The sequence below is a fragment of the Pimephales promelas genome, chromosome 12, assembly GCF_988280905.1.
Source record: "Pimephales promelas chromosome 12, fPimPro1.hap1.1, whole genome shotgun sequence".
Taxonomy (NCBI): domain Eukaryota; kingdom Metazoa; phylum Chordata; class Actinopteri; order Cypriniformes; family Leuciscidae; genus Pimephales; species Pimephales promelas.
This window is the reverse complement of record NC_142780.1, coordinates 5,805,479-6,090,000: the sequence shown is the minus strand read 5'-3', so window position 1 is coordinate 6,090,000 and position 284,522 is coordinate 5,805,479. Positions and strand designations below refer to the sequence as shown.

Here is a 284,522-nt window from a genome sequence, read left to right as displayed (position 1 = left end):
ATGACAAATAGGCCACGTTTACGTTGATGTATTACTCTGAAATATTTACAAGCTCCTCTGCATATAACATGCTCTGCGCTTGTTATAGCTGTGGAGACCTGGATGTTTAATAGAATGCCGTTTTGGGCCTCAGCCAGCAGAATCTGTTTTCCGCAAGAGTCTCGTTTCTGCTGATACCGTTCGGCTGGCTTTCCAGGTCTTCTGGGAATCCTGAGAGACTTTTCCGTGTAAACAGGTCCAGAATCAGCTGTTGAGTGGGTGTACGGAGAAACGGAAAGCATGTGCCAGAGGATTTTCACTACGTGACCCCGAGACTGACCCTGACACTGGTATCGTCTGGGATTTCCCTGGCTGAATTGACTTTCCCTGGGCTCGGAGAGGGAAAACGCTCACTCAGCATTAAACTCTCATTCCGGACAACTTACTCTCAGTGGCAGTGATGTATGGGAAATCTTGTTTGCATTGTGAAGTGAACATTTATTGCACAGCTAGAGTATGTGGAAACTGAACGCTATGAGAAATTGCAGTTGGCCAAGGATCCACCTTGACCTGGTTTGTCTCCGGTGTCGATTTCACCTATTATGAGTTCTGCAGTGACTTCTGGGTTAGGATCTATCCATCTACCTGTTGTCACAAACTCAGTCCATATTTCCCACACGGAACACCGTCATGTCAGACACACTTGTCCAAATTCCTTGTGAGAGATTGCATTCAGCATATTGTTTGCAAATGAATACCCACCATGTACACTGATTTAGTGTGTACAAATGTTAGACTTTACTATTGCATATAATGCGATTTCAAGCTGAGCAGAAAAATGTCGGTAAACTGTTTATATGTGCACTAAATCCATTTCTTTACACCAATCCATCAAACTGCGCAACATAAAGCAAAGTTGCACTTGCTAGGTTTTTTGCCTAGGACTATTGCTAGGACTTTTCAGCAGCCATTAGTCACATGATCCTTCAAAAATCTTTATAAAATGCTGGTTTGCCGGTTATTTAATTGTATAACCCAGTGCCATGTGTGCAGTCTGAACCACTGCTTGGGTTAAAGGAGGCCACGGTCCACAGTTAAAAAGACACTTATGCAGGGTTACATCCATAAAAACTGTTTAATGTAGACTAGAAACCAGAGGTTGAGAAGGTGACGTCCACAACTAAAAACCATGGAAGCTGTTCCCATGTAATTGAGGAGATTTTTGGGTGGTACCCTTCATTTTTTAATGTCATAATGGAGTTTCTCACGGGTTTCTTGCCCTACCCCTCAAGTTATCGGTCTCTAGAGTGGCTGGCTGTGTGCTTTTCTCTTTGGAATAGTCTAATCATGGAGACATCAGGGAATCATTGATAGCTTTTTTCTGTTTGAGGGTAGCTAGGCGTGGGGACGATTAAAGCTGGCACGGTATGGAGGAGTGTGTGAGAACGGGAAAGAGTGTTTCCACGTATCTTCTGCAATCGGATTCCGAGCAGCTGCTGCAGTCAGGATCTCATGATCTATGTGGATTAGCACAGGCAGCTCCTGTCTCAAACCCACACAGATGACTTCTGACCCTGTCGAAAACATTCAGATTACCTTCAGAGGGTCCAGAACAATGATGCTTAATCTGGATATGTCAACACGGGGTTTTCTTTGCTCAAGTCTTTAATCTGCCCATGAAGAGCTGTCGGCCCACAGAGACAAACTGATATTTTCACACCAAATAATGTTCAGAGCAGACGTTTTTCTTTGAAGGTGTCTATATTGATCTTTATACCTAGTTCTGGCATGAAACTCTTGATGGCGCAGGCTGATTGGTCCTTAAATCGTTTGTTGGCGATCGCATCGTCATCTACACAGCACAGGAGATTGGTTCCTGATACATCAGCGGCCTATCAGATAAGCCCAGAAACACAGTGCACTTCTTTATCATGGTTTTCAATGAAAATCTAAATTATTTTATTATAAAATAATTTTAAAGGGCTTTTATTGGTACATTTTTTTTTTTGTCTTATTACGTTAGCACTTAGTGCAAACATGGTCGGTGAGGAAAATTTTTAATTAAAGCCATAAACTTTAAAAATGGCGGAGGGGAGAATGATTGCAGCTGTGAATTGTATTCTGTTTTCCACAACAGCTACATCGCCTTGTCTTGACGTTAAAGTAGTGCATACAGTACACTCACCTAAAGTTATATTGTGTTTGACACCCTTTTGCCTTCAGAACTGCCTTAATTCAACGTGGCATTGATTCAACAAGGTGCTGAAAGCATTCTTTAGAAATGTTGGCCCATATTGATAGGATAGCATCTTGCAGTTGATGGAGATTTGATTACACTCCATTACACCACCACCACCAGCCTGCACAGTGGTTACCAGTGTTGTGCAAGTTACTTCCAAACTGTAATACATTAGGTATTACTTGATACTGTTATTTAAAAGTAATTCATTACCTTACAATATTACTGTCTCAGAATTGTAATGCGTTACATTACTCATGTATTACTTTTGAGTTGCTTTCACCAAAATAACTAAGTAGAACTTAACTTTGGGGCTGTAACGATATGCAATATGAAACCGAAATCGCGATTCGCCACACGACTCAAATCCACGAACCTACAGAATTGCGACACACCTCTTCCAACTCCAGCGTTATTCTCCTTCCCGTCCAGATCCAATGCTGCCTTATCTTTAAATTAGGCTATTAGTATTAATTGAAGTTAACATTATAAAATACGTAGACCTACACCACAAAACTAGTTGAGGATAAATTATTTAAAATTGGGTCCAGCATTATGGACACGATGACATTTGCAGTCAAAACTTGAAATAAAAATTCTCTGAAAATACATGTATTGAAACGTATATAGGCTACTTCCTTAAAGGACACCAGACATTAGACAAATATCAGTCTGTTTTATTTTTATTTTGTAATTCTGTGAATTACACTGCGCAAATCGGATGAGGAAGGGTTGGCTCTCCAGTCTCCATAGAACTTAAAATATTCATTTTATTTTAGTTTTCGTGTTCACATTTATGAGAAAAAAACAATGTTACAGACGCGACCGCTCTGAACTGGCACTAAAAGACTGCTTTAAAACTTTCACAAATACAGCATGTTGCCTTTAAGAAGTAAAAGCAGACAATACACTGTAATACAACTGTAATACAAGCCTCACTAAACATGTAACGAGTAAAATAATACTGAAAATTGATTAGTAATGCCTTACACTACTGTGTTACAGCAAAAAGTAATATGTTACTGTAATGTATTACTTTTGTAATGCGTTACTCCCAACACTGGTGGTAACAAGGCATGATGGATCCATGTTCTCATTCTGTTTATGCCAAATTCTGAATCTACCATCTGAATGTTTCGACAGAAATCGAGACTCATCCGACCAGGCAACATTTTTCCAGTCTTCAACATTCCAATTTTGGTGAGCTCTTGCAAACTGTAGCCTCTTTTTCCTATTTGTAGTGGAGATGAGTGGTACCCGGTGGGGTCTTCTGCTGTTGTAGCCCATCCGCCTCAAGGTTGAGTGTGTTGTGGCTTCACAAATGCTTTACTGGATACCTCGGTTGTAACAAGTGGTTATTTCAGTCAAAGTTGCTCTTCTATCAGCTTGAATCAGTCGGCCCATTCTCCTCTGACCTCTAGCATCAACAAGGCATTTTCGCCCACAGGACTGCCTCATACTGGATGTTTTTCCCTTTTCACACCATTCTTTTTAAACCCTAAAAATGGTTGTGCGTGAAAATCCCAGTAACTGAGCAGATTGTGAAATACTCAGACCGGCCCGTCTGACACCAACAACCATGCCACGCTCAAAATTGCTTAAATCAACTTTCTTTCCCATTCTGACATTCAGTTTGGAGTTCAGGAGATTGTCTTGACCAGGACCACACCCCTAAATGCATTGAAGCAACTGCCATGTGATTGGTTGATTAGATAATTGCATTAATGAGAAATTGAACAGTTGTTCCTAATAATCCTTTAGGTGAGTGTATAACCATTTGAAGCATATCATATGTTTTATACACAGTGAAAATATAATATAATAAAATATATTTAAAATATAATAGCTTATAATATAATATAATAAATAAGATAACAACACAGCTGTCAAGGGTTTGTGTGGTACAAGACAAACGCACAAAGATGAAGCAAAACAAGCTTTAATAATCCACAAGGCAAGTTCCAACATAGCTTGGCAATCCAACACAACGTACACACTGAAGAGACCCAACAAAGAACCTCGAACAAAACTAAACTTAAGTAGTGAAGATAACGAGGTGTGACACCAGTGGAAAACATGTATTTGACCAAAATTCTAGATAGTTTTGTGAACGATTTTATGGTTGCCAACAAATGAGATGCTACATTTTAATCAAAATTAAATAACTTCAAAACATTTTGGCTTTAATAAGATTTTCCTAAGTAACAGTCGAGAATGAACCTACTGTTCTCTATGATTTCTGTTCTTTCCAGTTACAAAGCACTTGAACTACACTTTGATTTAACCCATTAAGAGATTTCCAGTCTTAATTGAAAACAATCCATTTAAAATAAATAAACTAAAAAAGTTACTGTCAGAAAAAAAGCCTGAAATAATAGCTGAACAAATGAAATATTACATCATATGAGTTCCCTCATATTGATTTATTAGGCATTCAAAGTTAGTTTTCAGTTTTATGCCAACATAAATTAGCATGTAATAATAAGAGCTTCTGATTGGCAGATTCTATTTTTAAGTATCCCTGAGCTGCAGTCTCCATCTCAAATGAGAAATTCATCGTTCCCAAATTGTAACTGAACACCACACTGGGTGGGATCATTACTGTTCTGTTGTTTCCAATGTGAAAGGTCTCATTTTTCCCTCCATTCTTGCATTGCTGAGTCTGCAGGGGCCTTTTGTTTGGAGCTCCAGTGAGCTTTAATGCCACTGAGTAATTCTCTGCCATTCCAGATAATGGGGTTTTAGTTGCTGCAGCCCTTTCCACAGTGTGTCAGTGGCATGGGGCTGCCCACACAAGAATGCCTTTCACTTAGATAGGCTGCAACAGGCCACGGAAGGCTACAAGAAGCTGGAAAAACATGCAACATGTTGTAGTTAGAATTGCACTTACTGTATGCAAACAAGTTCACATTTGAACAATTATACAATCCACAAAATTTGCGCTGCATTCATTCACAGTCCATTCTGGGACTCGCACTTTAACACTTCACACTGAACCATAATGAGATCAACACTCATCCGACAAAAGCTTCTGAGTGGAATTTAGTGAGTAATGTCCTCATTAGTATTCTCAAGCAGTGTGTGAGTGTTCCTTTTTTTGCTTCAGGCTTGTGTAGGTTTTGTGTAAAACAACCTGGCAGAAAACAAGATGAATGCACAGACCGTTCTGACCAATGGATGACGAGGATAGCATGATGTCATAGCAGAAAACATTCCTCCTGATACAATAAGGGAGACTATTATCTCTGAGAATGAAGCGTTATGTGAGGAGGAAGATGATCCTGAAGATAAATGTGGGATACTTACGTGGCACTGTGAATACACTTCACTGAAAATAGTTTGATTCACACTACCTTACTGTTGCATTGAAAAGGAAACGTTAGATCCACACACAAAACCTCCCTCTCAACAGTCTTCAGCCAAGACACTGACCTGCAGTGATGTGAGTACTGACCTGGAAGTAGAACCTCTCTTTGGTTGCCACTGGGAAAAGGTCATGTTTGTTTAGCTTGCCACCTTCTGGCATGTGAGACTGGCTTCAGTGCCACAATAGCAGGAGGGTGGAGAGGAGAACCTGCCTGAAAACAAAAGAAGACATCTGACATTAACCTGTCAACATTAACAGACTCATTATGTTCAATAGTTGTCAATTCAGGGTGAACATACAGTACTGATGAGTAGTTTCTTGAAATTACTTTCCTTACCCAGATAGCAAACTGACATTGAATCAACGTGGAAATATGACATCGAAACAACGTTGATCTGACATTGTTTTGCTCATCGAATTAACGTTGAACCAACGTCAGACGCGTCATTCTTTCAAAACTAACGGAAAATCAACTTGAAATCAACGCGTTGTTTCAACGTTATGAAAGCAAACCAATTTTCGATTTTCATTTAGCTTTGAAGAATGCCGCGTCTGACGTTGGTTCAACGTTAATTCGATGAGCAAAATCAACGTTGTTTCAATGTCATGAGAGACGTCGTTTCCACGTTGATTCAATGTCAGTTTGCTGTCTGGGTATTTATCAGTGAGTAGGCTACTAGTGTGCTTATTTTCATGGAGTCTAACATTATTTATTGTTATTATTAAAGTGTTGTCAGAAAGACACCACTAGGAAGACATTAAATATGATCGTCGAATGTTTAATTTTATTAACAAAATTGTCATACCCTAGTGAATTTTCAGATAAAAAGGATGTGCAAACAAATCAAAACAAGCTATCATACTGTATTAAATAATGGGGGGGACAAAATGTTAATCTGGCGACAACATACTGTAGTATTAGCATACAAATGGGGCAGAAAAACTTTTCACCAGAAAATGTCATCTAAGGCCCCGTCCACACTACTGCGTTTTCGTTTAAAAACGGAGACCTTTTGCTACGTTTGCACCTCCCGTCCACACTAAAACGGGAAAAACGAAGACCTAAAACGGAGAAGTTTAGAAACGCTGCAGCTGCGTTTTGCGTTTTGAATCTCCGGAGGGCGTTTTAGTGTGAACGAGACAAAACGGAGGAGTTTACAAACGATGACGCAGAGGCTCACGCTCGGCTCTATGATTGGGTGTCATCAGTCATAACGTATCTTTCCCTGATTCGCCAACCACTGTTTACACCGGCGCGCGCATGCCCAGTGTTGGTGAATGGTCACGTGATCCACGTTTTCAGTCGTTTTAGTGTGGACGGAGATAAATTCTAATACGCAGGTAAAACGCTAGTGTGGACGGAGATCGTTTTCGTTTTAATTCTCCGTTTTTAAACGAAAACGCAGTAGTGTGGACGGGGCCTAAGTAGGATCCACTTTTGTTTTGACCAACTAAAGGGAAAAAAGCATTACAATAGGCTAAATCGCGCTGATTAAACCTAAGAATTGCTTTTCATATCACGTCAAAACGTGCAAATTATACTTTGTCCTCAAATTGTTAATGTTAACAACATGCATTGCATGACTACATGTAATTATGTTTTATTAACAAAGTTTGGGAGGAGCACGTTTAAATAACTGATCCAATTATCACATCATTGCAACCAGCTGTCGACAATCAGTAATCAACATGTCTATCCAATCAGCTTGACTTGGAGGTGTATATATATTTTTTTTTTTTCTAGGATGGTAGGGGAAGACTCATAAATGGTATCAACCCCAGTGACGGGTAGGTTTAGGGACGGGGTTGAGGTACAGTAGGTCATAATTATATATACAGTAATGATACGTTAAGTCAAAGGCGTTCATAAACACGCTGAAAAGTGATTATGCGTGTTGATTGCACGCCAAAAATGGAAATAGGAATTGGCGTGTCATACATACGCCATTTCATGAGATCAGTCTGCAGGGGGAGTACTCAAGTTTCGGGCCAAATATCCGAGCTTGGAGCCCTCTCCCCGGACAGCACGCTAAATATGCATAGCATTTATTCTAACTTATTTGTAAGTGTGAACTTGTGAAATGTGTATTAGGGCTACCTGTAGTTCAGTACTCCGTAACTGTATGAATTCAGTGAAGAAATTAATTAAGTGCGCTAATGTAACATAATTGAACTATTAAAATGCTTTACCTGTCCAGCAGAAGAAAAAACATATCTGCGTTCATTATGAACCCCTTCAAAAGCCCTTCCAATATTGATCCTTGTTTTCGCATAGGCCCGGTTGAAGTCTTTTGCATTTTACAATGGGTGAACCTTCAGTTGTCACTGGTGATTGTCATTTAAACCTTTCTGGATCCGCCATCAAATTGAATAGAGTCTCAATAGAGTCTCAGCACACCCAAATGGGCCGGCCCATTTGCTTATATAAGTCTCCGCTGAGTGACGAAGCAAAGACTGTCCCATTGGATAGTGAATGCAATTGCACTGGCATCGTTAGGCCTACAATGTCCTATTGAAGTGAAGACCCACTGCACCAGGGGAATGGCCTCCTCCTGGGCTGGTCGAGTGGAGTGTGTATTAGTGACATCTGTGCAGCGGCCGGCTGGTCGTCACCCTAAATGTTTGCCAGGTTGGATAACGTGTTCGCACTTAATGCATGGATCCTGTCAGTTTGAGGGCTGGACTATGGTGTGCTGAAGGCCACCAAGTCTTTTTATGACCTGATCAGTGGTGCTTATCTATGACGGTTTTGGCTTCTGTTGGCCGAGCCAAGATTTCCCAGCTGCTTCCCTTGAGATTAAATGACGCTATGTTGAGTGAACCATTATCGCAGGGAGCGTTTTTGTACCTCGAGACATTGCATGAGTTTGCTGTGTTCTTATCCTTGCATTGTTAGCAGTCCCTTGCATGATTTCTCAGTTAAAAGGTTATGATAAAATGGCATTCAGCGGCGGCGTAAATAGGCAAGTGGGCCTGTCCATTTGGGCTGCTCAGATGCCATTGGTCTGTGCAGTTGAACATACACGACTCAATCAGTCTTCAGTATTTTTGGAAAAAGGGATTTCTAGGGCTGTGCCGATTGCAGATGAGCGTGACAACTTCTCTTGTCTATCAGTCTTCATCTCTCCTGGTTTTTAATTTTAACACAGTTTTTATTCATTAGGCAAGACAAGGAACTTGAGTATATTTGTTTGTATATCCCTATATTTCACAAACGGAATTCAGTTTAATTTCCCCAGGCAATGCATCATAAAATATAAATGCATTGTCAGTTGCTTTTGAATATCCGGAGAAATATGAAGACAGTGAAGACAAGGGAGAGGGCCTTTTCCTTTTCCCAGAAAACAGATTTCACGATTTGACTGAACAGCATGGTGGCATGAAACAACCTGATGTGTTATTTTGGTGATTGATCTAACATTCTGCACACTTTAAATCAGACACAGAGATGAAGTACTTTGGAAAAATAACATTTAACCTACTTAAATGAATTAGCGATGGAAAGAGAGACTGTGCATATGTGCAATCTCTCTATTGATTGATTCATTCATTTATTTCTGGGTCATGATGGACAACAAACAGTAATCCAAAGGATAACATGCTAATGTAAAATACTTATTTCCAGCAAAGCCCTTGGTCTTACACACAGGAAAACAATAGACAAGAAACAAACAAACCAGACAAAAAAAAAAAAAAAAACGTTTAATAAGTACCGAATAACATTGTTTTGCAGCACTTGGAATTTGTTTTTAAGTTTCACAGACAACCCAGAAAAGTTAAAACCAATAATTACTTTACATAGAAATCAAAAATCGTTGTCTTCAACTTACAAGCACAATGGATTCACCTATAAGTGATTTATCCAATGTTACACCCAAATATGTGACGCTTGATTTGGATACAATTTCAGACCCGTTATACATTAAATTTAAGGTATTTAATTTGGTTAAATTCCTTTTTGTACCAAACAGGATTGATTCAGTCTTGCCGATATGCATAGAGAGCTTATTGTCTACTAGCCACTGGTTGACAGACTCAAGCTCTATGCCAATAGTATGTTCAATGTCTTTTACATTAAACCCTGGGACAAGTAAAGCAGAATCATCAGCATATAATAGCACCTTGCACCGTACAGCAGCTGATATGTCATTTATACTAAAAATAACAGGGGCCCCAGGATCGACCCTTGGGGCACACCGCATGTTATACTTTGTGGATCAGAGAGGGTCCCCTCAACATCACAGACTTGAGTCCTATCTGTTAGGTAAGATGTGAACCATATGAGTGCTGAGTTACTAAAACCCATGCACTGTAATTTAGAAAGCAAAATCTTTTGGTTCACAATATCAAATGCTTTTTGCAAGTCACGTACAAGTAGTAGCATACCGACATGATTCCCTTGATCAAAGTTCTGACGCACATAGTCGAAAAGGTGAATGAGACAGGTGTCGGTAGAATATGCAGGTCTAAAGCCAGACTTGCGCTCATATAATAGATCAAGCCTGATAAGATACTCTTCCACCTGTTCATACGCAAGACACTCAAAAATCTTTGATATAGATGACAGAATTGATACTGACCTATAATTTTCAACATCATCTCTGCTATTTTTCTTAAAAAGAGGAATCACCCTGGCATTCTTCATATCATTTTGAAAAACACCCTAACAAATGGTCAAATTTATAATATGGGTAAGAATACTATATGTAACCCCAGCACTATCCCTAAGAAACCTTGAGGGAATAAGGTCCAAGCCAAAGGCCTTATTCACTGACAGCGTGGAGAGGCTTGCTCTTACTTTATCCTCTGAGACAGGACTAATTGCAAATGCATCTGCAGAGACATTTTTACTTCTATAAAAGGAGTTAACAAAATATATGCCAAATTTTTCTGTTGATCCCATATCATTGAGAATTCTCCATAGTTTTTTAGGCTGTTTTACGTTTGCAGTAATTGAATCAGTATAAAATTCAGACTTGATGTACCTTGTAACTAACTTGATAAGCATAAGAGTTATAGTCTGCTGGGAGTTTAAAATTTTTAAACTTTATGAAACATTTATTACATTGTCTAATCATGTCAACAATTTCAGATGTCATCCAACATGCACTTCTATGCTTCATTCTTGTTTCCCTCATTGGAGCGACTTCCAGAGCTGCTAAAAAACGCTGCTTAAATAAATCCCAAGCCTTATCAACATCATTACATTCGAGCACATCAGACCAGTCTCGATTGAACACCTCAGCAGAGTACTGTTTTGTGCATCTGTATTTGATAGAACAGTGCTCATTTATTGGCTAAGATTTCATCGCGTGTACAAAAAACTGCATTATGGTCACTAATAGCCACATTGAGCACACCTGACTGACTTATCATTCCACAATCAGATACCAAAATTAAGTCAAGAAGGGACTGGCTATTTATAGACAACCTAGAAGGCGCAGTAATTAATTGCTGTAAACCAGACACCCTGCAAAGACACTAGAGAGATTCTTTTAAGCTACTTTGTGGCAATAATAGATTTTTATTAAAATCACCCATGATGATGCATTCTTTTTCGAGGGATTTCTACGGTGGCCGAGAGAGTTCAACGAGTTGCAACCTAAAGAAGACGCATGCAAATATAAAAAAAACGTGTGCAAATATAAAAACGTATGCAAATACAAAAAAACATCCGCAAATTAAGAAAAGCATCTTCATCAGTTCCACAACACACATGTGCTACAAGAACTCACAACACAACCAAATACACAAAACGCGTTGCGAAAGCTCACAACACAACCAAATACAGAAACGCTGCAAGTAAGGTCTTATTAAATGTTGCATTTGCTACAAGACCACAACAGAAATGTTTCCGGGGAACCAAATTAGTGACGTACCCGACTGGGACTTGATTAATGTCACGAACCAGAAGGACACAGACGGGTAACTATAAATGGAGTTTATTGAAATGAAAAGTCAATGATCACAGACGGGTGAGTAGTAAAGATGCAGATAACTTCAATCGAGATGATACAGTCTGATAGGGAGTCTCTTATCTCTTAGCAGGATGGGATGATCTGGAGAGCTGGCTGGATGGAACGGGAGAGCTGGCTGGAGCCGAGGAGATCAGAGAGGAACCGGGAACGGGAGCTGACGGGAGACGGACCGGATGGAAGAGGCTTCAATAGCAGGTAAGTGCTAGCGTGGTTTTACTCAGCGAGTAAGGAGTCTGTAGTCGAAGTTAAGACGAGACCAGACGGTGAGGGACTGAGTGAGTGGGTCTTTTATGTTGCAGGTGATTGGGAATGGGAAGTGAAGACAGGCGATGAAGGCAGGTGAGGATGATTAGTAGTCCGGGGAACCAGAACGAGTGGGCGGGGTGATGGTGTCTGGTGCTGACGCAGATGGCTCCGTGACAGTACCCGCCCCCCCCGCCCCCCCCCCTCCACGGCCAGCTCCAGCTGGCGGGAAGGACCGACGACGGGGACGACCACGGCTTCTGGGTGCTGGACGCACTGGGTGAGCAGTATGGAAGTCCTGGAGTAGAATGGGATCCAGTATGTCCTCCCGGTGTACCCAACATCTCTCCTCCACAGCAAAGCCCTCCCAGTTGACGAGGTATTCCAAGTGGCCGCCCCGTCGTCGGGAGTCAAGGATTTCGTGGACTCGATAGATGTTGTCGTCTTCAGGATCTGCCGGAGGAGGGGGCACGTCCGCAGCACCAGACCCTGGGGAGGTAGGAATGAGAGGATTAGAATGGGGTTTGAGAAGGGATACATGGAAGGTGGGTGCAATGCGGTAGTGAGCAGGAAGAGATAACCGATAGGTAACGGGGTTGATCTGACTCTGTATGGCGAACGGACCTATGTATCTGAGACTCAGCTTACGACAAGGCTGTCTGAGACGGATGTCCCGGGTCGAGAGCCAGACCAATTGCCCAGGCTGGTATAGTGGTGTAGTGGCATGCCGAGCATCGGCCTGGCTCTTGTGTCTCTGAACAGCCCGCTGGAGATGAATATGGGCTGAGTCCCAGACCCTCTCGCTCGTTTGGAACCAGTGATGGACTGCTGGAACGTCGGATGGTTCGCCAGACCAGGGGAATAGGGGTGGTTGGTAACTGAGTATGCACTGGAAGGGGGTGAGTCCGTTGGTGGTTTGTCGGAGGGAGTTCTGTGCATACTCGGCCCACGGGAGGTACCGGCTCCAGCAGTCCTGGTGGTCGTGGCAGTATGACCGCAGGTATCTCCCGATTTCTTGGACCTTCCGCTCAGTCTGGCCGTTGAACTGGGGATGGTAACCTGAAGTCAAACTGACGGTGACGCCCAAGAGGTTAAAGAAGGCCTTCCAGACCCGGGAGATGAGATGGGGTCCGCGGTCGGAAACGATGTCCTCGGGGATACCGAAGTGCCTGAAGATCTGCTGGAACAGTGCTTCGGCGGTCTCAAAGGCGGTGGGCAGACCAGGTAGGGGAATCAGTTTGCATGCTTTGGAAAAGCGATCGACCACTACGAGGATGCAGGTGTGACTGTCTGATTCTGGCAGGTCGGTGACAAAGTCCACCCCGAGATGGGACCATGGCCGAGTGGGTATGGGAAGAGGGACCAGTTTGCCTTCTGGGAGGTGACGGGGTACCTTGGCCATGGCACAGACTGAGCAGCCCTTGACTATGGGGCGGCAGTGGCTCAGTGGTTCATGTGGGTTGTCTACGAACCGAAAGGTTGGTGGTTCAATCCTCGGTTCCACCTGACCAAGTGTCGAGGTGTCCATGAATAGGGGTGGTCCATGAGCAAGACACCTAACCCCAGCTGCTCCCGACGAGCTGGATGGCGCCTTGCATGGCTGACACCGCCGTCGGTGTATGAAAGAGTGTATGAATGGGTGAATGTGAGGCAAACTGTAAAGCGCTTTGGTGGCCATTAGGTCTATGAAGGCGCTATATAAATGCAGTCCATTTACCATTACCATTTGACGTATCGGGAAACATCCTGGGCCATACCGGGCCACCAGTACCATTGTTGGACGAGCGAGAGAGTCAGATGGCTGCCTGGGTGTCCAGAGCCCAGGGATGTGTGAACTGAGTCCATGAGGGACAGGCGTAGGCAAGAAGGAACGTAAACCCGTCCTTCCGGACCTCCCGGCGGAGCAGGTTCGAGCTGGGTGGCCTCGTCCAAACTCCATTGCATGGGGCTCACGACTATGGCTGGAGGGAGGGAGGATGGACGGGAGAGTGCATCAGCCTTCGTATTTTTGTGACCTGGACGATAGGTGACGGAGAAGTTAAAGCGAGTGAAGAATAAGGACCAGCAGGCTTGATGAGGGCTGAGTCTTCGGGCCTCACGGAGATATTCCAGATTGCGGGGATCTGTAATGACGGTTGAATGGATGTTGAGCTCCCTCCAGCCAGTGCCTCCATTCCTCTAAGGCGAGTTTTATCGCTAGTAGCTCCCGGTTGCGAATGTCATAGTTCTGCTCCGCCAGGGACAGTTTCTTGGAGTAGAAGGCGCATTGATGGAATCGAGGTGGATTCCCCTGCCGCTGGGAGAGAACCGCTCCTACCCCGGTGATGGACGCATCAACTTCAACGAGGAAGGGTAACGTAGGATCGGGAAGTGACAGGGTAGGAGCGGAACTGAAAGCACTCTTTAAGTCCGTGAAGGCTTGTGTGGCGTTGGTGTTCCAGGACAGAGACTTGGCCCCACTCTTGAGAAGGGAGGTGAGGGGTGAGCTAATTTGGCTGAAGTTCTGGATGAAGCGGCGGTAGAAGTTAGCGAACCCGAGGAAACGTTGAAGTTCTTTCACAGAGGAGGGTTGTGGCCAGTTGGTAACAGCGTCCATCTTTCTCTGGTCCATGGTGATACCCTGCGGTGTGATGATGTAGCCCAGGAACTGAATGGTATGTTGGTGGAATTCGCACTTTTCGAGTTTCAGGTATAACTGGTGGGTTCGAAGACGTTGGAGGACGGTTTGAACGTGGTGGATATGGGAAGACAGGTCGGGTGAGTAGATGAGTATGTCATCGATGTAGATTTTGACGAACTGGTTAAGGAGATCCCGGAATATTTCGTTCATGAACCCCTGGAATACTGCTGGTGAGTTGGCTAGGCTGAAGGGCATCACGAGATACTCGTAGTGCCCTGCGGGTGTGATGAAAGCAGTCTTCCATTCGTCCCCTTCACGGATTCGAATGAGATTGTAGGCGCTACGAAGGTCGAGTTTGGTATAAATCTTGGCTCCACGAAGTTGTTCCAGAGCGGCTGGGACCAGAGAAAGAGGATATCGGAACTTAACGGTGGATTGGTTGAGGGTGCGATAATCGATGCAGGGGCGCAAGCCTCCGTCCTTTTTTCCCACAAAGAAGAAACTGGAAGCGGCAGGGGACGTGGACGGTCTGATGTATCCTTGATCTAGCGCCTCCTGGATGTACTCCTCCATGGCCTTCTGCTCGGGGATGGACAGAGGGTAGATCTTACCTCGCGGTAACACCGCCCCAGGCAGCAGGTCGATCGCACAGTCCCATGGCCGATGAGGTGGTAAGATGGTTGCCAGTTGTTTGTCGAAGACATCCTGGAACGCCTGGTATGGTGTGGGGATTCGTTGTTGGAGTTCGACGGGGGGGCTTTCGATAGAGGTGGTGGAAACAGGTACTCTCATGACCGGAGTGGAGGACGGAGGAGAGGGCTTCGGAATGATGGGTAAACAGTTATGGAAACATTCTTTGCCCCACTGCAGGATCTCCCTCGTGGACCATTGCACGATGGGTGAGTTTTCTTCTAACCAGGGGCGTCCCAGGATGATCTCGGCTGTGGAGCCCTCCAGCACCAGAAACGAGATGACTTCCCTGTGTAGCCAGCCAATCTCCAACCCCAAGTCTGGGCTGCGATGTCCGATTCGTCCGCGACCGAGGGGTTTTCCCAGAATGGACTGGACCTGGAGGATGTGTGGGATGGTTCTTTGATGGATATTGAGCCGATGGAGTGTGGACAAGGCGATGAAATTACCCGCAGACCCAGAATCGATCAGCGCTTGAACTGGAAGAGAACGGTTCCGATAAGTGATAGTGGCAGAAGTATACTTGACTGTAGAAATGGGTAGTGGTAACTGTATAGTACTCACGGTGGGTCGGGGTGAACGAATCGGACATGTAGACCACAGGTGGCCCGCGGTACTGCAATACAGACAGAGCCCGTTGGTGATCCGGTGATTTCTCTCGGAGAGCGGGAGGCGTGTGGTTACGATTTCCATTGGTTCGGGTGCTGGAGGGCTGTGAGATGTTGTAGGGCGAGGAGGTGGACATGCAGGGCTATCTAGCTGGGAGGCAGTGCGGCGTTGGTCAATCCGGATGGATCGTTGGATGATGCTTTCGATGCCGACGTTGTCGTCATAAATTGCCAATTGAAGTCATATCTCGGGATGAAGCCCGTGCCGATAGGCGGTGATGAGAGCGGATTCGTTCCATCCCAAGGTGGCGGCGAGTGTCCTGAACTGTACTGCATACGCTGAAACTGATGATTTCCCTTGCCTTAGACGATATAATTGATCCTGCGTAGAGATGGCATGCGCTGACTGAGAGAAGACTTCGAGGAAATGACCGGAAAAGGCCGAGAAAGTCTGAGTCACGGGGCCGCGATCTTTCCATAGGGCGTGTGCCCAGTTCAGGGCTCGACCACGGAGCAGTGAGATGAAAAAGGCCACTTTGGAGCGCTCGGTGGGGAACGAGGATGGATTCATCTCCATGTATAGCTCGCACTGCAATAGAAAGCCACTGCATTCCCCCTCCTCGCCTGAGAAGGGCGCTGGTTGGGCCATGGGACATACAGAGGCAGATGTGGAAGAAGTGGATGTGGTGGCTGTAGCGAGTGTAGATGAGCTGGTCCGGGGTACGGCGGGTGGTGGCGGCGAATTAGCCGCAGAGGAGGTGCTGGGTGGAGGTTGTTGGTCTGGTCTTCTGTCACGAACCAGAAGGACACAGACGGGTAAGTATAAATGGAGTTTATTGAAATGAAAAGTCAATGATCACAGACGGGTGAGTAGTAAAGATGCAGATAACTTCAATCGAGATGATACAGTCTGATAGGGAGTCTCTTATCTCTTAGCAGGATGGGATGATCTGGAGAGCTGGCTGGATCGAACGGGAGAGCTGGCTGGAGCCGAGGAGATCAGAGAGGAACCGGGAACGGGAGCTGATGGGAGACGGACCGGAGGAAGAGGCTTCAATAGCAGGTAAGTGCTAGCGTGGTTTTACTCAGCGAGTAAGGAGTCTGTAGTCGAAGTTAAGATGAAACCAGACGGTGAGGGACTGAGTGAGTGGGTCTTTTATGTTGCAGGTGATTGGGAATTGGAAGTGAAGACAGGTGATGAAGGCAGGTGAGGATGATTAGTAGTCCGGGGAACCAGAACGAGTGGGCGGGGTAATGGTGTCTGGTGCTGACGCAGATGGCTCCGTGACACTTAATGCTCTTGAGCTTCCCTATGCCCTACTCCCTTCAAAGGGCAGACGGCAGAGCTCTTCAAGTGGGACTTTGGAGTGAGCATGGCCATTTATGTAGCCGTTTGGAACTTGATGAAGGGAGCAACAATAGACAACGTAATGTAATTATTTTTACCTAGGATGTTCCTATGACAACGCAGCACTTTGTCCATCAGCTGTATTGCTGTTCAGACGACAGAAATATAACGATTAACATAACGGTTGCAAATACATTTTTATTTTTTATTTTTTTTTTACTTTACAAAAATCTGTTAAAATATCTGTTTTATATATCTGTATGTGCTATACATTACCTAACATTTTTTAGGAAACTTTTCTTATGAAAATTTAAACATAAAATGAAACTATCTGTATGGTGTAACTGATGTATAGATTAATATCTTGCCTTCATGTTCTTCTTCTGTATCTTTTTTTATTTATTTAGTTTAGTTTTCAGATCATTGTTCTTTTCTCATTCGTATTATGATGACATTGAACATGTAGTTAACACATGTTGTATATTGTACACAAGTTGTATGTCATAATAAATTGAATCTATAAACTATAAAAAATTATAATATTATAATATTATTTATATATACAATGTTATTTTAATAGTATAGTTTATTTATAAAAAATATAGACTTTGATAGGTTGATATAGGTTTTTTTTGCTGTAAGCACGTCCTGTCAGAGCCCGTCTAACGGAGAGTCTTTGCACTTCCTATAAGCCCCATTGTATACCATCCTGGTTGCAGTTCCATTAGAATTCCACTGGAGGTGATCGCGGGCGAGAGCAGAATGAATGGGAGTCTATGGGGCTAAACGGCTAAAAGTGTCTCTTTCACCTGCTTGTCGTTAAATTACCTTAGATTTTATTGTTGATTCCGCGAGTTCAATATAGATTATAGGCCAAAAGTCGAATGAACGAGTACTTGTCCTTTCGATGTCTTACAGGTTAGGCTGTTGTTGGCCGGAACACGCTAGCATTCTGCTATTGTGTGACGTCATCACAGTTTTGAACGGATTTTTAGAACAGATAAGTGAACTTAAAATTGCAATTTTCAGCTAAGTGTATTATCTTAGCCCTCCCTTTTGAATGCAACTTTCAAACTACTTGACAAAAAATTACATCCTGAGAAAAGTGGATTTCCCCATTGACTCCCACTCATTCTGCACTCGACCGCGAGCGCCCCCGCATGGACAGAGACGTGTTACTGCAGCCAGTCCAGAACCCGCAAGTAACCAGCCAGTGCCAATTCTCTTCAATTAGACATTCTCTGGTCCTGTGTATGCTATGAGTCGGGTCCGTCACTTATTTTGTTCCCTGGAAACATTTCCGTTGTGGACCATGTTACTTGCAGCGCGTTTCTGTATTTGGTTGTGCAACGCATTCTCATCCTTTAACGTCATATAGAACGCTATATGACAAAACGGCGCTATACTACGCACATGGCACCCGTTATCGTTAATATAACACGTGCTGTGAGGGCTAAGTTTAGGTGTGGGGTAGGGTGTGCGTGTCATATTCACGCTAAAGGATTTATAACGTCTTGGGTTTGCGTGTTATATTAACGATAAAGGGTGCCATGTGCGTAGTATAGCGCTTTTTTGTCATATAGCGTTATATATGACGTTAAAGGATGAGAACGGGCTGGGTTGTGTTGTGAACGTTTGCAGCGCGTTTCTGTATTTGGTTGTGTTGTGAGCTTTTGCAGCGCGTTTCTGTATTTGGTGGTGTTGTGAGTATTTGGAGCACGTATGTTGTGAGACTGATGAAGATTTTCTTAATTTGCGGGTGTTTTTTTTTCTGTTTGTATGCATTTTTTTTATTTGCAAGAGTTTTTTTCTATTCGGATGTTTCTTCATCAGGTTACAGCGCGGTGAGCTCTCTCGGCCACCGTAGATTTCCCCATAGCGTCAGCCAAATAAGGCAATGTCTCTGACTTGTCTATAACTACTGTATACCAAGTTAGAAACGTACAAAACGTTTCTCTCCTTTCACATCCACATCAAGCACATCATCTGAACACAGATGAAAAGTATGTTCTGATGGGACCATTTGACAAGCGCTCAACAGAAACATGTCCACCATGAAATGTGATGCACCTGCTGAACATGCTGAAGCTGACAGTCATGCCCTGCATTATATCTCTGGCCCAGTGGTGACTTTGATTTCCAGTCTTTCCCCACGTCCCCTTTTTATCTTTGTCTGAGAAACCGGCTGGAAACTCCAAGTGAAAAGCCTGGAGCATCTGATTTAATGCTAATCAGATTCAGATATCATGATATATACATATATACATATGATGTTTAAGAGCTTTGAAATAAGAGAGGATGGCATGATGGGATGTGGAAATCAGACAGAGGCAGCAGATGGGGCATGTGTACGATAAAACCAGGAAATGAGTCATAGTCTGAGAGTATGAAGGAGCAGAGTAGGAAAGACAGAGAGAAATAAAAAGTTAGGAAATGGATGGAAATTAATAGAGGAATCATTTCAATATTTTTTGAAGATATGAAGCAGCACAACTGTTTTCAACACTGATAATACAACCCGGTCTCATCCCAAGACGTCATATAACTGACGTTTTGGGACGTCTTTTGACCATACGTCAATATTCGCCTTTTTAGGGCCCCCTTAAACGTCGGCAGATGAGGTTATGGGATCCTAACTCTACCCCATACCTAAACCTAACCCTAAACCTAACCCGTCACCTAACTGACGTTAAAGGTAAAGCGTCGGTTGTATGACGGCCCGGGATCGCCATCTACCGACGTTTAAGGGGGCCCTAAAAAGGCGGATATTGACGTATGGTCAAAATACGTCCCAAAACGTCAGTTATATGACTTTTTGGGATGAGACTGTGTTAGATAATAATGAGAAATCTTTCTTAAGCAGCAAATCAGCATATTGGAATGATTTTTGTAGGATCATGTGACACTGAAGACTGGAGTAATGATGCTGAAAATTCTGCATTGCCATTACAGGATTAAATTATATTTTACATTTATTCAGACAGAAAGCTTTAATTTAAAATGTAATACTATTTCACAATTACTGTTTTTACTGTATTTTTGATCAAGTAAAACCATGAAGTCATGAGAGACTTCTTTCAAAAACAAACAATCTTACCAACCTGAAACTTTTGAACGGTATATGTATACTTTATATCATGTAAACATATATAAATAGTCACAGGAACATATTATATATTTTTCTGAAGATGTGCAGTCTTGACACAAACTGTTGATTGACTGACATCAATAAAATCAAACTTCACTTGTTCATGTGTATCTCTGTGACTTAGCATTATGACACAGATACCAGTTACTGACACATTGTCATATTTGAGATTTTAATTTTTTTAATCCTCTTCTTATACAGCCCATTCTCACCCCCAAGGCGTCACTTAAAGCTATAGCGGAGGATCTTTCCGAATTTTAGAGAAGACCCGCCCTCTCCAATTTAAAAAAAAAATAAAAAATGCACGCACAAACACAACACTCCCGAGAGGGAACACCTACTATTACGCCTTGCACAATTATGTTGCAAATTGTAAACTAACTCAAAAATATTCATAAAAAAGACAACATGTCAAATGCCCTTCCGTGTTTTATTTACTTATTATACTGATCGATTGAGTGACCGAGGACTCAAGACATGATATGTGCAACCCTGTATCACACGAAATACGATCATTCTGAGGAAACTATTTTGCAAATCGCAATTACGTTACATAGCAACATATAAGCAGTGCTATTACGTTGGTCCTTAACCTAATATGTCTCATTGTTAATACGTAGGTATTAATAAGTTATTTTTATACATAGTTGCGTATGAAGAAGTAGCTTGTTGCATTTGTGTAATAATAAACACACAAGGTTTTAGAATATGAACACATGAACACGCAAGGTTTTAGAATATTTCAGCGTGATACCATTTACCATTTTGGTCAACTTTAGACAAATTGAGATGTTTACCGTGTCTATGCGGTGCATGACTTGTGCCAGGGCTAGCATTGCTAAGTAGCTTGCATTAACTTTTACTAGGGATTTTAAATCGATTTCTCCAAATAGCATGACAAACTTTACCTGTCTGGTAGAATCTTCGCGACTGCGGCATCAGTGAGAAGCCCAACCTGTGCTTTTAGCGCACGCCAGCGTGTGATATTCACCCAAAATCACTCTGGTCTTGTTTCTATCTTCTGTGGCCTTTCTCTTCTTATCATACACTTCGTATACATTTTTTTTCTCTTTCGACCCTCAGCCATTTTCAAAGGAATGGCTGAAACCGCAACTCCGACATAATACACCTGAAAGTGAAAACTATAGGGACGAGCACGTACGACGGCCTTACGTAAACATATCACCAGAATGATTGACACTTAGATCGACCAATAGTATAGACTACCCACCCGGAAAAAGAAAATCCTCCGCTATACCTTTAACTGACGCCTTGGGAAGCATTTGGACATGCTTCAATATCTGACGCTTTAGGCGCCTTTTAGCGTCAGTAAGATGACGCCCTAGGATCGCGTGTACCCTACCCCCACACCTAAACCTAACCGCGTCCTCTAACTGACGCTTTCCTTTAAGCCCCGTTCACATAGCCAGCGATTTTGTCGCTGTGTGTCGCTAGGCTCTGTACTGTGATGTCGCTTGTGGGCGTTCGTAGTGCTGTCGCTCTTGTGTTATTGGTAGACTGCACGTCTGGCCATATTTATACAAAAGACCACCACAAGTGATATATAATTTTAATTTGACTGGGAATAAATGACTTTTAAGGCTAAAAAGAAACCATGTGCTGTTGGGAGAGTGTTTTTATATCTCCACAGCTGTGTTCAGTGGATTAAATCATTTACTAGATCAACGATCGATCAATGAACAAATTAAACTCACTCATACTGTCACAAATTATAAAAACGTCATTCGAATTTGACAAATAATCAATTTTCTTGTCCCTAATAGTCAATGTAATGCAGGGGAAATTGTAAAATGAACTGCAGCAGTGCTAACGTGGATCATATAATTACAACACTCGAACTATAACGTTAAATGTATGAATTAAACTCACTGTCGACAGTTTCTTTTCCATGCATCATTTTATTATCCATGTATGTGGTTACAGTCAAATCATATAAAACAGTGAAATCGTCCTCAAACTCTTCTGTCTTGCCTGCACTGCACTCGAGACGGTGAAGTGAGCTGAGCTCCACTGAAAGTCTTCTTTCCTATTGGTTGTCGCTCGCGAAAATCGCTTCTCATTTGCATAAAGTTGAAAATTCTCAACTTTTGTCGCTTGTCTCTTGTCGCTTGACACGCCCACATTCTGTCGCCAACGGTCACTGTCGCTCGTGTCGCCGGATGTCGCCAGCGCTCCATTGAAATGAATGGGATCGTGTCGCTTTGTCGCTGCGTGTCGCTGGCGGTGTGAACGGGGCTTTAGCGTCAGTTAGATGACGCCGTAGGATCGCGTCATGTAAGTGACTCTAAAGGGCGCCTAAAACGTCAAATGTTGAAGCATGGTCAAAGGTGACGCCTTGGGGTGAGAATGCGTTGTCTTATAATACAAAGTGATTAAATGTCTTCAGAAGACTACTGGAATTGTATGGATTACTTTTAACTTATATTATATCCTTTTTTGGATACCATTGACTTTCATTGAATGGATAAAGCAGCTGAAATATTCTCCACACATCTTCTATTCTATTATATCTTCTATTCTTTTAAAGAACTCGAAACAGATTTGTTTTTTGAATTTCCATGTCTGTTGTTATCGTAAATGTCTTTAATTTGGGAGGAAGCAGTTGTCTGAAGAGGATTATGTTAGCGTTGGTAACTGTGAGTGTGTTAAGTTATTACCGATGTTACATTTATGGAGCGTTAAAATGATTCCTGCTCTCCGCTACGAGTGTGAGAAAGTATGCAGATGTATCATGGAAAAGATGAGCTCACTTCAGCGTGACACGTGAGGTCAGAAACAAGAGATTTGACCTCAAACATGGAGCCAGCGGCCTCCACCTGTTGAGAATCTATAATCTCACATCCAAAAAACGTACAACCACTGCAGCATTCTGCACCTTGTGTAACAGGAGATTGGATGGATGTGTTATGGTTATGTGTATTTCTTCAGCTAATTCATCTCCCTCCTTCATGCTTCACATTCACCTTTTATAGAAGAACTCGTGTCCACGTCTGGTAGGTCAGTTTACTGTCAAGTTGAATGTTCAATTACACGCAGCATGTCACTGCCTCTAGCAGCAGGGTTACCTGTTCATTCTGAGCTCTCACTTACATTCTAACTGAATGAATACAAAGTAGGTCAAGAATATTCACTGCCACATTGATGTATGCCATGTCTCTGTGGTCAAATAAATCTAAATATCAAATCTGAGAAAAGCAAAGGACGTGCATAATTGGGTAATTGTGACAATTTGCTGCACATTCTTCTCGGGTCATTCATTACAATTCCTTTTAGACAAAACATTTTGTTCAATGTCATATTTTACGCTTCCCCTTCATAGTAATATGAGTGCACCATATTTGTATACCTAAAGATATACAAATATAGTGTATTTTGTAAATAAGGTTTGTGTATTACATTAAAGATTTTTCTCTACTTTCATTTATTATTGCAAATTTAAAGGTGGAATAGACGAATCCGGCGAAACTACCGGAAGTAAGCGGGGCGCCATTACTGAGCTGTTGCTGGGTAGCGTTGCGCCATTGCCTCCTATTGTTTTAGTTGCAACTTGCGTCCACTGGAATAAACAGCCCGCGATTTAGGACTGTCACTAACGTTACAACGTTAGCCCTTGTATAATGTCGAGTGGGTAAACAGTTTCCGTTATAAATTGTTTCTATGGTGGCAGAGAGTAAAATTTCAATTTTGAAGAGAAAACATTGTGAATACCCCGGGTCGACTGCCCCTGTCTGGAGCCGTACGGTTTACAAAGATTTCCTGGGCGAGACGCGGACATTCACGTATAATAACAATTATTTAATGACATAAATAAAAAATATAATAAATATGTGATATAGTGATCAGCAAAATCTCCTCTCTTGATATTTTTTCTATTCAATTAACATGCTATGGTCATTAAATGGCTTTCCTGAGCTAAATATAACGTTATGTGACATAATTGTTCTCCCGCTGTTATATTGACCTCTTTCCATGGTTTAAAAACACCAATTGGTCGATATTATGTATACTTTATAGCTGTAGCGTTACCTTACCCTTGACCGTTGCAATGTGAAAATGAGATAAATAATGGACACAAATGAAAAACATGAATTTGTTTATTTGATTTCATTTATTTATTTATTGTTGCCAAATGGACAGATCTTTTTATAGTTTCCTCGGTAGCAAACGTTAGCCTAGCTAGCTTGCCAAGCTATTTTCATAAATAATCTGTAAGATCGTTTGTACCTTCATCTGTGACTGGAGGCCACTGTCTAACATCATCAACCCAACAAGTCATTCTGCCTGTCTGTAGCTGTCATCGAGGGTGCGTTCGCGTTATCACCGAGGTTTGTTTACATGCCGGTGCATATGTCTATGCCGGTGCAACAGCTCAGTAATGGCATCGCCACAAGATGGCAGCCTACACAGAACGCTCGTCGGATTCGTCTATACCTAAGATTTTATGCCGCTAGAGGGCGCTACATTCAAAACAACAACAAGGGCTTTGCTTGATGACGCCGTGGAGGAACGCGGAATGACGGGAACTGTTGTTTTCAACTCCACCGTGGATAAATCAGTCAGACGGGAATCGAAAATTAGTTGTCATGGATGAGGTAAAGTTCGATTTCTATAAATGTTGCGTTTAATGACATGCTCGTTTTTCATTACAACATTAGAAAAGTCAGGTTTAAAAGTAAATTAGTTATCACAGATGTTACTGTATGAGTCACTGGACGAAGTGACTTATTTTTGTCTCAAATCGTTACTAATGGATCCTGACTTCGCCCTATGCTGCAATATGCATTTAGTTTTGCATTCATTTACAGAAATCAGCTGCTTGAAGCTGATGTTATTAGATTTTTCAGGTGAGATTCTCAATTCATTCAGTTAACGGATGCTCTGAGGTAAAGTTTTCAGAATGCAGACTCAGCAACGATTGTATTTAATTGTACAGTACAATCATAACATAGAACAGACATTATCTTCTTTTCATGCCATTAAACATAACAATATTGCTGGCCATACACTGATGAGAAAGTGCGCGTCCGGTGTTACCTGGAGTTGTCCTAGACGTACGTGGCGCGGCTCGTCCGGTGTGCGACCCCCTTTACAGCCAACAGTTCACATTCCGAGAATAATTGAAAAGAATTGTGCTCCATTGCATAAAAAATGAGCGAAACAAGCTGACGTTTGGTGCTTGATAGACGCTAACGCACAACTACAACTTCTGCATTTGTCCAGGACTACACGCAGTACGAGCAGAAATGACGCGATTGACTGGCGACTCCCAGCTCACCCCTGCTCACACGCCCCGTTTCCTTGGTTAAAATCTACATTTTCCCGCGATTTAAACATTGTTTGAAACATTTGGAATATTGTAAGTTATCATCTTAACTAAATATATAACACTGGCCTTGTGATTTTGGGATATTTTAATGCAAAAATCTTAGGTATTCCACCTTTAAAGGTTGATTCCCTATACAACTTAATCCATAAAGTGTGCCTGTTAAAGGTAGGGTAGGCAATTTTCAGAATACAATAGCGAGGAAGCTTTAAAAGCATAAGGTCCCACCCTCTATTCAGAGTGCCTCTAAAGCTGCACCTTCTTTAAAACACATGAATGCATACAGCAGGGAGCAGACAAAAGCATTAAGAGAGACGCCAGTAAACTACTTCATGTCTCAAAGCTACGGTGGCCCATTAGTGCACAACACAACAAAATTTAAAAAGCAAACATAAGTTCACAACACAACGAAATGAATCCACAACACAATGGAAATGACCCACAACACAACGGAAATAAGCCACAACACAACGAAATAAAGCTGCAACACAACGGAAATGCTCCCAACCACTATATTAATTATTTGGATCCGTATTATAAAGCGAAGATCATTGGAACTAACTAGTAATTACAAGTGTTACTACATGATCTAGTCATGATTTGTGCAAACGTTTGAGATTTTTGGTGAACTTTAGTAGGCCTATACTTTTAGAAAATGTCTTTAGTAACACTTGAGTATAATTACTAGTTAGTTCCAATGATCTTCACTTTATAATACAAATCCAAATAATTAGTAATTCCCACAGAAGTATCTAGTAACACTTTCATCTGTGAGCTATTACTTACTAATTCGTTAATAAGAGTTTCTTTTAGTTAATAGTAGTTACTAGATTGTTATAAAATTACTGAAATTACGGTGTACGTTTCTGTAATTATAGTGTACTTCCGTGTAAGTATAAGGGAACAATATGTTAAGTTTGGGGTAATAAAGGGGTAACAAGCAGATATACAACCTGCAAATAACTTCGTAAGTACACTGAAATTACGGTGTATATTTCTGTAATTATTGTGTACTTCAGTGTTGGTATAAGGGAACAATATGTTAAGTTTGGGGTAATATGGGGGTAACAAGCAAATGATTTAATTAGTTAAAAAATAACAGGTACCTATTCTGTTAATATATTCCAGGCAAAGTTTGTACGTCTGTTTTTTATAAAATGTATCACATTTCTGGCAAAACATGTTCAGGATAATTTTGACATCTGTTGAAAATTAAACATATATATATATATTAGGGCTGTGCAAAATTTAATTGCGATTAATCGCATCCAAAATAAAAGTCTGTGTTTACATAATATATTCGTGTGTGCTGTATATAATTATTTTGTATATATAAATACCTATGCATGCATTTATATATTTAAGAATTATTTGTGCTTAAATTCTGTATTTATAAATACATAATCTATATTATATAAATATAAATATTTTATATATGAATAACACATTTTCTTAAATATATACATGCATGTATGTGTATTTATATATACAAAATAATTATATACAGCACACACAAATATATTATGTAAACACAGACTTTTATTTTGGATGCGATTAATCGCAATTAATTTTTGCACAGCCCTAATATATATATATATATATATATATATATATATATATATATATATATATATATATATAAATGTATTGGCTTTTCTTACTAGATTACTAGAAAAGTCAAAATAATTTGTTTCTGCTATGATTTTAATTTAGACCGTAACATGTGGTAATTAGTACTTACCTTATTCCATTGAAATGCAATGACACTTAAATGTCAGGGCAAATATAGTGTAATTAAAATGTTTTTTTGTTTGTTTTGTTTTTTTTGTTTGTTGTTGTTTTGTTTTCTTGATAACAGTACCTTTCTCTGTAATTACATTGCAAAAAGTGTTGTTTCGTTTTACTACATAGTAAGTAGCGTTTGTTACCCCCTTGTTCTGCGTAGTTACAGGGCAAGTGTAACTCCTGCGGGCTGTAAATTAAAGTGGTGCTTGTTACCCATTTATTACCCCAAACTTAAAATATTGTTCCCTTATACTTAGACGGAAGTACACTATAATTACAGAAACGTACACCGTAATTTCGGTGTACTTAAACAGTTGTTTGCGGGTCGTAAAATAAAGTGTTACCAACTTTTTCAGTAGTTCTCGGGGAAGTATTAAAAAATAGTAGTTATTGATTACTTAATAGTGAACTACCGCTTTCGTCTGTGCGCTATTACTGTACTTACTAGTTCGTTAATCAGAGTTTCTTGTTAATTAATAATAGTTACTAGATTGTTAATATTGTGTTACTCATTGGTTCTTGTGTAGTTATTCATTAACGAAGGAACCGTATTCTAAAGTGTTACCCAACTTTTTTGTCTGGGCAATAACGATTAAACTGCAATAAACTCAAAAGGGATACTTAAAGGGGAAACTCATTATTTCCACAATACTGAAGAAAAACAATCATGCATTAGATTGAAATGTTTGGCCACTGCATCTTGTCAATATGTTTTTTTTTTTTTAAGGTGATAATGGTTTGGCTTGTCTGGGTGGTCTCTCCAAGCTTGTCTGCAATGTTCACTTTCACTCCTAAGGGAGTCTGAGATGAGGCTAGACAGCCCAACTTCTCTCTGCCTTTTTTTTTTTTTTTTTTTTTAGAAATGTGCTGGTCAGTTTGCTCTGGCTCTCCATACTGTGGCTGGGGTGCAGATGCAGCAATCTACAAGTGCAGAAAACGGGAGTTTTTCCTGTGGAAAAGGATGACTGTCAAAGGGTCTTTCATTCAATGTTGTACACCAGGCCCTGGCCCACGAACTATGAGGCCACTATCCTTTATTCTGTAGGCCAGACACACTCCAAATATCACGGCTTTACTGATAAGTTGCTCTGACTGACTGTGATTGACTATCTCCATCTTTCACTGTGCATCTGTGACTTTAAGTGCATTTAACTCTAACACCCCTGAAGTACGCTTAAGCATACTTTTAAAAAGAGTACTTAATATAATTTTTTCAAGTGTACTTAGGTGTGTAAAGACTTTAAAAGATTTGAAGACACTTCATAACTGCACTTCTTTTTCACAAGGGACTGACAATGCAGATGTAAACTAGCTAGTACTATTAGTAGCATTTCTGCAGACACATAATCAGTGCATGAAAATGGACCATAAATTGAGTTTTTAGAAGTTTTTTTCATGTTGTACTATCTGTTCTAAGCAGCCGGTCACCTCCACAGAGAGAGATAAAGGCTGTTATTCTAAGCAGTCTGTGGACAAAACACGAGGGTGAAGACCTTTTCACAGAAAAGGCACCCCTACGGTGTGTCATAAGACTGGACACATCACGTTCTCCACTGTATCCGCTCTGCTAGAGAGCTCTTTCTGCCCTAATGAGCAGACAAACATGAAAGGCAATCATTAGAACAATTCCTCCTGCACACATTTAGCAAAAGACTAAACCATCGTCTATATGTCTCTCTCTCCTTTAGAGAAGTCAGTTGATGCGGCCGTCCTCTGGCCGATAGTGGCTGCTGGATACCTAGAGGAAAATTACCAGTGAGGTCAGAGTGGTTCAGATGGCCCAGCGCCACGGCTGAGTATAAGGGCGAGTTTTTGTTGGGCCAGTGAATTAAACTCCCCATGGATATGTGTGTGTGAGCCTGACTCTGTGGACGAAATTCTGCAGCAGCAACATAGAAAACTGTTGCATACATTAAAATTACATTTTGGTTATGCTGATCATTAGTTGTTCATGTTTGCAAGGCAAGAACCTTTACTGATGCTCATATTTTGGTTAGTGATCTAACAAATCCATAAGTAACTTAAAGGGGCTATATGTGGAATTCACAAACCTTATTGATAGCGACACCAGTGGCTGTTATGTGAACTGCAGCCAGCAACGTATCGCTCGAGCACACATACACACAAAAAACGTGATTTAATATCCCTTTATACTCACGGCAAAGTTATTTTTTCCGTTCTTTGTTTAGAAGTAATAAAAGTTGAAAAATACATTTGCAGCGATATACTGTTAACAAACATCCAGACGCCGTCCATGCTACTAAGAGAGACGTTTAGAAGATACTGTATGTGCTGCTCGCTTTCCTATCAATAACAAAATAAACAATCAACAAAAAAAGACAGCGGTGAGAAAATATCAGTTAAGAAAAATATGATCATAGCGATTTGGATATATTTGCACCATCTCTGCAATTCACCAGCATCATTTTGTAAGATGAGGTACAATTAAAATTACACTGTTGATTGCACATTTAATGATTAAGTTCAAATCTATCCTAGCGAGTTGAGGATCTGAATCAGGTGTGTTTAATAAGGGAGACATACGCAATATGCAGAGCAGTGGGTCGCGAGGACTGGAGTTGAGAACCCCTGTTGTATGCTATGTGAGACAATTTTCAAAAGTCTTGTGAAGACAAAATCACAATGGGTTTCAAGACCTTATTTCAGTGACATTTTTTTTCACAAACCACGCGTACACGTCATTATCTCAAAACTACAAACTTTTACATGCATGCTGCTGACATTTTATGGGCTATGTGCACAACTGTAGTTTCGAACTTCCGCTTTTGTCAGAAGTCGGTTTATCAGTTTCCGATCTACGACTGGTCATCCGCATCCACTAATAAACAAACAAGATGAGTGCTGCTGTTGTATGAAAAAAAAGAGTTCTTAAACACATCTAAGTTTCTAAGAACTGTAGTGGATCTAACGTCCGTTTTACACCCGTTTGCAGTGTGTGTTGCGGTGCAGGAGCGTGCTGTTAGTGCGTTCACATATTATGATGTGTTTGCACAGTGAATAACTGATCCGCGGCTGTACAACAAACACATACTTAAAGGGTTAGTTCACCCAAAAATGAAAATTCTGTCAGTATTTACTCACCCTCATGTTGTTCCAACCCTGTAAGACCTTCGTTCATCTTCGGAACACAAATTAAGATATTTAAGATATTAAGATCGCTCCTGCATACAGTCCATAGGCTTCTTGAGGGACTAGCTCTTGCTGTCCCCGAAAAGTCATTAAAGACATCATTAAAATAGTCCAAGTGACTACAGGGACTCAATCTTAAGTTTATCAAACGACGAGAACACTTTTGTGCGCAAAAAAAACCAGCAAAAATAACGACTTTATTTCAACTATTCACTTCCTTCTCCATGGGCCTGTAGTCAGTTAACGTAGTGTGATTGCGTAAAGCTAACAATAACAGAAGCTTACGCTATTAAAATAGTAACCTGACTCGCGCAGAGGGAGAAATAAACGAATAGTTGAATTAAAGTCGTTATTTTTGTTGTTTTTTTTGCGCACAAAAGTGTTCTCGTCGTTTGATAAACTTAAGATTGAGTCCCTGTAGTCACTTGGACTATTTTAACGATGTCTTTAATGACTTTTCGGGGACAGCAAGAGCCAGTCCCTCAAGAAGCCTACGGACTGTATGCAGGAGCGATCTTAATATCTTAAATATCTTAATTTGTGTTCCGAAGATGAACGAAGGTCTTACGGGGTTGGAACAACATGAGGGTGAGTAAATACTGACAGAATTTTCATTTTTGGGTGAACTAACCCTATTTTTTGCGCGTCGATCAAAATGTCTATTTTGTGCAGCCACTGCGCACGAAGGTTGGTGTTTATCAGGAAGAAGTAGAAGCTCAAATGGCTGTTAGCGACTTGAAGCAGAGCAAAGTGCCGCACAGCAGTCTCCTAACGCACCATGTAAACAGGTTAGGTCACTTTTCACTGTTGTGGTACATATAACAGCAGCACAGCGATCGTTTCCACACCGAATCTATTTCTGCTGTGCTGCAAACGCTGGTGGTCAAAATGATAAAGATTGACCTGAAAATGTAGTAATTTCAGCATAAATGCGTTTAATTAAATAACATGTAGTAATCTCACCACCATAAATGCACATTTAATCAAGGAAAACTACAATTTACTTCAACCAGGCGACAGAATGAACTCGTCTCGATTGTGGAGGTGGAAAAATACGTTTTATGACATGCAAGATCTATTGTTTTAAAATTAAAATGCAAAAGAAAAGGCAAGTCGGCTGCTTTTGTCAATTTCAAGTTTTAATTTAAATTATTTGCGATTTTAATATAGGAAATATTTGACCACTTGCTTGAGCAACTTGTAATGCATGGAGTAATAGCCCTAATTTACATTGTTTAAATTGTGTTTAAACGTGCATACAAAGAATCGCAATGCTGACACATCTTTTTGTTTTTAAAAATAAGTTGCAGCATAGCTTCTGGACTTTAAATAAAAATATTAAGTATGTGTTTGTTGGACAGCCGTGGATCAGTTATTCACTGTGCAAATGCATCATAATATGTGAACGCACTAACAGCACACTCCTGCACCGCAACACACACTGCAAACGGGTGTGAAACGGACGTTAGATCCACCTACAGTTCTTAGAAACTTAGATGTGTTTAAGAACTTTTTTTTTCGTACAACAGCAGCACTCATCTTGTTTGTTTATTAGTGGATGCGGATGATCAGTCGTAGACCGGAAACTGATACGCCGACTTCTGACGAAAGCGGAAGTTCGAAACTACAGTTGAGCACATAGCCTATTGTAGCAAAGTTTGTGATGAATACAGTGTAATAAGTCTTTAGCCATGAAAATGTTACAAGTAACAGAAATAAGCACAAATGTCAGAGCATGTGAGACCACCTCCAGGACCCAGAAAACACATCAGACATACATCAAGGAGATGAATTTTCAATCAGATTTGACTGACAATAGGTGAAACTTGGGTGAGTAAGGAACCACCTACCAAGAGTCCATATTTTTTTATTTATTTTTTTTGCAAACATCCAGCTGTACCATTGCAAAAATTTACACCCAATTTTTTATTCAATCAGATACTCTAGACTGCCACCCTCTTCGTTTGGAGTTGAGAATATTCTGGAGTAGGTAGACAAGCTCCTCATTAGCGACATCCAGAGGAGGTGGAGGTTTCTCATCAACACCAGATTCTGGGGAAAAAGAGAACAGTGGGTCAGAGTAGGTTTTGAGGAGTGATGTGTGAAAGGATTGTGAAATATCAGCCCGTTCTCATCCTTTAACGTCATATAGAACGCTATATGACAAAACGGCGCTATACTACGCACATGGCACCCTTTATCTTTAATATAACACGCGAACCCAAGACGTTATAAATCCTTTAGCGTGAATATGACACGCACACCCTACCCCACACCTAAACTTAGCCCTCACAGCACGTGTTATATTAACGATAACGGGTGCCATGTGCGTAGTAGAGCGCCGTTTTGTCATATAGCGTTCTATATGACGTTAAAGGATGAGAATGCGTTGGAAATATGGTTCTGTGAGGGAAGATTGAGCTTGTAGATGACCTAGTTGATTTGCCCCTGCACCGTTGACTCAGCTTACGGAAGGGCAGGAGAAGTCGGACGTCCCTGGTTGAGAACCAGACCATATGTCCTGGATAACACTGAGGAATCACAGTTCGTTGTGAGTTGGCCTGGATCTTGTGTCTTCGCACTGCTTGCTGGAAATGCACTCGAGATATGAACTGTGGTACTCTTTCCGACACTATGTCCTCGGGGAGTCCAAAGTGATGGAACACATGGCGAAATAATAGTTCAGCGGCTTCTAGAGCCATGGGTCAAACTTTCAAAGTTATGTGTTTACAGGGCGTGATCTATGGCCACAAAGACACAGGTGTTAGATTCTAAGGGTGCCAAGTCTGTCATGAGGTCGATCCGAGGATGAAGTCAAGGAAGAGGATAGCTGTACTTGACCGTTGCTTCACTGAGTGTCGAGGGCTCAATAGTCAATGCATGGCTGCAAGCCTCCATCCTTTTTTGCCACAAAGAAGAAGTTTGAAGTGGCAGGGGATGTAGATGGTTGGATTAATTGTTGACTAAGTGCTTCCTCGATGTAGTCCTCCTTGATTTTCTGCTCCAGGATGGACAGGGGATATACTCGACCTTTGGGTGGTGTTGTCACAGAACAGAAGGGCACTGACTGGTGAGTATGAACAGAGTTTATTGAATTAAGGAACAGAATGGTAAGTATCGTGGTAGTTGAAGTTGGAGATGGATATAAACAGTCTGATGATAGTTTTCTTATCTGAATAGGAGCGGGAGGTCAGAGAGCTGGCGGGAGCAGCGGAGAGAGGATCGGAGCTGGAGACTGGAGTGGACTGGCAGCAGACGGGGACCAAGGACGGGAACAGACGGGAGGCTGACGGGCTGGAGAATCAATGCAGGTAAGTAATAGCAGGAACGTGAGATAGCGATAGGGAGTCTGTAGTCGTGGTAAAGACGAGACCAGACAGTGAGTGACTGAATGAGGTGAGTATATATGGAGTGGATGATAGTCCGGATAAGTGATGGCAGGTGGTGACGGCAGGTGGTGATGATTAGTAGTCAGGGGAACCGAAACGAGTAGGCGGAGTGAAGGTATCTGGTGCTGACACTGATGGATCCGTGACAGTACCCCCCCCCCCCCACGGCCAGCTCCAGCTGGCGGGCGGGACCGACGACGGGGACGGCCACGGCCCCTGGGTGCAGGACGATCTGGATGGGCCGAATGGAAGTCCTGGAGTAGGGTGGGATCCAGAATGTCCTCCCGCTGGACCCAACATCTCTCCTTCACCCCAAATCCTTCCCAGTCGACGAGGTATTCCAGAAGGCCGCCCCGTCGCCGGGAGTCGAGGATTTCTTGCACTCGGTAGATGTTGTCGTCCTCCGGATCCGTAGGAGGAGGGGGCACGTCCGCAGCACCAGACCCTGGGGAGGAAGAAGTGAGAGGATTAGCATATGGTTTGATAAGGGAAACGTGGAAGGTAGGTGCAATGCGGTAATGAGCAGGCAGTGATAGTCAATAGGTGACGGGGTTGATCTGCCTCTGTATGGCGAACGGACCGATGTATCTGGGACTCAGCTTACGACAGGGCTGTCGGAGACGGATGTCCCGGGTGGAGAGCCAGACCAATTGTCCAGGATGGTATTGGGGAGTAGAGGCACGTCGAGCGTTGGCCTGGCTCTTGTGTCTCCGGACAGCCCGCTGGAGGTGAGTATGGGCTGAGTCCCAGACCCTCTCGCTCGTCTGGAACCAGTGATGGACTGCTGGAACATCTGATGGTTCTCCGGACCAAGGAAACAGAGGAGGTTGGTAGCCGAGTATGCACTGGAAGGGGGTGAGTCCTGTGGTGGATTGGCGGAGAGAGTTTTGTGCATACTCGGCCCACGGCAGGTAGCGACTCCAGCAGTCCTGGTGGTCGTGGCAGTATGACCGTAGATATCTCCCGATTACCTGGATCTTCCGCTCAGTCTGGCCATTGGACTAGGGGTGGTACCCCGACGTAAGGCTGACTGAAACGCCCAGGAGATTGAAGAAGGCCTTCCACACTCGGGAGATAAATTGTGGACCTCTGTCAGACACGACGTCCTCAGGGATTCCAAAGTTCCTGAAGACGTGGTGGAATAGGGCTTCGGCGGTCTCAAAGGCTGTAGGGAGCCCGGGGAGAGGAATCAGTTTGCATGCCTTGGAGAAGCGGTCAACTACCACAAGAATGCAGGTGTGATTGTTGGAACGGGGAAGGTCGGTGACGAAGTCGACACCCAGATGGGACCAGGGTCGAGTGGGAATTGGTAGGGGAATGAGTTTGCCTTCGGGAAGATAATGGGGAACCTCGGCCATGGCACAGACTGAGCATCCCCTGACGTATCGGGAGACATCCTGGGCCATACCCGGCCACCAATAACGTTGTTGGACGAGCGAGAGAGTTAATTGGCTGCCTGGGTGTCCAGAGCCCGGGGAGGTATGTACTGAGTCCACGAGGGACAGGCGTAGGCGGGTCGGGACATAAACCCGTCCCTCTGGACCTCCCGGCGGAGCAGGTTCGGATTGGGTGGCTTCGGTGATGTGATCGTCCATACTCCACTGAATGGGGCTTACGACGACGGCTGGAGGGAGGATGGTCTCGGGACTGAGAGGAGGAGAACTGGGCTGGAACTGTCGTGAAAGAGCGTCTGCTTTTACATTCTTGTGTCCAGGACGGTAGGTGACGGAGAAGTTAAAGCGGGTGAAGAAGAGGGCCCAGCGGGCTTGACGGGGGTTGAGTCTTCTAGCCTCACGGAGGTATTCTAGGTTCCGGTGATCGGTGATGACAGTAAAAGAGTGTTGAGCCCCCTCCAGCCAGTGTCTCCATTCTTCTAAGGCCAGTTTGATCGCGAGCAGCTCTCGATTGCCGATATCATAATTCTGCTCCGCCGGGGACAGTTTTTTGGAGTAGAAGGCACGTGGATGGAGTTGCAATGGAGTCCCCTGCCGCTGGGAAAGAACCTCTCCTACCCCGGAGGTAGAGGCGTCCACTTCAACGATGAAGGGTAGAGCTGGATTGGGAAGGGAGAGGGTAGGAGCGGAACTGAAGGCCCGTTTCAAGCTGTCAAACGCCTGTGTGGCGTCGGTGTTCCAGGACAGAGACTTGGCCCCGCCCTTGAGGAGGTTTGTGAGAGGGAAGCAGGTCTGACTGAAGTTTTGGATGAAGCGTCGGTAGAAGTTAGCAAACCCAAGAAACCGTTGGAGGTCCTTCCGAGAGGTGGGTTGTGGCCAGCTTTTGACGGCATCCACCTTCCTCTGGTCCATGGTTATGCCGCGGGGAGTGATGAGGTAGCCCAGGAACTGAACGGTGTCCAGACGGAATTCGCACTTCTCTAGTTTTAGAAAGAGTAGATGCTCTCTTAGGCTTTGGAGTACGGTTTGGACATGGCGGATGTGAGTGGGCAGATCTGGAGAGTATATGAGGATATCATCGATGTAGATTATGACAAATTTGTCGAGTAAGTCTCTAAATATCTCATTCATAAATCCCTGGAACACAGCGGGTGCATTGGACAATCCAAGGGGCATGACGAGGTACTCGCTCCACCCTGGCCTGAACCTGATGAGAACCTGTCAAGAAGCATGTGCAATCTCAGGGTCAAGGAACAAGGGCTAGACAGTAGCCAACTCAACTTTCCTTGTAAGCCTCCACTGCCTCCTCAGCATCCTGCTCCTGCTTCTGATAAAGGGTTATCACCATACCTTTCTACATGACCATCTCAGCTGCTCACACACCCTGCCTCAGCCCATGCAGATTTAATGTAATAAGCGCTTGCCTGAGCCTACCAACCCCTAGCAGCCACTGGAATGGTACATGGCATGCCGCCACCTAATCAATTTATGCAGTTTCCAGGGAATGAACAAGTGCATCGAGGGCCCCAACCCACAATCCCATTCACACGGATCAAAGTTCATTCACACGGATACCAGTGAGTTTGCAAGGATTCGCATAGCTCTAGAAAACCTCCTCCCATCTAATGCTACAGAACTCTTCAAGTATCAAATACTTGTAGACCATTTAAAGCTGGAGGAAGCTAAGCTTATAGCTGATGCCTATCTAAACTCACCAACCCCCTATAGTGACACTATGTCAGTCCTCCATGTTAAATTTGGTCACCCTCATCAACTTGCCTTTTAGCAAGTGTTCAGTAACCCTCAAAGTAAAGTGTGGTGACACTATGGCATTCCAGAAGTTCTCTCTCCAGATACAATCTTTAGTGGAATTGTTGCGTACTCTGGGTCCTAGAGGGGAAATCAAACTCAACTGTGGCTCACATGTTGCTTGTCTGCTGAGCTGATTTTTGTTGACATCGGTTCAAGCAGTTTGGGGGGGAACCACACTTTACATGATCTGGCAGAATGGCTCCACTATGAATCATGGTGTCAGGGCTTCGAAAGTCAGGCTACTGGATGCAACATAAAGGAAAGGCAAAACGCCACCAATGGATGAGCTTTACAAACATGTTGAGAGGCTCTGACTGTCCGTACTAATATAAATGGAATTCTCAGGTACGGCAAACCATTGCTGCACCATGCAAGCATGCGACCTCTGCACTCTCCAAAGGAGTCAGTTATACCCATGTTACGTAGGACTGAGAGTTGACTCTTAAAGGACCCCAAGCTAGCGGAAGCATACAAGAAGGAAATGCAGAAGCTCATTAAAGCAGGTGCTGTGAAGGAAGGTCACTGAGGAGACCTCTACCAAAGAAGGATGGTACATCTCACATCATCTCATCAGCCACAACGGAAAGAACCACCTTGTCTTTAACTGCTCTCAACAGTACCTTGGGTAGACCCTGAACCAGTACCTGCTACCTGACCATACCCTTGGTGCCCCTTGCTGGGAGTCTTTGTGAGATTTCGTGAACATCCCATAGCGATTGGTGGAGACATTAAGGGAATGTTTCATCAAGTCCGCCTCATCCCTGAAGATCGCCATCTTCTGAGGTTCCTGTGGTGGGACCTGAAAGTGGAAGAGCCCCCAAGAACATTTGAGTGGCAAGTTTTGCCTTTCGGCGCAACCTGCAGCCCGTGCTGTGCGACATGTACCCTGCATCGCCATGTTGTTGACCACTGCCAGCCGGACGATGACCAGAGATTCTCGGTTGAGAACTGCTTTTACATTGACTGCCTGCAGAGCATGTGTACACCAGGTGAAGCCAAACTGCTGGTGGATTGGCTCAGGGATCTCTGTCTCAGCTGGAATGGGGTAACCGACTCCTTGAGTTACAAACATAGGCCTGTGACCTACGAGGTACCAACCCTGAGAAACATTTACAGAGTTCTAGCTACTCAATATGATCCCTTGGGTTACATGTTACCTTTATCCACTCGAGCAAAGCTCATCATTAGGCAGCTGTGGGATAATAAGAGAGGTTGGGATGACTCAAACCTACCCGCTGAACTCCTGCAAGTCTGGTCCAGCTGGGAGGCTGAACTTGAGTCCTAACCTATTCTTACCTTTCCACATGCCATCTGTTCCTGCGGACGCCAACCTTGAGGGTGCCATCCATGAGGTCCACATCTTGGCAGATGCCTCTGAGCAAGCTTATGGAGTCGTAGCCTACACAAGAACTGAGGACAAGGTAGGCCAGATCCACCTGTCTTTCATCCTTGCTCATTCACAAGTAGCCCCAAGACGTCTGCATTCCATACCACGCCTGGAGCTCTGCTTGCAGCGCAGCTGGCTCATGTCCTCGAGAGGGAACTTATCTTGACAGTGGCTCGAAATGTGTTGTGGTCAGACTCCACTACAGTTCTAACCTGGCTACACTCCCAGTCTTTCCACTACAAGGTCTTCTTGGGCGCTAGAATAGCTGAGATACAGAGAAGTGCACTTGGTGCTCAGTGAACTCAGCGAACAATCCTGCTGATGATCTGACAAGAGGAAAGACCCTGGAAGCTCTAATAGATCCCAACCAATGGTTTCAAGGACCTCCCTTCCTTCTCCAGAAGCCAGCCACCTGGCCAGAAAGACCTAGCACCGAGCCATTTGAGGACAGAGCGGAACTACAGAAAGCCAACTTCTGTGGACTGACAGTTACCTCAGCAATGTCGATCAGTAGGGATGATAAGGTGTACCGCACCTGGCAGGAGCTCATAGGTTCCACTGCTCAAGAAATCTTGGGACAAACCACTTCCAGTTCACTGCCTAATGCTGAAGAGCACCAACAGGCAGAGATGATCGTTCTCCATCAAGCCCAACAACAGTCATTTCCAGAGGACTACAAACTCCTTGCAGTAGGGAAGCTCTTTTTACCTGGGAGTCAATTACTCACCTTGGCTCCGGAGTTAGATAAATCCACAGACTATAAGAGTAGGCGGTGACATTTGACTTGACATTGCACCCTGTTGTTCTGGATGTCTCACACCCAGTTACACGCTTGCTAATCCTAAGATATGATAGCAACCTGCATCATCCTGGCCTAGAGCAAGTGTTTGCAGAGATGCGGCAGTCATTCTGGATAATCCATGGAAGGGAGGCGATTCGCAGACATCAGCGTTCTTGTCGCGAATGTCAGCACTGGAGAGCTCAGCCTTCCATTCCCCGAATGGCGGGCATTCCCACAACTCGTCTCTGATTACACAAACCAGCCTTCCACTCTACTGTTGTGGATTGGTTTGGGCCCATATTTGTGAAGATTGGCAGGCGCCAGGAGAAACCCTCGGGGATAATATTTAAGTGTTTAACAACCAGGGTAGTACACTTGGATCTCCATTTGGATGTGGGTATGTATGTGGATTCTTACTTGATGGCCCTAAGGCGGTTCATCGCCAGAAGAGGGACACTTGCAGAGTTGTTGTCAGACCTGGGGACTAACTTTAAAGGAGGAGAACAGGAACTTAGAGAGGCTTTTGCCAGTATGGAGCCAATCTTGCTGGAACAACTCACGAGTCAGAGGATTAAGTTCCAGTTTAACCCACCAGCAGCTCTACATTTTGGTTGTGTGTGGGAGAGAGAGGTCCGACTCCACACTGTCAAGTCTGCACTTTACACCTGTGTGGGAGCCCAACCTGTTCATGAAGAAAACCTTCTCACAGTTCTCCTGGATGTTGAGGCAATTCTCAACTCTAAACCATTGGGTTATTTATCTGCCGACATTTTGGATATCGACCCTGTGACACCCAATGGTCTTATGGGGCGGCCTGATGGATCCCTCCCCCAAGTGGTCTATCCTGAGACGTAGCTCCTGAGCCGTAGACATTGGCGGCATTCACAAGTTCTCACTGATCAATTCTGGTCCAGATTCATCAGAGAATATGAGCCCCTTTATGAGCCCCCCTCAGCATGACTAATAAGCCGTTTAATGGAAGCAAATGTGCTTGCACATGTGGGGGCGGCTGTATAAAAGGCTCTGACATTTCTGGGTGTCTGGCTCTTTAAGATGCTTCTTCTGTGCTTATGGTAGAGGAAGTGTAGCAGCTATAGTGGTGACGAAAATGTTTCAAGTTTAACAGCGTAGTTTAGCCCACGTACCTGTGTTGAGTAGCCTCTTTAGTTCATCTTGAATGATCCAGCTTCCAATATCCCATGTGTGTTGAGTTAATGACGAAAAGTAAGTGACTGTCACTTTGTTGTGTTTATGTTTCTATATTGTAAATTACCATGCATTAATGTGACCTGTGTGATGAGTGAGATTTCTAGTGTTAGAACAATGTTCATGCTGTAAACACTGCAGGAACTAATATATTAACTGGTGTGAGTCTTCTGATGTCGAAGTTATGTATGAGCTAAGAAGAGTTAATATCGTTCTCAGGAGACCATGTGCGGACGCAATGGTGTGGTAGCCTTGTCTGACCTGAGGGTGTCGCCATTGCTCCTTCTGTTAACCCCCTTTTAATATAGTCGGTAATGTAAACTGGTCAGTGAGATAGGTGATTCTCTTTATATCTTTCCAAAGAGTGATATCCCCTTATGTAATTGTAGACTATGTTCAAAGTGGCTTAGCAATGTTTATTGAGATATTTATGTTTGATTATCCTGATTTGTATTCTGTGTGTGTGGATTTATTGTTTATGTTGCATAGTGATTTAAGTACTGTAGCCTATAGATGACAGTCTCTAATTGTGATTTATTTGTTCTTTATCAGACTATAATGACAATGCTGGATATTGTTCCGATGAGTACTCCTGGAGCTCAGTACAGTTGAAAGAAAAGAAATTTAAAAAAAAGTCTTTATTCCTGTTTCCTGACCTATACACCATCCTACTGGCTGAAAACATTGATGAACTACTTGGTTACTTCAGTAACAATTTAAAGTATATATAACAATCTGAGAAATATTACTTATATAGTGTGATCAGTGTTCCATATGTACAGTATTTGATAAACTTTCTGTTCGTTACATTGTTTTATGACAACCAAGGCATTTTTTCTTCAAAAACGGAAAACAAAGTGTAGCATATAGAAAACACACATTATGCATGGCCATTGACTTTATTTGTAAGGAAAAGGAAGCAGCCATTGTATTTCATAGCAATCTCAGACTCAAGACAGATTTTTTACTGCCTGCAGTGGCCATTATTCTACAGGACATGAACAGCGTCAAGAAATCATAGTGTGCTGAGGAAACTTCTGAAACACAAGGAGCAGTTTCAGAACCAAGTGTTGTTGTTTTTTTCTTCTCTTTTTTATTATGTGAGAGTGAGATATGGCAAAGAAAATGGCTGTAAAGTGTGCTGTCTACATTTGGGAGGTCTTACTGTATAGGGAAATATATTCTGTTTCTTATTGTGTTATATTGCATGCAGCACCCTGGCATAATGGGAATTTAATAGTCCACATGCTGTAGTGTAGCTGAGCTTAGTATCTCTAAAGTGCCTAATTTCTACAGGATAGTAATTCATATCTAGATATCTCTATCTATTTGTCTAAAATTATAGTGTAAAATATGTTAAAACATTAATGTTTCCATTATCTGTGCCCTAATACATTAAGCTGAATGTCAATAAAAAAAACTTTTATGGACTTTAAATAAACGTGAACTTACATGCTTAGATTTCATTAGGAATCTAATTTTCCCTGAGCTCTTGATGTATTCTAAAACTATACTGTGATTTTCCAAACTCAAAACCTCATAGGCGAAAAATGAATAATTTAAGGAAGAAAAATAACAGCAGGGTCAGACTGAGATCAATCAATGCCCAATCATCATCACCATCCACAGAGCGTAATCCACCACAATACATAAACATGTTCTGCAGGTGCATATTATTACACACTTTTGCCGACTATATCTATCATCTGATTATCTGATTCGCGATGATCAGATTCGTGAATCCGTAATTGCCGCGTTCCACCATCAGTGTGCAATGCGCGTGGCGTCTACGTTTGTCAATAAATAAACTGCACGAACAACACTGTAGCCGGAGCTACTTCTCTCTATTAATATCTATGTCGAGTCACGCGGGCACTGGGCAACTCCGCATCCGAGTCGACCCCAGGATAAAATAGTCTGAATATAAACACTTCTTATAGGCGTACCGTAGTGATTCAGGATAAGTTAAAACACAGTTTGACAAATGGATTCATGATGTAACCTACTCGTTCATTTTGAACATGAGTTACGCACTGCAGCAGCTGATACGAACGCGGTTCTGTTGCGCTAGTGTCCACTCGCACATATGCGACCACATACAATTTTAATTCGCACACATTCTCAAAAAAATTGGTCACAGTCTGGAACCCTGCAGTTAATGCTAACAACCTTTGAAGATTTTGAATACAGAAGTTACATTTGTAATTCCATTTTTCCATTTGGATTCCAGCATGGAATAGATTGTATAATATTCTTTTAGCTATCATTTGGATGGTATATGAGCCACAATTAAAGTCTTGTTGTGACACTGTCAGGCAGCAGGCGTTATTGTTGTTGTTGTCGAGTTTCTGCATGTCGATTGCTTTGGGCTGGGCCTAGTTAAAGTACAGGGCCGTTTTTTAGTCCCAGTCCGTCCCTGCGTGAGTATGTCAGGGCATTGAATCACATTTAGTCTTGTACGTTACATGTGCATGAGTGCAAGCATGAGCAAAAAGTTGTTGGCTGCTGTTCACTTAATGGCCACCGGTGTGGCTAATAACAAGTGTTACTGAATTCTACATACAGCCCCTTTAACATATTTGTTAAAGGAACTTTTTTTAATGCACAAAAGGTTCTTTATGATGAAGAAAAAAAAAAGATTATTAAAATGTTCTTCACACCAAGGAAAAAAATAAATAAAAAAAAAATTCGGAATATTAATTGTAGCCTATTTGACTCCAACAGTAATCTTAAAATGACCAACTTAAAATAAAAGATATAAAAATTAATTAAAACAGTGGCTCTAGGTATATCTGATCATCAGAAAATTGAAAATTGCAATAGTGTTTTATTGCTATTCCTATTGTGACATATAGCACTGAAATGGCTTCTGGAACAAGATACAAATTCCGGATGAGATTTGATTTTGTCCATGGGGAATTGATTGAATGGTTAATGTTTTTGGTTTGCTATTTGATTTATTGTTGTGAGTGACAGGTTGTGCTGGCCTCATAATCGCATCATCGGAGAAAAGAATAGATTTTGTTTCAAGTGGAAGGGGGAGATTGGCTAATTTGGTTAAAGATTGTAAAAGAAAAAACATGTACTTTTAAATAATAATTATTCTGATAATGTGCATAAAAATAAGAACATCCCATTTTGAATTAGTAGCGACTTCAAACTTTACAACACCTTTAATTTGATTTAAAACTAGTGCAGAAATTGCTGTTAGTGGGTTTACGTGTTTACAGTGTTTCGACCCTCCTCTCATCGGGAACCAAGGGCTCTTGCGCACAGGTGCGAGCTGCGATTGGCTGTTTGGAAGCGCGTGTGAATCACACCGGCGTTCGAGCCGCTCCAGACATTTACTCAAAGCGCACTGAGCGGAGAACATCTGCATTAAGAATGGCACACTTATTCTCAATCACACGCCACTAATGCGCAGGAAGAAAAGAAACCTCTCCAAAATGCTGTTGGATCTGGAAATACACTTGCAGGATACATATCATGGATTCAGGATCGCGTTTGATTCGAAGGAACTTCACTGATGCTGTATGAATAGATTTTTAAGTGCACAAGAGCGTGCAGTGTTTCAGCGGAGAGCGCGCGTTTGGAGAGGCGCAGAGGCAGTTCGCTGCAGATTTTGGATAGGAGTCTGCAGGAGACATGGTTTGCCTGCGCCCTGTGCCATCAGTGAGGAATTATCCCTCATCAGTCTGTTCTGTGCTCTTCATTCTGTTTTTCATACTCGGATGCCACCAGGTGAGCAAACACGCGCTTGTTTCTTCAAAGTGATTGCGTTTAATTGCATTGCAAATGATGCATGTTCACTGTTTATTATCCATGTAGAGAACTTCCTGTGCATCTGCAAGCCTTCATGCTGGACCTCGTGTAAAGCATAAACCTCTGCTGGAAACACTGCGCTTACCTCACAACACAGGTGAGAGCATACCTGTCCGATTTGATTGACAGCTGTCAGTCGCATTATTATTATTGTTTCATTTCATGGGGCATGTGAGGAATTTATTAATATTGCATCATTAATGTTGACTTGTATGAGAATTTCGTTTAAAATTAAAAGAAAGAAACATGGTTTTGAAGGAAATTGACTAGATGGGATTTCGTCGCCAGGGGGCGCTAGATATCCTAATTGATCTGAGACAAATGCACACTATAATAAAAGTAATAAACTGTGTAGTAAAAAAAATTTAAACCAATACAAAAATAATGTACTGTATAGGCGATTTCAGGTTTGAATGTTCTTGAGGTGACATTTGGAGTAGACAGAATCTGACACACACATGCAAATACATTTAACTAGTTTTGAATACATACTAAAAACAATAACACAATAGCAGTTTTTATATCAATACATATACTAATCCAAGGGTTTGGATACAGACTAACCTCTCCTAAAAGAAAACCTCTTGAATTGAAGATAAAAAAACATGTTTATTTCATATATAAATTTAAAAAAAAAAAATCCAAACAAGGGTGTCCCCAGATGTCCCCGAAAGTGAGTTTTGTATGTCGATTCTGTGGACAATTTGGTGCATGCACACACACAGAAAGTGGGTGTGTGTGGCATAAAGATTGGCATGCACTGGGACTTAGTGAACAATGAACAAAGACAGACACTTGAAGAAGCTCTCCATCAATCAGCCAAGCTTTACAAACAGTCTCTGTGTGCACTTACTGCCTTTATCCTGTGAAGAGTCTCTGCACTGTTTGGCATGAGCTTAGAGACTGAAGTAGCCTGATATAATAGCGTGTGTGTGCGCGCAAGTTTGTGTGAGAGAAAGAGAATGAGAGACGGTGAGAGCGTGTGTCTCCATATCACAGCGGAGCGTTAGAGTGTGTGTCATCAGTGTGTGTCTCTACGGTCAGAGACCATAAATCTGTCTGCTCATGTCTGTAAAAGCATTTATAACTCGAGCCACCAGACCACCGCGAGGATGAGAGGAGCGTGAGTGTATGTAGAGGTCAGAATCACACAACATTAAAACATGTCCTTCGCCCCATGAGCAGCATCTTGACATGTTCTTCCAATAAATCACATTTGCTTGCATTTGTATATATATATATATATATATATATATATATATATATATATATATATATATATATATATGAAGAGTTCAGATGCAAAAGCCTCTAAATGCCATTTGAAATTTTCTTCTAAAATTATCATTTTTATCAAGCTTGTATATTTAAGTTCAGTAATTTCACTTAAATGGCAATGAAGATTACCTATTAATTGTCATTTAAGTGAAATTACTGAACTTAAATATACAAGCTTGATAAAAATGGTCATTTTAAAAGAAAATTTCAAATGGCATTTAGAGGCTTTTGCATCTGAACTCTTCATGTATATATATATATATATATATATATATATATATATATATATATATATATACAATAATCTTTTTCCCCCTGATTTGAATCATTAAATGATAAATGGCTTTTAAATGTTCTTAGTCCTTTCCAAGATCTGTATTTGGACTATAAAAAACTGCAGCCATACATTTATACTTTATCTGGCAAACCAAAATAATAGTCTTAAATTAGACTTAAAAAAAAAAGTTGTTTGTTTTATTTTTTGTATTTGCATTATTTCTCATTTTTAAACAGTTTTGTCCTTCCCAACTTAAAGGAGTAGTTCACTTTTCAAAAAAAAACTTTTGCTGATAATTTACTCACCCCCCATGTCATCCAAGATGCCCACGTCTTTGTTTCTTCAGTCGAAAAGAAATTAAGGTTTTTGATGAAAACATTCCAGGATGTTCTCCATATAATGGACTTCATTGGGAACCAAACAGTTCAAGGTCCAAATGAAAGTTTCAATGCAGCTTAAAAGAGCTTTAAACGACACCAGATGATGAATAAGTGTATTATCTAGCGAAACGATTGGTCATTTAAAAAATATATAAAAAAGTTTAAGTTTTATAAGCACAAATCCTCGCCTTGCTCTTTTCTGTGATGAGTGTTTGTGACTCTCCTGTTCAAACTCGTTCATCAAAATGAACAAATCTTTTTTTCGAGTCATGACTCGAAGGGTCCTAGATAAGACCCTTATTCATCGTCTGGTGTTGTTTAAAGCCCTTTGAAGCTGCACTGAAACTCTCATTTGGACCTTGAATTGTTTGGTTCCCATTGAAGTGCATTATATGGAGAAAATGCTGGAATGTTTTCATCAAAAACCTTAATTTCTTTTCAAATGAAGAAAGAAAGACATGGACATCTTGGATGACATGGAGGTGAGTAAATTATCAGCAAAAGTTACTACTCCTTTAATCTTGCAATGTATAGTGTGGGTTGCACTTGTATTGTGTGGGTTGAACTATTTCAAAATAAACATAATGCATAATAAAACGAGTGATGCATTATTCTTATTTGCATTTAACATCACATATAAATATGCTTCTATTCAGAAAAAAAAAATGTTTTGAATAAATACTAAACGATGAAAGACAAAAAGTGTATGCAGATATTTCAGATTACATGAAATAATGCATTGAACTTCCTCCCTATGTAGAATATGAGATTGTGGCCCCATATGAGGTGGACCATCAAGGACGTTACATTTCCCATGCCGTGGCCCACCAGCACAGGAGGAAACGCTCTACAGATGGTCAAGGTCACGACCCCACTGTTCACTTTAGGTTCCATGGATTAGGGCAGGACTTCCACCTGGACCTGCAGCCGTCACATGACCTGATGGCACCCAGCTTCACTGTACAAACCCTGGGCAGGAGCGGCACCAAGAGCCTGCAGCCTTTTCCACAGGACGACCTCTGCTTCTACCATGGGGTGCTGAGGTCAAAGATCAACTCATATGTGGCCCTGTCCACATGCGCGGGCATGGTGAGTGGGTTATCCTGTTTCAGAGCTGATTGATTATATAATGGTGGAAGGAGTCCTTTTCAGATATCAAATCAAGTGTTAAGAATGTATCTCTAAAAAAAAAACTACATTAGGGTTTCTACCCTATTCCATCTGAAATGTGAATGATATGCCGTTCAAATAGTTGATAATGATGGTGATGAAAATAGACCAGAAAGAATTTATTTTCTCCTTGGAGAGACATTTTTGGCATGAACAGTAGAGCGATCATCAGTGCATTGAATCACGTTGGCCTTTGAGTGCAAAACTGCGGTATTCAACAGTCTAGTCTACCCATCATCCCATCTGCTTGTTTTCTCAATGGATTAATGTTCGGTGTGCAGAGAAACCTCAACCCTCCAGAGTGCTTTTGTTATTTTGGCTCCCAGGCCGGACGAGATTCGGCTCCCAGTAGATCCGGAAGAGCAAAGTGACTGTGCCGCAGTTCTCATGACTTTACCCTGACTGGACTGACATAGAGTGCCCTGTCCCATCAATAGAGCCCGTCTTAAATCACAGTATTAAAATCCCCTAAAACCAGTGACTACATAACACATAAATTTGGGTCAGGGGAGGTTTGACTAGAGAACAGAGCCTCCTTTTATTAGTCAAATTGACATTTGTAGGATCTATACTCGTCCTCAGTGGAAACAAACACATATTGTTGTCACACAAGCATTAATACGTGAGGATGTTTTATTTAGGCAAGGAGGTCCACAGCAACACTGAAAAATTGCAATGAGCTCTTCAAGATTTACATTTAGTTGCATTGCTGTTTTAACAAAACACAAAATACACCTCAAAGTCTGTCTCTGAATGTCGATAAATTATTCATTTTGAATTATCTAATCGTTTGAATTAAATTTGAGAAAATGGATCAGTTGTAGTAAAGTTTTTCGGAAACGAGCCACCTCTTGATATATAAGTCAAACTAATTTTACATATTGCTACTCCTGCGTAATATTTGGTCACGGTGAAGTGCATCCACACAGCCGACGTGTTTACCTGTTATCGACGTGTGCATGAAGGAGAATGATTTCGGCCCTCCATTTGGGCACTATAATAGTGATGGCCGGTTCGTGAACGAATCGCTCTTTTAAACCGGTTCTTTTTAGTGGACCGGTCGAACCAGTACACCAAATCGTACTGAATCGTTCGAAACAGTTCGCGTCTTGCGTCAGCGCTAAACCACAAGTTACTAAAGTTACTCACTTTCAGACATACCTGACAGTCCCTCCGAATCGAAATAAACCAATATCCAGAAGTACATTTTATTCCAGTAACTCAAAAAGTTCACTGAACGGAGACATATGTTGGTTCTGCTGAGAGAAGTGATGAGCACGAGCAGCTGATACTGCGCATGCGTGTACTACCGAACGTACAGGTACAGCGGTCGGATAACCAGTGCGAAATGTTTCTTTCGGACACGTTCGACATACTGAGAACTGACAGTTGATGAGCTGAGCATGCGTGCATTTTTTTCTGAGGGACGAAATGTACGTTTCCAAGTCTTTAGTTGAACATCAGTAAGTGTAACAAAATAAAACATTTTGGAAACATGTTTATCACATAATTACTGTATTATCACTGTATTATTTTAACGATTGGAAATAATGATTGGATTCTAAAACTGTCAAACTAAACATTTATTATTATACTAATATTTTCAGGAACAGCTCATTTAATTTCTAGTAACAATATAAATCTTTGATGTAAACTCTTGCCAAGGTTTTAATGGTGCACTGCTTAGTAAATGTTTATGGTGTGTTAACGAATTAAACATATATGTTTGGTTCGTTATGTTAACACATTATAAACATGATGTATATATAATGTTACGTATATAGGCTACAGAAGGCTATTGGAGACAGACATGCATAGATTTTTTAGTTTTGTCGACTGTATATTCAGGTTTCAGCTCAGCACACACAGGCCTATGCTATGGTTCTCGTGTCGAGAACTGGTTGTTGCAGTTCTTGAATCACTAGTACAGAACCGAGAACTGTTTCTTTCGGACACGTTCGATACGGAGAACCGATGAGCTGGAGATACTGCGCATGCGTGATAGCACCGTCTCTGAACAGAACTTTCTTTCGGCCGGCTGATCCTGTGCTGATATACGAGCACGCAGTAGTACGGGTGAACCCAGGACTTAAATGAGAGGGCGAATCGGCGAAATGTAAGTTTATTTAATAACAAATAAAATGATGAAGACCATTTATGCATTTTAGATATTTAAAACATGTAAAACATCCGCGTTAGCACATCGCCTTGGCTGCAGCAGGTTCGTTTTCAAAATGTAAATTTAAGAAACTTATCCAAGATGATTATGACGATGTGTACTATTATTTAACTGAAGTTATGATTAAAAATGCCTTTAATTTGAAGTATTTTTATCCGCCGGGATGATAGAATTGACGTCATTACGTGATGACGTAAAAGAACTGGTGAACCGGTTTTTTGAACCGGTTCATTAAAACGAACTGTCCGAAAGAACCGGTTCGCGGAAAAGAACCGGACTTCCCATCACTACACTATAATGGCCAAACCCGGAAATTTGAGCCACATATTTATAGTTGCCCAAATTTCGGTGTATCCCTGCGTTGCAGTACATCAGTCAAACCACACCAGAATTAGTTTGAAAGCAAACTAAGACCCATCTTTTTTCAGTGGGTCTCGGTCTGCTTGTTTGGTGTGTGACGGTTCGTATGGCAGCGTTCACACTTATTCAAATTAAGGCCCTGTTTACACGAGAACGCTCGCGGGTAAAAACGTAAAACTATTTTATCGGATGTGCCTTTCGTTTACACGGCAACAGCGTTTTTGAGCCTCAAAAACGCAAAAACGTGAAACCACCCTCCAGAGTGGAAATCTCAAAAACGCTCCACCGCCGCGTTCCCGTGTAAACGGTAAAAACGCAAAAGTCTGCTTGACGGTGAAAGTTGTACACAGGCGCGTGGACTTGGTGTTGTTGTAGTATGCACTCCTAGCCGCCTGAAGTGCAGACTACATTGAATTTCACACACTTTTGCATCTCCATTTGCACGCGAATTTCCCACACAAAACGCTCTTCTAAACGCAGAATAAACAAAGTTGACGCAACGCCACTTTTGCGTTTTCTCTTCAGAATCGTTTCCGTGTAAACATAGATCGTTTTAATTGTAACAAACATGCCAAATGTTCAAACATCAATAATTTTCATTGATTTTCACTAAGCGCTGGCTGATGGGTTAAAGCCAAGGAAATCTATCAATTTGATATCCGTTTGCCATATTAGCTCTCATTGATCTTTTCACAAATTGCATGAGTCATTGGTGTAGGACTAATGAAAAAAAAAAGTCCAAACTTTGATCCCATGGTTTGCACTGGCCCAAGTCACAACATTATGTCAAATGGAGATCCATAGCGTTAACAGTACTACATCACGACTGGTGTGAATGATTTAAATCTAAGTACAACAATTACTGCGAAAAAAACGTTTTAACAGGCAGGTGAATGATGAAACTACTTGCTCTGAGTATGTGCTGTGTCTGATTTTTCACTCTGAGATAATCTCTGTTAGTTCATTTCCTTATGACTCTTAACCTCTGTGCGATCGTCAGTCTTTAAATGGAGGCAGATCAAATCTTACTGTCATTGAAAATGTACTAGGTCTACTGTTGAAATGTGTTTTGGCAGTGTAATGTTGTAGACTATCACACTGTCCCCAGCTGGATGTGATTAGCAGTGGTGTAGAGTCATTAGTTAACTCTGCCGCTCCATACTTGTCCTGTAAAGCCTATGTATAAATTCCCTTTGAGTAGCTGAGACCAGGTTGGCAGATCACCACAAGAGGTTGGAAGGGCTTTGATGACAGTCTGAGTTTGTCATAAAAGGTCCTAACTGTTAGTTTAAAGGCCTGAGGCGAATAGGCAGACGGCTTTATACAAAAGGGTACAATAGTTGACTTTAATGGTGGCACATGGGATGCCAATTAGGAGGGTCATTGGAAATGGCAGTCTGGGTTGACACGAGTGCCGTGCCTTGGAAACTCCACACTGAAAGTCTTTCTGAAGTGTCGCCAGTCTGCAATAACAGGCTAATTGTGAGTGATGTCAGCCATAAACTGAAGCCATAAATCTACATTTGGACACCCAACCCCAACGCTGTACTGTGTATAACACAGAATTGAAACTGATTAACATTATTACTTTGAGAAATATTAAACATTTTTAAAGTCTACATCAAAACAAAATTCACTGTAGGCCTACACGTTCCTGGTCTTGTTAAAGGAACCCACACATTATGTCTTAATTTACCCATGCTCATGTTGTTCAAAACTCTTGCTGCTTTCTTGTGCAGAACTGAAAACTTTCAATCACAAAAAAAAAAGACACGAAAGTAGTGTAGAAGTAATGCATCTAAACCTGGTTATGGAATTGCCACTTTTCCAATCAGTTTCTTATGATAAAAATCCCTCCTTACTGTATATTCATTTTATGTTACATTATGCAATTTAAGTCTTCCACCGATAGAATTTCCCATCATTTATGAGACAACACTTCCCTGTCATTGACGGAAATGTCCGGCTTTTCGTTTTTTCAGTGGTATACGGTAGGGGGTGCTATGATACATCTTGTGAAAGAGTACTGAATCTCCTGATCAAAAGACGTGAAGAAGAGGCAGAAACAAGCGATATCCACAAGTTTCCGAGGGGCGTTCCTGTAAAAAATAAAGTGGGTGAAACTTCCGGTGAGGCGGCGGAAGTAGCATTCCAATGGTATTTTGTGTGTTAGTTAGCGAAGAGGCTAGCTGTTTTTCGGAGAATTATTTTACTATTTAAAGACGCAAATCTTTATGAGAGATGTCGTTACGGAGCTCAGGGGCAACATGTGCTGTTCGCGGTTGTATGTATAACCGGATTAAACTAGTTCAGTGGCTTAAACGTGATTGTTTTGAACATAAGCTGAAAACGAAATCAGAGTGATTCTGCCAGAGCCCGTCTCTGATCCTGCCAACGACCGTAGTTTCCATCACCTCCCAAAAGACGACGAATCTTCCTGTGTACATTTGTTTAAATTCTTAATATTCTATAAACTCTATCAGCATGTGATTGGCTGTTCGCTACTGATGTTACACCTAAACTCAGGATCAAAGCCTGTGTTGACAGAATACCAAATGTGCCAGTTAATGTATTCAAGTAGCACATTCATTTATAATTTTGAATAAACTCCAAATCACAATGACTAAGTGTGTATTTTTTATTTTAATTGTTTGTCAGCTCACACAACTGTCTGTCACCACACTCTAAAAAATGCTGGGTTGTTTTAACCCAACTTTGGGTCAAATATGGACTAACCCAGCCGTTGGGTTAAATTTTTACATTACATTTTTAACCCAACATTTCGGGTTTGTCCATATTTGACCCAAAATTGGGTTAAAACGACCCAGCATTTTTTAGAGTGCATGCCTTTATGAGTATTGATTATTAATAATGTTATTATAATACTCCCAACCAACTACTGCGGAGGTAAAGGTACTGTTATTTCACCCTTTTTAATTTCGTCGAGGTTGTGTTCCCACATCGTTAGCTAGTTTGGATCGCTATAACTTGAATGACTGTCAACTGTTGAATGAACAAGCGTCAAGCATGTCAAATCGCACTTTGTTTACTTCCAACCGGAAGTCGCGCCCACTTTTGACGCAAGGCCTCATGGGGCGTAGGAAACTTGTGGATAGGTTATATGTATAGACCCGCCCCTTTTCAGCGCTGCACTCGTTGTTTTTTGTCTTCCACTTCAAAAGCTAATTACTCCTGGACAGCAATGTCATAGAGATATACAGAGCGACCACACAAACGGAAGTTTAAAGACAATATGCGGTAACACTTTATAATAACTGCACGCTATTAATCATTAGTTAAGCATGAGTAAACAGTTAATTCATCATTTATAAAACATTACTAGACATTAATATGCAGTTTATAAATATAGATATACATGCTTTTTTCTTGATTTATAAGCATATCTATAATGCGTTTAATAATTGTATTTTCATACTTTGTTAATGATCAATTAATAATTTCTAAATGAAGTATAGCATTATTTACAAACCAGTTGTTTAAGAGTTGTCAGTCATTCATAAGATCACTTAGAAAGTGTAAGTAAATGTAGTAAATACAAGTAGTTATAAAGCATTTAGTAGTGGTCAGTTAACTATTTTTGTGAGCTAATCTAAAGTGAGGACTATTCATGCTTTGTAAAGCATTTATAAAGGCGATTTAAAGACTCGTCAATCTTCTAAACAGTAAAATGTAACAAACACAACGCAGTGATACAGAACATAGAAATATTTAACAGCCTTTAAAAATGCTTTACAAGTCATGACTAGTCCTCACTTTAGATGAGCTCACGAACATAGTTAACTGACCACTACTTAATCCTTTTTAACTACTCAAATTAACCCTTAATTACAGCATTAATACATGTTAATAAAGCATTTATTAACACATTAAGTAACCATCACTATATGTCTGAATAATAAGATGTATAAATGTACATTTAAATAGTTTATTAATCATTTACTTACTCGCTCTACACTGTAAGTAATCGTATGAACCACTGAAAACTCTTAAATAACTGGTTCATAAAAAATGCAATTCTTCATTTAGAAATGATAAATTGATCATTAATAAAGGATGAAAATACAGTTATTAAACAAATTATAGATATGCTTTTAAATCAAGAAGAAAGCATTTATAGCTGTATTTATGAACTGCTTATTAATGTTTATTAATGCTTTATGAATGATGAATTAATGGTTTACTCATGCTTAACTACTGATTATTAGCGTGTAGTTATTATAAAGTGTTACCCAATATTCTAAAGATTGTGGCACTCTTTTTTCTCTGGTGCATAAGGTCTAATAATAATCATGTAAAATATGTCAAAACAACGTGATCATCAAGATTAAATATAGCATATATCAAAACTGCCTATACAGTTACTGAATGAAATATCGACCCAGGACGAGGTAAAGGATTATGCAAGCTTTAGGGGTGTTGATGGACTCGTTCTACTCCATCTATGTTTTGATCATCGTTCTGAATCTGATCCAGACGTAGTCTTTGACAAAAAACTTGATTTTCTCAGCTTTTGGCTCAAAATGTTCCTTTTTTTTATTATTAAACTTTACAAAAAGAATGCATAAAGCTAGAATAAGAATGCATACAGTCTATGTTCTTTCTTTTGATATATTGCACATTCAGATATTTATACAACAAAATATTATGCGGCCATGAAACTTTTATGAAAATAACCAAAAATGGCTAGCTTGACTTCGTCATACTCATATTCAAGAGAGAATATGAGTCTGAAACTCCTCCGTTGGGCTTTGATTATGAGGCGTGCCGTAACCGAACCAGGACAAAAAAGACCTACCAACCAATCAGAACAACGCAGTAAGTCAACTCCTTTGCATAGCGCAGTTTTCAAACACAGAACGTAGCCTACTTTATTTATTTTAGAAGTTAAAGAACGAGTGTTACTTCTTTTACTTACTTCTCCATGAGTTCCACCAAAGGAGAAACCACAACGACCACATGCTTTTCATTACGTCCCATCTTCTTAACGACCGTCAGAGCCAGCTGATAAGTTACACTTTTCCCGAATCATGTTGGAAGGACGCCAAAAATATCTTTCCGATCGACAAATGCCTTGATTGCAGTTCTCTGTTTGTCTATTAAAATGAATGCGTTGTCGATTTTTTTTTTTTACAAAAGACGCGACAGCGGAATCTATACATCTCAATTCTCCAGCTGCAGTCATCTTTGACAAGCGCTATTTGATAATGTGATGATTACGTCCCTGCAGATCATCTGTCCATCATCATATAAAGCCCGCCCTGGCAATTTGATTGGCCCGTTCATTTTTTGCCTGATCACAATTACTCCTCAATGGATCGAGTCCAGACCGAACTTCCCGACCAAAAAATATTGTGGGCGGAGTTCGGCCTAGCATCCAGGCTAAAAAATTGCAACTTTTTTTGAAAAATGCTGGTGGGAAAAGAGTTAAATAATTTGTGAATGCAGTTTAATGTTTACTTTAAGGATTTAAAGAGGAAATACTTAAAGATATGGAGTTGTGTCTCATTGTGGCACATTAAATGTACATTTACACACAACAATGTACTAAAAACGGAAAATATATTCCAGCCCGTTCTCATCCCAAGGCCTCATATACGACGCTTTTGCCAAAGCGTAGACATCCAACGCACATGGCACCCTTTAGCGTCAATATGAAACGCAGATATATATGAGGCAGAAGGCGCCTCCTAGTGGTCTAACCCCAACCCTACCCCATACCTAAACCTACCCATACTCTTTGCGTGTTATATTGACGCTAAAGGGTGCCATGTGAGTTGGATGTCTACGCTTAGGCAAAAACGTCATATATGACGCCTTGGAATGAGAATGCGTTGGTTATTCGCTTACAGACAACAGATACCCGTCCACAGGAATCTGCGAAAACTATTAAAACCACTTTATTATTCATGCCAGGCCAGTAGTTGGCCACTTATGGAAAAACACGCCTATAGACTAAACGTAAATGCGCATGACCTCACAGTTTCTATAAATGTTATAGTTTATACGTTTTTGAAGTTTGTGCTTTCAGGCCCGTAAAACGCATACAAATTTTGCCATTTTAAGTTGAAAGCGGTATCGTGTAAACGAGACACTGACCAACCCGATCACACTAAATGCGTCTTTATAGCACGCAGTGTGTTTATCGTGCAATTTATACGCTAAAGTGAGTTTTTACGTGCATAGGATACGCATGGGTTGGTTAGGGTAGGTTTAGTAGTGGTGTGGGGTGCGTGTGTATTATACGATTGGGTAGAATTAGTGTTACGAGGACTGAACTGCGCATCAAATGCACGTTACATATGGACGTAAAAACTCATTTTCGCGTATAAATTGCACGACAACACACAATGCGTGTTATAGAGACGCATTTACATGAGAACAGGCTGCACTGACAGTCCGACACTGGTCTAAACTGGTAGTTTAGCATGTCACAGCTGCTTTTGTTGGTACAGGTCTTTATATAATGAACTTATTCTGTTCACTCTTAATTAAAACCAAGAACAAACATTCAGTCCCAAAGAAATTGTTTGATTTCTGATCCCAAGCTGTTTCTTAGCAGGACCTGGTGCATAGGTTCATTCTCTTTCACCTAATTTCCCACAATGCTTATGATTTAGCATCCATCATTTGGCTAAACCAAAGCATGCAACCCTTCAGATCTCTTGTCCAAAATATATACATTATAATCCCTCATAAAACAATCCCAAGTTTCACTCTCCAGGCTTTCAATGTAGCTTTGATGGACTGACAGAATTAAAGACTAACATATTTATTTATAATGAACAGAAATGGAGCGTAGCATAATTTGCCCTGTACAGAGCAGAAAGAGGCGCCATGGATGACTAATTGTTGGCGGGAGGTTGTTGGCAATGTGCAAGGATACATGCGATCCTGCTGGATATGGTGTTTCTGAGGAGCTCAAGTTGATTTAGTCTAGATATAGTCCGCATTCATGCAATGAAATGTCAAGGAAGGGGTTAAGACACAACAAGAACAGCAACAGTTAGTCATCTGATGACGTAAGAGAATTCAAAAAACGAATCATCGACACCCTTCCCAAATAGTTTCAGCTGGCATATAAACTCTTATAGCAGAGCTCTGAAGAGGTCTGGTTTCAGCTTCTAAAAGCAGCGAGGCAAGTACAAGCCTCTCTCTCATGGAAATAGGAACAGCGTCAGGTGCATCGCTCAGAGTTTCCTCATATCCGCTCAGCTCCTTTGATTAGAGTTCCTGTAGGGTCGTGCCTGGATCTGCCCATTTCCCTGGGTGCGGGAGTGCAGCTGTTATTTTTCTCCCAGGTAGCGTCTCCTGGAGCTTTATGACTGCTATTTGCACCTTGTAGCTCTCAGTGTGTAATTTCATGAGAGGTATTTTAAGGAGGCAGCGCAGACATTTGTTTTTAGTTAAGCTTGTCTTGGACCAGGGAGACTGAGGCTCAGATTTGTGGCAGATGATTCTTCCGTGTTACTTATGCAGGAATGTCAGCAGCTCCACTCTCGATTGACAGCGTGGATTTCCACTGTTTACTTATGCTAAACTGTATGCTTGAGTGCCTTGTGTGTAAATGTATTAAAATTTGAGTCTCCTCCTGGCAGAAATGGAGAGGTACAGATTTCCCTGGATAGATCAACCAATTTATGGTTTCCTTCATGACTCCCCTATTTCCTCGTTGGCAGTTGCTTTAGACCAAATTTGATTTAAATTTAACAGAAATTTGATTTGTTTATCCATTGCATCACCCAGCATTTCTCGAACAACATAATTCAAGCTCTTACGGCAACAGTGATTTTTATTTTTGCAGTGCAAATCTTTGTTGACACATCTTCCAGCTTTCAGAACGGCAGAATTCATTTATTCTCCCAGCAGAGAATGGCAAAAAGAACAGCACCAAAGGGAATTGTATTGCTTATGAGTCGCAAATTTAAAGATGTTTCTCTTAAAATTTGCGATTTTCTCTTCTCTGGATTAAAATTCAATTAAAAATAAAAATCTCACTTGCCTGATTTGCATGCTTTGTCAGATGCCAGACCTCAGGTGATGGTGAAGAATATTTAAATATATCTTGCCTTTATTTAATCTGATCGCATGAACTAAAACTCTGCGAGTCTTAAGGCCTATTCACACTGGGACGAATTTCGCGCGCGATATTTGCCGACATTTAACGCCTCGTGACTAAGCAATGGGTGCTAATGAGAAAAACGGCACGCGAAAAAGCGTCATTTAAAAAAAAAAAAAACCGCCTCGGGTCAGTGTTGTAGTCGAGACCACCTCACTCGAGTCCGAGTCGACACCGAGACCAGTGAGGGTTGATTACCTAATTTACTTTTATTTACTCAGAGAAATCCTTTTTTTTTTTTTTTTTTTTTACTGAATTTACTTAGAGTTTAAAAAATATGATCAGTTTAGGGTAAAAAGGCCACATAGTAGGTGGTGTTAAAAGTAATTTTATTACAATTTGTCATGCGCAGTTGCGCACTAGAAAATCACCAATCACTGGGCGTGTCAATCAATTTAAAGAAATATTTTATTAACATACATTAATAATCATGAAAAATATTTTGAATTGAACTCGAGTGGACTCGGGAATAATTCCGAGTCCTAAAAAAAAAATGTTCGAGTACGAGTCAATTCCGAGTCCAAATGGACACGAGTCCATGACAAGACCAAGACCATTAAAATATGGTCTTGAGACCGAGTCCGAGACGAGTCCGAGTCTCGAGTACTACAACACTGCCTCGGGTTCGTATTTTTGTATTTTCTGACCAATAAGATTGGCGCTTTTGCTCACGTGTCTGGCTGGTGCTTCGGAAGTTACAGTAAAACACAACTTGGGGGCACTCAAACACAAAACGGTCTTGCCGAGCACACATACGGCGAAGAAGATATACGCCACCTTCTACAATGCAGAAAGACAAGGAAGATGCAAGGCAAGATACCTATGGGCAAGATGAATAATATTTATATTAGTATTCCTGTAATAATATAGTATAGGGTGACCAACAGTCCTGTTTTCCCAGGACATGTGTAAAACGGTCACTTTGTGCTTTATAGAAATCTGAGTTGAGATGGGAACTGCGCTTGTGCGTAGTGTCAGTTAGATTTTGACAAGTGAGGAGAGGAGATAACCGCTCTGCCGACTCTCTTTGTATTCGTTCTTTTATTTCCTTTTTCTATTGTGACCAGAGTTGGATGTTTGTTTGTGAGAACGGTTTTATTAAACGTGGGTAAATACGACTACTCTCGTCTCTCATGCATCTTTTCATCCCACAACTAGTGCTATGTTTTTTTATCTCTGGGCAACATCTCAACTTTGCGTTACACATGTCCTGTTTTCACGTCCTGTCCTGGCTGTTTTTAAGTGATGAAACTGTCCTGGTTTTCCAAAAAACTGCTGGGAAAGATCAGTTCTACAGCAAAATATAGATGGGCAAACATCGTCAGTGAAAATCGATTGGGTATGAACACACAAAACGCGTTGAAAAACGCTGGTGAATAACGCACGCTGATATTCGCCCCGGTGTGTACGGGCCTTTGGGTAAATAGGCCTCAGTCACTGGAAGTGATGTAACAGAGGATGAACACTAAGTGTAGTGCATGATATTTGAAAGACACCATGTGCATTTAATCACATGAAAAACACGACACAGGTCACTGCAAGGTCGCTCTCTGTCTGTCTGAATTACGTCAATGAGATCCCGTACTTTCTTCCTCAGCTAACCAGAAGCCATAATTGCAATCTTGCGGGATTCTATTGACTAAACTTTGGATGAATAGGAATGACCGACTGGAAGACATGCAGTTAGTGTGTAGACGGCATGAAAGACGTCACGACTGCGATTTATCGCCATAAATCGAGTCGGCTTTGGGAATTAGTCTTGACAACTGCTAAAACTCCCAACATGAGAACAGCAGGCCGGAGTCATGCGGAGTGACCAGTCATGCCTGAACTTCATCCTACATCTAGCCTGAAAGCTTTGGCACTGGCAGAGGTCGCTTCTGTTGACTAAACTCTGTGATCTGGTGACAGAAGGCGAGCGTATCTCATGAGGATTGCTGCCTTGACACCAAAACAACTGGGTAATTTTGCTCTTTGAAGTCCTCAGCGTCCAATAAAGGATCAAATGCTTCACTGTAGGACCTTTGGTCTTGGGGTGAGATTAAGTCCCAGGTGTTGTTCTCCTGATGGAGTCTTGAATCACTGCGCTGGAAGCGCCTGGATTAATCTGTTTACAGCTGCTAATGAAATCAACTATCCTAACGAACTCAAATCTGATCCACAGCCAGTGGTGGTTATTGACATGTGACTTTCTTCGCACACTGAAATCTAGCAGCGTTTTCTTCTGATTGGTTATTTTTAGGCACCATACTATAAAATGTGGAGTGGCATCAATTCTCAGCCGTGGTCATAAATTACGGGATATTTGGTTTCACTTTATTTTGATGGTCCCTTTAACACATTCTGTTGACTATAAGGCCTTGTTTACACTACATGGTTCAAGTGACCCAAATCCGATTTTTTCCTCTCATGTGGCCCCAGATAGCAAACTGACATTGAATCAACGTAGAAACATGACATCGAAACAACGTTGATCTGCTCATCGAATTAACGTTAAACCAACGTCAGACGCGTCATTCTTTCAAAACTAACGGAAAATCAACTTGAAATCAACGCGTTGTTTCAACGTTATGAAAGCAAACCAATTTTCGATTTTCATTTAGCTTTGAAGAATGCCGCGTCTGACGTTGGTTCAACGTTAATTCGATGAGCAAAATCAACGTTGTTTCAATGTCATGAGATACGTCGTTTCCACGTTGATTCAATGTCAGTTTGCTGTCTGGGGGCACAGATCGGATATGACTAGTGATGGCCGGTTCGTGAACGAATCGTTCTTTTGAACCGGTTCTTTTTAGTGAACCGGTCGAACCAGTACACTAAATCGGACTGAATCGTTCGAAACAGTTCGCGTCTTACGTCAGCGCTAAACCACAAGTTACTAAAGTTACTCACTTTCAGACATGCCTGACAGTCCCTCCGAATCGAAATAAACCAATATCCATTAGTACATTTTATTCAGTAACTCAAAAAGTTCACTGAACGGAGACATATGCTGGTGCTGAGAGAAGTGATGAGCACGAGCAGCTGATACTGCGCATGCGTGTACTACCGAACGTACAGGTACAGCGGTCGGATACCCAGTACAGAACCGAGAACTGTTTCTAATTCTTTCGGACACGTTCGACATATTGAGAACTGATGAATTGATGAGCTGAGCATGCGTGCATTTTTTTCTGAGGGACGAAATGTACGTTTCCATGTCTTTAGATGAACATCAGTAAGTGTAACAAAATAAAACATTTTGGAAACATGTTTATCACATTACTGTATCACTGTATTATTTTAACGATTGGAAATAACGATTGGATTCTAAAACTGTCAAACTACTAAACATTTATTATTATACTAAAAAAATATTTTCAGGAACAGCTCATTTAATTTCTAAGTAACAATATAAATCATTGATGTAAACTCTTGCCAAGGTTTGGTGCACTGCTTAGTAAATGTTTATAATGTGTTAACATGACGAATTAAACATACATGTTTAATTCGTTATGTTAACACATTATAAACATGTATACTTGTATAGGCTACAGAAGGCTATATTGGAGACAGACATGCATCGATTTTTTAGTTTTGTCGACTGTATATTCAGGTTTCAGCTCAGCACACAGCTATGCTATGGTTCTCGAGTCGAGAACTGGTTGTTGCAGTTCTTGAATCACTAGTACAGAACCGAGAACTGTTTCTTTCGGACACGTTCGATACGGAGAACCGACGAGCTGGAGATACTGCGCATGCGTGATAGCACCGTCTCTGAACAGAACTTTCTTTCGGCCGGCTGATCCTGTGATGATACATGAGCACGCAGTAGTACGGGTGAACCCAACCCAGGACTTAAATGAGAGGGCGAATCGGCGAAATGTAAGTTTATTTAATAACAAATAAAATGATGAAGACCATTTATGCATTTTATATATTTAAAACATGTAAAACATCCGCGTTAGCACATCGCCTAGGCTGCAGCAGGGTTCGTTTTCAAAATGTAAATGTAAGAAACTTATCCAAGATGATTATGACAATGCATGCTATTATTTAACTGAAGTTGTGATTACAAATGCCTTTAATTTGAAGTATTTTTATCCGCCGGGATGATAGAATTGACGTCATTACGTGATGACGTAAAAGAACTGGTGAACCGGTTTTTTGAACCGGTTCATTAAAACGAACTGTCCGAAAGAACCGGTTCGCGGAAAAGAACCGGACTTCCCATCACTAGATATGACTGGTGAACGTGTAAGCAGGAAAAAAACACATGGATTCCGATTTTCTCAGATCGGATTCAGGCATCATTCATATGTGGTAATAAATCGGATATGAATCGGATACGTGCATTTGCGTGTGCCATGTAAGCAGACAAATCGGATATTCCCCAGTAAATGCGAGTCGTCCATCATTAAAAAGTGCGCTATTACAGGCGCGTTGGAAGAAAGGATACACACATGGAGCAATGCGGAGGTCTCATGTCTTTTGAGTGTTTGGGGCGAAGAGTGCAGGCTAAAATGCAGGGTTTTTACAGAAATAAATCTGTATTTGAAGACATTTTATGAGATATGAGGCATCATTTTAAGCGCTCATGGCTACAGTGCCTCTCCTCCCCTCTTTTTTCTCCGCCGTACGCAACGCATTCTCACCCCAAGGCGTCACCTTTGACCATGCTTCAATATTTGACGTTTTAGGCGCCCTTTAGCGTCACTTACATGACGCGATCCTACGGTGTCATCTAACTGACGCTAAAGGAAAGCGTCAGTTAGAGGACGCGGTTAGGTTTAGGGGTGGGGGTAGGGTACACCCGATCCTAGGGCGTCATCTAACTGACGCTAAAGGGCCCCTAAAGCGTCAGATATTGAAGCATGTCCAAATGCTTCCCAAGGCGTCAGTTAGGTGACGCCTTGGGAGTGAGAATGGGCTGCCGTACGAGACCAATGTTTTGATGACTTTTCAAAATATTGTGAAAAGAAAAACACTGGATAATTTTATTCACATCTGTATTCATTGCATTTTGTGCTGTTTTACTTAATTTCCCGAGTCAGAACGTCCACAATTGGTAGTTTCAGCAGTGTATAGTGTAAATGCAAAAATCGGATATGGGTCACTTTTAAAAGATGATGTAAGCAGGTCGTCAAAAAAATCGGATATAGTCAGAAAATCGGATTTGGGCATCAAGACCTGCAGTCTAAATGCAGCCTATGTAACATTGCACCTACATGTCTACTAACTCTCATTAGAGTGTTAGTAGAGTATTAGTAGACTGGTAGGGTTAGGGTAAGAATAAGTTGAAATGTACTTGCAAAGTGTAGCAAATGCAACATATAATAATATACATAAAATGTATTAAGGGGGCCGAAGGCCAATTTAGCTGAAAGGGAAATGATTCATTGATTTGCAATGAATCTATGGAACCGAATCACTGAACCGAGCAAATGACTCGCTTAGAATTCATTTGAACGGGCCGTAATTATAACCAAATCTATAGTGAAACACTATGTCTTAGCAAGGTAACTTTAAATCGAACAGTACAAGACATTAAATGTGCAAACACGACACAAGAAGATTTATCTTTTCAAATATATGGACAAGACTTTATTAGCTATTCTAAGCACAAAACTAAGGTCTAAACATAATCACACACACGCACACACACATTCATACAGTCGCGAAAGGGAAAGAGTGAGTTGGAAAGAGTGAGAGAAAGTTTCAACTTTCTATATGCACGTAAGACATAACCTGAAAGGACCACCAAGCATTAATTTGAACCTTCGTTTCTTAGAGAGGTTATTCAATTAACATTAAAGCACCAGTTCAGTTAGAGCCTGGAGTACTTGCGCTTGTAGTGGCTGAGGGAATTCCCTTTGTCTGCGTCGCGTCGAAGGGGGGTTTCCCGGCCGGGTCCGTTGCGTGGTTTGTTGTCTTTGAAGTGCAGGGATGGAAGTTTCGCCGCTGGTCACGTGTGATTAGCAAGCGAATGAGAGTCTTTTCCAGTTCGAAGCGCGTTGCAAAGTTAACTTTGAAACGAAACTTTTACGAAAAAGGAAATAAAGGAAAGAAATGAAAGTAAGACGAGTCGGATGGCTTGACTGAGCTGAATTGTAACCCTGATCTTGATGGGTTATTCGTCTGCTGGTCGAATTTGGTCTAGTCGATGTAGAAGCATGTGAACACGTTCTTTGTTTCAGAGATAAGCACGAACAGAACACTCTCTTGCTGGTTTTAGAGAGAGGCACGGACTTAACAGTTACAGAACTGAACGAACTGAACTAAAATCTGACAAAAATCATCTGAAATCTTCTGAAATCTTCTGAACATGAGGTCCTTTGTTCGGATCTTTAACTTAAACTCTAGTCCAACCTCCAAGAAACTTTAGGCCAATGGGTACTGGCATGATCTCAGGAGGTGGATCTACTTCGTTCTTTATCATAATTTATGCAGGGTCTGTGAGCTGGTCTCCAGCACTTAGCAGAGACAAAAGACCATCGTTTTAACCTTATGATAATTATAATCATAAAACAAAACCTTTTACGCAGATTTCAATCAAGCCATCTTTTGAATTACGAGAATACGGTTCGTTTAAGAGCAAACGAGGCATTCACACTTCTAATGGTTGTATAACAATTACAAGAGTTGATAGTTAACAACAATTACATGGTTATTATGTGATCTAAGCATAATAACACATGAAGTGTATGAACAACAACAATTATGATTGGTTATAGGTCCAAGAATTGTTCTGTGGTGAGTTCATATTATTTTATGTGTGAGATCTTCGATCTCAACTGTAAGGTTACTGAGAGTTCAACTCGAAAGGGGGACGAGGAGATGTGTTCTGTGGAACCTCTCTGTCAGGAGATCAAAGGGGCTTGGTTGTGATGCCTCTCGTTCCACCATTTTGGAGCTGACCTGTCTCAGTAAAAACATTAATATATTGACACGTTTCTTCCTGTGGCATTCTGTTGCTATCTGCAGGACCATAAAAGTCTTCGGAGGGGGGTTTATTGTCCCCCAAAGCAAACTCTTGGCGCCGTTCTGTGACTCTGGAATGTGGGCTCCAGAACTTGGAGTGTTGAAGCCATGTGAATTAATCCCATGAGAGATTAGTTTGATTAAGTTGTGTTTGATTCGCCTTGATTCTCTACATATTCCCCCCTCGATCGATGATGGGTTGAGAAGAAGACATCATTGAACGCTGGAGAAACAGAAGAAGAAGAAGCAAACACACACAGCAAACAACAAGGCAACTCCTCCATGACTGGTCACTTTACTGGTGCAGGGCATTAGGTTATCTAGGCCTAACGAGTTCACTCTCTCAATATAGTCAATTATGTGGAAAAAGTTTAGTTCAATTTTAGGACCGTTATTCTAGTTTGTGTTAAACGGTGATTGATCAACTTTGTGACTAAATTTGATTTGTTTGTTTTATTCTCTCCTAAATTGTTCTAGGTTTAGACCAATTTACCTTCCAAATTTTGATTCGAATGATGCAGGGAGTTCTCTGGCTAACATTCGTTTTAAGGTGACTTGCAAACGTCAGGCGTGATGCGTCAATCCTTATATTGTAACCTTGACCCTTATGGGGTAAAAGGGATTTTACCTAATAAGAGAAGAAGGGAAGGAAGAGGTAAAACAAAACAAAGCAGTTGAGTGACTCCAGTATGGCTACGGTCGTGCAGTGACAGGTGTCAACATGTAATGAGAGGTGTTATACTTGTTGGGTGTATCGCTATATGTTTCCTGTGGAAAGGGTAGCTAAGTCAGTGTTGCGATTTCAGTGTCTACCTGTGGGAAGAGCATGTCTGTGGAATGTTCTTCATGGTAGATGTGTTTAACTTGTGTATGTCAGTACAGTGTAGTGTAGTGCATGTACTGTATGTATGCGGTATGTATGTCAGATCTGTCTCAGTCTGTTTTGCTCCCCCCTTTGCTTGATGGCTTAGCTTTGGTGAGCTTGTCACATCTTTGCCTTGAAAAGGGATCTTCTGTGATCTGATGGGGGGTCAGTCCAGTAAGGCAGGAAGTTCTCTGGCAGACATTGGGAGGTGGTTTGGCACGGATGCGTGAAGCTGTAGTGCAAAACGTGGTCTCCTTGTTGCATTCCACTTGTGATGCCTTCTGGTTGTGACAGACAGTCTGACTTCTGTGCTTACTGGTGTTGCGGCAGCACACAGATGGTTCTTGAGTTTGGAGCTTGTGGTGTGATGGGTAACCAGGATGGTGTTTTCTGGTACCTCTGGGTGTTTGTCAGTGGTTGACTGTGAGAGGCCACTTTGTTCTGTGTTGTTGTAGAACAGGTGGTCGTCTCAGGAAGGTGTGCAAGGTGATCACTGGTCTTCTGTGTTCAGCTTGTCTTTGAAGAACACTTGCAGTCGACTCAGTAGTCGTTCCATGTCCTCTGAGGGGAGACTGTCGTGTTCTTGGACACACTCAGTGTGGTGTGGAGGTGGGTTTCGTTGTCGCTTACCCACATAGAATGCTTTTGGATGCACTCGTTGATTCCAGTTGTTTCCTTCTGGTGGGTCCCATGACTTTTCCACGTGGTTGGAGTGGTAGCTGTCGTTAGCATGGGAGTAGCATTCTCTGTGCTCCTGATGAAGGACTGTGGCGTTGTCATGCCACTGGGTGTCTTCCAGTGCAAGGCTTGTGTCTTGGCTGCTGGAGTTTGACACTGTGGATGTTTTCAAACCTTTCTTTGAAGTCATCTTTTGTTTGATGTAGGCCTTGTGTGTCAGGTCACGTAGCTGTTGAAGCGTCATGGTGACTGGGCAGGCCATGATGCCGAGATGACGACTCAGTCCTGGGTGCAGGTTTCTCAGGAAGAGGGTTTTGAAGTTCAGATCCTCTTCAAATTCAGGTTTGCTATGTGCACCGAAGTAGGCTTGTCGGAAACGGTGATAATAGGCTTGGGGAGTCTCTTGACGACCTTGTTTGGTTTCCAAGGCGACTAACACACCGTGTTCTGACTCTGGACTTGTAAATTCTTTAATCAGGATCTCACGTAGCAGCTGGTAGTTTGACTTGACATGAGCAGGTTGTCGGTCTAGGACGCTTCGTACCTCTTGACTGGATGTGGATCTGAGGAGGTATAAAATGTCTCTGTCAGTCAAATGGGGTCTCACCTCTAGGAGGAAGTCAATATCTTGGAGGTAGGCCTGGATGCTGTGGCCCTCCGTGGAGTTCGGGTCGAACTGGTTGATGTTCTTAGCCAGCTGGTTGAGATCTTTGAAGGTCATTCCAGGTGCAGCTTTGGAGTCTGGCTGGATGATCTCTCTTTGTCGGTTGGCAGGGAAGAGTTCTGTGGTGAAGGCCGGTGACGTTTTGGGGTGTGGCCATTCACTTCTTCCGTAGGATGACAGTTCTTGGATGGAGGACTCTGTTCTGCTCAGCAGTGATGATGCTGAGGGAGGTCTCTCCCTTCTTGACTCTGGTTTCTGTGTAAAGACATGTTGGAGTTCATTTCTGACCGCGTAGAGCTCGTCGTTGGCGTCGTCTCGCTGTTGGGTCAGATGGTCAATTTCAACGCTGCACCTTCGCAGGTGGTCTTCCAGAGCAGTGAGTTTAGAGTTCTTACTTTCAATATCAGCTTTGGCTTTCTCTAGCTGATGTTCAGCAGACTGGAGTTGGTTTTCCAGGTGCTTCTGGACAGTCTTTAACTCTTGTTTGTCACGTTCAGTGACTGCAAGGGCTTCTTGGAGCTTGTCAACTTGGGTCTTTGTTTCATGCTCCGCTTCGTCGGACGCTTTGAGCTGGTCTTTGCAGTGTTGAGTGTGTGTCAGCTCTCTCAGGAACTCGGTAGTCTTGAGGTCGTCCTGGACTTTCACTTCCAGCTTGTCTATGCGGCTTTGGGCACGTGTCAGCTCCTCCTGAAGGTAGGTGACGTGCTGGTGGCTTAGGTTTAGCTGGGCTGTGAAGGCATTGCTTAAGGAACAGGTTATTTTGGTTAGTTCCACATGGCTTTGGTTTTGGCTTGAATCATGTGTCAGGAATCTTCTCAGGATTATGATTATTATTAAGAATAATAACAGTTCAATTGTCTTTGGGGTGAGGCAGTCTGTAATGCCTCTGAGCCAGGCGTCCATGTCTTCCCGTTGGGCAGTGGGGTTTGTCGTCCACGACATGTTGGCACGCTCGGTGAAGAGACTGACACAGATCTGTGTGGTATAAGCCTATATGTGGTTGCACGGCTGAGTGTAGTTTCAGTAAGTGTGCACCAATAGTGAAGTGTCGTGATGACTAAATGTTGGTCTAAGTGTACACAGTGAGGCTAGGGATGTGAAGATCTCGTCACTCAACTGGGTAAAGGAAAGAAAAAGAGAGAGGTTAAAACAAATCTCAGATGGAAATAGCTTTTTTTCAATGGAAGAAAATATTTTTGTAAATATTTTCTATCACTGGAAAGCTGGTTTCAACTCGTGATGTGAGGACTTCGTCACTCAACTGAGTAAGAGAAGAAGAGAGAAAAGTTAACAACCAATTTCAAATGCGAGAGAAACGAAACAAAAGGAAATTATTAACTAGGGAAAGTATTAATTTCTCATAAATGTTTCTATCAATGACAATCTGTTTCCAGAAAGGTAAACAATATTATTGATTATGTTTGCAATGAAAAATAATACAATAATAATGCTGATACCTCTTTTCTGAGTTTGACAGGATTGACACACACACCTTCGGTTGGACCGCTTACAGCAGGGCTTACAGCAGGGATGCTTTGAAGGCGGAGTTTGCTCAACACTTGTCTCTGTTAATTAATCTTGGATAAGATGTCAAGGTTTAAATTGCGTTTACAAATGCAGGGAGAGTGAGAAGAACACAAGAGGGTTTGATTAAAAATCAAATACCTAATAATCTGTTTGGGAAAGATTATCTTTGTCTCTTTTTAGAGTTGGTTGATGGTTCTTCCAGGTTTGTTCCCTACAAATGTGCAAAATAAGATGGAATAAAGCAGGACAGAACAGGAAAGACGCGATGAGGGAGAAATGAAGCAAGGAGGTTGGATCCCGCTACCTTTAGATCTACTACGAGTATAGAATTGATAGTTAATGAACAACTAAACACACAAATAAACTTTGTAAAAGACGATTGTCTCTGGTTTATTTGAAACTCGTATGGAGATGGTAATGTCTCCTATTGAAGCGTCACGCAAATGAATTATTCCAATATAGTGGTTAAGTTTATAACCAACAAGACGAAAGGATAACGCAATGACAATAATAAGCAAATCTGAGTCTAACACTATTTTTGTAATAGTAATAACAACTTTCCAAATTTTAACTTTCGGAGTTCTTAAGTTTCAAACCTAATTCACCTAAAGTGATTAGATCTCAAAGAGAAATGTAAAAATTATGAAAATTCTGCAATTAGAATTATTACAAAAATAAATCTAGAAATCATTAGAAATGATCTATCTAGAAAAGTAGAACTTCAATTTTGTTCACTATTTCCTTGTTCGTTAAAATCAAATTAGGAATTTGACAATTAATAATCATAAACCAGTATTTTCTTTTTCAAGTAAAATGCAGGTAAAATAATTAATAATGGTACACCAGTATTTTCCTTTCAGGAAAAATATGGTTAACTTTAAAGAAAAGTGTGATAAAGTTAAAAGAAGAAACAAGAAAAGATCGATAGGTGTCTAAATGATTAAATCGCTTTAACGTTGTTCAAACAGACACTATAGCTAACCGCTGGGGTTAGTATTGATAATAGTAACTGATGCTAAAGGCTTTAGCACAGGCCTCAATGCAAACAACCGCTCAGCTTTAGCTTAGCTTAGCTTAGCGTTCGTTTGGTTTGTTTACAAAGTTCGAGGGGGTCAGAGTTCACCCGGAAGTGTTGGTTAAGACTTCCGTGTCACGATAGCAACTAAAGCGATCAAGCGAACGCTAGTGGGCGAACCGTGAATTGCAGTTGGTAAGCAGTTTGTTAGAGTTCCATGCAATGTGAGCGCATTTTCATGTTCACAGAACATGTACAGTAACAATCGATCATATTACGGGAAATGTCGGCGCATTTCACACTGTTCAAATAAAATACACCACTCGTAGCTGGGTTTACGACATGGGGCTTCACTCAGTTTGTTGAGAGTGATAACTTTAAGCACGCGGCGGTGCGCTGTATGAGAACGATGATCTCGTCTCTGTCTTTGTGCAGGTTTAGTTTCACACAAAGTAACAGGGTCTAACTTGGTTCAGTTTCAAAAAAAGCTTTACTTGGACAAAACTTAAAATAAGTCCTATTCAATTACACTCGGACACGCGCAGTGTTTACACGATAAATAATTGAACAGACATACACAGAAAAGCATTACTGTTTATCACGGGGATCACGGATAGTGGGACACGCACTGGTGATCAAATAAAATAAACAGATAAGCATTAAGTGTTTATCACAATGGAACACGCACTGCGATCAAACAAATAAACAGAAAGCATTAAGCATTTATCACGGAGAAGCAATGGAACACGCACTGCGATCAGATAAATAACTTTAAGGCTTTTATGACTAGATTCGACAAGGAACACGCTTGACGCTCTGTCAGGAAAATATTGTAACTTACAGGGTTAGTTTTAATTACTGCAGTTTGATTTCGTTCGGCTTCTCTGACTTATAAACACACACACACACAACGTTATAGCTCTAGGAAAGACTCTGGAACACGCAGATGTCGATCAGCTATAACGAGGTATTTTTCTGGAAATAAGGAACACGCTTAATTCCTACCTTATTGTAGTGTGAGGTCTTATATTTTATGCAGGTATAAAGAAAACAAAAATAGGCGACAGACTAGACTTCTCAGCTTTCTCTGAGAGCTTCACTCACAGATAACAGCAGCAGCAGCATTCAATCGTGCGCGCGGCGCATACGTCACACACAGACTCGCGGAGGTTCGGATCTCGCATCCGCAACCAAAAATGAAAAGATAATTTCTTGATATATGTTCACAATTTAGGTTGAACTGCCCGCATTCTCCACCAAAAATGTAGCAAATGCAACATATAATAATATACATAAAATGTATTAAGGGGGCCGAAGGCCAATTTAGCTCAAAGGGAAATGATTCATTGATTTGCAATGAATCTATGGAACCGAATCACTGAACCGAGCAAATGACTCGCTTAGAATTCATTTGAACGGGCCGTAATTATAACCAAATCTATAGTGAAACACTATGTCTTAGCAAGGTAACTTTAAATCGAACAGTACAAGACATTAAATGTGCAAACACGACACAAGAAGATTTATCTTTTCAAATATATGGACAAGACTTTATTAGCTATTCTAAGCACAAAACTAAGGTCTAAACATAATCACACACACGCACACACACATTCATACAGTCGCGAAAGGGAAAGAGTGAGTTGGAAAGAGTGAGAGAAAGTTTCAACTTTCTATATGCACGTAAGACATAACCTGAAAGGACCACCAAGCATTAATTTGAACCTTCGTTTCTTAGAGAGGTTATTCAATTAACATTAAAGCACCAGTTCAGTTAGAGCCTGGAGTACTTGCGCTTGTAGTGGCTGAGGGAATTCCCTTTGTCTGCGTCGCGTCGAAGGGGGGTTTCCCGGCCGGGTCCGTTGCGTGGTTTGTTGTCTTTGAAGTGCAGGGATGGAAGTTTCGCCGCTGGTCACGTGTGATTAGCAAGCGAATGAGAGTCTTTTCCAGTTCGAAGCGCGTTGCAAAGTTAACTTTGAAACGAAACTTTTACGAAAAAGGAAATAAAGGAAAGAAATGAAAGTAAGACGAGTCGGATGGCTTGACTGAGCTGAATTGTAACCCTGATCTTGATGGGTTATTCGTCTGCTGGTCGAATTTGGTCTAGTCGATGTAGAAGCATGTGAACACGTTCTTTGTTTCAGAGATAAGCACGAACAGAACACTCTCTTGCTGGTTTTAGAGAGAGGCACGGACTTAACAGTTACAGAACTGAACGAACTGAACTAAAATCTGACAAAAATCATCTGAAATCTTCTGAAATCTTCTGAACATGAGGTCCTTTGTTCGGATCTTTAACTTAAACTCTAGTCCAACCTCCAAGAAACTTTAGGCCAATGGGTACTGGCATGATCTCAGGAGGTGGATCTACTTCGTTCTTTATCATAATTTATGCAGGGTCTGTGAGCTGGTCTCCAGCACTTAGCAGAGACAAAAGACCATCGTTTTAACCTTATGATAATTATAATCATAAAACAAAACCTTTTACGCAGATTTCAATCAAGCCATCTTTTGAATTACGAGAATACGGTTCGTTTAAGAGCAAACGAGGCATTCACACTTCTAATGGTTGTATAACAATTACAAGAGTTGATAGTTAACAACAATTACATGGTTATTATGTGATCTAAGCATAATAACACATGAAGTGTATGAACAACAACAATTATGATTGGTTATAGGTCCAAGAATTGTTCTGTGGTGAGTTCATATTATTTTATGTGTGAGATCTTCGATCTCAACCGTAAGGTTACTGAGAGTTCAACTCGAAAGGGGGACGAGGAGATGTGTTCTGTGGAACCTCTCTGTCAGGAGATCAAAGGGGCTTGGTTGTGATGCCTCTCGTTCCACCATTTTGGAGCTGACCTGTCTCAGTAAAAACATTAATATATTGACACGTTTCTTCCTGTGGCATTCTGTTGCTATCTGCAGGACCATAAAAGTCTTCGGAGGGGGGTTTATTGTCCCCCAAAGCAAACTCTTGGCGCCGTTCTGTGACTCTGGAATGTGGGCTCCAGAACTTGGAGTGTTGAAGCCATGTGAATTAATCCCATGAGAGATTAGTTTGATTAAGTTGTGTTTGATTCGCCTTGATTCTCTACATTACTTATAGTCAACAACATGTTCAAAAGGGACCATCAAAATGAAGTGTTACGAGAATTTTTTTTTTTTACAATCATCCACACTGTTAAAAGTTTTAGGGCTCTATCTTGCACCCAGCAAAATTGACTTTATAGACCGACATGGATCATTCCTCTTTTGCACCCGACACACAGCAGACTTTTCCCTCCACTGACACACATCAGTAAATTAGGGAATGAACTTGGTTCAGCGAAAAGAGGAGGTGTATTCCGGCGCTAATGTTCCCTGGTGCTATTTTACAGTTTCATAATACAATTCCGCCACAGACCAGGAAAAACCTAGTCTAAGTCAGTGGCGCGTTATTCAGATGCTGTTTTTAGGGCGCATGCATGGCCATAATGCATGTGCTCAACATTCTCTCATACACAGACGCAGCAGTTCCCATTTTTGCAAGGAAAAATATTACTACACGAGGGAAATCATTGTGGTGTCCATGAAGATGTGAAAAATAGGCATAAATTTGGCTTACACATTTACCCAAATTATTATACACCTGTTTAACCGAAGCTAATTTGGGTGGTTTTCTCCCGTCCCCATACAATGTCACTTCTCTGTCTTTTATGGCCCTGACGAGAACGTCGGTCTCCTCGGCTGTGAATCACTCCTGGTGGGCCCCTGGCAAATCCGCCATTATAATAGCAAAAAGTGAGAAAGGGAATGTGAGATGACGCTCTGATTGATTTATTTCACGTTACGCCTAAACCACACCTATGAGAAATTAACTTCAGACCAAACCATTTTAGATTTGTGCCGAAATCCGCCCACAAAGTTACTTGCATTTCGCGTTTGATAATTGTGTTTTAGATTGTTAAAAGAATGCCCTTAAAGGAATAGATCACTTTTCAAAAAACTTTTGCTGAAAATGTACTCACCCCCATGTCATCCAATATATCCATGTCTTTCTTTCTTCAATCGAAAAGAAATTAAGAAATTAAGATTTTTCTCCATATAATGGACTTCAATGGGAACCAAATGGTTCAAGGTCCAAAAGACACTTTCAGTGCAAACTGCAAACTGTTCAAAGGGCTTTAAACGATTCCAGACGATGAATAAGGGTCTTATCATGTGAAACGATCGCTCATTAAAAAAAAAAAAAATGAGCCTTGCTCTGCTCTGTGATGGATGTTCGTGACTCTCCTGTTCGAACATGTTCATCAAAATGAATGAATATTTTTCCGAGTCAATTTGTTAGTTTCGTTCATTGAATGAACCAAATAACTTGGAAAAAGATTTGTTCATTTTGATGAACAATTTGAGTCATTTGAGTTCATTTGAGTCACAAACGTGCGTCACAGAAGAGAGCAAGGCGAGCATTTGAGCTTATAAAACTTAAACTTTGTTATTCATTAATTAAATGAGCGATCGTTTCGCTTGATAAGACCCTTATTCATCAACTGGAATCGTTTGAAGCCCTTTGAACAGTTCGCAGTTTGTACTGAAAGTGTCTTTTGGACCTTGAACCGTTTGGTTCCCACTGAAGTCCATTATATGGAGAATATAGAATGCTGGAATGTTTTCATCAAAAACCTCAATTTCTTTTCGACTGAAGAAAGAATGACATGGATATCTTGGATGACATGGGGGTGAGTAAATTATCAGCAAAAGTTTTTTTTTCAAAAGTGAACTACTCCTTTAACAAGCAACTGTTCTCTTAAAGAACCAGTTGTGTCTTTCATTTTAATACTTCGCTGTAAAAATCCACAGTATGTGTGATGTGGTAATTAAAATGTCTAATTATCATTGCACGTCATGGGCAGTTCCAGAATCACTCAAGTGTTGTTTGAAAATCTATCAGCAGTTACCTCCCATACAGGCGTTAATTACGTGATGAGATGTGTATCCTCTACACACACTGTGATCTTGGATCGGGGTTGTTTAGTCTGGCGAGACCCGTATGGCTTTGCTCGTTGATTACTTAAGCGTGGAGTGAGGCAGCGTTCCTTGAGCCAGCGAGACCAGATCTCTTCTCAACAAAAGTGGGGGAAAATAGCATCAAAACAGCAGTTACCAGCATCTGTTTAGCAGAGTAGATCAATTTGAACCTTTGTAAACAGGACATGCACTCTTCAAAGTTGACGATTGTGATCCATGTTTCAAGATCGATACATATGCAGGATTTGTTGACAATGCATTGAGAAAATGAGTGCATTTTTACACCCCCACTTCTGCACAATTCTTAGCTTTCTCAGTTATGGGCCATCATAATTTACCTCACAAACCCATTAGAAACCTCAGTCCTTTAATGTACTTTTGTCCTCCAGACATTTTCTCTTTTGCACTTCTTGCACTAATCCTGAACTTGAATGCAACCCTCTTTGTCTATTCTTTCCAGAGCTCAACATATGTTTGCAGCCCATTGTCTGTATGATTGCCTTGCAATGAGCTTAAGTGTTATTGGCAATGACGAATGATAATCAGATGCACATTGGGTTCAAACAGGTTCTCAGAAGGGCTTTTCTGTTTGTTTGGAGAGGAGCTTATCCTCTGAGCCCAATTGAAGGTAATTATCAGACCGCGCTAAAGCGCCTGCACAAATGAGCTCTCGCTCTGACCTGACGTGACATTTGGATGAGGGTTTGAAGAGTCCTTGGGATCTCCAGATTGCGAGGGACGTGAAGCTTGTTAGTGTTAATGACAGCACAGCTTTCCAAAGCAGTGTAATTTGGGCGTTTGTGTCATAAACCCAGTCGGCTTGACATGCAAGTTCTGCACCTCATGTGTATCACACATGAGGTAGAGAACTTGCATGTCAAGCCGACTATGGACTGATTCTCGAACAGTTTGGAAATCAGACTCAAAATAAATCTTCAATCCAGATGGGTTTTGCTTTTGAGAACATTAACAAAGTGTCTGCTTTATGTTTCAAAGCACATTAACGTCATGACAGTGCTTGCAAAACACTGTACCGGTGTTCCTCATTCATTTTCTTCATGGTTAATTCAGCCTTAATTTATAAACTGCATTCAGACTTTAGATAATTTATTATATATATATATATATATATATATATATATATATAAATTATTTACAGTTGTGATTTGACTATGACATTAAGCCATATAACAATATTGACTTACTGTAATTTGGATGTATTGTACCGCTCTAGATGTAATTTCTCTGGATGAACTGGCATTCCTGACTTCATTTTGCTGCCTTGCAAGCACTGTTGTTTCCTTCAGGAAATGCACATCTAGTGTTAAGCACCTATTACACTTTTTTACATTTTCAACTTTCTTTAGTGTGCAATGTTGCTGTTTGAGCATGAAACAAGTCTGCAAGTTAAAAAAGCACAAAGTCACTCTAAAGGGAGATATTCTCTATTTCAGTGTCATTATTTCCGAACCTCCTGAAACGCATTCATTGTAGTCTTGAGTTTTCTTTCCAGAACGTAGAAGTCACAACATTCCTGTAATGCGGAGTCAACAGAGTTGGGCTCCATGTACAGCAAAAATAAAAAATAAAAAATAAACAAAATGGCGATGTCTGGTTAAGTTGCGGAAGTAATGTGTTGTTGCGATGATCAAGATTGATTGGGTTGATTAGCCTGTTCTTCTTGACTGAACCAATATGGCAAATCTGATCCCATAGTTAGTGTAGTTACAGTAGTGTGTACAGCGCCTCGGGAAGCCTCCGGAGCTGATACATGCCAGTTATGGTCAAGAGCGTTACATTTCTGGTATCAGGCCCAAAAAAAAAATGTTGCCACTATAATGGCGGGCCAGAACATAGTCAAAGGGTTACATGAAAAATGCAACTAGACTTGCCTGTAATAGACTGACAGACAGACAGATTTTTGCATTAAAATATCCCCAAATCACAAGGCCAGTGTTATATATTTAGTTAAGATGATAACTTACAATATTCCAAATGATTCAAACAATGTTTAAATCGCGAGAAAATTGAGATGTTAACCAAGTAAACAGGGCATGTGAGCAGGAGTGAGCTGGGAGTCGCCATGTCATATCCGCGTTACCTCGGTTTCCGCTCGTACTGCGTGTAGTCCTGGACAAATGCGGAAGTTGTAGTTGTTCGTTAGCGTCTATCAAGCAACAAACGTCAGCTTGTTTCGCGCATTTGTTATGAAATGGAGCACAATTATTCTTTAGCGATTGCACCTGGTTGTGTCGACAAAGACAAGTCTCATAAACACAAACGTCAACGAACGGGTCAACCAAACGACCCAAGAAGAATTTGGGACAAGAGAAATAAAACCAGCTCAACATCGGTATGGCATTTCCTAAATGGAGAGAACTTCGTGAAAAACTAGAAAGAGACGCCAATCTTGCCTGTGTTTTATTTGACAGTTGAGTAACACCGCGTTCTGTATTCCAATTTATCAGTAAACGATGCAAAACAATTAATATTATTGTTAGAATGTCTTGTTGTCTATGCATATGATGTGAAAAATCGTAAGGTCATATTCACCGCGAATACTTCTCGGAATGTGAACTGTTGGCTGTAACTTAGAAAACGACGTTTATCTGAAAAGTGTTTCAACCGTCCCGGCTCTCCCCTAACATCTGTGATAACTAATTTACTTTTAAACCTTACTTTTCTTGTGTTTATTTCAGTTTAATGAAAAACAAGCATGTCATTAAACGCAACATTTATAGAAATCGAACTTTACCTCATCCATGACAACTAATTTTCGATTCCCGTCTGACTGATTTATCCACGGTGGAGTTGAAAACAACAGTTCCCATCATTCCGCGTTCCACCACGGCATCATCAAGCAAAGCAGTTGTTGTTGTTTTGAATGTAGCGCCCTCTAGCGGCATAAAATCTCTAGCGCCCTCTAGCGGCATAAAAGTTGTCTTTTGAATGCCAGGCCATTCTCACCCCAAGGCATCACCTAACTGACGCCTTGGGAAGCATTTTGACCATGCTTCAATATCTGACGCTTTAGGCGCCCTTTAGCGTCAGTTAGATGGGATCTAACTGCATCCCTAGGATGTAACCCTACCCCCACCCCAGACCTAAACCTAACCGCGTCATCTAACTGACCTTTAGCGTCAGTTAGATGGCGCCGTACGATCGCGTCATGTAACTGACGCTAAAGGGTGCCTAAAACGTCAAATATTGAAGCATGGTCAAAGGTGACGCCTTGGGGTGAGAATATGTTGTTGAATGCTGACAGGGATTCTGCATTCCGGATGAGGATGGGCAGATCATTCCACCAACATGGAACCGTGGATAAGAATGTTCTGGAGAGTGATTTTGTGCCTCGCTGTGATGGTACCACGAGCCGTCGCTCAATGATCGATCGTAGGCTTCTGGTAGGGTAGTGGGCAATCTGTAAGCTACTGTCATGCCTTGAACTTGATGCGAGCAGCGAGTGGTAGCCAGTGCAGGCAGATGAACAGACGAGTGATGTGGGCACTTCTGGGCTCATTGAAGACAAGACGAGCAGCAGCATTCTCATTTGTAGAAGTTTAGTTGCACATGATGGAAGTCCAGCCAGAAGAGCATTGCAGTAATCAAGCCTAGAAATGACTAGGGCCTGGACAAGAAGCTGTGTCACCTGCTCAGTTAGGAAAGGCCTGATCTTCATTATGTTGTGCATTTCAAACCTGCATGATTGAGCTGTCTTTGTAATGTGGTCTGTGAAGGTCAGTTGGTCGTTAAAGATTACTCCAAGATTTCTGACCAACCTTGATGGGGTGATTGAGGAAGAATCTAGCTGGATAGTGAAGCTGTGCTGCGGGTACTATGGGATAATCTGGTTGAAATGAGAGGTAGAGCTGGGTATCATCAGCATAGCAATGGTAAGAGAAACCATGTGCCTGTATGATGAGTCCCAGTGATGTGGTGTAAATGGTGAAGAGGAGGGGTCCAAGCACTGAGCCCTGGGGAGCCCCTGTGGTCAGTTGATGTGCTTTGGATACCTCGCCTCTCCATGCGACCCTGAGAGATAGGACCCAAACCAGAGGAGGGAAGTTCCAGTGATGTCGAGTTCACAGTGTCGTAGGCAGCAGACAAGTCCAGGAGAATGAGAAGCAGCTTCAATTTGGAAGCAGGTTTTACGATCCACAGGGCTTCTGTGACTGACAGTAATGCGGTCTCGGTTGAATGCCCTTTCTTGAAGCCAGATTGGTTGACATCCATCTGGTTGTTCAGAGACAGGAAAGATGATACAGTTGGTTGAAAGCAACTCGCTCAAGTGTTTTCCCAATGAAAGGTAGGAGAGAGACAGGTCTGTAATTCTCTAAAAGTGATGTGTTTAATGTTGTTTTTTGAAGCAGTGGAGTTACCTGAGCCCGCTTAAATGCTGTAAGAAAAATGCCAGTGTGTAGGGAAGAGTTGATAATGTCTGTGAGAGCTGGTAGAAGTGTAGGAGTGATGGCTTGTAGAAGGTGAGAGGGGATGGGGTCTAGAGGGCAGGTGGTTGGATAACTGGAGTGTAAAAGTTTAGATACTTCTTCCTCGGTTTGTGGAGAGAAGGATGAGAGAAGGTTATTGGTTATGGGAGTGCTTGGTCTGGGTTCCTGTGTGTGTGGATTAGAGAACTGACTGCTGATAGTTGTTGTTTTGTTAGTGAAGAAGTTAGCAAAATCATCAGCAATTAGGGCGGAGGTTGGGGTGGTGGAGGTGGACAGAGGAGAGAGTTGAATGTCTTAAAGGGTTAGTTCACCCAAAAATGAAAATTAAGTCATTAATTACTCACCCCCATGCTGTACCAAACCCGTAAGACCTTCGTTCGTCTTCGGAACACAAATGAAGATATTTTTGATTAAATTTGAGAGCTGTATAACTACCACATTGGCTCCTAAGGGACTGCCTCTTGACGGCCCAAAAAGTCAATGAAGAAAGTGTTTAAATATCCCAAGTGACTACCGTGGCTCAACTATATGTTTATCAAGCGACGAGAATACTTTTTGTGCGAAAAAACAAACAAAAATAACGAGTTTATTCGACTATTTCTTTTCTTCCTTGTAGGCCAGAACGAGACTTCCTTATAGATTTCCACGACGCATGCGCGAGAATTGCGATCTGAAGTAGTGTAAGCTGGTGTGAGCAGATCGCAAATCTCGCGCATGCGTCGTGGAAATCTAAGGAAGTCTCGTTCTGGCCTACAAGGAAGAAAAGAAATAGTCGAATAAACTCGTTATTTTTGTTTGTTTTTTCGCACAAAAAGTATTCGCGTCGCTTGATAAACATATAGTTGAGCCACGGTAGTCACTTGGGATATTTAAACATTTTCTTCATTGACTTTCTGGGCCGTCAAGAGGCAGTCCCTTAGAAGCCAATGTGGTAGTTATACAGCTCTCAAATTTAATCAAAAATATCTTCATTTGTGTTCCGAAGACGAACGAAGGTCTTACGGGTTTGGTACAGCATGGGGGTGAGTAATTAATGACTTAATTTTCATTTTTGGGTGAACTAACCCTTTGAAGTGTTCGTGTGTTAGGGGGAGTTTTGATCTTGGTGTGGAAGTATGAAGATTTTTCAGCGTGAACATCAACCAAAAAGGCAGAGAGCAGAGATTGATGTAGTAGGAGAGTCATTAACAAAAAGCCACATTTGTGTGGCAGTGTCCAGGTTTTACACTGGGTGAATTAATAAAGCAGTAGTGACACAGACAGTCTTGCTAAAACACACATATCTGGGAGATGCGGAGCTCAAAAATAAATGAGGACTTGAATAAGCCTTGAGTTTTATTTCCTCTTTCCATATTGTGAAAAATAAATGTGTATCATTTGAATTTGCTTGTTACATAATGAAGCCTAACTTATTTTAAAAATTATTTGACGTAGCCTACTTTTACACTCCTTGGAATTATTCCTTGGCACCCTTTTATTGTTTGCATGCTAGATGTACGCTATTATGTCGTGGGCAGAGTGATGTTAAAGAGCCCCTATCATAGCATTTGAAATGTTCCTATTTTTGTTTTAAAAGTTCCCAAAAACAGTTTAACGTGCATGCAAGGATAAACACGTTATTTGTCTTATAATATGCATTTATTTTTAACTGATTTGCTCAACGACTCCCAAATGACTCGTTCGTTGATTCATTTTCCCAAACACCTCCTTTGAGTGACGCGAATCTGCGGCGATTGGTCAAATGACCCAGTCAGTTGTTATTGGTAAACCGTAGGCAGAGACTGTCGGCAACGGAACGCCCATAACCAGGATTATAGCTTGTCAAGTGTTGAAAATTGTATATGTTGTTTGAACAAACGTGTCAGAAAAAGTGCACTTTCCACACGGTCCCTTACTCGCGTCTCCGTCAAGAGCAAGCTTTCCCGGCGAAACTCACATTGCGGCGGTTTTTGAGGGACAGTGCTTATTATATAGAGCGAAGTCATATTTGGCTAAGTCGATTAGGAGGTAATTGCCATTTTTTCGATGAATGTCTGGTGAAAACAAAACAAACTTTACCCCGCTTAGAAGCTGCGCGGAGTGTATACAACACACACAACACAATATAACCAGTGGTGGAGGAAGTACTGAATCTCAGTACTTAAGTAAAAGTACAAATATCCAGATAAATATTTACTTTAGTAAAAGTAGAAGTAACACAATGACAACCATACTTAAGTAAAAAGTAAAAAGTACCTGATTTTAAATGTACTTTACCTATTAAAAGTAAAAGTACTTGCATAACAATTTATTCTCTTAATGTCTATTTTCTAATAATTAATAAAACATTTAATTCGAACTCATTCCACCTAATACTCCTATAATGATGTTCAATAACGATGGAAAAAAAATGTTGTCACCATTTCTTCCATACACATCATGCTTATCCTTACTATATGTTAATAACTATGTTTGGCAGTAAACACGATTAATTTATGGTGTTATTCTGAACCTCTTGGCTTGCCATAATCCTTACCAAACGTATATTACACAAAGTGCGTTTCTATGCACGTAAAAACAAATTTCCGCATATAAATTGCACGATAAACGCACTGCGTGCGAGACGCATTTAGTTGATGTATCTATGGCAACCAAACGTCACTGGTGAGACAAACGTGCAACGGACAGACGTTTTCACGTTCACGTTTTGGCAGGGGAAAAACTGATCAGAAAATATAACAGAAGTTGTAGAAATGTAGTGGAGTAGAAAGTATAATAATTGCTGCAAAATGTAACGAAGTAAAAGTAAAAAGTATGCACTATTTATTTTACTTAAGTAAAGTAAAGATACGTGAAAAATGTACTTAAGTAAAGTAACAAAGTATTTGTACTTCGTTACATTCCACCACTGAATATAACTATATTGTACATGCTACAGAAAACATAACAGCAAACATTATCAATATTACTTACAGATTCGGAGGAAGACGAACCTGATCCATATACACTGGATTGCAAATATTACTCGTTACAAATATGAACTCTGACCACTGATTCTTCACATGCTCATCCCTGGACAATGGAAACAAGTGGCTGAATGTAGAACACAACGTCTTCTCGACATGATGCGATTCAGCTGAAGTATTTGAATGTGTTCTCGACGTCACTTCAAGTTTACACTTCCGTATGCGCGCGCAGTTGTTGGGAGCGGCCAATGACCTCTCTACGTCACGATGTAACAGCTAATGACTCGTTTCAAAAACAATTCATTTCATAGACTCAGAGTCGACTCTCACTTTTGAAAGACAATAACTTTATATACGGTGCACTTTCAGATATAAATCTTTGCAGGATGTTTTCATTCCCTTAGAGCTATATTCCACACCATACAGTCATTTTCAAAAATCCATGATAGGGGTTCAAATGACACTATCAAAGAGTCTAAAGAGGAAAGTTGACCGTGAAAATAGGGCATAGCCTACAAAGAAGAATGGAAAGATATGCGTTCATCCTACCTACAGTAGTTGTGTGAATGCAAAGCTTGTGAGTCTAATCTGCAACAAAGCAATCCACAGCCTCTTTTGATTGTCTTTCAGAACTTTTCAAATTAAAAGCTATCTATTTACCGCAAAATAAAACATTGCGGCAAAATGTGAGTATGACGGCACAATATTTTGAAGACGAAGTGATTGTGAGTATCTGTTGCTGTCATGACCGATCTCATTCATGACAGATATTTCATTGTGTTGTTGCTTGCGGGCCAGTTTTAGCCCGCGGGCCGCCTGTTGCTGACCCCTGCTGTAGGCTCTAGAGCAATCGCAACAGAGTGGGACCAGCTGACCAATCAGAGCAGACTTCTCTTTTAGGAAGGCAGGTTTTAAAGAAACCAAATCTAAAACTGTGTTCAGATAGAGGTTGAAAACAGGTGCTGCAAAAATAAAAGAATGAGTTTTTTTTTTTTTAATTACATGATGTAAATATGAAGAGTTCAGATGCAAAAGCCTCTAAATGCCATTTGAAATTTTCTTCTAGAATGATCATTTTTATCAAGCTTGTATATTTAAGTTCAATGATTTCACTTAAATGGCAATGATGATTGCCTATTAATTGTTATTTAAGTGAAATTACTGAACTTAAATATACAAGTTTGATAAAAATCATCATTCAAGAAGAAAAATTCAAATGGCATTTAGAGGCTTTTGCATCTGAACTCTTCATATATTCTAGTAGACCCTAAACAGAATTATGAACTTATAAATGAGAATACAGTAATAGAACCCCTTTAATGTTGTGGATGTGAAGACTGCGAGGCATTGACCAGTGTCTTTTCTCTCTAGTCAGGTTTAATTAGAACTCAGGATCAGGATTACTTCCTGAAGCCACTGCATCCACATCAGGTACTTCTGGAGAACTTCTCAGCACCATCTGACCACCATCCCCACATCCTTTACAAGAGATTCATGCCACCACAGACAAGCAAAGGCAGATCCAGGAGGTCTTCCGAGCTAACGGCGGTCAGCAGAAAAGATTCAGGAGTCCCGTATCTGTGGAGAACCAGCAGACAAGATGAGAGACGCACACCCACACAGACGGATGCAGAGGAGAACCAGCTTACCCCTCAAAGTCACGACAACTTCAATTACACTACTCAGCAGAGACAGCACTTCTGTGGACGACGGAAGAAATGTATGTAAGGACATTCTCTCTCCAACTGCACCTTCAAACAGGGTTGCTTTTGCATTTCACGGTTCAGGTCTAGTAGCTAGACTGTCATTAGGAGGGGAGGGGTTGTATTGTAAAAAGGTCAAAGCTGTTCAAGGGTCAGCTTGAACATGTTTTCATGACATCATCACACCTGTATTGTGTTTGGTCAGGGATGAATTATCTTCACCTACTCTAAACAAGCACCACATCCTCACACCGCATTTGAACCCTGAGTAATATTTTACAAACCGAGTAACCAAATCTTATGTGGGATGTGAGGTAACAGCTAATACATTTTGACACACATGGCGTGCATTAATGTCTTGTATGGGCCTCAGCTTTCCAGACACAGATTCAGCTTTTTGCTGACCTAGTAATGCATTTTCTTTGGGGAACCAGTGTTACTGTGTGACCTAGTGTTGATATTGTCTTGGTCCTCTGTTTTAGATATGCCTAAACCTCCTGAGGAAGATATCTATATTTTCCCGGATGAATATAAGTTCATGCCCAGAGGGAAGCGAGCCATTACGTTTAAACCTCATCCAAACCAGAGGCTGAATGTGGAGACGCTGGTGGTGGTCGACCGCACCATGATGGACAATCATGGCCATGAGAATATAACCACATATGTCCTTACCGTTCTTAACATGGTAAGATGCATGTAATAATGAATCTGTCCATCCATCAATTAATCCATCCATGCATCCATCCATCTGTCTGTCCATCCATGCATCTATCATCCATCCATTAATTACATGCATCCATTCACCCATCCATCGACCCATACATACATGGATCCATCCATCATCCATGTATCCATCAATCCATCCGCATCCATCCCTCCATGCATTCGTCCCTCCACGCATCCATCCCATGCATACACACATCCCTCCTTCTATGCATCCATTTGCCCATACATATCCCCATCCATTTATCCATTACCCAGCTAACAAAGTTAGGTTCTGAGAACGTTTTTCTAACGTTCCATTTTGGTTGTGGGAACGTTAATTTAAAATGTTCTAAAAACGTGGAAATGTCCAGTTTGCTTAACGTTGCTGGAACGGTGTCTTAATGTTTGCAGAACGTTGCTGGAACGTTAGCATAATGTTGTTAGAACGTTATCCTAAGGTTAGCATAATGTTGCTGGAACGTTATGAGAACATTTATCAAACACAAATAACCTGATAAAGACGTTCCGATAACGTTGTTCTAAGAGCGTTTTTTATCAACGTAATGAGAACGTTCATCAAATACAAATAACGTGATAGAGACGTTCCAAGAACGTTGTTCTAAGAACGTTTTCTCTCAACGTTAAAAGAACGTTAATAATGTTATATGAACGTTACGAAAACATTATTTTAATAACGTTTTGTCCTAACATTTACACAACTTTTAAAGAACGTTAGTGAATGTTCTGGGAACGTTCCCTGTTAGCTGGATACATCGATCCATGTATCAATGCATCCATCCATCCAGTTCCCAGTTTTCTGTGCTCATGTATGTTTCTATTGCATGGAAAAGCATGTCTAGTTTAGGTCAAAGCATTTGATTGACCAAACAGACTAAGTAGTGATTGCTAAAAGTCAAAGTGAGTCTCTTTGGGATGAGCACACTGAAAAAACGTAAGCACACATGAAAACATGCTTTTTGAAAGTGTGTTAAAAGTGTTTTACAGAGGATCAGTGAAATACTGACACGTGAAACCAATCTGGACGCCTCTTGTGTTGGTGTCAACGAAAAGAAAGACAAAATAGCAGAACTTAAAAGTGTGTGTATTTATGTTCCCTGAGCACTTTAAACCATCTCAGGGACTTTCTGTTTCAAAGCCCAGTGAAATGTGGGATTAGGGATTCCCTTAAGTACATGTGGTATGCCTCCGGAGATATGACACTTTGAAGAACAGCCACACACTTCTAATTTTTCCAAACAGAAGCTTCTAATTGCTCTATTCGAGAAAGTCAAACTGAGTTTATATGCCTGCACGTTTATGCACAATCCTGGAGCCTTATGCTGATTTTTCTGCATTGTTTCTCCAAAAAGGTCTCAACACTTTTCAAAGATGGCACGATTGGAGGTGACATCAATGTTGTAATTGTTGGGCTAATACTGCTGGATGAAGACCAGGTGAGTTTAAGGTGCTATAAATATTATTGCAGTGGAGATTTTTGAAAACAGAGTAAAAGATCTTGATAATGTGTGTTCAAATGAATATATTACACCAACACCAGTGCATTTTTGTAAAATGAATGAGAATTAAAGCCCTCTGGAGGCGATTGACGTCATGGACCGTGAGAGGTTTAGATAACACGGAGCTTTGAAGCCGAATGAAACATTGCTTCAAAAGGTGGATTTTATTGTCCTTGAGAGGCTTGTCTCTTTCACTCTTTTAGAGACGCTCCATCTGAACAGGTCTCGTTTTTATGATGACAGTTTAATTGGATACACAGCATTCCGTTGGATTCCAGCCAGGCGAGGGACATGTCTGTGGGAAAGCGGCCCAGTATACGGCTGAAGGGCTCTGTTACTGATACACCTGTGCTAATGTTAATGAAGTTCACGTTAGCCACCAGTCGAGGAATGCAGAAAATTACCCTCATCCCCCTTTTGATTGGAGTAATTAGCAACAGTCACTCAGGATCAGTGATGAGGGGCTAATTACCTACAGTGTAGACTCATTTACTGAGGTGGGGTCAGCAGAGGCAGCCGGTAATTGTTCTGCCCAGAGCTTGATAAGCAGTTTGAGTTAGGCTACAAATATACTAATCCGAGTAACAGATTACAAACACATAGATTTATAGAAACAGATAGATTTGAAAACACATATGTTTCTCTTTATTTTGGCCTTCTCTACACATTGAGACATTGTTTTTTGTCCTTTGAAAATGAACATTTTTGAAGCTGTTTTCCCAAGTGTATAAATTTGTTGTGTAGTAGACTGAAAACAGAGGTATTTGAAAACAATGACACGTTTAGTCGCACATTGTGCCAACCTATTGACATCTATGGCTGTGCCGGTATGTGCCTGCTGCTATTCACTTTCACACTGTGGCGGCTGGTGGGTTTTTAAAATAGAGGAGGCAAGCAGTCGGATCTCCTCCCTAAGATTTTTAACTACTTTAAATTGGCTTTTAGTCAGAAAAATTACAGTAAATGACACATTCATACAGCAAGACTGTAAAGGGTTAGTTCATTCAAAAATTATTACTCACCCTAATGTTGTTCCAACCCCGTAAGACTTTCGTTCACCTTCGGAACACAAATTGAGATATTTTTGATTAAATTTGAGAGCTGTCTCACTCCTCCATAGGCTTCTATTGTATTTGAAACTTGCCGGTCCAGAAAGTTATCAAAGACATTGTTAAAATAGTCCAAGTGTCTACTATAGGGCTGGGTATTGAGACAAATTTCACAATTCAATTCGATTTCGATTCACAAGCTTGCAATTCGATTTGATTTCGATTACGATTCGATTTGATTCAATATCGAGTATTTTGGATGTCAGTTACAATAAATGGCAATTTTTCTCAAGGGAATCAAATCTCTTAAATGCTGTAAACTATGGTCTATATATTATATAGTCTAGTTGTAGCCTACTAGGCTTCATTAGCCTAATATGAAGCTAATACTGTAATTAACTGTTTTGTAGCTATACAAACACTTAAATTACACTTTTATTTATTTTTATAATAAGAAGATTATATGAAATATAAACATTTAAATGGTGGCTGTCATAAAAAACTTGCCATATTTATTCAAATATGCATTAAATATTGAAGAACACTGACAAGTGTGGACTAACGAGTTTATGTGGGTTTTCTGAGGTAAATATGACGATACATGACATTGATTACAAGCTGTTTAACTGACGTCTTTCCATGGTTGAAACGCAGATTGAGCGAATCAATGTGACATGATAGGGATTTCGATAAGTTGTACTCTATCTTTAACACACTTTCAGATGCTCATTCATGTTTATTTCGCGCTGTGACCGGTATTATTAAGCCGGAGGAGAGATCAGCGCTGCTGCTTCTCCAGAGCGATCTCACGCCACAGCGCCAAAATGGCAAAACGCTATTTATGTTTTTGAATTTCTAAAGAAAATGGACATAATTTGAAAATTGAGACTTTCATATCAATAGTAACAAAGGACAAAGATTATTGCGATCTGTTGGATGCTCGCAGCCGCGATACAATCTCTCATTCATTCAAATGAAACAGGATGACTAATCGATTCTTGAGATTTAAGAATCGACATCGGTTTGTAAAAATGAGAATCGATTAATATCGAGGAATCGATATTTATTACCCAGCCCTAGTGACTACAGTGGCTCAACCACAACCCAGATGTGCTGCGCTGTTACACTAGTTGATCTCACGTCAGAGGCCCATACGTAGTTGGTACATCAGTGGTAGAAATGCAAGCTAATTTCTTTTTGATGATTGGTTAACATACCAAGGGAGGCTAGCCTCCTCTGCCATGTTGCTTTTCTCAACACTCCTAATCGCTGAAAGTGAAATACTCGATGCTGATAGGCTATTTATTTTTTTTACCAATGGAGGCTATGAATTTGCCTCCCCGTCTCTATATGCTCAGACTCGCGTTTCGTACATTCGGCCCATTCAGGGAAGAGTGCGGTAGTTACACTTACAATAAATACACATTCTGAGACATTTCAGCCCGTTCACATCCCAAAGCGTCATATACTGATGCTTTTGACAATGCGTATACATCCAACGCACATGGCACCTTTTAGCGTCAATATGAGATGCAGATAAAAATGGGCCAGAAGGCGCCTCCTAGTGGTCTAACCCTAACCCTACCTCAGACCTAAACCTACCCATAACTGAAGCGTGTTATATTGATGCTAAAGGGTGCCATGTGCGTTGGCAAAAGCGTCAGTATATGACACCCTAGGATGAGAATGCGTTGGACATTTTCACCTCAAAATTGTGAGTAGGCTGTGCCTCCTCTGATGAGCCGCCACTGCTTTAACAGTATTGCTAAAGAAATGTGTTACTTTGATCTTAATTTATGCAAAGATGAGAGAAAATTTACAAAAAAAAATTTACTTAAATTTACTAAAATGTACTTTTGTCCTGATGGCAACTGTGTTTTAGACCATATGAATAGCGATTGAGTGCGGCCTAGCCACAGTAAGTGGTGAGTTATGTTGCTAATAAAATTATCATCCCAGAAGCATAGCATGCTTCCACTTTATTAGCATGACAGCAACTTTATTATGTCTTGTCTATCTGTATCATCTTGTTAGCTTTTATGATATAGCCCATTACACATGCGCTGTAAGATGATTTTAGCGTTGGATAAGAATTTTTTGGAAAATTCGTTTTGAAATGCATCTGGGTTAATTTAGATGTAGCCTTAGTCTCCCAACACTAGTCCCTTGCAGCTAGAGTTGAGTAAGTTAATAAATACATCTTTAACCATGTAATTAGATTACTAAATTAAATACTCTCTCTAAAATGTATTGCATTACTATCCTCGAACAGTTCAACAATCCAAGGATAGGCATGAAACTTCTCTTTTAATTCTTTCAAATAAATAATTTAAAGTTGCATAAATTCTTTTTACATAGGGTTACATTAAAAACATACATTTTATCAGTAGATGTTATATTTTGATGTTAAATCTGCTATTGATTTAAATAGAATTGTTCTAGTCTACACAGTATTTAATGCAATTACATCTACTCTTAAATCTTAACTCTACTTCCTCAGGATGGACTGGTGATTAACCATCATGCTGACCACACTCTGAACAGTTTCTGCCAGTGGCAGTCAGGTTTGGCTGGGCAAGGAGGTCGCCGTCATGATCATGCCATCCTGCTAACTGGTCTTGATATTTGCTCCTGGAAGAATGAACCATGTGACACTCTGGGTAAGGACGACATCTGCTGATTTGACATGTGCTTAAAGGACGTCTTTGACAGATATTCAAGTTTTAGATGCATGTCTTGACATGCCCTAAGTGTTCACCTTTGTGAAATTTGTCAGTTCCATCTTAAAGGATTAGTTCACTTCAAAATGATTTTTTATTATTATTTACTCACTCTGAAGATGTTTCAAAACTATATAAATTAACATTTTTCTGCTGAACACACAAAAAAAAAAGATATTTTGAAGAATGTCGGAAACCAAACATTTGATTTACCCCATTGACTTCCATAGTATTTCTTTTCCTACTATGGAAGTCAATGGGGGTTCATCAACTGTCTGGTTACAGACATTCTTCAAAATATCTTCCTTTGTGCTCAGCAGAAGAAAGACATTTATAAAGGTTTGATACTGTACCTAGGGAACGCAGGGTGAAATGGTTATAAATGTGAAATGTAATTCTGAAAGTTAGAGTAAATGCAACCCAAAGAGACTTGCACTATTTATAATGCCATTACTAATAATCAAACCGGATTAATGTTGAGAAAAAAAGAAACGCTGCTCACTTCTCATGTCTGAAAATGTCACTTTGGTTTTATTCTTGAAATGTTTCTTAAAGGAGTAGTTCACTTTTGAAAAAAAAAAACTTTTGCTGATAATTTACTCACCCCCATGTCATCCATTATTTCAGTCGAAAAGAAATTAAGGTTTTTGATGAAAACATTCCAGGATTTTTCTCCATATACTGTAATGGACTTCATTGGGAACCAAACGGTTCAAGGTCTAAAAGACACTTTCAGTACAAACTACAAACTGTTCAAAGGGCTTTAAACGATTCCAGATGATGAATAAGGGTCTTATCAAGCGAAACGATCGCTCATTTAATAAATAAATAACAAAGTGTGCGTTTTGTAACCTCAAATGCTCACCTTGCTCTGTTCTGTGACGCACGGTTGTGACTCTCCTGTTCGAATTCATTCATCAAAATGAACGAATCTTTTTCCGAGTCATTTGGTTCATATATATATATATATATATATATATATATATATATATATAAACAGTATTTAAACAGACATTGTATTAAATCTTAAAAATATTACTTGTACATTAAACATATCTTGGACATTGAGAACCAAAATGTGTAAAATTCTAAATGCATTTCAAAAAATACATATTGAAGAACTGGGTGGCCAATGGAAACTCCCAGCCCTAACCAATACTGATCTTGTAGGTACAGTAGCTGGCCTATATTATTGGACACTTTAAACACTTTTGCCCAGTGTTTAAATTAATAATGGCTGATAGTGAATATCACATTAGGCATAAGTTACTGAAATACTTCCCTTGTGACAGTGCCACTTTAAGCTGATGCCAGGTTTTATTGTAATCGTGTACAAAAGAGTAAGAACACATAGATAGGTGTGGTGTGACATTTAAGATTAATGACCTAAAATATACTGTTTGTCTTGTGATGACTGCGCTTAGTCATCACTTAGGCTACTGCTAAATTTCCAAATTATTAGAGGTACCGTAACAACCTTTTTCTCTAATAACCTGTTTCCTATGAGAGCTCGAGCTGTGTTCTCCACCCTGTGCCACATAAAAGAATCTCTCCCTGCTAACCCCTAACCCCATTAGCAAAGCTAGCCATGCCCCTCCAATGCAAGGCCGCAGTTCAAAGGCTGCTGAGAACACAACATTTGTGGAGTGTCAATGATTAACACTTGAGCGCAGACTGCGGCTCGCACAGCTCACGCTTGGAGGTGAAGGGGTCATGGGAGATTTCACGTCCCTCACAGGTCATGGACTGGATGATTAAAGAGCTACACCGAACCTTTGATACAACCGTACCGTACCGCTAGTCTGAGAAAACCACTGAACGCAACATGAATTACCCTCATGCATCATTTCTGCATGACAGTTTCTTGAGAGCGAGGAATATTGAAAGATATAACATTACACATGATGAAAATGTTGTTTATTTTATTGAGACCTTTTACAGTAAAATAAATTAGTAAATCAATTGTAATGGGGCCTGGAAGACATTTTTAGTAAAGTGATTTATTTATTTTTTTGTCCCAAATATGATTTTCAATAAGGCTGGAAGACAAATAAATCACAACATGTTCTGGTACAACACATTTGAGCAATACATGTAAGTATTTTATCACTTGGTGCGTATGTGTCAAAAAACAGCACATATTTTAAGCGATTAAATCAAAGAAAATAAATCAGACTCCTTTGGTCCTTTTGGGGTTTGACTTTGTTCCAACGCTACACTGGGCTTCATCTCCATAGGTTTTGTATTAAAGAGTTAGAAAGTCAGAATTTGTCATAAAATACAGTTCTCTTAGATCTAAGACCAGTATTGCAACACGTATAGAATTGTTCAAAGCATTTTGTGAGGTTGCCTTTCTATTATTTTTTTTTTATGCCTTCTAGTTAATATACTAGGCCTACTCCTTGTTGTAGAAGGTATAACATACAGTATAATGTGTTTCAGATTCATACTGGTTGAAGTAACTCATATATCTGTTCAGATTTCCTGCGACTGACTCAAAACAACTGGATTTGATCTTTATCTTGAACTGGCAGTTGTGAAACAAATACTCTCGAAATCTTGATCTGATTACATCAGTCCATCACTTGCCACCCCACACTTATGTTTATTGCCGTCTCACTTAATTATATTATGGACACTACTGTTCAAAAGTTTGCAGTTAGCAATCTTATAAAAAGTCACATTAAATGCCATTATAAAGTTTAAAAATTGCTGTTCTTTTCAAATTAAAATTCATCAAAGAATGTTGATTGTAATAATAAGCAAATCCGCATATTGGAGTGATTTCTGAAGTGTCATGTGACACTGAAGACTGGAGTAATTATACTGAAAATTCAGTTTTGCCATCACTGGAATAAATTACATTTTAAAATATATTCCCATAGAAATCAGTTCTTTAAAATTGTAATAATATTTCACATAAATACAGCCTTGGTGAGCATAAAAGGCTTAACCCCTTAACTGTCACCGTCCCGGTACCGGGACGCCTAACTTTACTTCGCTATATTTCTATTAAATCCTAATCTAATTATGACAAATTATATATTTTTAGAAAGGTCTAAGACTTCTGATTAAATATTCTACCCCTGTTTTGTGTTAAAAAATTATGTAGGAAGAGTAATTAATGAATTTATGACAATAGTGCACCTAAAAAAATCTGCATCATAACAGGAGGTCTGACCCACTTTTAATCATTGAAACTTCTGTTTTTATGCTAAAAGTTCATAATAAAACATATAATCTAGTATTTTTCAATAAAAAATAAAAAGTATAGTATAACATTATCCTCTAAAAATTATAATATATATGTATATATTATCCTCTAAAATATAATAATATTTTTTATCGCCTTTTTTATTATATCACATATTTTAGTAGTTATCATAAATTAGGTATCATTTGAAAGCTTATAAACTCAGAATTCATCCTGTGAAAACCATTTTATAATTGAACGTTGCGTTACCATAGAAACGTAATTATTTTATGAGGCTCCTCCCCTTTTGGGCATCCTTATATTTCATAATTTATGATCAAAAACCTTTTCTAATCTTGACAAAACACATATTGTCAGAAAGGTCTGAGTCTCAAGGTTCCAAATTTTGTGACAAAATTGATATTTGGACAGAAATGTATTAAATTTGTTAAGGCAGAATGTACACAACTAAATTCAATGGAATTCAATGGCACCCGGTGGCTATTTTTGGTACTACGCCTAAACAAAATCTTATGGGAACTTCAATTTTTGTGATCTCAACTTCAAATTTGGAACATAACTTGGTTAGATTTATGACTTTGATTTTATAGTAATTTTAGAGTAAAAATATTTTGTAAAATATATATTTTATATAAAATAAAAAAATATAGTACAGTATACTTGATTTACTGTGAATCAAAACTTCCATAACTTTTTCATACTTTAATTTTTTGAAGTGTTTTCACTTCAGCAATAATCTGCTGAGTGTTTTCTTTAAAAAAAGATCAAATTTGGGTATATATTCCAAGGCATTCTTGAATTACAACCATTTAAGTGTGAATAGAGCATTTAACCCCCATTCTCAAAAAAAAGGGGGGGGGGAGGGGGGTGACAGTTAAGGGCTTAAGATACATTAAACAATCTTACCAACCCCAAACTTTTGAACTTCGGTGCACCGTTAGACGATATGAGATGATCAGGTATATATTTATTTATAAGCTTTTGGCCTGACTTATAGCCATCATCATTCATTCATTAATTAATCCATTCATTCATCCTTCCATTCATTGTTTCAATTTCAGGTTTTGCTCCAATCAGTGGAATGTGCAGTAAGTACCGCAGCTGCACGATCAATGAAGACACGGGTCTTGGTCTGGCCTTCACAATTGCCCATGAATCTGGCCACAAGTAAGAGTCAACTTTATAATTAACCTCTATTATATTCCCTCATATCCAGTTGCCTGTATTGGATCAACGAACGCCTTGTTTTCCACAGCTTTGGAATGGTCCACGATGGCGAAGGCAATGTGTGTAAGAAGTCAGTTGGAAACATTATGTCTCCCACCTTGGCTGGACATAATGGTTTATTCTCCTGGTCATCCTGTAGTCGACAATATCTAAACAGATTTTTAAGGTGAGTAAAGACTTTTTTGACATCTAGGATCTGTTTCCCAAATAAGTTTTGAAAAGGCAGTATCATGATCTCTTTTTTTTTTTTTTTTCAATGCATTGACACAATTACAGTGTTGTGAAAACATAAACGTTCAAATGCTTTACCCATTGGCAGCCCAAAGTGGCATTAAAAAAAAAAAACAGTGCAAATATTAACAACATGCCCTTTACTAAGCATCTCCTGTCCATTAGTCATCCATGCAGAATCACCCAGCGTGAGCCCAATGAGAGTCTAGACACCAACCTCATCTTTTAAAAGTAGTATTTGTAGTGCTGTTTTGGTTGTGATATGTAAAAGCAAGCAGCTCCAGCAGGTTTTAAATTTAATTTTCTGTCTGAGAGCCACGTCTGTGCTCATGAAAGTGGATCAGCTTGACCTTTTGCCCTTAAATTAACCAACGTGTCAAATGAACCAGCCTCGTGCTCCGTTATCGTGATGAGCTCATCTTGGTGAAGCTCCTTGACAGCGAGCTGGAATCAGTAGTTCTTGGCCTCAGCAGGAGAGAGTAGGGGATTCCTGGCCAGGCGTTTGTTAGATGCTCAGTTGCTTTACCTGTTTCCTGATAGCATTGTGGTTGACAGTTGCAATTGGATTCCTGTCAGTCTTGAGATTTAGTAAATGTGAAAAAAGTAATTAAAAAAGTTAGGTAGTTCAAACTAGGGGTGTGCGATATGACGATTTTTAATCGTGGATGATTAAAATGTCTCCACGATCTGCTTTTGAAGAAATATCGTAGTATCGTGTTACAGTGCATTCTATCAGTTCAGTTCTGGCGCCTCCGTCTCTCAACTGTACAACGCGACGTAGCCTACACATGATCACACGTTAAGGAATAGGTACGGGACACTGCAATTCACAAAAGTTCATTATTTGCATAAGCCTTGCCGGTTAAACATTTAATTCACGCGCTGATGCGCTGTTCTAACGTGCGCTTTCCTGACCGCATAACCCCCGACGCTCACAGGCACTAGAAGTCTGTCAAACAGCGCCTGAATACTGGACTAAGTTATCTCTCGAGTCTTATTAAGCTAATACTGTTAAATACACACAATGTTTACATAAACAGGCTATGTCTAAAGTGAAAGCAAACATTTGAGAGAATATCTGGTGTAATATGCGTCTATATTAAACGCGTCACGTGCTGGTCTAAAAGCCACAGGAATAAATAGTACTGCCGCTTGTCCTTAAAGGGATAGTTCACAAAAAAAATAAAAAAAATAAAAAAAATCCGTCATTATTTATTCACTCTAATGTTGTTCCGAACCTGTATTAATTTCTTTCTTGTGCTGAACACAAAAGACATTTTTTTTTTTTAATGTGGGTAACCAAACAGTTGCTGGTCCCCATTAACTTCCAGGAGAGAACCTATAAAAAAAACTATAAGGAGACCAGCAACTGTTCGGTTACCCACATTATTCAAAATAACTTTTATTTTCAACAGAAGAAAAAAGAAACTTATTCGGGTTTAAAACATCTTGAGAGAGTAAATTAAGACAATTTTCATTTTTGAGGGAACTATCCCTTTAGTGTTAATAAAACAAAAACAAAACAAAACAAAAAACAAGGAGAAAATCACTCACTCACTGAGAACTTTAATATAGCTTTAATAAGAATCAATTTATTCAGTGAAGTCTATGTAGTGTTTTAATTTCATATTTGTTCATTTAATTACTTCAATGCTACTGCTAAATACACCTACTGCATCTGAAAAAATAAAGCACTATTTATTTAATATGAATATTAATTTGTGTAATGTTTATCTTGTCTTATTTTTTTAATAACAAAGAAAATAATGACAAAGATTTTTATCTTCGCCACTGGCCTAAATGTGTGGCTTTCTTTTTTCTTTTGTTACCTAAGGCTTTGTTTTTAACATAGGGACATTAGTTTGGCTGTAATGAACAGCCACTTGCAAAATATTAAAACAAACTTGAAAAAGAATCGTGATAAAAAAATCGTGATCGTGATTTTCCTGAAAAAAATCGTGATATGATATTTTTTCCATATCGCCCACCCCTAACCATAGATGGTGCTAGCAGTGTCTAGATCGTGGGTTTGATTCCTAGGGAATGCATGTAATGATAAAATGTACACCTTGATAGCAAAGCGTCTGACAAATGCATAAATGTATATGTAAAGTGTTTAAGTTCTTAAGGATTCTCGGATTTCATTGCATGTTCTGAGTTCATGGGACTCGCAAACTCTGTAAAGGCCGCTTGTGCGGAAGCTGCAGTTGGACAAGGTCCATTTTCAGCTGAACTTTCGGAGAGAACTCCATTAGATTACACAGGCAAAATATAAGTACTCTGCCATAGACTGCTGCAGGGATGACACATTTTTATAGGCCAAACCCCGTAAACGATTTTAGCACTTACAGTTCCATTAACCTGAAGTCAAAGGGCTTTTTTTTCAAGTCAATGGGCTTATGGTTAAATGCCTAAGTATTTTAAGAAAAAACACAAATTTTACCTGGTAACCTCAGCACGCCGTTTCAGTGCATATGCCTCTAAATCAGCCTTTCTCAAACTTTTTTCAGTCAGGGCACCTTTCAAAAGTGCATAAAATCTCAAGGCACCCCAGTGTAAAATTTAATTTAAAAACACTGCATAACCCAAATGTAAATGCAAATGTCTTGTTTAGTTAGACAGAACAGTAATGAACATAGCATAATATGAACTGTAAATAACAATAATAATAAAAACTGTATAGTACCTTTAAAAACAAAGGTTTGCAAAGTAATTCACAAAATAATTAATCAGAGACACAAATGCCATAAAACCGTAAGAGGTGGACCGCCCAATACAAGAACCCAATAACAAATCCAGACCAGGAGAACTCAAATGAAGTGCAGGATGCAGTTAAAAAAAAAAAAAGGGGGGAAGACATTTATATATATATATATATATATATATATATATATATAAACAATGCAATAAGAAAAAGATGCATGTTAAAAAATGCACCAGAGATAAGCAGGAATGTTTTTCCATATAGTGCTTGTTTTTTTTTATCCGTGCCATGCACATGCACACACACACACACACACACACACATACACATACGCCCACACACACAAACAATAATCCACAACGAGAGAGGGAGAACGATCTACATGCGTGCATGCAGCGCGTATACGCGCTCACACAAGCCGGGGGTGGGGGTGACCACAATCGAGACGTGAGCCTGGTGCGACGCACACAGCCGCCCTATCCTGGCAGGGTTGGATGAAATAAAAGGTGGTCAGGTGTTTGCGGAATCATCCCTTGGTTTGATAGTTTCATGATCATCCCATATATTAGACACAATGGGAGAGGGCATGTTGCATCCCCAGTACTGAGGAAGTAGGCTGAGGCTCCATTTCACAGAAAAACTGTCCGGTTCTTGGGGGGATTTTCTTTTCAAAAAAAAAAAAAAAAAGATCCATGATGCTGTCACTAAAGTGACCTAAATTTACGTTTATTTTTACGTTTCTGTCAGTCTGAGGTGTTGTTGCTATAACGCGTTGCTATGGATTGCGTCACTTCCGTCAAGTTTCGTGTCTTGCGAGACGGATTTTTATGCTTAATTTTATATATTTATCTAAAATGAATTTACAATTTTATTAATACGTTCATATGTTTAAAAAGAAGAATTTAAATTCAAATATATTTATATATGAAATGTCAGTTGTTGTTTTTTTTTTTTAGCCTACGTATTTTTTTGGCGGCACCCCTGACACAGTCAGGGGGCACCCCAGTGTGCCGCGGCACCCACTTTGAGAAAGGCTGCTCTAAATGATAATGAGCTTCGCTCACTCCGCCACTCTGATCTGCATGTGGAGTGTTGCCTTGACAACAGTTAAGAGTATATTTTGGAGAAAGAATGGCAGCAGGAGTCTCTGAGGACACATCTGTGCAATCATATCAATTTGAACCGGACTCGGACTCGAATTCCTATTGAGTTTTTGTCAAGGGAACCAGAGTGATGCTAACTTCTGTGTTGGCCTACAAAAATACAACATAACTGCAGCATTGTATTTCGTATTGATGAGGCCTTCACAGGGCTGATGAAGCTGGCACTTCAGGATGAGTTGGGATGGGTCCAGGCGCAGGTCCACCATAGAGGGTCCCTCAGGATAGACAAAGACACTAATATTAGCATAGACGCCATCCTTCTTATGATGTACCAAGTACATCAGGATTATGGGACGTGTTAACTAAACTATGCAGCCTAACATTGAATTATGGAAGTCTATAGTGTGTCATGTGTATGCTAGGCCAAAGTGATGTGTTTTTAATCTAGATTTGAACTGCAGAGTGTGTCTGCTTCCCGGACAATGTTAGGAAGATTGTTCCAGAGTTTTGGTGCTAAATTGGAAAAGGATCTACCGCCAGCAGTCAATTTAGATATTCTGGGTTTTATCAACTGGCCGTTAGTTAGTCAGTTCAGTTTTGTGGTTTGAGTTTCTCCATTTCATTTAGTTCCACATCCTGAAGGCGTAAGTGTGGCAAATTGGCGTAAGGAACCAACTAAGCAATCCAATCAGACTGCATGGTTAATCAAATTCGTATGTACCAAAACCTGTAGTGTGACAGTGGCATTAGTGTCACCAGAGCCACAGCTTTTCCAGGACTGTCTGGGCATCTGAAGGCGACAAACTGCAGAATGATCCTCCCTCATTTATCTTTCCGCACCCACGACACCCCAGTGTGCTGCCGATAAATACGGCAATCCTCTCTGTGTCAGCTGTCCTCGCATCTGTTTCTCATTCCTCATGAACAGGCTCACCTACGTCACCATGTGCCTATCGACATACGGCCTGCAGATCATAAGACCTTCAAGTAGCTAAAGCCTGATCTGCTTTCAGACCCTCTCTCGTTCCTCTTCATATCCCCTCCGCTTTTATCACTCCCCTCACTAATAAAACTGAGCTTGAAAGGGAGTCTGGCCGGGTCTGGCTTGAGAAGGTCTGTCTTATAGCTGCCGGTCGCCTTAATCTGGGGGAAACTTAAAGAGGTGACACTGGGAAAACTGAGTGGTGATGAGGAACTGAATCAGATTCATCTGACTCTGACATTCCTGCCTCTGTGGGCCAGATGCTGCTGCATTGATCCTTCTCCAGATAATTGGAAGCAGGAGCAGGGTTTCCCTTCACAGGGTCCACTGAAACACAGAGGGATTCTGGGATAGCTGGATGTAGTAGACTTCAACTTTATAGTGCAGTGTTCTGCAACAACTGCATCTGTATGTACAGATACAAACCATTCAGTTGACTTCTTCTTTATAAGGAAACTAGTCATTCAGAAAAGTAAAAACTGCCCCCAAATCACAGTAATACCTCATTGCTGTACACAAGATCCAGGGGGCGGAGTTGCATCCAGATCTAAGGGGTGGAGATGGGTAGGATTGGGGGTGGGGGTTAGAGATCAGGGGGTGGAGATGTGTAGGATTAGGGGTGGGGTTAGGGATCAGGGGGCGGAGATGGATAGGATTAGGGGTGGGGTTAGGGATCAGGGGGTGGAGATGGGTAGGATTAGGGGTGGGGTTAGGGATCAGGGGGCGGAGATGGATAGGATTAGGGGTGGGGTTAGGGATCAGGGGGTGGAGATGGGTAGGATTAGGGGTGGGGTTAGGGATCAGGGGGTGGACATGGATAGGATTAGGGGTGGGGTTAGAGATCAGGGGGTGGAGATGGATAGGATTAGGGGTGGGGATGGATAGGATTAGGGGTGGGGTTAGGGATCAGGGGGTGGACATGGATAGGATTAGGGGTGGGGTTAGAGATCAGGGGGTGGAGATGGGTAGGATTAGGGGTGGGGTTAGGGATCAGGGGGTGGACATGGATAGGATTAGGGGTGGGGTTAGAGATCAGGGGGTGGAGATGGATAGGATTAGGGGTGGGGATGGATAGGATTAGGGGTGGGGTTAGGGATCAGGGGGTGGACATGGATAGGATTAGGGGTGGGGTTAGAGATCACGGGGTGGAGATGGGTATGATTAGGGGTGGGGTTAGGGATCAGGGGGCAGAGATGGGTAGGTTTAGGTACAGTATATGTAAGGTGGGTTTTGTGTTCTGTAGTGAGGACCATCTGCCAAATTATGCATCCCTAAACTCAAATATTGTATGAGCAGCAGTGTGCCGACTTTCTGTCCAATCAGTGCTGCTTTAAAGCAATCAGTATTGTAAAAAGCGCTATATGAATAAACATGACTTGACTTGACTTCATGGTTGAATTAGTTTGATCACTTCTATTAGTATGTTTTTACTGGATTTTCTTGTTATATAGTATATATTTAGAACTAATAGACTAGTTGATGTGACCCCCATTACAAACATACATCCCACACACACTCACATACTGACACACTCTCGTCATTGTCCGGGCGAGCGGCCCGGAGCGTCTGCTAAAGTACTCAGCGCTCGTTCAGGCTTTCACTGTATATCTGATTGTGTAAAACACACACTATTAAACAATGTAAAAATACTTTCTCATGATCCTTGATATCGTTTTCACGCGGAGCCTCTCTGTCGGCCTGTATAATAATGGCAGCATTGAATAACATACGTCATGATAAAGTCAGAGAATGTGTTGAAAAGAGAAATCTCTAAATGTAGCCAGGGGAACTACTGTTATTGTGTTGTCATGGTGTCCATCTCTACTGTACAGGAGTCAAGCTGTTTTACAGTTGTGTTTCTGTCTCAGTACCGCCCAGGCCACCTGTCTGTCTGATGAGCCCAACGCCATACAGGAGTACAAATACCCTGAGAAACTTCCCGGAGAGCTGTACGACGCCGACACGCAGTGCAAGTGGCAGTTTGGAGAGAAAGCTAAACTGTGCACTCTGGACTTCAAGAAGGCAAGGCCATTAATATCAATATTTCATATTGCTTCATCAATGAAATCACTTCTGAAAAAAACTGTTCTGGTCATGTCAGAAATATCATATTCCATCCATACCTGTCAACACTCCTGTGTCCCCTTCCCCGTTTGTTATTTCTCCCGGGAATTTTCAGTAATTTGCACGGCCCAAACTCCTTTATGAATAATCGGACCAATATGTTTGTCTAATGTTGACCAGTTGCCAGATCTTGTACTAAATGCATTATATTCACACAATCCACACACCTCGACCTGGCAACCTATACCCCAGTTGCGCAGTCGTGGAAAGCTCAAGCCGAAAGCTTGAAATGCTAATTTTTTTTGCTAATTTTTTGCTAAATTTTGTGTAAATACCATTGTGTAAATACTGTAAGATAAGCTATTTAATCTTGACAGGAAGCACCGCTCATTTAGCCTGTTAATGATGTGAATATTTACCCTACAAACTACTGCACGTGAATGATAAAATATGTATGAAATTGCCTGGCTTTTGCATTTTACTTTGACCATAAATACTGTTCAGAGGAACAGCCTTAGTTATTACTTCCAATTTGGCTGAATAAAAATATGAATTTATTTAAAAAGAAAAAAATCTAATCTGGTGGCCTTAGTGAAAAAATAACTATGGAAAAATGTATTTATTTAAAATACATTTATTTTATACTAAGTATACTATACATATTTACAAGTACATTTATACATTCATATCGCTTTAAACTTACTGATATACATTTTTATTTTTTAATTATTACTCATTTAAAATTAAACATATTTGCAGTATACATGTATTTCAGATACATTTTGATATTTATTTTTCACTACGGTAATGTCTTGTTTTATCAAAATTAAGTAAGTTTGAGCTTAAAACAACAATTTTAGTATTTTTATTTTTTTACTAGGGTACGTATGCAGCTTCAAATGTCTTCTCACCGGGAACATGAGACTGATATATTTGATCCAGCCTGAGCTGCGTTACGGTTAACGTTATTTCAAACTGATAAGAATCCATTTGTGTGGTTCTTATCATGGAGTTTATGGTCATCATTTGGAAAGAGGAAGCTGATCCAGGTTCACTAGGAGAGCAGGGCTCAAGCGTGACAGTATGATTGAGAGGAATGCCTCACCTGAGACAGAAACTAGTGCTCGCGGTCACTTCACTGAGGCCTGGGGAGATCTGTCACGCTGCACCACAGCACACATGTGCCACATTTTCTATACAATCATGTTTTTTCAGGATATGGCCCTGACAACACACACAAGCATGGCGGTTCAGCAAGCTCCACTGTTCATAATTTAGAATGCACAATGGCTCAAAAGTCTAAAAAAAAAAAAAAAAAAAAAAATATATATATATATATATATATATATATACATATATTTGTTTGTTTGTTACATTAATTTTGTTGGTTTCAACATTACATTAAATTCAGAAAATGATCTGATATGATTTGTCTTGGATTCATTTCTCAAATCTGCCATTTTTATAGACTTTTTATAGTCATTGTATGCAGGGTTTGAAATGAATACCCGGCACCCTGCCAAACAGGGTGAAAATCCACAGTGGTGGCTAACACCTATCAACATGTTAGCCAATTTGGCGGGTTATGGCATGATTAACAATGCCCTTCGCGTAAAAAAAGCCTCAAACATTAGCAAAACAAAGAGTAAAGAGAGTCGCGCACCAAGAAAAATGCTGCGCAGCACCACGTCTATAAAATTTGAACACCTTGTTTTCTACCATACTTGTATGTATGTATGTGTATATATATATATATATATATATGGTACCATACCATAAATATAGCATTGGCACCACTCGGCGCCTATCGATGTCTGTCAAGCCCTAGGAAACAATTAAGAGGCCACTTTTTCCAACCTGTTCTAATAAATGCCATATGTACAAGACTTTTGGGGAAAAAGCTACTTAGCGTCTTTTTTGCTACATGCAGGTAAAATCAAGACAGTTATAAGAGAATCACAGAGAATTTTGTTTTTATTTCAATTTTATTTTATTTGAATGGTACCCTTAAACAGTGATTGACTTTCGTAAAGCTGAAAGCAATACAGTGATTCAGAATCAGGTTTAAATCTAAGCTGTGACATTTATTTCTGATCATTTTGTTTTGGCTTGTAGAAGTTTTGAATGGCTGATAATTTCAAAATTTAGCAGCCAAATTTGCTTATGAGTGAAAAAGTTCATTTCAAACCCTGACTGTATGTGAATAAATAAGTGTATCAGATGTTTGGACACAAATGTGATGCTCAAAGTGGAATGCATCTTTTTCTTCTTCTTTTTTTAATGACACATTTACAACAAAATTAATGTAACAAACAAATATATATTTTTGTAGACTTTTGTAAGCCACACTCACTAACATACACCAAAATAAATTAGCAAGATTAAAGGTGCTGTATGTAATTTTTTGACTCTTCTAAAGCATAAAATACCATAAAAATGCCAAAATGCCTGTTTTTCTTCGAAAAACAATGTTACAGCCAGTAATTTTACTTTTAAATGTGCATTCTGTGTTGGAAGGTCTGTTTTTGGTTTGGTCTGTATGATACCGCACGTTACCAATTTACCCAACAGTATTTCAACACCGCGGGTTGCCAGTTTAGCAGAAAACGCAGAGTTTTGCAGCCATGAAAGCCAGCAAACGAATTGGGTCAGAAATCAAAGATTCCACCCGACATAAAAAGCTTCAGCATCCATCTAAAAATCTCTATGAACAAGAGAATATTAATACGCAGATAAATCAACTAATCAGCTTACAGTGTAAGGCTCGTCTCCTACCTATTTCAATTGTGCTCCCTCCTGTTGCGAGTCCTCAATCTGGCAACCCACGTGACTCTTCAATATTTTGAATTGGGGTCGCAGTACCCATTTCAACCGCTAACTGTCCATACTACATTCTGCATTTTTAAAATGGATCGGATTGGAAAAGGTACTAGTGTAAAGTTTTCCCTAACTCTAACAAAAGAAAATAGCCCCTTTCACACACAGCCCCTATTCAGACCCCTCTAGCGCCAAATTTTCAAAAAAGCGACTAGCGACAAATCTAACGACTTTTTCTGGCGTTATTAGAGACTTTTGGAGACTCTCTGACATGAAAGCACATATCGTTTTTACTCATCTCAACGAGCAGCGGGTGCTGCCGTGGGTCCCACCCTGTCCCAAATCACTCACATAGCAGCCCCTCCCAGCTCAGAGCAGGAGATGTTCTCCTCAACATACAAACTGCAAAACAATCGCGCAAATGAGTCACTATTTTTAGCGACTTTTCAGACCCCGAATTTTTGCTTTACCCTGTTCAGTGAATGGCTGAGAGGAGCTAATCATCTGTTGAACGCACGGCCATTGACAGGTCCGTGGAAAAACACTGCTCATTCACGTCTATCACTTATCTGCTTTCTTTAAATAATAATGTTTTTTTTATTTATTTAAACAATTTAGTTTCCTTTCTTTTCTTGTGCTTACAGTATTAATTTTTTGTCATTCACTAGGCCTATATCAACTCGTTCTGTGTGGCAAAAAATATATAGGAAATGAGAACAGCTTTATTTTACATTCACTTTATTATATTATAATATATTAAATACAATATGTGAGCTGAGCATTAATTTATAGAGAAAACACATTAGGCAAGCGGAACACAAGTACGACGCGATGACGTCACGGATATGCTAATTAACTTATGACGTCATCTAGCGACTTTCGCTAACTTCTTGGTAAATTCGGGACAAATTTAATGCCGCAAGTAAACAAAATGTAATAAAATGAACATCTTAATGTATATTTTCAACGTTTTCTTTATAGCAGCTTGAAAGAACACATATTGAAGGAGTAAACTAGCCCAAAATCTCAAAACTAATCACTACATGAAAAATCGATGTTTTTGCCTGCCGTGTCTCGCCTTAAAGGATTAGTTCACTTTTGAAAAAACTTTTGCTGATAATTTACTCACCCCCATGTCATCCAAGATGTCCATGTCTTTCTTTCCTCAGTCGAAAAGAAATTTAGGTTTTTGATGAAAACATTCCAGGATTTTTCTCCATATAATGGACTTCAATGGGAACCGGATGGTTCAAGTATCAAAAGACGGTTAAAAACTGTTTCAGATGCAGCCTTAAATGTCTTTAAACGATATCAGACGATGAATAAGGGTCTTATCATGCGAAACGATCGGTTATTTCAAAACTTATTCCAAAAATGTAACTTTTCTAAGGACAAATGCTAGCCTTGCTCTATTCTGTGAGGCGCGTTTGCAATGTCACGTATTACGTAATTACGTTCAAAAGGTCACGGGCGACGTAGCCGAAAGTACAGAGTCAGTGTTTACAAGTTGAACACATAGGTTGAACGTGCAAACTAACTCAAACACCGTTTACAAAAAAAGGAATTAAAAGGAAAAACAACGATGTCGGACGATTTTGATTCTGTACTTCCGGCTACGTCGCCCGTGACCTTTTGAACGTAATTACGTATTACGTGACGTTACAAACGCGCCTCAGAGAATATAGCAAGGCTAGCATTTGTCCTTAGAAAAGTTACATTTTTGGAATAAGTTTTGAAATAACCGATAGTTTTGCATGATAAGACCCTTATTCATCGTCTGGTGTCGTTTAAAGACATTTAAGGCTGCATCTGAAACTGTTATTAACCGTCTTTTGATACTTGAACCATCCGGTTCCCATTGAAGTCCATTATATGGAGAAAAATCCTGGAATGTTTTCATCAAAAACCTAAATTTCTTTTCGACTGAGGAAAGAAAGTCATGGACATCTTGGATGACATGGGGGTGAGTAAATTATCAGCAAAAGTTTTTTCAAAAGTGAACTAATCCTTTAAGTTCTTGTTCACACATATTCTCTTAACAGTAATTCCCTGGTTATTTACCAGTAAAGTCTGGATGTGTGAAAGGTGTCAAAGCAGACGTATGTGCTTTCTGTGAACATTTGACCAGCATTCTTTAGACCGGGGATTCTGATGCGCGGGGACAGCTCAGACGGTTCGGTTTTTCAAAACATCACTGCATACTCAAATCTGAGATTTCTCTATTGCTGAAATCTGTAAATCAGTTGTAACGCCAGGAATTCAGGTCGTTTGAACTCAATAGAGATTTGCTAAAATAATTTTTCCACTGTAGTCTAGTCTATACATCTAAAATTGGACCTCCCCGTAGAGAAATCTGATAAAGTGCAGCTCCGGCAGACTTCGGTCCAGGCCTGCACGGTCTCGTGAAGCAAAGGCAGAGCTAAATATACATTGGATGGACGCCAGTGGGAAGCTCTGTTTGCTGGGCTCTTATTGTCCTGATCTCACCCAACATAGTTATTTTTACCTATGGAAGTCAGTCAGTCTGGTTACCAACATTCTTCAAAATATATATATATTTTCAACAGAAGAAAGAAACTCATTCAATGTTCCTTATTTTGTTTTAATAAACACAATGTAAATATAGCCATATACCAACAACAAAAAAATGATATTGTTGGATGGTAATGTATACCAACATCCCAGAATCTGAAGCTTCAAATGGAAATGAAACTATGTAAACAAAGTAGAAAGATGGGCCTGCTCATTTCATGTCACTGAACGGGATAGAAATTGTTCTGTGGATGCTCTTCAAGCAAAGCTGTTCTGTCATCCTGAGCTCTCACATCTTTCACCATGAATTAGCATCTTTGTATTCTCTGGCAGTCAGAGCTGCGATAGGACTGAGATGTTCAAGCTCAACAGGAACAACGGGGGACGGATTTGAGGAGGTCTCGCTTTAACACACAGCTGCAGAACTTGTGCTGGGATTTCTGTGATCACTCTGGCAATCTGCCTTCTATTCCTCCCATCTGTGCTCCCATTGTCAAAATATGATACAATAATCCAGATGTGAATAATATGCGGACATATAAAACGTGCAGCCGTTTCGTGCTCTTCTTGCTCTTGTTTCATAGAGAGAAAGTGAATGAGAGGAAGACGTAGATATCTGGGACAGTAAAAAAACTTTTATGCCCCCCTGTTTACACCTGATATTGAGTTGTGTTTTGGTCGATGGGATCACAAGTAGACAAGGGAGACACATACCTGTTTACACCTAGTGTTTTAATGTGTCTCTTTTGTCCACTTTGTTGTTCCAAAGAGATGTGTGTATTGATTGTTCATTAATGGTATAAAGTTAAGCCCCCTTAACAATATCACATGCCCCCTCAGTCATGTCATCCTGCAGCCACGCCTGACCAAAGCAATCCGGTCAAAAGCGTTTTTGACTCCCTCTGGAAGTGGTCGAAAGTGGACAAACTCGAACTGTACTTAGTGTCGTCCATTTGTGATCCGATCTACCAAAATGCATCTTAATACAAGGTGTAAACAGGGCGTTAGGGTGTCTGATGATTTCATAAATTATTATCTAACTGACGCTTTTGACCATGCAACAACATCCGACGCACATGGTAACTTTTGGGGGCAATATGAGACGCGCCTAGTGGTCTAACCCTAACCCTACCCCAGACCTAAACCTACCCACGTCATCTAACTGACGTTAAAGGTTGCCATGTGCGGATTTAGATGCATGGTCAAAATAACACAGTCTCATCCCAAAAAGTCATATAACTGACGTTTTGGGACGTATTTTGACCATACGTCAATATCAGCCTTTTTAGGGCCCCCTTAAACGTCGGTAGATGGCGATCCCGGGCCGTCATACAACTGACGCTTTACCTTTAACGTCAGTTAGGTGACGGGTTAGGTTTAGGGTTAGGTTTAGGTATGGGGTAGAGTTAGGATCCCATAACCTCATCTACCGACGTTTAAGGGGGCCCTAAAAAGGCGAATATTGACGTATGGTCAAAAGACGTCCCAAAACGTCAGTTATATGACGTTTTGGGGTGAGACCGGGTTGGTCAAAATTGTTGATTTTCAGTCGATTTTAGCCCGATTTTGGCACGATCCGTTTGACGTAGGGTGTCGTGGGGATTCGTAAACGACAACGGGCATCGGAACGCAAGATTCGATCGTATAATCTCGTATCGTGTGTCATTTCAATTTCAATTTTCAATTTCAATTTATTTATAGAGCACAGATAAACACAGCTTCCGTTGACCAAAGTGCTGTACGGAGAGAAAAATACAAATTAAAATACAAACAGCTACAGGGCAATTACTTCCACATTTAGTTTGCATACGACAGGTCAAATAAAAACGTCTTTAATCTCACTTTAAAAATGTGTAGGGTTGGTGCAGCTCTGATTTCTGGAGAAAGGCTGTTCCAGAGTCTAGGAGCGGCACTAGAGAAAGCCCGGTCTCCTCTAGTCTTCAGTTTTGTTCTCGGAGCCACCAGAAGGCCTAGGTTCTAGTTGGTTGGTGAACAGTCAATAGGTCTGTGAGGTATGATGGAGCCATCCCGTTTAGCGACTTGTATACTAATAATAAAACTTTAAAAGTGATTCTATGGCGCACTGGTAACCAGTGCAGAGTCTTGAGGACAGGAGTTATGTGTTCTCGTTTTCGAGTTCCTGTCAGAACTCTTGCAGCGGCATTCTGGACTATTTGTAGGCGATTGATGGATGACTCACTGATCCCCATATAAAGTGAGTTACAATAGTCCAGTCTGGTAGAAATGAAAGCATGTACAACTTTTTCTAAATTCGAGACTGAGAGTATAGACTTATAGTGGGCGACAACCTACGTCACAACATCACGACAAAAAGACTAGCATGTGTAATTTTTTAACGGTCGTCCACGACGGTATGAGGTTGACCAATAGGAGCACAGAAGCTTTTCCGTACACAACTTTCAAAAATGGCGAAACGAAAGAGAGACGATGGTGCTAACATTAAAACTAAAAGTAAAAATATATAAGAAAACAATATTTTTGAAACAATTCAACTTTGGAGGATTGACAGCCCATACTGTCCTCTTCGAGCAATCCAGGAACGTGTCCATCGTCGGGTTTTCTTTCTTTTTTTACTTTTTTCTGAACACAAGACAGCCAATACAACACTCACTTCCCGCTTCATCCATTGTTTGTTTACGTTCGTTTCCGGAAGTCATTTGCTACTGGTTTCGCCTTCTCGATGACATCACGCGTGCCGTTAAAGACGGCATGCGATGACTGGTCAGGAAACAACATGTGTCTTGTCCACGACACAAGACAAGATTTTAGGAGTCAAAATTGCGTAATCTGACACAGTGACTATCGTAACAGACAAAAAAAATCGTGTAATCTGAACCAGGCATTAGATGACGCCCTAGGATTAGAACGCGTTGGACATTTTTGATTACTTGAAATATTCATATAATACTGCATTTATTTTTAAATATTTATGACATTTTCTTGAATAAAAGTTTGGTATATAAGGTGTGAATGTTTGTAGATATTTGGACATGCGAAAATAATTCTATATATTTTTCATTTGATTTAAAAAAAAAACTGTTGATTCTGAATCATCATTTTCCAATACTCTCCATTTTTAATAAACATACTCTCATATCATGGTGCAAAATAAAAACATTTCAGTTTGAAGAGTTGATCGCCTGTCACTTCTCATCTCTATGATAATAACCAAGTACCAGTTGTTCTCTAAATGTTTGCTACGTTGGTAATATCTGCGAACATAGTTTTAATGGTTAGTTACTTTTTTTTTTAATTATTTTAAAATGTACTAAATATTATTGTGTTAAAAATTAAAGGGAAGTAATAACTTTGCAAGTCAACTTATTCTACTAACCCTAACCAAACAGTCTACTAATAAACGATAGTTAGTCGACATGTAGTTTCAAAGTTGCACAGTCAAAAGTGCGCTATCGAAATAAAGCGGAACCTAAAAAAAGCTGAATCACCAACATACAGAGTGTTTGGCATATGATGCTGAGGCTAAAACAAACAGACAGGTCATAATTACATCCAGAGACTAGTGTGTCATTATTCTGTACAACTGCCTTTTGGACTCATACAGCTTGTGAAGAACATCTATCCATTGCGTAATGTGTTATAATCCTTAATTTGTTCAGTGTAAATATCTCTCAGACTTTTGTCAAAATTACATTTAATGCATTCATATCAACACGCCTGTCTGATGTGTGTCACACAGGACATCTGTAAAGCCCTGTGGTGCCACCGGGTCGGAAGAAAATGTGAGACCAAATTCATGCCAGCCGCCGAGGGCTCTTCCTGCGGTCCAGAGATGGTGAGTCACAACCACAAATGTGTTCAGAAGCGTCTCACCTTAAAAAGAAGTCTAGTTATACCCGTCCCTTTCACCTCAAGTGGCACAAAGGAAAAAGCCAAATGGTCTGTTTCTTGTCATTGAAAGAGTTTAATCATTTACGTCCTCTCATGGTTAGTCAGCCTGTGACATTAACCCGGCGGGGAGAAAGCATTTGGGGGGTTTTTGTTGTTCTTTCAGATGTTTTTTTTTTACAGATGTCTAGTGTCTTAAATGAGTGTTTCCAGGGAGGCCGAGCAAAGAGAGGCTGGTGTAAATGCCAGCGGATGTAATGAGTGAACAATTCTTGTTGAGAGTCATGAAAACATAATAGTGAGAGTGATGTTCACAAGACAAGCTGAGAACTCCGTGTACTAGAAAAGGTTCCCTCTGCGAATACATACGTCATGAAGAGAACAGATGTCGTTTCTAGTGGGAGAGGAGTTTGTGTTTGATTTAATTGGTAGTTCACACAAAAATGAAAATCTTGTCATTATTTACTCACCCTCATGATGTTACAAACCTGTATGAGTTTCATTTTTCTGTTGAACACAAAAGAAAATGTTTTAAAGAACGTTGGTAACCAGACAGTTTACGGGAGACATTGACTTCCATAGTATTTTCTGTTTGATTACCATCATTCTTTAAAATGAATTTATCACCTTTTTTTTTTCAACAGAAGTTTTATTTTTATTTTATAATGGTGTGTAAGGGTAAATCTTTAAGTAATAAAATGTAAGTCCAATCGGTAACACTTTACAATAAGGTTCATTAGTTAACATTAGTAAATCCATTAACTAACATGAACTAACAATGAGCAATGCATTAGTTACAGTCTTGATTAATCTGTGTTAATGTTAGTTAATATAAACACAGCTGTTCATTGTGCGTTCATGTTAGTTCACAGTGCATTAACTAATGTTAACTAATACAACCTTTGATTTTAATAACGTATTAGTAAATGTTAGAATTAATATTAACTAAGCTTAATAAATGCTGAAGAAGTATTGTTCATTCTTAGTACATGTTAACTAATGTAGTTAACTAATGTTAACTAATTGTCACAAACGACATCCAAAGTTCTTCAAAATAACACATGGAGGACGTTAAATGCCATTTTCATATTTATTTATGTTCTCCCAACTTCGTAAAGTGCAAGGTGCTCACAGGTGAGGTAGCAGGAAAAATTTACAAAAAAATAAAAAATAAAAAAAAAAGTCAATATACCAAAAAAACAGCCTTGCATCAGGCCTACTACTTCAATCACAGCAGTCAGTTGATACAGCATTCACTACCAACAGTCTTTACCCTCCTGATCACTTCTTTCTGTGAGAATTTATACCCCTAGGGGCAACCATTTCTCACCAATAATCACATGGGGAAGTAATAAAGATCATGAACAGCTAATAAATATCAATTAAAAATATGTGATCAAGTAACTTCATTTTCTTCACCACACAAAGTTAAATAACAGCACAACTTCACTAAATTTCAACAATAATCAAAAGAAGTTCACATTAACATCCCAATTCCCCTTCCCTTAACACCATACTTGGTATCTCCCACTTCCCATGATGCAACACAGCACAGGTATAAAAAACATAAGAAAATTCCATTCCAGTCTTTTACCCAATTCAAGATGGCCACCACCCTGTATGCTGCTCCAGGTGACAATCAACAGTCTGCAACAAACGTTAAATGTCCTCAGGGTTAGTGCTCAGGTGGCCAGTCTGAGACACAACAGCACAGTTGTGAATACATTTGTGTGGACAATCCATCTCTCATGTTGCTGGTACACTAAGGTAAATAAAGAGTCTTTAAAAACCAAGTATGTGTTCATGTGTTTTGTGGAAGAGCTAACCAGGGGTCACAAAGAGCTGAGGGTAGCTCTGTGACACTAATGAAATTGTAAAGTGTTACCGTGCAATTTTAACTGTAGTGTATTATTCAATATTACGTTCATATATTTTAACACTAGAAGTGCCAGAATGCCAAAACTACTAGAACGGCCACAAACGGTCATTTTGACCGTTAGATTCAAAACAGTGTTTATTTCATTGACGAATAATTTTCATAATTATTTTCGTCAACCACATTTTTTTCAAAGACGAAAACGAGACGATAACTAAATAAAAACTAGGTTTGAATGACAAAAACTATGACGAAAATGTTAGATAGTGACGATATGCAAAGCGGTCAATAGGCTAATAATAATAATAGGACTAGCAGAACTAGTGAACAGCCAACCCGATCTCACGACCAAGTCGTACGAATTCGACGAATGATTAAAAAGTGGCTAATTCGTAACAATTCATACGACCTCACTCGTACGAATTAATACGATTTTGCTAAATCGTACATATTTTTTACGAATTGGCCAATTCGTATGAATTCGTACGAATGACCTACCCCTTACCCCGCCCCTAAACTTAACCATCACGTGGGTTTAGACAAATCGTACGAATTAGTACGAGTGAGGTCGTACGAATTAGTACGAATTAGCCACTTTTTAATAATGCGTCGAATTTGTACGAATTGGTCGTGAGATAGTGTTGGAACAGCCCATGCAGCAAAACAAACAGCGCAGGACAGGGTAGCAGAGCTCACCAGGATCATCCGACATGAATGGAACATGTGTCTGATGATAGCTGCCGTCTCTTTTTCCTTGATGTGGACTCTGACTCTGAATCACTCTCTGATGATATAGCCTATAGATAACGTAAGTATTATAGATAACTGTAGTCTGGTTTTATTTGCTTATTTCTGATCAACAACTAATGTAGAAATTATTGTATAGCAAACACCGCTACAGAGGTGACCGGACGGACCTTTCTGTTGACAGTTGAGAGAGACCAGATCAACCGCGGGATATTTAACAAAAAAAATATCGCGAAAATCAGTGCGGTCAATATGACCGTCTATGGCCGAAATAGGTAAATATGTTCATTTATTTATTTTTTTTTTTGCCTTACGTTTACGTAACTTAATTTATATGAAAAGCATTTTAAATGACAATACAGACAATTTTAGGAAAAGTCAGGTACATTGGAAAAGTACAACTACCATTGTATGTATTTTTTCCTACAATGGTAGTCAATGGGGAATGAGATCTGTTTGATTAAAACATTCTTCCAAATATCTTCCTTTGTGTTCAGCAGAACAAATAAACACATAGAGGTTTGGAACAACATGAGGGTGAGTAAAAACTGACAGAATTTTCATTTTTGGGTGAACTAACCCTTTAACTCATCAAAGCACTTTAATCGGATTTCAAGCTAAAGACGTGTGTGGTGTGGATCAGGTTTTACAATGGAACTTTTGCTGTTCATGCTACAAAAAAGTGTCAGATACACCAACCGCACAAATAGACAGATAGATAGACAGACAGATCTCTGCTGTGTTCATCAGCGTTAGCTGTTACAGTATTCGTCATTGCTCTCCTCCCTTTCTCTTCGTCCCCTAGGATGCCTTTCCACTGATTCAGGCCCTTCACAGCAGATTGGGTTTAATGAGCTCATGCGGGCCTGGGCTGACCTCCTGGGCCGTTTCTTTACTAAGTCACGTTACTGAAGTATGTTTGGGGCATTAGGGTAATTGCAGACCCATCCTGAGGTAGAAGAACCAAGAGCACTTCTCTTACAAACACACTCTCTTGTTCCATGTGTCATCTCTGGCTGATACGGAGGCGAGCGCTGGTGGTCCGAGATGTCTTTCACATGTGTTCCACTCGGAGGTGTTCGGTTTGTGATATATTAAACACGACAGTTTAATCTGAGTGAGAGCCAGTGACGGTACGCAGCACTAATGATGACAGTCTCTTCTAGGAATCTTGACAATCCGCATTCAGGAAATATCAGCTTCATCCCATGAGTTTCAGTTACATAGAGGGTGTGAAGAGCACTGGACTGGGACTATCATTCATTCAGTCCTTAACCTTTAATACAGAGTTGAATTACTGTAGATGGAATGGTGCCTGATGGGAATTAAAATGAATCTGTGAAGTTGGGCCATTCATACAATCATTTCCGAATATTTTTTTTTCTGATATTACAATGCAATAAAACAAATCCAAGTTTGCTGTTATTTTGATTGCTGTTCCTTTAGCGTTTGATTGCAAGGATGGACAATTTGTCCATAAATATTGCGATTATTTATTATTTTGCATCCAATGAATGAATGAAATTATTAAATTCAAATTTAAAAATCACTAAATAAATATGAAATAAGAAATATTGCTTTTGTAATATTTCACTGTAAAATAAAGAACATGTATAATAATCAATTTCTTAATTATCTTTTGTTGATAATCGCTACTCGTTATAAGTATGTGAAGATAGTTGATGTATGTTGCATTACCAAATATATATTAAAGCAGTCAAGAGACATTTGACACCAATAGGATCTAATGTAGTTGTAGTCAATTATCGGTCATTAATGATTAAAATTTTAGACCATTCCTAACAATACTGTTAAATATACTGTATGCGTCATATAAGAATTATTGTGATAGTTTTATTCTACAGGGCTGTTGAATACTTGATTCTGATTGGTTGAGAACATTCTAAGGTGTGCAATGGGCTCTATGCACGGCGGTATTTCCGGTGAAGGATTAAGGATGCTCGATAACTTCCGCCGATCAAAGAGTCCAATGCAATACCGAGAATTTATATTGAATTTTATACTCCATGGTTATAATAAAGAAACGTTAGTCACAAAAACAGATTAAACAGACACCCCTCGTTGTGTTTATGCTTAAAATTATATTAAATAAACATAACTATATATAAAATTACATCTAAACGTATGTACGTTTCGTTTCAAAGACTGGAGGACAGTAAATTTTGAAGACTCTGCCATAATCCCGTTTTCCTCGGTTCTCCTCCGCTTAAATCTCCACAACCGGAAATGGACGAGCATCCTTGCATCAAATGCGGAACTTATGCGTGCATATAGCCCATTATTTTCAGGGAAACGCACGGCTAAAGTAGTTTCAGAAAGGTTTGACCGCATTACAGTTCCATATTACTGCGCGTAGTTCCCCTTCGAGGAACTCGCACTGCGTCATCGTTATGACACTTTGGGGAACGCCCCCAGCGTAGCGCGTCTGAAGCATGAATGAAATCTGTCCAATCCTGATTGGTGCTGCGTCATGGCATAGTAGATGACGGCATAACCGGAAGCTACAAAGGGTGTACCAGACACACACACATCAGCTTTTTGCTCTTCAGCAAGCGCTCTGTGTCAAACTGTATGTCCTATTTGGTGTTGTTTGTCCTATAAGAATTGCCACGAAATAATTGCAATATAGAATCTAGTGGCTCGGATCTCGCCTCTCACCTTTTGACTTTCTTCTCGAGGAAGGAAAGCCAAATATATTGTTATGGCTCGATTCTCGCGTTTGCCGAGGCAGCGTGTAGATAACGAGACTGTAAATAATATTAAAACAGAATTTTTGGTGATTTTTGGCCGCATTTAATTCTGATGAATAAAAATGGTGTGCAGCGAACTTCGAGAATCGGTTTAAATTTTTCCCTGCCGGTCCTCCGCTTCAGGGTATCGAAAACGAGACGAAAATAGCAGGGCTGTCCTCCCCGTGGAGGGATGCGAGAATCGGTCCTCCGCGGAGCCCTCAGAAAATCGATGTTGCATCCAGGTTCAGGTGCGCTTTGGGACACATCGGTTTTCAGCGAATTCACGCTGCAGTGTTCGCCACAAGGACTTGCGGCAACACTTCTGAGAGGTGCCCCCTCCCCCCCCTGATGTGTGTGTTTCTGTGTGTTGTTTGCAGTGGTGCCGTCGTGGTCAGTGTGTAAAGCACGGCGATGAAGGTCCCAAGCCAGTGAACGGTCAGTGGTCATCCTGGTCTGGGTGGTCCAGCTGCTCGAGAACCTGTGAGAGTGGAGTGACATACAGAGAAAGACACTGCAACAGCCCCAGGTAAAATTCAGAACTGCAGTCATGTGAATGATCAGCCAATAAATGTGGAGTAAGAGGGTCTCCACTAAAGACTTGTTCATAACAATTTGGGCATGAAACACATGCACAACAGGATTTTAAACTAAACAAAACAATGCAAAATGTATTAATTCACAGTAGCTTTGTTTATTTCCCCCTTTTTTATGCACATTTTGGGATAACGCACAAAAATCTGCTTGATGGAAATGCCAAGAAATTCTAAAAATAAGCATGAAATCATCCGTTTTTGAGTTTTTTTAGTTATATGATAAGAAAACATATGCATAAATTACTATGAAAACGAAGATTCCAAGATTCGAATAACAAATTATTTGAATTTGTGCGATGGGACAGCATAACTGACCATGTGGACGGATCTTTTTGAAATCCTGTTTTGATTGTTCTGAAATGCTTGATCAAAGTCTTATATCAAAGTGGTTCGGTGTTATTACCTTTTTTTTTAGCTGTGTCACACGACTGCTTTCCCAAACATTGTTGACTTAAGCAATGTATTATATACGAAACTATTGTACACAGTGCAATAAAAATAAAAAATAAAAAATTCCAATTTTAAAATAGGTTCACAACTTTCGATGGAAACATAGCTAGTACGTCTGATGTACTGTATCTTATTGCAATGAATCAAAAAATCAACACTTCTATTAAAAATTATAAGGTCAGTAAGATTTTTTTTATTTTTTTTTATTTTTATAAATTAATGTGTTTTTGCATTAAATGTATCCAAATTTACAGTAAAGGCATTTATGATGTTAAAAAACACAAATGCTGTTCACAAAAAAAATTTGAAACTGAAGACTGGAAGAATGATGCTGAAAATTCAGTTTTGCCATCACAGGAATAAATAACATTTTAAAATATATTCAAATGGGAAACAGCTACTTTAAATTGTAATAATATTTTACAATATTGCTGTTTTTACTGTATTTTTGATCAAATAATTGCAGTCTCTGTGAGTATAAAAACTTCTTCAGAAAACATTTAAAAATCATACAGATTTGAGATTTCTGAACACTATTACTAGGCTGTACTAGGCTGATTTTAAAAAAAGGTATTGATTAGATGTAGCAAATTTAATTTATGTATCTAGTATTTAATTATTTATTTAAGTTTTGTAGAGTTTTGCTCTCAATAATAGTCTGTTCTCATAGCAATCGCAGAACTCTTCAGAAGTGTCCGCTTTAATTTCTCTCATCTTTCACCTGAGCCTTAGATTTCATGAAACTCAAAAACAGTGTTTCAACAGAATCGGAGACAGTGGGATACATTGGATCCATCTCTTATGAATTAAGCCCTACGTGATTTTTCATTTCCCACAAGCAGGAACATAATAAACACTGCTGCATGGAAAATTGCTAGCATTGTAAGTGGGTTTGATTCTTGCACCGATAATTGTTCGTCTTGTTTGTGATATGTTGCTTTATGCACTGCTGCACTTTATATACAAAAACTTCCCTCCACAGAAATGTAATTTTAAGCGTCAAGAAAACTGATTCCTTGTCAATGTAGAATGACATCTTAATTTTGTTGGCAATGCATCTCATTACTACAACAAACATTGCAGCCACTTGGCAACCATTAGTGATGAAGTTGCTTTCAGCTCTAACAGCCCAACACTTAAAGGAGTAGTTCACTTTTCAAAAAACTTTTGCTGATAATTTACTCACCCCCAAGTCATCCAAGATGTCTTTCTTTCTTCAGTCGAAAATACATTTTTGATTGTTTTTGATGAAAACATGCCTAAGTGAGCTTAGTGTAATAAGCTCAAATGCTCGCCTTGCTCTGTTCTGTGACGCACGTTTGTGACTCTCCTGTTCGAAATCGTTCCTCAAAATGAACAAATCTTTTTCCGAGTCAATTCTTTCGTTTCGTTCGTTCAATGAACCAAATGACTCGGAAAAGGGATTTGTTCATTTTGATGAACCAGATCAAACAGGAGAATCACAAACGTGCCTCACAGAACAGAGCAAGCGGGCATTTGAGCTTATAAAACTTAAACTTTGTTATTTATTTATTAAATGAGCGATCGTTTCGCTTGATAAGACCCTTATTCATCGTCTGGAATCGTTTAAAGCCCTTTGAACAGTTTGCAGTTTGTACTGAAAGTGTCTTTTGGACCTCGAACCGTTTGGTTCCCACTGAAGTCCATTATATGGAGAAAAATGCTGGAATGTTTTCATCAAAAACCTTAATTTCTTTTCGACTGAAGAAAGAATGACATGGACATCTTGGCTGACATGGGGGTGAGTAAATTATAAGCAAAAGTTTTTTTCAAAAGTGAACTACTCCTTTAAATCTTGATGTGTCTCATCCTAGTTCTGTCTCATTATCGTTTTTTTTCCCCCCATGTCTTCTCTTCTCTTTCAGGCCAATGTATGGCGGCAGGTTTTGCGAGGGCTCGTCTCGCTCTTATAAACTGTGTAACACTGCTGACTGTCCTCAAAACGCCATAGACTTCAGAGCTGCTCAGTGTGCCGAGTTCAATAGCAAGCCCTTCCGCGGATGGTACTACAAGTGGAAACCCTACACACGTGTGGACGGTTGGTCTAAACATCTATTTTTTATTTTTGGTTGAGGGGATACTAGTACAAAACAAATATTCTAAAATGTGTTTGACATACATTTATGTTATGCTAAGTATACTGCAAATACATTTACATATTGATGTGCTTAAAGGGTTAGTTCACCCAAAAATGAAAATTCTGTCAGTATTTACTCACCCTCATGTTGTTCCAACCCCGTAAGACCTTCGTTCATCTTCGGAACACAAATAAAGATATTTAAGATATTAAGATCGCTCCTGCATACAGTCCATAGGCTTCTTGAGGGACTGGCTCTTGCTGTCCTCGAAAAGTCATTAAAGACATCGTTAAAATAGTCCAAGTGACTACAGGGGCTCAATCTTAAGTTTATCAAACGACGAGAACACTTTTGTGCGCAAAAAAACAACAAAAATAACGACTTTATTTCAACTATTCACTTCCTTCTCCATGAGCCTGTAAGTCAGTTAACGTAGTGTGATTGCGTACAGCTACGTCACACGTAGGCTCACTATTGGCCGACGCTGGTCATGTGTGTGTGATGCGTGTGACGTACAATAACAGAAGCTTACGCTATTAAACTAGTAACCTGACTCGCGCAGAGGGAGAAATAAACGAATAGTTGAAATAAAGTCGTTATTTTTGTTGTTTTTTTGCACACAAAAATGTTCTCGTCGTTTGATAAACTTAAGATTGAGCCCCTGTAGTCACTTGGACTATTTTAACGATGTCTTTAATGACTTTTCGAGGACAGCAAGAGCCAGTCCCTCAAGAAGCCTATGAACTGTATGCAGGATCGATCTTAATATCTTAAATATCTTAATTTGTGTTCCGAAGATGAACGAAGGTCTTACGGGGTTGAAACAACATGAGGGTGAGTAAATACTGACAGAATTTTCATTTTTGGGTGAACTAACCCTTTAATATAAATACTCTACAATTGTACTTTTAGTACATTATATTGGTATAATTAAAGTCTGAAAAAATTGGAACAGCTAATTTTTACTTAATGCACTTAAAATATCCAGAAGTAGTGCTGAGAGCCAACTAAAGATACTTAAGTGTATTTGATTGTGTTAAAGAGGAACTTTTGCAAGTATACTTTAGATACACTTTACATATCTTGCACTTAAAGAAGGATATTACACAGAGATATAACTAGGTTAGATGTTGTGGGAAGAAGGAGGCGGGAAATGGCGAACATTCAACAAACTTTAATACCAAAAATAAAACCAATACAAAACGAAAGTAAAAGACAACAGCCCCTCACGGACGACTGTGGTCACATAAAAATAAAATATAAACATCAAATAAAATATTCCAGGCCTGGCCCCTCTCATTCTTCACTGTCGTCGCTCCTCCTTTTATGCTTCCACTCCTCCTCGGCCTTGTCCTGCTCGCCACACTTGCTATCCTTATTAGTAGTGATATTACACACAATTTATGCTTAATATTAAGAAATGTGCACTGTGAATGTGCACAATAAAAAAGTATTCAAAATGATGTTTAACTATAATATTTACCTAAAAGTCTCAAGCGATATGTCAATGAATATGTTAATGAATTTGTAGTACTTAGTATGAATAAAATGCCTTTTAAATACATTTTGGTATAGGTTTTATTCACTAGACGATGTATAAAAGAAATGAACCGGTGTATTTGGCACAATTCTGGATGAAAACATTTGTTTGTCTGAAATGATATTCTTTCACATTTTGTTTCTGTTACTCCTCCCACATGTAACTAAATGTGTCTTCTTTCGACCACACAATAAATTCTACACATTTACGCACCAAAAAGAACATTAATGTCTCTGGAGTGTAAGACGTTTTCACCTCCCAAAGTCATGAGTCTATATGGTCCTTTAGAAATTATTACAGTCATGCATCTTCTTGCAAATATGACTGGAATCTCTGTTCTAAATATGCTATTTAGCACAAAGTATCTTAAAGGAGTAGTTCACTTTTAAAAAAAAAAAAATGCTGAGAATTTACTCACCCCCATGTCATCCAAGATATCCATGTCTTTCTTTCTTCAGTCAAAAAGAAATTAAGGTTTTTGATGAAAACGTTCCAGGATTTTTCGCCATATAATGCACTTTAATGGGAACCAAACGGTCCAAGGTCAAAAAGACAGTGCAAACTGTTCAAAGGGCTTTAAACGATTCCAGACGAAGAATAAGGGTCTCATCGACAATTACCACAATTAAGCGAAACGATCGCTCATTTAAAAAAAAAAATTACAAAGTTTAAGTTTTATAAGCTCAAATGCTCGCCTTGCTCTGTTCTGTGATGCGCGTTCGTGACTCTCCTGTTCGAACTCGTTTATCAAAATGAACGAATCTTTTTTCGTGTCATTTGGTTCATTCAACGAACGAAATCGGGAAAAGATTCGTTCGTTTTTATGAACGAGTTCGAACAGTTGAGTCACACAGAACAGAGCAAGGTGAGCATTTGAGCTTATAAAACTTAAACTTTGTTATTTATTTATTAAATGAGCGATCGTTTCACTTGATAAGACCCTTATTCTTCGTCTGGAATCGTTTAAAGCCCTTTGAACAGTTTGCAGTTTGCACTGAAACTGTCTTTTGGACCTTGAACCGTTTGGTTTCCAGTAAAGTGCATTATATGGAGAAAAATGCTGGAATGTTTTCATCAAAAAACTTTTTCTTTTTGACTGAAAAAAGAAAGACATGGACATCTTGGATGACATGGGGGTGAGTAAATTATCAGCAAAAGTTTTTTAAAACTGAACTACTCCTTTAAGATGGAAAGAGTTGGTTCAGATTCTGCCACCAATCAGATGTATTTCCCGCCATGGTAACACTTTATAATAACTGCACACTATTAAGCATTTGTTAAGAATGAGTAAACAGTTAATTCATAATTTATAAAGCATTAATAGACATTAATAAGCAGTTTAATAATGCTTTTTTTCTTGATTTCTAAGCATATCTATAATGCGTTTAAAGATATTATTTTCATACATTGTTAATGATCAAATAATAATTTCTAAATGAAGTGTAGCATTATTTACAAACCAGTTATTTAAGAGTTGTCAGTCATTCAGTCATTATAAACAAATTATAGATATGCTTTTAAATCAAGAAGAAAGCATTTATAGCTGTATTTATAAACTGATTATTAATGTCTATTAATGCTTTATGAATGATGAATAAACCGTTTACTCATGCGTAACTAATGATTATTAGCGTGTAGTTATTATAAAGTGTTACCAAGGTTTGTTTTTTTTGTTTGTTTTTTTTTTGGCTCCATCCATGTTTTCCTTAAAGGCAACACGCTTTTCAGTTCCTCCTGAAAAGCAACCCCAATGCATGATGTTGCCGTCTAATTCCATCCATGATGACTTAGAAAATGTTGCTTTTTTTTAAAACATTTTTATTGGTTCTGGAACCACATGTCTTATCAACCATTCAGGTTTTAGATAGAGGGTTAGGATTAATGTTAGAGTTTAGACTGGGAATGGGGCTTCTTATTGACCAGGTATTTCCCTCTAATTTTAAAGTAAGTTAACGGAGGGGGGTTGGATTATTGTGACAGCATTCATAGCATTCAGATTCAGAGTTTTGACAGTCTTTCTACAATCATTTCCAGATGTTTTCCAACTTAATCTACTTAAGTTCCTTGGGATTGATTAGTTGTGAGACTCACCCGAGTCAGTGCTATTTGTTGTGCTATCAGACAACTGAACACAGATGGATTTGAAACCAACTCAGTTGTAGCTGGTTAATGTACTATGTGTGATTTTAGAGTTAAAATTCTAGTGTGATTGAATAGTTGACTGGTAAACCCTAGATTATGGGAACAAAATGTTTTTTGGCTTATAAATTGTACTATACTATCAACAGTGATGTTTTTTTGTTGTTGTTTTTTTAAGTAAAATGCAGAATGCTTACTGTGATAGGTAGTATTAGGGGTAGGGTTAGTGTAAGGGTTAGAATATACAGTTTGTAAAGTATAAAAAAAACATGGAAATTTATATGGAAATTCTGTTAAGATATAAAAACAAGTGTGTGTGTGTTGTTCCAGATCAAGACGTGTGTAAGCTGTACTGCTTCGCTGAAGGTTACGACTTCTTTTTCGCCCTCTCCAGTAAAGTCAGGGATGGGACGCTCTGCACACAGGACAGCACCGATGTCTGCATTGACGGCATTTGTGAGGTAATGTACAATATTCACAATTTAGTATTTGTGACACTGTATAACCTGAGGTCTTTCGTAATTGTCTTTGTTGATTTTATAACTATAGATACTGTCTGGCCTTAATCTAGTTACTTACTAAGTAATGTACTGTAATAGTAGAGTAACTCTTAGCAGTGTTGAATGCAAATCATTCTTATCTCAGGCTTGTTCTATTCTCTATCCAGTGGTTTGATCTGAGTTGTAACACATGGCTACTATAATAAAAGTATCCTGTTGTGCGTTAGCTGGGGGGTTTTCTCTGGTAATGGACTACTGACACAGTTGTGCGTTACCATCAGAGCCAGAGTTTTTTTTTTTAAGAGGGATCATCTGTAGTGAATTCTCACAGTGCTTGCTTTTATGTTTTCTTCTGTTGTGGAAATCCCTGTTGAGGCAGATCGACCAAATGCATTTTTATTCCAGTATAGTTCAGAGAACTGAAAAAAAAAAAAAGTATTTCTGGAGTCTCTGCTCATGAACACACATCAGATTCATATTTCTTGTTTGGATGTTTGCAGCGAGAGAGCCAGCTACAATTCTGTTCCATTACATTTGACTTCAGTGTCTGCATTTCACTGACAACATTTCAGATATCCTATTATATTAAAAGAGCAATTGTGGTAATTTGAAATAGTGACACATTGCAGTGGACCAGAACAATTGGAGTTCAGCGGATTTAGTTTAAACAAGCAATGATGATGAGTCATTTGTCGTTTCATGTTTTAGATTATACACGAGTCGATGGCTAAGTAGTGTGCACTGAAAACATCACAGCAAGAATATTTGTACACATGAACATACAAAAGAACTATTTAGCTGAGAACATTTGATCTCTGTGTATTTTCATACATGATGAACTCATCACCCTTTTGTGATTCTTTATGTTATCTTTGCAGTTTGAAGTATCTTGTTCTTCTTTCTTAAAATAACATGTTTACATTTGAGCATGTGTCTGATAAACCTGTATTTACCTGATGGTCGCAGGCACAAGTGCAGGTATATTCTCACCCACTGTGTAATTATTATAAGTTCGATTTGATTTGGACATGACAGAAAGGGCTGATGTCTGAGTGAGTTGGGGTTTTTTTTTAATAATAAATCCACACTTTTCCACCAGTTTTACCCATTCAGGGGTGTGTTTCCTGATCAACAAACTTGCTGATAAGCTACACTCTTAGAAGAAAAGGTTGATCACAAAATTCAAGATATGGGGGTTAAAAAATTGAATTAATCAATATCACATGAAGAGTGCCATTTCAGTTTTTATCCTTCAAAAATCAGCATGATTAAAATGGGATATTAAGTTACTACAACAGTTTAATAAACAATAATTTAATTACAACTGCAAAATGTTGCAGAATAAGTCAAGTCAAGTCACATTTATATTTATATAGCGCTTTTCACAATACAGATTGTATCAAAGCAGCTTCACAGTGATAACATGAAAGTAGTACAACACAGTTCAATTAATATTGTTAAATATTAAATAACCCCAACTGAGCAAGCCAAAAGCAAGGCGACAGTGGCAAGGAACCAAAACTAAATAAATCAGAATAATGTAATATATGAATGAATAATAGCCTATAAAAAACCTTTGTGCCAAAAGGGTTCTTTCTTGTCATTATTATCTTTTTATTTTTTATTTTATTTTTTTTTTGCATAAAAGGTCCTTTGCAGTTGAGTAAAGAACCCTATGCTACATACTGTATATAGAACCCTTTTTTCTAAGAGTGACCATAGTACAATGCATCCTTTGGAGAAACTAACCAAAAGTCCGAAGCCGAAGTAACATGATCCCACCTATGTTATTTGAACCGCATTGGTTAAAAAATAAAGGACCGTCGATAATGACATCATGCGACAAATGGAGGGGTAATTGTAATCCCCCGGTTTGAATCCCACTCGGAGCGGGTCAAGAAGGGTCGAGTTACATTTGGTACCGTGACACAGATGGGAGAGAGGTTTTTAGGGGAGTGAGTGTAATGGACGGGTTCGTCCGCCCACCAGATAGTCCGTGTTTTTCTTCATGGTCCCAAGAAAGGATGGGCTGGTTTCGTCTGATTTTAGATCTGCGCTGTAGGTAAGCTCAATAAAAAAATCTAGATGCTCTTTCTTAAGCACGTCATGTCACAAATCAGGTCCAAAGGACTCATATTTCCACACATCGATCCTTCCACAACACAGGAAGTTCCTGAGATTTGCTTTTCGGGAGCGAAGCGTACCAATATTGTGTTCTTGCTTTCATCAGCCCCCACTGAAAAGCAGTTTCAAAAACTGTTAGGTCTGATGGCAGCAGCATCTAATGTTATACTTTGCGGCCTGTTGTACATGAGACTGTTGCAGTGGTGGCTCAGGACCCAGGGGTTCTCCCCGTGGGGAAACCCGCTCTACATGATCAAGGTCACGCGGCAATGCCTTTGTGCCTTAGTTATATGGAAAGAACCTTGGTTCCTGCTCCAAGTGCCCGTGCTGGGAGCTCCTTGTCATCGCCTCTTGCTAATGACGGATGCTTCCCTCACGTGTTGGGGGGCGATTATTAGTGGTCGCTTAGCCCAAGGACTGCGGCATGACCATCATCTCTCGTGGTATATCAACTGTCTAGAAATGTTGGTGGTGTTCCAGGCTGGGAACAATTCCTCCCAGACCTGAGGAGCCATCATGTGCTTGTTCGGTCTGACAACACATATAGTCATAGTCTTATATATAAATCTCCTTTTATAAGTCTCCTATATAAACCATCAGAGGGGTCTTTGATCACCAGATCCTCCTGTGGGCACAGGGGAAGCTACTTTTGTTGAGCGTGATATCCCTTGGTACTTAAATCAGGGGGCAGACAAGAGGCAAGACATCCTGTCGAGTCAGGGGCCGAGGCCCGGGGAGTGGAGACACCACCCCAAGGTGTTGGAGCTCCTTAGGGAGAACTTTGGTCGAGCCGAGCCCTACCTGTTCGCATTCCAAGAGACGACAAATTGTCCACTGTGGTTCTCACTCAGCCATTCAGCACCTCTTTAGTTGGCTCTATTTCCCCCTATTGTTCTGTTCCCAGGAGTTCTGGGAAGGGTTCGCCTGGATGGGGTCAGTCTACTGCTAATAGCCATGTTCTGGCAGGCCCGAGTATGGTTGGTGGACCTACCTGTTCGCATCCCAAGAGACGACACATTGTCCACTGTAGTTCTCACTCAGCCATTCAGCACCTCTTTAGTTGTCTCTATTTCCCCCTATTGTTCTGCTCCCAAGAGTTCTGGAAAGTGTTCGCCAGGATGGGGTCAGTCTACTGACCGTTCTGGCCAGCCCGAGTATGGTTGGTGGACCTGGTGTCTCTCCTTGACGGCGATTCCGATCAGGAGGGACCTACTCTCTCAGGCGAGTGGGTCGATCCTTCACCCCCGCCCAGAACTTTGAAAACTGTGGGCTTGGCCTCTGAGGGGGCCCAGCTCATAAGTTCTGGTCTCTCAACTGAGGTTATTGAGACCATTTCTACACTCCAGAGCTCCATCCACAAGGAAACTGTATGCCTTGAAGTGGAGACTTTTCACTTCCTGGTGTGGAGAGCACCAGTTGGACCTGGTTAACTGCCCAGTCGGTGCAGTGCTGGAGTTCCTGCCGGCGAGCTTCTCCACAGGGTTATCCCCCTTCACACTGAAGGTGTACGTGGCGGTACTAGCTGCTTACCACTCCCCTTTGAGTGGAGTATCTATGTGGTGACACCCACTAATACTTGTTTCCTTTGTGGCACTTTGAGGCTGAGGCCAGCAGTCCGCACGAGGGTGCCGACATGGGACTTGGCTGTTGTACTAGAAAATCTCTCCCGAGCTCCATTCCAGCCCATTGAGGAAGTTTCTGAAAATATCTCTCTAAAGATTGTCTTTCTCCTCACTATTTCGTCTCTCAAGAGAATTGGAGACATTCAAACACTTTCGGTATCTCCCTTGTGCATGGAATTTGTTCCTGTTATGGTAAAGGGTTTTCTTCACCCTAAGACCAGGTTACGTTCCTAAGGTTCCTACTATTACTGTAAGACCTAGAGTACTGGAGGCAACTACTCTGGACGTCAGACCTAGAGAGAAACTATATCAGCTCTGCCCAGTTAGGCCACAACTGTGGAGAAAGTCTAAACACTGTTCATTTGCTTTGGGTTACCCATAAAGGGGTGCCTGGCATCTAAGCAGAGAATGAGCAAGTGGGTGGTCGAGGCCATCTTACTTGCTTATGAGTCGGCCAGTCAGCCTTCACCTATGGCTGTACGGGCCCACTCCTCTAGGAGTATGGCTGTACGGGCCCACTCCTCTAGGAGTGTGGCTGCACCAATCCAGGTGCGCAGGTGCTTTCGTCTAGATGTGCTCATTGATGTTTGGTTCAGGTGTGCTTTATAGTGTCTTGGTCGATGACGTCACATGACATTCCGTCACGCCATCGGACTGGTTTCATACGTGCTTTATGACGCAATCACACAGAGGCGTTCCCACAGATTTTCAGCGCAACGTCTCCAGTTCCCTCTTCAGGCAACTAGGGTTACATATGCAACTGAGACGTTTTGGGAAACACAGATTCATCAGTTTACATTTACTTATAACTAAATAGAGAAAAGGTTATGCATATTTGGCGTGCTGTCTGAGAGGAGGGCTCTGAGCTAGGAGTTTGGCCCGAACCCGAAAGTGTGGAGATGGGGTGGTGGAGGGATGTTGAAAACTGTCATGGAACAGATGTACGTCTGTTGTATATATATACCTATTATATCGTTAATTGAGTTGATTAGTTGAATGTGCTCCTCCCGTGTTAATTATCTGAGAGCGCTCCTCCCAAATTTTGTTAATAAAACATCATATTGTTGAACTATGTTGGCAACAACAGAACTTTCCACTATAACTTGTTGCTTTTGGGAAATGCACCCCAGGATGATTTTTGGACTATTTGTGGAAATTATCATACAGCGTAAACAGCCAATCACTTTGTCATGGAGGCACTTCCTCCTTGCCCGTGACTTTTCACCTGGTTACACTAAAATGTTGTAACTTAAGTGCTGTATTTCATTTTCTGTTCTTGCTGAGAGGTCATGATTTGTGTTTTCTAGAGAGTGGGCTGTGACAGGGTACTGGGATCCAATGCCGTGCCGGATTTGTGTGGCATCTGTAAGGGCAACAACTCAACCTGCAAGATCTACAAAGGACAATACACCAAACAACATTATATGAGCCGTACGTGTCTTAATTCTCAGAACGTATGTACAATATATTTCTTTATGAACAGCATTCTAACTTGGGCTGGGAAAAATAACGTCAATTTATGTGATTAATAATTGCTGTGTAACGCATTTAAATGAGGAATGTTGTGATGTGTTCGTTCCCGGAAAAACACTCAAGACTAATGGAGGCGTTTCAGGGAGTTTAGAAATAGTGACACTGATATTGACAATATCTCCCGCTGGAGTGGACTTTGTGAGAGGTGCTGCAACAATATAAAATATGTGAAAAAAACAAGGTGATTTTGAACATTCAAGCATGATAATCTATTCTATTAGACTACAAAAATAAAATCAAGACTTTGAAAAAGGGCATAATATGTACCCATTAAAACAATAACGCAATTAGCTTTTCTTTCTCCCTTCCTGATGTAGCTATGTGAATGTATTTTAAATATCTGATCATTTACAGTTTAGGCCTGGATTTTAGTTATACTGTAATGTTGAATGGCTATAATTACTTACTTTATCCCTATTAACCGAACAAAAATTATTTACTATTTATTTCCAAAAACATATTTAAAATATAAAATATGTATTTAAATTTAAATTTAGTTTCTTGTTATTTTCACAATATTTTGAATATTCATTGTGAAATAATAGCATGTATGTCACAATATTCAAAATATGTCAATAAGTAAAACATTAAATTCATTTATTTATTTCTTGATATTATGATTTCTGCCTTGTGTAGAGTACTCCCGTGTGGTGACCATACCGGCTGGAGCGCGCAGTATCCGTGTGACGGAGCTCAACTCCTCCAGCTCTTATCTGGCCCTGAGGAACCTGCAGAGGAAGTATTACCTGAATGGACGCTGGACAGTGGACTGGCCGGGACAACACTCCATTGCTGGGGCTGTGTTTGACTACAAGAGACCCTACAATCGTCCAGAGAGCCTCACCTCCACCGGACCCACTAATGAGACGCTAGTGGTTGAGGTAGTAGTACTTTTTTATCTTTCATTATTGTGAAACTGGCCAATTACATTCTTTACAATAACAACACGTTTTCTTTATGAGTTCAGTATTATTTTACTCTGTAATAACTCACTCACCGTCTCAAATCATATGAGAATGCTGGTCTAGTAGTGTGTCATATTGCTGATTGCCAAAGTCTGTGTTATAGTGTAAAGCGTGTATCTCATCTGCACTGAAATATCTAACATAGATTTATGTTTAGTCTTGATGTACCACATGACATTGTTAGAATTACTAAATTCTAACTTAAATGGGTACTTCATCAAAATGGGCTTTCAATAAAACTTATACAGCAGAACGGTGTTGTTGTTTTTTTTAATCGGTGTCCTGACTAGAGAAAACAAATAAATTTGTCAAATAGGTAAAAAAAAAAAAAAAAATTCAACACCCATTATGATTTTATAAATCTTTTAGTGTGGGCCAGCCTTAACAGAGTACAAATACCGCCTTGCTTTAGTAGGAAATACTTCTTAGCAAACTTATAGTCATGATGGTGTCAACTTGTATTGCTCCTGTGAATTCAAGAGTAGATATTTTGCAGGAGTTACTTTCGGTTTCCTTGAAGGGTCCAGTGCATTGTAGGCAGTGGCTAAAGTGATAAACTGTTCTGTTAATGACTAATCTGACTGTCCATGGATGAGGATACAAATATGTGGAAGTTCAATCTGTAGTTTTCATAAAAGACCTGGGGCCTCATTTATAAACGTTGCGTACGCACAAAAGAAGGCGTACGCCGCTCTCTACGCAATAGTTGGTATTTATAAAAAACAAACTTGACGGTAAAATGTGCGGTCCTTCGCGCAAGCTCTGACCCAGGCGTACGCACAAAAATGGGTGAAATGAGAAATGGCGACACTGTCGGCAGTTGGAAAAAACACGTGAAAGTGTGTGAAACTGTAGACGGTTGTGTAAAATAAATTGCAATACTGCCTCTCATAAATAACACGAATACTTCACAAAGCAAGTCTTAACAGCTTACAATTAACAGCCTACACGAACACCCGTTTGATCGATCTGTAACAGAAATGCAAATTAACACATATTTCCAAAAAGAAAGTGAAATATTTTCTGCTATAATATTGGACAGAACGAAATAATGTACAAAACTAATATTCTCGCCAATATGTCCATCTAACGGAGCAGATATAGCAATTAGATAGTCAGTCAGATAGATAGATAATTAGGGAGATATATAGATAGATCGATAAATATTATTTGTCCACTGGGAAAAGTTGTTTTCATAGTAAAAATGTATTGGTATATGCATTTAGTTTGTTTTATTTTTGATACAGTAACGTATGACGTGTCTCAACCATTCAGAAAGCTGCAAGAAATTACATTTGCGTTGAACTATTTCCCATTTCCAAGTAGATTATAACCGACATCCGTAGCTTGTCAGATGCAGAATTAAATGGATGTAAATAAAATGCCCCATCACAATGCGTATAATGACGCGCAATGGCTGATCTTGAGCTCTTAGAAGATGTGGCGATTAAATGGAACGATTCGGAGTGAACGCATCATCTTCACAACAAAAGGTGTGGAAAAATATATTATTTATTCAAGAATTATGCAGTTTATTATGCAGTTTATTTCAGTTAGGACAGTCTTGATTTCGCCCAACTCCTTGGCCACCTCTTGAATTAATGACTAGACGCTTTTTTGCCTCGACTTTGGTGTCCGACCATTTCTTTTTTATTTCGGCCACAGTCCGAGGTTGTGAGGCTACAGCATTTACGGCGTCTGCAACCTTTTGCCACTCAAGTGCCTTTTTGGCATTAGTAATGCCCACACTGTGCCCTCCAAATAACATTTTTCTCCTCTTTTCCACCTTGCCAACGATAACTTCTACTTCACATTGAGTGAAGTGGCATTTTTTTTTTTTTATTTCCTCTCTGTGTTTAACATGATTTCGCAATTCATGAATATTAACTTTTGGGCGTTTCACGGACTATTTATGGGCAACTATGGCCGTGGAATGAAGCCGCAAAAGCTGCGCTACATTTAGAACTGAATGTGATTTATTAAGGGAAAAATGCGTAGGATGTGCGTGCGCACGGTTTTATAAATCCGAATATTTCTGTGCGTACGCACGTCCTATGTTTCATCCGTACGCCACTTCTGACGCAAATCCTACGCAAAGTTTTATAAATGAGGCCCCTGGAACTGTCAAAAGATTTTCTGAAAAATAAAGAGGAATTTCTCAGGTAACACTGGGAACGAGTAAACGTTGTTCATTTACGTACTGTATACTACCGACATTCTAAAAATGCAAAGCGGGTTTAAAATCGGCGAAGTTACACTTTAACTAAATTTTTTCTTTTTTTCTCTCAAAACCATAAAATCAACATGAACTATCAACATATAACAGTACATTTCCAAGCTTATGTTTTTTTTTTTTACTTACATTTTTAAATGTATTTCCTTTTTTTATTTTGTGGACTTTTATACGTAATTGACTCCTAAACCATGCAGCATGTGGGAGGCTTTTTGTTGTACACAAAGGAGTCAGTGTACAATGATTTTTTGTGTGATTTCCAATGGAGTTCATTAGGCCTTTTTTTTTTTTTTTGGTTTTCCTTGCACAGGTTCTCTTGCAGGGCTGGAACCCAGGCATTCAGTGGGAGTACACACTGACCAAAGACCATACAGAGAGACGGAGCCAGCCGAAACACAACTACACGTGGGCCATCATTCGCACGCAGTGCTCTGCCACCTGTGCAGGAGGTACTGCATCAGTCTGATGATCCTAGTAGATACTAATGGCCTGATGTTTAGGTCAGACCTTATACTAAAGTCACATGTTAGTCTGTGAAACATTTAAAACACACCAATCTTTTAGAGCTTCTGTGAGTCTGTAATTCTGGTCCAGCTCAAGCTCATGATGGTGCCTTGGTTATTGCGACAAACCAAACATCATTCATGTGTGTTGATTAAATTTACACGTTCATTATAAAATGAATATGCACCGAAAACAAATCTGATTTGAATCTTTATATTTATTGAAACATGAGGATTTACATTTGTGCATTTTTGCAGATACATTTAACTTGCATTGTATTCAAGGTAATGCATTTTGTAGGTTCATGCATTCCCTGAAAATCAATCCCATGACCTGGGCGTTGCAAACATCTGCTCTACTATTTTAAATCATTATTCACTGAAAATTTATATCCGTCCTAGTTCTACTTGGCACATTCATACAAGTTTATGATATAAAATATTGTTGGTTTAACTTAAAAAAGTAAGTAACCTGGTTGCCTTAAAATTTTAAGTTGATTAAACTCGAAAAATTGAGTTAATACAATGAAGGAGATTGATTTAATCTTTAGAAACTCATAATAATAATATTTTTTCTGAACTAAATAAATTGTTTAAGTTGATTTGACAAAAAAAAAAATGTTGTGATAACAACATTTTTTTACAGTGGAATCCATTGATTCAGTTCACAAAAGCAATGATATTTTATCATGAAACAGAACATGAATATAATCCAGCCTGTAAGAAGTACACTTCATTGTGTTTAATGTGCACTCGTGTAATTCAAATCTTAAAAGTATTTTTTTTAATCAGATAAAATTATGATAATCTTAATATAATGATAATATAATGAAATAAAATGCAACTTACATGTATTTAAAAGGGACTTTCATGTTTCCACACTGAAGTACACTTTTAAAAAGTGCACTTTATAATAATGTCAAATCAAGAGATTGTTTTACATATTAATACAGACTCAGAAACAGAGTACTGTATGTTCTTCAAAAATATATAATTTCCATAATTAAGATATGTGTCACAGTAGGTGGTTGTAATGATTGCAAGAAAACGAGGAATAAAACAAAATCAGTCTTTAATAAATCTTTAATAAAACTGGAACACTCAGGAAATCACACTGAGTAATAGAAAACATGACATCACTAAAGACAGCACGGAACAATGAACACAGCCAGAACTCAGGGTTTAATACACAGCGAGATATAATAAACAGAACTAGGAACAGGTTTGGGGGTAATTAAAAACCCAAGGAAACTAACTAGGAACACGGAGCACAGGCAAATATGGAAAACATATCAATGATAATAAAGTGGAACATAACCATTACAGTGTGCTATAACCTGTAGCACTTTTTATTAAATACATACGTTAATACATTCATAATCAGTCCAAATGATCTCGGTGAAGTTTCCTTTATTGAACACTTGCTCAGTCTTTCCTCAAGCATCTGATGAAGTTCCCATTATTAGTGCTGATACGGGCCTGCTCTTCCACACCAGACCTGACATTAGCCTGGGATGGTGTGTAGAGAGCCTGAGGTGAAGGCAATAACTGCTTAATGACATCCTTTAACCCAGAGGTCAAACTCCCTCTGGATGACCTCCGGAAAGCTGTGCCTTCAGCACAAATACCTTAAACTTTCCTTGAGTTCATGAATGATGTCAGAGGACACGGTTTTATGAGCGCATGTTCATATCTGCTGTGGATTCATGTTGTGGTATATATATGTATATATATGTAAATACAGTATGTATAAGTCTTTGATGTCCCCAGATGTAGTGTACTGTATGTATATATGTATGTCTTGTTTGTTGTTAAAATACATTTGAAAAAAACTACATTTACGTGATGAATTGACTTTGTACTTTGTTGTTGGTGTTCATTCCTCAGGTCAGATGGTCACTAAATCAGCCTGCTACAAGGATCTGAGAGTTCAGGTGAACACGTCTTACTGTAACTCTCGAACTCGGCCATCCACCGGTGTGGTGTCCTGTAACACACAGCCCTGCCCCGCAAGGTAACGTCACCACTGATCTCCTCTCGTCTCTTTACACACTTAGGGCTGTGAACCAGTGGGAACCAGTGTTATTTTAGTATTATTTAACCCTTGTGCATCCTTGTGGACATTTTTGTCCTTTTCAGTTTTGTTTTTTTGATCACTTTGTCTGTGTTAAAGCTAACTGCAAAAAACTTGGCACAGGTATGTATTTTTATTGGAATTTTACCATTTCACCGTCATTTTCTTAAAAAAATATTTTTTGCATTAGGTACAAAAAATACTCCCTCTCAGCCCCTTTTGGACAAAAATGTCCCCATTGAAACCCATTAAAACTGCCATTTTTAATCCCCGGTTCAGTTAACTATAAAATTATGCAATCTTTGTTAAGAGGCTTTCATTCTGATGGCAAGGCTTCAAAATTTTATTTTTTACTATTTTTTATCAGATGGTGTCGTTTTTTTTAAGTTTGGCCTATAAAACAAATATCGCTTTATTCCTGTTTTCTGGTTCGGCATACTATAGAGCCAACTGGATAAATTATGCAACGATATTTGTGTGGGTGTGTTGGTATGGATGTCAGAGTGTGGTTAGTATGTGTGTTATAAAAAAATATGTGTGTGTGTGCGCATGAGAGAGAAAAACTGCAAATTCAAATCCAATCACTGTGAGCTCCAGTGGGGTTTTGCTGGGACCCAATGGGGAAAATATGTTACTACGCCCAAACAAACTGTTACCGAAAGCTCATTTTTTGAGATATCATCCTCAAATTTGGAACACAACCTTTTTAGATTTATGGCTTTGATTTTATTGTAGTTTTGAGTTCAACCTGATTTAAAAAATATATATTTTATATAAAATATTATTTTATAAATAATTTTCATAAACTTATACCTATATGACTTTTTTTGGGATTTACTTATTATTATTATTTTACTTCAGCAATAATCTGCAAAGGGTCTTCTTTAAAATGATACCAAACTTAAGTCTGTGCTCCAAAGCGTCGCATTTTTATGACAGTTTTTTGACATGGACATTTTTGTCCTCTTTTTACCTATGTGTAACTTTTTTTAATTGATGCACAAGGGTTAAATACTATTGTATTTTGAGTTGGGTTTTGATTTTAATTTTAGTTCAAGTTGTTGTACCCTCTAAAAATGATGAGTTGTCTCAAAAAAAAAAAAATTGTTTGAATACATTATTTGAGTTATGACCAGTGGTGGAGGAAGTACTGAATCTCAGTAGAAATATTTACTTAAGTAAAAGTAGAAATACCACAATGACAACCATACTTAAGTACATGATTTTAAATGTACTTTAAGTATTAAAAGTAAAAGTACTTGCATAACAATCTATATTCTAATGATTAATAAAACATTTAATTCTAAATCATTCAACCCATGCAAGTCTCCTAAAATGATGTTCAATAATGATGGAAAAAAAAATGTTGTCACCATTTCTGAACAAGCTTGCAATTAGGCAATATACACATCAAGCTTATACATCCTTACTATATATATATATATATATATATATGTGTGTGTGTGTGTGTGTGTGTGTGTGTGTGTGTGTGTGTGTTAAAACACCGTATTTGACGCGCTTGGCAGTAAATGTGATTCATTGATGGCGTAATTCTGAACCTCTTGGCTTGCCATAATCCTAACCAAACGTATATTACACACACACCCCAAACCACTACTAAACCTACCTATGTTTCCTATGCATATAAAAACAAATTTTCGCGTATAAATTGCATGATAAACACTGCGTGCTATAGAGACGCATTTAGTGTGATCGGATTGATATATGATCTATGGCAACCAAACGTCACTGGTGAGACAAACGTGCAACGAACAGACGGTCAGGATTACGTTTTGACAGGGGAAAAACTGATCAGAAAATTTAATGAAAATGTAACCGAACGTAAAAATGTAGTGGTGTAGAAAGTATAATAATTGCTGCAAAATATAACAAAGTAAAAGTAAAAAGTATGCACTTATTCATTCTACTTAAGTAAAGTACAGATACGTAAAAAAAATTTACTTAAGTAAAGTAACGAATGTATTTGTACTTCGTTAAATTCCACCACTGGTTGTGACAACTTCAAATTAAATTGTTCAACCAACAAACTATATATAAGCTACATATATGTTTGTGTTATCCCAGCTAAAGCCTTGTTCACACTACATGATTTTAAAACGTCGGGCTGAACTGTGCGGTTTACACTACATGACTTGCTCTCAGTAAAATCTGGAGTGTTCAAGTTGTTAACTGTTCACACCACACAACACAACGTGATTGATCCACAACAAGAGGTAACTCACTACACGAGTTGACAACGCACTGCATAGAGATACAACCACGATCGGATGATGAGAGCAAATCATTTGTGACTCAATGAGAGCTGTTTCAGTAGCTACTATGTTACGTTCTAAATCCTGAAAATAATCAAATAAATAACAAGGTGACTACAACTGCCACCCAACGATTCTATTTTGTCTACAAACCACGTTTTGTCACGAAAAAAACACGCAATAAATAAATAAATATTGCGCCAATACCCAGCGAAGAAGAGAACCAATCACGTGAATATGGACGTCAGACAGAAAATAGTGCTGCACACTGTTTGCGCGACGATCTGCTCTGAGGAAAAAAATGCAAAAAGAGAGACAAAAACTAAGATTTACCTGGTGTCCTCAACCCATGCGTTGCTATGATTGGCTGTACTCATGACATCACTGAGTTTGAGTCGCGCGACTGCTCTGGATATCTAGCAAACACAGAACGTTCCCCTAACGTTCCCGAATGGTCTGATGAGGATATTTTTTTGGGAACCAAACAAGAACGTTATAGGAACGTTCCATTTAGGTTATTTTTAGGTTCCATTTTTATAACGTAAGGAGAATGTTCCGGGAACGTTCCCTTAACCTTAAGGGAAAGTTCTAGGAACGTTCTGGGAACCAAAAACTAACGTTCCCAGAACGTTCCTAGAACCTAAATTTGTTTGCTAAATTTGGATAGGCTAGATATTTTTCTGGGCTCCGTGACGCGTCTGCGAGCCGTCTGCGAGCGTTTTCGCTGCGTTGTTGGCTCTTTCATACTAAAAGATTGGCAAGCGTTCATCGTCCGCTAATCCCCCGCGATTTGCACGCGATAACACCCTGATCTGTCGGCGACTCAACGATTTGCAAATCGGGCATAAATCGGGCTTAAAATCATGTAGTGTGAACTTGGCTTAAGAGGGAATGTTCTGGCAAGGATCTTTTTAGTTGTGAACAAACGTTCTTATTTCTTATAAAGTAACGTTAATTGAACATTCGTTCAAAGTTATCTGGTATTTAATAATGTTTTCAAATTGTTAATATGAAAACGTTGTTTATACATTGTTCATCAAACTTTTTTGGGTGGGGGTTCAGAACATGTTCCCCTAACATTCACTTAACCAAGAAAAAAAAAAAACATGTATACAGATAAAATTCTCTGAACATTCAGAAATAACGTTTTCATAACACCGTTAGCACGTTAGAACCTTCAACTGTGTCTCATAAGTAATTCACATGAATGTGTAAAGGCTTGGAAAGGTATAACAGAATGACACTCACACCAGGTCTGCCAAAACTACCTCCAGTTCAGAGAGCTGGTTACAGCAAAGGCATCTGTACAGTTTAGCTTTAGCGCTGTGAGTTTCCTCTGAGAGACACCTAACGACTGAGAGCTGCTCTTAAAGTGTCTGAAACTCCTGTAAAACCTATTTAATAGTGAGCTGTTTTTTTTTTTTTTTTTTTTTTTTTTCCCCCGAGTCTAGCAGTGTTTTCTTTGGCACTGAGATCCGGGTCTTACTCTCCCGTCTCTTATTATTGCTCATCTTCTCAGTTTCTCCCCCATTCTCCCGTATCTTCAGTGTAAGAAGCAGAACACATACTATAATCCTGCTAAGCATCTACAGCTGTTTAAACTGATGCAAAAACACTGGTTTGCTTCTCCCGTTTATCCCATCTAATGTCCTGTACATCTGTAAATAAAATTAAACAAATATAAATAATAAAATATTTTTTTGATACAGAATTTAATACATAAAAACAAGAATTTAGATTTAGGGCAAAATATAAAATGTATGTATACTATTTAAAAATAAGTTAATACGATGTGTGCGTGTCTCTCATGCTCAGCAAGGATGCATTTATTTGATCAAAAATACAGTAAAAACAGTAATATTGTGAATTATTGTTAAGGGATATTTCACCTAAAATTTTTAATTCTGTCGTCATTTACTTCCCCTCAAGTTGTTCCAAACCTGTATAAATGTGTTTCTTCGGTTGAACACAAAAGAAGATAGCCTATTTATCTCTTTAAGAACATAATTATCCTACACTTTTGACAGTTATGGTAGCCATTGACTACCATTGTGTTCAGAAGTCAATATCTACTGTCAACTGCAAAATTATTAATTGTTCAAAGGAAGATATTTGGGATACACCGCTCTACAGTAATTTAAAAAGTGATTGCAGTACCAGTTTTGGCCACAATCTTGCATACGGCTCCTTTAAGGACAACAAACGGCTGGTAGGGACTAGTGTTGCTTTCGTCAATGAAAATTATGACTAAATGTTGTCGTCAAGGAACCTTTATCACGTGACGAAAACGAGACGAGACACAACGTAAATGCTGGTCGTGTGACGATGACTATAATGAAATGTATAATGCAATATTGTTGACGAATAAAAACGAGACTAAATGTGGTTTACTAAAATAAAAACTATGCTAAAATGTCTCTTCATTTTCGTTGACCAAAACGAGACGAGACGAAATGTTATTTAACGTTATTTCATCTCGTTTAGCCTTGCATTTCTATTATGCAGCATTTCTGTTTCCTGTGTCAGGGGCTGCATCATATCGCACTGTGCAAACGCATGCGCACTTCACATCATCGAGCCCCACTTGCGGCATTATTTAGAAGAACTGATCTACGGCTGTACCACAATCACAAAATGTATTCTCTATTTTTATTTCAAATCAGTATTTTAGCCTACATCCATTGGGTTGCGTTGTTGAGGTAGCCAACTGTGTAGATCTCTGCTCTGCTGTTATGCACGCACCGCTCCCAGAGCGCGTGGTATGAGCGCTAATCTATTACTGTAACATGCAACCCGTTCTCATCCCAAGACGTCATATAACTGACGTTTTGGGACGTCTTTTGACCATACGTCAATATTCGCCTTTTTAGGGCCCCCTTAAACGTCGCTAGATGAGGTTATGGGATCCTAACTCTACTCCAGACCTAAACCTACCCCCAAACCTAACCCGTCACCTAACTGACGTTAAAGGTAAAGCGTCAGTTGTATGACGGCCCGGGATCGCCATCTACCGACGTTTAAGGGGGCCCTAAAAAGGCGGATATTGACGTATGGTCAAAAGACATCCCAAGACCTCAGTTATATGACTTTTTGGGATGAGACTGTGTTATAACATGGGTGCGGGGGAAAATACGAACTGCAAACGGAGTATGTGTGAAACAAGTGTTAGCATAAACGACAACAAACAAAGTTAAATCTGACACAGAGAAAGGGATTCATCTTTGTGAGAAAAAGAAGAAATGACATCGGAAAAACTTTCATTTCATCATGTGTGTATGACTACTTCTAACATGTTTGGTCGGTAAAATAAATATGTTGTAAATTCAATTTAGAGCGTCTTCCGTGTCTGGAATGGGTGTATTCTTGAGTCTATAAGCTAACAACAATAATATAAGAATATAATAAGAAGATGAGATTGTTTGAAATGGGTTTGGCTAAAAGAAAATTTTGGTTTCGTCTATAGGCTAGCCTACTAATAGGTAGGTTACTTCTATATTGACTGGGTTAAATAGAATTGCCTATTAAAAAGAGACTAAAATACAAATTTCATTAACTAAAACTAGACTTATGTCTTTCGTCGACTAAAACTAGACTAAAATGTCATCAGTTTTTGTCAACTAAAACTAGACTAGACTAAAAAGAGTATGAACGTGACTAAAACTAATAAAAACTAAAATGTCAGCTTGACACAAAGACTAGGCTAAAACTAAAATTAAAACAGGCCGCCAAAAACAACACTAGCAGGGACTACATTCCTCCTGGGTTAGGGACTTCACCAACCCTAGAATTTACATAAACCCCGCCCCCGGAACACGATTTATAGATTATAAAGACAGAATATGCTAATCAATGACTAGAAGATAGTTAACTCCACATCAGCTACATAAATTCTTCAACCATTCAGAAATGTCTTGTTGCTTTCTACATGTTGTCACTTCTTCTTGAGTCTCTCTATCATTGTCTGACTCTGGTTGGAACAAAATAAATTCATGTCTGTGTGAGGTAAAAGAACACCAACTGTTGTAGCTCCGCCCCCTGTGCCGGGAGCAGTAGATAATTTGTATTTAAAGGGACATACACAAAAACGGTACTTTTTTGCTAAACCTCAAAAAGTGACAATTTTAATACGTTATCTCTGCGGTGTTTTGAGCTAAAACTTCACTTACATCTGGGGACATCAAAGATGTATTTTAAATCTTCTGAAAAGAGCATTATACCACCCCAAAGTTCTAGTAGCCTATACTGGCATATATACTATTTAAATATTATTGGAACTAAATTTGGCATATTTTTTGTTTATAAATTATACTACTGTACAACAAAAAAAGAACTTTAACAATAGAAAACAGTATTAAGTGAGTTTACATCAAGTTTTATCTTTCTCAACTGTTTATGTTCCAAAACTGACTGTGTTTAACTGAAAATTCGCCAAGACAGGCATTTTGACATCATTTTGTGTATTTGACCGTTTAAGCACAGTAAGCCACGATTTACAAACTGTTTGAGAAGCGACTTTATGTGCGTGCTTTTTTGGTGTGAGCGCGAAACCTGCAGGAATTAGTAAAATTATATAATGCAACACAAGCACTATTTAACCGTAGCAAATGAGACGAGTGAGTGAGAGGAAGTGGGCGTGTGTCAATTCACCATCGGAGAGAAGAGAGAGTGAGAACTTGCAGCTGATATCGGTGTGGCGATATTACAGAAAAGATGTATTGGAACCGTTTTAGATTTCTCAGTATCAATACATATCAAAATATCGATATTTTTGACAACACCAGTGTCTAATTAGGTTTGTTGTTCAGTACTTTTTCGTGGTGGTTCCCCCACGGTTTACTTTGGCCTCACAAGTATTACAAATTGCGAACTTTGTGTCTTCACTCGCAGTGAAGAACTTCCAAGCCATGATATGTTTACATGCTGCCGTGAGTGTGAGCATGGCTGTGACGTTATTGCTTGCGCCGCTGGCTCGGAATCGGTCATGCATGTGGAAAATCGATCGGCACATCTCTAATTAATTCAAAGACAGAATTATTATGGAAGACAAAAGCATTGAATAGACTGATACTAAATCAGAAGTTAACATGTAAAGTTATGCCTTTGAGGGAGCTTGTCTGATTTCAATTGGTAAAAAGTTCCAGCTTTTGGAGTAATAAAGAGGGAAAACATTGGACATAACCTAGAGCAGAACTTGAATCACATGAACCTACGAGACTCTCCAGCTTTAGACTTGGGTTTAGTGATCGAAACAAACAGGTTATTTCCCCTGTTCCGTGCGAGAACACACTTCATCCATCATCTTTGCATGAACTCAAAGCTGATTTGATGCCTGACAAAGAAAGGCATTGCCTAGTAAACATTGTTCAGATGAATTGGTCTACTGATGGGTGTCTGGCAGCTTGATCTGGGTGCGGTAGGACTTTTGAGCCACGGGGTGAGGGGTCACATTGAACAACTGGCATGTCTGGGTTCCTGTCCAGGGTGTACCATACATTACTCAGATGTTGGCATCACCGTTCATCTATTCCTGGGACAGTGACAAAGCTGACCTCATAACCCTGACCCCAATCAGGTTCAAGTCTGGACAGTCATAGTCTAACACAAGAAGGTCATTGGATATGACAATTCATCCAAGAAACAGCCATGAAACAAGACAGTGATGCTGATCACCAGAGACACACGAGAGACTGTGTTGCATTCTGTAGGTTTGTTGTTGTTTGTTGCTGTTGCTTCTATGGTTTTTCGTGATGTTTTAGATTCAGATGTCAGAACTGTGATTATTTATTCCACATGATTGTGCAACAACTTGTTCTGACAGAATAATTTGAGCTGACACAATGCAAATTAGAAATATCCATCTCTGTCTCGACATGTACAGTAATGTGGCTAATGCGCTGATTTATGATGGAGGATATTGAATATGCAGTGAGCTCATAGGTCTTCAGGAGACGCCGGAGAAACGCTCTCACGCTGAGGGTGACGTTCATGCTTAACCTACTGCTGAAAAGCGAGGGGTTTCGATGGATGAGAGCGCTTTCTTCGGGATTACTGTGAGGGTTTTGGTCTCGTGGGAATGAGGAGAACCAGACTGGACCAGTTTTAAGCCAGTGCAAGAGTGACACGTTAAAGCTCAGAGGAAACGGGCTAATGCAGGACACATCACTGCTCGCTCACAGCACGACAGACATGTAATCCTGCGCGTTTTGAGCTCATTACATGAATAGGTGTTTTTCATCAAATAGTCAGCGAACATTTGGAAAATGCTGATAATCAAACATTTATTTTTTCAATTAATTTGTTATGTTTTTTTTGCCATTTTTACAACCTTGTTAGGAACCTTTTGAGCATAAAAATACTTGGCTACACCCAAAAAACTAATATTTTGACTCAACAATAAATTAACGTTTTAGTTTGCATCAATCATTTTGATGACTTCAATGAGTCACTGGGCTGCAAAAGTTATGCTATGCAGTCGAGATGTTCCAAGACCTCAAAGTTTGGATCATCTTAGATATGAAATAGCGACCTGTCTTGCTACGTTACACACACACACACACACAATATGGATCTAAATGCACTTGTCTCCGACAGCTGGAGAACGGATCTGTCCTGCCCGTTTTTTTTTTTTCCGTAACTCGTTGGTGATGATGGACACACTGCTCTACTGTCAGCGAAAGTATCGAACAACATATCAGCAAGTGTTGATGGCTTTAGAGACAAACCTCGCTCTCAGACAGCTTCTATTTATGAAATCATTGACAATGACAAAGGATGAAAAGTGCATGCTCCAGTAGGCAATCACCCTAGAATCTTCATAGCAATGCTCTAAAAAACACTCTAAAAACCTTTAGTTTGCCAGCAACTGTCAACACCCATAATACCCTATAGCAGGGGTAACCAACAGCCAGCCTGTCACCATTCATTTTGTGGCCAGCTTCATGCTAAATATGAATGTGTTTTTGTATTATTAATTTCGCTCAAAAAGTATTTAGAGTGACTTTATGTTTGCATCATTTAAATGTAGTTGACACTCCTGACACTTTGAGGCAGAGTCCTGCACCTGGGCGAACCGTTAATATTGAATCAATTGACATGGGTTGACTGCTGGGACAGCTAAGACCATTTCGACTCAATTCGGTACACACTAATTGGCAGCTGCTTACAACGGTCCTGTGCATATTTGTCTAAATGCTCTGAAGATGTTAAAGATTTCTATTTACAATATTTTGCAGCATTGAGCAATATTAGTTTTGTAGTCAAGACCACCTAACCCGAGACCAAGACAAGACAAGACCAGAGTGTATCAAGACCGAGACAAGACCAAGACTTTTATGGTATGTTCACACCGGACGCGAATAGCGCGTCAGGCGCGAATGATTTCAATGTTAAGTCAATGCAAAGACGCGTTACGCGCGTAAAAAATTCCTGCAGCACGAATGAGGTGTGGAGCGCGCCGCGGAAGACGCGAATAATGACGCGAATTGAGCGTCTGCCGCGTTAAGCGCGATACATGCGAATGATTTAGTTAGTGCCATTTGTGCATTCACGTGTTTGACGCGAATTCGCGTCTGCCGCCCGAGTTGAAAAATCTGAACTTTGGCGTGAATTCGCGCCGCGTTAACCAATCACGTTAACCGTGACAGGTGGAAGTACCGTCATCCAGCGCAGCTCCTGGAGAGAGCAAATGGTGAAATTCGCCAAACGGTTCAGCTCCGAAGGGTCCGGTGGACACAAATATACGGCGCTGATGATCCCCACGCCGCTGTTCTGCTCTCCAGAGTAAATACACAGTGGTTACTCTCTCGATGAATGCTCGGTCGACATAAAAACAATGGATTTTGATTTTGACGCACGTCAGTTTCACTCCTGACACGCGAATTAACACAAAGTGGTCAAGCGTCAAACTAGACGCGTCAGGCGCGAATTTGACGCGCGATTCGCGTCCGGTGTGAACGTAGCATTACGGGCCGAGACCAAAACAAGACCAAGACCGAGGGAGGGCGAGACCGAGGCAAGACCAAGACCAGCGCCCCACACTACATGACACAATAAAATGTGAAACATGATCAAAAGAGATTGATCTGAAAGATCCACATTCCCATAAAAACAGAGATATTTAACACTCAAAGCTGAAATAAACCATCTTTATTCAATACTCCTTGGGTGACTTCCATCATTTAGTACAGAATGTAAAACAAGTCTTCACTTTTCTCTGCCTTTTATTAACAATACATGAACATGAATATATGGGTGACAGGCAGCGGTAACAAAAATACATAATTAGCAATGACCAATGAGTCTCGTTATTGCTTGGATATGAATCAGTACGTTTTACATACAATAAAAGCAGTTTAGAAGAAGTTTACAAAAACATTTGTCAATATACTGGCAAATTAGTGATATTTTCACAGTTGTGGTCTTGCTGTCAACATTGAACATTGAAAATAAGTGAGATTTCCCGGAATACATCCCCAAAATAAGGGATTTTTTTTTCTTTTACACGATTCGTACCCTCAAACTTTAAAAATAAAGCACTAACCGTTAAAAGGTTATAACTAGCCTACATATGTGTGAGAGAGACAGAGACAGTGTGTCATTTAAAAAAAAATATGTTTAAATACTCTATCACAGACTGATCTCATGAAATTGCGTGCGTATGAGACGGCAATTCATATTTCTATTTTTGGCGTGCTATCAATACGCATAATCGCATTTCAGCGTGTTTAAGAACGCCGTAGACTTAAAGGGTTAGTTCACCCAAAAATGAAAATTAAGTCATTAATTACTCAGCCCCATGCTGTACCAACCCCGTAAGACCTTCGTTCGTCTTCGGAACACAAATGAAGATATTTTTGATTAAATTTGAGAGCTGTATAACTACCACATTGGCTCCTAAAGGACTGCCTCTTGACGGCACAGAAAGTCAATGAAGAAAATGTTTAAATATCCCAAGTGACTACCGTGGCTAAACTATATGTTTATCAAGCGACGCGAATACTTAGTCGAATAAACTCGTTATTTTTGTTTGTTTTTTCGCACAAAAAGTATTCGCGTCGCTTGATAAACATATAGTTGAGCCACGGTAGAACGGTTGAACATTTTCTTCATTGACTTTCTGGGCCGTCAAGAGGCAGTCCTTTAGGAGCCAATGTGGTAGTTCGGCAAGGCGGATTCGAACTCGTGTTCAGCGCAAAAAAAAAGCTGCTTTCAAGTACTTCACGCCCTACGACCTAACGTTACGCCACTGAGGCTGTTTCAAGGCGGGTGTCGTTTTGCTGTAAAGACAGGCACTTAGTGCAAATATATGCTCCGTTATAGAAAATGTAAAAAAAAAAAAAAAAAAGTTTTCTTCCCTTAGCTTGGGCCATAGCGAACTTCCAATAAATACATTTTATCAGACCGGGCCGGCCCTCGCGGCCTCGAAACACTACCGGCCCACCGGGAAAACTCCCGACTCTCCCGATTGCCACTCCGCTACTGATAGTCACTTTAGACGTTCTACTAACTATAAGTAAATTTTCAACTACACGTCAACTAACTCTCATTAGAGTAGTAGTATATTATAGTAGACTGTCAGTAGACTGTTAGGTTATGGTTAGGTGTTAGGGTTCGGGTTAGGAGAATTAGTTTACTTGTAGTCGCCAAGTTACTTATAGTCAGTTGAATATCTGTTAAAATAAAATGTTAGCAGATATTAAGCTGACAGACTACTAATACTCTAATGACAGTTAGTTGACATGTAGTTACTTATAGTTAGTAGAATGTCTACAGTGGACTATCGAAATAAAGTGTTACCGTCTCAAGCACTACAACACTAAGCAAAATATTCTCGCTGAATTGAAGTAACTGAAAGCTTCAGTGATTACTGATTTTTTTTTTTTTATAGGGATCGCTCTTTGCTCAGTTTCTGTATCTTTTCACAATTTGAATAAAAGATTTATTTTTTGCGCTGCTAAGAGGACCAACAGTCAAGTATAGACATCAGAGTTTCAGGAGACCGAGATCATTTTAATGTATTCTTGTCAAACGGGTCACACAGAAATAAATGTGTTTCAATGTTGGATAAGGGGTCGGATGTTCTGTTAAGTATTGCGGATGAGGGTTTACCAAACAGGGCCCATGCAGGACTCTGCTTTGCAGTGTTTAAGTGGGCCGTAGTGCCCTTAGAAGCATGAAAAACAAAACTTTTATTAAAATTGTGAAGAGATATATTCAGTAGCATAGTCGAAGGGACTAGGGTGCCCAGTGGAGCCGTAAGGACGATAGTCCCAGGTGGAGCCAAAGGGAGGTAGGAGCCAAGGTGAAGCTGACAGGTCGACAAGCCGAGGTGGAGTGATGTGTTCGGAGGCTGGAGGCAGAGTCATGGGATCCTCTTGACTAGGAGGAGCTGGTGACCGGAAGACCTGAGGCGCATCCACGTATAGTGGATAGTGCATAGTGGAGTAAACCAGGGAGGAGCTGAGGACCTGACGGGAACCAGCGGAGGCATGGCTTTGGAAGAGTATGCGGAAGAGGGTGGCTAGGTGGGATTTCTGGAAAGACAGCAGGGACGGGAGAACCGAGGAAACATCCTCTTCCATTCCCTCATAAATATTTGCAGAGGCCAGCTGCAGCTCACCCTCAGTGACGGGAATGTGGACAGGGAATGTGTGACGTCCTTCTCGGTACAGATGGTGAATGCAAACCAGCAGTTCACCAACACCCACTCCACAAACTCTGCTAATGTCTCTCGAGGACCAACCCAGACAGCAAACTGACATTGAATCAACGTGGAAATGACGTCTCTCATGACATTGAAACAACGTTGATTTTGCTCATCGAATTAACGTTGAACCAACGTCAGACGCGGCATTCTTCAAAGCTAAATAAAAATCGAAAATTGGTTTGCTTTCATAACATTGAAACAACGCGTTGATTTCAAGTTGATTTTCCGTTAGTTTTGAAAGAATGACGCGTCTGACGTTGGTTCAACGTTAATTCGATGAGCAAAACTATGTCAGATCAACGTTGTTTCGATGTCATATTTCCACGTTGATTCAATGTCAGTTTGCTATCTGGGAACACCGGAAAGGCGTGCCTTAGATTGCTTGCTGAGTCTGGTGTAAAGTTTGTAAGGCATGCCAAATGTAAGTGCCTCGTGTGGTCCTTGAATGTGCGCTGATTTTGTTCTAAATTCTGTAAAGTCGGTTCTTCTGTCACATTTATGCTGGTCGTGCACAACGTAGGAGAAATACTCAAATAGTCTTTATTAGACGATCAAAAATCACTCCGAATACATAGGAGATAACACAAACCACACTACACGTTAATGAGAACTGACAACAGGAACAAACAAAAGCAACTAGATGAACACAGGTGAACAGAATCTAATAATCAATGATTAACCATTGAAACAGCTAGAGAGTGAATGAGTAACCAAGTGAACTAATTATGATCACAGGCAAACTGGAGCAGAGCAAACAGAGTGAAAACAAAAACAAAACAGAACATAGCAATATGTTACATCAAGTCGTAATTTGTGGCCCTTTGCATTTTATGGCCTCTGAACTTGAGTACCCATGCCTATAGCATCCTGGCAGTGAAAATCAAGCATCTTTCACATTATTTCAGTTGTTGTTCATCAGAGAGCTATGGAAGGCCTAAGGGACCATGCCTTTTCTTTTTTTTTTTTGTGATATCAGCTTATTTTCTCGTAATCTCTACATTACAAAATAGTTTTCTCATGATCAATCATAATTTTTATATCAGTCCTTCCAGAAAAACGCAGAGTTTTTTTGTGATTGTTGCGGGCAAAAATTGATTGATTACGCGGCCCGTTTTCTTTAAAAATGCGATGGAATATGCGGGATATTTATGCAATTTTATGCAATGAAATTGCAGGAATTTGCAAAAATTGAGGGAACTGGCAAAATTGCGGTTTGATGAAAAAGGGAAAAAAAAAGTGATTCCCCCAACATCCTGTTCTCACTAGGCTAATGTAAGAGTTATTTCTTATTACTTCCTTTGATAAGCAAGCATACTACATCATAGAAAGTGTTGGGAATATTTAATTTCTCATCTTGTTTTATTTCAGACTGTAACGAGTGTAAATAAGGTGTGGCCCCTTTAAGAGCTGCGCGCTCCCTGTTGAACTCTCTGCAGTGTTATATGTGCGCCTCAAACACCCCATGTGTGCGGGTAATTTCTGTTTGATGCTACTTCTTCAACCCGGTCTCATCCCAAGACGTCATATAACTGACGTTTTGGGACGTCTTTTGACCATACGTCAATATTCGCTTTTTTAGGGCCCCCTTAAACGTCGGTAGATGAGGTTATGGGATCCTAACTCTACCCCAGACCTAAACCTAACCCGTCACCTAACTGACGTTAAAGGTAAAGCGTCAGTTGTATGACGGCCCGGGATCGCCATCTACCGACGTTTAAGGGGGCCCTAAAAAGGCGGATATTGACGTATGGTCAAAATACGCCCCAAGACGTCAGTTATATGACTTTTTGGGATGAGACTGTGTTAACTTCTTTTATTTTATGTTGTTTATTAAGTAACGATGTGACGGTAGAACGTGTGACAGACAGTTATACGAGTTCGATTTGTGAGATGTCAATCGCCTCCGTGAGTCTGTCTGGCATCGCGTAATTGCGTCTCTTCATAATGTTCCCATGGAAACAGGGGGAAATGGCTGCTCTTGTGTGAAGCAAACGCAACATTTTTCAACTTTCTGCTAAGATACATGTGACTTTTTTTTGCAACGAAAATGCGAGGATTATGAAATTATGCAAACCCCGCATATTTTGCACGGAAATCGGCAATTTATGCGACGAAAGTGCGACGTATTTGAAAAAATGCGGCCCCCGCATAAATATGCGGACTTTGGCTGATTTTGCATTGAATTCAGCAATCGCATAATCACGTTTTTCTGGAGGGACTGTTATATAATAATAAAATAATGGACAATAATAATAAATAATTTTTCTTTTTGTTTTGTAAAACTTTTTATTTTTATTTAACTTTTTATTTAACTTCAATAACTTTTTATTTATAGCCAAGTACGCTGCTCCTAAATCACCATTATGTTCAGTTTTATTCAGTTGAAGGACTTTTAGTTTGTATTTCTTCAGATCATGCCTTCCTTTGTTTGATTTCCCACCACTCTTTAGTTGCTAATGTCACGTCAATATTAGTTAATTTGTTACAGCTGTGTTCTATTAATTACCTTGTTTAGTTCACTATATAGTTTAGCCTTCACTCTTTGTCTGGTCAGGGTCACATTTAGTGGTGTTTGTGAATCCCTTTTGCTGTATGTGCTATTAAACTTCGTTGAGAACTATTAATCTGTCAACAGGATCATGTGTTTATGATCAGGATACTCAAGATCATGATAAAACAGCTGTTTATTATGTTGAGATTACAAGAAAAAAGGCTTTTGTTATGTTAAGATCACAAGAAAACGAGAGAAAAAAATAATACTGTAATAATAAGTATCTTCTTAGTGCTTCCATAGAAAGCAGTGTTGGGTGTTTGTTAGATAGTGCTTGAGTCAATTAAGTCAACTGGTCTATCTCTCGATGCGTCTAATAAAACCGGTTGCCTTTCTTTCTTCTAGTCAGAGCTCTCGTGTCCTCTTATGTCAGTCTTCCCAGAAAGCGCTGACTTTGTCCTGTAAATTGATCCGTCCAAACATTGAATCTTCCTGGGCGTTTTGCCCTGAGTGAGAGAACATCCAAAACCAGTATGAAGCTATTACACATTTGAATTGAAACCTGAAATTGTCACCTTAAAGAGCCATTTTTTCCTTATTTAACCAATAATGAATTTTGTTGGTATATATTAATGTATTTAGCTTACACAGTGATGTTAAATCATTTTTACTTGAATAAAACAAGTTAATGTAGATGTTATCATTTTTAGGTTACTATTTCAGTGTATAGTGACCATATGCGGTTGTATATAAACAATTTCTGTTGAAACTTGTATGTATGTTATATATATATATATATATATATATATATATATATACTTTAAATTTAATAACGAATAACACACTTAAAATCATAATAAAGTACTTAACATGCTTTAGTACTCAATACTTGTATTAGTCTACACATCAAAATAAGTGTAGGCCTACTTTTTGGCAAAATGATGTAAAAAGGTATTTTAAAGTAATCTTTTTAATTTGACATTACAAAAGTGTTCTTTTTAAAGTTGCATAAGTGTGTTATGAAATAGGCATGAAATTGTACTCTTTTTAAGTACACTTAAGTGATTAGACTTTTTAAGAACACTTAACTTTTTAAATATATATATATATATATTAAATATATATATATATATATAAAATGTTATATATATATATATATATATATATATATATATATATATATATATATATATATACGTATATACTTGTGAGAAGTACATAACTAGTACACATTCAATACAATGAAGCATACTTCATTTTCACTGGAGGCCCCTTGTGGCAACACTGAAAATGCAGCATGAATGCCTACTTTGAGTAAAATTGTGTAACACAACAGTGTGTGTATATATGTGGGTGTGTGTGAGGTGGGGGTTGTGGTTGTGTAGCTAAAACCATTTGCGCTCACATACTCTCATAGAGTAGGTTTTGGGGGTTGGGAGACTCTTGGCTGTCCAAGAACACAGCGCTGCCAATATTTGCTGTCTATTCCATCATGATGTCACTTCTCTAACAGGTGTTTCAGGCAAGATTGAGCATTACTGTTTAAATGATGTTTTACTGGGGGTCTTCTCTGTGTCAGTGTTTTTCTACCTCATTAACTGGCCTCTGTAAACACCATTTATTGCCTCACGTTTATCTGATGTCCTGTTTGTTTGGCTTGAACTCTTCGGGTTTACGAGAGGCCAAGGTTAAAAACCTTGCAGACTCGGTACACAATCGCACTGTTGACATGAAGGACGCGCATATAGGCTACACATTAAACACAACCCGGGGCAAGAACTGAGGCTGTCGATTTAGCCAGAGATGTAGATTACTATGCATTTAATTTATGGTATAAAGAACAGAGAACAGGGAAAACTATCAACCCGGAAATCATTGTGGTTTACATGAAGATGAAAAAAAAAAAAAATACCCATTTTTTTAAGGCTAATTGTAATGAAGGATCAGACCTGTTTGCCCAAACACATTTAAAAGTTATCTAATGTATCTTTAAAAGGGTTCACAATGCTTCTGCAGATGCAATATAATAATGTAGCCACCATTAAATAAATACATTTTCATCAGGTTAGATACTGATAATTAATCACTCAAACCCCTTTATCTAAACATGTCTACACAAACCGCCGTCCTCCATGTCTGTAGTTTTTTAACACTTTTTACTAGTGTTTGTAGTTCTAACCGAAATCCTTGTCCAGCGTGCGATGGGTTGTGGGCAATATCAGCCGTTAAAGTGTGCATCGATCTGCACTTCGGATTCTGACCTGATAAAGTAGGGTCTCTTTGGGACACTCATTTCAACATACTACAGTTTGGGATGTACTAATTCTATTTTCGAATACTATTTAGGACGGATAGTATGAGAATTGGGACGCAGCTTCTGTCTTGATAAACTATAAAACGTGTTCCGAGGGTGTGGTTTATGTAAATTCTAGGGTTGGTGATGTCACTAACCCGGGAGGAATATCATGAAGTCCCTACCAGCCGTTTGTTGTAGTCCTTAAAAAACAATTTCTTTAAAAGCAAATATCTCCATTTGCTTTGAACTTTGAGTGTTGGAACTTTGCAGGTGTTGTTTATGCTCAAACAGCAAGCAACATTGCACACTAAATAAAGTTAGTAACCACCCCTTTAGGTTTAATGAACTTTTGGAAGTAGGGGTGTAACGGTACACAAAAATCACGGTTCGGTACGTACCTCGGTTTTAAAGTCACGGTTCGGTACGTTTTCGATACAGCAAAAAGAAAGAAATGCCAGAGAAATTTCCTATTTGTTTAAAGAAAAAATATTTTTAAGTAAGTGTGAGTTTTCCTAGATCTTGAAACTTTCAGGTTTATAAATGGGTCATCTTTGAAGGATAAACAAATAATGTTTTGGTCATCACATTAAAAATAACATTTAAATATATATTTATTTATATAATATTTGAATTTTGAAGTGCTGGAAAAAGATGTGTGAAGTACTTGAAAGCATTTCACCATTCCAGCCAAACTGGTTCCAGTTAGTGTTACTATAAGTGTTACTATATTAAATCCATGGTGAATGTCGCTGGTCTGTGGACGTAAAGTACTAGTTCATTCACGGCACAATGTTTCTCCTGGTTTCCACGACAGCGCTGTTTGATCTAATAGAGATCTACGGTTAATAACGGAGAAATGTGAACGCTTCTCACTAGATCTCGCAGCGATGTTATTACCTCAGCGGCGAACTCAAATGTTTTCTTAACCGGAGCGCGGTGTGGTAACAGTGTTGCTTGATCGAGATCGGCTCGCGCTGCACAGATTTTGCTGGTCCGAACTCCGAACTGATAAACGATCCATGAAGCACATAACGAGCAGCGCAGTTTCGTTCTGCTTTCATTACGCTTGCCATTTGATTTTGCGCAACGTTTTGTTGGCCGCGTCAGCACGAATTTTGCCGGCAGGAAAAATGGTCCAAGCAATCGTTCGGTTTGTATGCGTACCGAACCGGAAGCCTCGAACCGAAACGGTTCAATACGAATACATGTACCGTTACACCCCTATTTGGAAGTCAACAGGGCCCATCAACTGTTTGTCTACCCATATTCTTCAAAATCGTCTTTTGTGTTCAACAGAGAAAAAAAATCATCTGAATGAAATCAAATGAAAATCAATTTTCATTTTTGGGTGAACTATCCCTTTAAGCGTCCAAAAATCGATATGGTCACGTTATCATAATCAAGCAAAAATTTGAGAACATTGTGATATACATGTTTCTCTCACTGACTTCAGATACTTACACTGCTATGACATAAGTAGACAGTTGTATGTCATCTCCTTTATGTAGACAGCATGCACAGACACACTTACGAAGTATTTTAGGGTGCTACATTATTTGATCTTATGTCCTCAGTGCCAGAAGTGTCATGGAGAAGCCATTACATCATGGAAATAGGTGGAGGTTCACATTTAGAGCCTGACATCACTGTGGCTCGAGGTAGAAGGTTAATGTCGTCTTCCTCCACACAAAAGCATCTGTTCTACTGTGTTGTACTGAAATAACGTTGTTCATTTTGTGTACTTTCATAACATAAAACTGATAGATACGTATATAATACAATGCCCCAGTTCGCTCATATTTATGGGACTAAAGTCTCATTTGCCAGACGACTTCCCCCAAAGAGTCCCAACTGTACCGTGTGCATTACGGCTCAAATGGTGAAAGCTGAACCCTGGTGAAATTATAGCTGTGCGAATGTTTAATCCAGCTCATAATTAATACATTTACACAAGCAGGTTTATGGCAACAGAGGCCACATATTCCCTTTGATATATTATTAAGTTCCTTTAATTACTACAACCGTCCGACCAAGGCATTGCCAAATTTACCTTTTAAAGTAGGTCAAATGTCTGATTCCACCATATAAATATCATATGTATTTTAAAGAGCAGAAACTGAGGATGTCATACCATGTTGAACATCTCCAGTGCTCTTTTAAGATGAAAGCAGATCAGGTCACTGCGGCAATTACATTCATCAGAGCTGTTGCAGCATTCCAGTCAGATGATGTGCACTGCTTTGAGAAATATCATTTAGGACGGGGGGGATTTGAGGTTGTTTGGGGAATTCGGGGACAACTGATGAGCTGATGTTTTGACTGGTTGGTTTTGCTGAAAGTCAACAAACCATCCGCTCTTGATAATCAAGGTGTCTCGGTGTTACAACTCGGCTAACCAGAGCTGATGCTTGTGGGAAAGTACACTGTCGCCACATTCAATTGGTACGTTTAGAATAGCATACTACCACTCTATATTTCTCTATTTTCAATGTGTCGGGATGTGCTGGTGTAGACTTTACAGAATGCTTGACTCTTGCATTATCACCTCTTGATGGAAATAAGTGTTGTGATGTTATTTCCATCAAGATGTGCATTCATTTTTGGTCAAGATCTTGTATTGGCAATGCAAGAGTCCAACACTCTGTGAAGTCTCCTCCAGCACAACCCAAAGACTTCCAGTGAATGTAAGGTGCCAATTCGTGTGTGAAAATGATTCTTCATGCTCCCTCACAACCATTTTTTTTTCACAATCTGAGCTTGGTTAATCTTGACATTGTCATCCTGGAAAATGGCCATGATCAGTAGCGGTTCTAGGCACGGGCGAACCGGGCAGTCGCCCGGGGCGGCATTTCTTCATGTCACATGGGGGGCGGCATGAGCAGTTAAAAAAATCCTCTGTGCCTCGAAGGTTTTCTATTTTTTTACCATTTCGATTCAATTATTGGCAATGGCGCCCCTAATTGCTGAGAAGGTGCCGTGCACAGAAGCGATGTCAAGGGGGTCTCTTGATTAGTTCGCGTATCGCGTCTTTTGCGCGCTCGAGGTCGTTATTTCAAATAGACGATTAGGCGCACGGGAAGCGCGCTCATTATGCGCTCGCGGGAGGCGCGCTCATAAACTTTTCAGTATGGGAGTGTTCGTGCACCCAAACACTTCTCCATAAAAAAATCTTTTAGCAGAGCTTCAGCAAGCGTTTTTCTGTGTGGAAATACATAAGCTACTAAAACTTGTTTTTCATTGAGGAGAGCGCAGTGTAATGAGTGCATGGTTGTATAGCAACGACAGCCATGGGCAAATCGGTCCGAATTTTACTATTAATAATAAAAGATAAGCTACTGTGCATTATAAATGTCAGGAATGTATCTTTATTGACTCATTCTTTTTATAGAGATGATTGAATGCTGAAATATGAGGTATATGAAGAGTTCAGATGCAAAAGCCTCTAAACGCCATTTGAAATTTTCTTCTTTAATGATGATTTTTATCAAACTTGTATATTTAAGTTCAGAAATTTCACTTAAATGGCAATGATAATTACCTATTAATTGTTATTTAAGTGAAATTACTGAACTTAAATATACAAGATTGATAAAAATCATCATTAAAGAAGAAAATTTCAAATGGCATTTAGAGGCTTTTGCATCTGAACTCTTCATATATTTTTATAAAATCTCTTTTTGTGTTAACCTTTTTTTAAGTTTAGTAGGTAAGATAAAAGACACTCCTTTAAAACAAATCTTTAATGTTATTAACTTGGTGAATTGATTGTGTTGTGTATTAGGCTTTTTGTGTATGTGATCATGTTGGTCACTATATTCATGAAATGAAAATTATTTACATAATGATCAACTTTGTGTTTTTACAGTAGCCTATATGCAAAGTACAATTTTCTATTTTCTAACATTCTAACATTTTAAGAGTGACATGGGGCTACAAAAGCTATTTTAGGTCTATAATATTTTGGACAGTGTTTAATATGAGAGCTGTTCAAAATTATTTAAGAGATAAGAGATAAGTATTGTGTTACTAAATAAGTATCACTCAGACCCATTTACTTTTAAAAACTCCATTTCGTGACAAATATTGTTTAACAAGCTATAACTAAAAGTGTGCCATGCATATAATTTAAGGCAATAACCAATGCGGTTATTTAAAAAAAAAATTTTTTGTTGTTGTTGTTTTTTTTTTTGGGGTTGCTCGAAGGCGGTCTCGCCCTGGGTCTAATTCAGAGTAGAACCGCCACTGGCCATGATGTGTCTTCCTACATGGTTGATTAAGAAATAAAAAGCAAAATATGACTCAGAATACTGTTTAAATGCTTATCATATGATTTGGTATGTTATTTTTTGTGAATAGTAAGCCATATACAATATTCAGTACTGAGAAGCTTGTAGTATTCACTAGTTCTTTATTGCCTTTGCCTCAGTGGAAAAGGAATGCTCTGGGAAAGCTTGGGTTGAACTCAGCACATGTGATAAGAATTAGTGATTCTTTGTATCGACAAAGAACTCTTTCTAGATGTAAAGAACTTATAAAAATGTCGTGTGTGTGCTGTTGTGTACCACAGCTGGAGTGTGGAGGACTGGGGTGTGTGCAGTCGCAGCTGTGGATCTGGAGAGCAGATCAGACAGGTGCGCTGTCTTCAAAAAACAGGCCCTGATCAGGTGGACACAGTGACCGATGACCAGTGTGCACAACCACCACTGTCTCGCAAACAGACCTGCAACACACACACATGCCCACCGGTCTGGAGCACTGGACCCTGGTCTCAGGTTAGTGATCACTCACACAACTCTGCGGCAATCAACAATGCAACATGTCTACATAGCCAACAACCTTCCTATTTAAAGTGACAAATGCTCTACATAACAAAGAAAATGCTAAGCTAATAGTAAATATTGTGCAAAATATTAAAGGGGACATATCTTGCAAAATCCACTTTTTTAGCCCTTAAGTGCATTTTGTTGTGAGTGTTTATAAGTACAGAAAAGATGAAATTATTCTCTTCAGGTGCTTCGTTTATATCTTTATATTCTGTTTTGGTCATTTTCGTTTTCTACGTTTTTTGAACAATTACATCACAGTATTTTCAGCAGAACTGCCAAATAAGGACTTCGACTACCGGTCCAACACTTCGAGCAATCCGCCATTATTATTTCTCGCTCCGATTTTGTAGTCCAAGCTCAATGATGCAGAAGTTACGAGAGGGCAAGTCAAAATGTTCGGTTGTTGGATGTAGTGACCTGAAGCACTTCAAGGATTCCCACTTCAGCAACATACGCCAGTATAAAGAAGGGTTTGCCGATCGACTTCGTCTGAATGAGGGGTAAATTCCTTCTATCATTTAGCTACTGTGTTTTGTGATGCTTTTCTAAACGTAAGTTATTATGTCATTATCAATACAGATTTTTAGTGGTAAGATTAGACGTAGTCATTTATCTTGTCAGTGTGCTTGTTTTAACAAGAGAAATAGTCGACTTTCACTAATAACACAACATAGTTAACTTACATACCACTGCATCCATATCGTATGTCGTCGTCTTTTTCAAATCGCTCGCTCTGGCTCGAATATGTAACGTTAAGGCTTGATGGACAAGTCTTCCGTTGTTGACATTTTGTTAACGTGTGAATAAAAATGTTCTTTGAAGCTAGTAATCGTATATCTCTAATTAAACTACAATAATGGCCGAACGCGGGGAGTTGAACCGACCGTGACCTGGAGAGCGGGCGGGGAAAGACGCAATTCCTTTTTATTTAAAGAGGCCGCTTTGAAACGACTTGCTCACAGACGCACATCAGAAAAGGGGTAGAAAAGGGGCCTGTGGAGCTATAATAATGAGGAATTCAGACCCAAGCATTGCAGTTATGTTTTATATAGACCACAAATGTATGATTTATATGTAAAAATGAATTATTTAAAAACATGATATGTACCCTTTAAAGAATTTTCTTCAAATTAAACCTAGTTTGACCCGAAGACATTTTTGAGTTGGATTTGAACTAGTATTTGGTTTGTAGTTGTGTGGTTATTTTATCATTTAGGGTCATGAGCATACCTGCAAAGTTCCGATGCTCTGTGAAGTGGAATGTGTGTACGAAGTATACAAATTTATTACAGTCTCGTATTATTGTTCTCGGTAATCTCGATCTGCTTCACGCATCATATTTGGATTTTACTATACACGCAACCCCTGACAGAACACAAGACCCAAAAGACAAGATTTATCGGCGAATATTAACACGGAAATCCCCACTGTCCACCTCCTCCTTCTGGGACAGAGGGATCACTCCCTCGAGGATTGAGGAGGACTTAGTAAGTTGAGTAGGTGCTGGTGCTGTGTGACTCACCTTTTCCCATCAGCCTCGCTGACAAGTAAAACGCCAGACCCATTTGCAACGGAGCAAGAGCCCACCGCGAGGATCGAGCCTGCTGTTTTCATCCCAGAACCCGAGCCCAACACAAAGTCTGTACAGGTGTGCAAGCTGGCAACAACGTGCATCACGGAGGGCATTTTAGGGGAGTTTGAGGGAATGAATTGGAGCTCTGCTCACAATCCCAAAGGCATAGGTGCGTACACAATGCTGGGTCTCAAAGGCTGTTATTTCATGAGCTACATGAGGTAATCTCTGGTCTTCAGTCACAACTGTTCCCATCCAGTTCCAAGTCATCTCACTCATCGCTGGATATGGCCAGTTCCAAGTTGTCACTTGTTGAGTCCAGCTCCAAGTAATCACTCGTTGGGTCCAGCTCCAAGTTTTCTTCTTTGTCCAACACCAAGTCTTCGTCGTCTGGGGCTACTCGGTCATCAGCTCCACCTTGGCTTGTGGATCCCTCATCTCCACCTCTAGCCTCTGGGCCACATACTCCACCTCGGCCTGTCGGCTCTGCCTTGGTTTCGACACTACCTCGGCTCCATCGTGGACTGCCCTCCCTCGGGCACCACCGGGCTCCCTTGTCACTCCACCTTGGTTCTATTATCACTCCGCCTCAGACTTCCGAGTCAGCAGTTGCACCCTCTGGCTCCGGCAGGCTCCTCCTTCCCTCCAGGGACCGGTTTCACAAATATAGACTTTTACAATGGCTTAGATATAGTAGATAGTCAGACGTCAGATAGACCTCTAAATCAGGCCGTTGCACAAAGCACTTAAGACTCTATCTTAAGTAGGATTACATTGCAATGCATTCTGGGTAAAATAAAACACTTTTCAAAGCAAAAAAAAAACATGGCGAATCGACTATAACACTATAGACTGGTCTAAAATAGCTTTGTGAAACTGGCCACAGTTCCATCATTGTCATCACTCCCACTGTTTCTGCCTTGGTCTGCGCCTCCACTTCAGTCACTCCCGCCTGCAGTTCCACCGTGGCCCTGTGTCGTCTTGGGTCTTCGGCTCTTCGGCTCCGCCTGAGTCTCCACCTCAGTCAGTTGTCTTGCTGGTTGCGCCCAGCCTGTCTACCAAGGCTCCTCCATGGACCTTCATCCTGTCATGGCTCTGGGTCCATCTCTGCTCCAGTTCCTTCTGTCTCTGCCCTGGCTCCTCCCACCACAGGCTCCTCTCTGGTCCTCTCTGCCTGCTATTCCTCCTCCTACAGAGCCCTATATCTCCCTCTTAGGTTGGAGTATGGTTACAGCGCAAGGATACGCTTTCTTGGGGTGGGCGGTGGTGGGGGGGGGGGTGCTCTTCTTGGTTTTTATTAGTCTCTTATTAAAGTCTTATATTATCATTTATTCTTTAAATTGTACCAAACACACAACCCCTGACACTCTGAAGGTATAAACATTTATGAATTTTGCAGATGCTTTTATTAGAAGATTTTTTTTTTTAAGATCATGCATGTGAACTTCAAGAAGTTGTTGTTTTCCCCTCATTTAAAAGTTTTACAAATGAATGAGGTTAACACCAATGAAAGACTCCAGTTCCTATCAGTAGCCTAAAAAAACATAAAAAGCCCCTTTTCCACCAAAGCATTTTGAGAGCCGGTTCGGAGCCAGTGCCTGCATGCAAACCAGTTCTTTGTGGCTACGTTCACACTGCAGGGCTTAATGCTCAATTCTGATTTTTTGAAAAAATGCGATTTTTTTGCAAGGCCGTTCACATTTCCAATTAAATGCGAACTTTTGTGGTCTCTTGTGTGAACGTGAACGTGAAATGACCCAGAAGTGACCCGCATGCGCAGAAGAGTACTCAACGGTCAACAACGTCGCTTGTTTGCGGAATAGTTCTTTTTTTCCATATGTTGCGAGCTTTTGTTTTATTATTATTATTGCCACAGCCCATATACAAACACAGACAACAATTATTTTATCGACGGGCAAAGTTACATAAATGTAAGATTTTTGCGATCCTCACCGACCTCGTCATATAACCCGTTTAAATGATACTACGCGTCCTCGGCACTCCTGGCTTGCTTTGTCGACGGCGGCAGGCGGTGCGACACTGGTGGCTGGTGTTGCCAGATTGGGTGTTTTTTCGCTACATTTTAAGGCATATTTACATGAGTTTTAGCCAGGTTTTCGCCTGGAAGGCTCTATAGAAATTTGATACCCTACTGTACGAAGTTAAATTGACAGAGAGCGCGCATTCACAGACACCAGAATGAACGTGTTAACTGTAATGTTCATCAGGCAGTAACACAGTACGTTTATTTTGGGACCAAAATATGAACGCGTTCATGCACTATCGTTCATTGAACGCGTTCAGGCACAACACTGGGGAAGAGACACGTCTGCAGCGGCCCATAACAGTGCAGAAACGCGTTGGAGTTGGAGTGTATTGGCTAGCTACAGGTGCGTGCAATGACGTGCGGGTCTGATATATGTGACCTGGCCGTCCAGATTCAAGTCGCATTTCAAAAGATCGGATACATATCGGATTTGGACCACATACCCAAGTGGCCTGGGTCGCATTTGAAAAGATCGGATCTGTGTCGTTCAGACTGTCATGAAAAAATCAGATACAGGTCGCATAGGGGCAAAAAATCGGAATTAGGTCATTTCAGCCTGCATTGTGAACGTAGCCTGTGTTTCGACAGCCAAAGAACCGGTTCTCGGCCAGGAGAACTGGTTCCAAAGCGGCATCAACTCTTTGCTGGACTAGAACCATTCTTTTACCACGTCATGCTTACGTCGGGGGCTGGGGGCGGGTTTAGATGTGTTCTGAACATCTTTTCTGACCATAATAAAGGATCACAAAGCCAAGAGAAACATTTGCAGAAACAAGATGGAGTCCGCCTTTGTAATTGTTATGCTTGAAGTTAACGCAAGCGTTTCTATTTTTGTAATTTTTTTATTGAAGACATTATAAGCAAAGAGGAAAACCGTCACAATATAGAACAAATAAATGGAAAGAAAAAAAGACACAAGACAGGGGTACATAACTTATCAGAAAAGATTACATATCAAACGAAAAGATTAAAAGACTTGCATATTTCAGTTGTTTTTAAAGCTTTCTTGGTACACGAGTTAGAGATAATCCGAAAGTAATGTTGTATTTGCAAGCGTTTCTGGCGTTTCTAAGACGTATGGCGACGTACACAGTGACGTAATGCGCTCTAGTCAGTGGAAAAACAAATAGGTTCTGAAGCGGTTCGCAAGGTAAACCAACTCTGAACCAACTTTGAACCAGCACCAGTTCCGAACCAGTTCTTTTTTTGGTGGAAAAGGGGTAAAAGTGGGTTACCTCATAAGGATCACCATGGCGTGCTGATGTGAATAGTGCATTTTGACAACTGGATCCATAACTGAACACTTTAACATGTGCAATGCTGCATCACCGGCCAGCAGAACATAAAACAACACCTTTAATTCTACAGTTAAAACTTCACTGAGGAACATTGTCTCACATTACGGATGGATCTTTTTCCCAGTGTTCTCGTAAATGTGGCAAGGGAGTGATGAAGAGAGCGGTGGCGTGTGTGAGCAGTGACTCCAGTTCATACACCCGCGTGCTGCCGGACGCTTCGTGTGTTGCTCTGCCCAAACCCAGCAGCCAAGAGACCTGCATGATCAAACGCTGCCACAAACAACGCAAGGCCCAGTGGTTCGTCTCCACCTGGCAAACGGTAAAACCCTCAGCACGAGACTTGCACCGCATTGTGATAGAGTGGGGTGTTGTGGAGTGGTACATTTAAAGTAGCAACCAAATGGTTTTGAGTTCAAACCCCAGGGGTGATGCATGAACTTTTACCATTATGAGGCAGACATTTAAAGGAATGATTCACTTGGAGTGACATTTTCATTATTTACTCACCATGTCTGTTTTTTCTGATATATTAATTATGACAGAATAACATTTTAGGGTGATCTGTTACTTGAACCTTGCTCTGCTCCAAATATATTGTCCTTATAATAAGAGTACTTTAAGTCCCTTTGACTAAAGCAGTACACTAAAGCAGTATTTGACTAAATAAGTACACTGAAAAGCTATATTTTGGTAAACACAAATTTATTTACTAGGGTTTATTTAATAAACCCTGTTAAAAAAAAGAAACAAATATTGATTTGAGATTTGTGCACATTAATTGATATTACTGTGATAATACTGTTACAGTGTAATTATACATATACTGTCAGTACTGAGTAAAATAATTAACTTTAAAATAATTAAATAAATAATTAAAATAATTAAATGTATTCTGGTGTTACCAAAAGATTATTTAAACATGATTTACAATGTACTTAAAGTAAAACTAAGTGGCTTTAAGTACTATGTACTAACATTTAAAAATAAGCACAATGTACTTATTGTAATTATTATTGTGCTCATGTTGTATTGTAAATCACTTTTGCTGCTATTGAGGTGTGATACGGGTAGGGTTAGGGACAGGTGTGGTGGTATGGGTAGGTTTAAGGGTGGGTTTAAGTGTAAGGGATGGGTCAGCTGTGTAATTACAGGTGTAATTACATAAATTAATAAGTGCTGTAATTACATGCTGGTATTTTTAAAATATAAGTACAATGTAAAAACATGTATGTACACAATAAGTCCATTGTATCAAATTATTATTTCAATTTAAGTACATGGTACTTAAAGCCACTTAATATAAAGTGGGACCCAGGAAAATTGTCTTTGGAAAAATGGAAAAAAAAGCCTTTTAATTTTAATAAATATTATATCACAGTTTATATATATATATATATATATATATATATATATATATATATATATATGTATGGGTTGCCAGCTCTTCTCTAGTTACCACAGCTGCGGATACAAATGTGTCGGATAAAAAAATGTTGGATCCTGCAGCGTATCTGGCAACCTCGAGTCAGAGGGGAGGGCGAGGGGATACACTGCTCTACAGTAATTTGAAAGTGATTGCAGTACCAGTTTTGGCCACAATCTCACATACAGCTCATTTAAAGGGATACTCCACTTTTTTTGGAAATAGACTCATTTTACCACTCCCCCACAGTTAAACAGTTGAGTTTAACCGTTTTCGAATGTTTTCAGTCGATTTTTTTTATATTTAGAAGAATATCAGTAAACGGATAGTTTCTGGTCTCATTGACTTCCATAGTATATTTTTTTCCTACTATGGAAGTCAATGAGACCAGAAACTGTCTGGTTACTGATATTCTTCAAAATATCAGAAACTCGGCTGAATGGATTCGAAAATGGTAAAACTCAACTGTTTAACTCTGAGGGAGAGGTAAAATGAGCCTATTTCCAAAAAAAGTGGAGTATCCCTTTAAGGTTTGAAGTACACTACAAGTGAAAATTCAGTACAATTAAGCACTCCTCCTTTTCACAAGTAAAAGAACAGGTTACTGCTTCAGTCTCTTTTATAACGCACAGACTTGTGTTTGGGATGAATGAGGCCTGTGATATTCTCTCTTTCTCTCTGCAGTGTTCAGTTTCATGTGGAAAAGGGCTTCAGCTGCGTGTCATGAAATGCACAGAGAAGGATGTGGCAGGAAAATATAGAGAACTGTCACCCAAAAAGTGTCAGAATGTGCCCAAACCCTCCATGGAGCTCCAGAGAACCTGCGTCCTGCCAGACTGTCCCGTCCTTTCTCCTCACAGCAGACCAGACTGGTACTCCTCACCGTGGTCTCAGGCAGGTCTTCGGCCACACATCATGAGCTCAGCAGGAAGAGTAGGATGCTTGATTTTGATCTTGGCATGCCGTGTTTTGTGTTTGTCTGCAGTGTACGGTGTCCTGTGGTGGAGGGGTTCAGGTGCGCTCAGTGCAGTGTCTTGTTCATGGGCGTCCCTCCTCTGGGTGTGTCCTGCAGATGAAGCCAGTGATGTCCCAGGCCTGTAACACTGCATTCTGCCCCCAGCCAGAGAAGAAAGGTCTGTCATGAGCTATGATATAATTTGAGTTATGCAATCAAAATTATTTTGAGGAAAAAGTTGTTTTAAAAAACAGAAAATATTTTTTGTTATTATGCATGTTAGTGAATTATTATAATAATTGATTGTAGTAGTTAGATGTAGTTAATGTGATTAAAAATGTTTAAACATATTAACTACATCTACTGTAACTACTACAATCAATTATTATAATAATTCACTAACATGCATAATAACAAAAATATTTTCTGTTTTTTAAAACAACTTTTTCCTCAAAATAATATTTATATATATATATATATATATATATATATATATATATATATATATATATATATACAGTATATATATATATATATATATATATATATATATACTGTATATAGTACTATTTAAGTACTAAAATTACTAATAAATTAAAATTAATTAAATCTAAAAAAACTAAAATGACAAACAAACATAAAATTACTAAACTTAAAATTAAAAATACACAAATAAAAGTTAATAATAGTATATATAATAGTATATAAATGACACGTTTACACACATTTGTTGTCTTATTTGTTGACAAATTAATATTAAGTAAGAAATATAATAGTGTCCAAAACTCTTTATGCTTGGTTTGTGTACGTTTTGACCATTTCATTTCCTATTTGAAAAGAAAGAACGTGAAAGAAAAAGACAACTTGAAGTAACGTTATTTTAAGGTGACGTAGTTATAAATCACTACATGTATTTACTATAGTAATAACAGTAAGGTATGCATAATTACAAGTAACTAACCCTAAACCAAACCCTGAACCCTAACCACAACATTACATGTGAATAAAGCCTAAATTAAATATTTTCACATAAAGCGATCGAGTCTCTTCAGAAAATTTGGACTAAACTCCTCTGGACTAAAGTCATAAGGGTTTGAGCAACATCACCCTTTAACAAAGTTAAATCTCCATATCGATGTCTAATCCCTTTCATCCGATTGGTCAGAAAGTCTTTTCCTTTCTCGTTATTCCTTTTCAAATAGGAAATGAAATAGTCCAAATGTACACAAACCTTGCTGGAATTTTATTTTTATTGATTTATTTTTCTAAATATTGTATTCATTATTAGGCTGAATAAGACATTTATGTTGTTACGTTGTAACATCAATGTCTCCCTGTGCAGATGCGATCTGTAAAGATCATTTCAACTGGTGTTATCTGGTGCCTCAGCACGGCGTTTGCAACCACAAGTTCTATGGGAAGCAATGCTGCAAGTCCTGCTCACACACAAACCCGTGAGAACTTCTTCTCTAGACGTTTGACCGTGACCTTCTGAGCCCTCGCAGGAGCAGAGCGATGCCCGCTCTAGCGCTGTGTTTAACATGTACTGAACAAAGACATTATTAAGGACTCAAAGTGGCTTGTTTGTCTGGGACTTCGGTGGAGATTGACACGGCCTGCCGATGACGGCGAGACTGCAAGTGTGTCTGCAGGAAATGACATCATCGACAAAGCCCTATGGAGGGGATACCGTGTCAGTGAGGGTGTGAGGACTCCTTTCATTCTTCAAATGATCAGGAACAAAAAAATATGGTTATAGTTATGTTTTTTCATGAACATGCTTCATAATCTCATGTGAAACACATAAACTGGCTTAATGCGTTTTATGGTGGCAGCAGAAAGAATATGGCGTCGTGTAGTAGAGCTACATTCATTTTTGGTGCTGTATGTTGATTTTAATGGCAGCCGAACCGCTGATACATAACAGAGGTTTAAATTAACATGACGATGAATTAGTGCTTTTGTATGATTGATATTAATTTCCTTATTTATTAACAATACTGAAATATACCAGAATGATATTCTGCTGTAATATTGCCTTATATTGCTTTTATTTTCCTGTTTAACTTTGGGTATAGTTGCACATTGGTATTTTTGTACGTTTTATCGTGCTTTCACAGTACCGTTTCGTATTTGGGATTTATTATTTTCGAGGAAAACAAAAAGCAATTAAACTAATGGGCATGAATATAATGAACTGTAAGAAGTGTCGCATTTAACCAAGTCAGCTCTCTTTGTGGGATGCTTTTAGCAAGCACACGACTTGCCAAGAACTGTCTTTGGTCTGATGAAGAGAAATGCACATGAAAGGCTCCGGCTTTTCACATATGGGTTTTTGCGTCGCACAAATCACTTCCATCATTAACAATATTTGCATTTGTTGTACAACAGCAGTAGATGAATGTAATCGCTCATCCACAATGAATGTTATTCTGAGGAGTGGACGGAGGATTTGTTATAAATGGCAGTCCTTATTAAACGTGGCACGTGTCATATTGCCATCACATTAGAGGCTGTGTTGTCTTTCTCTCTTGGCCGTAGGAAGCAGATATGTAGATCGCTCGTGATCCGGCTTCGCTAACGCTGAGTCAGAGCTTTTTCTTGTTCTTCATATGCTCTATTGTTTCCAGATGGAGTCAGACGAGGCCACTGGAGCGGGTTCAGGAACTAATATGACTTGTGAGCTTTTCACCGACTTTTAACGCACAGCTCTGTGAAGACTTTAGCAGAAAACACATACATCACTCCATGTTATTAATGTCTCAAGGCATTCGGTAAGACTTAAACCATGTTTCATGTTTTTTGAAAGTTTAGATGAATGTCCAGAATATGGAACTGCTGAAGCAAGAACAACTGCTGTTATCGCTCAAGAGCGGGGTTAGTGATCGGCACAAACCATTAACACTACCTATTGGACCTATAAAACCACAGCGTTTGTGCTACAGACATGAGGTGTGCTCTTACTTTTTAAAGCATTCTGAATTATTAAAGTGGTGATGATGGAAAGTCTTTGCAAAAAAAACATCTCAGTTTACTTAAAGTGTTGTTAAATAAGTTCAATTTAACCACAAGGAACAACTTTCATGATTCCTGTCTTTTTGAATACACATACTGTGTAGCAGGAAAGTATGCTCATTTTCAGAAATCAAGCACTCAAAACCCCTTATCTCAGTGGTTAGGGGGTCTTAATTATCGACAGGATCGCTGAAAAAAACATTCAGTTATCCCAGAAAGACTCGGGAGGATAAATACTGTAACATTAAATACATTTATTGATGGCGCAGCAAGCAATAAAGTTCTTTGGCGTAGGCCCCCGTCCATAGCTTGCAATCCGAGAGTCCGGACTCTGCATTTCCTGCCTGAAGACGAAAGCAGGGGCGCAGCCGACCACCTGGGAGGTATAGGAAGGGACCATCCTGGTGGTGGTGGGGAGGATGGAGGGGAAGGAACCATTTTGGAGGTGGTGGGGAGGATGGAGGTAAATGAAAGCGTCAGCATTTGTGAACTCAAACATGTTTAAGTACCAGTCTTTTATACAGCAATCGTGTTGGATAGATGAAAAGGTAATAAGCAGTGGTGGAGGAAGTACTGAATCTCAGTACTTAAGTAAAAGTACAAATAACCAGATAAATATTTACTTTAGTTAAATGTAGAAGTAACAAAATGACAGCCATACTTAAGTAAAAAGTAAAAAGTACCTCATTTTAAATGTACTTTAAGTATTAAAAGTAAAAGTACTTGCATAACAATTAATAAAACATTTAATTCTAACTTATTCAACCTAATACTCCTATAATGATGTTCAATAATGATGGGGAAAAAAAATGTTGTCACCATTTCTGAAACAAGCTTGCAATTAGGCAATATACACATCATGCGTATCCTTACTATATGTTAATAACAATTTTTTAACGCGATTAATTTATGGTGTAATTCTGAACCTCTTGGCTTGCCATAATCCTAATCAAATGTATATTACACACGGTGCGTTTCCTATGCATGTAAAAACAAATTTTCGGGTATAAATTGTACGATAAACACACTGCGTACAAGACGCATTTTACTGTAACCGGGTTGATATATCTATGGCAACCAAACATCACTGGTGAGACACACGTGCAACGAGCGGACGGTCAGATTACGGTTTGGCAGGGGAAAAACTGATCAGAAGATGTAACGAAAATGTAACAAAAGTTGTAGAAATGTAGTGGAGTAGAAAGTATAATAATTGCTGCAAAATGTAACGAAGTAAAAGTAAAAAGTATGCACTATTTATTCTACTTAAGTAAAGTAAAGATACGTGAAAAATGTACTCAAGTAAAGTAACAAAGTATTTGTACTTCGTTACATTCCACCACTGGTAATAAGTGACGTAGCAATTGAGTCTTCTTGGCCGAAGTTAGCGCTAAAGCTTCCATTTTGCAAAATTTGTGGAATCTGTAAATTAAATGATTTTACGTTTGATTAAAATTGTTTTTCATTTACAGAAACTGGGAGTGTCATATCATGTAGCAACACGTTAAACACACTATAGCAACAGCATAGTATTGTGGTGGGTGGTTCTGCATGCGCAATCATGTTCACAGTTTCTTCTGTGAATTTAAAATGTAGTTATTGTTTATTATTATCACAAGAAGAACTAAAGAACACATCAAAACAAATTTCAGTATGGGGTCACCCGGTGGCAATTTTTGGTACATTACTTATCTGTCCGTCATCAATTTGTAACAGTAAATGAAGATCTTTTATATCGATCATAAGTTCAGTATGGTGTACCACAAGGCTCAGTACTAGGACCGTTGCTTTTCCTCCTGTGCATGCTACCCTTGGGTGATATCATTAGGAAACATGGTGTTAGTTTTCACTGTTATGCTGATGATACTCTCTATTGCTCTATATTTCTTTGCTGTCAGATGAAACCAATTCACAAAACTAACGGAATGCATAGTTGGTATAAAAATTTGCTGACTAGTAATCTCCTACTATTAAATTCTGATAAACAAGGTTTTAATCATTGGAAAAAAAATGTCTGCATGTAATAACCTATACTCTCCTTAACTGATGGCTTTTAACTTGATGGCTGCTCTTTCAAGTCTTCGTCGTCAGTTAGGAGGGTGTGATATTTGATACCAGTCTTTCAATTGGTATCCACATTTCTAACATGTAAAATCGCATTTTTCTAACTTACAAATATGTCTAAATTAAGACGTGTTCTTTCATTGACAAATGCGGAACAGTTAGCTAATGCATACATGACGCCGAGGGTAGATTATTGTAATGCTACTGGGTGGTTGCCCTGCACAAAACAAAACAAAAACGGTCCAAAACAAAGCAGCTAGATTTCTTACTAGTACCAGTAAGCCTAACCATATTAACCCGGTTCTGTCAACACTGCATTAGCTCCCTATTAAACATTTTACATGCATACATTTTAAAATCTTGCCAATTGCTTATAAAGCCCTAAATGGTTTAGCTCCTCAGAACTTGAGCGTGCTCTTATATCCTTATAGTCCTTCTCACCCACTTTAAAAATTATGTCCAGTTGATCATACCTACAATTTCAAAATCGACTGTGGGCATTAGATCCTCTTCCTATTTAGCCCACAAACTCTGGAACAGACTTCCTAGCGCTGTACAGGAGGCAGACACACTCTGTCCATTTTAAGCTAGATTATTGACCAATCTCCTTTACCTGGTATCCCAACACTATCTCACGACCAATTCGTACGAATTCGACGCATGATTAAAAAGTGGCTAATTCGTACTAATTCGTACGACCTCACTCGTACTAATTCATACGATTTGTCTAAACCCACGTGATGGTTAGGTTTAGGGGCGGGGTAAGGGGTAGGTCATTCGTACGAATTCATACGAATTGGCCAATTCGTAAAATATGTACGATTTAGCAAAATCGTATTAATTCGTACGAGTGAGGTCGTATGAATTGTTACGAATTAGCCACTTTTGAATCATTCGTCGAATTCGTACGACTTGGTCGTGAGATCGGGTTGGGTATCCACAACACGCTTTTACATTTCAATCATCTCAAATCCTTTAAAGGATTGTTAGGCTGCATAAATTAGGTCAATTGAAACCAGAAACACTTCCCATAACATTCAATGTACGTGCTACATCATAAGAGGAATGGCAGCTATCTGTATCATTCTTATCCTGAGGTTACCGCGGTCATACGAATGTGCACCCAGAGACAACCACAACAGCCCTGAATGTCAGCGGAGACCATGACAAGATGATCCCTAGAAACAGACTGTCTTTGAAGACCTTGTTGACTCAATTCTCACAATACATCCACAACAGTTTACAATACTGTTGTGGATGTGGATAACATTTAATTAATATATTTTCATCAGGTTAGATATGAATTATTAATCACTCACCCCCTTTATCTAAACCTACTTAAACATTGGACTCGCACATCCGCTATGTTTGTAGTTTTTCTGAATTAATCGAATCCTCATCCAATGCGCAATGGGTTGTTGTCAATATTAGCTGTTCGAGTAGCTCAGATCTGCACTTTGGATTCTAACCAAAAAAATTAGACCATCCGGGTAACTTTGGAATACTCCTTTCAACATACCATGATTTGGGACACACTGATACTAATTTCGAACACTATTTAGGATGGAAATTATGCTAATTGGGACACACCAAGTGTCTTAATGAGTGAGACGTAGAGTCATTAATTTAAACGATTCTTTCAAACGTCAGATTTAGTCAGGAAGGAATCGAGCAACAGTCTTTATGGATCAGTCATTGAATCATTGACTCACCCAATTCGTTAAGAAACGCAATGTTGATCAGAAACACAACGGTTCTGCTGTGACTCTGTTTAGAACTATTTTTTGGTAGTGGAATAGAGCAAAAAAAAAGTTGATATTGACAATATTGTGTCTAAAATATTAGCCTATTATTACATTCTCTATTAATTATGTTCCATGGTATAAAGTATAAAATAGTGATGATCTTTAAAAGAGGGAAAGTGAGCTCAACACTGCACCAATAGGCAGATATTGCTAATTCAAACCGCACTGTCTGAACTAAAATGCATACCATTTACATGCTTACTGGAGAGAGAAATTAGAGCTCAGATAATGGTTCATCCATGAGAATTAGATCCAGAAGTAGAAATTAATATGGTTACAATCTCACAAACAACACATCAGTTCAGTGAGAGTGGTATAGGAGGAAGGGAATGAGAAACAGAGTGTTGATTTATGGCTGGTCAGCTGTGGCAGTGTGATGTGCTCATTTGGTTCTGCATGTGTTCTTGGTCCTGGTAAAGATGATATCACCAACCTTTTTGAATCCCTCATCAGACACGGACAATGTCAAATTAGTTCAATCCTGTGGATGTGTTTCCACCATGCGCACCGCTTTTTAGCATGGAACTAAACAACAACATATGGATTCGCAAAAACATTTGGCCCCAATTTATATTGTGGCCTTAATACCTATGAACTTATATGGTGACTAGATGTGTACATAGTATGTAACTACAGTGTAAGTACACATTTGTACATAGTATCTACAGCTGTAATATTTGTGTTACTACACATATGTAACAACCCATGGAATGGTATGTGTAAGTACACATGTGTAACAGGAATTATGTAATTACATTAATAACAATATGTATTTACACAAGTTTCCTATGTGTATACCATGTATTTACGACTGGCAGTACTAATATTCAATTACAACTCCAGTTTCACCTTGTCATACTAGTGTACGTACACGGAAAATCCTCAGGAACTGTCCATTCCGTCGATTGTTACATACTGTATGTGAAGTTACACAAATATTACAGCTGAAGATACTATGTACTTACACTGTAGTTGCATACTATGTACACATAGGGCTATTTAAAGGGTAACTCTTGCCAAAATTGAACGTAAGCTCTTTCTGTTTATCTACCCGAGTCAAACTTTTGTGTAAAAGCATAATTAGAATGGAAACGTCACTTTTAAGATTGACCGTATTTTAGTTTTAGGTAAAAATGCCTTTTGAATGGTGCATGGGGCACTTCTATATAACAGCATCAAAATCACTGTTTTTAAAGCACTAAGAAGGCTTGACACAACATAAAACTGCTCAAAAGATGCTAAAAGTATTATCAGGGCCTCTACATGTGAACTTGAGCATTAAATGGCTTGTTTGTGTACACAAAGTTTACTAAAAAGGAAGGTTTTTTACGGCTCAGACGGCACTAACCAGTTCTGATATTTGGTGAAATATCAGATCAAAATTGAATCAGTATCCTTTGTCGGTAGGAACAACATTTGTATCAATTAGATTGCAAGGTTAAGGTTAAGGTCGAAGCTTGAATAAAGTTCTTATCAACCTGTCATTTCCCCTGTGATTTTAGTTGGATGGGGTCAGGGTTAGTTCACACAGCCTCTCTGCTTCCCACCGTCCACCACTATTCAGACATACCGACACACAAGTTGGCATATTGGCAACCAAAACTAATAGGATATTAAATAGTTAACCCTAATAAAACTCTCGTCATTTACTTACTGGTTGGGTACCATGATCCGCATCTCATTAAGAAAATAACAAATCCTGAATATGGTAAACACACTGTAAAAAAATATATATATTTTCAAGATTTGTTATCATAATTTTTTTTTCTTTTGTCAAATCAACTTTTATTTATTTAGTTGAGATAACTTATTATTTTGAGTTTCTGATGATTAAATCAATCTCCTTCATTGTATTAACTCACTTTTTCCATTTCAATCAACTTAAAATTTTAAGGCAACCAGGTTACTTAATTTTTTAAGTTAAACCAACAATATTCTTTTACAGTGTTGAGTAGGCTCAATGTGTTATTGAGCCGTTGCTCTCTATCAACTAACTTGCATTATACTATTTTTATTTTTTATTTAAGGTCTCATTTGTTAATATTAGTTTATGTATTAACTAACATGAACTAACAATGAGGAATGTATTTTACAGCGTTTATTAACCAAGTCATTAAAAACGTTCACGTTATTCACAGTGCATTAATGTTAACAGATACAATGTTTGATCTTAAAAAAACGTTTAGTAAATGCTGAGATTAACATTAACTAAGATTAATAAATGCTGTAGAAGTATTATTCATTGTTAGTTCATGTTAACAAATGAAACCTTATTGTATAATGGGTAACACTTTACAATAAGGTTCATTAGTTAATATTAGTTAATGTATTTACTAACATGCACTAACCATGAGCAATACATTTGTTACGGCATTTGTTCATCTTTGTTAATGTTAGTTCATGAAAATACAGCTGTTCATTGTTTGTTCATGTTAGTTCACAGTGCATTAACTAATGTTAACAAGATTTTAATCAAGTATTAGTAAATGTTGAAAATAACATTAACAAAGATTAACAAATGCTGTATATGTGCTATTCATTATTAGTTCATATTAACTAATGCAGTTAACTAATGTTAACTAACGAACCTTATTGTAAAGTGTTACCGTATAATGTTACCCTTTTTATATAAAGGCAATTTCTAAAGTTTTTCTTGATAAAATTTCCTCTTTTTTGTCGCAATTTTGGTTGGTGAAAATAGATTTATTTTAACAACAGAACAACTGACATGTCTTCTTCCTTTATCTGTGATGGAGAGACCTAATGATCAACCTTATTATGTTATGCATGTTCTATTTTTATTAGGGCTGTCAAATGATTAATCGTGATTAATCACATCCAAAATAAAAGTTTTTGTTTACATAATATATATGGGTTTACTGTGTATAATTATTTTATATATATATATGCTTGTATATATTTAAGAAATATTTTCATGTATATACTGTATATAGATTTATATATAATTTATATTACATATAAATATAAATATTTTATATATAAATAATATTTTTTTCTCTTAAATATATGTATGTGTGTGTATTTATATATATACAAAATAATTACACATACAAATACACAGTGCATCCACATATATTATGTAAACAAAAACTTTTATTTTAGAAGTGATTAATCGTGATTAATCATTTGACAGCCCTAATTTTTATTTTACACTTTTCATTAATATTAACATCCTTCCATTTCAGTTTTGATCGTGGTGTGATTCTCTATATCACAACATCACAGTGTCTTTAATTATGTCCTAATGTTGGGTTTGCATGTTTTATGGAGGTATTCCATTGACATTATAGTTTTTGTACTGTACAAGGGGTTGTAACACAGTCTCATCCCAAATCGTCATACAACTGACGTTTTGGGACGTCTTTTGACCATACGTCAATATCCGCCTTTTTAGGGCCCCCTTAAACGTCGGTAGATGGCGATCCCGGGCCGTCATACAACTGACGCTTTACCTTTAACGTCAGTTAGGTGACGGGTTAGGTTTAGGGTTAAGTTTAGGTATGGGGTAGAGTTAGGATCCCATAACCTCATCTACCGACGTTTAAGGGGGCCCTAAAAAGGCGAATATTGACGTATGGTCAAAAGACGTCCCAAAACGTCAGTTATATGACGATTTGGGATGAGACCGCTGTAATTCTAACCATACCCTGCACAGAAAACTTTCTGCATTTTTACATTTTCAAAAACCATTACTTAGTATGATTATGCAACATATATATATAGTATATATATATATATATATATAATTTCTGTCAGTGTGTAAGAATGGAAATTGTATTAAGGTTATTAAGTTATAAGCTGTTTTCCTCAGGGACTATAGGATTTTGAATATTGCCATCTTTGTGCAGACATTTTGTCCCATAACGTACCTAAATCCCAGACACACACTTAGTCTACTTACACACAGAGACACTCGTTACATATGGAAAGATTTATCCAGGTAATGCGCGCTCTGAGAGCTGCAAGGCCTGGCATTGGAGGTTCACATGTGCATGTGAAGATTATATAAATATTAATCAAACACATACTAACAACAAAGAGAGGAAACCACTTACAGCTGTTCATTTATTTATTTGATTCAGACTGTACATTAATAATTACGAGAAAAGAAAACGGCTACTTTTTTAATGAAAGTCCAATATCTCCATTTTTTTGGGAATCATGGCACATCATTGGTATTACTAATCACTACTGAAATGTTGGTAAGGATAGAATACAATTGAGCCATGGCTTGCACTATTAAACATGTAAAAACATGTAGTTAACAGTTTTATACACCGAATTATGTACAGACCAATGATACTTTTGTAAGTCCTTGACAACTGCTTGTTTGTTTCACTGATTGCACAAGACGACTGCTGCCCTCATGTGACGGTCAGAGGAAAACGCAGCATATACTGGTCAGGTCAATCTAAAAAAAAAATGCAATATGTGTTTGTCAGGGGGTTCTTAAAGACATGATAGCTTTTGTAATTATATAAAAATATATAATTATTGACTGTATATGATGTGCTATATTATGGATTTCATTTTAACATGCATTTACATTTACTCAGAGTGTTAAACTGAAGGGAAAGACAGTAATTGCATTATGATATAATAAATGAGACATTAAAGAATTGATATACAATTTTCTTTACTCTCCACTGAGGGGGAGGGGGGGGGGTCAATTGGTCAGTTTCTTTCCAGATGGCTCATTTTACCAACTTATCATGGCCAATTTACCCCTGCTAACACATTCTCATCCCAAGACGTCATCTAACTGATGCTTTTGACCATACGTCAACATCCGACGTTTTAGGGCACCCTTTAACGTCAGTTAGATGACGCTATCCTAGGGCGTCATCTAACTGACGTTTTACCTTTAGCGGCAGTTAGATGACACGGGAACGGTTTAGATCTGGGGTAGGGTTAGGTGTAGATAGCGTCATCTAAGGCTAAGTCCACATTAATCCGAAAACATTTGAAAACAGGGTTTTCGTTTAAAAACGCTCTTCGTCCACACTAGCGTTTTCAACCTCTTCTAAATTCACTTTACTGCGCATGCGTGAAACTTCACAAAAGCTCACTGAGATGATACAGATGGGAAAATAAATAATAATGTTATCGCACAATAACAGGATGATTTTATTTAGCAAAATATCTCACCATCACTGATGCGTCCAGGTCGCATTCAGTCACCATATGTTTGGTCTAAAATGCAAGGAAGGCAGGTCTGTTTTGCCGCAGGACAGCAAATGTGAGTACATTATCTGTCATCTTTTCAGTACCGTGCTATGAAGAATAGCACATATTAAGTAACATAGAAGGTAACATATTTTAGCAACAGTGTAAAAATAAATAACACATAACAGGCACAATACCGATAAACATGAATATCTATTGGTACTACATGGATCACATGACTAAACTTACATAATCGTTTTGAAATACCTCCGGTTTCACTGTCTACACTGCAACACGAAAACGGCGTTGGAGAGCATTTTCCAAAAGATCCGTTTTCTTTGACTTAAAACGGCGTCTCAGTGTGGACGGAAGGCCAAAACAGAGAGAAAAATATGTTTTCAAACGAAAACGTGAGGTCCATGCCAATTTGTTCGAAGGGGACCTGCATAAGAGGGAGTGGACACAATGGTGGTTTTGGATTGGCAGGTGGATTCACCAACTGACATTCCCGACAAGACACGTACCACCTGCGCACGTTCTCGTGAATGCCCGACTAGAAGAATCGGGTCATTAGACGATTAAGTGTTGCTGATTGTCCCAAATGCCCGGCCATCTGATTAGAATGGACCGTCTGGAAAAGCATTTCCCGACGATATTTTGGTATCAACAATTCAGTATCTTGGGTCACTCGATAAAAAGTGTCTTTTACAATAGAAAAATAAGGATTTGAGAGCGGTCAATTTGGTTGAAGAAGCTGCCCGACAATAGTACGGACCTGTTCAAAAATATTACTGAGCGTTTCGTCCTGGGACTGTTCAAGGGGAATATCATCACACTCTGTGTGGAATCTCCTTTCAAGAGCGCTCCGTTCCCCTGGCTCATCTCCCATTGGTCCCGACTCAGCTTCTCCTACCTGAGTGACCGCCCCCCTTCGCTGCTCCCCTTTCTTTCAAGAGACATTCGCACATAAATAACCCAATGATACACTAAAATCTTGTCACAAAATTAGCGGATGTCAGAGGTGCGGACTAACTGCAACCTCTACATTATGCTTTTATCCCTGAATTTGAATCAGGCTTTGATGAATGGAGGTTTGGTTGCATCCTGAATCCACCAAAGCCTGAAACGAACCTCTCTAGATACTCACAGATATCTGGTACAGGCCAGCTTGATCAGGGTCCCCGCAACACCAAAAGGCCGGCCCAAGCCTCCCGGTCACCTTAGTGGCGGGAAGCAGGTCATGGAATTGGTGTGAAGAGAGCGGAGGAACGGGAGTTGAGCCATTATAAAGGGTCGGCCGCTTTCTCCAAGGTCCTGAGACCTGAACCTTTGCCGATGTTGTTCTGGGGTCCGTCTGACCCGCTGGAGAATGGCGCGTTTCAGGTCTCTATAGACTAGAAGGTTCTGGACTGGCAGTTGTTGTGCCTCTCCGGACAGTAGGTATGAGCCTTACTGGCCAGTCCATGGGTGCCCACCCACAGGCTTTAGCGGACCTCTCAAACAGGTCAATGAAGGCCTCTGGATCGTCCTGTGGCCCCATCTTGTTGAGAGGCATGTGAGTGGGCAGGGCTGGGGCAGATGAAGTTTTTGTGGCCCTTCGTAGTGTTCCTGATGCAGACTCGCGAGTAATTGGATGACGTCCACAAATGGCGATCCTGACGGAGACTGCATGACGGCGGCGACGTTCTTCTTCCTTCCAGGGTTTCGGCACTAGTGTGATAAGGTTTAAAGGTTGGAAGGAAGAAGACAGGGTCGCCATGACTGGGACTTGTACGATTTTATTGGTATAACTTAAAATTACAACAAGCAAAAGATGCCCACACAGTGCATTCACCATCGCTTACCTACAGCACAGACAGTAGGCTCTCAGACGAGCGCAGTTCGCTCCGGTTTCTCCTTTCCACAAGTGCTTGCTATTCCGTGGGGTCTGTCGTTGCAATGCAACAATGAATTTGCGAGCCTGTAAAAACGAGCGGGGTGTCCTTGACCCCTATTTCAAGGACAATTAGGAAAAAAACATATAAAAAGCTTTTATGTAACTAAAATATTAGATTTTTTCCCACATATATGCCTATTTTGTTTATTTTTTAACAATTATTCCATAATTTAATGAGGGCCCAGTACTGCTTGGCCCCCCAAACCACCCCCTCGCCCAATAAATTGAAAGTATATGTGGCTGCTATTGAGGGATGCTCAGTTACAATGCCAGTCTGGGAGCTGTCTTCAGTACGCACTGTCAAACCCGCTCTTCGAACCACATCACGCGAATGAGTTATCGTCTGTTCCTACAACCAGCACATCCGAAATCCACTGTTCAAGTGAGTGCTGCAGGTATCTTACCAGATCTATTCAATCTATAAATCCTGCTGTACTGAGTCCAACTAAAAAGAAAAAAAGGTTGACCTTATGTGAAACGCAGGGAAAACTTGTCTGCATGCAGTGTCGCCTTTGCGCAATCAATGGACTGGCACTAAATAATAACTTTTAACCTGCATTTTCCATGCAAGTTTTCCCTAATTGGAAACATGCTTTAATGTCATTTGGGGAACATACAAAAAGCAAAAATCATAGAGAATGTCTGGCTCAGTTTTAGGTTTTTGTCTCACAGCAACCTAGTGTGGCAGTAAAGACTCCCAGTTAAAAGCAAAGAAGAAATATGCTAACACAACAACAAACCTCTCTCAGCTTTCTGATGGGCCAAGACATCACTATAGATGGTCAGGAAAGTGATAATTTTTACAAGGGAATGTCGTTAAGGTCTGCTGATAACTGCTCAGACATTAAACGCTGGCTCGGTGAAAATTACATGTCCCATGACAATCAACGAGATGATGAATATAATTTTACTTGATGTACTATGAACGGTTTTGCCTCCCATTTGTGAAGGATTTTATGCAATACTCGCAGATGAAACTAAAGACATTTCCAACAAAGAACAACTTGTGACTTTGCTTTGCTGAGTGGACGACATTCACAATTCAAGAGGATTTCATAGGACTTTTTGATTTGCCAAAAACCGATGCTCACAAAATTTTCAGAGCAATAAATGACATTTTGATCCGCTGCAATATAATGTGTGATTTGCGCAGAAGCGAACATGTCCGGTCACTTGGCAGGCGTCCCTGCATGCTTAAAAGAGCACAATCCCACGGCTGTCAGTGCACTGTTTAGCACATTGCTTGAACTTATGCCTTCAAGATGCTGGGGAAAAATGTAAGCTGATACGAGATGCATTGGATATTGTGCAAGGAGTGACTCAAAAACGAAACCATACATTCGAAGCATTAAAAATGAAATGAGACCCAACACTTAAAACCTAAGAACCCTCTATCCAATGCGATGGACTGGACGCACTGCTGCAGTGAACTCAACCATCGACAACTATTCTGTTCTGGTAACCCTAATGACAGAAATCACAGAAGAATCCCATGATGAATGCGGCGGGAAAGCTGCGGGCATTTTGGTCAACCTACAAAGATTTACCCAACCCGATCTCACGGGAATTCGTACGAATTTTACGAGGTGGCTAATTCGTAACAATTCATACTACCTCACTCGTACAAATTAGTACGATTTTGCTAAATCGTACATATTTTACGAATTGGCCAATTCGTATGAATTTGTACGAATGACCTACCCCTGACCCCGCCCCTAAACCTAACCATCACGTGGGTTTAGACAAATCGTATGAATTCGTACGAGTGAGCTCGTACGAATTAGCCACTTTTTAATCACTCGTATGAATTCGTACGAATTGGTCGTGAGGATTTACCACATATCTCGGTCTGCGTCATGCTTACATTTTCTCTCCAACCGAACAGTTATCCAAGACATTACAAACAACTGACATGACACATCAAGATGCTTAAACTGCAGTTGTGAGCTTTTTACATCAGTAACATGCCACACACATACAGAGTTCTTGACAAAAGTGGACATGATCGCCATTGCTGAAGAATTCATCCAGCGTAACGAGCGACGCAGACTATTTTTCAGGAAGTTTGAGGAGTGCTAAGAAAGTGAGTCTCAATATGTTTTGGTACATTCTCACAAGTATTGCTTTTGTTGTGATAGATAGATTTGCATGCCATGTGTAGTGGGTTAAAATTAGGCCCACCTTTTCTTTTGATACGTTCCGCGAATCATGTTGGCTACACGCTGTCCAATGTGTGAGCTATCGTTGTAATGTCGAGAGGCCGATCTCGAAAGGGAACGTCTCGGGTTACTCAAGAAACCATGAGAGAATGAGACATTGCATAAGCTGCAGTGTAAAAACCTTCCAAGTGTTTGGTGTATGGTTTCGCTCAGTCGACATATCCGGGCCTTCCCATGCTTGAGTGCCATTGGCATAACGCGTCAGCTATCAATGTCTCATCCGCTCCTCTCAGGGAGCCATAGTTATGCGAGTAACCTGAGATGTTTTCGGAGCACTGTCAATAGCACAATATAGGAAATGCATTGACGTCACCTTCCTGCCGGAACACTCTCTCTCAGCCGGACTAAGTGGCAGCGTGATTGGATTTAATATGGGAAACTGTGAAAACACGAGTAAAACGAACGATTGGACTCGATATAGTGTTCCTTAAAGGTTCTCTGAGCGATCCTGGGTGTTGACGTTCTGAATATTTTCAAACAAATCGGAGACTAGCTAGACCCCTCCCTCCTCCGCATCTCATCTCCTCCCCCTCCCTTCCGTGCTGCTTGAAATAATTGTGAACGTGCATTTCTGGCAAATTATATGTGTGGGTTTGGCGTCAATTTAGAAGAAAAAAATAATTTAACGTTACCCACCTGTCCAGCAAAAACAGAGCAACCTGAATGTCGGAGTGGAAGCCCTTCTGCCGCCGGAGTTCTCGCCATCGTTCAAAAGCTTTGCTACCGATATAAATTCGGAACTTCGCACGTTCTTTATCCGACTCCTTCTTCTTTTTAATTTGTTCTTCAGAACGACGTCTCTTTGGTCGTGTCGGCCATTTTTCAAACTTCCCTCTGATGCTTCTATCTCCTTCACACACTAACCCCCCAGACCCACCCTCAAATACTTCTTGCCTGTGATTGGCTGGAACACTGTTTGTTAGGTTTCGTGGTCCGGGTGAGACATGATTGTTTTTGTTGCCGTTTTCGGAGCCTGTGGTGTCTACAGAGACCGCGTTTTTTTACAGTGTGTTTAGGGGACAGGCAGCTAGCCGATAGTGAGGAGACGTTTGATGTATGTGACAAAAAATGTTTTGGCCCCACATCGCTTAGAGAACCTTTAACCCTTGCAAAACCTTTAACCCTTGCAAAAGATCCATGGATATTGACATGCAGATCACATTATTTTCCACAGCTCATGTCGTCTTGGGTTTTGTTGCAGTTTTTCATCAACAGAATTATCCAAAAACATTAAATAACGGTACAACCCACTGAAAAGATGAACTGTATGTCTATACATCACAGCCTCGCTTTCATTCCAGTTAAAAATCAAAGATGGTTCTGTGAATAAGGTCTGTTGCAGGACTATGGAACTTGGCAAATAATAATAAGGAAGAAACATTTAGCTTACCCAATCTTTCCTAAGGCCAAAGACATTTAAATTCTTGAATGAAATGTATCCATCAAATTGCTTTTACATGAGAGATTTCATTGGGAAAACAATTAATATGGATTTTGTGAGATTTGAAAAGGTAAAACATGTTTTTGTCCAATGCGAATTTGTACATGAATTTTGGCTTTCATTTCAGAGTTGGATACAATTCTAAAGATATATCTCTACACCCTTTGAATGTGATCTCAATTAAAGTTGTAGGCTAATGTAAAAAATCAGATTGTTTTAGGTAAACACTTTATCCACAAATGTAAATATGTATAGATTAAACGCCATTTCAACGAATGGAAGAATGATTGGAAGCTACTGTATTTGTAAAATCTCTTCAATGCATGGCAGACAGAAATGCCCTGAAACTTTTTTCTGCTAGACTTGTTTATGTTAGAATAAGACTCTCATCCCCCCTTTTTTTATTATTATTCTTTATTTTAAATGCTGAATCAATACCTAAACATGAACAAGATTATTGAAGTATGCCATAAATGTTTGCTACTTGAGTTCTGTTCAAGAAAACATTTAAAATATATATAATGCTATTTAACAATGTGGCCCTCTGCTGGTGGTTTTTAAACATGCAGCGGCGCCCTCTGCTGGTGGCTTGTAATGTGCAGTGACGCCTCCTGCTGGCGTATTGTAAATGTGCAGCGGCGCCCTCTGCTGGTGGTTTGTAAATGTGCAGCGGCGCCCTCTGCTGGTGGTTTGTAAATGTGCAGCGGCGCCCTCTGCTGGTGCAGCGGGATTAGATTACTCGTGATTAAATCCTCCATGCGTCTCTGCTTGCACTGGCAGTGAAGGGAAGATGGCGGCTGGACCCGGAGCGGCCAGTTCTGGTCACAGCGGTGGCCGCGGCTCGTCTGGCTCGCTAGAATCATCGCTGGACCGGCGATTTCAAGGAGTCACCAATACGATGGAGTCCATCCAGGGATTGTCCTCGTGGTGCATCGAGAATAAGAAACATCACAGCCTCGTCGTGCGCTACTGGATGAAGTGGCTAAAGAGATGTGAGTTGCTAATGTTGCTAATGCGTAAACAATAACTGGATCTGAATGCAAACATTGTCCCGATGACTATGCATTTTTGTGTTTCGATGCACAGCGTTTGAGAAATGTCAGTTTGATGTGGACGCACTGGCGTGTCTCGCGTGCACGCTGAGTTGAATGTTGATTTTACAGTAAAGCTCAGTGCAGGGTCGCTCTGCAGGCCTGGGCATTTGAAACAGAAAGTTGGACACATTTCAGCCGGTTTTAAGAGACTTTAGAAGCATTGTGCATGAACATAATGTAGTGCATATTCAATAGAGTAACAGAAGCGTGAGCGTCAGTGTGGCGTTCAGATAACTGGACAATCAAGATGTCAGTTTGTGTTGGGTTTGAAGTATTGTGAAGAAGGGAGAGTGAATTTCTAGTATGGAACTCCAAAGCTGACAAAATATTGAATAAATAAATTGAATATGTGATGAAATGTTAAATAAATATAGGCTAAACAAATATAGGGCTACAAACAATTATAACAGAAAACAAAAATAAATGAGTAGTTACCTTTATTTCCTTATTTATGTATAGCATAACATATCAGTAAGTTATACAGACAAATACATACGTAAATAAATGTGGAAAAGGGGACAATCATATATAAATAAGGATATAAAACTATTAATACTAATTCATATCTTTGTATATTTTTAGCCTATGTATTATTATTATTATTTTTTTACATTTCTTCCTTCCTTTTATTATTTTGTCAGCTTAGGATTTCCATACCCTTGTGATTTTACTGTTGCATGCTTGTCATTGACTCATCTGACCTTTTTCAAATAACAAGAGGTCATATCACTAGCTATAGTTCACTGTCCTGCAGTCAGTGTTTGCACAGAACTTTGAAATAATCCTGAAGTTATGTTTAAAATGACCTAGAGCACTCCAAAAAGGTTGTGATTTATGTGAGATGTGAGATTTTGTGATTCAAAACGCTTTATAAGGTTCCATTCATTATTTGCACATTTAACAGCTAAATTCTCTGTGACTTTATGAATATCTTTTTTCACACATTTGTTCATCTTGGATAATGTTAACTTTAATAAACATAATTTTATCTATTGTTGTTAAATCATGTTAGTTTATCGATCCTAATCCTACCCCAGACCTAAACTTACCCCGTCACCTAACCGACATTAAAGGTAAAGCGTCAGTTGTTGGATTCGTTATGTAACCGACGTTTAAGGGTACCCTAAAAAGGCGGATGTTGACGTATGGTCATAAGACGTCCCAAGACGTCAGTTATATGACTTCTTGGGATGAGACTGTGTTAATTTAATTTCATATTTGAAAAAAAATCACCAATGAAATCTAACAAAAACTCAAATCATGATAAATACACAAATACCATTACACAATTAAACGCAATTAACCCGAAATCGCGCTTAAACTGATTTTGCTTCGTGGGATTATGAAATCGCAAAGGCTACTATTTATTTATTTTATCGTTATCTATTTCTGCGGGGCATATTCGGAGTTTCTGCGCGAGAGCGCCCTCCTGGCTTTCAGATGGAGCGGCATTTAGTACTGATCACAGTCGTGCTGCGCATAAAAAAATCGCAGCCTTTGTCGAATCACGTGCAGTTCAATTTCGATTAATTGTGCAGCCCAACTAACCAGCCAATGCACATGTGCGTCTCACAACATTGACTTTCTATAGCAACTGGAGCTTTTAAAGGCAGCTGCAGCGATGCAACGACTTTTCCAATTGTTGATTGGCTCTTTTATTTAGAAGGCGGGACTTATTATGCCATATTGCAAGTTGCTCTTTGTCCCATTCATAGTTCTTCTTTGTATGGTGAGCATGATTTCACCAAGTTGAACATGTTCCTGGATGAATATTCTTGTTGATTCTGGAACAACATTCCAATCAGATTAGATGGATAGGTTTGCAGTTAATATCAAGTTTAAACTTACAACAAAGGTTGCACAATTCATCTCCTATAATTTCCCTCTGATTTCAGGGAGAAGTTATAGATAGGGATATGTTTAGTAGTAAGGTAAGGACTATGTTTTTTAGAATGTTGTTTCAGGATCAACAAAAGCCAAAAGCCTCTAAATGCCATTTGAAATTTTCTTCTTGAATGATGATTTTTATCAAACTTGTATATTTAAGTTCAGTAATTTCACTTAAATAACAATTAATAGGTAATCACCATTGCCATTTAAGTGAAATCACTGAACTTAAATACAAGCTTGATAAAAATGATCATTCTAGAAGAAAATTTCAAATGGCACTTAGAGGCTTTTGCATCTGAACTCTTCATATGTTAACCCAGGAACATGTCTGTCTTGGCAAAATTACGATGACCGGCTTAAGCTTTTGTTCATGGTCTGAATGGATCTTCATGCTGTAATGAACTTTCATTGCATCTGACTGCACGCTTATGTTGTTAATGGTGTGCTTATTTCAGCCAAAAAAAAAAAAAAGTTTCATTCAGTGTAACAACATTAAGTTAGAGAGGGCAAACGTTATTATTTAAAGGTGGAATACCTAAGATTTTTGCATTAAAATATCCCAAAATCGGCTAGTGTTATATATTTAGTTATGATGATAACTCACAATATTCCAAATGTTTCAAACAATGTTTAAATCGCGAGAAAATTTAGATTTTAACCAAGGAAACGGGGCGTGTGAGCAGGGGCGAGCTGGGAGTCGCCAGTCAATCGCGTCATTTCCGCAGTACCTTGATTTCTGCTCGTACTGCGTGTAGTCCTGGACAAATGCGGTGGTTGTAGTTGTGCGTTAGCGTCTATCAAACGACAGCTTGTTTCGCGCATTTGTTATGGAATGGAGCACAATTATTCTTTTCATTTATTCTCGGAATGTGAACTGTTGGCTGTAAAGGGGGTCACACACCGGATGAGAAGCGTCGCGCCACGTTTAGGACAACTCCACAGTAACGTTATCGAACACCGGACGCGCACTTTCTCATCAGTGTATGGCCAGCAATATTGTTATGTTTAATGACATGAAATGAAGATAATGTCTGTTCTATGTTATGATTGTACTGTACAATTAAATACAATCGTTGCTGAGTCTGCATTCTGAAAACTTTACCTCAGAGCATCCGTTAACTGAATGAATTGAGAATCTCACCTGAAAATTCTAATGATAACATCAGCAATTGTCATTCAAGCAGCTGATTTCTGTAAATGACTGCAAAAGTAAATGCATATTGCAGCATAGGGCGAAGTCAGGATCCATTAGCAACGATTTGAGACAAAATTAATAAAAATTTTATATAAAACTATGTAAATGGCGCTCTGTGGCGCAGCAGGATTTTGAACACGGTCCTGAGGTGTTGCTGGGCGCCGCGGACCGAACGCCGAATGGCGCCGCCGGTATGTGTACACTTATAGATAATAATGTGTTCGAATTTTAAAGATGTGGCGCGACGCGGCGCTGCAGCTTCTCGTCTTAACGTTAATTTTGTGAAACTGTAGCTGTGGTTACTTACACGACATGAAAAGATGTGTCAAATGTACATTAAATTGATTTTTTATTTTTATAAAGTTACCAAGGAGGACCAGCCACGTCAAGAGACCTGCCCCTTCAAACCCTCTCCACCATAGCTTCGTCCAGTGACTCGTACAGTAACTAATTTACTTTTAAACCTGACTTTTCTTACGGTTGTTTCAGTTTAATGAAAAACAAGCATTTCATTAAACGCAACGCTTTACCTTTACCTCATCCATGACAACTAATTTTCGATTCCCGTCTGACTGATTTATCCACGGTGGAGTTGAAAACAACAGTTCCCATCATTCCGCGTTCCTCCACGGCGTCATCAAGCAAAGCCATTGTTGTTGTTTTGAATGTAGCGCCGTCTAGCGGCATAAAATCTTAGGTATTGCAGCTTTAACTGGACTGTGCTTGCATTTTAGACACTTAAAGTGCGTATTGCTTTGTTCATGCCATAAATTAACATCCTTGAATGAACGGCCTATTTGCTGCATCACTCTTCTAGGATACTGTTAATATGGCATTTTCGGCGAAACTTGGGTAAAAAAGGTGTATTGTCAATAGTGATGCATGAAAGTGAGTTTGCGAGCCCAACTTGAACATGGGAAAAGTCTGCATGGGGAACTTGGGTTAAAGGACATTGAGTCTTTTAAGTGAAATCAAATGCTATGTAAGGACATTATTAAATTATAGCTGAGCTGACTTCTGAATAAATATGTTGTTAATAGAATTGTGAGTGACAAGTGAACTAGGGCTGTCAAACGATTAATCGCGATTAATCGCATTCAAAATAAAAGTTTGTGTTTACATAATATATGTGGGTGCACTGTGTATAATTATTATATATATATATAAATACACACACATGCTTGTATATATTTAAGAAATATTTTCATGTGTATATACTGTATATAGATTGATATATAATTTATATGATATGTAAATATAAATATATATATACAAAACAAAATATTTATATATATATATATATATATATATGAAGAGTTCAGATGCAAAAGCCTCTAAGTGCCATTTGAAATTTTCTTCTAGAATGATCATTTTTATCAAGCTTGTATATTTAAGTTCAGTGATTTCACTTAAATGGCAATGATAATTACCTATTAATTGTTATTTAAGTGAAATTACTGAACTTAAATATACAAGTTTGATAAAAATCATCGTTCTAGAAGAAAATTTCAAATGGCACTTAGAGGCTTTTGCATCTGAACTCTTCATATATATATATATATATATATATATACAGTGCACCCACATATATTATGTAAAAACAAACTTTTATTTTGGATGCGATTGATCGTGATTAATCGTTTGACAGCCCTAAAGTTAACATCGTAACCCTAATCCTAATCTTAAGTCAAAATTTCATAACTTTCTGGAATAATAGGGATGCACAATAAGAATGTGATCGGCATTAAAATGCTCCATCAGGACGATATGTAAAATGATGCTGATATGCCTTGCTGATAAGATGTGTTGATTATGCGCCTGCGATGACCCATGTGTGTAAGGAATGCTAGCAATAAGATCACTTCAGCAGTGTGGTCATTCTTGAACTTATGCACGTATGATGATTGATTCACTATTTGTGCCTTTGTTTAAATTTGTGAATGTTAGTACAGAAGGATGTGTCTGGTTTGGTTTATCCATCAACAGTCATATGAAGTGCATACATGCGTATTTGACGCACAAACAATGCATCTCGATTTTTTTTGTTTACGTGTTAAATACACATATTGCTGCTACCCGTCTTTCCATACAGTACCTCTGTTGCACAAGGCCAATCCCAATTCTACCCCTTACCCCTTCACTTTCCCCTAGCCCTACCCCTTCGCCTTCCCCTTTGACCCTTGAAACAGAGCGGCAATGCGTAGGGGTGAAAATATTCCCCTAAGAAATGGGACACCACTACGCCTCCGTTAAACGTCATTATAAGTCGTCGCTAGCGCCTACGTCACAGGAGATGCGCCGATGTTTATCACAACTTCCAAGATGCCGTCGACAGCTGCAGTTATCTCAGTCACGTGGGTTACAGCTATTTTCTTGCATTTATCTTGTGAAGTTCGCAGGAAACAACGGAGACGACGAAAATATGTTGCGGGACTATCGTTAGCAAGCTACAGTGATTTTAGCGATTTTTTTTTTACAAACGTTTCTGTGAAGAAACTGACCGTAAATATGAACACAATATTGAATGTAATATAAAGCAAGTCATTATTTGTCGTTACAATACTTATTAAAGCCACAAATACTTACATTTATGGGTCTCCTTTTTTGCTTGGGCAGCCATTTTGCGTCTGTAGCCTGGGTTAGCAGTGACACTTCTCATACCCCTTCGTTTGAAGTGTGCTCCCGAAAAATCTTCGTTTGAAGGGCTATCTGGCCCTTTCCCCTAGCCCTCCCCCTCCAACCAAAAGAGAATTGGGACAGCCCTACCCCTTCACGTGGACGCGCAAAACGGAGGGGAAGGGGAAAGTGAAGGGGTAAGGGGTAGAATTGGGATTGGCCCTTAGTCTCCAACCCTGCTCCCGGACACCCACTGTCCTGCAGTTTAGTTCCAACCCTAATCACACACACCTAAACCAGCTGATCAAGCTCTTCAGGATCTCTTGGAAAAAAAGAGGGCTCTGTATACATCCCACATTATTATAAACCAACCAAGTTATACATCAATAACTAAAGCAATATTTTGAAGTAAATTTTATTTATGAAAGCTTTTTTATAAGTAGTGGTCAACCTATATCGTCCGATATTTGGCATTTTTTAAAATATCGGCCGATCAATTTTTTTGCTGAACATGCCAAGCTAAAATTAGCTGGTAATCGTATTTTCACCCTAAATGTGCTAATTTTTTTGGGACCGTCTTAAAAGTTGCATACAACATTGGTATACACATTTCTAACGTCAATAGCAAACTTCAATTCATTTGAATAAATATCAAAAATCTAAAAGGTGCGCATTATGCCTGACACCTACACGAACACTTTAAAGTTGGTTTTGTGTGAATCTACATCATTTAAACAAATCTCTGAATATCTAATAAACTTCAAATTTCACAAACCTTGTAGATTTAACCGAATCCATCTGTGATATCTTGTGAAGTGTGCATTTGTAGCCGGCATAAAAGTGTTCCTGCGAGTGACGGTCTGAGTGAATGCGAACAGGAGATCAGCTTCACAGGAGACGCCATCGAAATACTTCTTATTAAAATATGCTGTGCTGTATCTAGTTAAATAAATAAAATTAGTTTCACCTAGTCTTTATTTGAATAAATACGATTACCAGTGCGCACGAAATTACCAAATTACTGAGTGCCCTTTTTATAGTGTTTACTTACTTATTATTCACATATTCTTCATATATATTAACAGTCTATATCAGTAACATCTTAAGTTACTGTTTAAAGATTAACATCTATAAATAGTGACTTTATTTGTGAAAAATACTGTAATAGTTTTGTTTATTTAGGAAGTTGCCATCTTAAGTATAAGCACGTTGTTTTCTAATTTATGTATAATTTATTTTATGTTGATTAAAATAAATATAATGTGTATATAAAAATATCAGCCACCCTGCTCTCTAAGATATCGGTGTCGACATCGGCCATCAAAAAAACAATATCGGTCGACCACTAATCCAAATGGGAAACGGCCTCTGGAACAAGAACAAATGTAGAGTGGTAGCTCTTGGGGAATTGGTTGGTTGGTTCTTTGTTGTTGTTTGCTACTGGTGGATCTCATGTGAGTGACAGGTTGTCCCACCAGTAAACACATCATCAGAGAAGAGAAGTTATTTCGATTAAAGATTGAGGGAACATGAATGAATAAAATAAAAACTGTTTGAATAAATCATTTATAATAAACTCCGCAATATTCCATTAAAAAAAATAGAATTGTCCATTTTGATTTCATGGTGACCTTAATGATTAAACTTTTTTTTTTTTAAGGAATTTTCATTTCGGGTTTTTCTGTAACCGACAACCGAAGCTTGTTAACTCTTAAGTTGAAGCGATTGTTAAATTACATTTACCGGTAAATTGGAATGGATAAGTGTCTGAGACCTATATTCATCATTTTTCACATTTTCACAGTTTATTCGCTATTTAGAAAATGGTATTAATAAAATATAAGAACTCTGAGAATTGATGTTTCACTTCAGTTGATATTTCACTGGTTTTGTCCATCCTTCTGTTAGACTGTCACAAATGAATTAGGTTGAATATCTGTCAGCTGTTAAATTTAACTACACAATTAGATAAAACAAATTTAGGTAAAACCAATTACCAAGTAATGCTTCATTTTCAGTCTGTGGTGTGGTGTAAAAAGGTTGCATTAGCAATTAAAGAAAAACACTTAAGTGAAACATGGTCAGGTCAAGTGTCTGAATAATTTTTGGTCCCAAATTTTCATAAATGTACTGGTAGTTTTACTTTATGATGGATTTTTTGGGTATAATATGTCAGTTTACTTTATTTTTCTATACTCACTTATAATTAACTATAGTGTCCTGTCTGCACCCACTAGTAAAAAAAAATATATATATATATATATATATATATATATATATGTATATTTTATAATCATATCTGGTGTCTGAATAATTTTTGAATGTTTTGTTTTTGAGTATACACAAATAAAAGTAAACCCGATCTCGATAAACAGTTTCTAATGATGTCTTACTCTATAACTGTATGACCATAGACCATAAATGAAGTATTTTAAGTTATTTCCGCTGAAAAAATGTACTCAAGGATGGATCTGTACCAGCTGTTTGTGATCCAGTTTTGTGTACTTCGCTGTGTTGATAATGAAAAGGAGAGAGCGTTTATGGATAAGACTTTAATGTGCACTTTATACTGTTTATTCAGCTCTTGCTGTGATTTTTCAAGAATAAAACTGACATCTTTTGTGTGAAACTTCATTAAACTTATTTTTGGCCATCATTGGGAGGCGGTCTGCTACAACAGGCTTGTGCTAATAGTGGATAAAAGCATGATGAAAAATAAGTTTGAACCGTAATTAAACTAGACTATACCTGTTCTCTGTAGGCATTATTGTCAGACTCCGGGTTGAAATGAACAGTGTTTCTGTTTTGATATTATCCTTCCGTGGGATTAGATTGTCCTGACACTGAGTGCGAGCTTGCGAGGCTCCGCTCCCTGTGTGGCGGCAGCTGCTCATTTGCATTTAAAGGGATACACTAGGGCTGCAACAACTAATCGATAAAATCGATTATAATCGATTATGAAAATCGTTGTCAACAAATGTCATTATCGATTAGTTGGTCTGATTACGTCACGGGGATTGTTTACATACTACATAGGCGCTTCATGAGGCACATACGCAAGGTCTCTCTTTCCCTCGCCGCTCTACCCTTTCGCGCGTGATTCCATGAGTTTGAACTAATTTGCAGGCATCAGGAAACCGCTATCAATATGCCGCATACACGAAAATCTCTCACCTTTCGGCGAAATTCGCCATGCTGAAACCAAAACAGGTGACCTACGTTAATCGTGTATACTATATACTATACTATAGTATAACGTGAGATAGAAATGTATATTTAAGTCATTAAATTCAAGTCAGCGCACTCAAGTCTGAACAAACCATTGCATACTGTATAATACACTGCATCGATGTCTTTCTCTTTCCTTGGTGCTTCTTCTAACTTTTCAATGTGAACTCGAAGAGCTGCGCGCCACCCTGTGACTCCGTGTAAGCGCTTAGTGCAGCACTGTATTGGAGTCTTTCATAATCATGTCATAATACGTTTGCGCAATGAAAGCTTATTATTAATAACCTTTCTTGTTCTGTCCTATCTGTTATGTTGCTGCCTCACTAAACAGCTGTGCTACATTTAAAACAACTGTGCATCTGATTTTTACGTTGTTTTCATGAATGCATTTTACAATAATACATAGAGCAATGTCTAATGTTATACAATGTGTAATGTTTTACTAAATTTTATGCTACACTTATTGTCTCTTATTTGTTCCCCTTTAAGGAATGTTTTTTTCACTAAATGTTCAGATTTTATACAATTATTGTGCACTTGTGATATATTTTTTATTTGTTGTTTTTCTTTATAATGAAGTTGTCTATATCGAGTAGATAAACACACAAAAGAGTGATTATCAGATCACTGTGGCCTCGCCACAACCCTGATTTAGTTTTTTTTTTTTTAGTTATAATAAACAAAAAAATCATATAATTTTTTTAAATCCGATTAATCGAAAAAATAATCATCCGATTAATCGATTATCAAAATAATCGTTAGTTGCAGCCCTAGGATACACACTAAAACGGCGAGTTTTTCTCAGACCAAAAAAGTTATTTAAACAATTTAAACATGCTTTAAGAAATGATCTGTTTGCTATTTTGAGCTAAAACTTCACATACACACTCTGGGGACATCCGACTTATCTTGTGAGACAACGGGGCATAATAGGTGCCCTTTAAATTGATTTGTTTTGGCTTGACGTTTATATAACTAGCCCTTCTTTTATTTTACATTCTTGTTCTGTTCTGAATACCATTACATTTAAAGGATTTGTTGTGGAGTGAGGGTAACTAAAAGGGCCTCTATAGCTATGTTTATAATGTTTGTAAACTTTTCACTTTATTGGTATTTTACATTTATATAATAAGAATGCAACTTAAACACACTTTTTTTTCAATCTAACTCCATTTTATGTGTTGTGTATTTAATGATGCAGCAAACGTTTCCAACATATCTTTAAATAACTTTAAAATGTACTTAAATTAATTAAACCGTTTAACCGATAATATTAATGGCTCAAATTTTAAAAGTTAACCATTTAATTGTGAGCATCCCAAATTGTATAGTCTATCCAGTGATTTCGTCTCCCACATTATTGTGATGTCTTAACTTATTTTCATATAATTTTTTTCAGATAATATTGACATGCTGTATTGCACTGAATTAATCGGCTTAACATGTAAATAATTCAATTACATTTGTAATACAAATTTGATTGACAGTAGGCTAGTAGTAAAAACATCTTTAAAGGCCCGTTCACAACTAACGATAACTACATTAGCATCCACATCAATGCACAATATTGTTATTTTTAATATAGGCTAAGTGTGAGCTGCAGTTTTTTTTGTCTGTCTTGAACTCTATCAGCAGGATTGATTTTGATTGGCTTTTGTTTTTATCATACATCAACAGGAAATAATCATTTTGAAATTGATTCCAATAATATTATTCACTCTGTGTCATTATCGTTATAGTTCTGGTGTGGACTTGGCAATTCTTTTGAATTTAGAACAATTTTTAAAACTTATTATCATAGGAATCGTTCTTGGTAGTTACATTGTTAAAACGGTTAATCTTCTGTCCACAATTATTTGAGTCATATATGTTTATTGAAGTGTATTGATATAGCACTGGGCAGGTGGTGGAGTTTGACACAGTGTTGTTGTGCCTAACTGTCTTCTGTAGATTTTCAAGCAGAAACTCTCCATAACTTTCAGACATAGACTAGCGAGGTCCATTTAGTATGTGCCTAAAGCCCAAAGTATACCTGTGTACTAATTTTTCATGCTGCCAAGTACACTGTAAAGTTTTTGGATTGACAACAGTATTTTAATGCACTATTGAAACGGCGATGATTGACAGTGATAATCAATGGATGAGACAAAATGGGGCAACATTTTTTAGAATGCTTCATTCAACAGTTTTTGCTCCGGTACTGAAATCGGTACAGATAACAGCGAAACATTACTGCTATGGAAGCCCTGAACCGCAACCTAAAAAAAAAAAAAAAGTCAGTAAAAAATAAAAAATCTAAAAAAAAAAAAAAGAAATCTGTAAAAAAAAAAATCTAGCGATTCGAGATTAAAGTCGGAATGATTCGAGATTAAAGTCGGAATGATTCGAGATTAAAGTCGGAATGATTCGAGATTAAAGTCGGAATGATTCGAGATTAAAGTCGGAATGTTTCGAGATTAAAGTCGGAATGTTTCGAGATTAAAGTCGGAATGTTTCGAGATTAAAGTCGGAATGTTTCGAGATTAAAGTCGGAATGTTTCGAGATTAAAGTCGGAATATTGTGCATTCATAACAGTGCGCGTCCACTGGCTCAGAGCGCGCGCGTGTGTGTGTAAAGTCGAACTGCCATGGATAAACCCAAAATAGTAGCTTTTTACTTTTATCTGGGCTTTCAACAAAATTCTACACACGTCACACGTGCTAGTGGCATGTGTTTCTGAGGTGTTTTCGTGCTCGTCTAGTCAACACTATCTGGGTCGAGAACACAACAGTAACTGTTCGGTCTCCCTCTTCACCGTAAATACGCTCTGGATACATTTTAAGTGCATCATTCTGTATCCAATCATTTGGCCGGATCCTGTGATTTCCTAAGATTTAATAACCACTTGTGGTTGAGGAGAGATTCTCTGATATGATTGTACAGCACTTTGAGTGTAGGCATATATGAAAGCTAGGGGTGTGCAAACAAATCGATTCATATTTGAATCGTGATTCAATCTTTACCGATTCAGAATCGATTAATAGAATTCCAAAAATCGATTCATATAGGCTATATGGCGTGCAGGGGCGGAGTGGCAAACGGGTGAGTCGGGACTTTTACCGGTGGTCCGGTAGTGTTTCTATGGTTTCGAGGCTGCGAGGGCCGGTCTGATAAATAGTTATTGCAAGTTCTTGCCGCCCGCTGGTCAAACTGTGCAGCCACTCTGCTCAACCCGTAAATAAATGCATTGATCCGCAGATCTTATGTTTGAGTTCTGTAGATCTTTTGCCAAGCGTGTCAGAGGTTACGGGTTCTAAACCGCACTCGTATAGTTTTTTCTCTCTCTCATCAAAACCGAATATGTTCATCACGTTTGTGTGCATTTCATTTTGTGATTTCACCGGAGTCTCCACAACGGCGATAGATTGAAGCGCGTGTCCGAGAGAAGACTGCGCGAGCCACAGAGAACACTGTATATCCATGACACTGATCGCAGCGGACACGAGCGCTCAGCTTGACTTCAAAAACAACAGGTCTCTTATTTAATAGCGAACTAAATGAATGCTCTGCTAGTTAACTGGAGATACCCGCAAATTACGCGCCAATGAACGACTTCACTGGATCTAAACAAATCAATCTAGCCATAGATGTTACCAGTAGCGGTGGCTTTTTTAAATCTATTTAAAATATTTTCGCAAGGGTTCTATGAAATTAGTATATATTTTTAGGAAGTTCAATGTGCCCAGTCGAGTTCACATTTCAACAGTCAACCTGGTAGCTGAAGTAGGCCTACTCCTTAAACCACATTTAGCATAATTGTTCGTTTGATCTGACTACAGCACTTTAAAGTAGGGCTGGGCGATATGGCCAAAAAATCATATCTCGATATTTTTTGGTCAAATGGCGATATACGATATATATCTCGGTACTTTCTACGTTTTCTATTTAGATAAAGAAAATCTTTATATTTAAAATATATATATATATATATATATATCAGTGATTCTTGGGAATTTGGATAAAACAGGTTTTAATTTTGAAAATAAAAAGTTAGTTAAATTACAAAATCTGAAGGTATATCATTATAAAGCAAGGTCTTGGCTGTTCAGCAATGCACCGGTGCAACCTCCTCATTTTGTATTTTTTTCATAAAATAGGCGTTTCTCCAGTTATCACTTTGTTTTTGTCAACACCGTCAGACAAAATAAATAGCAAATTATTTTTTATTTGTTTGGTCTAATATGTATTTAGAGTTTTTAAATCATTATCTGGCATTCTTGGTACACATATATGCTGTTAAATGTTGAATATTCACTTTTGTTCATTTTTTATACTGTTTTGCGTGTACTCCTTTAAAAGATATAACATCATACAACATTTACTTTAAGCCTAAATAGAAAAATTAATGTTGTTTTATTTAACAAACATATTTTTGTATTAAAAGAGACTATTACTTTAATAACTCAACAGCACTGAAGAATCATATTTCAAGTATATTCATTTAAAACCAATAAAACTCCCTCTGACGGTGGTGACTTTAGAACTGACGGTGGTGACATTAATCTGACGGTGGTGACTGTGGCCTCTTTACAACATACAATTCCACAATGTATACCACTCAAGTCAATCAATTCTTGCTTAACAACTTCATTTAACTCTTTGGTCCAAAAAATAACAATCTTGAGCACTGTGATAAACATTTTTTTCCTTTTATGAGGTATTCCTCATTTAACTCTGCCTCACTGTGTATTTTCTCTCTCAGCTTTTTTTGGTATTCCCTGTTTCTTCTCCTTCTCTCCTCTACAGATAGCTGCTGCCTAGCCATAACTTTCGAAAATACATAAAGTCAAAGTTGAGTGTAATGACTATGAAATTGGGGGTAATTACAGCGAATGTTAGATTTGTTTAAATGATGTCATGCCATTTTCATTTGGCTTTAGTCATTGGAGATGCATAGCCTGGAATGGATAGTGCATACTATGTGCTGTGTAGGTAGGCAGTAGCTGCACTATGTGTATCCTTAGTTCTGGTTAGTTCTGGCAGGTCACGTTAGTCAAGCTCGCATCAGCCGACTATTAGCTGATCAACCTCCCCCTATAGGAATATGACGCCTATCACTGTATATAAGCTCCTTCAGTATTATCATCAGCTATCACGTTTCTCAGGAGCTCATTACCCTCCTCCCTCCCCAGCTCCACTCGTCAGTCAGGACTTGACATTCTGATTCCCCAAGAATCTGAATAAATTCTCGGATTATATTGTACTTTAAATTTTGAAATAATCTGCAAAACATTCATGTTGGTTCTGTTCTGTTTACCCCAAGGGGGTTATTGCTGCTCCTATCCATGCTAGGCTTTAACAAATTTTTAGTGTGGGCAAAAATCTAAATGAACGTCATGAAACACAATTTAATCGCATCAAACGTGTTCAGATTAGAACTGCTGTATTCCTGCAGCTGAAGCACAGCCGTGAGGATATCAGGAAACATCCTCACTCTCACTCGCGCTAATAGTAGCATGCAGTGTAAGCCTGTATGGAAGAAATATAGGGGGAATTAAATAAATAAAAATATTAAAGAGGTGAATGGAATATTACAGGATAATATATTGGTATTTATTGTGATCTACAATTATATTCTAGCCTCTGTTATAAACCATTTGGGGGGTTTTGTCACCACCGTCACACAGTATGTCACCACCGTCAGATAGAAAACCTGACGGTGGTGACGTCTGACGGTGGTGACAAAACCTACTCTTTCACATGATATGCATGAGTTGTTCACATTATAGCCATCTTGTTTCCCCTCTGTTGCTAGCTACTTCAGACCTCTTCTTAAAAAGTATACAATTATGTCATAATCTAATCTAATATTTTCTATACAAAAGTGACGGTGTTGACATGTTATGGTTGTGACAGTAGCAGTGCCCAAATATATGAACAAGTTTAAGAGAAAATAGCAAAATTACGGGAGCTTGAGTGATCTTGAAGCATGCTGTAAAGCTGAAGGTTTGAAAATGGGGTAAGGAGGAATGTAGTTGACCTTGTAGTTGCTTGATTTTATTGCTTTTTATAAATATCTGACGGTGGTGACGAATATGTGGGACACATTTTGAACAACCACAAAATAATAGTAAATATTGTTCAAAACTCACTGTTTGTAGTTTTTAATACATATTGCAATGTACTCTTTTGTGTGGTAAATATATTATTCAATTCAATTATTCCTTTTTGTTTTTTTAATCAAGTTGAAATGATTATCTCCTATCCGAGGACAGCTGATTTTGTAGGCAATGGGCCAGCATATAATCATTAAAATAATAAAAATGAAAAATAAACCTATAAAAGAACCTTACATATGTGCAAAGGACCCCCTGATTATAAACTTGATTCTTTTCATTCATGAAAATGTTATTAATTTCCAACAGAATTAGCACTTTTTTTAGTGGGACATGTTTTTGCCAAAGTTTCAAGAATCAGTGATATATATTAGGGATGTGAATTTCTGCCAAAAATGGCATTCGAAAATCGAGGAGCAAAAGTCGATTATCGTTCGAAAATCGGAGAAAAAAAAAAGCACTCACACAATAACAGAAAGGGAGGCTAATTCCATCTTTAGCGATTTATTAATTGAACAAGTGACATGTTTTCGTCATTTTTTTAACACAGAAGAATAATTGGAAGAAGAAAAAACTAAAAGCACAAAAAACGATTTTGCATCGACAAGCCAGATGCTCGCTCGATCAAAAAATAATATCATGTAATAATGTTTTTATGCGAACCTGCCTTGTAACCGGCAACAGCCGACTTTTTAAACTAATTCGTTTCGATTAAGATAAACTATTCATAGCATAACGCTTATGTCATATTCTTGTTCAGAAAAATTAGCACGTCATCAACATGTTCTGGAAGGAGACGCGAGCGCAACCTGTTGACGATTAGTCCAGCCGCGGAGAACACCCGCGCGGATGGCACAGATGTCGCAGGCACACTCAAGTAGGAGATTGCTAACTTTTCCAGGCGGGGATATTTCTTCGCGTTGGCCTTCCACCATGTTATGGGATCAGCGTTCATTGGTGGGCATACTGTATCTTGGCAGTATTGCAAGAGTTCGGTTGTCGCTGTTGCTGTCTGCTCGATGTTATCCTCGCCAAACAAGACCGCAATCGCTGCAGCAGATGAGGGCGTCATTTTGTGGATTTTTAGCCGCCGGTGGTTCAGTAGGCATTTCTCCCGATTCCCGATTCAGTGCATTCACGACAGTGCTCTTCTTCTGTTGTTTGTTTACACTGTTCAAAAAGCTGGTATCCTAGATCGCCCAGTAGTGGGTTTCATGCATGTTAGTGACACCTTGTGTCCCTAACAGGAAAATACCTTGCTCCGCGATCTGTGTCAGTAGGCGCTGCGTCAATTATGTTAAATACACATTGGAATTATTGCACGAAAATATAACGATATTCGAAAAAGCTATTTTATGATCGAAGTTCGAACGCATTTCGACTATTCGACCATTCGAAGATCGTGACTCATCCCTAATATATATATTCACATTCGGCCCAATGATATCCTACAAACAATGTTGATATTGAAGGATATGGAAACAAATATAATATAGGCTATGCAATATATTATGTGCAAAAAGCTTTTGTTTTTATATTGACTAAAAGCTAAACTAAAAATGAAAATAAAAACAAAAACAAAAGCACAAACTAATTATATTAGCCTGCATTTGATTACCCCATTATAATCACTTTCACTTTCATTAAAAATATATACTAAAATTCCACATATGGCACATTTATTTTCTCCAACAACAAATATTTTAGCAATATGTTTATTTTAGTCAGAATTATTGCGTACTACGTAGTACTATTCACGCGCATGCGCGCGCCGGCGCTCGTTCAAGGAAGCATGAATTTTAGCTTTTAGCTTTAGATTCACTTGCAGAAGCTCGTCCTCTTCTGACATGGACATATTTGTTGTGAAATGGACATATTTGCTTTACTTTCTAACATTTACAGATGGAGAATATGTGAAATGTAAGTTGAGCACTGAGGAAAGCACCACTTCTCAAACGCATTAAACAGCGCAAGTATATCTGTCAGTCAGCAACAGTGTCTGTCAGAGCATTTGACAGGGCGGCAAGCTGCCTTAAACTTGTTAACTATATCAAAGTGATTTTGACGCAATTAATATAAGCTTGTGTCATGTTTAGGACAAATTGTACTACGTAGCCTAGCTACTTTCACTGCAGCAGCTCACACTGCAACCTCCGCTATTTTTCAGATGTGCTCATATCAAACTACTGTATCGATATAAACGGTATTGCCTCATTCCATATCGTTTCAAAAAATATAACGATACATCGTACATATTCGATATATCGCCCAGCCCTACTTTAAAGCTAAATGTAAAAGCTTTTTATTTAAGTTTTATTTTAAACTTGAATTAAATGTATTTAAAATCTGGCCAAAGCTTGGCACTTCGCACTTTTTAGTTGCAAAAGTTTTTATTTTTGTATGAAGACATATAAAGTGATATCAAACTTTTCTTTTAAATTATGTCTACTGCAATCAATCACATAGGAAAAAGTAAACTACATTTATATAGACCTGCGAATCGTTTTTTGAATCGAGAATCGTTTTTGAATCGAAAATCGATTTTGAATCGAATCTCAAGACAAAAAATCGGTATCGAATCGTGACATTTTCTGAATCGTGCACCCCTAATGAAAGCGCTATATAAATGCCCTATTCATTCATTCATTCATTCATTCATAAAGCTGGATTTCTCCATCCAGCACGAAAACACCTCAGAAACACTGCCACTAGCACGTGTGACGTGTGTAGAATTTTGTTGAAAGCCCAGAAAAAAGTAAAAAGCTACTATGTTGTGTTTATCCATGGCAGTTCGACTTCACACACACACACGCGCGCGCTCTGAGCCAGTGGACGCACACTGTTATGAATGCACAATGTTTCGACTTTAATCTCAAAACATTTCAACTTTAATCTCGAAACATTTCGACTTTAATCTCGAAAAATTCCAACTTTAATCTCGAAATGCTAGATTTTTTTTTTTTTTTTTTTTTACAGATTTTTTTTTTTTTTAGGTTGCGGTTCAGGGCTTCCTATTGGTACCAACAACTATAGTTTGGAACTAAACTCTGGCCCTCAAGGTCCACTTTCTTGAAAAGTTGAGAACACCTGCTATACACACAGATCACACATGATTCACAAGATAGTTGAAGAAAATTGAATTAATGGAAAAAAAAAACAGAAATCTGTGCACAAACAATGGATAACTACATGGATGAGAGATTGTGTGAGGAGGTTAGACAGTACTTTCTTTTGTAAAACTCTTGCCTTAAAGATTGGACAGATGTGTGTGGGGTTTAACTCATGGATGACATTGCCCAGGCACTGGTAATGCAAGTTGTGGTAAAGCACATGCTCCAACTGCCTGCGTACTTGTTTGTCATTGTCAAGTTGAGTATACTTTGAAATACTACGCGTACATGTAGTTAAAGTCTTGATTTTTCCAATTATTTGGATCTGAATGCTTGGATTTGACATGGAAAAATATGGCTTCAAACTGTAATTTTGGTGTTGATGGTAATAAACACCATTATGTTGAGTAATGATGATCCCGAATTTACAACTTCATTATGATAACTTCAGTAGGATTTATCTTGCCATTGGATTTGTTTGATAGCATTGCTGATGAGTAGGGATGGTATCTACGAGTGCTCAGACGTAATGCGATGATCAATAATATTTTGGAGTATATTCATTGATGTTTAAAATCGAATTTTGGATTTCACGTAATGTGGCCTGTACCTCACCTACTATATACAGTATGAGTTCATCTTTTGTGCTATTCATTAGGGTTATATGATTATTGGCGGTAAAAATAACCAGAATAATGGAAATTATATAAAACGGGAGTGAAAACTTTACTTGTGCAATTTTTAATATCGCGTGGAAATAATCACATTATTGGTGCACATCATGTAAGCGTAGTCAAGGTTGGAATAAAGGGATGCACCGATACCTCGTTTTCCAGAACAAGTCTGATACTGAAACTTTCATTTATGGTACTTACCGCTACCTGGGTTTTCACTGCATTTGTAATTTTTAAATACATTGCGTAGAGAGGCCAAAAGAATATATGAATCATATTAGTTGGCTATAATTGTTTATATGTTTTATATATATATATATCCTTCTCTTATTTTCATGCTTAATTAAGCCTGTTAAAATTGTGTAATTTTCATGAGAACCATATTTTATCTTTCATTTACTAGAACACTGCATATTTAGGTTCAGTGCTAATCAAATAGATACCAGTCAAATCACAATTCTCTATTCCAATTTTGATACTATAAACTACTTGCCTAATTCATGTACATTTAAAACATTATTACTTGACAATACAGTTAGTAATAAAATAAAGTGTTTTGGGTTTCAGGTAGGTCTAAATGTAGTTTTCAGGTATTTGAATAAATCAATTTGTGAAATAACACTGCATGTGTTGTTCATAGCAGTATAAATTAAATATAGATGGATCTTTATAAAGTTACAAAAGTTATTCAGTGAGTGATTTCCATATCCTATGTTTGATTAACATTAAACCACAGCAGCAGGTTTATTAGGCTACTGGCCCTTTAAGATGGAATGCACTAATCCCTGTCTACGTTCACTTATAATAGACTATGTACACTGGGAGACATTTCTTTGCCACCTTCACTGACATCCAATCGAACTACAAACTGATGAATGCGAAAAAGGGACGTGCGCTCGATCTTGGGCATCTGTGCCACTGCGCACTCAATCCACTGCTATATGCTCTGTTTTGTTTAATATTCCACTAATCAGATAGATTTCATAAGGCTTTCTTTATGCCCATTATGCTCAGTGTTGTCAGTATTGGTTGTTGGTATCGGAGCATTATTATGAGTACGAGGACATTTGTATCGGTGCATCCCTATTGGAATACTTTGTGTTTAGTTGCCTGGGTTGGAGCAGATCAGTTTACTGGTGTTCGTTCATCAAACTTACCTAAAAATGATGCCGCAGAACTAGATACCACAACTAGGGAGCGCAACAGTGAGCCTATTTTACATAAGGACATTTTAGGAATTGGATTACTCACAGCATGAGTTATAGTTAAATAGAATGACTAAAGGCTTCATTGGTGTCAGATGACTTCACTTCACAACTAATTGTTTGTCCTTTATCATAAAGTGTAAGAGTTTTCTAATGAGAGTGTTAGGCTCAGCTTTCCACACCTAACACATAGCATGGGCTTCTCAGGGAACTACACTGCGACAAAATGGTCGCATATGCGACCTTTTGAAATCCCATTGCGACCCTAATTTTTAATGGGTCGCAAATGTATCATTGACTATTTTGACGGGTCTGTTTTTTTTAGTTTCTTTCGGGTTGTATTTAATCTTCTAAAACCTGTCGGATCGTCCGCTTTTTGTCCCGCCAAAGCCTTTTTTGATCGCGGTGAGTGTTGTAGAGTAGAATGACTGATGCGTTTGACAGGGCGCAAACGAGCTGAGAGAGAGAGAGAGAGAGAGCGCGCGCCCTGGCCACGCGCGCACTATCACGTCTTCACACAACACAAGCGCTGTCTTGCTCTCTCTCTCTCTCTCTCTCTATCGCGCGCATATTATTCAAATGACATGATAGTAAAAGGTTTGTGTCTTTATAATAGGCATGCTAATCATAATCATATAGGCTACCATCTGAGCCTGCATGGCGGCAAGAAAAAGACGCAGAGATGTAAGACACCGTGTCTCTTCCTTACACCAAAGGTAGATTTGCGGTCTGGTGTTCGGCTGATAAACTCTGCCATGAGCTAACTCATTATATTGCTCGCGCTGATATTGACATCGACTAACGTTATATGATCAATAGCAGTTTTTTAGACTAACGTTACTTTTTTCATAATCATAATCGCGTGATTCGCGTCTGATTGGCTAATACTACACTGAAGATAAATTAAATGTTTTATTAAATAATTACTGAAAATATCCCTCTCTTCATCCCACACCCCAAACATGACATACAAAATGTTGTGGAACAGAAACAATCAGAGATATATTTATAAGCTATCATTTTATTGTCATCACAGCTTTCCAACAGTCCTGCGTATGATTCTACACTGATTAAAAAAGAAAATCAAATGTGTTTTAATGGTAATTATTTTATACGGAAATCATGTATTTATAATTCAGATGAGAATAAAGTTAGGGTTAGTTAAAATTAAGGAAAACAAATATATTGATCTGAAATATTGCAAATTAATTTTACATTCATTCAAGTACAATTACCAAACATATATCAAGGTCATTTTGTCTTTTTATTAATTTAATTAAAAAACTAATTATATAAAACTATTGTCAGTGCACTACAAATAAACTGGTTCTATGCCTCTTTGTAAAGTTTAACTGCATTTTGTTTGTTCCTTTAATGGTTGATTTAAATAAGGTACTGATACTGATATACTCAGCAAAGTTCTTTGATCGGGGGTCAAAAGAGAACTCCACTCAATAACTGTACTATAAATACAGTTATTCCCAGTGTATTTAAAATTTTGTTGTAAAATTGATCCACTTCTAGTTTTCATTTTCATTAACAATTAGGGCTATGTCGTTTTAGCAATTATCAGGATGTGCGATCGATGTCAAGTATAGGATTGTAGTTGTTCTGTGATCCGTATTTGCCAACTACCCGTTTATGTCTGCTATATTTAATTCATACAGTAACGGCAGTGTTGTGTTACATTTGATTATTCAATGTCTGTTCCTAAATACAGTTAAATTTAGCTAAAAAAACAACACTGTTTATTTAATTATCTTTTTTCTATTGTATTTATCTTTGCTTGTAATTAGTTTTTCCATGTGGATGCACTCTCCTACAAAATCACCCCAGTCATCCTTGAATGATTCGTTCTTTCCAAATGTAGTTTATTAAAAATATTCAAGAAATTTCAAAAATAAAATCATCTGGTGAAATTAAGAAAAAACAAATTTTGCAATGTCAGGTTTTTTTTTTCCCAATATTGTGCCTCCCTATTATTAACAATCATAACCCTGTTGCATAACCGTGCGCAAAAGCCTTCACCAAATACTTTATCACAATGTTATTGCTCTTTGTTCCTGGTCTGTTTTATAATATCATAAATTATGGCAGTAGTGTTTATTAGATGTTCATTCATAAGGTGACAGCCAGGGCTTCTGCTGTTTAATGCACCTTGTTGGATTAATGGAAATTATTCATGTCTAATATCCTGTGTCATGGATCAAGCAGAAGTGACCATAATAAGCGTGTGTACATATAAGATGACTTGTTCTTTTATTTACAAATTTCAATGACATATTATTAGCGATGTCAGCCATCGTCCCAACGCTATTCTGAACAAACAACTAAACATATGTAATTTATTTGACAAAATGCGGGTTTGTTCCACTTTTGATGCATATCAAACATTTATTGAACTCGTGTTAAGGAAAATAATATGTTATTGTTTTATTGCCCAGCCCTAGCCCAGTGCTTTTTTTTTTTTTAAGGTGGGCCGACATTAGATATATTTAACCAACGCGATCTCACGGCAATTCATACGAATTTTACGAGGTGGCTAATTCGTTACAATTCGTTGGAATGACATACCCCTGACCCCGCCCCTAAACCTACCAATCACATGGTTTAGACGAGTGAGGTCGTACGAATTCGTACAAATTAGCCACCTTTTAATCACTTGTACAAATTCGTCCGAATTGGTTGTGAGATAGCGTTGATTTAACAGTTCAGAAACTGAATTATCAAATGTAAAACTAAAACACTGCATAGTCTTCACATGAATTAAATATACATTGATTCATATTAAAGGTAAAAAAGTTATACAGTCAACAGCAGTGAGTGATTTTTGTTCTTTTTTCTTTTGTTTTCGAAAGACCACTGCAGGTTTACTTCTTAGGCTGCTATCACTTTAAGACCTAATGCACGAATCCTATTAACACACACTTGATTTTTTTTTTCCCAATGTTTACATTCACTTAAGACAAAACTGACTGTGTTTACATGAATACTCACCAAGACAGGCATTTTGACATCGAACACTGTCTGAGAGGCGGCTCTCTGAGCATGTGCTTCGAGTGTGTGTCAGACAGCTCGAGTCACAATGAGTTGTTTTCCGCAGCTTAATTCTTTAAAGCAAGTCACACGTAAGGAGTAGTCACGTGCCCAGTCTATTCTGTTATATGCGTTAACCTAAAACATAGCTTTTGGAAGTATCACATTAAAATCATTGAGATATTGCAAGCCAACATACAAAGTGTGACAATCTCAGGTACTGATTATGCTAAGAATTCTGATAATGCTAAATGAATTGAATTTGTGTTTGAAATATCATGTTAAGTTACCTGAATCATAATGAAAGCGACAGTGGATTATTCACCTCAGATCTTGAAAATAAAAGAAAACGAGAGCTTTCAAACCGTGAACAAAGAAGTGTAATCTAAACAACAATTGTACCTTGTCATAGAATTTGCTCTAATTTTATTTTATTTTATTTTATTTTTTTCACATCTCATAGTTGCTGTGTGTGGACATACAAATTGTCATTGGAATCGTATCACATCTGTGTCTGGTTAGAAGTAGATCGTAGATGCACTTGTGGTGGAAAATTTTAAACTGAATATATTAAGCTAACCATGTTTCGACATTTGACCTCATTTAACCAGCCAAATCTCTGATACAATGTCCTGAGATGAATGTATGTGTGTCAAACACCTGACTGTGTATAAATAACAAATATGGGAAATGGAACTAGACAGATGACTAAGTTAGAAACATTAAAACAAAGTCTCCTCTACCCAGTAACAAAACAGTCTACCTATGAAGAACCAATGAAATTAATGTCATTATGGCATGCCTCCATATTGTATAAAAACTGTTGTATCAGTGTTTTCGGGGGGATTCTCAATGGAATTTGTCTGAGATCCACCGGCCTTGTTTTTACTTGGGAAGTTCTCTGAGTATTGCTCGAGAACTCTCCTGGCCGTAATTAAAAGCATTGAAAGGACATTTGCTGGAGTCTGTCTGTTATTTAAGCTGCGCAGCAAGAACAAGTAAGTTAGAATTATTAGTACCTGTCAGGACGTCGACTGTAGACGCGGCAGGGTTATAGGATTAGTACCTAGCAGGTCGTCGACTGTAGACGCGCTGAGGTAAAAGTATAAGACTTGGCCAACTAGAGTGAGTATTATTGTAGAGTAGTCAGGTTCAGGGAAAAAATCCATTACACACTCTAGTTAAAAATTAAATGCACAAAATTATTAAATCAAAAGATTTCACTTAGGCCCTGAGGCCATTTCCAGTGTGAATCTTTTATCTTTTTTTTTAAATAACTTTTTGTTTTGTTTTAGTCATGATGTATTATTTATTGAGCTCACAGAATAATTCTGATTAATGTTGTCAGTTTTACTCGGACTTAAAATGACATCTAATTTTAGTCAATGAAAATGTTTTGTTAAAGTGGAAAAAGCCACCTTTATATATTAAATGTATCAATTTAATAACATAAAGATTTTTTTTTTTTAATTAAACTGGTCTCCTAAAATTATAAGTCCCGTGTTATATGCCTGGCTAATACAGTATTGACATTCTGTAGGCCTATTCTTCAGTTATTTACTCCGTCTAGTGTGTTATGGAAAGAGCACGACTTTCTTACATTTTGAATACCATGTAACTTGGGTCAGGTTAACGTGTAATTTTTGTGCACGTTAAGCATGTTATGTTGTGTATTTGTGATTCTCATACGTTTATGCTTTTGGTTGAACAAAGCTCGTCTGTTGACTGGTTCATATTCACTCAGTTTCTGTTCATGTAGCTCAAATGGTTCAGTTCTGACTTAAATTGACTATGACAATCATTATTTCTAAAGTTTCTTCTTCAAAAAGCATTTAGTTCGTTGATAACATCTTGCAGTGTTGTTTTTTTAAGCATATTATTGTGAACAGTATGTTGTAAGTATATTTGGTGTTGAGCAGTGCTTGCCACACATTTAATTCAAATACGTTTTTTTTTTCCCATTAGAATTTGCATATATGTCGAATTTAAGAAAAAAAGTTCAATATTTGAATTTGAATTTTGCAGCCCTATATAATTTTTGTCTGGCTATATGTAACTTATCCAGTTACCAATATACTAATACTGTGTTTGACCCCCTTTCACCTTCAAAACTGCCTTTATTCTACGTGACATTGATTCAACAAGGTGCTGAAAGCATTCTTTAGAAATGTTGGCCCATATTGATAGGATAGCATCTTGCAGTTGATGGACATTTGTGGGATGCACATCCAGGGCACGAAGCTCCCGTTCCACCACATCCCAAAGATGCTCTATTGGGTTGAGATCTGGTGACTGTGGGGGCCATTTTAGTACAGTGAACTCATTGTCATGTTCAAGAAACCAATTCGAAATGATTCGAGCTTTGTGACATGGTGCATTATCCTGCTGGAAGTAGCCATCAGAGGATGGGTACATGGTGGCCATAAAGGGATGGACATGGTCAGAAACAATGGTCAGGTAGGCCGTGACATTTAAACAATGGCCAATTGGCACTAAAGGGCCTAAAGTGTGCCAAGAAAACGTCCCCCACACCATTACACCACCACCACCAGCCTGCACAGTGGTAACAAGGCATGATGGATCCATGTTCTCATTCTGTTTACCCCAAATTCTGACTCTACCATCTGAAATCGAGACTCAACAGACCAGGCAACATTTTTCCAGTCTTCAACTGTCCAATTTTGGTGATCTCTTGCAAATTGTAGCCTCTTTTTCCTCTTTGTAGTGGAGATGAGTGGTACCCGGTGGGGTCTTCTGCTGTTGTAGCCCATCCGCCTCAAGGTTGTGTGTGTTGTGGCTTCACAAATGCTTTGCTGAATACCTCGGTTGTAACGAGTGCTTATTTCAGTCAAAGTTGCTCTTCTATCAGCTTGAATCAGTCGGCTCATTCTCCTCTGACCTCTAGCATCAACAAGGCATTTTCGCCCACAGGACTGCTGCATGTGCATACTGGATGTTTTTCCCTTCTCACAGTATTCTTTGTAAACCCTAGAAATGGTTGTGCGTGTAAATCCCAGTAACTGAGCAGATTGAGAAATACTGCACAATGAAATACTACTGTAAAAATGGCCCGAACAATCATGCCACACTCAAAATTGCTTAAATCACCTTTCTTTCCCATTCTGACAAAAGCAACTGCCATGTGATTGGTTGATTAGATAATTGCATTCATGAGAAATTGAACAGGTGTTCCTAATAATCCTTTAGCTGAGTGTATATTAAAAATGTAGAGACTACAATAAATAAACTAAGTAACTATAATCTAAGTATTTTATTAGTGTTACCAATTTTTTTCTGTTTCATTTCTTACGTATGCTCCTATTTTCTCTTTTTATTATGCTAGTGTTGCAGTCTAATAACACATTTTTTCCCCATTTTCCTTTTGTTGTTTATGCAGCGGATGCCAGTCACAGGCTGAATCTCTTCTACGTGGCTAATGATGTCATTCAGAACTGCAAAAGGAAGAACGCTATCATTTACCGAACCTCCTTCGCTGACGTGCTGCCAGACGCTGCCCTGCTGGTCAAGTTAGTATATCGTGTGTGTGTGTGTGTTTGAGTGTGATTCGTACAGAAGCACTTTCTCTGCTGACTCTCTGTGTGCTTGTAGGGATGCTAAAGTGTGTAAGTCAGTGGACCGGATCTTCAGTATTTGGCAAGAGAGAAGCGTTTATCCTGAGGAGCTGATCACTGAGCTGAAAGCCAGTCTCCAGAAGAAAGAGAAAGAGAAAGAAAAAGAGAAAGAGAAAGTAAAGGAAAAGGAAAAAGAGAAAGTGAAAGAGCAACCCCCTCCTCCTGGTAAGTTTTTGAGCTTCTAGTTTCAATGCTGGACTTAAGTCTAGTGCAGATGTTTTTAAAATTCTTAATGCTAGAGACGCCAAATATATAATGATCATCTTGAAGGGGACCTTCTTTCCAAAAAGAAACTTAATTTTTGTATAAAATTAGGGTTGTCAATCATTAATAATACTAATAATAAGTGTGTGATTAATCACGATTAAAATGTTTCATCTTTTTTTTTTATTTAAGGTGCCTTTCAAATCACTTAAGAAAAAGTCACTTAATATCTAGAAAAAGTAGCTGCAAGAACAATATCAAAGTAGTAAAAAATGTCAAACCACAAAAGAGGAAAGCAACAAGTACAACAAGTTGTGTGGTAAACCAAATAAAACAGTATTACTGTAGTCATTGCGAGAGGTGACAAGCGAATCAGTAATGAGACGAGTAATATTACGAAGATGAAAATAACAAGACCTGGTTATGCTATTGATGTGAGCGTCAAATGAAAGAGTGCAGTCAAAAATTACCCCCAAGTTCCTAACCAGGCGCAGTGTTCCCCTACCATTGTTTTAGGGGGCGGCCTGCCCCCCCTAAAATGCTGACGAAATCCAGTCATAAAAAAGGATTTTTCTGTATATTTTCGAGGAATAAATAGAAAGCGGTTCAGTACACTTGAAATAAAAATTGCGATACAGACTAGGGTGTGTGAATATTAAACCACAAATACTACAAATATATGAATCGTATGTTCCGTGTGAATGAATAGTGCAGCCCAGAGCCGCTAAATATGAATATGTTTTTCAACGGCTCTGGTGCAGCCGACGCACAGTTTTATTTACCACACACACACACACACACACACACACACCTACACTGAAGACACACGTGTGACGCTTGCGCTGATTTTTGTTTTTTTTTTGCCTATATGAAGACAGAAATGATTGAACTTCCTCTCTAGGCTCTAGATCCACTCTGAAAGTCACCTCGTGATCATTTAACCGCTTCATTTGTGAAACTATCATCATGACGATCATGACAAACACACAGAAAATCCAAAGGGCTTCACAGCAACCCGTCAAAATAAAAGTTTGGTTTAACTTGACAGAAATATATTACTATAATAGTAGAAATAAGAAAATGTCCAGATGTAATACAGGGTTCCCGCGGGTCCTTAAAAAGTCTTAAAATGTCTTAAATTAGATATTTAAAATTTAAGGCCATTAAAAGTCTTATAAAGTCTTATTTTTAGGTATGAAAGGTCTTAAATTTTAGATGACACTTCGACTCAGTCATATCTTAATGTTTTCCAAATTAAAACCATCTAATTTGCGTACGTATTAATTTTTATCTTTGTGGATTTGCTTGTTCACGTGACAATTCGCGGCAGAATAACGTCCGTCTCCTGCACGCGAGACAGGAGAGGAGGAGAGAAGAAAGTTGGCAAATGTCAGTTAAGTCGTAAGTTAATTCTTTATGTGCGTAGAGGTGTGCGATGTGTATTGATGTCTATTATGATACTCTATTCTTTTAACGATGGACGAGGCACTGTGAGTGTGAGCTGACATCGCATTTGTCTCTTGTGTTTTCACGGCGTGATGTGTGCAGTTATAGGCATAGACATGTATTTATTATGGTTATAGGTATGTCCCCAAATTAGTTTTTGCCTTATATTTATATCATGTTGTTATATTAGAATATCACATCAGTAAGAGTGTCGTTTTCCTGTGCACAAGTGTGATATTTATGTTATACAATAGTTAAATTAAAAATAAAGTGACATTGTGAGTTAGTTTTTAGCCATAACATTATCGATATTGTTTGTTTTCCCTTTATTTCGCCGACTAGAATTTTTAAATGAAACCATAGCAGAGTCTGAATGCAACAGACAGCGATGATTTCTTGAAGGAAATCCGCGTCTTGAACGAGTCATTTTAACGATTCAATCACTTGCTTCTTTCCCGTTTGAACAAATCGGTTGAATGAATGACTCCCTCAACTCGCTTATTAAGACAGCGATTTGCCGCCGCCTACTGGCGGTTTTAGTTTCATATTAAAAGTAAAAAATTAGAAATCATTTCACATTTAAATATTGAATATTGATTTTTTTAAAAAACCTTATAGCTTGATTTATGCAATTGTAATTGGAGTGTATATATTAATGCCACTTCTAATGCTGCTTCTGCGTCTACTCTGCACTGCAAATATGGATTTTTGATTGAATGATTTAATTTGACTGCTAACAGTGGTACTGTATAATTATTGTGTAATGAAATATTATTGTATAAATAAGTATAATTACTGTATATATGTGATGCACGTGATGCATAACTCTAAATAAGTTTAGAAAAAAAAATCTCCATAAATAGGTGAAAATGCCCTGGAAATCAATTTAAGGTGGCAAATATTGCACATTAATTAATAATTTCTGTCACTGCTGTGAACTGACCACTGCATAGAATATGAAAAATGTAAATATCTCCGCGAGTCTGCTGTCAACAACAGGCCTAAACCAGCCATGGCACCAGCACAAAAACACAATCAGTAAAATATCAACTAATTATTGTTGATAAAAATTAGTTGATATTTGACTGATTTTGTTTTTGTTTTGTGTTTATCAACAAAACGTGAAAATATCGAGATATATTTTTGTCAATATCGCACACCCCTAATGTATGGTATTAATTTTGATTTCTTCAGGTCTTAAAAAGGTCTTAAAAAGCCTTAAATTTTACTTTAAAAAGTGTGCAGGAACCCTGTAATAATACATTAACACTAATACGAATAAATTATGAATTTTTTTAAACAAAACTGAATTTAAGGAATAATCCATGTTTTAATTTTAACAGTAAAGCTCATTGTGCAGCACATTATTTGACAAAGTTGTGTTTTATGGCTTAATTTTATTACCAGCAAAAACACAGAATTAGTTTGAATTTTTTTCATATATCTATATATCTAATAATAATAATACATGATTTGATTTATTATACACTCTTTTTGATGTCTAAAAAAAAAATAAAAAAATACATGCCCACTCCGCTACAGTAGCAGGTAGTGTAGTGTACTTTTATCTCCACCCCCTAAACAAAAATCCTAGGGGAAACACTGAGGCGGTAAGGAAAAATGGAGGAATCGTCAATGGAAAATTAAAAAACTGCAATACCTAGAGAGAATTGAGTTAGTGCCTATAAAAAGTACTTCAGTTTTATTGCCATTTAAGTTTAAGAAATTTGACAGAAAACCAAACTTTATTTTGTGAAGGCCGCTTTGCCTTTTAAACCGTCCGTGCACCACAACTCAAACAAATAGCACAGTTTTGTTTCACTTTCGTTTCGTTCGACATTTATCGTATGTAACAGAATTTGCAGCTTAGTGGTCCAACTTGGTGGTCACACCAGTACGAACTCTTGTCGACCATTTGGTCTCAGTCTGGAGCCCTACCTCATATCCCAGGTCCTTTTTCCCTTCTTAAAGCCTAAATTATGCTAGATTTTAAAGCGAGGGATTTTGCGCTCAACCATCATGCTTCTCTGGTGTGTCCTGGCACCTTTTGTGTCCTGTCAACATTACATCATCAGTAAACATTTAGATTCCGAATCATCCAAGTCCGCATCGCGATGCATCTAAGAATCGATTTTTTTTCCCGCCACCCCTAATGTACAGTGCAACAGCAAAGAGCTTGTTTACATTTTAGACAAGTCAAGTTGCGATACCGAACTAGACCACATAGGGATGCCAAAAAAGACCTGGCCTAAATCAACCGCCTGTACTTGACTGCATATGCATACTACAAACATGGATTGAATCAGAATTATTAAAAACAGCAACATACACATGACAAATCAATAAATTAACCTGAATATGTGTGGAAACAATGTGAATTTACTGAAATACGTCTGTGCATAGTCTGTGCGAGAGAGCATCGAAACTTTACTAGCAAGACGCTGATTTGCTTTATCCAGCCCGAAAAAACGTAGTATGTGTATCATCTGGCCATACAGTGGTGCAATGTTTTGACGTTCAGTCTGCATTTCACATAGCACAATGGCTCGCGCTCACGGAATATGACAGAGCTTGTGATTTTAAAGCGAAACGCTGGAATAAATAATTCACTGAAATGGAACGCAGGTTATTATTTTCTCTGCCATCTCTGACATTAGTGCTGTTTTGGACTGATTGTTTAAATTAATTTGCTTACTGGATAATTGAACTGAAAATATTTGCAGAGTTTAGTGGCACGAAATCAGGTTAGAGGGTTCAAATAGAAATTCCAGGTGCTTGTGCCATTGAAAATGCTCAGTGTGATAATCTCCCGATTTCTTAGATCATCTAACTTAACTAATGGCACAATTTCAACTGCTTCAGTTATTTATTTGCGTTATTTTTTTGTATATCTTGTATTGTTTACCTTGTGTTTGCCATGTAAATAGACCTTTTTGCTTGCATGGCATTTGAAGTCAATAAACAAACAAATAATAAAACATTTTATTTAAAGATAAAAATAGAAAAAATAATTGGTTTGTAGGGCTGGGGTAAACGATTATTAACTAAACGATTAGTTGGGCGATTATTTTATCGATTAGTCGACTAATCTAATGACTAATTGGACGACTAATATAAAGAATATTTTTTCTGCTGCTCAATTAATAAAAAAACTATATCTCAAATAAATACTAGCATACTGAATCAAGATACTATAAGCTGGCTAACGTTAGTCTAATGTTATGTATTTGAACACCATCATAACTCTACAACCGCCAAAACCGTGTTATTAAAATATTTTTTACAAACATTTTTTATCATAGAGAATGTTTAAATATTAATATCAGCTGAGGAGGGAAACGCAGTCGGAGGCGGAGTTCACCTACTGATCAGAGCGCGTGCTGACACGGAGTTAAAGCCTTGTTTATACTCGACACGTCCGCACGAGCGCGAATGTGCGCACGGCAAAAATGACCCGTTAGGTGCGCAAGACCAGGAAGACTGTGGCTGGCGGTGTGTACGCCTTTTTTTTGTCACAGCGCGCCCGGCGCCGCGTCCGGGAACCGCTTCAAGCCGAATCTGCCCGAGCTTGTACGTCTCACCACACCGGCACCCAGTTTGCGCGTCTAAATTGCTAAGTTTTTTTTCTTAAGGGTTTGTTTACTGTGTGTGATTCATTAAATGGATGGCACATTTACTTCTAGTTGTTTTCGTCCTCTATTCTGCAATGTTTCGGTCTCCCACGTGTGTGTGGCAAGCTGTACCGGCGGGAACATGCAAAAAATAAATAAATAAAGAAGCGTCGACGCAAAAATATGACGTCGACGAAATTTTGACGTCGAATCATCGACGCGCCGCTACAGCACTATTGGTTTGTATTTGTCATTGTACTAAAGCAATAAAAAAATTCTAAAATTTGTGTTTTACATTTATATTTTTTTAAATGGAAAACAATTTTTTTTATTGTACTTGCTACAATTTTCTCAAACACTGATTGTAATATGTTTGCGGAGAAAACATTGATGCTGAATATAAACGAAGAGCGCAAAAATTAACAAATAGCTATCCAATAATTCACAATGAAAAGTCTTTTAAAAAAAAATAACCCTTTTTTTTCTCTCCGCAGCCCCAGTCAACCCTAAAACTGCTCTGAAATCTAAAATTGTTGCAGAGTTTGTAGTAAGTCATGACCTGTCTTTAGATTTAGTAGAACTTTTCCTGCCCGTTTATTTCTGTTTAATTATTAAACTAAAAATGAATGTCTTTCTCTTTGTCAGCCACATGATTTTGTCGATCGGTTAATGTCATACAAGCACTCTTTAGACGAGAGTGATTTGAGAGAGAAGCAGTTAACTGCTCTCAGAGTGGATGTCTGCAGCACTGAGGCCCTCAAGAGGTTAAAAGGTAATGAACTGCTTCCCAAAAACTGCAATATATAACTGTGGAAAAATAGGCTTTTCAAATGTCTCCCTCCTTACATCCATAGATAAAGCAGGAGGGAATAAATTCTCAAAGGACTTTGAGGAAGGAGGTACAAAGCTGCAGGAATTTGTGGCATTCCTGGAGGGCCAGATGAAGGCAGGACCACCGCTGCTGGAGGCGCTGGGAAACGCAGACATTTTTTACGAGATGCAGTACAAAGAGGTCAAAATTGTTGCCAATGTGAGTCGACAATTCTACTAAATTTGTTTACATTCTTGTGAACATGCTTGCTTTGGCAAACACAACTTATTACCCAAATATATTTGAGAAGAATCGAATGTGCTCTCTGAGGTTAGACTTCTGATCAACCAAGGGGGCATGGTTAGTGCCTGATGCAAGTTTCAAAATGCCAAAAAATTGGCCTGTTGATGTACCAACTATCAATTTATATCATGTATCCTCATATTATGCTTCTCTCAAACCCCTCACCATTTCTTATAGGCTTATAAAGCTTTTGCCAATCGCGTGTGTAGCCTGAAGCGGAAGCTGGATGCTTTAAAGGCCACACTGCCCAGTCTGGATGACTCTCCCATCCCATCCCCCTCTGAGGATGCCCCGTCCCCCACTGGCTCAGAGTCACCCTTCCATGGTATGATTTCCAAGAAGAATACGGGCTCTGGGGATGGAAACGCGGGGAGAGGATTGGAGCAACAGAAGGACAACAGAGATATTGAGGACATGGATATGTCTGAGGAAGAGGAAACAACAGCAAATTCTGGAATCGTTGGTGAGAGAATGCAGAGATGAGGGGAACACAGTACTGTTAGTTACTATGTAAATGTTTAACTGACATAGTTGTCCTTTGTCTTCTAGTTGATGAGAGGAAAGAAAAGTCAACTCTTCCCTCTGTGTCCAAGATGACAAATGCCTCCGCAACAAAAGGCTCCCAAATTACTGCTTCTAAACCATCCCAGATTTTAGCAACTCCCACAAAGACTGTGTCTGGGTCATCAACCAATCAAACACCTCCTGCAAACACCTCACCCTTGCCCACCACACCTGTAGCTGCCCCTGTCGTTAGCCCCTCCCCCCTGCCGGTGAATTTGGCCAATGTGGATCTGGGCAAGATCAGCTCCATTCTGAGCTCTCTCTCTAATGCAATGAAAACCACTGGTGAGTTTCCCTTTTGCAGGACAAGCTCCAGAAGTACAAAATAAATACAACTGAAAGAGTTTGAGAAGACTTTGTTCATTATAGCTCCTTTCATGACTATGTTTTCTTCTTTCTCAACACCCAGGTGTCAGTCCTGTGTCCCGTCCTTCCCCTGGCACACCTACCACACCATCCAGCCACGCCTCCTCCTCCAAAGCCCCTTCTTTAACCCCTGTTAGCATTCCCCCATCGAATCCTCTGGCCAACATCCTGTCTAAAGTAGATTTCTCCCCTGAGAGCATCCTGAATGTACTCACCAAAACACAGACTCACAGCCCCAAACTGCAGGGTAGGACACATTACACCATTGGTTTCTAATCTGTTTGTCAGTGGGAGACAGGTTGGGAAAGTAGAAGTGTTTGGGGAAACCTGTTTGAACCAGTAACTAATTGATATTCACTAAATATCTATCTTGCAGGTTTGTCATCTCTCCTTTCATCAGCTCGTTCAGGCACTCTCGCCACTTCAGACCCTGGTCCATCTTCATCTGCCTCTACATCCTCTTCAGCTGTCACCAAAGCTGCAGCGACCTCCACCACAACCCCCCCAACAACACCCAAGACCCTTAAGCCCACAGGCAACAGTTTCAAACAAGAGCCCGAGCAAGAGAAAGGGAAAGAGTGGGAGAAGGTGAAGGAAAGGGAAAAAGTAAAAGAAAGGGAACGAGAAAAAAAGGAGAAGAAAGAGGCAGAATGTGAAAGTGAGGCTGTGGCATTGCCCAGCTTGGAGTCTAAGATCAATAGTTTCCTTCAGGGCAATCCTGGTTTCAGCGCTCTCGGACTTGGCCTGGACGACGTGGGCAGCAATAGCCCTCTCCTTGTTGGTGGGGAAAACCTGGATGGCACCCCTGTCCGAGATGAGAGCGGTAGCACACCCACTCAAGATGAAATCATGGACTCACCCCATGTCCTCAATGACCCCCAGAGTGCAGGTCTGTCTGGAGGGCATAACCTTTCACCTACAGCCTATCACAGTGACCCCTGGGATGCAGTGATCACTCCACGAGAGGCTTTGGGAGAAAATGAGCGGAAAGACAGGGATTACCGCACCCCACCGCCCTCGAGGCTTGCTCCCTTTAGCCCAAGTGCGACTAAATCGGTCAAGGCTGTGAGCAAAAACAATGAGGAAGAAGGGATGAAGAGAAAAGGAGTGGGTTTGAACGTTCCTTCAGCGGCCATGCTGCAGGATCAGAGAATAAAATCAAAGATGGACGGAGAGATAAAGAAAAGTGCAGCCTCTCGCAAGTCAAGTGGAGGATCTGAAGATGGGTTGAAAGACAAGGAGAGGAAAGCTTCGGCTGACAATGGAGACCACTACCATCGCATTGAGACTCTTGTTTCTTCATCCTCCAATGAGGGAGCTGCAATCGAAACCCTCGATTACGGCAACCGCATTCAGACGGTTGAAAGCATCCGCTTGGTTGGAAGAGGCCCAAGAAGGGGAAGCAATGCTAGTTCTAGAGTCGGTGGGGACTGGTATGAAGAGGAGGAGTTTATGGAATCCCCACCCCCACATCGCCCTCGTAGTCACGGCCATGAGAATTCGGAAGAATTGGGATTGGTCCCTTCTCTTCCCCCTCCTCTCCCTGCTCATCCTCCGCCCCCCTTGCAGTACCCACCTCCACCCTACGCAAATGAGGACCATACACGGCCTTCTCATGGCATTCCTCAGCACCATCATCCCCCTCCTTTTTTCCCCCCTTCTATGCCTCGTGTCCCACCTCCACTTCCACCCATGCCTCAGACCCCACCCCCTCCTAGAGACCACCTTTCCCCAACCTCAACTGTTATGGTTGGTGGTGTCCTTGTATCCATAGATCGAATCCTACCCTACCCACCTGTCAATCTCCGTCCCGATGGAACGGGACTTGGAAGTGCCCCTCCAAGAGGCGGCAAACCCCAACTCCCTTCCTTGTTAGGTGAACCCCCACGGCCAGGCACTGTGAAAGAGCAATTTGCCTTGCGCCACGCCCCACCTCTTCATCGCCCTGGCACCCCTGGAGTTCCCCCACCCCTCCTGGGCAGAATTCGAGAGGGCCCTAGTCCCACATCACCATCAGGTTCTACCCCAACTACACCTCCATCCCCAGTAGGTGAACCTCGTACTCACATGTCCATCCCTAACCGCCTACCCTTCAACTCCCCAAATAAGAGACCCCGCCGCCCTTCCTCCCCGCTGGCCCTCCTCCACTTACCAAACCAGCATCATACACTCCGTTCTCCACAGTTTCCCAGAGGTTCCCTGCCCCCCTCCCTCAACCGTGAGCCCCTCCTGCCTGGGACAAAACGTCACGGTGGCAGTTTTAGCAGTGGGCCTTTCAACCAACCCAAAAGACCATTCTTCCCCCCTCGATATTAGCATCTTAGAATGAGTGCTAAAGGCTCTACACAACCTGAAATAGGCAGCAAGCTAGCATCACCTGTGAATCGCAGCGTGATACTTATATTGCATGTAAATACACATGCACTGACAAGCCCTGCTCCAGAGCAGCCATGTTACAGCACTACTCTTCATAGAGGAAGAGAAGTTTTCAGATACCCAAGGGATGAACTAGGAGGAGGAAAATGTGGAGATCCAGAAACATCCATATGAAGGAATGCAAAAGGTGGTTATCCTGTTCAGTTTGTGTAATGTAAGAGAGTGCTTGTGGGGGTGGGTGTATGAGTGTGTATTATGGATGACTAGTGGATACGCTGACTATCTCTTTCCTTCAAGTAACTTCCTTCACTTTCCCACCCTATAACACTTGTTTTTCTGTTGTTTCTCATGTAAAATACTTGTTTCTGCTGTTTACAGGTTACAGATAACTGTTTTCTGTCTGTTAACCTCTGTTACTCTCTCACTTCGAGTATAGAGCCAGTGGATTTCAACTTTGCTTTATTTCTGAGTGATTAAATTATTGTTATAAACATAATGCTGGGCAACCATGATTGCTTGTAGTGGTCTTTAAGCTTCATAATGCTAAAATACAGCCACTTTATCAACCTTCACCAAGATGTGAAGATTTTGGCTCACACTACATACAGTATAAGCTAACCAAGTGTTCAAGGCATATGTTTTTGAGTGCTTTTCAAGAATTCCCTTGAATTATTATTTTATTTTTTTATTTTTTTGCTTTCACCCCCTTCAGTTTCAGTAGATCTTAAATGTATTCTGATAAATAAAAGCATTGTGATGAGAAATATTGTTGAAAGGAAGGAGACTTTTCTTTACAGGTGGTCTCATACTTTGTTCAAGAACAAATGTACCTGAAATATTTTCTGCCTTTTTATTTTTACTTAACAGCAATTCTGTTATCCTGTAATTCTTATAACGTAAAGTAATGTCCAACATGTTTTCAGAAATGTGCAGAGCTAAAATACACAGCTCTGAACATTAGGTTCAAATGAACGTTGAAGAAAGAATTAGTTTGGTTTAATTATTTCCAATTTTCCTTTGTATCTGAAATGCCAGTTCTTTGTCTCTAGAATTGAAAGATTATGACACTTAGTTTAACCCTTTATTATGTACACATGACTGAAATCTGTTTGTCTGTGTGTTCATTATGAGCCACACTTCCATGCATTGCATTTTCAAAATGTCTCACATGCATTGTTCGTAAAACTAAAGCAAAATAGTACATCGCTTCACAACAATCTTGATACATTGCTTTTCAACAAAATGATGTTTGACAACTTAAATGTGAATATAACCTGTACATTGTTGGAGTTTTCATCCATTGTGTAAGAAAGTTGTAATATTTTTTTTTTTTTAAGTCCTGAAAAGTTGAATATTTGAAGGGCATGTTTTAGTGTCGTCTTTTGGACAACATTTGAATTCATTCCTCGAGGAGCATTTTAAAGAACCGACAGGCTTATTTTAAAATATTTATAATCGCAGATTTGTTGCACATCAGCATGCTATGTACAAACATAATGAAATTTATTTAGAATCTGTCGAATACTATAATGTAATGAGTCTTCAGTTGTGGCAAAATTGAAAATTTGAGTCATTCCTTCAGTTGGACCCACGTCTATACATTTTGTACTAGTTGTACCACAGGTTTACTGCTTAATTCTGTCAAAGACTAAAATTTAGATCCTTTCAGTCATGTCAAATGTACAGATAGCTGTCTGAGTGGACTAATTAAACTGATATACAGTACTGTAATCAGAAAGAAAAAAAAACCGGCAAAACCTGCATCATTGTTCTGCAGTTATCTTTTAAACGCCCAACACCATCATGACTCCTCTCATGATTTAAATAGAATTTTGTTTGCAATACTAATTGTTCTCTTGGTAACTGCACACTTGAATTTTGTCGCCTTGCAGTAATGACACTGATGACTGATGGTAAGCAGTGTTAAGACACTGAACAAACAGCAAATTTAAACAACTGTTAACACCACAAGTTCTACTTTTTTATTATTTTCTTTTTTGCATTTGGTCATGACACATAGCCTACTTTGAGATTTGGGACAACAGAATAGACTACTAATATCTTCACACCATTACTTGAAGTACGTATTGTGGTGGTTATTGTGGATTCTTATTTAAAGGGAATGTGTCGGACACAAAAACAACATCTGCACACATATATCCTACTAAACATCTTTGATCTTGATGTGAAGTGTCAATTGGAGCACACCCCGCATTTCTCACATTGACAACCATAATGGTCACTGATCTTGTATGTGCAAACAAACATTGTCACTGCATCATGAAAATCAGTGATTACTTGATGACATTCTTCATATCTGAAACATTGTGTATTTGTAAACTTGTTGAATTTGGTTTAGTTTTGTAAGCTTGCCAATCATTTTGCAGTAAGGGATGACACATTTTCCCTGTCATGTTACCCTTCTCAGTGACCAATAGATCATGCAAATAAACACTCACAGTACCTTGAAGTTTATACTGTGTTTGATCAGTAGTTGAAAGATTATGGTGAGGGAGTCTGGTTTAATTAAACGCAATCAGACCAGGCAGAATCAGATTTATACATTGCTTATTACTTGAAACTAAGATGGAGTTGTGTCTGAAATATTCATAATGTTTTTTAACTGTTTAATACAGGCAGATTAGTTCATTTTTGCAGTAATCTGATTGTTTTAGTTTTTGTACTTGATTGTAAAGCTGTAGTAACAAGTCTGATTGCTTATCTATTAGGTAATGCTTATATAAATGCTGTGGAACAATGTCCCTAAGTTACATACAGGCTCCCTTAGAAGACAGCTGTACTCACTAGTAAAGTGCACCAGTTTGTTGACTGCGACATTTATAAATGAGTGCTTAAATCCATTGATTTTGGATTTCGTCACTAGGATCCTGTAGAAAGAACAGGGTGTTTTGAGTGCATGTGTTTTTGTTTTTTTTACCCCGTATAAAGAAAGATCAGGCAGACGTGATGGAGCTTTAACTTGAGCTTGTTTCTCTAAATATATTGTCTTGTTTTGGTTCTAAATAATTGTAGTATTCAGTTCATAAACCTTCACCGTTGTCTCTTCAGTCCTCCATAAAATCCGTTTATTTGAATGTGTTGTTTATATGCAGGAAAATCCGGAGCGTTTAGCTGTCAGTGATTGTGTTTACTTGCGCACTGAGTGGACGCTCATGACGCACCTCTGGCTTCGCTTCTCATTGGTTGTTTCTCACATAGAGCCCGCCCTCATTCGATTTGCTCTCGGCGAATCGGGTTTCTTGCTCTGTGACGATGTAGTAGTTCCTGTAAAATGGCGGCCCGCTGAGAGAGGGCAACATTTGATGTTTATAGGGTAAATTATGGAGCCGTAGCTTTGAGTTTTGGGTGTAAAATGCTTGTAGCCGTGTTCTCGAGATGGCCCGCCTGTCAGGCTGCAGTGAGAGCAGCGGTCCGGAGCAGCAGATACTACGGGAAGGTGTGCAGGATATTCTGTGTGATGTGACTGATGAGAATCTGACAGACATGTCATGTTATGACAGTGTTCTCAGCAGACCTGTTTGAATGTGGAATTAGAATAGTGTGTATGTGTTCATGTATAAAGTAATAATGAAAGGTCTTAATTCAGACCTTTTTTTAATGTGCTATATATATTCAAAGTTACATGCAGTTAAAATTACTAATATGAAAATGTGCAGATAAAAGTGAAGATTACTGTAACATTACTAACAGTACTACAGTGGGGACTCAAAATATGAGACCACACTAAAATTGCTTGCTTTAATAAATATGTTAGGGAAAACTACTTAATAGCATTAATACATTGACCATGTGACTTTTTGTACAGTCAATCAGATGTTCTTCAGCTCTTTAGATCATCTCAAATCATGCTGGAGTGCATCATCAGGTTTAGTTCATGTTGCTCCAGTCTTTAAAGCAAAGGATACACCAAATACTGATATTCTTAAATAAAATATTATCTTATTTGTAATGGAAAAATGCACTTTTTCATTAGTGGTCACTGCTCTTTTGGGCCTCATTGTATATTGTTATAAATGTTATGTAATGGCTGTACATATGGTTAGTCTGATATAATTACGGTGTGTCCTTGATGCCGAGTAATTCACTCTGACGACCTTGAAGTTTTACTTTAATGCAGATTTTTTAAGTTTTTAAACATCATAATGCTTATTATTTTTCTTTATTTTTTACATCTGTGTGATGTAATTATTTTGTAGTTTGAGAGACCATAAAAATTCAGTTTTGTTTTTTTTTTTTTTTTTTTTTTTGTTCCTTAATTTCATATTTAAATTTTGCCGCTCACTTATATTTAATTCTCATATTAGACCTTCTCCATAGTGTAATTTAATGATAATATCAGTTAGTTTTGCAGCGACTGATGTGTCATCTCTGTTTCCCGGACTCACACACACTCTTCTCTGTTTTCAGCTGCAGCCGTCAGCCAGTCAGGCCGAGCGATTGAGGATATTTGAGTCTCTGCGTGACCGGCAAGTGCAGGTGACTGGAGATACATCGGGACAAAATCTGACCATCCGATTGGCTGATGGGAGAACACTGAATGGTTCTGCTGGTGTGACCTCGCCGTTACAGATCGCCAAGAATGAACGGTAAATATATGCCCCCCCCAAAAAAAAAATGTAGTACTTATAATTAGAATATCATTTCAAAATGCTCATTCTCCCTAATTATTCTTTTTACTCTTAAAGGGACACTATGCAGTTATTTTAGCTTAATTTAACAGCTTCAGTGTTATTGTAATGGTTATATGACTTCTTTCGGGTTGAATGGTGGGCATCTCGACCCCCCCCGCAATGACGTTATCAATCAATGACGATTTTTGCATCATCGGAGGATTTTTTTCTAGACAAAAAATACATAAATCTCTCGTCTCAGGGGGATATGAGGGTAGAAAGCATGGTAATACTAAAATACTACAGGTTTTTTACTAATACAAAGCTTAATGCCAAATCCTGAAGTATCCCTTTAATGATGTTGACGCATAGCCACCTACTTGTTGTCTGGCTTTTGGGGTGATAATGGCGCAGTGGATAAGACACATGCCTTTGGTGTGAGAGACCCGGGTTCGAATCCACTGTGAGACACCAATGTGTCCCTGAGCAAGACGCTTAACCCCTACTTGCTCCAGAGGTGTGCGACCTCTGACACATATAGAAATTGTAAGTTGCTTTGGATAAAAGTGTCAGCTAAATTAATAAATGAAAATGGTATGAAGCATATTTTTCAGCAATTTAGATGATACAGTAGTATCTCGGATCTCTCGCCATTGCTCATCTGGATCTTTCCCTTCTAGACTTAGGTGGTCAAACTTTTTCTTTTCTTTTTTTTTTACTTCTACAGCATACATTGTTGATATGTGATCAATGTTCAATTTCTTCTGAGTGAGTCTTATTTTAAAAATGTACTAAAGCCATGTTTTTTAGTGCTCTGTTTAGAGGAAAGAATGTAATGTTTGTACAGCACAAAAAATAGTCTATGGAGACTCCTCATAAAATTGCAGTAACCCAATGTGTGTGTGTGTGTTTGTGTTTACAGTTTTAAAGGTGCAGTGGTGAGCAAAGTAAATGGGGATTTATGGGATCTACGTCGCCCTCTTGTGGAGGACTGTGAACTGCAGCTGTTGGGTTTTGACTCAGTGGAGGGGAAACAGGTATTCAAGCTTTTGTGTATTCAAGACATTCGTCAAAAATGGTGAAACTCACAAAAAAAATGTGTAATATAATTTACCTTAAAATCAAAACAATAAAATATATTTGAATTCTCGTTCTACCTTTAGGTGATGCTGATTTTGAATTGTGTAATTATTTTTTATATATTTTATTTTATTGATTTAACTTTTTTAGAAACTGAAATAGGGAAACAAATGAACAAACTGAAAATATATATATATATATTTATTGAGGGTCAAAAACATGATTTATCGTTTAAAATGCATTTAAATTTATTTTTATGTTAATTATTTATTCTTTGTATTAATAATAATATATTTATTTGAATCACTTTAAGTCACAATATTAGCAATATTTTTGTATAATTGTTGTTATATTATATTTTATTGATTTTATCTTTTATAGAAACTGAAATAGGGAAACAACTGAACAAACAGAAAAAATATTTATTGATGGTCAAACAAAGAAATATACGGAGCCCCTCTAGTCCCACTTTGGTAAAAAAAAATTAATTATAACTATCTTGTGGCCACAAGATAGTAACTCGTGGCCTCAAGATAGTAACTCGTGGCCTCAAGATAGTAACTCGTGGCCACAAGATAGTAACTCGTGGCCTCAAGATAGTAACTCGTGGCCACAAGATAGTAACTCGTGGCCTCAAGATAGTAACTCGTGGCCTCAAGATAGTAACTCGTGGCCTCAAGATAGTAACTCGTGGCCTCAAGATAGTAACTCGTGGCCTCAAGATAGTAACTCGTGGCCACAAGATAGTAACTCGTGGCCTCAAGATAGTAACTCGTGGCCTCAAGATAGTAACTCGTGGCCTCGAGATAGTAACTCGTGGCCTCGAGATAGTAACTCGTGGCCACAAGATAGTAACTCGTGGCCTCAAGATAGTAACTCGTGGCCTCAAGATAGTAACTCGTGGCCACAAGATAGTAACTCGTGGCCTCAAGATAGTAACTCGTGGCCTCAAGATAGTAACTCGTGGCCACAAGATAGTAACTCGTGGCCTCAAGATAGTAACTCGTGGCCTCAAGATAGTAACTCGTGGCCACAAGATAGTAACTCGTGGCCTCAAGATAGTAACTCGTGGCCTCAAGATAGTAACTCGTGGCCTCGAGATAGTAACTCGTGGCCTCAAGATAGTAACTCGTGGCCTCAAGATAGTAACTCGTGGCCTCAAGATAGTAACTCGTGGCCACAAGATAGTAACTCGTGGCCTCAAGATAGTAACTCGTGGCCTCGAGATAGTAACTCGTGGCCTCGAGATAGTAACTCGTGGCCTCGAGATAGTAACTCGTGGCCTCGAGATAGTAACTCGTGGCCTCGAGATAGTAACTCGTGGCCTCGAGATAGTAACTCGTGGCCTCGAGATAGTAACTCGTGGCCTCGAGATAGTAACTCGTGGCCTCGAGATAGTAACTCGTGGCCTCGAGATAGTAACTCGTGGCCTCGAGATAGTAACTCGTGGCCTCGAGATAGTAACTCGTGGCCTCGAGATAGTAACTCGTGGCCTCGAGATAGTAACTCGTGGCCTCGAGATAGTAACTCGTGGCCTCGAGATAGTAACTCGTGGCCTCGAGATAGTAACTCGTGGCCTCGAGATCTTGAGGCCACGAGTTACTATCTTGAGGCCACAAGATAGTTATAATTAATTTTTTTTACCAAAGTGGGACTAGAGGGGCTCCGTAGAAATATGATATATATGTATTATATATTTTAATAATGTAATTTAAAAATGTATTTTCTCTGCTATAGGTGGTGTGGCGCACAGGAGCTTGTGTGTTAGGGAGTGTGATGGAGAATCACTTCAGTGCTCTTGTGTGTCGAGAGGGAGTGTCTGACACGGGCCTGTACTGCGATTATCAGCTACAAAACAAGTAAACACGCTGTTCTCTTTCCAGCTCCTGATAGAAGTCAATAGTCTTATGTACAGGTTTTTTTTTTTTTGTTTGTTTTTTAACGCATTGAACTAAATGCGTGTGTGTGTGTTTATCGTAGCTCTCTCTCTCTGTTGGAGGTGGAGCAGAGGTGTAAGCAGATGGCTGCTGGGAAGATGCCCATCATCAAGCTTGAGATCACCGCACAGGAACTGAAAGAGCTCTTTCAGGTCAGCATCACCTCTTGAGCTTTACAGTGTCCTTGTGCCTATGGATGGATGTTTTTGTAATTGAGATTTCCTTAAGTTTACTCTTACTCATTTAGATGTGAAAAATATTTTGACAAAAACTCACTGGGTCTAATTTGTGTGTAAAACGGGCCTTCCTAAAAATCTCACATCAATATCTATTTGTATTCGAGTAAAATTTGAAATAGTTTTTTTTGCATTACACTTCCAATTTATGTTATAGTGTAAGTATTCTTTAATTATATCCATTATAATAATTATGGATATGCAATATTGGTTGATGTTTTTCCATAAATCCAGCAATGAACATGTAACAAGGAACGTCATTGAAAAGAAAATAACATAACCGCCATCTTGCTGTCTGCAAAAGACGGCGCATTCACATATAGCGCCTGAAAACGCTAGACGCGCCACATTCTCTTTTTTCCAAAGCACTAGGGTGGTTGCGCTCCGGAGGCGTCTTTCGTTGCTAAGCAACTATCAGCTACGTGACCTGCGGTGCGCTTGCGGCATTCTGAGAAGTTCAGATGTTTTTATCTCGATCCTGCTAAAAGCCAGTTATTTCATGGATCCAGGATGATATGCATCCTGATAAAGTTCCCTTGGCCTTTGGTATTAAAATAGACCCACATCACCATCCACCATGCCTAGAGATTGGCATGGGGTACTTTCCATAAGATCATCTTTCAATGCAAATCAAACCAGCTATTAGGCTAACTGAAGTAAAACCATGCCAATCTCAAGGCATGGTGAATGGTGTGTGATGATGTGGGAATATTTTAATTCCAAAGGTCAAGGGAACTTTATCAGGATGCATATTATCCTGGATCCATGAAATAACTGGCTTTCAAAAATAAAAATCTGCCTGACTCTATGGGAATTTAACATAGGGGTGTCCTGACTTATGCACCCCGTATTTTAAGGAAAAACATTTATTTATTTATGATACATTATTCATTCACAAATAAAATTTGTGTCCTTAAAGGTTGGAGTTTTCCTCATTTTTCTAATTAAGGCATTAAGATCAATATCCAAAAGATGATTTTTTTTTTATTCCTCTTTTTAGGCAACTTAAGCATGGGTGTCCAAACTTATTCACATCACTGTATATATATATATATATATATATATATATATATATACAGTGTATATATATATATATATATATATATATATATATATAAAATATATATATATATATATATATATATTATACTACGCAACACATCAATATCTCTTCCCTTTGTGCTTTGAACTTTTCAAGTTACAATATTTTTGGAAATGATATGAAAGTCTATTGATTGCTTTAGTTGTTCTGTCCTATATATCATATGTTGCTGCTTCATTAAAAAGCTCCGCTGAAAATTTGAAAAGAAATGTCTTTTAATTATAGTACATATTTTGTCCGTATATTGATTGTGCCGCCCCTAATGTAATTGCATTAAATAATGTATAGACTAGAACAACAATAACAACAACACACAAAATTTGGTTTTGTGTTGTTATTACTACAACGTATTGCTACATAAAAACAAAAATAAATAAATATTGCTATTGTAATATTTCACTGTAAAATAAAATAGAAATTATTTAAGGAAGATAATTGTGGACACAAAGCCCGTTGATCTGAGCTGGAGGAGAAAGTTTACGGATGGGGTCTTGAAGGAAATCCTGAAGCTGTCCCTGGAGGATTTCTCACAGAGGGCAAAATGTCCTCACTTATATAATCAAGTCATGTTTATTTATAGAGGGCTTTATACAATCCAAATTGTTTCAAAACAGCTTCACAGTGATAACAGACTGTTGATTCAGTTCTGTCCGTAAGATCATCTATCAAGTTCATTTTTCCAAAACAGTCATCCTCCAGCTCAGCTCAGTTCTCATTCAACAATGAAATATGACTACTGACTAGTGAGTTGACTGTTAACTAGTCCTCCCTAGTCATTATATCTATGAAATGTCTACATAAAACATGAAAACCCAATGTGTGTGTGTAGGATGATGCTGTCAGACTGCAGTTGGCTGAAGAGCAGATAATGGGAAACACAGTCAGCGTCTACAGGTCTGAAGTCACTCTCACTGCCGTGTGTTTGTGTGTGTATGTTTTTCTTTCCCGGGGGGGACTTAAACCTGAATGCACACAGACTCATGGGGACTTACCTAAAGTAAGATCCCCATGGGTAAACACGCTTCTAAATCATACAGAATTATTTTTTATTTATTTTTTGTATGTAAAAATGCTGTGATGGGTAGATTTAGGGATAGAATATACAGTTTGTACAGTATAAAAACCTACACGTCTATGGAGAGTCCTAACAAAGATGGTAAACCAGGCATCTGACGTATTTGTGTCTCTCTGTCAGGTGTGGAGACAGTGTGGGTGTGTGTTCTGGTGTTCTTCTGCCACACACAGGCTTCCTGAAGGCCTTCAAGATGCTCCAGGTAACTCCCTTTTTGCTGACAGTCCTCTGTTAGTGTGTTTGACTGAATGTGTTGGTTGTGATGTTGCCACTTGAATGACTGTTGTCATAGTGTTTACATTGTTGTATGGTTAACTTCCTGTTTATTGCATTAATATCTTTGGCACTTCCTGTTTCACAGTCTCCCTTCCCTTTTCCCAGGCTGTCGTTCTCTTTTTAGGGTCATGACATGGCACTTTGTTCAGTTTCATTAATGGAAAATTTTGTTTTTCTTCCACATTTTTGGGTTTGTTTAAATGAGAGTTGAGGCCAGTCTTGATGTTGATGCATTCGTACGTTAATGTAATTAAAGTTTACGTCTTTGACTTTTGATAAACAATGGCATTCTTCATTTAGTTTGTAAATTAGAATGAAGAATCTTCATGCAGCTTATTTTTATATAATGACATTTTTTTGTGACTGACTCTCATGCTCCAAAATGGACTAAAGAATACCATAAATGTATAAAAAATACACTCAAGTTCAAAAGTTTGAGTTTTTTTGAAGTCTCTTCTGCTCGACAGGGACGCGTTTATCATATCAAAAATACAGTAAACACTGTAATATTGTCAACTATTATTTTACAATTAAAATAATTTTTTTCTGTTGTAATAAAAGAAAGTTTTTCCTGTGATGGAGAGCTGAATTTTTAGCCTTCAGTGTCACATGATCCTTCAGAAATCAAGAAACATTTCTGATTATTATCAATGTTAAGAACAGTTTTGCTGATTCATATGTTTGTGTAAAATATGGTATAGATTTTTTCATGATTCTTTGACTAACACAAAGTTAAAAAAAAAAAAATCCTTCATAACATTATAAATGTCTTTACTCTCTCTTTATCAGTTTATTGCATTCTTGCTAAATATAAAAACAAATTCTGACCCCAAAATGTTTTAAAGTAGTGTTATGAACAAATGTAATAGTCTCTTCTGAAGCTCAGATTGTGTCCGCATCACATTTTAAAATATGCCTTTAGACGCTTAATTTTCGTACTCGTATCTTTTTCTCTCTCAGGTGTCTCCTGTAACTTTGTCCGGTTCAACAGAGGCTTCAGGTATCCTCAGGATGATTGGAGTTGCTTTTCCTGGAGAAAGAGAACGAGAGGAATGGGAGAGAGAGCAGGAGGAGGCCAGAAAGAGAGACCACAGGAGAATCGGGAAGGTGAGTGTTGTTAGTCGTGCTGCTGCTACACTAGCATCTCAGCTGTTCATGTCAGGTGGTACAACCACAGTATATGCATGCAACTATTTGGCTGTACCGCCTGACATAAAAACAGTAAAAAAAAAAATGAATGTAAACACTTTTTAACCAGTTAACCTTCGGGCAACCGACGGCGCTCTGAAGCCCTCCCCCCCCCCACTAGTTTAATGTTTATGAATGGATTTAACATGAAAGAAGATCATTAATCTTGGCAAACTAAATATAATTTTAAAGGTCTAAGCCTCGGGCATCGATGTCAGTGCACTGTTTTTCGATGGAAAGCTTATAACAAATGTATTTCTTGCATTTAGGTAAGCAGTACACATAAAAACGCACGTAAACAAAAACGGAGTACTCACCATTATTTTGTAATAACGAGCCAGACACGCATCCACTGTTAAAAATTCCAGATTGAATGGAAAGCTGAGGGTCCACTGAATAACATCCCATAGAGCATTTTTTGTCCAAAGAAAAAATAATGTTGTAATATCCATGGTTATTCCTTTGTTTACATCGCGTTTCTTCAGGGTGAATATCATGCGGTTTTGTTATGCAATAAAATAGTCCATAGAAAACAGACTCCCGGTAGCAGACCCTTATATGGGTGTGTTGCTTAGAGTGTAATGAACAAATTACGACCGCGCACACAAATACAAAGATAAGCGATATCTAGTTCAAAATATGCAAACACTGCAGTCCGTTTTTTTGACGTCATGATATGCACATCATATCATTCTGTCTTTACAACGAAAGCTAATAAAAGAAACGACATGATATGACTGATAAAACATGTAGCCAACCAGTGCACGATTCCAACGATGCCCGGGAAGTTTGAATTTCTCACACGAACATATGTTTTTATTTGCTCTCCGTCCGGTAGAGGAGCTAAACTCAGGCTCTGCAGAGCCACACCCACCGCCGTCATGTTTTGACAGCCTGCAGTGCTATAGCTAAGAGCTAAGATAACAAGCTAAGAGGTAGCTAGTCAACAAACATCTGTTCGTGCAGACATGCAGACTGTCATAAAATGATTTGTCAAAAGAAGTATTTTTCTGCTGAAGTAGTTATTCGAGATCACTCGAAGATGGATTATGTCGACATTGATGAGAAGATGAGTGATGAGAAGATCGTGACGACGGTGATAATTATGCTTGAGGGCGGAAAAGATTATCCAATTTTCGGTGAGTTGCTTTATACATAACTTATGTAACATGCACACATTATACGTATGTGTGTCTGTGTGTGTGTGGGTGGGTGAGAGAGAGAGAGAGAGAGAGAGAGAGAGAGAGAGAGAGAGTGTTTGGTTTCCAGTTGTTTCATACGGAAAATGCATTGTGTAAAGTTGTGTCTGAAAAGATTATGCTACTTTATATGCATTTATTTATTTGTATATATGTATTTATATGCGTTGTACGGTTATGCAGTTGTTTGCCGTTTTTTTCTGGCACATGTGGTGTGCTATCTGAAGGATGGAGGGGCTGGACACCTGTGCAATATAAATTTTTTCCTAGCACACATACTGTATATTTTTACAGTCTAATATACATAATATTTATAGTACAAATGCAAATATTTGTACTGTAAATATGATGTATGTTGTACTGTAAATGTATATGTTGTATGTATATATATATATATATATATATATATATATTGGTTTTTTTTTGTTTGTTTTTTTTTTTTTTTTTTTGCAGAAATTGGTGGGAAGAATTGCAGAAAATATGTGCTATATAGGAAGGAGTTGTATGCTTTCAAAATGCCACATTCCTGTCTGATGGCCGGCCATCAGTGTGATTGTTGGTTCTTTGTCTGGTCATCCATATGAATGCTGTCTATATCACTGGCCATTGATTGTTGATTGAATGGATGAGCTTTAGTACGAATGCTGTGTAAACGACTGCCCATCAGTTTGATTGTTGAATGAATGGCCAGCTATATAGAAACTAAACAGAATTATTTACTTGACATGCAGTGCTAATTATCTTTCCATTCTTTCCCATGCAACAGCCATCAAGTTGAATCTTCAGATGAAGAATGGCATCCAAGCACCAGCCAGAGATGCAAGCTCTCAGTTTCTTCACTATTCTTCACTTTTTCCATCCTTTTCAGAACATTGCAATTGTCAAGAGGATGGTGGCATCAAAAGCTAGGAATGGACTAAAGCAATATATGAAGGCCAAGCCAACAAAGTACAGTATTTATATCACTTGTATTTTCTATTGCAAAGAACCTCAGTTATTTATTTTTTATATTTCATAATATTTTACTTATGTATTTTACATATATATTTTTTTGTTCTGTTGTGCAAATAAATCACTTGCATTAAGTCTAATGGTTGTGTGTATTATTTTATAATTGCATTATTTTATGAATTGACTGAAATAGCTTGCAGTGCCCTGCATAACATTTGGTCATTAGGTTGCTTTTTGATGTATCCAAGGAGGTTTCTTGGTACCTGGACATAGTCTTGGAAAAAATATTGTAGTAATCTCATTTTTCATAATATCTTCCTCAAATTTGAAATATAAACTGATGAGACTTATGTCTTTCAATCAATTACCTAACTGGATTCCTACAGGTTTGTTTTCATTTATTTTTACATGAAATTGTAAAATATTACATGCAGTATAAATTACCTTCAAGACACTTTAAATTCTATAACTTTTTGTCTGTGTAAGTTTTTTCAACTTTAACAGTTGGGTAATACACTCTAAAGTGTCTTCTTTTTAAACATGTCTAAATTGTGCATGTAGTGCAAATAGTTGAGCAACTGCAAATATTTTAGTTTGGGCATGTTATTTCTGGGGATGTGCCTCAGGCAGGGGGAGGGAGAAAGGGAACTGACATAGTCTTGGAAAAAAGTTTGCAGGAACCCCATTGTTCATTATATCTTCATCAAATTTGAAATATAAACTGATGAGACTTGTGGCTTTCAATCCTTTATCTATCTGAATTACTCCAGGTCTATTTTTATATATTTGTACATGAAATACTAAAACATTTTTGTGGCGCACATTATTTTTGAGGCACTTTTAACTTTTATAACTTTTTTTCTGTTTGAGCATTATCAAATCTGATTGATTGTTAGTAGAGTCCCAACTGTCTTCTTTCCAAAGATACCTTAATTGTGCCTGTGGTACACTGTTCTCAGGAGCTGTATTTATTGTTATCCAGGCATGTCATTTTCAGCTGTGAGCCCCCTTGTGGAGCTGAAGGTTAACAGGTTAAAACACATTGTTCATGACTCAAAAGTATGCGTTACAATTAAAAACCAAAGTGTTATTTGTCAACGGCCCAAATACCGTTTTGTGGCTCTTGTTGCAGATCGCGGTAGCACCTCAGTTCAAGTAGCATGTGACCCGATCATCTCTTCATCTTTACTACTAGTTATAGCATGAAATTAACCTGGCTAACACCCTGACCACGTATCATTGAGAATGAGACGTGGTCTGGAAACCACATGTTCATTTTCTCGTATTTGAGGCGTGGTTTATGAATGCATAGAGCCGTATTATTGGGTGCTACGAATGTCTATCAAAGGCACTTGTACGTAGCTCATAGCCAATCGGTTCAATGATACCAGATGACGTATGTAGAGCGACAGAAAATTAGACTGGGAAGACGACGATGGGTCAGAGATTTAGGAGATTTATGTATACACAAAACGTGTTTCTCAATGTCAAAGATACTACATTGGCAAGTCATTTCCTTCAGAGGCTAGACGAGGCTCCTCTTTAGCATTCGGAGAACGCGTAAATGGAACAGGCTAGCAAGTGCACGTCATTACATCAGTGAAAGGTCCGCTTTCGGCACTGCAAAAATGGTAGTGCTACTGGTTGCTGTACCGCATTGTTTAATCACACTTGACAGTCCTTATTTTGTCGTGTCAGCCCTCATAGAAATAAATAAATAAAAGTAAGGGATAATGTATAGAGAGACGGGTGTAGCGAATACAGCCCTACGAACTCTAACGTGAAGCAGAGTCTTGAATCAGCCTGAAGGGGTTGTATTCGCTGTAACAACCGCCTCGCTATACATTTTCCGACTTATAACATGGCTACCTACCAAATAAGTCAATAATTTGACACAAAATAATGATTTAAAAAGGAGTTTATTGATTTAAAAACGATTATATTACCGGAGTGAACAACTGCGTCCATAGCAACACGATCTAGCTGTTAAAACACATGAAATGGTAAAATATATGATCAACAAAAAAGGCTAACGTTATATGAAGTAAAAATTCAATAAGTGAATCATCAGTAAAAGGGAACAGCTTTAAATCCCCCCATCTGCAAATCAGTTGAGCCGATATGTTTAATGTCAAACGTTAGGCTGAATCAAAAGGTAACTTTGTGTCCGCTGCCATGATGGGTCCATAGATATAAACTAGGGATGGGCAACGATTAATCACATCCAAAATAAAAGTTTGTGTTTACATAATATCAATCAATCAATCAACTTTTATTTATAAAGCACAATAAAAACAACAGTAGTTAAACATTGTGCTGTACAGCAGAATAAATATCTTTAAAAAAACAAGACTGACCGCAAAGCTAATGAGAAAAAGGGGTGTTTACATCGAAACCACCAATTTGACCATTCCACATTAAAATCAAGGACACTTGTAGGCCAGTGAAAACAGGTAGGTTTTTAACTTAGATCTAAAAACAGACTCAGTGGGTATTAGTCTTAAAGATAAAGGAAGACTATTCCATAGTTTTGGACCAATAACAGAAAATGCACGGTCACCTCTCGTCTTCAGCCTTGATCTTGGAACCATCAACAATGTTTGTTTTGATGACCTCTGTGATCTAGTACAGTCATTTAATTTCAAAACATCAGACAGATAGCTTGAAGCTAGATTGTTCATGCCTTTAAAAACAAAAAGCAAAATTTTAAACTCAATTCTATGACAGACTCCTAGCCAGTGCAACGAACGCAGTTAATATATGTGTGTGTAGTGTGTATAATTAATTTGTATATATAAATACACACACATGCATGTATATATTTAAGAAATATTTGCATGTATATACTTTATATATATTTACACATAATTAATATTATATATAAATATTTGATATATTAACACATTTTTCTTAAATATACACATACATGTGTGTGTATTTATATATACAAATTAATTATACACACTACACACACATATATATTATGTAAACAGAAACTTTTATTTTGGATGCGATTAATCGCGATTAATTGTTGCCCATCCCTAATATAAACAAACTGCTTCAGTTCGTCTTGCTGCTCCCTCCCCGTTCTGTGATTGGTTCCCTGTTTCAGGGGAAAATTTGGTTCATGATGTCCAGGCTGCCTAGCAGTGTGAATAAAATTGCGCTGTGGCAAGGCAGCATGGGGAAACCCAGGCTAGCATGAAATAAACCTGATTGAACTTCATAAGGATGTTGTTTCAACTGCGGAAAGACATCTGTACACACCATTTTTCAACTTTAAGGCCATGTGTCCACCAAAGCGTTTTTCCATGCGCCTGGTGTATGTTTTCTGTTGTTTTCACTGGGAGCGCCGCGTTTTTTAACCGGCATGAGCGTACCGAGGCGCTGAGCGTTTTTTTACATGCTGAAGCGCCGAGCGCCCGGTGTTTTTACTGGTCGCTGGGAGTTGAAAAATGTTCAACTTTGGATAAAACGCAGCGCTCATCACTGTCACTTTTTACCCAGCCGTCCAATCACAGTGGAGGAGGGGCGGGACTAATACCACACCGACCAACTGTCAACATTCAAACTGCTGCGGATATTCTGTATCATAGCAACGAAACGTATCAACGGAAAAAACGCTGCGCTGCCAAAACGCTCTCAAGCGCCCAATGCACGGCGTCTTCAGCAGAGCGTCTAGCGTTTTCAGCTGGATAAAAACGCTTTGGTGGACACACGGCCTAAATCCACCGACTTTAATGCTGTCTGGTTTGTTTGTTGAACAAAATGGTTATGATTGGTCAGATCGCCTGTCAGTCAGCTAGAAAAATAACAATAGAGAGACGCAATGTGTTAAATATATGCACTAAATGACGTATACGTTATTTTTTCTTAGCCTGTTCTTCAATATTTAATATATGTTTAAACAAATTTGTCATGAAAACAAGTTTTTGACCACCGCTGCTTAAATTTTAGAGTAGAAACATAATTGTCTTTTTTTTGGGGGGATTGATGAAATGCCAAGCCATGACTGCCAGTAGAGCATTTCTACAATGTCATCAGTAACTGAAAGCCTTTGCGTTTGCATGAAGCTTTATTCATGTCGCTAGGTGTCAGAATAAGCCCAAGACGAGTGTCACATCGGCCAGAGAGCAATGAAATCTCGAACGATGTTTTGTTTATTTGTAAGTTTTCCAGCTGGCTCTGATGTTCTGTTTTTGACGTCTCACAGGCGCAGGAGTTGTTCTTCTTTCATGATGTCAGTCCTGGCAGCTGTTTCTTCATGCCTAAAGGAGCTCATATATACAATACGCTCACTGACTTTATAAAGGTACAAACTTGTACAAAACATGCTTGCAACATCCATTTCTCACATTCAGCAATAGTATATCGTGGTGCAGTACTCTATAAGGGAATAAGCACACATATAATGTACATTATTGAGTGGATATGCTACTAGGACTACAGTATGTCCTACTCATTGTACACTATATAGTGACCAAAGACACTGTACCACTTAAAAGTTGAACACACTTGTCTTAAATTGTTTCTCATAATCTTAACCCTGTTTGATATATTTGAAGCACACATTTCTAAGGCCACTAAATAATCATCTTTTAGTATAATTGTTAAAACATCCACTTTCAGGTCCTGGTTCACATGTCTTTTTAATATAGCAAGGTGCACACTTGCTAGACTGAAGCAACTTAGGTTTACTTGATTATTCATACATCATTTTTTAGAAAACTTATGCTAAAATGTGTCAAATATGATCCCTCAGGCTTTTGAAGAAAGTTTATTTGTTCATCTCTCAATCATCAGTGTATTGCATTGCGTTATATGTTTTGAAACTACAGAGCTTTGATCATAAAACTAAGCATTTAAATATCAACTTACTAAGACTATTTGCTATACTGTTCTGAAGATCTCATTGATTTGTTACAAGCTACCATAATTTCATCTTGCTTTTTGGCCATATAAATATCAGCATCTGCAACAAATTTCATCATTTTATTCAGAGGCCCAAACTGAGCAAAAATGTGGTGTTTTTTGTCCTCGAGGATGAGCTCCATATCCTCATTGTGTCATACTATGAGACATACAAGCCTGATGTATCAAATATGATACTTAACAAAAAACATATACGAACATTTTTTTTTTCTTTTATATTTTGTCTAAAGGATTAATAAACTGTTCCAATTAAAAAAATATAAATATTTCTGACTTTTTCATATATCAGGATTTATAAGGTTAAAATCCTTTGATTTCAAGGCTTCAGAGCATCTGCATACATTTGCATGCATATACAAAGATTTAAGATTTTTTTTCAATTAGATATTTAAAAAAAAAAAAAAAGGACTCTGCTCCTCAAGGCATATGTTAATGTAATTAGTTCCTCTTCCTGTCAGAGTGAGTACCGGAGGCGGGGCTTCAGTGAGGTTGTGACTCCAACCCTGTACAGCACATCACTGTGGGAGCGATCAGGTCACTGGGAGCATTACAGTGAGAACATGTTCACAGTGACCTGTGAGCCGCACACCTTCGCTCTCAAACCCATGAACTGCCCCGCTCACTGGTGAGTCCGCCACAGTTGAAATCTGAGGCTTCGGTTTTTGACAAATAAACTATTCATACCGTAGACTAATTTCATAATTCTTTAAAAAAAAAACAAAAAAAAAAACATCCAAACGATTAAAAATTTCAAAAACGTGCATGTTTTTGATCATGGTGTGAATATTTTTACTTTATTTATACACTACAGGTCAAAAGGTTGTTTTTGTTTTTATGAAATGAAAGTTAAGTCAGCAAGGATACATTAAATTGATCAAATATTACAGTAATTATTATTGTTATAAAAGATTACTCTTTCAAATAAATTATGTTCTTCTTAGAATGATTTCTAAAGGATCATTTGACACTGAAGACTGGAGTAAGGATGCTGAAAATCACTTCATCATAGAAATAAATAATAAATATAGACTTATTTTAAATTGGAATATTTCACTATTACATTTTTTATCAAATAAAGACTGCTTTGGTAAGCAGAAGAGACTTCTTTCATAAACCATAAAAAAGTAGTAACCAAACTCCATCGCACACCTGCAGGTGATAGGTGCGTCGGATAATAAGACCAGCTAGTCATTCAAGCAGATAAGGAACTCCCGCACACTATCATTACTTGCACTTTTCAATCAAGTTTATTCGCACACAACGTTTCGGTCACACGACCTTCGTCAGGAGTATACAAAATGTTCAAAAACATCTCTTTTTAAATGCGTACATGACCACTCCACAGAACTCCATCTGTAAACAATTAAGCTCATTAGGAGTACATAATTAGCCCCACATCACAGACAACTACAAATTGTCATAGATTACAAAATTAGTTAAAGTCACCCCGTAGATCCACAAGATAGATTAAAAAAAAAAACATCATTATCCAACAATATCAAGTTGTACTTCCAAACAATTGTAACAGTCGGGCTCCTTAGCCACTAAAACTCATAACAAATACATAATATAGAGAAAAAAAAAAGAAAAAAAAATTCACTATAACATTACATTAAATAATGCTTCGTCATTCATGATAAAGGTGATAAAGTTTGAAGAGTGTAAATCCAGAACAACTCACGTCTCTGTAGGAGTAATTCTATGTCGCCCCCTCTAGGTGGCAAAGTCACTTTCTCAATCCCACAAAACCTTAAAGAAGTAACATCGTGATTCAAAGTTACAAAATGTGCCGCAACTGGATAGTTCATATCTTTTCTTCTGATCGAACTTTTATGTTCGCTAATTCTTTGTTTCAATTGTCGTGACGTTTTCCCCACATAGCCAATACCACACGGACAACGAATCAAATAAACCACATGAGTGGAAACACAAGTGATCACAGATTTAATGCTATATTTTCTGCCAGTAAACCATAAAAAAGAAAATCTTACCAACCCTACACTTTTGAACGGGAGTATATGTTAGAAAGTATGTCATTTTAATTTACATTGTTTTTTTCACATCATGAAAGATTTAGCATTATTTCATCTCTCTTTGAATTGAACGAAGAATCATCCACCCGTTCAGTCCAGTAACTGTGTCCTCTGTGCAGTTTGATGTACGAGCAGAGGCTGCGTTCTTGGCGTGAGCTTCCCATCCGCTGGGCAGATTTTGGAGCGTTGCACCGTAATGAACACTCAGGGGCGCTGGGGGGTTTAACCAGAGTCCGACGCTTCTGCCAGGACGACGCGCACATCTTCTGCACCCCAGAACAGGTACAGTTTTAATGTATTTTTTATTTATTGTTGCAAAAGCATTAATTATATCAAAAAATTGGGTACCAGACAGGGGTGTAGCAACCATTCTAAAGCCCCTTTCACACAGAGATTCCGGAAAATACACGGATAATGTGACCCGGCATTTGTCCCGGGATTGTTTGATTTCGGTTCATTCACACTGCAAGTGATTTGCGGGGATCTGTGAGTGCGTGCGTTCACACACAACCCGTAAAGATCCTAGAAAGACACATGACGTCAGGATGAGACGTGTAACGTACGCGTTGAAAACATGTACATGCGCATACCGTTCCACAAAGCTGGTGAACGATCTCAGCTTCAGTATGGATAGTGAGGAGCTCCTGGTCTCTGCTTCGCTCCAGTTTGCAGACATTTGTTCGTCCTTTCTTTGTTGATGACGAACACAAACTTTCTTCTAAGAGCAACAGAGTCACGCGATAGGACGAGCGTCATCACTATGACACACCCCTTACAGCATTGGTCCTGGCTTTTGTTCACACAGCGCACGTTCTGGGACCGATTCCGGCAATGTTACTAGGTCCCCAACCCGGCATCGATCCCGGGTTTTTCTGCACGATGCTCTGTAAGAGACTGTTTAGGAGGTTGTCTTGTTGTTTTTTGTTTGATTGGACTTTAGTTTCATGAGTCTGGAAACTTTTGGAAATACGAATGGCCATGTTCTGTAGTGAAGACTTGATTTTTGAGGTAAGATAACCTGCATGTTTGTTTTTAATGTAGGGCCTAATTTATTTGATTTGTTTAGATTGCATTCTCTGTATTGTATTGTATTGTAAATTGTGTTGTGCGAGCGCTGTTGCGAGCAGCGGAGCAGTTTGCCTCAGCTTTTCAAAAATGACAATAAACGTTTAACAAACTTTTAAACTAACGTTAACTGTCTGTGTGAATATGTTTAAGTTGTTTTATATCTATGGATTTTATTGTAGCCAAGTAAAGTGTTGATTTGAGAGGCTATAAATGGATCAAACATGTTTAACTCGCTGTCGGGTGCTTGGTCGTCATAAAAAAATAAATAAAAAGAAACATTTGTCTTAATTAACTTTCTAAAGAAATGAAAATAATCTAAACGGTAACTACTTTGCCATTGAGGACAAAACATATCTGTTTAAATGACTGCTGCAACAGGGCAGGCTGTGTAGGTGTTTTTTTTTTGTTTTGTTTTTTTAAATAACGGGCTCGGGTCGGACTCGGGCTGATCATTCTGATGAGCTGTCGGACACGGGCCGGGCTAGGGCCTGGACGTCTCGGGCCAGGGCCGGGCTAGGGCCTAGATTTGAGGCCCGTGCAGGGCTCTAGTGAAAGGGGCTTAAGAGAGGATGTGTGTCTCTCCAAGTTTGTCCCCAATGTTTTGGGAGATGATCATTACACACTGTATTGGCAAAAGTATTGTGACACCCCTCTAAATCATTAAATTCAGGTGTTCCAAGTAGAGGTCTTCACGGGTCCAAAAATTCATGCCCGAACCGGAAGAGACCCGTAATGTGCAACACCAAACCGACCCGGACCCGTTGTTCATTTCAAAAGTTGGACCCGGACCCGTGCAGACCCGAGAAATGCCACAAATGTACTGCCCAGACCCGACCTAGACCCGTCTATTATTTGAAAACTGGACCCGAACCTGGCAGGAAGACACAAACCCGACTGGACCTGATTTGAATAATAAAACGTTTTGTCTTACCTAATTTTAGTGCCGGCCATTGTCTCACTTCCTTGTAACGTTACCAAGTTAGCCAAGTCTTCTCATCCAACATCACACCCTGAATTTACAAATGCACTTCTAGAAGAATGGTCATTTACACACTTCCACTAAACCTTGTGGAAAGCCTGTCCAGAAGTGTCCAAATAGTGGGCCAAATCCATATTTAAACCATATGGATTAAGAATGGGATGTCATTAAAGTTCATGTGTATGTGTAAAACTTTTGGCAAAATAATAATTTTTAAGGAGTTATTTTTTTTTATATTTTTATATATATATATATATATATACAAACTAGTGTTGTCACGGTACCAAAATTTCAGTATTCGGTACCGATACCAGTTAAAATTCACGGTTCTCGGTACCAATTTCGGTACCAAAGCTTAGTTTAAATCTACATATATTTAAGTGTTTATCACGGTTACAAGTATGGAAACTGTACATTCGTATTATAAACACTTTAGAAAAAGATTAGATAAAATGACCTAAAATAAACAATAGTAGCCTATACACTAACACATTTTTAAAGTTGTTTGTAAAGTTTTAATCCATTATTTATTTAATGCACAATGAATTAAGTGAACAAACATGAACAATCAGGTGTTTGTAATAAATAACATTTTCAAACATTAATTAATGTTGTAAAAATATATTGTTCACTCAATGTGTTGATAACTAAGTAATGTTGATGAATGGTATCTTTGTAGCATTACCATAAAACATGTTTTATTTGACTTGACTGTCCTTTTATTTAATCTAAAACTGCATTCATATTTAATTTTAAAAAGGCTTTTTAAACCTGCTGAGTTATAAAGGCAAGAATACGCCTAGTACTGGCATTGACATTAAATGACAATACTAATACCAGTAGTACTCTGGTGTCGGGTGGATACTACTGTGCTCATGTACTCGTAAAACTACCCCGAAAGCACTTCAGAGGCCGTTCACATATCGCGCGTGTTTTTAAATTATATTTTTGCGCGTGCTTATTCTTTCCAAAGCGCTTGCTCTCACGCGGCGTCTGTCGTTGCTATGCAACGCCAACGAGTTTTTATTATGAGCGCGCTTGAATCGCGCCTATATTTGAAATTGCGAATTTGCATGTAATCGGCCTCTTATGGCAACGTGACATTAGCCTAATCCAAAATATTTCCATATGTGGCTCTTTCCTCCTTTCGTTTCAACAAGTGGATTCAGAGAGAGAGAGAGCCATATCAGCGTTATGAAGAGGACGCAACTGTGCACGTTTCAGACATCGCGTCTAGAACAGAACTGGATTAACCTGGTACTCGGTACCTAGAAAAGCTGGTACCGTAACATTTTTTTTTTTTAGTACCGACTTGGTACCGAAGTACCGAGTTTTTTGACAACACTAATACAAACCCAATTCCATAAAAGTTGGGACACTTTACAAATTGTGAATAAAAACAGAATGCAATGATGTGGCAGTTTCAAATTTCAATATTATATTTAGAATACAACATAGATGACATATCTAATGCCCGTGATCTTCGGGCCCTTAGACGGCACTGCATCACACACAGGAATGCTACTGTAATGGAAATCACAACATGGGCTCAAGAATACTTCCAGAAAACATTGTCAGTGAACACAATCCACCGTGCCATTCACCGTTGCCGGCTAAAGCTCTCTAGGTCAAAAAAGAAGCCATATCTAAACGGGAACCAGAAGCGCAGGCGTTTTCTCTGGGCCAAGGCTCATTTAAAGTGGACTCTAGCAAAGTGGAAAACTGTTCTGTGGTCAGACGAATCAAAATTTGAAGTTCTTTTTGGAAAACTGGGACGCCATGTCATCCGGACTAAAGAGGACAAGGACAACCCAAGTTGTTATCAGCGCTCAGTTCAGAAGCCTGCATCTCTGATGGTATGGGGTTGCATGAGTGCGTGTGGCATGGGCAGCTTACACATCTGGAAAGGCACCATCAATGCTGAAAGGTATATCCAAGTTCTAGAACAACATATGCTCCCATCCAGACATCGTCTCTTTCAGGGAAGACCTTGTATTTTCCAACAAGACAATGCCAAACCACATACTGCATCAATTACAACATCATGGCTGCGTAGAAGAAGGATCCGGGTACTGAAATGGCCAGCCTGCAGTCCAGATCTTTCACCCATAGAAAACATTTGGCGCATCATAAAGAGGAAGATGCAACAAAGAAGACCTAAGACAGTTGAGCAGCTAGAAGCCTTTATTAGACAAGAATAGGACAACATCCCTATTCCTAAACTTGAGCAACTTGTCTCCTCAGTCCCCAGACGTTTGCAGACTGTTATTAAAAGAAGAGGGGATGCCACACAGTGGTAAAAATGGCCTTGTCCCAACTTTTTTGAGATGTGTTGATGCCATGAAATTTAAAATCAACTTATTTTTCCCTTAAAATTATGGATTTTCTCAGTTTAAACATTTGATATGTCATCTATGTTGTATTCTAAATATAATATTGAAATTTGAAACTTCCACATCATTGCATTCTGTTTTTATTCACAATTTGTACAGTGTCCCAACTTTTATGGAATTGGGTTTGTATATATATACATATTAGCTGCCTGCCTGTAAAGGACTTTTAGACCAAGCAGAAGCATCTGTCAAGCAGATTCAGCAGTGGACTGCACAAGAGGTGGCATTTCACTGACTATTCATGTGCACATCGTGAGGTTCAATGTCTTACGTGAACTATGTTTATAGCAGACAATCACTTTTGGATATAAACTACCATTGTAGCAACACAGTTTTGGACTATTCATTCAACTTCCGCTGGAGTTATTAAGGGCACTGCGGATCTGTGGACAATCTGCGTAAGTGCTAGGCGCAAGCGTCAGGACTGCAATCAGAGACGGGGGAAGCGTGGAAGTCTTTGTGCTTGGCTAAGGCTAAACCCTCATTAGCGAGCACTACCTAGTATTATCCCCACCAGTGTGAAGTCTCTGACAAACTAGTTGGATGTACTAAAGACTTGGTTCTTCACACAGGGAAGGCTTGTTGACCATCTCTCTTTGTTCCTACTCACAGACTACAGCCAGGTCATCAAGCGAGATGACCCATGATGAAAACCATCAAGATCTGGTCAGAGGTTCATCTGGCCAACACTTAGTTTGTTTGCTGCACGTCACCACAGATAACTTCAGCAAGTGTGTTTGACTGTGTGATGTCACTAAAACATTAAAGTTTGTCCTTGGCAGAAGCGAACTGGGGGTTTGCTTTTCGTTCAGAGATGTAGCTTTTAGTTCTGGAGACCAGGGAACTTATTGCTCAGCCAGGGTCAACCACAGGAGGGGCATCATCAAGGCTAAATATGCTTACAAAAAGTGGATTGAGGAGCACTTCGATAACTCAGACCCCCCCATGTATGTGGAAAGGCATTCGGACTATTGCAGATTTCAAGACATCCAGTTCTGTGTCCCCATCCAGTTTTACCTTTTTCGAGCTTAATCACTTCTATGCCCACTTTGACCAGGGTAATAAGGAGATAACCTGGCTAATTGCATCTCACTCTCCTCCACTGAGTTTTATAATACCTTGAGTAGGGTGGATGTAAGGTGGCCCAGATGGAATAGACGAGTGTTCAGAGTCTGTGTGGGGCAGTTGGGTGGGGTCTGACGTGCATTTCTGAGTTTTGAAGTTGTCCCCAACCGCTTTAAGACTGCCACCATTATGCCAAAGCTTTCCACTGCTTCAACCTTGACCAACTTCTGCCTAGTTGCGCTCACCCCCATAAAGTGCTTTAAGAGGCTGGTCTTAACACATCTGAAAGCCAGTCTTCCCACTGCCCTGGGCCTGCCACACAAATTGGTGTACAGAGGATGCCATCTCTACGTCACTCCATTCTGCCTTGACCAAGCTGGATAGTCCCGACTATTTGAATATTAAGTGTCCCCAACCAAGCAAGCCAAAGGTGACTGGCAAGGAACCCAAACTCCATCCGGTGACAGAAATTGGAGGAAAAATACTTTGGGAGAAACCAGGCTCAGTCGACAGGGCTTTGAACGAACACGGTGTGATTATGATTCAGGCAGCATCACAAGTCAGAACTTCGATTGTGGATAGCAGTGTTGTAGTACTCGAGACTCGGACTCGTCTCGGACTCGGTCTCGAGACCATATTTTAATGGTCTTGGTCTTGTCATGGACTCATGTGCATTTGGACTCGGACTTATTCCCGAGTCCACTCGAGTTCAATTAAAAATATTTTTCATGATTATTAATGTATGTTAATAAAATATTTCTTTAAATTGATTGACCCGCCCAGTGATTGGTGATTTTCTAGTGCGCAACTGCGCATGACAAATTGTAATAAAATTACTTTTAACACCACCTACTATGTGGCCGTTTTACCCTAAACTGATCATATTTTTTAAACTCTAAGTAAATTCAGTAAAAAAATAAATAAAGGATTTCTCTAAGTAAATAAAAGTAAATTAGGTAATCAACCCTCACTGGTCTCGGTATCGACTTGGACTCGGCCGTCTCTGGTCTCGGACTCGACTCTCTATGGACTCGGTCTTGACTCGGACTCGACTCTCTCTGGTCTCGGACTCGACTCTCTATGGACTCGGTCTTGACTCGGACTCGACTCTCTCTGGTCTCGGTCTAGACTCGGACTAGACCGTCTCTGGTCTCGGACTCGACTCGGACTCGACTCTCTATGGACTCGGTCTTGACTCGGACTCGACTCTCTCTGGTCTCGGTCTTGACTCGGACTCGACTGTCTCTGGTCTCGGACTCGACTCTCTATGGACTCGGTCTTGACTCTGACTCGACTCTCTCTGGTTTCAGTCTAGACTCGGACTCGACCGTCTCTGGTCTCGGACTCGACTCTCTATGGACTCGGTCTTGACTCGGACTTGACTCTCTCTGGTCTCGGTCTAGACTCGGACTCGAGTGAGGTGGTCTCGACTACAACACTGGTGGATAGCATTCAAAAATTCATCCAGTTTCTTTTGCTTGAAGATTGGATTCATCTCGCCAGTATAGAGACAAAGCTGGTCATAGATCTACGCAGAAAGTTGTCTTGTTGTTTTTGCTGATAGAGGTTTCATCATCTGAACAATCGGTATGTTGTCAAATGACAGTACAATCCACTGAATGCACTATCTGCGTCTTCATTCCTGCCGAACCCTGATTAAAGTCTATAATTGGCTTCCTTACGGTTGAAGTTATTACATTTAGCTAAACTTAATTACCACGTAATGAATGCTTCAAATCACTAAATGATCACCAATGACCTCATATAAATGGTCTTCTAAACAAAACCTGTCTCTTAATCCATTAGCAAAACCTTGCTTTTTTTACCCTATTTATTTGAACTTCCTTGTTTTCCGTCCTTATTTCTGAAATTAAAGCATGTACTTTTCTCTCTCTTGAGGAAGCCCAACAATGATGTCATGTAGCACATTATTCGTCATATAAAAAAAGTGTTTTTGTGTCTGTATGTTTGTGCAGCTCTTGCTTTGGTCTTCTGTGTAAGGAATGTGTCTCACTCGTTTGTATTTGGGCTGACGAATGATTTATCTTTTATAATGCCAGTGTTTATACTGTCTTTCATACACGCCCTTCACTTGTTTATTCGTTGCTGCATCTCTTTTCTCTTTTCAGCTGGAGGAGGAGATCACGGCATGTTTGGACTTTGTGAGGAGCGTGTATCGCGTCTTCGGTTTCTCCTTTCACTGTCTCCTCTCCACACGACCCACGCCCTGTCTGGGAGAGCCCGCCCTCTGGGACTGTGCTGAACAGGTACGCCTGTCAATCACTCCCTCACCTGTTGGTCACCACAGTGTTATTTTAGTATTATTAATATACTATTGTAGTACTTCTTAATATTTTGAATTAGCCTTTTTTTATATTTTCACTATAATTTTAAGTTTGAATTATTTTGTGATTTCTGCTTTTCTCGTCTTTTTTATTTCTATTTAGCATTAATTTATTTGTATTTATTTTAGTACTTCAACTTTTTCATTTCTGTTAGTTGTGGAGACAACATTTCTAATTAAAAATATTCGAATGTTTATATTTTAATTTTATTTAAATTTTCCACTTTTCATTTGAAGTTACATTTATTCATTTAGCTGAAGCTTTTATCCAAAGCGACTTACAATTGCTAAATATGTCAGAGTTCGCACGCCTCTGGAGCAACTTGGGGTTAAGTGTCTTGCTCAGGAGCTTTTGTCATTTTATTTTATTTCAACATTTATTTTACTTTTAATTATTTAAACAATGTTTACTTTTAAGGTTTTAGTAATTTTGTTGTTCAATTTTGTCATCTTTTATATATTTCTATTTAGCATTAATTTGTTTTTCAGTTTTAGAAATATTAGTATTTCAGCGTAATCATATTTATTTCTGTTATGCCAAGGCAACATGTCTAATTTAAAATTTTAATTTTATATTTAATTTTTCTTTCAACTTAATTTTTTCATCAAGTTTTTATCATTTTTATTTGATTTTTAAAAATATTTCTGTTTTGCGTTATAATTATGTTTTGATATTTGAAATTTTAGTACTTCAACGTAAAAAAAAATGTTTAAAATATAGGCCTAATATTTATATTTTAATTCAACATCATATTTACTTTTCATTTTAAGTTTTAGTAGAAGATATGAAGATATTTTTGGTGCAAAACTACTGAACGCCTGTGACAGTGAAATTTGTAGTTGTTGAGAAGAGCCACACATGTGTATCGGCAGTGGTAGTGCCGTGCCTGAACACGTTCATTGAACGATAGTGAACTGAACGTACTGTACTGCCTGATGAACGTTACTGTGAACTCATTCATTCTGGTGTCTGGGAACGCATGCTCTCTGTTTAGCATCGTTTAATAGAGTGCCAGACTTCTATAGAGCCTTCCAGGCGAAAACCCGGCTAAAACACACGTAAACAGGCCTTAATATGTAGAGAAAAAAAACATCTGGCAACACAAGCCACCAGTGTCGCACCACGGTCGCCGCATACGTCAAGACAAGAAGCAGCATGAGCGTCGAGGAGGCATCGCATCGTATGATCAGTTTTAAGACAAGGTCGGTGAGGATGGGAAAAATCGTACATTTCTGTGCAAACTTTGCCCGCCGATAAAATAATTGCTGTAGTGGTTGTATATGGGTTGTGGCAATTAAAAAAAAAAATAGCTCACAGCAACATATGGGAAAAAAGAACTATGAACTTGTTGTTTTTTTGGAAATGTGAACTTAGTTCAATATTGTGACCTATGAACTGAACTAGTTCATTTTCAAATTTGTCAACTTAACTTTGAACTAGTTCATGTAGAAAGTGAACTTTCCCAACACTGGGTCTTATTCATGAAACACGGGCAGAACGAATTTTTGTGTAAATCGTGTGTAAAGTGGTTTTGGCGTAAATTTTCGGATTCATTAAAATGTTCGTATTTTCCAAATGTTTGTTGGCAGGCTTGTGCACAATTCAGAATTGAATTGAGAATGACTACTAAATTCCAATTCAATTATTGAATTTTAATTGATGTCAAAAACAGGATCTAGAATTACAATTTGAATTTGAATTAAAGGAAGCAGAATTGCAATTCAATACAAGTTCTAAGAAATTCATATACAAACCCGATTCCAAAAAACTTGGGACACTGTACAAATTGTGAGTAAAAAAAGAATGGAATAATTTAGAAATCTCATAAACTTATATTTTATTCACAATAGAATATAAATGACATATCAAATGTTGAAAGTGAGACACAAATGCTACAAGTGAGCTACAAATTCCCAAAAAGTTGGGACAGGTAGCAATAAGAGGCCAGACAAGTTAAATGTACATATAAGGAACAGCTGGAGGACCAATTTGCAACTTATTAGGTCAATTGGCAACATGAATGGGTATAAAAAGAGCCTCTCAGAGTGGCAGTGTCTCTCAGAAGTCAAGATGGGCAGAGGATCACCAATTCCCCCAATGCTGAGGCAAAAAATAGTGGAGCAATATCAGAAAGGAGTTTCTCAGAGAAAAATTGCAAAGAGTTTGAAGTTATCATCATCAACAGTGATTAATATCATCCAAAGATTCAGAGAATCTGGAACAATCTCTGTGCGTAAGGGTCAAGGCCGGAAAACCATTCTGAATGCCCGTGATCTTCGGGCCCTTAGACGGCACTGCATCACACACAGGAATGCTACTGTAATGGAAATCACAACATGGGCTCAAGAATACTTCCAGAAAACATTATCAGTGAACACAATCCACCGTGCCATTCACCGTTGCCGGCTAAAGCTCTATAGGTCAAAAAAGAAGCCATATCTAAACGGGAACCAGAAGCGCAGGCGTTTTCTCTGGGCCAAGGCTCATTTAAAGTGGACTCTAGCAAAGTGGAAAACTGTTCTGTGGTCAGACGAATCCAAATTTGAAGTTCTTTTTGGAAAACTGGGACGCCATGTCATCCGGACTAAAGAGGACAAGGACAACCCAAGTTGTTATCAGCGCTCAGTTCAGAAGCCTGCATCTCTGATGGTATGGGGTTGCATGAGTGCGTGTGGCATGGGCAGCTTACACATCTGGAAAGGCACCATCAATGCTGAAAGGTATATCCAAGTTCTAGAACAACATATGCTCCCATCCAGACATCGTCTCTTTCAGGGAAGACCTTGTATTTTCCAACAAGACAATGCCAAACCACATACTGCATCAATTACAACATCATGGCTGCGTAGAAGAAGGATCCGGGTACTGAAATGGCCAGCCTGCAGTCCAGATCTTTCACCCATAGAAAGCATTTGGCGCATCATAAAGAGGAAGATGCAACAAAGAAGACCTAAGACAGTTGAGCAGCTAGAAGCCTTTATTAGACAAGAATGGGACAACATTCCTATTCCTAAACTTGAGCAACTTGTCTCCTCAGTCCCCAGACGTTTGCAGACTGTTATTAAAAGAAGAGGGGATGCCACACAGTGGTAAAAATGGCCTTATCCCAACTTTTTTGAGATGTGTTGATGCCATGAAATTTAAAATCAACTTATTTTCCCCTTAAAATTATGCATTTTCTCAGTTTAAACATTTGATATGTCATCTATGTTGTATTCTAAATATAATATTGAAATTTGAAACTTCCACATCATTGCATTCTGTTTTTATTCACAATTTGTACAGTGTCCCAACTTTTATGGAATTCGGTTTGTAGATATTTTTGAGTGAAATTTTTAAAATGTAGCTTTACAGTATATATCATATGATTGCATTACATATTACATAAATTATATTAGTTTTAAATACCAGCAATGAATGTTTAAAGCTCTAGTCAGAACAAATAATTAAGTTTGATTTATTGTAATTGTAACGCCATTTCCCAGAATTACTTCAGTAAATCTTTAGGGGAAAAAAATCTAATTAAAAGGAAATTGCTTTACATTGATAAAGTAATCTAAACCACATTTATAATGGGTAACTTTTAACAGTGAGCAATTACATTTCCAAAGTAACCTTTATGCTAAAAACGCTTTGGTGGACACACGGCCTAACATTGAATGTAGGGGAGCGCGGGGCTCGTGGTAACACGCTTGTTTTAAATACTTCCAGACATGCCAGCATGACGACAATTGGTGTATTTACTAGTTGCCATTTAAACACTATAGAAAAAATTTGCGCCAAAATTCAGAAATCTTTGTAAGATATCATTGAACATTTATTTAACCATAGCAAAAGTACATTTCTTACTTAAGTTAATTTTTCATCTCTATTTTTTGTGTTTAATTAAAATTAGACAAATGTGATATTTTTTAATCTCCAATAAACTGTTGTTTAACAGTTGATATAGTTCTTTAATGCTTTGCTAGCAGGGTTTAAACCCCAGTTGTTCAGATGGGGCATCACACTGCGTTACAATGTGCCCCTATTAGAAATATGCTATTATATTCTATACGTTTATGAATTATATTGAGAAAACATGATAAACATGTAAATAAAGACTGCGAGTCAATGTTCAGAAATGGTTAATTATTATTTTGTTTTGAACTATGCTGTATAGCTGTTTTCCAGTGTGTTTGTTGTCAAACTCCAAAATTAGTTTATTTTTAATTATTAAAAAATGCCATTATTTTATACGCACAACCGGCACATCCGGGAACTTAACTGTCAATTTTGTCCCCGCCCCCTTGGGGGAGTCTAGAAACAAACTAGACTCCCCATAGACTTCAATACAAAATAACGGCAAAAACCAACGTCCGTACTCAGCCGACAGGCGTAAATAACTTAAGAAATCACTTATATAAAATATGTCAATTAATTATATGTCCACCCTGCCTGCCATATAGCATGAAATATACATTTGTATGCCCGTAATCAACTAGCCCAGGCTAGTTGAAATAAAATCATTCAGGGGCTTACCTGGTGACTCGATGAGGTACAATTAAACGTCCGGGTAAGACACCTCTGGCCACTGGGTGGGGTTGTTACACCAATTTGACGCTGGGAGAATAAAGGGACGTGTTTTTAAATTGGCCAAATTAAGTTTGTGTATGTATCTTTCACACTCTATGCAGGCAGGGTGGACATATAATTACTTGACAAGTTTTTTATAAGTGATTTCTTAAGTTATTTACGCCTGTCAGCTGTGTACGGACGTTGGTTTTTGCTGTTATTTTGTATTGAAGTCTATGGCGAGTCTAGTTTGTTTTCCCCCAAAAGTGGGCGTGAACCTATTCTGTTACATTCTATGATGCAGCACCGGTTGTGCGTATATGAAAAAGTTAATGGTAGCACTTTACAATAAGGTTCATTAGTTAACATTAGTTAATGTATTTACTAACATGTACTAACCATGAGCAATACATTTGTTACTGCATTTGTTCATCTTTGTTAATGTTAGTTCATAAAAATACAGCTGTTCATTGTTTGTTCATGTTAGTTCACGGTGCATTAACTAATGTTAACAAGATTTTAATCAAGTATTAGTAAATGTTGAAAATAACATTAACAAAGATTAACAAATGCTGTATATGTGCTATTCATTATTAGTTCATATTAACTAATGTAGTTAACTAATGTTAAAGGATTAGTTCACTTTTGAAAAAACTTTTGCTGATAATTTACTCACCCCCATGTCATCCAAGATGTCCATGTCTTTCTTTCCTCAGTCGAAAAGAAATTATGGTTTTTGATGAAAACATTCCAGGATTTTTCTCCATATAATGGACTTCAATGGGAACCGGATGGTTCAAGGTCCAAAAGACAGTTAATAACAGTTTCAGATGCAGCTTCAAATGTCTTTAAACGACACCAGACGATGAATAAGGGTCTTATCATGCGAAACGATCGGTTATTTCAAAGCTTATTCCAAAAATGTAACTTTTCTAAGGACAAATGCTAGCCTTGCTATATTCTCTGAGGCGCGTTTGTAACGTCACGTAATACGTAATTACGTTCAAAAGGTCACGGGCGACGTAGCCGGAAGTACAGAATCAAAATCGTCCGACATCGTTGTTTTACCTTTTAATTCCTTTTTTGTAAACGGCGTTTGAGTTAGTTTTCACGTTCAACCTATGCGTTCAACTTGTAAACACTGACTCTGTACTTTCGGCTACTTCGCCCGTGACCTTTTGAACGTAATTACGTAATACGTGACGTTGCAAACGCGCCTCACAGAATGGAGAAAGGCTAGCATTTGTCCTTAGAAAAGTTACATTTTTGGAATAAGCTTTGAAATAACCGATCGTTTCGCATGATAAGACCCTTATTCATCGTCTGGTGTCGTTTAAAGACATTTGAAGCTGCACTGAAACTGTTATTAACTGTCTTTTGGACCTGAACCATCCGGTTCCCATTGAAGTCCATTATATGGAGAAAAATCCTGGAATGTTTTCATCAAAAACCTTAATTTCTTTTCGACTGAGGAAAGAAAGACATGGACATCTTGGATGACATGGGGGTGAGTAAATTATCAGCAAAAGTTTTTTCAAAAGTGAACTAATCCTTTAACTAACGAACCTTATTGTAAAGTGTTACCTAGTTAATAATTGTATTTTGTATTTTATTAAGGAAAATATTTTGGTTTGACTTGTATATTTTTTGATTAGATAAGATAGCATTTTAAGCTGTCATATGGTGATGGTTTATGTTACAATGTGCCCCTCTCATGTTACAATGTACCCCACCTATGGGGCATGTAGTCACATATCAACATTTCTTTCAGGGTAAATCAAGAAAAAAGTATACACTGTATTAATAAAACAAAACCACATAATTGTACGAGACATGTGGGAAATTAATGTGGGAAAAAATAAATACTCTAAATAGATTTGCAACAAACTGAGAAAGTCAAAAAGCGTTATGTAGTGCCCTGCTCTCCCCTATGTGAGATTCAACACAGTCTTTCTGTTGTGTGACTGTGTGGAATTTCTTTGAATTGCCATGAATTTAATTCCACTTCCTGTCATTCCAATTCAACTTTCTGTGGGGTGCTGCCAAGCTTCCTTTTTTTAGGACCTTGTACGCCACTATGTACGCTTAAAAATAAACTGTGGCGTTTTGAATGAACTTTTGATAATAAAACTTCAATTTCTGCATATGAGAAATATTTCTTTTTCATTCGCATTCACGTTATTATATGCCTATATATAGATGTCAGTCGAATATAATAGGCGGGATTTATGGTAATTGAGAATGAACATGCACGCGCATCCCATTTACGACTGGTTGGAATTCACTAACACACACACACACGTTTCACTATCACATCTGACGTTTACAAAGTATTTGTGAATCAGGAGAAAAGTTAATAATTGTATTTTGCATTTTATTAAGGAAAATATTTTGGTTTGACTTGTATATGTTTTGATTAGATAAGATAGCATTTTAAGCTGTCATATGGTGATGGTTTAAAATGTTACAATGTGCCCCTCTCATGTTACAATGTACCCCACCTATGGGGCATGTAGTCACATTTCAACATTTCTTTCAGGGTAAATCAAGAAAAAAAGTATACACTGTATTAATAAAACAAAACCACATAATTGTACGAGACATGTGGGAAATTAATGTGGGAAAAAATAAATACTCTAAATAGATTTGCCACAAACTGAGAAAGTCAAAAAGCGTTATGTAGTGCCCTGCTCTCCCCTATGTGAGATTCAACACATTCTTTCTGTTGTGTGACTGTGTGGAATTTCTTTGAATTGCCATGAATTTAATTCCACTTCCTGTCATTCCAATTCCAATTCAACTTTCTGTGGGGCGGAGTCAATTCAATTCAAATTCCAATTCATGAATTGAATGGAGGCCAATTCTGAAATTCTGAATTTTGCACAAGCCTGGTTGGTACGCAAGAAATCTACACCTGCTCCCAGCCACGCGTAAATGGTGCGCTTAAAATCTGAACATTTTGCTCACTCACTAATAAGGCTGCATTTTAATTCACCGTAATCGGGTACATATTTAAACAGCATTTAGAAAAAATATTTTATATAGTAATTACATACGGTTTTTCTTTTTACTTTTATTATGAGAGCCAGTAATAGCAGATCTGGTGATGGATGGCGGTCCTTCTCCAGTTTGAATAGGCTATGATTTTTCCGAAGTGAACTGATTTGTTTTTTGCTGTCAAGCTTAATGTCGAACTACTTTCTTCTCACTTAAGGGACTGTTCGATTAACAGATGAAACTCCATTAACTGCATCTGTAATATGCTGCCAAGCTTCCTTTTTGTAGGACCTCATACGCCACTGTGTACGCTTAAAAATAAACTGTGGCGTTTTGAATGAACTTTTAATAATAAAACTTCAATTTCTGCATATGAGAAATATTTATTTTTCATTCGCATTCACGTTATTATATGCCTATATATAGATGTCAGTCGAATATAATGGGCGGGATTTATGGTAATTGAGAATGAACATGCACGCGCATCCCATTTACGACTGGTTGGAATTCACTAACACACACACACGTTTCACTATCACATCTGACGTTTACAAAGTATTTGTGAATCAGGAGAAGAGTTTTCGGTCTCTTTACGCGCAAATCACTCTCATATTTACTCGTATATTTACGAATGTTTCATGAATGAGACCCAATGTGTGTATCAGTAAATTTGAAGTCACAGAGAGAAATGCTTTAAGAGTTGCAAACTTGTAGACTAATTCACGTACTGATTTGCAGATGACTAAAATTTCTCTGTGACTTCACATTTTTTGATTTAGGTGTGTAAATGTGTTTTGCACTATATTCACTGCAGCAACTATAGCAAAAATGTGAGCGTACGAGTTACTTAATTTGTGATTTGTAGGAAAGGATTTGTACACCTGCAATGAAGAATTTGAGATGTGTAACTGTTGTGTTGTGTTTGTGGAAGATAAAAAAAGTCTACAAGTTTGCAATTTCTAGATACACATGTGTGGCTATTCTCTACAAAACAAATTTCAGTATCGTAGGCGTTTAGTAGTTTTACACCAAAAATATCTACATAGTTATATGTGCTTTTCACATATATATATATATATATATATATATTTTTTTTTTTTTTACAGTGGTGTGAATAAGTTTTGGCAGCCATGCTAAAGTTGCCTAAAAAGAGGAATAAAAAAAATCATCTTTTGGATATTGATCTTAATGCCTTTATTAGAAAAATGAGGAAAACTCCAACCTTTAAGGACACCAATTTTCTTTGTGAATGAATAATGTATCATAAATAAATAAATGTTTTTCCTTAAAATACGGGGTGCATAAGTCAGGACACCCCTATGTTAAATTCCCATAGAGTCAGGCAGATTTTTATTTTTGAAAGCCAGTTATTTCATGGATCCAGGATAATATGCATCCTGATAAAGTTCCCTTGACCTTTGGAATTAAAATATCCCCACATCATCACACACCATTCACCATGCCTAGAGATTGGCATGGTTTTACTTCAGTTAGCCTAATAGCTGGTTTGATTTGCATTGAAAGATGATCTTATGGAAAGTACCCTATGCCAATCTCTAGGTGTGGTGGAAGGTGTGTGATGATGTGGGGATATTTTAATTCCAAAGGCCAAGGGAACTTTATCAGGATGCATATTATCCTGGATCCATGAAATAACTGGCTTTCAAAAATAAAAATCTGCCTGACTCTATGGGAATTTAACATAGGGGTGTCCTGACTTATGCACCCCGTATTTTAAGGAAAAACATTTATTTATTTATGATACATTATTCATTCACAAAGAAAATTGGTGTCCTTAAAGGTTGGAGTTTTCCCTCATTTTTCTAATTAAAGGGTTAGTTCACCCCAAAATGAAAATTAAGTCATTAATTACTCACCCCCATGCTGTGTCCTTAAAGGTTGGAGTTTTCCCTCATTTTTCTAATTAAAGGGTTAGTTCACCCCAAAATGAAAATTAAGTCATTAATTACTCACCCCCATGCTGTACCAACCCCGCAAGACCTTCGTTCATCTTCGGAACACAAATAAAGATATTTTTGATTGAATCTGAGAGCTGGATCAGTCCTACCTAAGGGACTGGCTCTTGACGGCCTATAAAGTCATTAAAGAAAAGGTTTAAATATTCCACGAGCCTACAGCGGCTCAATTATAAGTTTATCAAGCGACGAGACTACTTTTTGTGCGAAAAAAAACATAAATAACGACTTTATTCGACTATTTCACTACTTCCTTATGGGCGCATGCGCGAGAACTGAGACGAGGACGTTCTTCTCCTTCGACTACTTTTTGTTACCGGCTGCTCCGCTTAGGAGTTTTACCGCCACCTACCGTATAAAATGAGGATCCATATATAAGGCACTTCGGATTATAAGGAACACTGTCGTTTTTTGAAAAGATTAAAGGTGCACCTTGTAGTGCGAAAAATACGCAAATTGAAAAGTTTATGTACAGCGCGCATCTTCCTCTGCTTGTAAACAGAAAGTTTTACGCTTCCAGCTATATCAGCACATCATCTTATACGGTAGGTGGCGGTAAAACTCCTAAGCGGTGAGCAGCCGGTAACAAGAAGTAGTCGAAGGAGAAGAACGTCCTCGTCTCAGTTCTCGCGCATGCGCCCACAAGGAAGTAATATAATAGTCGAATAAAGTCGTTATTTATGTTTTTTTTTCGCACAAAAAGTATTCTCGTCGCTTGATAAACTTATAATTGAGCCGCTGTAGGCACATGGAATATTTAAACCTTTTCTTTAATGACTTTATGGGCCGTCAAGAGCCAGTCCCTTAGGTAGGACTGATCCAGCTCTCAGATTCAATCAAAAATATCTTCATTTGTGTTCCGAAGATGAACGAAGGTCTTGCGGGGTTGGTACAGCATGGGGGTGAGTAATTAATGACTTAATTTTCATTTTTGGGTGAACTAACCCTTTAAGGCATTAAGATCAATATCCAAAAGATGATTTTTTTTTTATTCCTCTTTTTAGGCAACTTTAGCATGGGGGTCAACTTATTCACACCACTGTATATTTCTATTTAGCATTAATTTACCATTTAGTACTTAATCATATTTATTTAGGCATATCATATCAGTTGCCTAGGCAGATTTTCTAATTTAAAATCATGTCATGTTTAATACAGAGCAATTTTTAGTAGTTTTAGCTAACAACACTGGTGCATGACGCAGAAGGCCGTTTGTGTTCCTGCATCTGGTGTCAGGATAATGCGATTCTGTCTGTACTCTGTACATGTACCAACATATGCGGTGAGACAATATAGGAAACATGCGGAGTAAGTGTAGGGCAGGTCCAAACAGACGGGTTACGTGACAAGGATCCATTCTTGTTGATCATCAGGGTCACAGTGTGGAATGAGGTGAGTAGGTCATGGGTGTCAGAGGAGGGAAACATACGGCCAATGTGTGAAGAGAATCAGTCAGCCAATCAGAGCCGAGTATGCCGTATGTAAGGCAGGCAGTGTTAAGCGCACAACGCAAGGCCTTTGCTTTATAAGGATGGATGTGGTTTCCAGGCAGGGTTGTCTGATTTTTCGGGGGGGATAAACAAGGAAACTCTAATATCTCTCCTAGCGCTCTCTTCCTCAAACTAATGCTGTTTTCGGCTCTGCATATTTTGGGATTATTGAATTAGATGTTTACAGAAGGTACTTTTATTAGTGCTTCCAGGACCAAACTTGTTCACTGACACATTCCAGATTTCCATCTGAAATGAGACTCTCTCTCTCTCTTGTATTTGTCCCGGAGCAGCATTTGGAGAGCAGTCTCAAGCAGTTTGAGGAGCACTGGGAGTTAAACCCCGGAGATGGGGCGTTTTATGGGCCCAAGGTGAGCGAGCCCGGCAGAAAAAGAGGCACTGTGCCGGACACTGCATGGAAAAAAAAATGTGCTAGTGAAAGAAAATGATGAAAAAGGGATATTATTTTCCCTCATACATTTTTAACCTTGATGTTGATAAATTTTATTAATACATTAACACATATACACAAAAAAAAAATGTCTTATTAACCCCCAAATTTAATGTGTTTGAGGTATTTTTTGCTCCGCAAGGCTGTATTTTTATTTATTTTTTTATCAAAATACAGTAAAACGGTAATCTTGTTAAATATTATTACAATTTAAAATAACTGTTTTCTAAAAATACAGTTGTTAAACAAATACAGTTAGGTATTTGGTGTATGCACGTGCGTTTTCGCAGCGTGTATGTGTGTACTCAACAGACTAGTTTAAAAATTATTATTAGTTTTAAAAAAAGCATATATTTGAAATGGAAGTCAATTTTGACTAGTTTAATGTATCCTTGCTGCATAAAAGTATTAATTTCTTAACTTTTAGATGCGCATTAAGTTACACACATTTCCTAGCTGGGGGTCGATGTATTTAAACACATCAGTTTCTGAGCAGTGAAGCTTGTAGCTCAGTAGTTCGTCCCTTGTTAGATGCTAAAGAGAAATTTGGTGTTCAGCTGCTCATTGTGTTCTGTTCAGATCGACATCCAGATACGGGATGCCCTTGGCCGACAGCACCAGTGTGCCACGATTCAGCTGGACTTCCAGTTACCCATCAGATTTAACCTGCAGTATATTGGGTAAGATCTCTCCTGACTGATACACTCACATGTAGAGGTTTAGCTCACTTTTTACCCGAAATATGAATAAAATATGAACAATTATGTGAACTTATATTTTGCATGAACACAATGTAGCCTGTTTTAAGACCATTAAGATTTTCTACAATGGGAAATTATTTTTATAAATATTAAGTACATTTCCCCACAATTCTCATTATGTGCATTGTGGCAGTTTACTTGTAGTAAGCTTCTAGTAATTCCCACAGTTTTTGTATTTTTCAGTTTTCATTTTTAATTTTAAAGTTTTAGTAATTTTTGTTATTTTTATTTTTATTTTTTTAGTTATTGTTTGTTTTTAAATGCCTATATAGTTTTTATTCATTTCTATTCGTTTTGGTTTGCTATTTAAGTCGCTCAATCTAATTATTCATTTTACAGTTTTATTAATTTTGTTGTTTATCATTTTTATTTATTATCGTTTTTTAAATATGTCCATATACTTTTTTTAATAATTTGTGTTTTAGTTTTAGTTTATTTTAGTGACGCAAGTTCAATTTATATAACGTTAGTAATTTAGTTTTTTTCATTTGTCTGTATAGTTTATTTATTTTTGTTTTAGTTTGCTATTTTAGTGTATCAAGTTATTTTATTATTTTAAATTAAGTACCTTTGTTGTTTTTATCATAGTTTTTATTAATTTATATTTCAGTTTTAGTTTGCTGTTTTAGGGGGTCAATTTAATTTTTAATGTTGTAAAAAGAATTGTCTATATAGTTTTTAAAAAAAAAAAATTCTGTTTTGGTTTGCCGTTTTAGTGCATCATGCTAAACTAAATAAAAATGAGATCTTGCTTTGGCAACTAGATGAAATAAGTTTGTTGGGTAAATATTTTTTTCCTCGCTACATGTTGTGACTATAGTAACTAATTACTAGGGCTCTTAGTTAAACGCGTTATTAACGGTGTTAACGCAAACCCATTTTAACGGCGGAAAATCGACCAAAGCGCAAGCGGATCTAGCTAGACCAGAAACAATACAACAGGCACGCCGCATACACTTTTTGGGCTTGCGAGCCGACCAAATAGTTGGTTAACGTTACATTTAGAGTGGATGACGAGTGCGAGACGCCGAAATGGATGCCAGTAAGATTCTGAATGGAAACTTAACTTTATTAAAAAGTTGCCAAATGGTTCCATTGACAAGACCAAAGTGACCTGTGTGTTTTGTAGTTGTGAACTGAGCTATCATCATCGCAGCACGTCCAGTCTGAAATACCACTTGATGGCCAAGCACCAGTGTTGTGCAAGTTACTTCCAAACTGTAATAGATTAGGTATTACTTGTTACTGTTATTTAAAAGTAATTCATTACCTTACAATATTACTGTCCCAGAATTGTAACGTGTTACATTACTCATGTATTACTTTTGAGTTACTTTCACCAAAATAACTAAGTAGAACTTAACTTTGGGGCTGTAACGATATGCAATATGAAACCGAAATCGCGATTCGCCACACGACTCAGATCCACGAACCTACAGAATCGCAACACACCTCTTCCAACTCCAGCGTTATTCTCCTTACCGTCCATATCCAATGCTGCCTTATCTTTAAATTAGGCTGTTAGTATTATTTGAAGTTAACATTATAAAATACGTAGACCTACACCACAAAACTAGTTGAGGATAAATTATTTAAAATTGGGGAAGTCAATGACATTTGCAGTCAAAACTTGAAATAAAAATTCTCTGAAAATACATTTTATTGAAACGTATATAGGCCACTTCCTTAAAGGACTGCAGACATTAGACAAATATCAGTCTATGTTTTATTTTTAATATTAGGGAAAAGACACACATTCATGCGTGACAAAAAAATTGCAAAATATATTTTTTGTAATTCTGTTATTTACACTGCGCAAATCGGATGAGGAAGCTTTGGTTCTCCAGTCTCCATAGAACTTAAAATATTCATTCATTATTCATTTTATTTTAGTTTTCGTGTTCGCATTTATGAGGAAAAAACAATGTTACAGACACGACCGCTCTGAACTGGCACTAAAAGACTGCTTTAAAACTTTCACATATCTGTTGCCTTTAAGAAGTAAAAGCAGACAATACACTGTAATACAACTGTAATACAAGCCTCACTGAACATGTAACGAGTAAAATATTACTGAAAATTGATTAGTAATGCCTTACACTACTGCGTTACAGCAAAAAGTAATATGTTACTGTAATGTATTACTTTTGTAATGCGTTACTCCCAACACTGCCAAGCACGCGCACACACACACACACACACACACAGCTGATGCGACTTCTCCACCCCTTCGTCAATATCAGGACCTCGTCAGCATTTCTTTCACTCTTTTATTGATAGAGACAGTGTTACGAGAGATTATTTGCTCCAAGTGAGAATGTTAGTGTGAATTTGAACACTATATATGCCAATTTTGTTTTCAATAAAAAACATTTGCACAAAGCAAGCTGATCCACTTTTCCATGTTGATGAGCATTAAAATGAGAAGATATAATGGGACAAAAATAAATAAAGAGACATTTAGATTAGATAATGTGCGATTAATCGCGAGTTAACTATGACATTAATGCGATTAATCGCGATTAAACATTTTAATCGTTTAACAGCACTAGTAATAACTATTTGTAATATAGTAACAAATATATTTAAATCAATAATAAATGATGCATAATTACCACCAATTAAAATAGAGTAATAAGTATATTTACATTAATAATAAATTATGCATAATTACAACCCATTAACCCTAAACCAATCCCTAACCTTATAGTAAGTACATGTAGTTAATTAATAGAAAAAGAAACCTTAAAATAAAGTGTAACTCCTTTTTTGGTTAACTTTTATTTCAAGTATTTTGTGTTCACGTACCTAACTCATTCGGCATGAATCCAAATGTGCGCACCTCACGTTTGTTTGCATCATTGGATTTTGTCATGGCATATTTCAGATGATAAATGAAAAATATGGAAAATCAAAGGCAGTCTGAATATCACGCTAATGGTTTTAATCCTTAGAACATGTTAAACATCTTGTTCTCCATATTCTGTCAAGTGAATGTATGTCATGTGATCTGTGTTTCAGGGCTGATGGACAGATGCACAGGCCGATCATGATACACCGGGCAGTGCTGGGGTCCTTGGAGAGGATGATCGCCATCCTGGCCGAAAACTTTGGAGGGAAATGGTTTGTGTGGATGCTTGTGTGTGAGTTCAGTGATGTCTGGAGTTGGTGAAGTTTTCATTTTTCTTTCTTTCTCAGGCCTTTCTGGCTGTCTCCAGCACAGGTGATGGTTGTGCCAGTAGGAGGCGACAGTGACACATATGGGCAAGAGGTCAGAAGAAACAACTCTCTGGACAAACTTCATTTAGATATGAACATTGTATGGATAGTTCTGGGTGTTTGATGCATTGCGCTCTCTGTTTAAGGTGGTCTGCAGACTGAGGGAAGCTGGGTTCATGGCTGATATTGATGATGATCGTGGCAACACCTTAAATAAGAAAATCCGCTCTGCCCAGCTCGCACAGTACAATTATATATTCGGTAAGGATTTAGTCTGGGATATTTTAAGTCAAGACACCCTTTATTTCTATAGAGCTTTATACAACAGATTGTTTCAAATCAGCCTCATAGTAAGGCAAGTTTATTTGTCTCATACACAATGGTAATTCAAAGTGCTTTACATAGAAGAAATTAAAATAATCAGAAGAAATAAGGATAATTATAACAGTAATAAACAGTATAATAAGTCAATGAATCAAACTTCATTGAAATGCTGCTGTAAAAAGACTATTCACCTCGATTTAGTTCAATAGCAGTGTTGATGTTGCAAAAGTTCATTAACCCTTATGCTGCATTAGGGACATTTTTGGTCTTTTGCAGTTTGATTTCTTTGACCATTTTGGCTGTTTTAATGCAAATGGTATGAAATTTGGCAAAATTGTGACTTTTTGGATACATGTAAAAAATGTGATCCCATTTTGCAAAATATGTATAACACACACTGTGTAGATCAAATAGTAACACTCAGCACCATAAAGACCAAAAATGGCCCATTGAAACCCATTAAAACGTTGTTTAAATCTGAGGCTGTCAGTAATACATGAAACATGATTTTTGCACAAACATCCTTTCATTTTGAAGCAAAAGCATTATATTTGCATTATATAGTGTATTCCACCAGATGACGTCACTACATATTTATTCCCTATGGGTGGAAATGCACCTTATTTTAGGCAATAGGCAATGTTTAATAGGTGGCCATTTTTGGTCTCTAACGCGCTAAGTGGGATTTTTTGCAAAGTGGGACTGTGATAATCCAAATCTAAAGTTTTCTCTTTGCATTTAGTTTATTGAAAATAATTGAATTTTTGTGTTTTTTCCTCTGATACAAATCGATGGTTTCGCAAACAAAACTGGTAATTAAAGGGTTAAAATCCTAAAATTGAATACATTTTTGGTAGTTATGATGAGGACTGATGCTGGTTAAAATATTTAACTTGGTAAAAGTGGAAAATAATAATAATATATAATATTTTAGGCAATGTTTAATATGTGGCCATTTTTGGTCCTTAATGCACTCAACGGTGTTAAATCTAATGCAGCACAAGGGTTAACACAGTAATATTACTGTATGTTAAGTGTTTTTTTAATCGCAATTGAAATGCTTTCTCTCATCCCACATATGATTTCTGCAGTTGAGTGTTGTGCAGAAATGACAAGCTTCAGCTTTAAGTGTTTCAATGGTTTTATTGTTCCCATCCAGAAAACACGTGTGTATGTAATGAGTGTTCTGGGGCCTATTAAGAAAAGGTCAGATAAAGCAAACCTGACTCTGTTTGTCACGCAGTGGTCGGAGAGAAAGAGCGTGAAAGCGGGAGCGTGAGCGTGCGGACGAGAGGAGGGAAGCAGCTCGGCCAGAAACCACTGGAGGATGTGATGAGGTCACTGACTGAACTCGGACAGAGACGCAGCGGTCAGGAGGAGCTTTAAATGTGAGCCAGAGATATGAGACGCACATTCATTTCACCAGTGGATCTCTGAGCCTGCAAGGCTTATTTTTTATTTTATTTTTTATTTATAATGAGATAATAAATTACTTTTAATATTCAGTCTCTCTGTTTCTTAATTAAGATTTGATTAATATTGATGTTGTGTAGGACATTTTCATCAAGGGAAAACTAATAGCTTTCGTTTAGTCATAAATGCTTAACAGATCAGTAATTCATAAACGCCTATGAAAGTACATAAATCAGGGAGTTTTAAACTTGGGTCTTGGATTTCTTGGAAATTTCATAGAAAAAAAGTTTTAACCCCTTAACTGTAGGTTACCACAGGTAGGACGCTTGCCATTATATTTTTAAAACAATAAGAAAAGACCTTAAGTAATATTGACAAACTATATATCATTTGAAAGCTTACAATCTCTAGTTTCCATATTTGGTGACTGATTTTCAAAATAAATCACACAGGAGCCGTAATTTATCAATTTTCAACAAGAATATTTTCATACTCCTAATGCTACGTTCACAACGGACGCGAATCGCGCGTCAAATAGACGTGTCTAGTTTGACGCTTGACCACTTTGTGTTATTTCGCGTGTCAAGAGCGAAACTGGCGCGCGTAAAAACAAAAGTTTGAAGCGAAATTTACGCGCGTCAGAATAGAAATCCGTTGGCGGCCATTGTTTTTATGTCGACCGAGCATTCATCAAGAGAGTTACTGCTCTGTATTTACTCTGGAGAGCAGAACAGCGGCGTGGGGATCATCGGCGCCGTATATTTGTGTCCAACGGACCCTTCGGAGCCGAACCGTTTGGCGAATTTCACCATTTGCTCGCTCCAGGAGCTGCGCTGGATGACGGCCGCTGTCAGCGGTACTTCCGCCTGTCACGCGCCCAGTTTGATGACATGTTGTCCCGCATCGGAGTGAGGATCACCCTCGCCCTCATCCACCTAATCTAGCTGTCATTTATTTTTGTTTTGATAATAAATAGAGCCAGCTTCCAAAAGTTATTAACCTGTCCTGTGATTTTTTTTTTCTCTCTCTCTCACGTCCAGACACGAATTTATGCACATACTGTATGTTGATTGTCTTTACAACATAATACTATTTTATATAATCTAGCTATGGAATGAATAACATTCAATACAAAATGAACATGTCTCGTATATAGAAATAATGATTTAAGTGATAAAACATTAGCTTTGTTGTGCATAATCCCACCATGCATTTAGTCATATTAACAAAATAATTTATTAAAGCATTCAGACACTTCACCACGTGAGCAAGCAGCTAGGCTCCTGATTGGTTAACGCGGCGCGAATTCACGTCAAAGTTCAGATTTTTCAACTCGGGCGGCAGACGCGAATTCGCGTCAAACGCGTGAATGCACAAATGGCACATTCGCGCGTAACGCGCCAGACGCTCAATTCGCGCCATTCGCGCGAACGAGGTGTATTCGCGTCTTCCGCGCCGCGCTCCACGGCTCATTCGCGCCGCAGGAATTTTTCACGCGCGTAAAGCGTCTTTGCATTGACTTAACATTGAAATCATTCGCGCCTGACGCGCTATTCGCGTCCGGTGTGAACGTAGCATAAGGCGTGTTCAGACCTTTATTTTGAAATAGCAGTGAACATGAAAAATTTTAGAAACCTCAGTTTGTTTTCATGCCAAGAGTTCAAAAGACAGCATCCATTCAATTATTTTAAAAAGGCCAGAAAATGTTTAAATCTTAAGAAAAAAATAATAAATTCACCATTTGTGATGTAGTGAGCTATAACGCACATGTGTGTTCTTTGTATGTGTTTCTAGAGGTTGAACTTGGAATTCATATCAAAATCTGCCAAACTTCCCATATTACTTCTGAATAGGATCTCTACTTCATAAATTGTATGAAAATTGTGTAAATGATGGTTCGGATCACTCAAAACACATATGGAAATGGAGGCGCTTTTATATTGGGCAGTAATGGAGTCTGGTTGTGCCCTAGTGGAAGCGTTTGGTACTGCGCCCAAACAAAATCTTACTGAAAGCTCATTTTTTGAGATATCTAAAATTTGAAACTTGTAGAGATTTTTGGTTTGCAGTTTTAGAGTCGCCCAGGTTTTAAAAAATATATTTTATATAAAATATAATTTTTTTTTTACATTGTACATTTCCATAAACTCAAACTTCTATAACTTTTTTTTTTCTATTTCACTTTCTTAATTTATTTCACTTCGACAAAAATCTGCCAAATATCTTCTTTAAAACAAGACCAATTTCACGTCTATATTCCAAAGCATTCTTGAATTACAATAATTTACGTTCGAAATGTGCATTTTCTTGTCTATTCAAAAAAAGGGGGGTGACTGTTAACCTAGTTAAAATGCTTTGACCTAAATTATACGTATTGTCAAAAATCATTTTGGATAATTATTTTTTAATTTATAATAATCTTAAAGGAACATAATGTAGGAATTTCTCCCATCTGGCGGTGAAATTGTACTTTGCATTCAAACGAATAATGCTCTCCATCGTCTCGCTTTTTCAAATGTGCGTTACATCTATGGTAGCCGTTATGTACCAAAAAGTATGACAGGGTGTTTTCTAATAGCACTTGTTTTTTGTAATCTCCGGTCACATTTCCTTTTACGTTCTATTTTGGACTTTTTAGGCGACGAGGATGCCTTCTCCTGTGGCTCGGCATATGTATGGTCCTCTATTAAAAATAGCAATGCAATGCAGCGTTTTAAACTTGCCGGGGCAGTGACAAGCGCCTCTCACTGCTCGAAAACGCATTGTGGAAATGGTGCTTTGGCCTGGTGCTTTTTGTCCCTCTCTGCTATTATAGTTTTTTCAAGATGGCGGTTTTTGGTTTGGTTTTTAGTAGGCCTACACCATTGAGGACATATTTATGAATAAAAATATTTATTTAAGATAATAAAATACCTAAAAAAGTACACATTATCCCTTTAATCTATTTTGGCTTTAGAATAATCATAACAGAAATGCCAAACACAGTTAATCAGATAAAGCAAATGGGAGGATTCCATATTTAGCCCTACACACACTGTTTACATCCGTGCTAGTAATGCATGCAATGCAGTCACAGTGTCATAAGTTCAGTTTAGGAATGTTTAGCTAATGTGAGGTAATGTAAAGTAGTCCGCAATAGGATTTATGCTGTTCTGATGATAGGATAGAGTTACACATCATTTTCTTTTATGGTCTATGGACTCCCTAAAGTAGCCCTGGCCACCACACGTCTAAAACTTTAGTTCCACCACTGCAACTATAACAGAGTTTTCGAGCACTTTTCCATTTGTGCCCGTGTATAAATAGCACCTGCATCATCAGTGTATGAAAAGGACACTGCAGGAGAGTTGGACTAAAATAGGAATTGATGGAAAGGGGTGTGTTGATGATGAAACAGGATAAAGCAGCACAGGTCAGGGACGACCGAGACCCCATTTTTGTTTTTGCCTTATTGGAAGAAAGGCGTCAGATTGGAGGGGACATGACTCATGTGGGCGGAGGTCATGGCTGAAACACACACCAAAAAAAAAATGTATACCGGATCCACAAAGGGCACCAAAAAAAAAAGACTTTCCAGACATTTTATCTGATCTACGTATGAAAGAGTGTGCAGGGGTTTATGGGACTTTCACTCTCGCAGACTGAAACCAAGCGAGAGAGAGAAAGAAACATAAAGATGAGAAAAGGGAGAGACTGGTTTATGGCTTGGTTCTGCTTGAGGACTCAGTGGTGCTCATGGGAACTCTTACCACAGCGTTTTAACTTCCATTGGACCTGAGAGAAAACATACACAAATTTGGGGTCAATAAGATTTGTTTAAGTAAAAAAAAAAAAAAATATATATATATATATATATATATTATGCTTTAAGTTCGACACTTAATATGTGTGTGGATACTATATTTCTTTTAGGATTCTTTGATGATTAGAAAGTTCAGCATTTATTAATATTATTTTTAGGGCTGTGCAAAAATTAATTGCGATTAATCGCATCCAAAATAAAAGTCTGTGTTTACATAATATATTTGTGTGTGCTGTATATAATTATTTTGTATATATAAATACAAACACATAAATGTATATATTTAAGAAAATGTGTTATTCATATATAAAATATTAATATAATATAGATTATGTATTTATATATACTGTATATATATATATATATATATATATATATATATATATATATATATATACGGAATTTAAGAGCAAATAATTCTTAAATATATACATGCATGCATAGGTATTTATATATGCAAAATAATTATATACAGCACACACAAATATATTATGTAAACACAGACTTTTATTTTGGATGCGATTAATTTTTGCACTGCCCTAATTATTTTGCATTATAAATGTCTCTACTTTCACTTAAAACCAAATTTAATGTGTCCTTGCTCAACACAAGCATTCATTTCGTTCAAGAAAATAAAAAGTTTATGATTAAGAACTGTTACACAGAACTGAAGCTTAATAGCAAAGTCTTGCAACAAAGTAATATGGCATCTCTAGCATGATGTACATGTAGATTTATTTAAAAAAAAAAAGTAATTTTATAAATATACATCATGCTAGAGATACCATATGTTCCTCTGTTGTCCCCCACCCAAACACTGCTGGACGAGGTCATTCTTCATTCAGTGGGCAGCGTCGCAGGAGTTATTTTAGGCCTGCAGTGCTATAGGAGTGTTTATAGCTCTGTGTGCATGAGCCGGCCCGTGTTTGATCGTATACGAGTACGACTCGGTTTGATAATAGTGTCAGGGCTGCATATAGACGTGTAAAACCCTCACCAAAAGTGCGGTGACCCTGACATGAACAGAGGGAAACGGGAGGCCTTCCTGCGTTGTTCTGAGAAGTTGGTATATGTCAAGCATGAATGATTAAGGGACATGCTAAAAATAACCAATCGTGAGCTCTGCTCCTTCCCTCTGATGAAAATAAACCTGTGCGGTTCACGGCCACTGAAACAAAAACAGGAGGTAATTTTCTAATTTGTCATTCATGATTCAACTTAACTTACAATACACTTGCAACAAGTTCCATCCTCCTACAGTAACCTCACGATAAGTGTCCCGATCACAATGAGCATGATTGATAGATCGAACATCGGTTTGAACCTACATCCTTTTGGTTGGCAGCCCAGAGCTTTAACCTCTGGACTACTACACCCTAGGAGGTGGACATCAGAAGGACGTGTTCTTGAATCAACATCCTTTCGTCTGATTGATAGTTTCGAATTTTCTAGCGAGTAAAAGGCCTTTTAGTACAATTGTGAAAGTCGTGGTTCACTTGTCCTTTTGCTGTGAAGTCTTTGATGATTTTTAAAGTAAAAGTTAGAATAGCTTTTAGTAATATTTCAAGATGAACATTTACTGGATTGAAGTAACTTAGGTTTACTTGATTATCCATATGTTTTTTGTTTTTTTTAAATGATCCATCAGGCTTTTGAGGAATGTTTATTTGTTCATATCTTAATCAGCATTGTATTGCATTATATGTTTTGAAACTGCATAGCTTTAAATATAAAATTAAGCATTTACATTGAATCATTTAGCAGACACTTTTATCCAAAGCGACTTAGAAATGAAAACAATAGAAGCTATCAAACCAACAATAGGGCAACAATATGCAAATGCTGTGATTAGTCCCAGTTGGTTTTAGCACATTTGATTTTTTTTATTTAATTATTTTATAGACGTATACAAACCCAATTCCATAAAAGTTGGGACACTGTACAAATTGTGAATAAAAACAGAATGCAATGATGTGGAAGTTTCAAATTTCAATATTATATTTAGAATACAACATAGATGACATATCAAATGTTTAAACTGAGAAAATGCATAATTTTAAGGGGAAAATAAGTTGATTTTAAATTTCATGGCATCAACACATCTCAAAAAAGTTGGGACAAGGCCATTTTTACCACTGTGTGGCATCCCCTCTTCTTTTAATAACAGTCTGCAAACGTCTGGGGACTGAGGAGACAAGTTGCTCAAGTTTAGGAATAGGAATGTTGTCCCATTCTTGTCTAATAAAGGCTTCTAGCTGCTTAACTGTCTTAGGTCTTCTTTGTTGCATCTTCCTCTTTATGATGCGCCAAATGTTTTCTATGGGTGAAAGATCTGGACTGCAGGCTGGCCATTTCAGTACCCGGATCCTTCTTCTACGCAGCCATGATGTTGTAATTGATGCAGTATGTGGTTTGGTATTGTCTTGTTGGAAAATACAAGGTCTTCCCTGAAAGACACGATGTCTGGATGGGTGCATATGTTGTTCTAGAACTTGGATATACCTTTCAGCATTGATGGTGCCTTTCCAGATGTGTAAGCTGCCCATGCCACACGCACTCATGCAACCCCATACCATCAGAGATGCAGGCTTCTGAACTGAGCGCTGATAACAACTTGGGTTGTCCTTGTCCTCTTTAGTCCGGATGACATGGCGTCCCAGTTTTCCAAAAAGAACTTCAAATTTTGATTCGTCTGACCACAGAACAGTTTTCCACTTTGCTAGAGTCCACTTTAAATGAGCCTTGGCCCAGAGAAAACGCCTGCGCTTCTGGTTCCCGTTTAGATATGGCTTCTTTTTTGACCTATAGAGCTTTAGCCGGCAACGGTGAATGGCACGGTGGATTGTGTTCACTGACAATGTTTTCTGGAAGTATTCTTGAGCCCATGTTGTGATTTCCATTACAGTAGCATTCCTGTGTGTGATGCAGTGCCGTCTAAGGGCCCGAAGATCACGGGCATTCAGTATGGGTTTCCGGCCTTGACCCTTATGCACAGAGATTGTTCCAGATTCTCTGAATCTTTGGATGATATTATGCACTGTTGATGATGATAACTTCAAACTCTTTGCAATTTTTCTCTGAGAAACTCCTTTCTGATATTGCTCCACTATTTTTTGCCTCAGCATTGGGGGAATTGGTGATCCTCTGCCCATCTTGACTTCTGAGAGACACTGCCACTCTGAGAGGCTCTTTTTATACGCATTCATGTTGCCAATTGACCTAATAAGTTGCAAATTGGTCCTCCAGCTGTTCCTTATATGTACATTTAACTTTTCTGGCCTCTTATTGCTACCTGTCCCAACTTTTTTGGAATTTGTAGCTCTCATGAAATCCAAAAGGAGCCAATATTTGGCATGGCAATTCAAAATGTCTCACTTTCAACATTTGATATGTCATCTATGTTGTATTCTAAATATAATATTGAAATTTGAATCTTCCACATCATTGCATTCTGTTTTTATTCACAATTTGTACAGTGTCCCAACTTTTATGGAATTGGGTTTGTATATAAAAAGTGCTATATAAATAATGGTGACTTTACAAGACAAGTGAAGTGGTCCAAGCACTGAGCCCTGATGCACCCCAGTTGCCAGATGTTGCACACCTCACCCCTCCACGACACCCTGAAGGACCTACCGGAGAGGTAAGACTTGAACCATGAGATTAGACTATGCTAGTAATATTGGGAAATAGAGCGATTGCTGATATGTGTATGATTTATATGTAAATAGCCTGATATACTGTTATGAAAATCGAGCCCGTTCTCATCCCAAGGCGTCATATACGACGCTTTAGCCAAAGCGTAGACATCCAACACACATGGCACCCTTTAGCGTCAAAGGAGACGCAGATATATATGGGGCAGAAGGCGCCTCCTAGTGGTCTAACCCCAACCCTACCCCATACCTAAACCCACCATTACCGAAGTGTCTCATTTGACGCTAAAGGGTGCCATGTACGTTGGATGTCTACACTTTGGCAAAAGCGTCGTATATATGACGCCTTGGGATGAGAATGTGTTGCAAAATCTTATTGATTTACATGACAAGCTATCATAATATCATCATACTTTTTGTCATGTTCGTATAATCTGCTCAAAATTGGCTTTATACACAGCTGCACTACTTCCTGAACTTCAGCCAGCTCTTTGTTTCCGGTCTGCCATTATTGGACAAATTGATTAATTCAGGTGTGCCTGACCTCAGTAGTCATGGCAACAATAATTAGACACACCTGAATTAATCAAGTTTGAATTAACCAATAATGGACCTGGCTGAAGTTTAGGAAGTAGTGCAGCTGCATGCATAAAGCCAATTGCATCTTTTTTCTCAGTTTGAGCCTCTAAATAAAATTGATGGGGTTTTTTTCTCAAGTATGAGCTCCATAGTCTCACTATATTAAATATGAGTCAAAAAGCCTGATTATCACACCAACACAGTATACTGTTCTGTTTATTATAAACACATGCTGCAATTTTGTCCTCTGTTGCTTTAAATTCCTCTGTGTCATTTTAGTTATAGTTGTGGTGTGGACTTGCGCTGTTCTTTTACATTTAGAACCATTTTTAAAACTATATCTTTACCATTATATAGTTATTGTCCTTGGTGAGGCGTTTGTGGGGAAAAAGGCCAGAGGCAACAAGTTTAGCTCCAATCCTAGTCAAACACACCTGAACTAGCTAAGGGGGTGATAATGGCGCAGTGAATAAGACACATGTCTTTGGTGTGAGAGACCCAGGTTCGAATCCACTGTGAGACACCAATGTGTCCCTGAGCAAGACACTTAACCCCTAGTTGCTCCAGAGGCGTGTGACCTCTGACATATAAACTCACCGGCCACTTTATTAGGTACACCTGTCCAACTGCTCGTTAACACTTAATTTCTAAGCAGCCAATCACATGGCGGCAAACATTTAGGCATGTAGACATGGTCAAGACAATCTCCTGCAGTTCAAACCGAGCATCAGTATGGGGAAGAAGGTGATTTGAGTGACTTTGAACGTGGCATGATTGTTGGTGCCAGAAGGGCTGGTCTGAGTATTTCAGAAACTGCTAATCTACTGGGATTTTCACGCACAACCATCTCTAGGGTTTACAGAGAATGGTCCGAAAAAGAAAAAACATCCAGTGAGCGGCAGTTCTGTGGGCGGAAATGTCTTGTTGATGCCAGAGGTCAGAGGAGAATGGCCAGACTGGTTCGAGCTGATAGAAGGGCAACAGTGACTCAAATAACCACCCGTTACAACCAAAGAAGAGCATCTCTGAACGCACAGTACGTCGAACTTTGAGGCAGATGGGCTACAGCAGCAGATGACCACACCGGGTGCCACTCCTTTCAGCTAACAACAGGAAATTGAGGCTACAATTTGCACAAGCTCATCGAAAATGGACAATGGAAGATTGGAAAAACGTTGCCTGGTCTGATGAGTCTCGATTTCTGCTGCGACATTCGGATGGTAGGGTCAGAATTTGGCGTCTACAACATGAAAGCATGGATCCATCCTGCCTTGTATCAACGGTTTAGGCTGGTGGTGGTGGTGTCATGGTGTGGGGAATATTTTCTTGGCACTCTTTGGGCCCCTTGGTACCAATTGAGCATCGTTGCAACGCCACAGCCTACCTGAGTATTGTTGCTGACCATGTCCATCCCTTTATGACCACAATGTACCCAACTTCTGATGGCTACTTTCAGCAGGATAATGCGCCATGTCATAAAGCTGGAATCATCTCAGACTGGTTTCTTGAACATGACAATGAGTTCGCTGTACTCAAATGGCCTCCACAGTCACCAGATCTCAATCCAATAGAGCATCTTTGGGATGTGGTGGAACGGGAGATTCGCATCATGGATGTGCAGCCGACAAATCTGCAGCAACTGTGTGATGCCATCATGTCAATATGGACCAAACTCCCTGAGGAATCCTTCCAGCACCTTGTTGAATCTATGCCACGAAGAATTGAGGCAGTTCTGAAGGCAAAAGGGGGTCCAACCCGTTACTAGCATGGGGTACCTAATAAAGTGGCCGGTGAGTGTATAGCAATTGTAAGTCACTTTGGATAAAAGCATCAGCTAAATGAATCAATGTAAGGTCTTCAGGATCACTGGATCTGAAACTCCAAAGGCAGGTGTGTTGAGGCAAGTTGGAGCCAAACTCTGCAGGACATTGACCCAAGATTGGACACTCTTAGACTAGACTGTGGACCTGATTTTATGTTTGTAGTCTGACAACTTTGAAGCCTTTTTAGACTGGCTTATGACCCAAAAAAAACAACTTGTGTTTTTAGAGAGAGGTGAAAACATGTAGTATATTTCTCTGGAATACGCTCTGGCGTGTTTGGGTGGCATCCCCATACTCCACAGATTAGAAGACTGTTTTCTCAGCCTTGGGCTCAATAAAGTTCATTCATGTTGATGTAGAGGAAGGAGAGATAAACAGTAATAAAGAGACTTGTAAGTGCCAGACGACTCAACATCCTCTTTTACCTAGAACTTTCCATTTGAACCGCGTTCAAAGCCTCCTCGGAAGAGTCCCTTTCATTTTCAGGATATATTTGCAGGACGATTACAGCTCTTGCACGGCCGACATCGATGCTGACCCTTCAGTGCTTCGTAATGCATAACAGGCCCTAACAGAGTGGCTCATTCAGCTCCTGGCGGCCGTCCACTGTAAGCCATTCATGCAACTCCGCTCACATAAGATGACCTCAATCCAAACCCTACACAGTCGAGGCTGGCACTGCATCGTTTGTTTCAACACAGAGACTTCCAGACAAATATTAACTCCGCATGAACAGGTACAAACACAGGCCATCAGACTTTGACATGAAATTAAGGCTCAGTGTTTTCCCAATCAAAAGATGCTGAGACAGTTTAAAGGAGTAGTTCACTTTTGAAAAAACTTTTGCTGATAATTTACTCACCCCCATGTCATCCAAGATGTCCATGTCTTTCTTTCCTCAGTCGAAAAGAAATTAAGGTTTTTGATGAAAACATTCCAGGATTTTTCTCTATATAATGGACTTCAATGGGAACCGGATGGTTCAAGGTCCAAAAGACAGTTAATAACAGTTTCAGATGCAGCTTCAAATGTCTTTAAACGACACCAGACGATGAATAAGGGTCTTATCATGCGAAACGATCGGTTATTTCAAAGCTTATTCCAAAAATGGAACTTTTCTAAGGACAAATACTAGCCTTGCTACTGTATATTCTCTGAGGCGCGTTTGTAACGTCACGTAATACGTAATTACGTTCAAAAGGTCACGGGCGACGTAGCCGGAAGTACAGAATCAAAATCGTCCGACATCGTTGTTTTTCCTTTTAATTTCTTTTTTTGTAAACGGCGTTTGAGCTAGTTTGCACGTTCAACCTATGCGTTCAACTTGTAAACACTGACTGTACTTTCGGCTACGTCGCCGGTGACCTTTTGAACGCAATTACGTACTACGTGACGTTGCAAACGCGCCTCAGAGAATATAGCAAGGCTAGCATTTGTCCTTAGAAAAGTTACATTTTTGGAATAAGCATTGAAATAACCGATCGTTTCGCATGATAAGACCCTTATTCATCGTCTGATATCGTTTAAAGACATTTGAAGCTGCATCTGAAACAGTTATTAACTGTCTTTTGGACCTTGAACCATCCGGTTCCCATTGAAGTCCATTGTATGGAGAAAAATCCTGGAATGTTTTCATCAAAAACCTTAATTTCTTTTCGACTGAGGAAAGAAAGACATGGACATCTTGGATGACATGGGGGTGAGTAAATTATCAGCAAAAGTTTTTTCAAAAGTGAACTAATCCTTTAATGATCTCTCCCGACAGATGAGAAATACTAAAACACTCACTATACCCTATTTGAGGTGTCAATTATATACAGTCCCAGTAACACTTTTGTTTCAGTTTGTTAACACTGCCAGTGCACTGATTCACATTTGCCATATCACCATGTAGTCCAAGACTGGTTAGTATCTGGATGGGGGACCTCCTGGGAAAGCTAGGTTACTGCTGGAGGTGGTATTAGTGAGGCCAACAGTATGTGTGGGTCCTAACGCCCCAGTATAGTGACAGGGACACCCCCTGGATCCTGACTCTATGTGGTCATTAACAATCCCAGGGTCTGTTTACACCTGGTATTAAGATGCATTTTGGTTGATCGGATCACTAATAGACGAGGGAGACGCATACCTGTTCACACCTGGTGTTTTAATGTGTCTATCTTGTCCACTTTCAACCACTTCTGTCCTGATTTCTTTAGGGGAGGGTCTATGGGCTGGTAAATGTATGTTTTTTTTCTGATCTTTCAATCGAATTGACAGAATAAGCTCGTAGTTTCTGCTCTGTCAGCCGCAAGACCAGCCGAATGCTGGGAGTGTGTGTTAAAAATCAGTAATGGTGAGAGAACATTGGGCTTGGCACATTTTTCGTCTTCAAACCAAACTTGGGGATTCAGCTGACGAAGTTTAAATCCCGTCTATGTTTACACTTTAGGCCAGTAAGCGGAGAGAAGATCGTCTTTAGTGGTTGTTCAAACCGATTCGACTACATGAGCGTTTACACTAGAAAAGGAATCCGGTTGAGTGGTTTTCGAAAACCCTTGAAACCCTTATGATCTGATCGACTAAAAGGCATTTTTATACCAGGGGCCTCATGTACAAAGACTTGCGTTGAATTCATACTAAAACATTGCGTACGAACAAAGCTGTAAATGTGCATACGCACACAAAAAAACAGATGTATGAATGTCTGCGTACGAAGGATCCCACGCATATTCTCTTTGTACATCCCAATTAACGTAAAATTGAGCGCACATGCACGAGCACAACGCCCCACCCAGTCTCCTCCCTCAACTAAATTAATTTAAATATGGTAATTAGTCCAATTTGGCAAAATAAACGAAATTTCACTGAAAATGTCTTCTATGTGAATATATGTGAAAGTGTAATTTATTCCTGTGATGAAAAGCTGATTTTTCAGCATCATTAGCCTACTCATCTTCAGTGTCACATGATCCGTAAGAAATCACTCTAATAAATGATTTGATGATCAAGAAACATTTATTATCAGTGTTGAAAACAGCTGTGTTTCTGCGTCATATTTTCATGGAAACCGTGATATAGCATTTTCAGGATTCTTTAATGACTAAAAACTTAAATCAAACACAAATAGAAAACGTATAATGTTTTGTAACATTAGAAATGCATTTACTGGAACTTAAAAAAAATTCAATGTTTCCTTGCTGAATAAAAATAATACATATCTTTCTTTTTTTTTTACCTTTACTGACCGAATTAATGAAGTTTATTTGGTAACACTTTATTTCGATAGTCCACTTTAGACATTCATATGTATGGAAGCTTGTTTGCGCCACTGAATGAAAAATATAAAAGGTAATTGCGACTTTTTATCTCACAATTCTGACTTTTTTCTCACAATTGTGAGTTTACTTCTCGCAATTCTGACATTATTTCTCAGAATTGCGAGATGGAAAGTCAGAATTGCGAGATATAAAGTCAGAATTGCGTGATATAAAGTCGCAAGTGCGAGATATAAAGTCAGAATTGTGTGATATAAAGTCAGAATTGCCAGCTATGAAGTCAGAATTGCGAGATATAAAGTCAGAATTGCGTGATATAAAGTCAAAATTGCGAGATATATAGTCAGAATTGCGTGATATAAAGTCAGAATTGCGAGTTATGAAGTCAGAATTGCGAGTTATAAAGTCAGAATTGCGAGATATGAAGTCAGAATTGCGAGTTATAAAGTCAGAATTGCTAGATAGAAAGTCGCAATTGCGTGTTATAAAGTCAGAATTGCATGATATTAAGTCAGAATTGCGTGATATAAAGTCAGAATTGTGAGATTTAAACTATTCTGAGGGGGGGAAAAAAGTTAGTCTTTTTTCCCCTTAGAATTGGCCTAATAAGTCGCAATTGCGAGTTTATATCTCACAATTCTGAGAAAAGATGTCAGAATTTCGACATATAAACTCGCAATTATGTGTTATAAAGTCAGAATTGCGAGATGTAAACTCGCAATTGTGAGAAAAAAAGTCACACTTCTGTCTTTTTTTTCTCAGAATTGCGACTTTATATCACACAATTCTGACTTTATATCTCGCAAGTCTGACTTTATATCTCGCAATTCTGACTTTATAACACACAATTCTGACTTTATAACTCGCAATTGCGACTTTATATCACGCAATTCTGAGAAATAAAGTCAGAATTGTTAGATATAAACTCGCAATTGTGAGAAAAAAAGTCAGAATTGTGAGATAAAAAGTCACAATTATTTATTATATTTTTTTATTCAGTGGCGGAAACAAGCTTCCATACATTCAACTAACTTTTGTAACTATAAGTAACTAAACTGGCGTACGCCGTGTTTTTGTACGTACGCAGTGTTGATACATGAGGGCCCAGGTGTGGAAACAGGGCTCCGTGGTACTTCTCTGGTGGTGTTCTGGCCAAATTCCCACCATTGGCCCTTTTAAATCAGCGCAGTCTTGGAACGTCTTTTGAACATACGTCGACATCCGCCTTTTTAGGGTACCCTTAAACGTCGGTTAGATGACGTTATCGGATCCTAACTCTACCCCAGACCTAAACCTACCCCGTCACCTAACTGACGTTAAAGGTAAAACGTCAGTTGTATGACGGCCCGGGATCGTCAACTAACCGACATTTAAGGGTACCCTAAAAAGGCGGATGTTGACGTATGGTCAAAAGACGTCCCAAGACGTCAGTTATATGACGACTTGGGATGAGACTGTGTTATTTAAATCATGCCCTTCTATCAATCCCCATCAACTGAATTGGCTCTATCACTCTCTCTCCTCTCAGCCTATAGCTGGGTGTGTGGTGAGCATGAGTGTATTGGCTCTGTTGTACTGTGGATGCTGTACTCGGGTGCTGGTTGAGGTGGAGAGAACCTAAGGAGAGTGCGAGTTTATTCGACTATTATAAAAATATAAAAATAACGAGTTTATTCGACTATTTCTTTTCTTCCTTGTAGGCCAGAACGAGACTTCCTTAGATTTCCACGACGCATGCGCGAGATTTGCGATCTGCTCACACCAGCTTACACTACTTCAGATCGCAATTCTCGCGCATGCGTCGTGGAAATCTAAGGAAGTCTCGTTCTGGCCTACAAGGAAGAAAAGAAATAGTCGAATAAACTCGTTATTTTTGTTTGTTTTTTCGCACAAAAAGTATTCGCGTCACTTGATAAACATATTGTTGAGCCACGGTAGTCACTTGGGTAGACACTTGGGATATTTAAACATTTTCTTCATTGACTTTCTGGGCCGTCAAGAGGCAGTCCTTTAGGAGCCAATGTGGTAGTTATACAGCTCTCAAATTTAATCAAAAATATCTTCATTTGTGTTCCGAAGACGAACGAAGGTCTTACGGGGTTGGTACAGCATGGGGGTGAGTAATTAATGACTTAATTTTCATTTTTGGGTGAACTAACCCTTTAAGAGATTCAAAAGAATTAAAAGTTTGTGCTCATAAACTCTTGATAGGACGTTTAACTGTTTATAAGTGCATTAAACACACCAAACAATCATGAACTACGGAGTTTGTTGTATCACCATAACAACCTTGAGCTCATGAAAATGGTACAATTATTTATGTTTAGCGAATAACAGATTTTTGTTTAGATACTGTTACTGATGTAGGTTAGCGCTAACTAAAAGAAATATTTGTGTAAGAGAGAATAAAACAAAGGAAACTCGGAGTTCTATTCCCGACGTTTTGATGATCTGGTTTGAGAGGTAGGCTACTAATTTCGAGATTTTTTTTTTTGTTTGTTTTTTTAAAAAGTAGGGGAGCTGCATGAACGTTTAGCTCAGAATTGCTTTTATTGTTTAAAAATGTTTACAGATCTCCTACGGTTGGTCTTACGGTCCATGTTTATAACAGCGCCATGCTCTGATTCCACAGCACTGGAAGAGAAAACACGTGGAATAGGCCTGTCATGGAATCATCTCCCAATTACAATCAGTAGAGCAGAAGATTGTGTACAATAGAGCATCAGTAGTAGCATGTTCACATTCTTACCCGTGAGAAAGTTCTTCACACAATTAATACTAGTCACTGCAAATGACCACTCTTGACCCACCGTATTAAGGTCTGTATGATCACAATTAGACACAGCTACGCCGAATGCTTCAGTAAAAAGCGTGATGGCACAGCTATCGCATCGATTGTGACTGCAGTTTCTGAAACTGTCATGCAAAGTCTTAGAAGAGCTCCCACAGATCAGACGCTGCCCTCCCCCTTATATGAGCGCGGTCTCGGGACGGACGGGATTCGGCTGAGAGCGTTTGTGAGGTGATGAGGAACAGCTGTAGGATTAGGACAGTGGGATTAACAGTTGGCGCGTTATGAAGCCAAAAATGTTTGATATGTGATGCAGCCCGTGTCTGTAAAATGACACAGATATTCGTCATTCCGCTGACGCTTTTTGTACAGATCCAGGATGGTCCCTTCGGTGCACTTTAAGTGCTTTACTCAGAGGAACACTCTGGCTATATAGACACTTTCGTAGTCCTTATACTGTAGTGCTTCTGCTGTATCATGTGTCGTACAGCACATTTTAAATGCAATTTGCTGAACTCTACACTGTAAAATATGATCAAAAAGTTCTAACAACACACTGTAAAATATAAAACCGTAACTTTTACGGTAAAAAAATGGCAGCTGTGGTTGCCAGAAATTTACCGTTAAAAATACGGTAGGAACGTTAATGGTTTTACAAATGTAACATAAATTTACAGTGATAAACCGTATTTAATTTTCTGATAAAATGTTGATTTTCCAACTTTTTGATGAATTGATATCTGTTTTGTACCATTTTAATATACTGACAACCAATAATCATCACAGCAGTGATGAGAGTTACAAGAGCTATCAATGCTCATCACAAATAGTCTTCCATTAGAAAGTTAACAGTGTCATTCACACAAACATTCAAGACCATCATGGTTACATACATGAAATTAAAAAAATGCAATAAACATTAATTTAACAACAATAAATGTAACATAAGACCCTAATGTACATTACTGATTAGAAAAAAAACAAGAAAACTCTGAGGAACCATAGTTATTTCAACAAAAATATAACATGTGAAGTGTCACGCAGGGAATTGTGGGAATGTCAATTTACGTTTTTTTTTCACTGTGAATTATACAATGAGTTGTTCTTTTCACTTTCAAATACTGTAAATTTAATGGTATTTTATAGTAAAATTAAATCACAGTTATTTACCGTATATAGTACAGAAACTTTGTTAACCAATTAACAGTTTTGCACTGTAGCTTTTACCGTTAAAATCACAATTATTTTTAGTGTATGTTATTACTAGTGCTGGGCAACGATTAATCGCATCCAAAATAATGTGTTATTTTGTATATATAAATGCACTTGTTTTTAATAAATATTTGCATCTGTATATATATATATATATATATATATATATAAACATAATTTATATTATATTTATAAATCTAAATATTTTCTAAATAACACATTTTTTCTTAAATATATACATGCATGCGTGAGTACACACACACATATATTACACATAACACAAACCTTTATTTTGGATGCGATTAATCACGATTAATTGTTGCCCATCACTAGTTTTTACATTGCTTTAAGTCAAAATAAATTATGTTTTTAAGTAAATAAAATAATTAAGTAAATAAATCTTTTTGATCAAGTTATCTATTTAATAGTCATTATATCTATTTAAAGAGTCAATTAAATTATTTTACTATATTTAAGTTTATTCTTTTATTAATTTATTAATTTTTTTATTATTATTATTTTATTTCTTTTATTAATAATATTTTGTTATTTTGGGAGATTTTTTGGTACTAAATTATAATTATGCAGTAGTCCATTCATTCACTTTTTCAGCATGTACCTGAAAATGAAATTTCCATCTTAAGCATTCATAAATCTTTAATTCTTTGGAGCACATTAAATTTGGTCTCTTTTTAAAGATAAACCTTGGCATATTTGGTGAGGTGAAAGAAGTTTAAAAAAATTCTATATAAATTTCTGTTTTCAATTTCTATATAAAATAGATATTTTCCAAAACACCTTTTGCTCTAAAACTGAGAGAAAATCCAAGCCATAAATCAAAACAGGTTATATTCCAAATTTGAGGTTTGATATCTTATATAAATTACTTTTCAGCAAGAATGAGTTCAGTAACACTTGATAACAACTGCACGTTATTAATCATTAGCTAAGTATTAATAAACAGTTAATTTATCATTTATAAAGCATTAGACATTAATAAGCAGTTTAATGCAGCTATAAATGCTTTATTCTAATCAACCAATCACATGGCAGTTGCTCCAATGCATTTAGGGGTGTGGTCCTGCTCAAGGCATTCTCCTGAACTCCAAACTGAATGTCAGAATGGGAAAGAAAGGTGATTTAAGCAATTTTGAGCGTGGCATGGTTGTTGGTGCCAGACGGGCCGGTCTAAGTATTTCACAATCTGCTCAGTTACTGGGATTTTCACGCACAACCATTTCTAGGGTTTACAAAGAATGGTGTGAAAGGGAAAAACATCCAGTATGTGTCAGTCCTCTGGGGGAAAATGCCTTGTTGATGCTAGAGGTCAGAGGAGAATGGGCCGACTGATTCAAGCTGATAGAAGAGCAACTTTGACTGAAATAACCACTCGTTACAACCGAGGTATCCAGCAAAGCATTTGTGAAGCCACAACACACACAACCTTGAGGCGGATGGGCTACAACAGCTGAACTCATCTCCACTACAAATAGGAAAAAGAGGCTACAATTTACAAGATCTCACCAAAATTGGACAGTTGAAGACTGGAAAAATGTTGCCTGGTCTGATGAGTCTCGATTTTTGTTGAGACATTCAGATGGTAGAGTCAGAATTTGGCGTAAACAGAATGAGAACATGGATCCATCATCCTTTGTTACCACTGTGCAGGCTGGTGGTGGTGGTGTAATGGTGTGGGGGACGTTTTCTTGGCACACTTTAGGCCCTTTAGTGCCAATTGGGCATCGTTTAAATGCCACGGCCTACCTGAGCATTGTTTCTGACCATGTCCATCCCTTTATGGCCACTACACTCTAAAAAATGCTGGGTTGTTTTAACCCCAATTTTAGGTAAAATATGGACAAACCCAGCCATTGGGTTACATTTTTTAAAATACATTTTTAACCCAATGTCTGGGTTTGTCTATATTTTACTGAAAATTGGGTTAAAACAACCCAGCATTTTTTGGGTGTATGTACCCATCCTCTGATGGCTACTTCCAGCAGGATAATGCATCATGTCACAAAGCTCGAATCATCTCAAATTGGTTTCTTGAACATGACAATGAGTTCCCTGTACTAAAATGGCCCCCACAGTCACCAGATCTCAACCCAATAGAGCATCTTTGGGATGTGGTGGAACGGGAGCTTCGTGTCCTGGATGTGCATCCCACAAATCTCCATCAACTGCAAGATGCTAACCTATTAATATATGGGCCAACATTTCTAAAGAATGCTTTCAGCACCTTGTTGAATCAACGCCACGTAGAATTAAGGCAGTCCTGAAGGTGAAAGGGGGACGAAAACAGTATTAGTATGGTGTTCCTAATAATCCTTTAGGTGAGTGTATATAT

At 38.9% G+C, this 284,522-nt stretch overlaps 3 protein-coding genes and 1 long non-coding RNA gene across 7 annotated transcripts; all 4 read left to right on the top strand.

Annotated features, from left to right (window-relative positions):
• Positions 1–43,370: 43,370 nt before the first annotated feature.
• adamts16 (ADAM metallopeptidase with thrombospondin type 1 motif, 16) lies at positions 43,371–166,763 on the top strand. 3 transcript variants are annotated; one of them, XM_039655089.2, is made up of 23 exons: positions 43,371–44,209; positions 44,297–44,387; positions 46,986–47,314; positions 83,558–83,906; positions 84,372–84,574; positions 85,965–86,048; positions 89,661–89,820; positions 94,156–94,261; positions 94,350–94,487; positions 101,210–101,363; positions 110,473–110,568; positions 116,375–116,523; positions 118,927–119,099; positions 123,149–123,279; positions 128,372–128,495; positions 129,234–129,481; positions 132,106–132,244; positions 134,186–134,312; positions 156,705–156,909; positions 162,006–162,200; positions 163,989–164,198; positions 164,290–164,437; positions 165,602–166,763. In XM_039655089.2, exons 1-23 carry the CDS (start codon positions 44,114–44,116, stop codon positions 165,715–165,717), a joined length of 3,771 nt encoding a protein of 1,256 aa, XP_039511023.2. In that variant the 5' UTR covers positions 43,371–44,113; the 3' UTR covers positions 165,718–166,763. The 3 variants fall into 3 exon arrangements, with proteins under 3 accessions (XP_039511023.2, XP_039511032.2, XP_088973573.1); XM_039655098.2 differs by having other exon boundaries at positions 43,375–44,209; positions 129,234–129,478; XM_089117447.1 differs by lacking the exons at positions 43,371–44,209; positions 44,297–44,387; positions 46,986–47,314 and having other exon boundaries at positions 83,687–83,910.
• A 15,915-nt stretch (positions 166,764–182,678) lies between these two features.
• Positions 182,679–221,853, top strand: rprd2b (regulation of nuclear pre-mRNA domain containing 2b). The gene is made up of 10 exons (XM_089117446.1): positions 182,679–182,918; positions 209,468–209,597; positions 209,680–209,867; positions 215,458–215,510; positions 215,609–215,735; positions 215,818–215,993; positions 216,255–216,540; positions 216,627–216,926; positions 217,051–217,254; positions 217,384–221,853. Exons 1-10 carry the CDS (start codon positions 182,717–182,719, stop codon positions 219,321–219,323), a joined length of 3,606 nt encoding a protein of 1,201 aa, XP_088973572.1. The 5' UTR covers positions 182,679–182,716; the 3' UTR covers positions 219,324–221,853.
• tars2 (threonyl-tRNA synthetase 2, mitochondrial) lies at positions 219,430–265,144 on the top strand. 2 transcript variants are annotated; one of them, XM_039661664.2, is made up of 18 exons: positions 219,430–219,570; positions 223,812–223,990; positions 224,937–225,051; positions 226,832–226,953; positions 227,075–227,183; positions 229,199–229,263; positions 229,565–229,643; positions 230,678–230,824; positions 237,269–237,367; positions 238,446–238,612; positions 240,140–240,302; positions 247,655–247,792; positions 259,178–259,255; positions 259,915–260,015; positions 263,118–263,219; positions 263,295–263,367; positions 263,462–263,576; positions 264,883–265,144. In XM_039661664.2, exons 1-18 carry the CDS (start codon positions 219,562–219,564, stop codon positions 265,023–265,025), a joined length of 2,004 nt encoding a protein of 667 aa, XP_039517598.2. In that variant the 5' UTR covers positions 219,430–219,561; the 3' UTR covers positions 265,026–265,144. The 2 variants fall into 2 exon arrangements, with proteins under 2 accessions (XP_039517598.2, XP_039517597.2); XM_039661663.2 differs by lacking the exon at positions 219,430–219,570 and adding an exon at positions 222,647–222,840.
• LOC148976922 (uncharacterized) lies at positions 231,511–233,195 on the top strand. The gene is made up of 2 exons (XR_016145664.1): positions 231,511–232,044; positions 232,871–233,195. It is a non-coding gene; the product is annotated as an uncharacterized LOC148976922 (long non-coding RNA).
• Positions 265,145–284,522: the final 19,378 nt, after the last annotated feature.

Coding starts and splice junctions, on each gene's coding strand:
- adamts16 (XM_039655089.2), top strand. CDS start 44,114: ATGGTTTGCCTGCGCCCTGTGCCATCAGTGAGGAATTATCCCTCATCA. Junction 156,910..162,005: donor GCACTGGACCCTGGTCTCAG/GTTAGTGATCAC, acceptor TCTTTTTCCCAG/TGTTCTCGTAAATGTGGCAA. Junction 164,438..165,601: donor CCCCCAGCCAGAGAAGAAAG/GTCTGTCATGAG, acceptor CTCCCTGTGCAG/ATGCGATCTGTAAAGATCAT.
- tars2 (XM_039661663.2), top strand. CDS start 222,757: ATGCTTGTAGCCGTGTTCTCGAGATGGCCCGCCTGTCAGGCTGCAGTG. Junction 229,644..230,677: donor AGGCCTTCAAGATGCTCCAG/GTAACTCCCTTT, acceptor TTTCTCTCTCAG/GTGTCTCCTGTAACTTTGTC. Junction 263,368..263,461: donor GTGACACATATGGGCAAGAG/GTCAGAAGAAAC, acceptor TCTCTGTTTAAG/GTGGTCTGCAGACTGAGGGA.
- rprd2b (XM_089117446.1), top strand. CDS start 182,717: ATGGCGGCTGGACCCGGAGCGGCCAGTTCTGGTCACAGCGGTGGCCGC. Junction 209,868..215,457: donor AGAGCAACCCCCTCCTCCTG/GTAAGTTTTTGA, acceptor TTCTCTCCGCAG/CCCCAGTCAACCCTAAAACT. Junction 215,736..215,817: donor GGCCCTCAAGAGGTTAAAAG/GTAATGAACTGC, acceptor TTACATCCATAG/ATAAAGCAGGAGGGAATAAA.